Source organism: Papio anubis, chromosome 15, assembly GCF_008728515.1.
Source record: "Papio anubis isolate 15944 chromosome 15, Panubis1.0, whole genome shotgun sequence".
In the NCBI taxonomy this organism is placed as follows: domain Eukaryota; kingdom Metazoa; phylum Chordata; class Mammalia; order Primates; family Cercopithecidae; genus Papio; species Papio anubis.
Window position 1 is genome coordinate 49,045,392 of NC_044990.1, and position 288,358 is coordinate 49,333,749.

General features: G+C 34.2%; 2 long non-coding RNA genes and 1 pseudogene across 3 annotated transcripts; 1 reads left to right on the plus strand and 2 right to left on the minus strand.

Annotated features, from left to right (window-relative positions):
• Positions 1-41,992: 41,992 nt before the first annotated feature.
• LOC108582906 lies at positions 41,993-165,976 on the minus strand. The gene is made up of 3 exons (XR_001896928.3): positions 164,598-165,976; positions 81,948-82,072; positions 41,993-48,515 (listed from the first exon to the last, which is right to left on the minus strand). It is a non-coding gene; the product is annotated as an uncharacterized LOC108582906 (long non-coding RNA).
• Positions 144,616-145,103, minus strand: LOC100997667 (annotated as a pseudogene). The gene has a single exon (XR_162912.5). The product of XR_162912.5 is annotated as a 60S ribosomal protein L35 pseudogene (transcript).
• Positions 165,977-214,892: 48,916 nt separating the features above from the next.
• On the plus strand, positions 214,893-220,678 carry LOC116270594. The gene is made up of 2 exons (XR_004178739.1): positions 214,893-216,423; positions 220,339-220,678. It is a non-coding gene; the product is annotated as an uncharacterized LOC116270594 (long non-coding RNA).
• The last annotated feature ends 67,680 nt before the right edge of the window (positions 220,679-288,358 follow it).

Consider the following 288,358-nt stretch of genomic DNA (forward strand, 5'->3'; position numbering starts at 1 on the left):
GATCTCCTTTGGGAATGAAATAACTTCAGGGCTCAATTTGTACTGGTAGCTTAATGATTAAAGATGAAAAAGTCTTTGCCTATGCATCTGATTTTTATATGCCTTGTTTTACTGAAAATCCTATTAAAATAAACTCTGCTTTTAGTTGCTGTGAGTAATTGGATCCAGTACTTCACAGTTGAAAAATGTTGGCTTCAAATTTTAATCTTTGTTACTGAGAGGATGTCACTAGAAAACAAGAGAGTTGTAAGTACTCTGTAAGATACAATGGTTGAGATAAAACATAAAACATAGTGTACTAAGTTTGTAAGTTATATATGTCTATGTGTTAGGGACAATTAAAATCATTTAAAATAGTATTTTTTTTTTGTTAATAATAGACCAGAAATAAGGAATATAATGCTGTATGTTTCATAACCAAACAAGCAGGCTGATTTAAGTACAGGTTCGCAAGGTTTGCACGTGAATGTTTGTGTGGGAGTGGGGAAGAGGAGGATTGCGGACATACCCTAAGAGGAAGAAAACCTTTTACATGAGTTTGCTCACTGCAGGATTTGACATTTATAATGATCTTTTTTTCCAGAATCTTTGTGAAGATGACAAAAACATTTTTTATAGTTGACTGAGCATATGAGCTGTAAGGGGACGTATCTACAAGTTAGTATGCACCAAGCAATAGTTAATATACAGTCAGTTCTTATAGTTCTAGTTCCTTCTCAGTAAGAAACTAGGAACTGTCCCTGGTGTGGACAACAAAATTACTTAGGTTCTCTCTCATTTGGTGTTTTTTTTTTATGTGTGTATTCCTTTTTTTTTTGTCCCATTTAGCCTTCTCTTTTCTGAAATAATAATTTCCTGCTGCCTCACTTTTATTACTTTATCTTTGTTTCTATTGTTTGCCCTTATTTTAGGTTGACGTTAATCACTGTATCTCTCATAATTTCTCTTTATTTTTAAGAATATGATATCTTTTTTTATCAAAATAATACTAACATATAACTAAAGCCATGTAGCAAAGTACAAAAAAGCACACCTTAGATCCCACCAACCAGAAATAACCATTATAAAACTTATAAGAATGTAATTTTGGGCATGTTAATACCTAATAGATTGATGAAGTCACAATGAAAGATATCAAGAGTTCTTAAAGTTCAGCCTAGAATGCCCTGGGTATCCATTCCTGAGATCCTCTTAAGGAATGTGCAAAGTGAAAACTATTTTCATAATACTGAGACAATATTTGCTTTTTTAACTGTACAGGAATTGCACTTATTATGCTAAAGTAAGAGTCAGTAAAACTGCAGCTTCCTTAGTACAAATTAAAGCAGTATCACACAACAGTATTTACAATCATTGTATTCTTTATCACAATGCACAGCAGTTAAAAAAAAAGAGCCAGCTTCACTTAAGAATGTTCTTGATACAATATTAAAAATCGTCGGTTTTGTTAAATCCTTCTTGAATATATCTCATGGTGGTAGTCTCAGAGAGAAAAAATAAAAATAAAAACAGGACACATGCATAAAGCACTTCTGAGGCATAAGCTGGTTATCTTGAAAATAAGTTTTTGTCTTCTTGCTTCAGTTGTTTGCTAAACTAGCCACATTTTTCAAAGAATAATATTTTTATCCAAAGAGTGACTAAAAGACAAACTATGGGTGTTCACTTGAGTATCTGATAGATGTTTTCTCAAAAATGATCAGTGAGAATTTGCTGCAAAAGGAAAACAATAAAACAAACTATTTGCTATCATTGACACAATTGTAGCTTGCAAGTAACAATTAGAATTATGGAAACATTTTATCTGTCCCTGTGAAACTGATAGTATCTCAGTGCTTGAAGATCCCTCTGGAAAAAAATCAAAGGAAAAATTTATCTGATTTTTTTACATGGTGTAGTGTAATGTCAATATTTTGTAAAACCTATATAAATCTGTGGACCCAATATTTGCCTAAATGACCAGTGAATGCATAGTATTACAAAATCATGCATGGCCAAACAGCTATTCAAAGTGCAAAATAGGATGGTAGATTTTAATATAAGAGTATGAAAAGTTCATTGATATAATTCCACATTGCAACTAGACTTTAAGAAACTTCCTCTCATTGAGTTATAGTTTAGTATGAGACATATTTATTTTCTTCTGTTTTCCAACTGCAGATCTGTAGGAAGCTGGATTTTCTTCAGCTATTTCAGATGCAGATATAGATTGCAATAGATGTATTTCAGAAGCTGTTGTTATTAATTCAGACATTCCAGAGAATCATAAAAATGTAAACAATGCCACCCTTCTAACTTAATATTTATGTTGGAAAATATAGTTTTTAAAAATAAAATATGATGGGTTGGTCTATAATGGGTTTTAATTTTACATAGATAAGACAGAGTCAATATAATTCTAAAACTCTCTGTTGAAATTTCTAAAACAATAAAAATCTATAGTTACAAACCATGTAAACAAAAGCTCTGGAGCACTTGATAATTTTTAAAAGTGGAAAGAATTCCTGAAACCAGTATGTTTGAGAACTATTTGAATAGATAAATAGGCATGCAAAGATGTTTTAAAAAATAAAAATGGGGAAGAGTTCCTCCTTTGCAATTGTTTGGATTAGTTTCAGGAGGAATGGTGCCCCTTTGTACCTCTAGTAGAATGCGTCTGTGAATCTATCTGGTCCTGGGGTTTTTTTTGGTTGGTAGATTATTAATTGCTGCCTCAATTTCAGAACTTGTTATTGGTCTATTCAGGGATTCGAGTTCTTCCTGGTTTAGTCTTGGGAGGGTATCTGCATCTAGGAATTTATCCACTTCTTCAAGATTTTCTAGTTTATTTGTATAGAGGTGCTTACAGTGTTCTCTAATGGTAGTTTGTATTTCTGTGGGGTCAGTGGTGATATCCCCTTTATCATTTTTTATTGTGTCTATTTGATTCATCTCTGTTTTCTTTGCTATTAGTCTAGCTAGTGGTCTATTTATTTTGTTATTTTTTCCAAAAATAAAACAATAAAAAAGAGAAAAAAAAAAACAGCTCTTGGATTCACTGATTTTTTTGGAGGGTTTTTCGTGTCTGTATCTCCTTCATTTCTGTTCCAATTTTAGTTATTTCTTGTCTCCTGTTAGCTTTTGGATTCATTATCTCTTGCCTCTCTAGCTCTTTAAGTGTGATGTTAGGGTGTCGATTTGAGATCTTTCTAGCTTTCCTGGGGCATTTAGTGCTATCAATTTCCGTCTAAACACTGATTTAGCTGTGTCCCAGGGATTCTGGTATGTTGTCTTTTTGTTCTGATTATTTTCAAAGAACTTCTTTATTTCTGCCTTAATTTCATTATTTTTCAGGAGTCATTCAGGAACAGATTGTTCCATTTCCAAGTAATTGTGTGGTTTTGAGTGAGTTTCTTAATCCTGAGTTCTAATTTGCTTGCACTATGGTCTGACAGACTGTTTGCTATGATTTCAGTTCTTTTGCATTTGCTAAGGAGTGTTTTATTTCCACTTATGTGGTCAATTTGAGAATAAGTGCCATGGGACACTGAGAAGAATGTATATCTGTTGATTTGGGGTGGAGAGTTCGGTAGATGTCTATTTGGTCCACTTGGTCGAGAAAATTGGTGATGCAGCCAGAGGAAGCCTCAAAGTCATAAAATTTTGGGTCTCAGAGTACCCCAGACTGCTGAGAAGGCTTTCATTGTTGTCTTGTTTCTCTGTTTATACAGTAAATATTTCTTTGCCTCTGTGACCCCTGAGTGCATCTCCCCTGCAACTTGTAAATACATGATAAAAACTTTGATATTTCCCCTGCCCTCCCACTCTCATTGCCTAGTGGGGAGACCTTCAAATTCTGTTTTAATTTTGCTTCCCATGAAGTAATATAAGAGATTCAGCTCAGATATCTAGGTGACTGGGTCCCCAGAAACTGCCATTATGCCGTATTGACAAGATGAGATAAACATGGTAAAGAAAGAATTACTGCACTTTCCCCATAGCTCCTATGAGGTAGTGGTCATAAATCCAATTTGTAAACTCTGGCTGAGGTTGAATTACAGTTCTAGCACTTGCTTATAGGGACCTAAGTTCTCCAATGCTTCCTTTTTTCATTTGTACAACAGAGCTAGTAGTACCTACCTCAGTACATTATAGTAAGAATGAAATGAGATCCTGAACACTTATAATAGTGCTCTCCTGGTGTAATAAGTGCTCAGTAACTGAAAATTAGTATTGATATTGACTCTGTCTTCTCCAGTATATTATGTAATCTTATTAACTATCATATCTCTTCAGCCCTAATAAGTGATCAATTAATACACACTGAACTGACAGGAGACATGTAAGAAACAGCTAAAGAGAACTTGGAGATTAGATGTTTCAGCTAAGTTTAACTAAAACTTTCTTTGGACGTTCTGATTTTCTATATATTCTTTGTGCATTATAAAGTCAGCTTTTTTTTTTTTTTTTTCCTAATTTCCTTTTTTGGGGTAAGGACATTTTACATGAAATTTACCCTGTCAACAAAATTTTAAATATATAATTCAGTATTGTTAATAATTGTGACAATGTTTTACAGAAGATCCAGAACTTATCATTTGCTTAACTGAAACTTGATGCACATCGATTAATAATTTCCAATGTTTTTCCTCCCCCAGCCCCTAGCGACCACCACTGCACTCATTCTATGAATTTCACTGTTTTAGATGTTTCATATAAGTGGAATCATGCAGTAATTTCCCTCTATGATTGGCTTATTCACTTACCATAATGTCCTGAAGGTTTATTCACGTTGTTGCATATTGCAAGACATCCTCCTTTATTCAGACTGAATAATATTCCAGTATATGTATGTACCAAATTTTCTTTATTCATCCATCTGTAGATATTTTAGGTTTTTTCACATCCTGGCTATTGTGATAGTGCTGTAATGAACATAGAAGTGCTAACATATCTTTAAGGTCCCGATTTCAATACTTTTGGATATATACCCAGAAGCAGGATTGCAGGATGATATGGAAGATTTCTATTTGGGGAGAAACCTCTATGCTCTCCATAGCAGCTGCACTATTTTGCATTCCCAACAGTGTACAAGGGTTCCAGTTTGTCCACATCCTTGGTAACACTTAACTGTTTTATTAAAATTGTATGTATTGTATATTATAATATATAATATATTAATATACTATTGTATATTGTATATTATATATTATATTAATATATATTATAATATATATTATGTATATAATAGCCATCCTTACAGGAGTGCAAATCACTGTTGTATTAATTTGCATGTCCTTGATGATTAATGACATTGAACATCTTGTCATATATGGCTTGCCATTGACAAAGGTTGTTTGCTTGACCAAATTTTGGTCAGGGTCCTTAACCTTAACCTTATCCTATGCCTATCTGTGAACTGCATTTTAAAATCCAATTTTAGCAAAGAACCTTGCTAAGCCAGTTTAGCAAGAATCTCCCATCCTCATTATCTGATCATCTTCTGTATCTAGTCAAATTCCTCATCTTGCATCCTCCCCTAGGTGATATTTGATCACAATAGCCAGTCTTGATCAAGAATTCTGTTAGGTTTATTTAGCCTGTTTTATATTTTCTTTGGAGAAATGTCTATTCAAGCCTTTAGCCATTTTTTAAATTGAGTTATTAGTTTTTTTGTGTTACTGATTCCAATAATTCCTTAGCAATTTTGAATATTATTTCCTCATCACATATGTGGTTTGTAAATATTTTCTCCCATTCTTTAGCTTGTCATTTCATTTTGTTGATTATTTATTTGATGTGAAGAAGCATTTTGTTTGCTGTAGTCCCACTTATCAATTTTTGTATTTGTTGTCTCTGCTTTTAGTGTCACATCGAGGAAATCATTGCCAAAATCATGTCATGAAGATTTTCCCCTAAATTTTCTTCCAGAAATTTCACTTTTCCAGGCCTTAGGTTCACGTATTTAATATATTTTGAGTTGATTTTTGCATATGTTGTAAGATGAGGATCGAATGTCATTAATTTGCCTGGATATACAAGTTTTCCAGCAACATTTATTGAAAGGATTTTTTTTCCTTTATATATTTCCAATATCCTGACAAAGATCAATTAAATGAATATGTGTAGAGTTATTTCTGGGCTTTGTATTCTGTCTTCATTGATTAAACCAATGTAAGTAGTGTAATTTTATGTCATACCATAATTTTAATTACTGTATCTTTGAAATATATTTTAAAACCAGAAAATATGATGCGTCAAGACTTGATTTTTTTTTCCTCAAGATGGTTTTAGATATTCAAGTTCTTTTGCGATTGTATATGAATTCCAGATTTTTTTTCTATTTTGGTATGAAAATGCTAAGGAGATTTTTATAGCAATTGCATTGAATTTGTAGATTGCTTTGGATTGTATGGGCATTTTGACAGTATTAAGTATTCCAATCCATGGACATAAGCAGTCTATCAAATTTTTTGTGTGTTTTAAAATTTCTTACATCAATAGTTTATAGGTTTCCATGTACAAGTCTCTCTGATTTGGTTGTTTACTCATAAATATTTTTTTATTTTTAAATTTTTAAATAAATTATATTTCTATTTTAGATTCAGAGAGTACATTTGTATGTTATATAGGTATACCTAGTAAAGGGATTTGCTGGGTCAAATTGAAGCTCTGTTTTAAGTTCTTTGGGAAATCTCCAGACTGCTTTCTACAGTGGCTGAACTAATTTACATTCCTACCAGTGATGTATAAGCATCACCTTTTCTCTGCAACCTCACCAGCATCTGATATTTTTCTGACTTTTTAACAATCACCGTCTAACTAGTGTGACTGGTGTCTCATTGTGGTTTTGATTTGCATTTTTCTGATGATTAGTGATGTTGAGGATTTTTTCATGTTTGTTGACCATTTGTAAATCTTCTTTTGGGAAGTATTTGTTCATGTTCTTTGCCCATTTCTTAATGGGGTTATTTGGTTTTTACTTGTTGATTTGTTTTAGTTCCTTATAGAGTCTATAATTTCTGGACAACTGAAACAAGGCAAGGATGCCTACGCTCACGACTCCTTTTCACCGTAGTACCTGATGTCCTAGACAGGGCAGTGAGGCAAGAGAAATAAATAAAATGATTCCAAATGATAAAAAAAAAAAAAGAAAAGCAGAAGAAGGAGGAGGAGAAGAAGAAGAAGAAGAAAAAGAAGAAGAAGGAGGAGGAGAAGGAGGAGGAGGAGGAGGAGGAGGAGGAGGAGGAGGAGGAGGAGGAGGAGGAGAAATCAAACTATCTCTCTTTACTGATATTATGATTCTACAAGTAAAAAACCCTAAAGACTCCCGAAAAAGGCTCCTAGAACTGATAAACAACTTTGATAAAGTCTCAGGATACAAAATCAATGTACAAACTTTAGTAACATTTTACTATACCAAAAATGTTCAAGCTTAGGGTCAAATCAAGAGCACAGTTCTATTTAGAATAGTCATTAAACAAATAAAATTCCTAGTAATACAGCTAACCAAGGAGGTAAAAGATCTCCTTTGTTTAATTTTCAGGGAATACTGAAAAACATTACTGAAAAAAAGTAGACATGACACAAATAAACAGAAAAAACATTCCATGCTCATGGATAGAAAGAATTAATTTTTTTAATGGTCATACTATACAAAGCAGTTAACAGATTCAATGACATTTCTATAAAATTACCAAGGTCATTTTTCATACAATTAGAAAAAATGATTTTAAAATTCATATGGAACCAAAAAAGACATCACACTACACTATTTGAAACTATATTATAAGGCCACAGTAACCCAAACAGCATGGTTCTGGTACAAAAACAGACAGACCAATGAAACAGAATAGAAAATCTAGAAATAAAGTCACAAATTTCTGACCATCTGATCTTCAATTAAGTCAACAAAAATAAGCAAGGGGGAAAGGAGTCCCTGTTCAATAAGTGGGACTGGAATAACTGGCTATCCATAAGCAGAAGAATAAAACTGAGCTTCTACCTTTCACCGTATGTAAACATTAACTCAAGATGGACTAAATATTTAAATGTAAGACCTCAAACTATAAAAATCCTAGAAGAAAACCTATAAGATAATTTTCTCAATGTCAACCCTGGCAAATAATTTTTGGCTAAATCTGCAAAAACAATTGCAGCAAAACCAAAATTTAACAAGTAGGACCTAATTAAATTAAAGAACTTATGCACAGCAAAATAAATCATCAACAGAGTAAACAGACAACCTTAAAAATGGGAGAGAATAGTCACAAACAAAATACATTTTTAGTGCTATTGAAAGTGGACTTATTTTCCTAACTGCCTTTGCAGATAATTTGTTGTTAGTGTATAGAAATGTAATTGAGTTTTATATGTTGATTTTGCATCTTGCAACTTTACTTAAGTTTTTAATTAGTTCTAATATTTTTATGGAGTATTTAGGGATTTCTACATATAAGGTCATGCCACCTACAAATAGGGGAAATTTCACTTCTTTCTTTCCAATTTGGATGTGTTTTATTTCTTTTTCTTGCCTAATTGCTTTGGCTAAGACTTTCAGTACTATACTGAATAGATGTAGTAAGAGTGGACATCCTTGCCTTCTTCCTGGTCTTAGTGAAAAAGCTTCTCTTTTTGCCATTGAGTATAATATTAACTGTGGGATTTTTATATATGGCCTTTACTATGTTGAAATACTTTCCTGCTATACCTAATTTGTTGAGTATTTTTAGCACAAAATAGTGATGAATTTTGTCAAATGCTTTTTTGGGTATCTATTGAGTGATCATGTGATTTCTATCCTTTATTCTGTTAATGAGACATATTATATTAATGGATTTTTGTATATTAAATCATCTTTTTGCCCAAGGGATGAATCCTGGTTGATCATGGTATATGACACTTTTAATATGATATTGAATTTGACTTGCTAGTGTTTTGTTGAGGAATTTTGTACCTATATTCTGAGGAATATTAGAATGCAGCTTTTTGTTCTTGTTGTGCCTTTGTTTGGCTTTATTATCAAGATAAGCTGGACCTCCTAAAATGAGTTTGAAAATGTTCCTTACTTTAAGTTGGAAGAGTTTAAGAATGGTTGCCATTAATAATTCTTCAAATATTTGGTAGAATTAAACAGTGAAGTCATCTGGTCCAGGGCTCACTTTTTTGGGGAGTTTTCGATTACTGATTCAATCTCCATAATAGTTATAGGTCATTCAGACTTTCTCCTTCTTCATAATTCAGTTTGGCTAGGTTGTATATTTCTAAAAATGGTTCCACTTCTTTTAGTCTATCCGGTTTGTTGGCATATAATTATTCATAGTAATATCTTATGATCTGTTTATTTCTATGGTATAAATTGTCATGTCTCCTCTTTCATTTCTGATGTTATTTTTGTCTTTTTAGTTCTTTTTTAGTAGGTCTAGCTAAAGGTTTGTCCATTTTATCACTAAAAAAAGTTTAGTTTTGTTGATTTTTTTTTTTTATTTTTTTTTACTATTGTTTTTCTGTAGTCTATTTGTTCTGTTCTAAACTTTATTTTCTTTTTTTCTGCTGTCTCTGGGCTTTATTTGTTCTTTATTTCTACTTTCTTGAGATTTAATATCCGGTTGTTTATTTTAGGTCTTTCATCTTTTTCAATGTAGTCATTTATCACTACACACTGCCCTGTTAGTACCGCTTTTGCTGTACCCCATAAATTTTGGTGTAGTGAATTTTCGTTGTATTTGTCTCAATATATTTTCTAACTTGCCTTTGTTTTCTTCTTTGCATTGATTGTTCAAGACTGTGTCATTTAACTTTCACGTGTTTGTGAATTTTCCCCTCTTCCTTCTGCTACTGAGTTTTCATTTTATTTTATTTTGGTCAGAAAACACACTTGATATAATTTCCATCTTTTTAAATTGCTTTGCCTTATTTCGTAACTTAAGATGTGACCTATCCTGGAGAATTTTATGTGCTTACTTGAAAAAAAAAATGTAGATTGTTGTGCTTTGGGGTGGAATGTTCTCTGTATATCTATCAGGTTCAATTTGTTTATACTATTTTTCAACCACTCTGTTTACTTATTGATCTTCTGTCTGGACATCCTATTCTTTATTAAAAGTGGGGTATTATAGTCCCCTATTATTCTATGGTTGTCTATTTTTCAATTCAGTTCTGTCAGTGTTTGTTTTATATAATTTGGGCTTTGTTGTTGGGTACACATATAATTTAAATTATTATATCTTCCTAGTAGATTGACCATCTTAACATTATATGATGTCTTTGTCTCTTCTGATAGATTTTGATTTAAAGTCTATTATGTCTGATATAAGTATAGACATTCTTGCTCACTTTCTATTTTCATGAAGTATCTTTTTCTCTCTCTTCACATTCATTCTATGTGTATACATAAATCTAAACTGAGTTCTTGAGGAAAGTATACAGGTGTATCTTTTATTTTTACCCATTCATGCATTTTACGTCTTTAGATTGGGGAGTTTCATCCACTTATATTTAAAGTAATTATTAATACAGAAGAATTTACTGTTCTTATTTTGTTTATTGTTTTCTGTTAGTCTGTCCATCATTTTTTCTTGGTATCTTCCATAGTACTTTATTGACTTTTTATATTGCTATGCTTTGATTCATTTCTCCTTTTTGTGTGTAACTTCTATAGGTATTCTCTTCATGGGTACCATGAGGTTTACATAAAATAGCTTATATTTATAACAGTCAATTTTAAGCTTACAACAATTTAAATTTAATCAAATAAAAAACTCCACACATTTGTTTCTCCCCCTCCGCACTTTATGTTATTAATTACTCTCTCATTTTACATTTATTTATATTGTGTATCTATTAACATAATTTTAAGTTATAATTTTAAAAATTTTTGTCTTTTAAATTTTACACTAGAGTTAAAAGTGATTTATTCGGCAACATTACATCATTCTGTATTTGGCTATATATTTACCTTTACCATCTTCTTTTATCATTTTGCTTGCTATCCTGTTCCTATTTAGTGTTCTTTCATTTCATGTTGAAGACTCCCTATAACAAACCTTGTAAAGCAGTTCTAGTGATGATGACCTTCTTCAGTTTTTCTTTGTCTGGATAATACAATGTCTGTTTTATTTTTGAAAGATAATTTTGTTGGGTTTAGTATTTCTATTTGACAGGTGTGGTTTATTTTTCTAAGTAGTTTGAATTGGATAATTTTAAGTCTCTCTCTCTCTCTTTCTAAGTAAGATCGTTGCTCCTTATCTTTCTCTTTTTCTTAGATTCTCATAGTGCATGTATTGGTCAACTTTATGGTGTCACATAGATTAATGTTTTTCTCTTCTGACTGAATTATTTTCAATGACTCATCTCCAGTCTTGCTAGTTCATTATTTTGCTTGATCTAGTCTGTTGAATCTGTTTTACAAAATGTTTAATTCAGTTAATGTATTCTTAAGCTCCATGATTTCTCTTTTTTATAATTATTTTCCATCTCTGTTGAAATTTTCACATTGTCCATGCATTATTCTCTTGACCTCAGTGAGTATCTTTATGAAGGTTGTTTCTAACACTTTCTCAGGTAAAGCATTTATCTCTATTTCATTAGGGTCAGTTTCTACAGTTTTATTTTGTTCCTTTGTTTGGAGCACATTCTCTTGTTTCTTCATATTTCTTGAATTTCTATACTTGTGTCTGTACATTAGACAAAACAGCTTCCTTTCCCAGTCTTTTAAGACTGGCCTCATATAGAAGAAGACTACAATCAATCAGCTTACTCAGAGATTCTGGGATCTTTTCAAACCTTTGTACTGCTCCAAGCTTCTTTCTTGCTCATTGTAACCCCCAGGATGTCTTCTAGTTTTCCAGGTCATATCAATGCACTGAAGTAAGACAAGTAAGACCGAAGCAAGTTCCTTAGGTTCCCTGCCCCAAAATATTGGATCGTGTGATGTTTCATTTAATTCTTTCTTTCCCTAAGGAGAACCTAGAAACTTGGTTTATTTTTAATCATGCACTCTGTGCAAATCTGGAGAGAGGGTATGGTGACTACCAGTCCAAACCTTAATCTGTGTTTCAGTAGCCCCCAGATGGGTAGATTGTGTCTGATTTTGTCAGTGCCCCAAGACAAGCAAGACAAAAAACAGTTTTGGGGGCAGCCCTCCAAAATGTGGCATTGGATTCATTGATCAACTATTTCCCTCTGAAAGAGAAGCTGGGAGCTGGGAACATTTTCTCTACTTGCTCTGTGCTGATTTAGGGAGAAGAGCTATGATGACTTCTAGGTCAACCTTCTGTCTTTGTTTATCCCCCAAGTGGCTAGCTTGTTCTAATCCAATCAGGGCTGCAAGCTTGGCAGTACAGAAGTCAGTTCTCTGGAAAACTCACAAAGAAAAGTTGGATATTAAACACATAGACAAACTTTTTCATAGTCCTGAGATAAGCATTGACCTGGGGGTCTCTTCTTCATTGTGTGGCCTGTGCTAAGGGTAAGGATTCCAGTGTGAATGTGTGACAGATCTGTCCACTGGCTTGGATGAATCTGGTTTCACATTCATAATTCTAATTACTCTCTTATGGAAATAAGATACAAGCCACACCAGTAGAATGAATCGTATCAGATATTAAACAAAATATCAGAAAAGAAAGAAGAACGCCAGGATTCTAAGAAAGACTCTTTTCTGGCTACAAGAAGTGGCTTAGGTACAAATTGAGCCTCTCAGTTTGTACAATTTGTTTCTGGATTTTTCACAAAGGGAATTTTTCTGCAAGTAATTCTTGAATCAGTGTATTTGTAGTGAAATGGAAGGTTCCAGTGCTTCCTATTCTGTTATCTTGACAATGTCACTTTTCTTACTGTATTTTCTTTCCATTCTTTTCTTCTGTCTTTCTCCCGTTTCCTCCTCTTCATTTTCCTTTTAAATCTTCATCTTGTTTTGCTAATTTTGCTTTCTTTTTCTTTGCATTTTCCTATAGTTGTATTCTTGCATTTTAAACTGAGAAGATACATTTATCGGACTCTATGTTGTTGATCTTTCTGAGACCAATTTCTCTACCTGAGGTAGTTTTTTTTTTTTAACAGACTTCATTAGAGCCTGTTTTGTAGGCCTGGGATTCCTCTTCTTTTAATATTATGTTAATCATCTAATATGATTCATTACACTTGTATAGCTAGTATCTTATTTCCATAAGCACATATTTAGAATTATGAATTATGGTTTTTTATCACTTTATTGTGATATTCTCTATCTTATGCATTCGATAGTGGATATAAAACAAGGTTGGCCACATCGTCTGTTTCATGAGTCCCTTCTCCTGCCTGGTCCTTCCGTCTTCCCTCAAGATTACAGTAGAGAATAAAGATGAGAAACTCTAATTATGCACTTCTTTCTAAATTAGGGACATTAATGAAATCTCTCAGGACTTTGACTCTCTACTCCCTGTTCTAGAGAATGGGGATTAGGCTGAAAACTGAGCCTTGCCTTTACAAACAAGAATCTTCTATTTATTTTGCTATTTCCTTTGATGCTTCATCGTGTGGAATTGCAGCATTCCTTAATTGAAGGATGCTGGTGTTTTTTTCTCTCTCTTTACTAATATTTTTAATTTATTTTGTTAGATATTGGAGCAAGAAATAATTATGACTCAATTTATTCTTCCAGCTTTTCCAGAAAGTTTCCTCTCAAACTACAAATTAGTAATTAATCTTTTGAATCCTTGGCTTCAATTTGATTTAACATACAAATTTTGGCCAATTAAAAAAAAAAAGAAACCCTAGAAATTACTTTGTATGTATTCTCTAACTGTAATGTTCCATTACTCTAGGGTATTATGGCATCATAGGGTTGGTGTTTTATGTTTAGTTTAGTATTATGAGAAATTGGAAGAAGCCTGTTTTCCAAACTTCTTTGAAAAAGGACTACCCTCTCCAGCTTGGAATACAAACAAAAGGAAGATTTTTTTTTTTTTAATTTTTATTATACTTTAAGTTCTAGGATACATATGCACAACGTGCAGGTTTGTTACATATGTATACGTGTGCTATGTTGGTGCGCTGCACCCATTAACTCGTCATTTACATTAGGTATATCTCCTAATGCTATCCCTCCCTGCTACCCCCACCCCCCACAACAGGACCCGGTGTGTGATGCTCCCCTTCCTGTGTCCAAGTGATCTCATTGTTCAATTCCCACCTATGAGTGAGAACATGTGGTATTTGGTTTTCTGTTCTTGCGATAGTTTGCTGAGAATGATGGTTTCCAGACAAAAGGAAGATTTTTAAATTGTCCCAGCACCATGAGACATATTTTATAATATTAAGCTTTTTCCATTCATTAATAACACAAGATGTAAGCAATTTACACAAAATTGTGTGAAAGTTTCATATGCACATATGTGTACACACAATGACATGATCAATTAGAGAATTCCCTTTCTATATAATACTTGCTGTGGGCCTATTATACTTGTTTAGTTGCCAATAATAACAAAGTTCATGGCTGATTGTATATATTTACAATTGATTTTTTGGGATGTTGGCACAGTTTCAAGGTCCAAGAAAGCGTCTGGATGGAAAAGCATACGTGTTACTCTTCTAAAGTTGAATGTCAAAATCCTGTTCAATATTTAAAATATAAACTGGTTTTTGAAATAAAGAAATTACCCTGAACAGATTTAATATGGTTCTTTTTAATGAAATAAGTACATTATATTTTGTGAAATAAATGTAGAATAAGTTTAAAAATAAATATATGCAGTCCGTTTATAATACTCTAGCGAAATACATGAGTGTTTCACTACATGTTTCACTGACAAAAAATAATCACATGAATCTTCCACACACAGCTGCAATTTAGTGAAATATGCAGTTTTCTGTTTTCTATTACTGTATACAGTATAAATTCTTCTGCTGGGAGACAGATTGTGACAAATTTGCAAACAGCATCTGTATTCATACATTTGAAACATTAATTTATCCAGCAATAAAATCTTTGATTTCCCAAAAGGAGTCATGTCTGAGAACTAATGCCTATTTTTGAGACTTAACTGAGTTTTCAATGTTACTCATTTTCTCATGAGTTACGTGCTCCCATGGAAAAATATACAACTTAACAGCAAGTACAGAGAGTTAAAAGGGTCACACAAAACATAAATCTGTATGCCTACTTTATGTATGTGTATAATTCATATAAATAAATTCTTGACTACCTACACTTTCCATTGTGGAAAATGCTTTTGTTAGCAACAATATCAAAGGAATAACAAGGAAAGCTCTATAATATATACACTGAATTCAATGCTTATGTACTACAATTTTTGAAATGATAAATTTTGCTCTGAGCATAATAGTAAAACTTCTGGAAATAGCAAAATAAAGCTTATGTTTATCAACCAGTATATGGTTTATTTCTAGAAATAGTATAGAAGTCTAAAATAAACTATGCAAAATTAAAACAAAATAGAATTATATAAGTGAAATCTAAGTACTTGTGAAATTTCTTATTTTAAAAAAACTCTCTAGAAGTTTATTTATCATTGAACAAGAGCCAATTTCTAACTTCCCTTTATAAAAGTGAGTAATGCCATAGCATATAATCTCTGCAACAAAGAGAGCACTTCAATTAGTCAATTTTTCTTACCTTATTTTGCTTTTAGCTTTTGATTCCTTTTCTTAGTATCAGTTATATATTTAGCTAATTCTTAACATCTGCTTGAAACTATTTGTTTATTATCAGTCATTTTTTTTTACTCAATAATTGCTATCCAAAGAAACAAGACATTTGAACAGGTTACTTTAAAACAATTCTGAAATTACTTATCATTATGATTTTCTCAGGAAATTATTAGATTCACCAAAACCTAAGGAGATAAAACCTCTAAAACTCCTCACAGTATCACACAAAGATTAACCTTATCCTGGGTTTCCATTGTTCTACTGTGATCTTAAAAACTTTGATAAAATCATATTTAAATACATGCAAAAAATATTTTTAAATGATATACTATGAGTTTTTAAAATTCAAACAGCTTTCTCAGCTATTTGAATAGTGACAATCTGAAATCTGCATCCATGCTGCTTTTTTAATTAAAATTTTACCCAAAGGAAAACAGTATTTAACAGTTTGTGAGCTTACTCTCTTTAGAAATTGTGTAGTGAATTGCTTGCTCATAACATAAGGTGGTCTAGTGTCTTGGGCTTTTGCCTAACTGTCTGATCTTTTTTTTTTTTTTTTTTTTCCACTGCTGTTACACTTTTAACCTAATTTAATTGACATAGGCAATGGCGTTCACATTGTTTTCTGACTGATTACCTGAACAGGTAGTGAAGAAAATTCAAGCCACAAACCTGTCTGGGACATTCATTTCAGTCACACTCAGTTGGCAGAGAGGGAGTATCACTCAGAAAGATAACCCACAGAAACTTTATTTTACAGGAAGGCAGTGACCCTGGAGAATTCTTCAACCTCCACGTTTATGAATTTCTCATTTTTAATTAATTTCTTCTTTCAAGTCAATACATTTTCATATATCATTGTCTCAGAACTGCTGTAGGGATAGAAAAATCTGAATTGCTTCACTGTTGACATATGTGTTAGGTGTGCCTGGCTCTCACCTTCTATACCTGAGGAGAATGTAATATTAGCATCTTGTTTTAAGAACTTATCACTCATCTGTCTTCCATTGATTTCAGCTTACTCTAAAAATCAAGGAATCCTGAAAGTTTGTTTGCATTGGTTTGGTTTTAGGTTTATATATATATGTATTTTTCAGCCATGAAAAGAATTAGAAAATAAACCAAGTTTTTTGGGTCTTCTTAAAATGTTAATATCACCAATAGCCGCCTCAATTAGGTGCATAATTTAGCTTTCTCAAACTTCCTTCAGTGTGGTGAAAACTTTTCCATAATCTTGTTTCATTATTATTTCAAGAAATATAAAATAAATAAAATGCTTCAATTACAGGATGAGTGTTTTTTGTTATTGATCGAAGGTGAAAATCCTTATGAATGCATTGCTTAGATTAGAACAGGCCCATGCATGGATTGAATTAGGAATTTTAGGGGCTCTGAGAAATGTGGAATTATTTTTAAAAACATGTCCCAGAATTGGGTGATTTCTTACACAGCCGTGAGAGCCGAGGAAGAGGTGACATTCTCTGGGGTCCATTCATTCAAAGACTCTGCTCAGGCCTTTCTCAAACTATGCCACTCCTTATAGGAGGAGGAGTTTACAGGAGCCAAAGGGTTGCATCCAATGGGTTGCAACACAATCCCGTCTGTACCACTCCAAGCACCCAAGCATGGAGAACTCCAGAATTCCTATCAAATGCCTCCAAGCCTATGTTCAGGGAAGGTACAGGCTGTTCCCACATGTCTTTACAGCCAAGGGCTGACTATGTTAGGACCCCCAAACCACCAGAAGAGCCAAAGGGTCATTACTTGTAAGAAAGGGAATGATGGAGATAGAACTGAAGTCAGGGAGTCCCTGTGCATCTACAGGAGGCTACTTATGGTGGGGGAGTAACCACAAGGAGGGAGAGATGGGGAAGATATAAAAGATGAATATAGGATTGTCAAAAGCCTTCTTGACTTACAAACTTATAACTTGATTTATAACCTTAAAATTTTTAGTCACTTAGTCTATTGGCCTCTATCGATACTCTAGTTTGAGGAAATTTTAGGGAGGGCTGCATAAAAGTTTATCTTCTTCTTTGTTGGAAATCAATTGCTTTGATTGAATCAGGATAATATAAGAAGAAAGAAATAAGTGGTCTCAACATAAAATGGACTTGCATACAAATGTTCCCCTTACATCTTATAAGTTCTCTATTATTGTTAAAAAATGACTAGCTTCTCTGCTTTTTCTACACTTGTCAGCTGGGAGTTTTGTGAAGAATAATGTATGTATGTTTTTGACACACACTTGGGATGTTTTCAGTGCTGAAAACAATAGATATTCTTATCAGTAGTATTAGTATTAAATTAAAACAGAAGGAAGGTTATTTTTTAAATGATGCTTCACTACAAATGAAGAGTCTGAGAGCGGGATTGTACAGAGGTAAATGAAGAAATGGCATTGTCTCTGCATATAAATGAAAGAAGAGGAGCATGACCAATCAGAAAAAGAAAAAAGAATGACATGTAATAATGCTTCCCCATAGACCAAAAAGAGTACCAGTTTACAATATGGGCAAATGCTGAATCTTGGTGCAGGCCCATTAAGTCGTTTAAACACAATGTACTTCCAGCAATGCTGATAAAAAGGAATATATAAATCACAGCCAACAAAATTTACAGATGTGGAGCTCTGTATTTTCATGTGAACATTCTTAAAATAATGACTTATCTGAGCCTATTGCAAGGGAGATAAGAATGTGTTATGATATTTTTTAAATGAAATCGGTGCTCTTGATTTGATCACACTGTCTAAAATTCACCCAACATTTAATATAACTCTAGTTATTAAATTTTTCTGATATTTTTCAGGAAATAGTTTCCAGTTTAATCAAGCCAAGTTATTCCAAAATCCTCTCTAAAAAAAATTACTTATAACTGAAAGTTTAATTTTAAAGAGCTTTAATAAATAAAAACAAGCCCTCTGTTCTCCAAATATTCATCAAGTAAATAGAAGTTCATAACCATTCTCTTTCATAAAGATTAAAAGACTGTTTTTTTCAAATGACAGTTTGGAATGTCACAATGATATGAATGGGCAGAAGAAACATCCTTTCCATATTTGGCACATATATGCAGTATTGACACATCAATGCCCAGTGTGCTATTTCAGAATTGCTGACTGAAACCTGAAAATATGAAAGGCTTTTTCTTTACAGTGACTGCTGCTTCAGTTAACTTTGGCACATTTGACCTTTTCTGTCTTTGGCATCTTTATTATTTTACCTCATCTTATTAAAGTCCCTTCTTTTTTACCTTCTTCCCTGAAGTTTTGTATCTTAGAATGTTGTCTTTATTACAAGCATTCCTTTCTACTGAATTTTATAAGATTCAGGGATCTGGCAATCAAAGCACCATATTGTCAGCTGGCAAAAAAGGGCAGGCAACATCACTATTTGGAACAGGGTGTGGCTGACTTGGCCACTGTCTTCAAAATCTCAGGTAACCTGCTTTTCATGTGTCAGCCATGTTGGGTGTCTGTTCCATTTGCCAGGAAAGTATAAAAATGCATCATCGGTCAGAATCCTATGCTGTTTCTCTCTGCCCCTCAAAGTCACTAGCATTATTTTTCTCCTCAGTACAAAGTATTGTGAAATAACTGTTATAATTACTTACAGAGTAAAAAAAAATAAAAATAAATCCTCCATTGTTTTAAAGGGGGACTGGATTCAGCTTCCACTTCTTTGAAGCTTATCTTTACAAAATGCTACATTTACATCAGTATAATTTGCTGGTAACTTTTCAATATCATATGTTCACTTGAAAATCAATTTTCAAAATATTTACCAATTTTATGTAAAATAATCACCAGTATCATATCTTGATGACACATTTTCACTAATTTTTAATTTTTTGCTTTGCAAATCCAATATATAATGTTACTAGTTCCATTATGTGCTTAAGTGCCTTAAAATTATGATATTGTGTTTAAGTCATCTTTATGTTAGAAGGAAAATTTAAAGAATATTATTCAAAAATAGATTGAGCTCTCCTTTATTGCTAGGAGGAATAAAATTGGTACAATTTGGAAAACAGTTTTGTAGTTCCTTAAAATGATAAACACAGAATTTTCAGATGACCTAGCAATTCCACTTACTGGTATATATGAAAGACAAATAAAAATCACATGTCCACACAAAGCTTTTACACAAATGTTCATAGCAGCATTGTCAATACTAACTAAAAAATAAAAACAACCTATATATCCAGCAAGTGAGGTATGGACAAACAAAATGTGGTATGCTTCTACAGTGGAATATTATTCAGCCATAAACAGGAATAAAATACGTATTTACAATACAATGTGGATGGATCTCAAAATATTTGGGCTGAGTGAAAAGAATCCAGTAAAAAAAGACACATTATTGTACGGTTCAATTAATATGAAAACTCTAGATTAGGCAAATTAATATACAGAAAGTATATCAGTGATTGCCAGCTTCTGGGGTAGGGAGAAAAAATGGGGGATGATTACTAATGGTTATGGGGTTTTGTTGGGGGCTGATGAGATAGTCTAAAATTAGACAGTGGTGATTATTGCACAACTCTGTGACTAAAAGTCACTGAACTGAATGATTAAAGTAGTAAATTGGATGTGAATGAAGCTGCTAAAAAAAGTGGCGTTCAGATATTAGTCTGCTTTGGAGAGCACCTTAGATGAAGAAATATTCCTTGTCTGAAGTCTTATCTCCTTTCACAGGCCAATAGCATCCAACGATTGAGCATAATAGATGTATAAAATATTACCCTCTCTCTCCCAACTTAGGACAGCTCTGATGGTTCAAGCACCGTATATGTTTGGCTGGGTTTATCATTTGGAATGCATAAGCTCAAATTCCTACTTCTTTCCTTGCCTTTCTGCAAGTATTGCTTCCAAGGGCATTCCCTAACCAATGTCCTGTGCTCTAGTCTTATTCTTGGAGTCTGCTCCCAGTGGAAACCAACCTATAACAGAGATGTTAAACAATATGTACAAAGTTATAACGCCAAGACTTTGAGTATGCTTTTCTTTCCAGATATATTTCTTCACTTTTATTCTTCTCACACTTAATTCTACTCATCCATCATAAACCCAGTTCAAGTTCTACCTCTTTCTTACTTTCTTCAACTACTCTAGTTCACACTGAGCTTTACCTTTTTAGACAATTAATGTGCATAGTGTCAAGACCTCCAGCTCAGTGAACAATGACCTCATAAGTTTAAAACTGCTTCAGAAACAGCAAATGTATTAATATCAGGTATAACAGCATTGATACAGTTTCCCTGGAGTGTCAGGAACCGTGCTTTTCAACTTCCTTTCCCTTACACTCCTGCCTTCCCCCACCAAAATAGTTTGATGCAATTTCAATACAAACCATATTTTAGTTAGATTTTCTCCCACTGCTTCATTGACTAGCCTTAAAAAAAAAAAATAAATAAATAAATAAATAAATAAATAAGATTTTCTTAAAATTACAGAATCTTTGTCTTACGGCGGGTAATTTTTTAATCATGACATTTGAGGTAAACATCCCAAAGCAAAGTTTAAGAAATGATCATTTGAGGAAACTACATTGATGACGTCTTCATACACACACACACACACACACACACAACATGCAGTTATCCAGCATTTGGGCAACTAATGAACCATATAATAGAAACAGTGATGGATTGTATATAGCCATTTCCTCTGTAGTCAGCATGACATGTTCTGTAATTCTAGAGAGTAAACATAGTTGCAACAGTTTATTCTTCTAGTGATAATGAACAAATGTATTACTTCCATTGCTTTTTTGTGCCACACATTATTACAATAGAAAGAAAGAAAGACGAGGTCAGGAAATCGAGACCATCCTGGCTAACACGGTGAAACCCCATCTCTACTAAAAATACAAAAAAATTAGCTGAGCATGGTGGCAGGTGCCTGTAGTTCCAGCTACTCAGGAGCCTGAGGCAGGAGAATGGTGTGAACCCGGGAGGCGGAGCTTGTAGTGAGCCCACATCGCACCACTGCACTCCAGCCTGGGCGATGGAGCAAGACTCCATCTCAAAAAGAAAATAATAATAATAATAATAAATAAATAAATAAAACGAGAGAGAGGAAGGAAGGAAGGAAGGACGGACGGAAGGAAAGAAGGAAAGAAGGAAGGGAGAAAGAAAGAAAGAAAGAAAGAGAGAGAGAGAGAGAGAGAGAAAGAAAGAAAGAAAGAAAGAAAGAAAGAAAGAAAGAAAGAAAGGAAAAAGGAAGGAAGGAAGGAAGGAAGGAAGGAGGGAAGGAAGGAGGGAGGGAGGGAGGGAGGGAAGGAAGGAAGGAAGGAAGGAAGGAAGGAAGGAAGGAAGGAAGGAGTGATTCTTACCTGACCACTCAATGATATTGTCTGATCTGTGATGGCATCATATGTCATTATATGATGTGGCTGAATGAGCCACTGTTTGACTTTGAAGATGGACAATGTGCTTTCTCAAACCCAAGCTCAATCTAGGAAAATCTGTACTTGTGCATCTTTTCAATGAATACTCTAGGGATGTCCATTACTCCACAGAGCTCAGCCTAGGGACGAAATTCTGGGAGAATTGTCAGTATTGGATAGACCCTGTATGTGTCCAGATCTGTGTTCATGGACATTTAGCCCTTTTACTGTAAGAAAATTAATTTTACAGGATCAGGGTTTTCTTTTGTCCTTGCAGTTGATCATTGTTAAGAAGCACTGTGATCCAAAACAGTCATAGAATGACAAAGTCACAAGGCACTGGTATCTCTGATTGTTGTGCCCTCCAGGTAGCTGCTTTGCAAACCAGGGATTTCAAAGATTAGTAGTTTTAAACACAGAAGGCTTGACGACTCTCTAATTCTAAAGCAATGGTTGTTATTAATCCTACCTTTACTTAAGAAATTTATGTAAATAATTGTTCCAGATACTTAAATTTATTTTCCTTGGATTACAAACAAACAAATCTTTGCCTTGATCAATCTATTTCTTTCCATGCCACTGATTGTCATACTTACCCTGATTTTATGGAGGAGAAAACTGAAAATTGAGATGATTAAGTAATTTACTCAACATCATCCAATTAAGATTGAACATAGGACTACCTAACTCCAAAATATTAAATCTTTATACTACTAGGTACATAAAATACCTTGAAAGTCAAGAGATATTAACATGTATTTCAAATACTTTGATATATGGAGTAGACTGTCAATATTAGTATAACTGAAGTTTGAATGCTCCTTTTATGATTCTCCAATAAGAGTTTACTTTTTTAATGAGTTTAAAAATTCTATTGAATAAGAGCATAATTCATAATTACTGAAAAGAGATGGAAAGGTTTTGGCTTCCCTGCTGACAAATTGCTTTCTGAAAGATAGCTCTCTCCTCTATGCTTGCAAGACAAACTACATGTGGAGAAAAAAGATACTTTGTAGCTAGCATTTTATTTCCTCTTGGAAGCTCTTGGAATTCTGTCATGAGGCTGTCATCATATGACATTTATTTTATCTTGATATGAAGATACATATTTAGATAAAAAAACTGGAAAAATATTTAGCTGAATAACACATTCTTTGAACTTAAGGGTAAAATGAAGTTTTTTAAAAAAACTATTAAATACATAGTAATAAGACAATAAAATTGCATCAAATAAATAGATGAATAATAGAATTAAAGATTGGATTATCGTTCTAACTATCTTAAGTGCCACCAATAAGAAACACCATTCCCACCCTAATTTTTTTTTTTTTTTTAAATAAAAATGTGGTTAAGGAGATAAAAGAAGGAAGGAGGATGAAGGGTTGCTCTTCCAGTTGTCATTCTAGCTGCATATCCATTCTGAGCATTGACATACGTGGTCAGGGAGGGGATACGGGTTGATGTAATGGATCGTGTGACCGAAATTTGGCATCTTAGTGGCCACCACGTTGTGCTGCTCTGACTCCTTCTTCAGGACTGAGTTACTCATTCCCCAGCAGCCAGGAGTGCTGGCTGCTGAGACCTGACAGCTGATCCACTTTCCAGGAATTTCCCTTGGGTAAAGGAGCTGATTCAACCCAAACTATACTCCCCTCCTGAGGGCAACCTGCCTTCTTCCACTGTTGTTACAATATTCCACAGTCATTTCCCTGACCTATTATATACCTTTCTCTTTCACTCCAGAAGATTGATAGATAGATAGTAGATAGATGGATGGATAGATAGATAGATAGATAGATAGATAGATAGATAGATAGATAGAATAAACTATTGACAAATTCAAATTTCTTTAAAAATAAATTATATTGTGTATATTTGAGGTTCATAACATGAGGTTATGGGATACATACAGACAGCAAAATGGTTACCATAGTAAAGCAGATTAACATGTCATCTCACATAGTTACTTTTTCTGTGACCAAAGCAGCTAAAATCTAATTTAACAGAAACTTCTAATACAATACAATTTCAATAACTTTAGTTCTCATCTAAACTTTTTCATTTTACATGTCTGCTATTTTGTATCCTGTGACTTACATCTCCTTATTTCCTTTTCTCCCACCTCCACCCATGGTAACCACTGTTTCATTCTGTAGCTCTGTGTATTTGAATTCATATATATATATATACACACACACACACACACACATATATATACACACACACATATATTCCACAGATAATTGAGACCATGCAATATTTTTCTTTCTGTGTGTGACTTATTTTACTTAGCGTAATGTACTACAGGTACACTCATGTTGTGGCAAATGGGAGGATCTCCTTGTTTAGAGGAGGAATAATATTTCATTGTGGAGATATACTACACATTCTTTATCCATTCATCTACCAATAGGTATTTAGTTTTCTTCCATATGTTGGTGGTTGTGAATAATGATGCAATAAACAAGGAAGTGCAGATATTTTTACAAGGTTGTGATTTCATCTCTTTGGGGTATATACCCAGAAAAAATGTTGCGGAGTCATATGGTATTTTTATTTTAAAATTTCTTTATAAAACTCAATGTATTTTTTCACAACGACTGTACTAATCACATTCCCACCCAAAGTATCCAAGGGTTCCTTTGTCTCCATGGCCTCCCCAATATATTTTTTTTTTAATTTTTAAAGCCATCCTTACTGTTCTTAGATCATTTAGCCATTTCAATTTGCGTTTCCCTGATAATTAGTGATATTAAGCACCATTTTCTATACCTGTTACCCATTTTTATGTGTTCTTTGGAGAAATGTCTGTTCAGGTCCTTTGCCCATTTTTAATCAGGTTATTTGTTTTTCTACTATAGAATTATAAGAATTCTTTGTACATTTTGGATATTAACCACTTATCAGGTATCTGGTTTGCAAATATTTTTATATTATTTCATAGTCCATAGGTTACCTTTTCATTTTGTTGATTGTATCCTTTGCTCTGCAGAAAGTTTTATTTTGATTTAGTTATATGTGTTTATTTTAGCAAACTGAAAATTTGGGTGAAGAGATATTTAAATATATTCTAATTTACAAATACATTTTAAATCAACATTGTTTTCTATTCACTATCTGTACCTGATGTGCCTATCTTTTCCATTTTTCTTTATTTTTCTTTTTCTCTCAGCTTTAGAAGATTGAGTTAATCATAGCCTTCAGCATCAAAGGTAAATGTCATCAAGTATTACATGAGTTAGCACATAGTCAGGCAAAGAGAAACTAGATATTTCATTCTAGATATTTCATACAAGAGGTAGGATACAGAGATTTGATTTCAAAGGTGTTTGAAGGACATCAAAAGCTTAAAGAAGAAGGGAACTGATTGAAGCAACAGAAGCTGCAAATAACCGTATAGTTAAGCCCAGAAGCCTGTTCTGCTCCTGTTCTGTTGGAAATATATGTTGGTTTTGATCATCATGCCCATTCTTCTCTCATAAAAAAACAAACAAACAAACAAACAAAAAAAACAACACTACAATGTGGCAGATCTACATTCTTGAGTATACGCATGCCCTTTTAAAATACGCAGAGTTGAGTTGTTAATTTGCATATACTAAAATTGCATTTTAGTGTGTTCTTTCTTCATATCTTTCAGCATTCATTTTTATAACTTCACTATTTGTTTGATGTACATCTAATTCATGATTTCTAACTAATTCATGGGCTTCCATGTTGTTTAACTGTACATTTTTGTTTATCTACCTCTTTAGTCATGTATAACTAGGTCACTTCCAATTTCCTGCTGGCTCAAAAAATAATATGATGAATATTTTCATATATACTTCCTCTGGGATGAATATCAAGCCAAGGGATCCCTGAGCCATGAGTGGTGAACATAATTTCCTTAGTGAAGAACTGCCAGAGTACATTCCAAAATGCCTATACCAGTTTATGTCCCTTAATAGTACATGAAGAGGGTTACTACTATCAGCATATCATCAAACTATGGTATTAGCCAACTTTTGAATTTTTCTAATATCTTACATAGAATTTTTCATAATAACTTTAATTTGTATTGTTGTAGTGAATCTGTATATCTCTTCTTATATTTGTTAACCTTTCAAATTTACTCTTAAAAATGTGTTCACATGCATGCCCATGTTTCTACAGAATTTTATTTACTTCTGTTTTGTTGATTGTCAGAAATATCTTATAATTTTATTTTTTAGTTCATGCATTGATTCTTTTTAAATTAAATTTTTATTGAGCACTTACCGTATTGAGGCATTATTTTAAGCATTGAGAGTATATTGGGAAACAAGAGACAAATTATATTAATATGAAACTTACATTCTATTCGGTGGGTTAGGAGGTTGGATGGATAAATGGTGGGACTAGGAAACAAACATGTGAGTTATAAAGGTGATAATGAAATAGTGTGTTAGAAAGTAATAAGTAGACAGGTGCTAAGAAAAAGAAGAAAAGTAGAACAAGATAAGGAAATTAGGAGAAGATGGATTACATGAATAAATGGGGTGATCAGGATGAGACTCTGTGAGGAGATGACTTTTAAATAAGACTCAGAGATGCCAGGGATATTACCCATGAAGATATCTGGAGGAAGATATTCCAGGAAGAAGTAAGCCAAACTTAAGGTGGGAACAAATGTAGATGTTTAAGGAAGAGGAAGACTAGAGGAAAGGCAATGGTAGTAGGAGATCTAATCAAAGAAGAAATATGGCTTTTACTCTAGTGATGTTGGACACAAGTGACAATTGTCAAGCAGAGGAATGACATGCTCTAGCTTATAATTTTAAAAATATATTCTGGTTACTGTGTTGAAAAGAGACAGTAGACAGACAAATGTGGATGCAGGGAGGCTGGTCAAGAAACTATGGCAGCAGCATCAGGTGAGATGATAATGGCTTGAAGCTGGTGTTGGCAGTGGAGCTGGTGAGAAGTGGTGGGGTTCTGGGCCTATTTTGAAGGTAGAGCCAAAGGATGTTAATTCCTTGTGGGTTGTGTATAACATCTATCAAGCTGTTTCCTGACTCCTATGTTTATTCACAATGTCCTTTTTTTCAACAAATTTATTTAATTTCAATCTAATCAAATCCATCTTATTTTCACATTATAGATGGTGCTGTTAATGTCAAATTTAGAAGTTCCTTCTGGCACTAGTGTATTTTTCTGTTCTCATGCCACTAATAAAGACATACCTAAGACTGGGTAATTTATAAAGGAAAGAGGTTTAATTGACTCACAGTTCCACATGGCTGGGGAGGACTCACAATCATGACAGAAGGCAAAGGAGGAGCAAAGTCACATCATACATGGCGGCAGTCAAGAGAGTGTGTGCAGGGGAACTTTCCTTTATTAAACCATCAGATCTCATGAGATGTACTCACTGTTACAAGAACAGCGTGGAAAAGACCTGCTCCCATAATTCAATTATCTCCCACCAGGTTTTTCCCATTATTGGAGCTACAGTTCAAGGTGAGATTTGAGTGGGGACACAGCCAAACCATATCAACTGGTCTCTTATATTTCTTGGTATTAGAATTAGAGTTTGACATTTTATATTTTGGTCTTTAGTCTTTTTAATCGTTTATCTTTATGAAAAGTTAGGTAGAGGATGCAAGGCATAAGAATGACATAATGGACTTTGGAGGCTTCAGGGAAAGGTTGGGAGTGGGGTGAGGGATAAAAGACCACATACTATGTACAGTGTACACTGCTTGGGTGAGAAGTGCACTAAAATTTCAGAAAACACCACTAAACAACTTATTCATGTAACCAAAACCCACCTGTACCCCCAAACTATTGAAATAAAAATAAAAATTAGAAAACAATTTAAGGTAGAATTCCAGTTTCATTTTTCTCTTCAGATAGTAAATGTGTTTTTCCAACAACTTCTACAAAGCAGCTCTCATTTTCCCCATTGATTTGTGGTTTCACATATATCATGCATTATGCCCCCACATTGAATCTTAGTAATCTATGACTCACCTTTGTTTTACATAATACCTTATAATTGTAAATAGTTGTTACATACTAACTACAAATGTACAATTTTTACACAAAAATATTTAAAAGCAATATAATTGATTTAAATTTCTGGCACCATTAGGACAAAAATACCCCTGTATATATTTTACATAGAGCTCAAAATGTTTAGGTTATCCATGCTTTTAAATGCTCGGATAACTGAAGTGAGCCAGAAGTCTGTACCTTGGAACACATGGTTAAAAGAATGTACTCCATTCAATTCTTACAAGTTAGTTTAATATTTTTTCTTAAGGAAGATAAGTTATGAGATACATGATTTTTAAAACTAATAGTTTCACTAATTTTAGATTGTTAGTCACCAGATGCACCCGAGTTTAATTTTGTCTTCACCTCTTACTACCTGGGTAAATTTCTGAAATCTTATGACCCTCGGTTTCCTTCACTGTAAAAAGGAAACAAAATAGCTATTACTTCATATTGTAAGGAAAATGAAGACAATAATGAGTGGAAAGAGTAACTGATTAATTAGTCAAAATAAGAAACAGTGATTCAGTGGTAACTCAGCCCTAGGAACAAGTGGTCTTTCTTCTCTTTCCTCTATTAGTTATTATTCACTTCAGAGCTCCACTGTGAAACAATTCTCAGTAGTAAACTGGTCTGTAAATGACAAAGGCAGATGTCTTGATAGCAGCGCTTTCTCTTTGGGAACAGCACAAATTTCCTGCCAAGCTTTGGGGAAGAAGATATTATTTGACTGACTTCATAACTGTTTTTGGCAGTGTTACAGAATTAAATTTTCCTAAGGAAAACATTGCCTAAGTGTTTTGTCTGAGGTGTTCAGTAAAACATGGTGTTCAGCACCACAAATTTATAAAAATGTGTTCACACGTATCCCTATTACATTGTTTTATTTTTATTTTTGTTTAAAGGAAACTCCTTAGGTACTGCAGAAAGGTGGGTAAAATCATTCATTATCCTTGGTTCTTGTTTCTAGAACTCTGTATTTTTTTGTTCAGTAGATGATCAATAAATGTTCATTTACAAAATTTCTTTGTACCCTAAGCGGTGATTATTAGAGGACACTCCTCCAAATACAATTTTAAATAGTTTTATTGCCAATATTGTTTAATATAATAGTAAATACATTATATTTTTTTCATAAACAGCTTTATGGTATTTCTAGTGTATATTTCTGGGGTTCTGTTTAATGCTAACCTTGAACAGATGTTTGGAGTATAGGTTGACGACTTCACAGCTCCTGACATAGCATGACCTTCATAAAATTAAAGCATGGATTGTCTAATATGGTATAAGTGGTCTATTATTTAAATCTGAGTTGGAGGTACAGAGTCAATAATCACTGAGTATGAACCAAGTGTAATAACCCAAAGATGATGAGACAGTGTTTGCCCTTTATCAGAATAAGGTTAAAACGGCTGTCAAGGTGACAGACGCTAATCAGTGAAACCTGAACAATTATGCCCAATAATCATTAAACAAAGGCAGGGAACTAGACTCCTGGGAAAGCACAGGCATTCAGCAAAACACGATGTGCTTTTATTAAAAGAATCAGAGAGTTTGAAGTTGAAGGTGGTATCAAACTCAAAATGAAGTTGAATTTCTCAGTACTGCTCCTTACAATAATAAAAGGGCTGACGTAAATATGACACGTCCACAAAACCTGCTATGGTAAAAAAAAAAAAAAGTATGTACGTTAGGAAAGTTAATAATTTCATAGTCCTCTGGAGAGGCAGGAATGCTTTTCATCTTCTAAAATCCTTTAAAAGAGACATAATTTTATAGTATATACTTTTTCATATGTTGATCTTTATAACATAAGATCTATCTAGAGAAAATTTATAATTGTTCTTTGTCTATTTGAGGTACAGTATAAGATGAAAAGTAAAGTACCATATCAGGATAAAGTATGCTATTTTAAATTTTACTCTAAGTGACTCTTATAACTGTCTAGTAGGATTTCAAAAATTCTTTTGCATAGCCTTATTAACAAAGACGTAGTCCAGAAATCATATCATCTGACTACAATATTTTTAAATAACTGAATAATATGCAACATTTTAATATGAAATATTTTTCTTTGTACAAAGTTAGGTTGAAAACAAAATTATTTTTCAAATAATTAGGCTAGATTATCTTCTGAAACCTACGACACTGAAGGAGAAGGTGATTTTCCTTCAACTCCCATTGGCAAATTTTACTTTTTAAATATGTCTGACATTATATTATTTTACATCACAGATAAACTGAACGTTGAACTTTTGGAACAAAATGTTGAGGAAATAAGAGTAATAAGTCTGCTATTATACACTGCATCCTTTCCTCTTCCTCACATGATTAGAAAAACATTAGTATTTCAATTCATGCACATTGTTGTTGTCGTGCTTAAGACTAAAACAGAAGAGTGAGTATATAAATATAAATATAATTAACTGAAGTTTTAGATAGAAATCAAAGTCTTCAACATAAGTTAGTATGATCTTTTTTTCTAAAGAAGTATATAAGTGAACTCTGTAGCAAAGTAGAATTAATCTTTTATAACTTTTCTGCCTCATGCATTATTTCCCATTATGTAAAGAAAATTGTTATATATAACAACTCATCATTATGTACTTCTGCTTGATTAAACAAAAATGTATATTTAGTAAATGTTTGTGCCTTTGGAAAACTGAGATATAATTTTATAGTTGTAGTGGTACACCTGATTGCATTCTATAGCATATCGTATTATCTCTCATTCTCTATTACCATCATAGCCACCTGAGATGAAATCATCATCATCTCTCTGTTTCCTAACTGGCCTCCTAAAATTTGTGTTTTCTCCATAAGAGTAATTGCTCTGGCCAGGTGTGGTGGCTCACGCCTGTAATCCCAGGACTTTGGGAGGCCGAGGCAAGCAGATCACTAGGTCAGGAGATCGAGATCATCCTGGCTAACACGGTGAAACTCCGTCTCTACTAAATATACAAAAAATTAGCCGGGCGTGGTGGTGGGTGCCTGTAGTCCCAGCTACTGGGGAGGCTGAGGCAGGAGAATGGCTGAATCTGGGAGGCGGAGCTTGCAGTGAGTGGAGATTGCACCACTGCACTCCAGCCTGGGCGACAGAGCAAGACTCCGTCTCAAAAAAAAAAAAAAAAAAAAAAGAGTAATTGCTCTAAAATACCAACTGTGATTTTTCAATATTCTCCTTTAAATGTCTTAAACTTCTTTTCTTTGCATTTAATCTCAATTTTTGTTGATACTTAAGAGTATCGACATGTAAAAGTCTTTTTTTATTTTTTTCTAAGATGAAGTCTCACTTTGTTTTCCAGTCTGGAGTGAAGTTGCACCATTTCAACTCACTTCAACCTCTGCCTCTCAAGTTCAAGTGATTCTCCTGCCTCAGCCTCCCCAGTAGCTGGGATAACAAATGCCCGCCATCATGCCTGGCTAATTTTTGTATTTTTAGTATAGACGGGGTTTCACCATGTTGGCCAGGCTGGTCTCCAACTCCTGGCCTCAGGGGATCCTCCTGCTTCGGCCTCTCAAAGTCCTCGGATTACAGGCATGAGCCACCGTGCCCAGTCACATATAAAAGTATTTGTCTCATTAGTTTCAGGCCCCAAGTTCTTTCCATATGCTTTTCCTGTCTATAAGGAAATTTTTCTGTTTTTCCTCTCATATACCATTCTCTCCCTTCTACCCAGGTTTTTCATATGATGAAATATCATTTCTTGAGCAAAGTCATTACCCCCAAGCTTAGACTGGGTGCCTTTATTTTACTCCCTCCTTGCACATTACACAGTTCCTTCATTTAACGTAGCACAACTTAAATAATGATTTGTATAATTATTGTTGGATATTTTATTAGCAGACCATAAGGTGAACAAGTGCAGCTCTTTGTCTATTCTGTCCATTACTGTGTACCTCCTGTCTAGCATATAGATGTTTCCCAAAGATTATGACATGAATTTGCAATTCCTTTCCTCTCAGACGTGCTAAAAGTGATCTGTTGCTGCCTAACAAGTTGCCCTCAAAACATAGTGGTTTTAGACAACAAATATTTATTATCTCATGATTTCTGTGGGTCAGGAATTCAGACACAACACTGACCTCTGGCGCGGAGCCCCTCCCAAGGCTATGATTACAGTCTTTATCAGGATTGCAGTCATCTTCCATCTTAACTGTGAGGAGGTCTATTCCATAAATTAATTCACATGATTATTGGTATTCAGGTCGTCATGGGCTGAAGTCCCCCCTAGCCCCTTGCTGGCTGTTGGCTAGAAGCTGATGTTCGTTCCATCTTTCGCAAATGGGCTCCTTCCTCTGTAAGACACTTCACACTGCTACCATTTGCTTTAGTAGTACAAGCAGGAGAGAAGAGCATAACAGCGCCTACAGCAGTCAACAAGTCAGTGTTTTGTGACCCTGTCTAGATGTTACATTCCACCACTTTTACTTTCTTTTCTTGGATAGAAGCAAGTACCTAGGCCCAACTCACACTCAAGAGAAGAAAATTATACAATGACGTGAATTCCAGGACAGAAACATGTTTTTACCCTGGGTCACTTTGGCTTATGAGAATTATCTCCTGAACACACTTTACTCTCCAGTCAGCATTTCTTTCAAAGTTCTTTCATTTCTTTTCTTTTCTTTTTTTTTTTGGAGGTTGAATGTATCTCTGTCACCCAGGCTGCGTTGCTGTGGAGTGATCTGGGCTTACTGCAATCTGCAATCTCCGCCTCCCAGTTTCAAGCGATTCTCCTACCTCAACCTCCTGAGTAGTTGGGATTATAGGTGCCCACCACCACGCACCCCCAGCTATTTTGTATTTTTAGTAGAGCCAGGGTTTCACCATGTTGGCCAGGCTGGTTTCTACCTCCTGACCTCAGGTGATCTGCCCCCCTTAGACTCCCAAAGTGCTGGGATTACAGGCATAAGCCACCATGCCCAGCCTCTTTTAAAGTTCTTATTGCTCACTTCATATCAAAATTACTACATACATATAATCTACCATACTAATATCTAAACTTCCTCAAAGTAGTACTTGACTGTCACAGAGACTAGCCCAGTTCCTGAAACACAGAAGGAACTCAGTAATCGTTTATCTGATGAATGAATGAATAAATGAGATTATAAAAATAATTTTTCATCTTTTAAAAAAAAAGAACATATAATTTATTTTCTCCTCTATTTTAAAGTTTCAAAGACATTTATTTCTAAACATAAAGACTTTGATGTTGTCATGGCCTCTTGCATCCAATTACACATATTCACTGTATATATGCCTCACTTTTTTCATATTTCAAAGATTTTGCAGAGAGGGAAATACGTTTCCTCCTAGGATAAGATTCAGATTTCAATGCTTTTGTCAAAACATGCATAGTTTATTTGCTTTTAAAACATACAAACTACTATGTATGTTTTGACAAAAGCACTGAAATCTGAATCTTAGCCAAATCCCTCATGGAATAATATTTCTTGGACTGAAGATTTGTTTACAATGCTGAAAATCATGTCAGTAAACTACACTCTCAGGCTGAGCAACAGGGAGCCATATCTTTGAGGCCATGAAGTTTATTTGATAACTATTTTTTAAAAATTTAATCAGTCTTGCAAATTCTCTGATCCATTCCTCGAAGGGGAAAAATGCTCAAATTTTGCAAAGCAGTTGCCAATTTTTAAAAGACTAGATGAGTCTTAATGAAGAAAACAGTGGGGAAGGAAGTACAACTGCCACCTGGAGGAGACAGATGTGGAGACATCCTCAGTCGTTTCTGCTCATGTCTTTTGAGAACAAATACATTAGCTGGTGATGAAGATGTGCCTTAGCCTACGGAACACAAATACTGGCAGATCATTTTTTTAAACACATTGGAAGATGTGCTAAAGAAGGAATCAAAGTATAATAGTTGGCATGCTATTCGCTGACTTAAAGCAAAATACACACATATTAAATTGCATTGCATTCACTGATAGTTTCTATATTAGAAAATAAATATGCCATAGAAATAGGATTCTAGAAAAACTTTATACCTTGCATAGCTGCTACTTGCTTGTTTGGTGAGCAAGAAAAGGATAATTATCTCACAATTATACATAAAAAATAGTTGTTTTAAGAAGATTTTATAAATTCTAATGGTGCTCAAATATCAGAAATATATAAAACTCTTCCTGGGTTATATTCAAAAATCATTTCTTTAAATACATTTTAAATGAGTAGCTACTATGTCATAGGTTATGGTACACATGAGTCTGTGTACTGGCAACTAGTCTCACTGCCGGTTGTCATCTTCCCTTTTAATATACCCTCTAATAGAGCAACAAATATTTTTAATGCTTTGGACCTCAAATGCAGCAGAATATATTAATCATAATTCTCAGTCTATCACCTCATGGTATTATGCACCCCTCCTTTTCTTCCTTTTTTATCTTCTCTCTTTTTATCTTATATTTTTTCCTTGTATCAGTATTTCATTCTCATTTCATTCCACTTTTGAAGAAACATGATGTATTGGATGTGAGTTCACCGGTATATATTGTATTTGTAAAACACACAGTTGCATTTTGTGGTCATATTTTAAAATTTAGATAGACATTATTGTGTTAAAATTCATTGGTTTCTTTTATTTTTATAATCCAACACAATATTTCTGGTGATCAATTTCCATTATTGATTATATATTTGTTTCAATGTTTCTAATAGCTCTATAGCACTCCTTAGCATGCATCCACCCCATTTTCCATGTCTGTCCTCAGTGATAACTTACCTGAAACTTTCTGCTACTTGAAAGTTGCAAATAATATTTTTATGTGTGTTTTCTTATGTTATCTTGTGTTAAATTTACATTGATATCTTTTACATTGAGGATGATAATGTGTCTGTAATCAGGTGTGATATAAACTAGGGATGTTTTCATTCTTCTTCCTCTGCCACCCTCTCTCCTCCCCGCTGGCCCTCCTTGGTATTAAATGTAGTGATTCCAGAGGTGTGTAGTCTAACGCTGCTATAGTGGTTCATTATGTCCCCAGCAGCCCTGGTTTCCAGCCTTTTCCATTATCAGACTCATGGTTTCTATCTTCCAGATCATCTCATGTTCCACAAGCAGCACTGAAGCTCCAGCTATCCCCTCCAATGTGCCTGCCAGAATAAAGAAAGAAAAAGAAAAAGAAAAAGAAAGTTCAACCCTTCTAGGTGACTCAGTTGTTTATATGTGTATGTGTGTGTGCTTCTTCTTTTAAGTCTATAGTTACACATCAGTGTAAGGAACACTGGAAACTATATACTTTCTATTCTGGCATTTAATAGGCCAAACTAAAAATGGGGTTACTCTTACTAAAGGAGATGGAGACAATATGTCTTAGTTTGGTCTACTTGCCACCTCTGCCAAAATTATGCTTTCAAACTTTTTTAGTCTGCAAACCTGAAAATTTTACTTCATTTTTCATCTTTCATTAAATACACATTGAAGACATAAACATCATAAATACAAGGGAGTCCATAAAGTCTGGAAACATAGGCAAAATATATAAAATGTTGCCAACGACATCTTCGAATTTTTTTTTAAATGGAATATAATAACTTTTCTAGATTTTTCTAACCACTGGTCCAAATGTTTATCTAGCTGACATATAAAACAATGCTATTTAACAGAATTTTCTGCTGTTGTCCTATATGATAGTCATAGCTATATATGGCTATTGAATACTTGAGATATAGCTAGTGTGCCCAAGGAGCTAAATTGTTTGTTTATTTAATTTCAATTTTATTAGCTACATATGGGAAATTTACAAGTTTATTGAATAATACAGGTGTAAATAATTTTCTAATTATAAATTTTTCATCACTCTTGCTGCCATTAATATAATTCTATACAACTTAGTACCGTGGTAGCTTCTCCCCATAGTTTCTCCTGTTTGTGCTACAGCAAACCATTTTCCACTAAGCACCCAAGTAAATCATTCAGAAGTTCAAAGATGCTTCACATTCATATGGTTATGTATATTATTACATATTATATTATATACTTATATAATAATATACTATATGTTTATAAGCAATAATATTTGTATTATTACTTAGCAGAAAAGGAATTTTCTATTTTTTCCACATATTAACTTTCATTTTCGTATACCTCATGGTAAATCTGCTTTAAGTTCATTGAGAAATCTAAGTCTATTACTAGGTATATACCCAAAGAAAAATAAATAGTTCTACCAGAAAGACAAATTCACTTGTATGTTCATTGCAGCACTATTCACAATAACAAAGACATGGAATCAACCTGGGTGCCCATCAACAGTGAATTGGATAAAGAAAATAACTGGAATACTACACAGCCATAAAAAAGAATAAAATTATGTTCTTTGCAGTAACATGGATGCAGCTGGAAGGCATTATCCTAAGCTAATTAATGCAGGAACAGAAAGTCAAATACTACATGTTCTCACATATGACCGGAGGCTAAACATTGGGTACTCATGTAAATAAAGACAGCAACAATAGATACTGGGGTCTTCTAGAGGAGCGAGGGAGGTTAGGGGGCAGGGGCTGAAAAACTAACTATTGGGTACTATGCTCCGTACCTGGGTGATGGGATCATCTATACCCAAACCTCAACATTATGCAATATATCCAGGTATAAAATTGCACATATACTCCCTGAATCCAAAATAAAATTTGTAAAAAAAAGCTTCATGGGAATTCCTTCATGCAAACAACTAGTGTTAGAATGTATTATTTTTCTTAATGACTGTCTGTTATTTCACGGTGTGATGGGCCACCATACAGTCAAGCATCAAAACATTGATGAACATTCATCTTGCTTTCAGTTTTCTGCTCATACAAACAATTCTGAAACACAAATCTGATATGGTTTGGCTCTTTGTCCCTGCCTAAATTGCATTTTGAATTGTACTCCCATAATTCCCACATGTTGTGGGTGGGACTCAGTGTGAGATTATTTAAGTCATGGGGGTGGATTCTTTTTCTTCCCAGTCTCAGATATGTCTTTATCAGCAACGTGAAAACAAAATAATACAGTAAATTAGTGTCGAGAGTGGGGTGATGATGAAAAGATACCTGAAAATGTGGAAGAAACTTTGGAACTGGGTAACAGGCAGAAATTGGAGCAGTTTGGAGGGCTCAGAAGAAGATGGGAAAATGTGGGAAAGTTTTGAACCTCCTAGAGACTTGTTGAATGGCTTTGACAGAAATGCTGATAGTGATACGAACAATAAGGTCCAGGCTGAGGTGGTCTCAGATGGAGATGAGAAACTTGTTGGGAACTGGAAGAAAGGTGACTCTTGTTATGTTTTAGCAAAGAGACTGACTGCATTTTGCCCCTGCCTTAGAGATTTGTGTAACTTTGAACCTGAGACAGATGATTTAGGGTAACTGGTGAAAGAAATTTCTAAGCAACAAAACCTTCAAAATGTGACTTGGGTGCTGTTAAAAGCATTTCATTTTAAAAGAGAAATAGAGCATAAAAGTTAAGAAAATTTGTAGCCAGACAATGCAGTAGAAAAGAAAATCCCATTTTTTGAGGAGAAATTCAAGATGGCTGCAAAAATTTACATAAGTAACAAGGAGCTGACCGTGAATCCCAAAGACCATGGGGAAAATGCCTCCGGGTCATGTCAGAGAACTTCCCAGCAGCCCCTCCCATCATAGATCCGAAAGCCTAGAAGGAAAAAAGTGGTTTCACGGGCCGGGCCCAGGGTCCCCATGCTGTGTGCAGCCTAGGGACTTGGTGCCCTGCCTCCCAGCTGCTTCAGCCATTGTTAAAAGGGGCCAAGGTACAACTCGGCCCATAGTTTCAGAGACTGCAAGCCCCAAACCTTGGCAGCTTCCATGTGGTGTTGATCCTGTGGGTACCCAGAAGTCAAAAATTGAGGTTTGGGAACCTCCACCTAGATTTCAGAAGATATATGGAAATGCCTGGATGCCCAGGCAAAAGTTTGCTGCAGGGGCAGGAATCTCATAGAGAACCTCTGCTATGGCAGTGTGAAAGGAAGATGTGGGGTCGCAACTCCCATACAGAGTCCCTACTGGGGCACCACCTAGTGGAGCTGTGAGAAGAGGGCCACTGTCCTCCAGACCCCAGAATGGTAGATCCACCGACAGCTTGCACAGTGTGCCTGGAAAAGTAGCAGACACTCAACACCAGCCTGTGAAAGCAGCAAGGAGCAGGGCTATATCCTGCAAAGCCACAGGAGCTCAGTTGCCCAAGACTATGGGAACCTACCTGTTGAATCAGTGTGACCTGGATGTGAGACATGGAGTCAAAGGATATCATTTTGGAGTTTTAGAATTTGACTGTCCTGCTGGATTTCCAAATTGCATGGGCCCTGTAACCCCTTTGTTTTGGTCAATTTCTTCAATTCAGAATTGCTGTATTTACCCAATACTTGAATCCTGATTGTATCTAGGTAGTAACTAGCTTGCTTTTGATTCTACAGGCTCATAGGAGGAAGGGACTTGTCTTGTCTCAGATGAGACTTTAAACCGTGGAGTCTGGGGTTAATGTTGAAACTAGTTAAGATTTGAGGAGACTGTTGGGAAGTCATGATTTGTTTTGAAATGTGAGGACATGAGGTTTGGAGGGGCCAGGGGTGAAATGATAGGGTTTGACTCTGTGTTCCCACCCAAATCTCATCTTGAATTGCACTCCCATAAATCCCACATGTTGTGGGAGGGACCCAATCAGAGATAGTTGGAATCTTGGGAGCGGTTCCCCCCATACTCTTCTCACCCTAGTGAATACATCTCATGAGATCTGATGGTTTTATCGGGGGTGTTCGCTTTTGCATCCTGCTCATTTTTTCTCTTGCTGCTGCCACGTACAAAGATAGTTGGAATCTTGGGAGCGGTTTCCGCCATACTCTTCTCACCATAGTGAATACGTCTCATGAGATCTGATGGTTTTATCAGTGGTGTCCGCTTTTGCATCTTGCTCATTTTTTTACCTTGCTGCTGCCATATAAGAAGTGCCTTTCACCTTCCGCCATGATCCTGAGGCCTCCCCAGCAATATGGAACTGTTAAGTCCAATTAAACCTGTTTTTTTCCCCCAGTCTCGGGTCTGTCTTTATCAGCAGTGTGAAAACGGAAAATACAACATCCTTATCCAAATGTCTTGGCAAATAAGATTAGTTCTGTGTGCAGTATTCCTAGTTGTGAATTTTTGGAGGTGCAGGGAAACTGTTTTATTTTTAATAGATTTCGTCAGATTGCTTTTCAGAAAGGCTACACATATACATTTCTACTGCCAAAATATGAAAGTACATTACTTTTCTATCCATTTTCAAGCAGTGTTATTGCTACCTTTTGTTGTTGTTGCTGGTCCGAAGCTAAAAATATGTAACTTATTTGTATTTTAATGCTAATTTCTCTGACAAATAGTTTTAACATTTGCTGTATAATAATTATTTATATTTTGTTTTACTCTTCTGTGGATTTATGCATTTCCTTTCACCATTTTTATTTTTTTATTTATTTTTCATTTATAACATTTTACTGTTTATTGTAAGTAATAATACTTTGTCACTTACTGCAATGAACTTACTTTCCAATTTATGATGCATCTATTCATTTTGTTTATAATGTCTTTTGTCATGTTTTAATTACATAAGAATATATATGTTTAGTTTTTTATACTTTTATACCATCTTTCTTACTTACGTTCTTGTCCACTGTGCTTATTAGTATATTTGACTATAGTTTCTTCTATAATTTTAAATTTTCAACCTTCAAAAATTTATATATGTAGTATAATTGCGTTTTATTTTGGTTTAAAATGTAAGATACAGTGCAAGGTTTATTTGATTCTAGAATTATAAATAATTATGGCAGCACCAACTTTACTAAATCACTTTTTTACTAAATTGAAATACGTTTTTGTTATAGGTTAAATTCTCATATTAATTTGGTTCTATTACTGCCTTCTCTACATTTTGTCTCATATATAAATCTACTTATTTGTTTCTATGCACCTCACTTTTCCTTTTCCTTTTCCATAAAATCTAAGTTATTTTGGTTGAGTTTAAGTTTATAATATTTAATTTTCACCATCACCATCCCAAAATGCCAATCCTGTCAGAATATTAGTTGAAATAAACTTAAATATATAGTTGGAGTTTAGAGAATTTCTATTTTGTGGCATTAAGATTTTATTCACGAATACGTTCTATATCACTGTTTGGTCTTACCTTGATGTATGGCTTTCAGTTACTACAATTTTATGTGTATATGACCTATGTTATTCTTGTTAATTATTTACAAAGTAGTTTACATTTTTCATTGCTATTATGTTTAGAATAATTTTTACATTTCAATCTTAAGTCTTTAGTGCTTATGAGAACAGCTTAATGTTTTAGTATTACCTCATATTAAGTCACTGTAGTGAAGTCTAGAAGATTCCTTAGTCCCCCAGAGTATTTTAGACTTCTTCAAGATCTGTATGTTCTCACCAGAAAAGGAATACCATTTTTTCCTCTAACATTTTATTTAATGATACAATGTATTTATGACTATTATATATTTAAATATCATATGTTTATATTTTTTACTTTATCATGCAAATATTTTATTTTGTTTTTCATTGTATTTGCTACAAAAATAATGAAAATAGCAAACAAATTCTGGTCAAGTTCCTGGTATTCATTAAAATGAATTTAGTATTTTATACTTTTAAATGATGTTTGCAGGCCTTTTAATTTATTTTCTATCATTATTTTATTTTGGAATAACATGCATGTATATTAAAGAAATAAAGTAACTTCACAACTATTTCCCTATTTGTAATACTATATTCCTTAAAATTCATATAGAATTCAGTGGTGAAATGTTGTTATTCTAGTGTATTTCTCACTGTTAGATTTCAAATGAAATTTTCAATTTTTTATATTGTATTTTTTAATTATTTATGTATAAATGTTGGTATTTTAAGTTCATTAGCAAATTATTCAGTTACTATAAATTTAAATTTTTTTAATATAGTGTTGCATTTTTATTCTAATTTTTATGTGATCATATCTGTTTTAATTTCCCTTAAAAATTTATTTTCATTCTGTTTCTTGCTTCTTCAGTCTCACAAAGCCTTTAAATGACATTTTCATACTTAGAAAAAGACTGGTTATATTTATCTTTGCTCTTTTCGTATTTATTCAATTTTAGCTCTTATCTTTGTGAATTTCCACTTTCTACTTGTAAAATAACACAAATTATTTTTTAGCTACTTCACTATTTTCTTTAACTTGATAAGAAAGATTAATATCAGCCGGGCGCGGTGGCTCAAGCCTGTAATCCCAACACTTTGGGAGGCCGAGACGGGTGGATCACGAGGTCAGGAGATCGAGACCATCCTGCCTAACACGGTGAAACCCCGTCTTTACTAAAAAATACAAAAAATTAGCCAGGCGAGGTGGCGGGCACCTGTAGTCCCAGCTACTCGGGAGGCTGAGGCAGGAGAATGGCGTGAACCCGGGAGGCGGAGTTTGCAGTGAGCTGAGATCCAGCCACTGCACCCCAGCCTGGGCGACACAGCGAGACTCCGTCTCAAAAAAAAAAAAAAAAAAAAAGAAAGAAAGAAAGATAATATCTTCACATTTTTCTCTATCATTTAGCTAATCATAGATGTTTTGTATAAAATATAGGTTAATTGTTTTCTAAATAATTTGTAACATCACTTTGCATGTTTCTTGCTTCAATCCAGAAATGTAATTGGGAAATTCTTTATTATGTGTTTTAAATTGTATTAGGTTAAGATTACACGTTTGGTCTTTAAAATACTTAGGGTTCAAAAAATTTAGGATGTCTTGTAGATAGATAATTATATGTAGAAATACATGTAAAAATGGAAGTATATATGTATATAAGTATATATGTATATTCTGAAATTTTTAAATTACTTTGTTAATTTTTTGATTATAATAATCCCCCTGAATTCACTGGTGATAGTAAATGTTCCATTATAATAATCTCTTCTATTTGTTAAAAAAAGCAAATTTTAATGACAAGTATTACAAGCCCTGTTTCAGGTATTCTGGAACATCAATAAATGCATAAAATATAGAAACAGATCTCTCCTTGCCTTTCTAATAGTTTTTGCTTCATTGACTGCGTTATTTGTTTCAGACAGAATTAGGACTGTCACATATTCATAAATTGTGCCTTGTATTATTACACAATGTGTCCCTTTAATGACTTAGGTTCTTTAAATATTAAACGCTATGTGGTCTCATAATTAAGTCTTACTTATGTTTAGTTTGCACTTTCTTTATATATCTCCGTCTTTATTTGAACCTTTCTTTATCACGTTGTTTCATATGTTTCTTTTAATAAAAATGTATCTATATTTTGTCTGACTTTTACATGTTTTCAGTGAAGAATGTTATATATAAAGTACTATACACAGTGTATGCATACAGTTTCAACAATATAACAGGCACTCAATTTGAGAGGTAGAATATCACTTAGCAAATCTAAAATCTATGTTCCCCACTGACCTGCCCCCAATGGTCTTTATCTCCCTCCCTTCCCCCAAAGAGAATCTTTTTTACTAATTTCATCATTCTTCAGTTTCATTAAGTTTTGAAAGCAGTTCATATGTGTATCACCAATAATAAATTGTTTATATATTATTGATTTATTTATACAAATGTCCTTACAATTTTTATATTCTTTTATGCCTTTAAATTATTGTGATGTTTCATGTTTTCAAGGTTTATCTTGTGGATATGCCTGCTATATAAGACAAGTCATTCATCTTTTCTGCTGTTGTTGGAATCTTTTTTGCAGTATTAGGCTATTACAAACATTTTAGTACAAGTCTCCTGGCGAAGAAATTAAAGAGATTCTACTTGGAATGGAATTGTTGAGTAATAAGTTACAAATATTTAATATTACTCTATAACAAAATAACGTTCAAAATTGTTAAACAAATTTAAATTTCTACCAGGAGTGTAGGAATTTTTATTGCCAGGTATTTAAAGCTTTACTTTTTGTGAATATAAAATATCATCTTTTTATGGTTCTCAATACTTTGGAATTTGTTATGATTTGATTTATTGTCTAATAGATTTTAAAATTCTTGTTTATATTCCATGTATGCTTGGAAAGAGTGTGTATTCTTTCTTTCCTCCTTAGTGTGTAATCGCTCTTTCTTCCTTAGTAGGAACCCCATATTTTAGTTGAACTCATTGCAAGGCAGAATAATAGGTACATTTTCATGTGTTCCTTGAACTCATGCATAACTATGGATTTAAAGAAAATAAAAACAGACAAAAATAACTGAGTGCTACTGGTGGCACAATGGAGTCACTATGGCATTCTTGGACTATGAACCTCTTAATATTTTCCACATGAAAAAGAAATAAACTTTTATTTGGTTTAAACTGCAATCATTTTCTCCTGTCATATGCAGCTACTAATAGAATTACAGATATTAAATATGAAATTAAAATGTTTAAATAAAATTCATTTTGCTTTTAATTTGAATGAAAGGATAAAAACAGACAGCTCATAGTTAATATAAGCAAACTTAAATGTACTACAGTAGGTATAGAAAGCCAAAAGCAAACTGCATAATTACAGGGATATATCTGTTAAGCAATTTAGGGTTATAGAAAATAGTTCAGTAGTGTACGGTTTATATCAACATCTCGTTGGGTTGCATTAATGGAAGTTTCATGTCAAGAGTGTTGTCAAATTAAGTAATAATTTGCCTTTACTCTGGTAATCAGTCACCACCTAGTGCATAATGTGTAGCTTCAAGCTCCACATTTCAATAGGAATATGAACACATTATAGAATGTTCAGAGGATATCTGCCAGAAATGCACAGGGATTCGAATGATATCTCTCTTGGGATAGTAGAAGATTATTAATGGCAAGGGAGCATTAATGAGTGATTTAGGCTCACTGTATTAGGCACTAATGGTTTAGAATTAAAATCCGTTGTTAATAGTTTAAAATATATTAGTTTGAATTTAACATAAAGAGGGACTATGCAATAGTTAGGACTAAACAGAGATAAAATTAATTTCCACAGGACACAATGTTTTTCCTGTTCACTGGTGGTGACTTAGGCCAGATAACCACATGGTGGAGATGTTGTAGAGGGAATTCAAATATTAGATGCTTTGTTGGAATAGAGGACATTTAAGGTTACTTCCAAATTCTAGAATCTGTGAATTTATGGGACAAATATATAAAAGAAAAGAGTCTCAAATTTATCATCGATGCAGTGTTCATACTACTGTATCTAAAAAAATTTATCCCTCACCTTAATTACATTAATCATTTCCTATACTAAATATAGTTGATAGAAACTTTTTATTATGCCAAACACTGGATTAACTTTTTAAATTATGTGTACCTCTGCATTATATGTACCTGGCATATAAAAGCTCTAGAATAAGCATAAGGAGAGTGTTTTCATTTTACAAATGTATAAAATACATAAGGCTAAAACAGTATTGAAGATAAATATTACAGAGAGAACACAATAACCCAAAAATGGGTCAGCACAAACTATCCAATTGATTAGATGCTTGCAGAAAACCACAGCAAATGGCAAAATCAATTTACCAATCAGCTTTGACATGTTTTCTTCTCAACTCAGCCAGCTGGGCAATTAGGCATATATTTGGTGTTTTTATGTCTTTCATTGAAGAAAGCATCATTTTCCTTTGGAAGCAGATGGTTTGGAACTATAGATTGGTCAAAGTTCAGTACGGTTACTCTACTACAAGCAGAGTAAATTGATGTGGCAGGATATGCTAGTTTGAATCTTTAGAATAATTCAAAACTGAAAGAGAAGACTTTCTTAGTTGATATTTGGTTATAGGTTTTTGTAAGCTAAGAAATTACTCAATTATATTTTAATGCAGTGATTCTTCATTGTTATTTACACAATGTTCCATTCAATTTACTTTTTTGTAGGGTAATGTCTTATGGCTTATCTCAAGGAGTAAAATTTCAAATGATTATTGTTTTAGGTTTTGTCAAGTAAAAGAAATAAAGAAATGAGAGTTCATACAATGTTTTGGAAAACCAGCCTGCAAAACAATTTTATTCTGAGGTCAAATTCAGTTGTTTGAACTAAATTATCCAGTAATCAGTGTTTCCAGATGAATGTTTAAAAAAGATAAGGATCATAGCATTTTAAAAGGCGGAGTGAAATTAGGTATCATTTATTCAAATTCATGTCTACAAATGAAGGATCTCCTGCCTGAGATTTCAAAACTTGCAGCAGCACTACGTCTAGAACCCAAAATCTCACCAAGTTCTCAGGTGATGCTGTAATCTTGTAATCTTGTACAATGTCATATTCCACATAAGGTGGTCATAGCATTAAAGTATTAATTTTGTGATGATGAAGAGAAAGAATAGTTCATCAGAACCGTAGCTGATTGAAGAAAAAGTACACCAAGTAATTGACCTTCCATTATGCCATTAAGAAGGATTTCCAATGATCTTGCCATCAATTGTTCTTGGTTACTAGTCTAAGTAAATATCATTTTAATGATTGATGACTTTCTAGTTAATTAATCCTCAAAGATTAATCAAAGCTTTCTCTTTATTAGATATTTTTAGATGTTAGATATTTTTGGTGAATTTATCTGGCATGCTGCTGTCAATTTTTAATTTTGAGAGTCATTACAAGTTATAATTTATAAGAATACAGAAACCAAAGAGTAGAAACTACTGATTCGCTTGTTTTTCACATACTTGAGTTCTCAGTCTCATCTATATTTGTATGACTACGTCCCATACATATAACAATAATTCAACTCATGGTTATGGATAAAAAGGATTCAATGAATGAAAAGCTATTTAGTGAATAGTACAGAAAAATTATTATTCAAAAATAGCAATTTTTCAGTAATAAGTATAATTCAATCACAGCTATTATTTGTTTGTAAAGGTTTGTGCTTCATCCTATAAAATGTTGACAAAAAGGATGCTAACTACTGTGTCGGTAAAGGTATAGTACATAAGACAACTTCTTAAGATGTCAGTGAAATTAAGAAGAATTCTGAAGACAACAAAAAATGTAGGTCCTAATATTCACTTAATAAAATAGCCTGCCTGACCCTGGCTGAAAATATCAGATTTAAAATTAAAATATATGGTAACTCCAAAAGGAATAAATGATAAATTCCAAATGGACTATATGTTTTAGAATAAAATGAAATCATAGGAGTATTAGATTCAATCATGGGGAAATTATTTTATAAGCTCAGATTGAGATAGGTTTTTCAAAACATAAGCCAAAATTCAGTTATAAACTGAGAGATTGATATAGTTGACTATATTTAAATGCACAAAGGAAGAAAAAACAAAAATCTTTTGAATAATAGAAAAATAATTATAAGATAAATGAAAATTGGGGTGGGGGAAATGAAAAACATATCACACAAGACTAATTTCCTTCATGTATAAGTAGTTCTTTGAAAAAAATACGACCAGTTCAGTAGAAAAATGGGCAAATTATTTGAAGAGACAATGAGAAGGAAAGGAAATACAATGACTCTTGAAGATGTGTCTAAAAACATACTTAACCTTATTCAATGTTGGAAAAATTTCTAAATATAAACACATTGAGATTCCATTTGTCATCTCTAAGACAGAAAACATTCAAGTTGTATTTGATAAAACACTCTTCTGGGCAGCTGTGGAAAAACAAGTTGTCCCACATATTAATTATGATAAGTGACTTGATGATATTAGTCAATATTATATTGAAAAATTCTCTTTGATCTAGCAAAAACTTTATAGCAAAGATTCTCTCTTAAATGTGAAAAACATTATAAAGATTTATTGCATTATTGTTTGTACCAGAAAAAGATTGAAAAAATATAAATAGTCATCAATGAGAGATGAATTAACTAAATTATGCTATAACCGTACAAATTTCATAGAATTGTGATAACCGGTGAGGAAACTTATCTTTAAGTATGAACACTTTATTGAATTTATAGAAATCTATGGAACTTGAAGCTTTATTTTAAAAAAGTTCCAATAGCAAGAAATAGTCAATAATTCAGTAAAAATGTGATACTATAGTTTTAAAATGTGAAGATTTTATCTACATACATTTATATATTTATATGATCTAGACTTCTTCAGTTTATATCCTGCTTATACCACTTAGCTCTCTGAGTGATCTCTTATGCAAGACATAAAAACTTTTTGTGTCATAGTTGTCTCATTAATAAAAAGCAGATAATATAACACCAATATAATGAGGATTAAGCTCCAAACTCTGCTCTTGGAACAGGAGCTATATGTGTTAGTTTCAGTGTCATAATGATTACTATTTCTTATAATTTTATATTTTGTTATATATTATGTAATATACAATATTTTATTATGTATTATGTAATAAAGATACAGTTATAATTATTATTATTATGAATGTATATTAAACTATTGAAGAATAAATCAGGAAACGACTAATGAATTTTTACTGAACTTTATAGTATGGGAACTGAGATTAATGGCACTTAAAAAATAATATATAATATTTAATCCATGGACTTATGTTGTTTGTATATTTGCATTGTTATTGATCAATTTATTAATACTCAGAATTGCACATTTTTATTGAAATTATAGTAAAAGTAAAATCACACTTACTCATGTGCAGTATTTCCTATGAGCCTCAAGCATCTTTAAACGCTGGAGAATTAGATGGGAATTTCACAGGGTTTTGTAAATTTACTTGGATTGTTAACAGATTGGGAAATAGAGCAATTTAGTGGCTGAAGTTGTGGAAACATAATTGTATTACTCACTATAGAAGAATATTAAGATAGAGTTTATTTCATGGTAAACACATATTAAGGAATCTCAGACTGTAAGTATATAAGCCCTAAATAGGGAATTCCAGAAAATATTTATTACTGTTAGTAAGGACATTTTCCCCCTCCTCATCTTGATCTTTACCTAATTTGCCAAATCAAGGACCCACGATGAAATTGTATCTTGATACCAAACTTTTGTCAACTTTTAAGTTATAGCTATAAAATATATAAAATAGAATTTCATGTAATTAATTATATGATCACAAAAATGTTTTCTTACATAATGTTAATAACTGATTGTAAAATTATTTTTAATCAATAGGCATCTGATTATGTATACTGAAAAACTAATAGGAAAATAGAGTTCACTCCCTCGTAGTCTTTTAAAAATTTCAGGGAAATAGTGATTAAAGAAGTCTTCAGTTAACAACTTATTTTCACCTGTGATATATATTGCTCCATTTTTTCTCAATTCTTTATTTTTCTATTACATTTTTTCTATTACAGATAGAGTATAATTTTTTTTGCTCAATTGATGTTGTCCTGAGGTACATGACAGGCTTGTCTTGAGAAATATTATCAGGCATATGTAAACAGAGGCTGGGGATTGGCTTGTACAGTTGAACTGGCCCTCTTGCTTTTCTATCACTGCCATGATGAGAAGAACATCCCTCAGGTAGCAGATTAGGCTAAGAAATATGAGAGATAAACATAGAAGACCTGGGTTACAAGTTCAGCTTGGAGTTAAGCCCAGCCAACCCCAGCTAAATTAGTTGAGTCCAAGCTGACCCACAGATGGATGCATAAATGTACTCAATTCCACCAGGCCCAGTGGCTCACTCCTGTAATCCCAGCACTTTGGGAGGCCAAGGTGGGTAGATCGCCAGGTCAGGAGATCCAGACCATCCTGGCTAACACAGTGAAACCCCTTCTCCACTAAAAATATAGAAATTAGCTGGGGGTGGTGGCGGGCTCCTGTAGTCCCAGGTACTTGGGAGCCTGAGGCAGGAGAAATGGAGGGTGAACACAAGAGGCGGAGCTTCCAGTGAGCCGAGATCGCCAAGCACTCCAGCTTGGGCGACAGAGCAAGACTCTGTCTCAAAAAAAAAAAAAAAAAAAAAAAAAGTACTAAATTCATGCAAGAATAAATTACTCTTGCTTTAAGTCACTGAGTTTTGCGGTGGTTTGTTATGCAACTGTATTGTGGCACCAGCCAACTGCTACATTGCATTTTATTGTGGCAATACCTAATCAATACATTGAATTTTAGAAGTTTGTGTGGATTTATGTAAAAAGCAACTCATTAAGTATCATGCAATTTGGCAATTATCCTCCATGCATTTAATGCTTTATCAAGGGTTTCTCAGTGATAGATCTTACATTCAGAATAACAGTTTCTAGGAACAAACTAAGGAATGGTTATGATTTTCTATGCCCTGAGTATAAAACCACAATCATTTGTTTAAATCTATATGTCTATTATCTAAATAAGTATTCAAGATGTTGTGGACAATCAGTATATGTGTATTGACTAAGTGAATTAAAATAAATAAATAAATGAAGGAGTAGCACATCAAATGGACCAAATTTCCTGGTGGCTGCAAATTCTTTCTTCTCTCCCCACCAGGATATGCAGTTAATTTTCCCTCCCTTTGTGTATGTGGTAAATCTATGACTAATTCATCAATTGAATATGGGAGAAATGATCATGGGTACATTCTGAGGCTGAGATATGGGAAATTGCAACTTTCATTTTTGCATACATAGGAAGTTCTTCTCTTGGAAACCACCCACCATGTTGCAAGAAGCTGAAGACATAAAGAGAGGTCATGTAAAGGAACTGAAGTATCTGCTGAACAGCCCAAGCTGAAGTACCAACTAATAGGCAACACCAGCTACCTACCAGCTGCATGGGTAAGCCATCTGGGATATTTCAGTCCAAAGGAGCTTCTGTATGACTGCAACTCCTGCTGACACCACATGGAGCAGAACTGTCCACATGAGCCCAACCAATTCACAGATTTTTTATGCGATAACACATAGTTATCATTTTAAACCACTTGATTGTGCGGCTGTTTATTATGAAGCAAGCCATAACTGAAGTCCTAATGAACAAGTTAATTCTAGGCTTTGCATTATTACTTATATGTTCCAGTATACTCCTGTATGTTCCTATGGAAACATTGAAAGCTGACATTTAGCTCTTTCCTGTGACTATAGCCTCAGAAACGTATTTTCATATTTCCAGTGGAGTCTATAAAGAATTTTGAAGAGCTTCTTCTCTGAAGTTCCCAGATTGGTATTTATTGAGCCAATATGATCTGCAATCACCCCAAAATTCACACCATGATTTTAAGTCTCCACAGTATTCCTAAATATGTTAGCTAATAGGCCCCATTTAGAAATCAGGAAAATTCATATTAAAATTTATATTTTTAGCTCATCTTAATAAATATAAATTTTTACAACACTAGATTTGTATTTTTGTGCGGCACTTCTGGTTATGCACTAGATTTACATTTATGCATGAAGCTAATTAGAAGCAACCTTATTTATATGAGGCATCATTTTGCAATTCAGCAAAGTCTTCACTAGTTCTGCTTCCCATATGCATCAGAACTCTTGATTATAAAAGTGAGAAATTCTGGTATAAACTTTACATAAAAGAGGATTTTTTGCTTGTTTGTTTTGGACAAGTAAAAAGTTCTATGGTCGTATCTTTAGGTCTAACTCAATTCTGAGACCAGCGACATCCATTTTTCTCAACACCTTGGCTCCTCTTTTCTCTGGTCAGATTTAATTCTCAGGCTCTAGTGTGGCCTCCAAAATGTCGTGGTTCACCTTTTCTAAATCAAAAGAGCAATCCTCTTTCTATAGTCCTAGTAAAAGACTCACCATTTCACTCCTGCTGTGATTGAGTCATGAACTCATAGCTGAACTATAGGCAGAAATTGCATGTTTGTGTTGACCAGGCCTCAGGAAATAGAGTGGAAGTCTTACCAGAACAAGAGAAATAGATGCTAGACAATGTCAACAGAAATCTACTCCACAAAGCTTGTTCAGTGGAATCAATTTCTGGCCTACTTAACTCTATCAAGCAGGTGAGGGAGTATGTTTATCTAGTATCTTAAAACTGTCATTCCACACAGGCACTGTCTGTGGATATATCCAGCCAACCTGTTCAAAGACATTTAATCTTAGTAAAACACTTTTAGGGTGTTTTTAATTTTTTAAAAAAATAAAGCGTCTTAACAGGCAATTAATCTTCTTAACCAGAGGATTTCAGTCTTAACCACTACACCTTTCTTTTGGATCGATTTGTTCTCCTTTCCTGTGGTCTCCGAAAAAGTTGTTCACTAATCTTAAGTTTCACTAAGCCTTTAACTTTGGATCAAGATGAACCATTCTAGTTCAGTGGAAGCAGTAGTTTTTTGTAAGTTCCTAGTTCCCACTCTCTGTTCAAACTAAAACCACGGAATTCTGCAAACTGTCGTTTAATCCTTGATCTTCAGATTTCTCTCTACTCTTTGTTCTTTTTTTTCTTCCCCCCATGGTTAGCTGAAGGGATTTTTAGTTGTTCTTTCTTATAATTTCTTCCCATGTTTTGCAATTGTCTTCTGATTTAGTAAGATAACTTGATCCCATTTTTGACTCATTATTTAGGCTAGGACAATCCAGCCTATGGAAACATAGCTTTTTAGTGCAGATTACATAAAAGGCTGATTTATTATCCCAGACATAGCACATGCTAATCACACACCATGATGTATGTGATGGTCCAGCCATGCTGAATTAGAATTCTAGTTTTGTATTAGGTACATCATCCTGTACCATGCAAAAGATGCCAGAATAGTATTTTTCAATTTTTTATACTTTTCTTTATGTTGGAATTATTTCCTGATTAGTTTTATTAAATCAGAGGGGAGAAAACTCTCTGAAAATTTTGAGTTTACAGTTCCCAGAGGTGGTTAAATGTAGGTTGGTTTAAATGGTTCATGAAGAAATTTAGTGAAATCTTGCCCACATATTGCAGTTGTGAAAGAGCAAGTAGCTAAGTTCACAGTCAACTGAACAAAAATGAGGATTTCAAAGGATCTGAGGACTTTCCAGATGGGAGTGCTGTCATGGGATAAGTGAATCGATATTGGAGATGAATCTCATTTTAGCTACTGCAAACCTGCTGGACCATTTCCTGAGATATTGTATAAAGCAATTGAAGATGGCGTGGTCTAATGTCGAACAGTAATACTAAACCACTCTCTATTACAAAGAATTTTCAAAAAAGTAGCAGATCAAAATTTTGTCCTGAGTATATATGGCATGATTTTTCTGATTGCTCTTCTCCTAATAACTCAACTGGTGCTTATTTATTTTCTTTAAAAATGATTCTATATAAGTGGAATATGTTTTCTATCTAAAAATCAAAATGCTTATTAGAAATGAAAGCTTTTAAAGGTTTCTTCATTTCTAAATGAATTCTGAAATACTGAATTTATCCTATAAGGTAGGTTTGAATTAAGGGCTATATTATGAAAACACTTATTTGTATATTTTAAAATACTAAAATATTTTTAAGAGGATCTTCTTTTTTAAAAAAATTGAAAGTTTAATTTGGTTTTTAAACTATGACTTTATGTTTCTTGGAATAAAATTTTAGCAATGTGTGACTCTAGTCACAAAATGTTACCCTTTTCTGATGTATTGACTTTAAATGGAGTGGACTACATTGAAGATTTACTTTTTAATGTATTCTGATATCTTACAGAGTTGCATTTTGGTAGAGTGGATCAAACAGTCCCTTCTATTGCTCAATTTGTCATGGACAAGTGCAGTATTTAAATTGTGGAATCGGTTTTTTTGGGTCACTGATTCAACTAAAAGGGGTATTAATTCTTGCACATTTAAATTCTTCACATGTAAATCTAAACAGTAGGGTAGCTGGGTAGGGGATGGGACACTCAATCGTTTTGTCTTAGTAAACATTTGAGCAGCCAACTTATAGAACAGGTATTATTATCAATAAAACTTTTGAAAAACAAACAAACAAACCTGGGACAAAGGAAGGACAAGCTGTTTACATAATTGAAGTCAAAATATCCTGGAGCAGTTGTTCAAGAGTTCAAAGAAAAAAGAACCCCAGTTCAACAAGGATCAGAGTGAAGCTGGAGGAGAACTATGGCTTTTGTTTGGCCCGTTATTGTTTTGGGTATGACTGGGAGTTTAATGACGTTGGCACAAGGCCTGAAATGCAATTTGCTATTTTTATTACTCTGTCAATATGGCACATTAAGGTCCTCAATACTCTTCAACAAATGTAAAAGGAAAAACCTTTTTTCTATCAACCACTGAAGAAATTAAAACGGAAAATGTCTAAAGCATGTTTTCCAATACCACAGCGTAGATTAAAGCTTTTGAGTTAGTCTAACTTATTAACTTAAAACTGTGATTAAAAACCTAAATTATATAGAGATATATGGTTTTTAGGATTGCCTCTAGAGAATTTTTAAGCAGTTGTCTTTTGTTCTTTGTGTAAAAAGAACTCTAAAGGTAAAAAGGTAAAAAGGAAGACAAGGACTTTTTCTTATAAAACCTTTCCACTTTGTCTCTGGTTGGGGATAAACAAAGTCTAGTTAACTGATAATCAGAGGTCAACTAAAAATGAAACAATTAGATAAGAATGGAAAGGGTGAAATTAATTCACAGTTTTGATACCACCAAAACTTCTTACCCTTAATGGTGCTATATTAAAAATACTGGTATGCATTAAATATCAAAATTCAACTCAGCCATTACACTACAAAAGCCCTCAATTTAGAAGAATGCCACTTTTTTCCCAGAAATGTTTTCTCTTTTAATCTCATATATTACCAAATTATATCATGCAAAGTAATTTTGAAAATTGCTTGTAATTGAGGCAAATGTGTGGTTTTTGCCCAAATTTTCCACATAATTACTCTAATTCTTTACTTGGCTCTTCTTTAAAATCCTAGCATAACAGCATTTTAGGTCATGTTTCTTTGAAAAAATACCTTAAGGCTTTGAAACTTAATTTAAGTAGTGTTCTGGGTTTTGTTAAACTGGTGGAGTTTACCAGTAATTTAAATGTATGATAGTTGTGAATTAGAGTCACTTAAGTGATTAGCGATGTTATAATTAGGTTACATTGTTTGCTGTTGCAAAGAATCTGAATTCTCCCTGTCAACATTCAACTAGAGTTAATCCCTTCATATGTGCTAACCTTATCAATTTACTCTAGTTCATAGAAATCTCAGCTGATTGCATTGTGTTGTGTTTTGTTGTGTGTTTGTTGGTTAATTTCCATACCATGTCATTAGAGCAGTAGGAAAATTTTTCTGAAAAGGGCCAGGCAGTAAATATTTCATGCTTTGCAAACCATATAGTCTTTGTTGCTACTATTCAACTTTGCTGTATGGTGAAAGCAGCCACAGGTGATACATTTTAAAAAAAAATGAGTGTGAATGTGGTCTAATAAAACTTTATTTGCAAAAGCATCAGGCCAGATGGATTTGGCCTACAAGTCCTAGTTTGCTGAAAACTGCTTTAGGCTTCATAAACTTTTTCAGAGCTGGGACAATAATTAATAATGAATAAAGATATCAATCACCTGTGACAACTTCTGGCAAATAAAGTGTGTATACTGTCAGTGAGAATAATAATAATTCCTGCCATTTATTGTGATTTTAAACTAATTATAAGTACTATCTCTTTAGCTATTCACCCCAGCATAGACACACAAAAACAAAAATCACATATGAAGTTCTTGGCTAATGCCTAACATAATATCTGAAAATTCCATTTATCAATTCTTTGGATTATGTATAAATAATAATTTTGATAATAATAATAACATGGAAATCTGTAGTGGTTACTGAATATGCTAAACTCTTTTCTGAGTCTTTTATGTATACTAATTATACACTTACAAAAACCTTATAAAGTACTTTTGATTATTAAATAGATTTTGCTGAAAAAATAGCTGAGGAACAAAGTCCATAAGTTCACATGACTGACAAGTTGCAGGGTCAGGTTTGAACAGAGCAGCCTGGTATCATTAAAATACATTTGCTATGTTGATTCAAACTTTCTGTGTGGTAACCATTGGAATTTATAACACAAAACTTTTATTATGTTTTTACTATTTAACTTTAAATTTTAAAACTTAACCTGTATAAACAATCGAAAAAGAGTTAAATGTTTAATGTTCTTTACCCTGGAATATTTTTATACAATATTTGGAAATAAATGTTCAGCATTAGAAAATTAGTTAAATATAATATACTTTATTTTTGAGATGGAATAATATGAAACCACTAAACATAATTTAGTGGCAGAATATTTATTGACATAGGAAAACTATTCTCCATGCATTTAAAATTGGAATAAATAACTTAACAAATAATATGTTATTTCACATGCATAAAATATCTACACAAGTGGTATGTTGGTAAATGTTTAACCAACGTCTTACCTGGAGAGAGAAAAAAAAAATTGCATTTGTAGATATTCTTACCATGGACAATTTCAAGCTACTAATGTAAAATCTGAGAAGCTACCAGATGTGGAAAGAGATACACACAACTGGCACTTGCAAGCCATTGTGAGCTGGCCCCAGCACCCACAGATACACACTAAATGAAAGCGCAGGTCGTCTCTGAATGGTGGTATAATAAGTAATTGTTAAGATTAGTTTAAATGTGCAAGAAGCTCATAGAAGGGAAGTCTGTAAAGGATGAAAGGGGAGATAGCTAGAGAAGTCAAGAAGAGTCTTCAAGACCATGAGGTAGTCTACACCTGTGAAAGAAGAGAAGGAAGAAAGAATCAGGTAAGAGGAGCCTCAGACCTCAGATTTCAACACAGTTCTGAGAAAATCTTTGCTAGGCCAATGGGAAACTCCACAGTGAAAGTTGTTTCTTAGAGGAGACCCACATCATGCAAGAATGCCAGTGCCAATATTCAGGTCGTGCTCAGGCATTGCCTGGAGCAGCTGGGTAAAGCATGACTTGGCTTGAATGAATGTGGAGGTGCAGTCGAAGAGGACACATTTCTGTGGCCTCCACAAAAAGGGATGATTTTTCTTCTCTTATCTTTCCAGTATTTCCATTTATGTTATATAACCTATTGACTTTTCAGTAAAATGCATACTGTAATTGTTAAAAATTCAAGTTTCAAATAATATTTACTATTCATGTAATGTTGATTGTATATCATATACTTTACTATTTTTCTTCTTACAATAACTAACCATTACCTGAGTCTTCACATTTTATTTTTCATTTTCGTTTTTATTTCTTTGAGACAAGTCTTCGCTCTGTTGCCTAGGCTGGAGTGCAGTGGCGTGATCAAGGCTTACTGCAGCCTCGACCTCCCTCCAGGACTCAAGCTATCCTCCCACCTCAGCTTTCCAAGAAGCTGGGACTACAGGTGTGCACTACCACACCCAGCTAATTTCTGCATTTTTTTTTAGAGACAAGGTCTCCCTGTGTTGCTCAGGCTGGTGTCCAACTCCCGGGCTCAGGGGATCCCCTTGCCTCAGCCTCTCAAAGTGCTAGAATTACAAGTGTGAGCTTACAATACTCCAATAAGCCATGTAACCTTGGCCAGGAATGTTCCTTGTTTATAAAGAACTTCCATATACATTTTAATATTTTCCTAAATAATTTTTTGAAATGAGTAATATAGTTGCTCCCCATATTTATATGAATAATTTGAAAAACAAAAACCATGACTCTTCTAGTGTGGCTGAGCAAATAAATATTCAAACACAAGAAGCTGGGTGCTGGATATCTTGATGTTTTTCACGTTTTTAAAATAATGGGAATGCCCATCCTGTCTTCAGTTTGTTTTATCCACATTATCGTGATTTTGGTATGAGTAATGAGAGGCAGCCCAGGGTAATAATTAGGAACATGGCCTCTGGAGTCAGGCTCCCTGGGTTTGAAACTTAGCTCTGTTATTTACTAACTGTGTGACCTTAGGCTAAGTCACAATATCTGTCTAGGCTTCAGTAATCACATCCTTTAATGGTGATGATAGTACCAACTTCATAGGATTAGTGTAAGCGTTAGATACTTGTAAATTCTTGCAAAACACTTACACTTGTAAATATCTGTAGAGCACTTTGAAAAGTGCCCAGCACAGAGTAACTGCTATACAATTGTAATATTATTACATAATGGAAAAAAACACTACATTTAAGAAATATTTAAAAATTCTTCCATGGTAAAGGAAATAAATATATTCATTATGATTTTTAAAAATGCAAGAATCAACAGAGGCAACTTAGTAAAGTATAATATGCCAATGAGCCATGTAACCTTGGCCAGGCATGTTCCCCCTCTGGACCTTAATTTCCTCATCTGTGCAATGGTGTGTTTGTACTAAACAGTTCCCAGGGTGTTTCCTGGGTCTATGATTTTATGACTTCTAATAATTTAATTTGGTATCATTAAACCCTGAGAGGAAAAAAAAATTTCCTTTTGACCTTTTGTTTCAGGGGAAAAAAATCTGCAAAATACTTAATATAAAATTTCAAAAGATCACAAGTACCAAGCATGTATGATTATTACATTACTCAAAACCACAAATAACATAAAAGAAAGTCATTTCAAGTTAGTGTTCAATATTCAAAACTGTGTAAGATAATTTGATTGTTTTAAATTCAAATAAATTACAAGCGCAGTTTTAACTTGCAGGTAATTTCAGAAATTTCTTTAGAAGTTTTGCAGTTCAAAGCTTTTGAGATGTGTTGAAAATGGCCACTTTAGATAGGAAAACTCTTGGAAAAACTGTGTGAAACTTTTCTTTTGTTATGTTTTTCGAGTCAGGCCCAAAAGCAGTGCTTAACCTAGCAATACTGACAAGAGTCATAGTAGTAAAAACATTATCATTTGATCTTTAAAACTTTGTTATTCATGTGACATTGAAATATTGCTTGACTAATTAGCTTAATTTTTAAGACATACCGTAGGTAGGACTAAAGTTTTGAATTCATAGCATACAATAATAAAGTAATATTATTGATGAAATATAAACAGCATGGATTAATTCCACTAAGCCTTAATTAACTGTAAGCTAGCCACTGTATGTATGTCATCACTGAAATCTCGCAGAGGCCCCTGTACAATGTCCTGTTGTTATCTCCATTTCCCAGAGGAGGATACCAAGTCATTTCAGAAACCATACTATTTAATAATACCTAATAGCTATGATTTATTTATTATTTTTATATATTCTGTTAAGCATTGCATGTTACAATGTATAGCAGGATATCCCTCTGAGTAGGGAATCATTGAAAACATACAGACCAGACTTCCATCTATATGTCTTTGCCTCAGGACTTTTCTCTGGCACCAGAGCCCACTCAGCTGGGATGGAATTACCTAAAAATTAGTGTGCATGCACAAGCACGCACACCTGTATATATACACACAAAAATGTCCCAAATCCCTCAAGTAATAGTCTGGCTCCTTGCTTTTCAGTCAGGTCACTCTGAAGACCTTATTCAATACAGCAGAATTAAGAATTAAGCTCTAGCAGCCTTTAGTGATGTTTGCTAGGTAGTGCAAACTTTATTAGCCACCTTCCTCTCTCAGTCTCACTTCACCTGTCTCCATCAGACTTTCCTGGAATTACTACCATGACGAATTTCTTGTGTTAGGATGCTTGTCCCTGACTGTGCTGCTGGTGGAATCTAAAACAACACACCATGCTATTTAATCCTTGTAAGAACTCAGATGAGTAGATGTTATTTCTTCAATTTTTCAGAAGGTGAAATGAGGCTTAAAGAGATTAAGTTATTGTACCCAAATCACACAGCTGTTAGGAAGTAGCCTATGGTCATATTCCTGCTATATAGTTTCTAGAATCTCAGATCTTGAACTCTATCTGACTCCACATTTTGAGTAAATGTATTGAAATTCTATGTCTGAAAAAGGACAACTAAATCACCTTTATTGTATAACAAATATTTCAAAACATGACCTACTTACATTGCCCTAACTCCAAAAATTAAGAGAAGCATATTTAATAGTCCGTGAAGCCAATATATTTTGTTGAATCTGATTGCAACTATTATTTCACTAATTAACACTATTCTTCATAGCATAATGCATAGCTTTTATTCTCATTTGCTGACAAAAATCTAAGGCAGAAATCTATTTTTCTTAAATATTATGGAAGTCTCGTATCTTTTTCCTATCAAACAATATAACGCCACTGATAAAATTGAAAAATACGACCCATTCTCCTTAAAATAAAATTTATTTGAAACCAAAGAAGCATGAGTACCAAAAAAACAAATTAAACCATTAAATCAGAAAGAAAGTGTAAAAAATGAGATCACTTTTCAACATTTTCACTAAGAACATGCAACGAATTCTAGAGAATAACTCCTCCTTTCTTTCCTTGTTAATTTCACTAAATGGTGTCTCAAAATTAAAGATATGTATTTACTCCTGAATTTGCGATCGCATGTTCACTTTCTACCAAAGTTAACTTCAGGAAATATTGAAAACAAGATGTGTAAATGGTTGAGCAGACCCCAAATTTAAAGTTTCAGTCTCTAAATTCACAAATCATTCCCTTGAACTACCCTGTGTTATTTAGAATAGAAATATAGATCTCTAAATGGTTCATATTTCAAAGTATTTAGGATGACTTATGGCATTTCTACCTTTTTTCCTTGCCAATTTCAACAACTGAATAATATTAAAAATTCAAACAGCACAGCTAGAAAGACATTAAAGAAGAGTTGAGAACAAATTGATTCTATGTGTTTAGATTGATTTGGATGACTGCTGATGGAGGGATTCTCTGAAAGTTTCTTTGAAGGGTGCTTGCTAGAATTCTACTTAGTTTGCTTCTTTTGATATATTTTTTTCTTTGTTCAACTATTTTCTTTAACTTCTTTTCTTAATTCCCTTTTAAAAATAAAGTTTGGAAATAGTAAAAAAAATATATAGTACTTATTATATTCAAAAGACAACCCCATTATATTAACTCAGTTATTATTTATTCATCAAAAATTCCATTTACTATAGCGTAATCATCATTCACATGTACAAATCAGAAAACCAATATGAAAAGGTGAGAAAGATAAGAACAGCCCATAACAGCTGGAAAATGGCATGGCACTATATATTAGATTTTGGCATTGCTAGAAGCTGGCCTCACACTCAGAAAAAGGCTTTAGTTGAACATTTTAAAAAATTCACAAAGTACAAATATCAGACAAGGTTACTCTCTTCCTATTGTAGATCAGAACAAAAATAAGAACATTTCATAATCATGCTTGCCTGGGGTCAAAAATAAGAACATTATCTGTGTTATAAAAGTGGCTAGACATTTCCCTAGGAATGCTGCTTCTTTACCAATTACACCTTTAGCCCTGCCCTGGTCTCTTCACTTTGTGGATAAGAATTAACAAAATCCCCAAGAAATATCCAATTTCTGCACAATATTCAATCAAAGCGAAGCCTTATTTCCTTGGATTCTGTCCTAACACCTAATGCAGGTTCAGGTCCCATATTAAGTCCCTTCGGATACTCTCTTTACTGAGATGCACACGGTTTCTCATCTGTGTTCACCTTTGTTGCAGCATGTTCATCAGCACAGCTTCATTGAACATAGAAATTAATTCATGCATAGTATGTATCGTTAGATGTGCTACTGGTAGTCTTTGGCTAAAGGGCATTGATAAAGATTAGGTAATTTTCCCATAGTCACAACACATGTAAGTGGCAAAGATTAGATTCCAACCTAGGACAACTTAACTGCTTTCATGATTAAACAGCAAAAAAAAAAAAAGTGATTTGGAAGCCAATTTGGTATCTAAATTAACATATTTGCCTTGTTGAAAAGTGGGAGAATTTGTCTAATATCATATAAGCAGAAAGACAGTGCAAGGAAAAAACCATCACATCAGAATAGATTTTGATTTCCACATAATTTGTCCTGCATGTAGGATTTTTTGTTGTTCTTCTTAATTTATTGGTAAAAATGTTTACAACAGTGGCTATCATAAACACTATGCTGCTGATTGGTGTTCAAATTGAGATAATAATTTATATTAAGCCTACTTTCAGTGAAAAACGGAGATAGTAATTTATAGTAAGCCTGCTTCTGGAAAATCAATTCCTCAGGTCAGCGATTGGAAAATTATTTCTACAGAAGATACCCAAGAAAAAAGTTGTGCAATATTTTAACTGCTATATAGTACTAAATAAAAATAAAAATTAAACGACGATGACAAAACAAAGCCCTTCAAACTTCATGAATGTCTATAAGTATCCTGATTATTGTGAATAATATTTAGCAAGTTTCTTTTTTGAAGTCAAATTGATTAAGATTAGTGGTATATTACTGAGAATGATTTGCTATTTTAAAATATATATAATAAAATTATAGCTAGGCATGGTGGCTTGCATCTATAATCCCAGCACTTTGGGTGGTGGAGGCAGGAGGATTCCTTGAAGCCAGTAGTTAAGACCAGACTGAGCAACATAGCAAAACCCCATCTCTACAAAACAAACAAACAAACAGGCATGGTGGTGTGTACCTGTAGCTGGGAGGCTGTGGCAAGAGGATCACTTGAGCCCAGGAATTTGATGTTACAGTAAGCTATGATTGTACCACTGTACTCCAGTCTGAGTGACAGAGTGAGACCTGGTCTCTAAAATAAATAAATATATATATAATAAATATACATATATAATAAATATATATGAAGAGAGAGAGAAGTAGTAATTCTCAAACCAAATATAATTTTAAAATGCTTTAGAGTTGTATATATTCAGAATAATCCAAGTAGCCTTAAAAAGTTATATTTTTAAAAAGTTATACTAATATTTATATAAAATAGTATTTATAATATATTTTATTGCATAATATATGATGTTTTATATTATTAAAAATTATATTAGATGCATAGATAATAAATCTGAACTTTTAAAATGAGTATTTCTATTATTTTTACAGTTGATAATGGGGATAGAATAAATGATATGTATTTGTATTGATCACTTTGATACATTTGTATATACGTATATGCCCACAAAACATGTATTTGTGCATGCATTTGTATACACATATTATACACCCATGAAACCAACACTACAATCAAGATTATGAAAATATCAATCATATAAAAAAGTGTATTATAGCCCTTTGGAATCTCTCACCTCTACCAATCCCCAAATCTTCCTCAATATCCAGACAACCATTGAACTGCATTTCACTTTCTGGAATTGTACACAAATGAAATTATATAGTGTAAATGCTATTTTTAAGTTTGCCTTCTTTTACTCAGTATAATTATTAAGAAATTAATCAATGTGTAGTATGTATCATTAGTACAGTTATTTTCATTGTTGAGTACCAGTCCATTGTATGCATATACTACAATTTGTTTATTCTTGAACTTGTTGATGCACATGAGTGTTGATGGACTTGTTGATACACATATGAGTGTTGATGGACATATGAGTGTTGATGGATGTATGAATGCTGATGGACCTCTTGATGCACATATGAGTATTGATGGATATATGCACGTTGATAGACGTATGAGTGTTGATGAACCTGTTAATGCACATATGTGTGTTGATGGACACAATTTGTTTTGGCTAATAAAAATTGAGTTGCTGTGATTAGCTGTGTACAAGTACTTATTTTAGTTTCCTATTTTCTCCTTTACTCCCTTTCTTGGCCTTAATTCAGTAGTTTTAAAATGCCACTTTATCTACTTTGTTGGCTTTTTAGCTGTAATTTTATTTTGTTTATTTGTAGTAATTATGTTAAGATTTATACTATAAACTTTTAACTTATCACAATAATATTATACCACTTCACATGTAATAAAACAGCTTTACAATACATTTTACTTCACATATGTTATAAATCCCAATCTACATTGTTATTATTATGGCTTTAAATGGTAATTTTAAAATTCTGTAATTTTTAGTAAAATTTTAGTAAAAGTTTCAGTACTTAGAAAAACAGTAGACTGACCACCTTGACTCATCCCAGAATGTTGGGAGGCTTAAGTGGATGGATTGCTTCAGTCCAGAAGTTCCAAACCAGCCTGGGCAACATGGTGAAACCCTGTTTCTATAAAAAATACAAAAATTAACCAAGCATGGTAGCATGTGTCTGTAGTCACAGCTACTTGGGAGGATGAGGTGGGAGGATTGCTTTGTCCCAGGGAAGTTGAGACTGCAATGAGCAGTGACTGTGGCACTACACCTCAGCCAAAGTGATAGAGCCTGAAAAAATAAAACAGTGATCAAAAGAATGAAGAATAACAAAGAGTATTTTATTTGATCATCTGATATGATTTCCTTCTGCAAGAAATACATTATTTAATAGTTACTATAATTTAGATCTCTTAGGGATAAATTGTTTCACTTTTTACGTGTCTGAAAAAAAATTTAGTTTACATTTATTTTTTAAAATGTATTTGCCTCGAATATAGAATTTCAGATTTCCTGGCATTTTTAATTTTTTTTTTTGTGGTTGTTTTATCTTTTAACACTTTAAAGATATTTTTCCACTCTCTTCTAGCTTGCATTTTTTAGGGTAAGAAGTTGGCCGTCACTGTCCTCTTCTTTCATATGTATGTAATTTCTTCTCTGATGCTTGTGCTTGCAGTTTATTGAGCTTCTTTCATGTATGGGTTTATCGTTTTCACCAAATATGGAAAAATTTTGGTCATCATCTTAAAATATTTTTTCTGTCCCCTTATTCTTCCTAGGTGCCTGTTACTCGCATATTCCACTCCTTGCAGTTGTCCTAGTTTACTGATGCTCTCTTCACTTTTTATTTTCATTATTTTCCCTCTGCATTTAATTTTGGAATGTTTCTATTGCTTTTTTTTCATGTTCAGTAATCTTTACTTTTGCAGTATATAATCTGTGAATGTCACTTGTGTATTTTTCATCTAATATACTGTACAAACTAAATTTAGATTTGTTCTAAAATATCATTTCTGTCTCTGCTTAATATGCTTAATATTTCCTCTGCCTTCTTGAATGTATGAAATATATGTATATATAATAACGTTTTACTTCTAATGAACTACTGCTATAATCTGCTTTATTTTTGTGCCTGTTTCAAATAATTTCTTTTCATTCTCATTTTGAGGTGTATTTTCCTGTCTCTTTGCCTGTCTGATGATGTTTAAATTGATCTCAGACACATTGGATTTTACTTTGATATTAAATTTACTTTGATGCTGAGTATTTTTGCATTGCTATCAATATTTCTGGGTGTTGTTCTTGGATGCAATTAAGTTTTTTGAAAAAAGTCTGATGCTTGAACAGTGGTTCCCAAATAGAGATGTTTTGGATGCCCCCTCAGGGACATTTGTCATTTTCTGGAGACATATTTGGTTGTCATAAATACTGAGGCTGCTTGCAAGTGGCATTTAGTGAGTAGAGACCAGAGATGTTGCTAAATACCACACATAAAACAACCCTACACAAAGAATTATCTGGTCCAAAATGTTAATAGTGTCACTGTTGAGAAGCCATGCTTGAGAAGCTTTCTTTTAAGTTTTCTTTCATGACACCAGACCAATCATTAATATTTCCACTAATGGGACAATATGAGTATTCTACCTGATATTTGAAAATGCTCAGATTTTTTTAATATGGCCTTTGGGGCACAGACAATTCCTAGCTCTCTACAAGCTTCAGTGAGTTTCCTCACTTCCTTTCATGTGGTTCTTCTCCCCATCCTCACATTGTTTTCTCATACTAATCTTCGGAAAGTGTTTAGTTGGACTCAAGAGGGCCCCACCTTGGATCTCCAGAGCTCTGTATCTCTAAAGCTCTCCTCTTGGTTATCCTGTCCTGTGAACTGCAGCCTCCTTGGACTCCAAAGTCTCCCAGCTCCAACTTCTCTGCTTAGGAAGATCACCATGCTCCACCTGCATTCCCCATTTCCAAACCCTCTGTTGTGGTTTGGAAATTTTACCAGGAAGTACGACCGGTCAGATGAAGCTCACATTGTTTGTTTCCCTTTTTTCAGGGAACTCTGTTTTCCACTGCCAGTTTTCCTATGTCTGAAAAATAGTTGCATACCTTTTGTCTGATATTTTTAGTTGTGTTATGTAGAAGGGTAACTTTGATCAGTATTATTCAAATTTGGTCAGGAGTTTCCTTTTATTTGTTTTTTAGGTGAGTAATATTCAAAATTGAAATATAAACGTGTGCTTTCTTAGGGAAATGGATTTGATTCATAAATTTGACAATTTTTTTTCTGAAGAGTTCATGATATATTTTAGAAGGAATGTTTCTTATATATAAATAAATAGGTTAGATTGTTGAGATTAAGTGTTACATGTTTTCCCTATAATTATTTTGAGAGTCAAGACAACACTTTCTGATTCCACCTGATATTTATTCAATATACAAATACCAAGAACAATGTCATAATACTTTTGACTCTCTTAACCAGCAAAGTGTCCTTAGTAGACGTGAGCAAGAACATGTCTATTTCAATAAACAAACAAGTAAACAAAATCTACCATGTTATAAAACAATAAAAGAGCTTGGTGGATGGGAGAAAGAGAATTAGTTTTGAGTCAAAATATCTGTATATGAGTCCTTTGTTATGCAGTTAAATCATTCACCAAATACCATTGAGAGCTTGATTCTGTTAGGCTCTCTGATACATTAAAAAAATACAGAACTATGGGCCAGGCACGGTGATTCACGCCTGTAATCCTAGCACTTTAGGAGGCCTAGGCGGGTGGATTACCTGAGGTCAGACGTTCAAGACCAGCCTGGCCAACATAGTGAAACGCCATCTCTATTAAAAATACAAAAAAATTAGTCGGGTGCAGTGGCGCGCGCCTGTAATCCCAGCTACTCAGGAGGCTGAGGCAGAAGAATCGCTTGATCCCGGGAGGCGGAGGTTGCGGTGAGCTGAGAGCGTGCCACTGCACTCCAGCCTGGGCGACTGAAGGACGCTTTGTCTCAAAAAAAAAAAAAAAAAAAGAGAACTACGAATATTTGGGGTGTTAATTGTCATTGCTGTTGTTTTATACAAGTTGCTTTCTTTGATGCCAGGTTAGTTCAGAGTGCTTATCAGTCTCCTTTCTTAATTCATTTTAACTGAGAAAAAATCCTGACCATTATGAATTAGCGTATTCTATTGTCTTCTTCTGATAACTAATAGCTATTCAATGTAATGAAAAGAACTGCTTTTGTTTTATAATATCAATTGTGTGAAACTTAGTAAAAAATATTCTCTTCCTATTTTTTATGAAAGATAGCTCCAGTAATTGTTTCTAGATCTTTAATTGGTTTGGAAGAGATAAGTAAAATTAACCTTTCAATACTTTGTAGAAAGTAGGACTCTATAAGTTTAGATTTCTACTAATTATAAAACAACTGCAACTCTGCTACTCCACAAACACATCAATAACAAGTTTTTAAGACCAACTCTAGATTTACTGTATCTCTGTTTTGGGAAATTATATTTAAAAATAAAGAAAACCTATTTAAAGTGATATTATTTCAGTCATTTTCTCACAGGTGCAATTTAATAAGTATTATAATGTCATGATTTTTTTTTCTAAACTCACTTTGTATTGGGACATATGAATACTGTCACATACTGGGTCACTGCAAGCTGAATATATTTTCTAAATCTGTTAGCTATCATGTCAGCAATTCTTGGAAAACAGATCCAAAACAGCAGATGGCTGAGAATTTAGGCTCCCTGTACTTAAACTGGTAGTAAAGATGTCATTAGTAATCCACAGACCTAACTGAATCTTTGAATTCCTCAACAGAATGTTTCCATATATTGCTTAATCATTTTCCAGACTTGCAGGCTCAAGGTAATCTGACTCTAAACTACTGCATATTAATCTGTCATTACATACAGCTTATGGGATTTTTTCATGGATTGACTTACAAAGAAACAGTTTTATTGATACATAGTTAAATTATTTTTGATGTGCCTGATTCTCTGGAAAAGAGAAAAACACATATAGCTTTACTTAAATCAGTAAGAACTATCATTTTAGATAAAATTTATCTGTACAACATACCGTATTTGGCATATGAGTCAGAAAATGAATCACAGAATCAGATTTGACCTCCAATTGAGAAGTGAAAAGGTACGTTATAAATCTATATCTGACAATACTCACCTCAATCGTTTATGATTTTAAAATCAATATTAAATATAATAATACATTAATTGTACTTAATTATGTTTTAAATTGAGTTATCAATAAATTCTGAAATTAGATTTTGGAGAAAAGAAATTTAATTGTATTTAAAATGTGCATGTATGAAATACTTATCAATATACTCTGATACATTTGATTTTGGATGTTGAAAGAAAAACTGCATTCATGAATTTTTCTATTAGAATGATCTTAACAAGGGTTGATAAATATACATTACATATACATTGTTTATTCTAGGAAAAATAAGTTAAAGAAGCAGCAGTTAGATTGCTAATTTTTTGTTTATCAAGGAAGAAAAATGTTAATTAGTCAGGCGTACATTGAAAAAGTGTTAATATATTTCTGAATATATACAAGGCCAAATATTCAAGTTCTTGAAAATAATAACATCTGAGGAATATTTCCTGGTCATTACTCTCAACAAACATTTATAGAGGACTTTCAGAAGACAGCACACTGCAGTTGTTATGGGATTTGAAAATATACTTTAAATTAGTTTCTTCCACTTGAGATAAATGAGAAAAAACACATAATCTCCACACCTGGTCTCAATTATAGTTAAAGTTCTTACTCATTATTGATACAGGTTCCATCAAAGTGATCAAAATACAGTAATTGGGAATCGTGGAAAATTTTACAGAATTGAATATTATAGTCTGACAAATTTTGGAAATCCATGATTTTCATGGTATTTGGCAAACTGATGTAAGAATAATAAACAGAAACTCCAAATTCTCTGAAGAATATATATATATACTTAATGTTATATGAACATATATTATATTGTATGCATATGATATATTCATATATAATGTGAATACATATATACATATATTCATATATGTACATATGGTTTTGCTTTCAAAACTCCGCTTGCTATAAATGGATGTGACCTATATAAGAGCACTAATTGTTTGAGAAAACTGAAAATACATCATGAAAACATTCACAAAGCAATGTTTCTTTGAGTTGAATCATATTCATAATTTTGAAATTAAGAAAAAGAGATACAGTGAAGTAATTAACTTTCCATAGCCATATAGCTAGTAAGTGACAGAATCAGGGATTTCATTTTGCTCCTCTCATTTCAAAGTTCAGATTATTTCCAGTAGTATCTTACATTGCCAGAAATAAGTATCTATTGGTAGGATGGAAACATAACTCTAAAGAAAAAAAATACTTTAAAAAAAAGTATGTTGGGGAAGAAAATAGGTAAACAAATATATATATATATATATATATATATATATATATATATATAAACTAGATAAAATTTAAGATATTATGTCAAGCAGGCAACATGATTTTACAATGTGAAAAACATACATACAATTATTTCAATTTGGGAAAGATTATATTGTGGGCAAGCACTTTGTTTTTGTAGGCTTTTTATAAATACCTGCATATATTTACAGTAGAGAAATAGGACAGGCATAGACGGCAGTGCTAAGTCAATATAAAGGATAAATCATTAACAGTAAACGATACATAAATAATTGAACTGACTGACTAAAAAATTAGCCATTTAACATTACAATTGTTCAAAAATAGTCTATATAAAAATAATATACTCTGCCAGGTGCAGTGGCTCACGCCTGTAATTCCAGCACTTTGGGAGGCCGAGACGGGCGGATCACTAGGTCAGGAGATCGAGACCATCCTGGCGAACACGACCCCGTCTCTACTAAAATTACAAAAAAATTAGCCAGGCCTGGTGGCGGGCGCCTGTAGTTCCAGCTACTCAGGAGGCTGAGGCAGGAGAATGGCGTGAACCCAGGAGGCGGAGCTTGCAGTGAGCTGAGATCCGGCCACTGCACTCCAGCCTGGGCGACAGAGCGAGACTCCGTCTCAAAAAAAAAAAAAAAAAAAAAGAAAAAGAAAATAATAGACTCTATCACGTATATGGTTTTGTCTACTTCATTAACTAGTTGATATAGTTGCTATCAATTCTAACAACATGAAAATGATTTCAGAGTGCTTCGTTACTTAAAATTTTAAAAGTAAGTCTTAATTATGAATTGAATGTATATTAATGTATATTAAACACTAAAAAGTATTATTATTATGTACAAAAACAAATTTATTTAAAAATAATACGTTGTCACTTATCTAGTCCTCTATATGTTACAATACAGTTGTATGAGAACTACTCAATCTAATAGTTTGGTAATAATTAAAACAAATTTTTAAAAATTGTTTATATTATGACGAGTATATTTTATTTATTTTTAAAAAACAGCAAATATATAAAGATGACAAATATATTAATTTTAAATATAAATTTAGATTCTTAAATAAAATTTAATTTACAGGCAATTACTTTGTAGTAATTCATATATTGCTCAACTTAAGGAATAAAGAAATTATCATACTTTCATCAGCAGGAAAAGGATTTTGCACAGAAATCAGTATGACACATGGTTGTAGATATTCATATACAGAGTGTCCCTTGTACTTCTCCCATTCTGAAGGAAATATTGTATCAGCTCAAAGAGTACACTAATAAAATTATTTAGGCGTCATATACTGCTTCTGCACACACACACACACACACACAAAACTCACTTTTTTTCATTAACTTAAATCAAACATGTCTTTTGATTAAATTTAAGATTGAGTTGAGAAAAAAAGGTGCATCATCCTTCAAGCTACCGAAGATCAGGGAGGCTGTCTGTCTCTCAGGAGTAGAAATCTCTCAGATCCCTATCAGTGAGTCTTGGTTCTGGAAATATTTGTCCTTTCTAGTATCAGCCAGAGGCTGATAGAAAAGCAGGAGGCAAATTAAGGTATTTCTTAACTTTGCAAGCTCTTTCTTCTCTGGAGCTTTTTCTAAAGAATAGTTTTTATGTGAAACAAATTAATAGCTTCAAATTACAGCCCATTGAATGTGGTCTGATTACTATTATCTGCACCCATACAGTAATGTGGCACCTTATCTAGATAGTGAGGCCAGTGGGCCAACCATAGTGATAAATTTGACATTTCAAGAAAACGTCTTTTTGATGCTAAGTCAGCTCACTTATTTCCTTCAATGCCCTCCTACTTTGATTTTTGCACACACAAAAATATGATTGAAAAGTAAATTACAGGAGAATTATTCACTATTTTTCCCTTAATTAACCTACAGACTGTATTTGGATTTCATCAGTTTTTTCACTAATGTCCACTTTCTATTCCAGAATCCAATAGAGAAAACCACATTGCATTTAATCATTATTGTCATAGTCTAGCCCGGGACAATTTCTCTGTGTCTTCCTTGTTTTCATAATCTTGACACCTTTTGAACACACTGGTCAAGTGTTCTGTAGACTGTCTTTTGATTTGGGTTGATCTGATGCTTTCTCATGATTAGACTAGCTTTATGAAATTTCTGGGAAGAATACCCCAGAGATGGAAGCCCCTTTTTGTTATAGCATCATATCAGGTTGTACTTGACATCAACATGACTTATCCTAATTATCTAAATGATGACAGTTTATTTAAAGTGTTGGCTGCCAAGTTTCTCCACTGAAAAGATAGTGCTTTTCCCTTTTTGGAAATGAGTCTTTAAGTCTAGTCCATAGTCAAGGGAGAGGAACTAGCATTCAACTCCTGAATGGGAAAGTATGTCTATTTGTTATCTGAACTACTTCTACACAGATTTGCTATTCCTTCCATAGTTTTATTCAATCATTTTTGTAGCAGTATAAACTCAAGTGTATTTATTTTATACTTTGGGTTATAATCTTGTACTAATCTATTTATTTGGTGTTCACATTGTTCTAGCTTTGTCCATGGGAACTCTTTCATTCCTGTGTCTCACTCACATGACTTTACGCTTCTTCTATTTCTCTCTTTCGTTTTATCTCTAGGGAAGTGACATTTTAGCACTGAAAGATGCTCCAGACTCATATTATATGTTCCCTGTTCTAATTCTAGAAGGAAACATTTCTTTAAGAAACTTTGGGCCGGGCGCGGTGGCTCAAGCCTGTAATCCCAGCACTTTGGGAGGCCGAGGCGGGCGGATCACGAGGTCAGGAGATCGAGACCATCCTGGCTAACACGGTGAAACCCCGTCTCTACTAAAAATACAAAAAACTAGCCGGGCGTGGTGGCGGGCGCCTGTAGTCCCAGCTACTCGGAGGCTGAGGCAGGAGAATGGCCTGAACCTGGGAGGCGGAGCTTGCAGTGAGCCGAGATCGCGCCACTGCACTCCAGCCTGGGTGACACAGCGCGAGACTCCGTCTCAAAAAAAAAAAAAAAAAAAAGAAACTTTGGTTTCTTTTATTGAAGAATGATATTTAGAAAACAATATCTGACTGTTGGATATTCCCAATTTAGTTTAAAAATAAACCACATAGGATCATCATACGCTCACAAACTTTATTTTTTTTTCTAACAAAAGATACATTTAGTGGAATGTAATCTCAACATTATAAATCATTATATTGGAGGGGAGTTGAGACAGCATCATAAACAAATGTATAAATGATTACACAATTATCAGATTTGAATTAGAAAAGTGTTTTGTTAACTGTTACATAAACGTTAATTGTTTATTTATTTATTATTTATTTATTCCAACCCCACTTAATTGTCTTGTGTCAGGAGGTGAAATACTTGCTCTCTCTATAAAATATAATGGCTGCCTCAAGTTGGTCACAATCTGGCGGGGGAGTTGCCTAAAATTATCAATTATAGGAGAATAAAGAAAGTGCAAAAACAGTGCTGTGAACTAAGTGCCTACAAGCAAAGGGAATAACAAAAATAGAAAAGTAAACTCAATGTTGAGAAGACCCTTCACTAGAATGGCATTTAAATAGGATCTTAAAGAAGACAACTTGGAAGATGAAAGTTTAGTGGTGCTGATGTGGACAGCAAGTTAAACATTCCATGCATAGAAAATCTCCACTGTTCTATATGGAATCACGAATGAAGTCATCAAAGTCCTGTGAGTATTCATGGACTCATGAGGAATTCAGTGTTACTGGAATTGTTCTAGATGTACATGGGAGTGCATTAGAAAATGAGACTGGAGAGGTAGATTGGGACAAGAGACTGTAAAGAGAATTTCCAAAACTAGCACATATATATAAATGGAGTCTCTATTGTAGTTCCTAATATTTGAAAAGTTTGAAATGAATTTGTGATAAGACAGTTTTGCTTACTTTTTAATTACCAGCTGAAGATTGGGAATGTGCCATATAGATTCGCAGTTTGGTACAATTTGTTAGTGTAGTTAGAAAAGGCTTCTGTGGTCAGAGGTGTGGGATTGAGACCTAGGCTCTGTCAGTTATGAACTATGTAATCTTGAACAGATTATTTTATCTCTTGGATACTCTTCTCATCTAAAAACAGTATGGAAATAAACACTTCTTAGGGTTGTTGTAAAGATTAGTTACAATACTGCAGGGCACATCTAGGCAGAATATTGAACTTAATAAATGTCAACAAATATTATTTAAATTTTGTCTCAGTGATTATATTGGGCATGGTTTGTAATAGAACTACAAAGAACTGGCTGGCTGGTCATGCCCGTAGAGGCTGATTATGTCTATAGTGAACAAATCCTTTGATAAAGGAGCAATTGCCACAAATAATTGGGGCACTAAGAATCATAAAGGTGAAAAATACCTTAAAAATTAGCTTTCTTTTTGTATTGTCAAGGAAACATCTTCAAAATTTAAGCTGACTCAAATAAGGTCACTGAGCAAGTTGGTGCAGAGCATATGAAGTCCAAGCCTCCCTTTCTTTGTTTGGTATCTCCTTGTCAGATACACAAAGTCAGTGCTTCTGATATTGATAATTATTGCATTGATTAGTTAATGTTTGGATTATCTTCTAAACAAATACAAAATTTGTTTAAAAATATAAGTATAAATTAACTCATTCAGAATACAGACACATAAACTCTTATAAAAATTTTAGTAGGAGCAAATCATAGTATAATTTGTATTTGATCTCTTTTATTCTCTATCTTCTGGCCTCTTTACTAACATATTGTTTGTTGTTGTTGTTGTTGTTGTTTTTTGACAGAGTTTTCTCTTTTGCCTAGGCTGGAGTGCAGTGGCACAGTCTTGACTCATTACATCCTCCACCTCCCAGGTCCAAGTAATTCCCCTGCCTCAGCCTTCCGGGTAGCTGGAATTATAGGCATGTACCACCACACTCAGCTACTTTTTTTTTTTTTTTTTTTTTTTTGTATTTTTAGTAGAGATGGAGTTTTGCCATTTTGGCCAGGCTGGTCTCAAACTCCTAACCTCAAGTGATCTGCCCACCTTTGCCTCCCAAAATCCTGGGATTACAGGCGTGAGCCACTGCAACTGGCCTCATATTGATTCCTTTCTGTTGAATAGTGGGGTAAATTTAAGCATTTCTTCAACTTTTTCTAGTATTGTGCATAAAATTATACCAATTTCAAACAGATTTTAAAAGAAACACAATTTGAATTACACTTAATTTAAAAAAATACACTCCAGGGGGCTCAATTGTAATCACTATATTCAAATATAGAAGTATTAATAACTGATGACTAAGGTAGCACAGTTTATATGAATCAAGATTTTCATTGGGTTTAATAAAATACAGTGGTTCTTCTTTTTGTATATCTTTGGTAAAACTGTCTCATCATATTTTATCTCTCTCCTCACCAAATCCTTAATAACAATGTAGTCAAAATTTAAATTACCACCAAAAATTAACAACTAGTATACGTTGTTTTATTTAATTGCTAATATTATTCTATCTACCTTTTGAAAAGGAGACAGAAGTTAAGGAAGAATTTGATGTTATGGGTTGATTTAAATTACATGGTGTTTTGTAGGCTTCATATCAAATTAGCAAAATTACTAATATTTTCTATAGTGGTGATAATTGACTATACTTTTTTTTAAAAATATGTACTCAGGAGAACTTCCAAAATATTCTGTGACTTGTTAAAATGCAGATTCAGGGACTTAACAACATATTACTTGAGTTAGAATCTCCAAGGTTGCATATTTAACAAGTTGCTGGTTTGTTTCCTAAGCTGATACGGTTTGGCTGTGTCCCCACCCAAATATCATCTCGAATTGTAATCCCCACACATCAAGGAAGGGACCTGGTGGAGTTAATTTGGTCATGGAAGTGGTTTCCCACATGATGTTCTCATGATAGCGAGTGAGTTTGCACAAGACCTGATATTTTATAAGTGTTTGATGGTTCCTCCTTCACACTTTCGCTTTCTCTCTCCTGCAGCCTTGTGAAGAAGGTGCCTGCTTCCCTTTCTGCCATGATTGTAATTTTCCTGAAACCTCCCCAACCATGTGGAACTGTGAACCAATTAATTCGCTTTCCCTTATAAATTACTCAGCCTCAGGGAAGTTCTTTATAGCAGTGTGAAAACAAACTAATACATAAGTTGTTTTTTTTTTTTTTTTTTTTTTTATGTTGAAGAACCTCTGGTATTCTGACTCTTTAAGAGATTGAGTATTGAAAAAAATAGTGTTCTGTCCAGCAAAGCCTTAATATTGGGCATAGTGCATAATATTCTCACTTAAGAATTTTCAAATTAGCTGAATAAACATTCTCAAAAATTCTAGTTAATGGAACTAACATAACTTTTCTGTGACTACATGGAAATTATCTTACATACTGAAAATTCATAAGTATACATAATTAGACTTTGTCTGTATCTGTAGGCACTGTATCAGCTGAATAATTTTGATTGAATAACTATTTTCTAATTTAGATTTATATCCTACCAGCAAAGGTCATTACATTGCAACATTTATTTATTTTATTATGACTCTGACTTACATTTTTAAAAATTTATATCCTCATTTAAAAATTTTATATACTGTATATAGTATTTATTATACATGAGGTATTGCTTTATGAACTATTCAAATATTAAATTATGTGATTTTATAACAATTCTAAGAGTTAGGTGCTATTATTTTCTCCATTTCCTCTCTCAGGTGAGGAAACTGAGGTACAGAGTGGTTATATAATTTACCCAAGACCTTGCAATTGGACTAAGATGATGAAACCAGAATTCAAACCCAGACAGTCTGACCCAGCATCTATATTTTTAACTCACGTTCTGCTGTCTGTGACATGAGATTGATAAACTTCATTGAGGTCAAAAGTTGGAAGCTTTGATTTTATTGGGCTTTCAGCCTAATTCTTTCTATAGTAAGTGAGAAAGAGGCCAATTAAAAAAAAATCTGTTTGAACAAGTCTTAATAGAAATAAATCCTTCTGGCAGACTTCTCTAAAATAATGTCTTATTTTATCTTGCGTAATTTGCAATTACAAATATTTCAAAAATTAACATTCCAACTTAGTGTGATAAAGCCTGACTTTTATTTTCCTCTTGTAAAATCAGTCACCAACCCCCCCCCCCAAAAAAAAAAAAAAAAGGAATTGCAGGGGGTTTTGTTTTGTGTTTGACTTCACTATTTCTATTACAGTAGCTCTTCATCACCATGGACTTGAATGTTAAGAAAAAAAATTAATATGGCTTATAGCAGTAATCCTCTTAAATGCTTGAGACTTTGCCAGCTTTCAACTAACAAGCCAGGTTATTAACGGCTGCGGTCCTACAACACTCTGGGATTATTGTCTAGGTCTGCTGACGAGGCACTGCCAGTGACCAGTTTGTAAAATGCAATCTGTTATTTTATTTCATAACCTGATCAATGATTAAAACTGCTTGAAGTACAAAAATCTGCCTTCCCAACCAGCTGATGATTTTTGCAACATAGAATTGAATGGCTCTTTTTATGTGTGATTAAAGGTTCTGATTATTACCTGTGTAAGTTATCTGGCAGCTTTTTTGGGGGGCTTTTTGTTTGATCAAGTAAACTTGAAAAGAACATCAAGATTAAAAAAAAATTAACATTACCTTTAACTAAAAAAAATGACAGCTCTGTCAGAAGACTGTCTCCCCTCACCTGATTCTTAATATGGAGTTTCTGACAAGTATAGAGATTTGCCTTAATTATTTATTCATTTCATTGAAATCATCTTCATCTGCTTTAAATTTCTAATAAGTCTATTTAAATAAAGAGAATCCTATTTGAATGTTGATTTTATACTTTAAAAATCATGAAGGTGTCTGTGTTTATAACGAAGTGCAGAGCAGGCAGTGGTAATGGTTATATCAGTAAGTGGCCAGAATAAAATTGCAAATCCCATTAGCTAATGAAATAATGGCATTTCAAACCAAGTTAGTATAAAATAGTTCCTCATATCAATAGATTAGGAAACAATAATAAATCATTATTGCTGCTAGAAAATATAGAAGATATAATCTGAAAACAAAGAAAAAAAATAATCCATACTTTCTCACCTTTATGATCTGAACAAGTAACAACATGTAGAACACTTGCCTTTGGTACAGTCAATAGGGCAGTTAGTTGCCTTGTTCCCTATGCCTAGGTTCAGGCTTCAAAACCTGGCTTCAGGTTTTGACATAATGATTTGTTTTATTGTTTGGTTTGATTGTCTTATTAAAAACCCAACAGCTCTGATATGAAGAGTTTCTGCAGCTGTATTTTTTCGTTTCCCTTGTGGGAGTCTAGATGATGTCCTGCAAATGTGCTTTTCATAGGTATCCAAATTCAGCATACATTCACCTACTGGCCCCAATCCTTTGCAAAAGCCCCTTTCCCAGTAAAGTATGTATATTGAAAATGTTAAGTGTTGGGATTTAAATATAGCACAATACATCTGAAGATAGATGAGAGAGACGTCTGGTATGGTGGACATTTTATTTTCAGTGTAGTTCTAAGGATGGTTTTTCCTGTCTTTTAAATATGAATGGATGAGAGACAGGTTGGAAGCATGTTTTAAAAAATCCCTCCTATATATAGACAGGGACATACACATAGATACATGTAAGTTTAAAGAATAGAATTACAGGAGGGAGAATAAAAAGCAAGACAAATGTGTGCAGAAAGGAAAACTAGGCAGTTATTCCTACCTGAATTTTCACTCATAACTCTTCTGAGAATACTATATCCTACAAAAATCCTATATGTGTCAAGTATCAAAATTGTATTTTGGTGAGAAAGGTTATAAAGAAAATATGTTTCTTCAGCCTTACATTTTGGAAAATTCTAACTTCTTATTTGCTTCTTAGTTGCTCAGATTTCTGAAAATGAAATTGGAAATCTGAAAAACAAACCTTCAGAACTATAAATTATCTTGTCTTACAAATTTTTTAGATCCCATTGACCAGTCCAATGCCATTCTACCTAGTGAAAAAAATAATAATAAAATAAGAATATTTTCCCTTGTCTGGAAGAGTTTATGAAAGCTAAACATGGCATTCTGAAATTTCAGGATGGTATGTCTTGTTGTATTTTGTCCCCCAATCCTTTTGATGATAACTCATGGACACCTTGCATTTTGCAAATCTTTGCAGTACAATTTGGTAAGAATTAAACACAATGGCCAAAAAGTAATAGTTCTCATTATTACTTTTGCTCCATTCCAATTTATTTCACCCAATGTAGTTGTTAAATTGTAATCATAGAATAAAAATTCACCAATCACACAGAACAACAAGTTTAAGTTGTTGATCCATTTTAACATTCAAATCTCCCTACCAATGATTTTAGCAATGATTTATACCTCAACGTAAGAAAGTTGCATATGTACAAGTCTATTTTTTTGTAGGGAGATAATCGTGATACGAAACTAAATCAATGAATAAGAAGTTTCTACAAAAGACAAGTTAAAACAAAAAACAGGCTGTAACAAGGACATAATTGAGAGGATAAAGGTAGATATGTCTTACTATTTAGTCTGAGGTGAGAATTGGCTACTTAAAACCTTTATTATATTTTTAACTTGGTAAATGCAGTATAATTTTCTATAGATACAACCATTGGTCAAACCTGAGGTTTTATAAAATTATTTTCATAAATTTTGATAACCCATTTATGTCTTTTATTCAAAGAAGTCTAATTCTGCATGTAAAGTTTCAAATGAGTAGCCCAAGCGAATACACTTAAATGTATCCACATACTATGTACCAAAGTAAAAAACATATATGTTTGTGGAGATGCATTAGAAGTGGAAAAGTTGAATCTGCAGCTCCAATCTGTACTTGCCAAAGATTCTGATATTTCCCAAGTCTATGCAAATATACATAGATTTTCCTCCATCAGGTATAAAGAACATGTGTGAAGATGAAATAATTCAACACAAGAATGTATTCATACAACATTCGTATGGAAAATTTGAGGAGTATAAGATGGCATAATTTTCTAAAATATGCAAAAGGTGTTTGCTTTCTTTTCGTATTTACATATATATCTCTTATGAATCTGACAAATTATAATATACAATAATACTTAATATATATTCAAATTATATAATAACTCTTGTTGCACCTTGCTCTTGAAATTCTTAAGGGATGTTCACATTGGTTATCTCATTTGTTTACCCAATATTCTTCTGAGGTAGAAGAAGTTATACTGAGATATCTTTTCTACAGATAGCACTTTTCAGAACTTCATTTTCAGCTACAGAATGGCTCAGTCAATGACAAAAGGCAATTTTAGGAAAAATTGTACATATACCAAGCGGATGGACACCATCTGTTTAAAAATACTATCCATAACATATTTATCAGCATTGTCTTGTATATAAAGTGGTAACAGAGTACTTTTTAAAGTTTCTTACCACTGAATTATATAACAACTCCTGCTAATCCCCCCAAAATTGGATTAAATCGGATTAAACCTGTGATAGTAACATAATAATAATAAAATTAGTAATAGAGATGATGGAGGTGGGTAAAAGGTAAACCAAACTCTATATGGTTCCTGATATTCAGAAGGATTTCTAAGAAATAGTTGAATTTTAATATACCACACTGAAGACTGAGGCCTTTGTTCATTGTTTTTCCGATGGAAAAGAAAAGGCACCTGAAGACTTTGTAAGATTTTTCAGTGAGATGCTTCTGACAAGTGATCAAATCATTGAACACTCTTCTTGAAAAATAATGTTCAGATGTAGTCTAAGTATACACCCTGTGACAGCACGAACAACCTTTCCTCTCTGTTGACATTCATTCTAAGAATAGAAAATGTAGATGGAATATCTGACACCCCCACCACACCAAACAAGACTGTGACTTCATGTCTGTGATATAAAATTCTTATTAATGGAAATATTCTCATTGTTTAAAAATGGTTTTGAAACTGCCTTTTTACTTTTGATTACATGTTACCAAAGCAATAGGAAATGTGGTAGATAGAAGCACAATGAAACTTAAGAAATAATAGTATTATTCAAAGAGTTGTAAATGTTGCCTAGTAAAATGATGGCACCCATTACATCAGGAAATTGACATATTTTATTAGCAATATATACATAAATATCTTGTCAATGCTTCCAAAAATAAAGGCACTTTTTAAAGTCAATTTTTAATATGAAAATTTTCAAACATAAAAAAGTACAGAGTATATTACAAAGACTTTTCACATACCCAACACCTACAGCCAACTTGATTTTATGGAGATCCTACCCAATTAATCACTTGCTTAAGTAAACATATTATTTTACAGAAAATCTCGATTTCATATCATTTGGCAGTAAATCACTTCAGTATATATCTCTAAGAAAAATAGAATATTTTTCTAAGACATATTTCATCTCATCAAACCTTTCAAACATTAACAACAATTCCTTAGTATTATCAACTGAGTTAGTTTTCTAGGTTGCCCTAATCATCTATTTTTTAATTGTTTCTAAAAAGTTCATATTATCCAATCAGTTGATGTGCCTCTACCTCTTTTTTGATCAGTAAATTAACACTGCATTCTGCTTTCTATTCCCTATGACTCATTTTTAAAAGGAGCTGGGCCATTGTCTAGTCATAACTGTCTAGTCATATGCCACGCCACTCTATTACTTATATTTCTTCTAAATTAATAGGTAGTTAAATATATGACTTCTGTCTGATCTAACTCAGGTTTGAGTTTTTGACAGGAATGCCTATTTTCTCCCAGTTGTGAGAGTCAAAATTGTTCTAACTACATATCAATGAAATACAATGTCATTTGGGACTAATTAAATCTCATTAAGTTTCAGTTCTACCATTTATTCGCTTTAGTGTCTGACCCTTAGAAAATTGTATACCCTATTTGTCACTCAGCTTCCAAAACTTATACTTCTTGTTTCTTCTCTCCCTTTAATGCACTGTGACCTTTAAAAAATAATTTTAGTTTGTCATTATTGAAACACATGCTTTCTCCTCTGTAACTTTTTTTGTAAGGATGGGAGGAATAATTCAGTTGTAAAAGTATTGGCAGACGATCTTTTATAAATGTTTTGGTGTCTGATTATTGGCCTACAGAGGTAAGGAGTATTGTCAAAACACGTTATATATATATATATATATTTTTTGAGTAGCTAATCATACACTAATAGACAAGGGTTACAAGGTGTTTTATTCATTTTCTTTTAATATTTTACACAAAGAATGTGTTGAAACAGTCCATCTTACAGCCCTTCTCTGATAAGACATGTGAGTGAACTAAATGCAGCTAACCTAGCAGCAGATGCAAGGATGGTTTTCACAGAGTCTGATGCTAGAGGAGTTACAACTTTGGAGATCGTTCTTTGGGGCTGAACAACAACAAAAAAAGGCAAAGATTAATCTGTTTGGAAATACACAACAATTTATTTTAGAGGGGAAACTGTACGTGATTATTTTTTCTTTTGATGTTTGTGTGTCATTATACATTATTCATAGCTAATGTAGAGGGTATTAGTTATGACTTGGTTTTCTTTCTTCTTCTTTTTTTTTTTTCTTTGAGAGGGAGTCTCGCTTTGTCACCAGGTTGGAGTGCAATGGTGCAATGTCGGCTAACTGCAAGCTCCTCCTCCTGGGTTCAAGCGATTCTCCTGCCTCAGTCTCCCGAGTAGCTGGGACTACAGACACCCGCCACCACGCCAGGCTAATTTTTTTGTATTTTAGTAGAGACGGAGTTATACCATGTTGGTCAGGATGGTCTTGATCTCCTGACCTCATGATCCCCCCGCCTCAGCCTTCCAAAGTGCTGGAATTACAGGTGTGAGCCACCACATCCGGCCGTTATGACTTGTTTGAAGCAGAGTCTGAATCCTAAATTGTAATGTTTTTAAAATGCAAGAGGGTTTTTTTTATATTTTCTTTACTTACATCTATCTTATGTTCTGGCTATGTAACCCATTAATTCTATACTTCAGATTGGGAAGTGCTATCCAAAACATTTCTAAAAGAGCACTGGTTAACCCTATTTCCGTGACTCAAATGTCATAAAACACGTGTACCACATGATAAACGTTTACTGAGAACAGAAAAAGCCAGATAGTACAGTTTAAGTCCTAAAAATCCCATAATTTCAAAACTGCTGAAGGAATTGGGAATTTTAAACCAAAGACTAAAGCTTGGCTTGGACCAAATTTTTAATTCACAAAATAAGCTGTCTTCATAGTTTTACAAAGGAGGATTGTGAATTATCAAGTGCAGTTGCATCTATATTACATAAAAGTGAGAGATTCTTACAAATAGAGTTAAAGAGCAGACTTATTTTACTTAATATGTGAAATAATTTCTCAATCATTTGAGTTGATTCAAAACAAAATCAATTCTTTCTAGGTGTCACTTAACTAACTAGCTAATTTTCACACATATGGCACTATTGTACAGCTGAGTGATGGATCAAATAATGAAATTGTTGATTGTTTTTAATTGTATTTTTGTGTCCCCTCAACATTCATAAACTGAAACCCCATATCCCCAGTGTGATGGCATTAGTAGGTGGTTCTTTGACAGGTAATTAGACAATGCTCCTGGGGCCCTCGTGAATGGGATTTGAGCTCATATAGAAAAAAAAAAGAAGAAAAAGAAGAAGAAGAGGTACTAGAGATTGCTTACTTTTTCTCTTCTCTCTGCCATGTGCAGATGCAACTAGAAGACAGCTGTTCGCAAATCAGGAATAGGGCCCTCATCAGACGCTGGTTCTGCAGGTACGTTAAAATTGGACTTCTCAGCCTCCAGAACTGTGAGAAGAAAATGTGTGTTGTTTAGGCTACCCTATCAGTATATGAAAATTTGTCACAGCAGCCTTAACTAAGACATTGCCATATCAATTTTTCTATAAATCTGAAATTCTACTTCTGAGCATCACTGATAACAGCATGCTTGGAAAGGTATGCCCACAAGATTTTATACAAAAAAAAAAAAATCCAACTAAAAAGAATATTTATTTGTGTAGTTTAATATTGGAATACAATCAGAGTGGATAATTCAGTGAAATACATATACATATATGGATGAAATTAACTATTTTTACTTTCTCTTTTGATTTTAAAAGTTAAAATCAGTACTCATTTTAGCTCTGTTCAATGGTGAAATCTACTGGCATATTATTAAAGCTGTCAGAGGGAAAGGAATGTTGGCAAGTGATCAGTTGGCGAATGTGAACAGGGCTCTTGGCTCTAATCTTAAGGACAGACATTATCAATTTGGATAAATGATTTTGTACACCATGGGGTGTGTTTTACTTATTTATTTGTTTGTTCGTGGTAGAGCTGTAAGTCAAATGCTTTATTATTTGTTAAAACATCTGAAACTAACTTCATTTTTGTTCTAGTATAGATTAGAATGATCTAGAATTTTCCATAATATATACCTGAAAACTCAATACATAAGGCACATAGTCAATTACAGCTTTAAAATCAAACAACAACATGCTAAGAATGCACATAAAACACAATACTTCATATTTATCAAAATAGGTATGTGCTTTCTGAGAATTATCTGACTCAATCTGTAGAGAAGTAAGAAGTAGCTGTGATTCCATCACACTGTCTTTCCCCAGATTCAGGCACCTCATTTTGACAACGTAACATTTTGTAGACTGAAAAACAAGAATTCTAGTGCTATTGTTTAAAGGGAAATTTGAGAATCAGAAAAGAAAAATATTTATGGAGAAATAGAAGTATTTCTTCCTTGAAAGTATACCTCCATTTAAAACAGGAAAAAGCTATTATTAAAAAAATTTAGATATAACTATTAGCTTCCAACTGTAGGTAATAGCAATAGAGAAATAAATAAATAACATCAGAGCAGTAAATTTATTAGACATATAAGGAAATATAAATTGGTACAGACTTTTAGGAGATAACATTTATTTAATGCTTTAAAAATTCTTATATAACATAGAGATAGAAATTTCTGTTTCAATAATTCACTGTATAAGGATAAAATCACATATGTTTAGAAATGTTTATGTAGAGGACGGTGTGTGTGCGTGTCTGTATATGTATTATTTGTATATGATTAATATACTATGTAAAATGATAGATTCATGCAAAAAATACAGACTCTCAAAAGCATATTGTAAGCTCATACTTTAGAGTATAAGTCACTTTTAAATAAGTGCAATTTTCAGTTGAAAAATACATGTCGTATGAGCCAAGTGTATGTATGTTTAGACACTTATTGATGTATTTAATTTAGTGATCATGTGCTAATTTTTAATGAGAAAAATATTCCAGTTTATATCAAAGTGATAAAACAATGAGTATTACTCTTCAAGTGGAGGCAGGGATAAGTGGAAAGTGCATCAGTAATGAAATTCAAAAATATTGTAATTCCCTCAAGTTTTTTTAAGGCCAATATCATCTATCCATATCATAGCTATAACTTTTAGAACTTATATTTTGGGGTTTTTTTTGTTTTTGTTTTTTTTTGTTTTTGAGACGGAGTCTCGCTCTGTCGCCCAGGCTGGAGTGCAGTGGTGGGATCTCGGCTCACTGCAAGCTCTGCCTCCTGGGTTCATGCCATTCTCCTGCCTCAGCCTCCCGAGTAGCTGGGACTACAGACACCCGCCACCTCGCCTGGCTAGTTTTTTGTATTTTTTTTTAGTAGAGACGGGGTTTCACCGCGTTAGATAGGATGGCCTCGATCTCCTGACCTCGTGATCCGCCCGTCTCGGCCTCCCAAAGTGCTGTGATTACAGGCTTGAGCCACCGCGCCCGGCCTAGAACTTATATTTTGAAGATAGGATTGCTACATCAAGTAAACAATTACTCTATGTGACTTGGAATCCAACATCTTCAATGTATTTTAATTTTCTTAGTGTGATTCTCTCATATCTTGGCATGTCACTGGAGAAAAATAATATTTAAGACATTTATAAAATATATTGATGTAAAACAATGGCATGAAGAAACAAAATAACACTGGTTTGAATTTAAAATATACCCCTCACCATTTGCATAACTTTAGGCAAATCACTTTAGCATATTTTGTTGTCTACAACAAAATAACTCACATTTTATGCCTAAAATCTCAAAATTCTACATTTATTATGAAGAAACAAATTAGACATCAGAGCATAGGACTCAGGCATAGCTCATAGGCATAGCTCAGAAAATTCCCATTAAGTGAAAAAATAGTTAAGGAATTGAATGTTAAGGTGAGGGAAGACACTGTTGTAGATACAAAAGAATACTGAGTTTTAAGATTAAAAATTAAAATTTTATTTTGCAGAATTTAAAAACACATTATAATTTTATGCTAATAAGGGTGAAACAATTAATATTACTTGAAATGCTGACCACACAAAATATGCCATGTGTTATAACTTATTTACTGCTCACAAACTTGTGGTGCAAAATGTGTAATTCACATTTTACCATTGGGAAAATGGGTGCAGGACTGATAAGCAACATACTGCCAAAGTAGCTATGGAGGCAAATATGAAAGCTAGATTTTCAAACCTTTCCTACAAATATTTCTACTAGACCTGATTATAGAAGATGAGGTAAGAAGGAGTATGCATTTCTGTCCTGCTATTCTGTGTTATAAAGACCTAACCTAAGTCAGTCATTTATGAAAATCATTCCTGGCAAAATCCAACATATGTATATGATTATAATAATAACATAATCCTCTATCAGAGTAAGAAATATATTTCATATCATTTTATCTGCATGTGTAGTAACATGTCTTTGAAGACATTAAAAGCTATCTCTCTCTCTCTCCCCTTCTGTCTCTCTCTCACTATATCTATATGTGTGTACATATATAGAGAGAGACAGAGATCTTTAACCATTACGCCTTAGCTTAACTCACTACAGAAATAACTAGCATTTTCAAATGGCCAATTAAACACTTATGATTACTAAGCCAGAGGAAAAAAAAATCCTTAGTGTAGGCCCTTATGCAATAGGCTGTCATATAAATAAACAAACATATTTTAGAATGAGAATATGAGGAGATACATGTAATAAATGTACTCAAATATCATAAAAGCAATTAAAAATAATATTTATAGGCTATGTCTCATGAAACCAAAACACTACTCATTTTTTTTTTCCAGGAAATGACTTTATTGTAAATAATAGAGTTAAAGCCATACATTCATCATATTCTGTACTAATGGTTTTTTCTCCTTTTGAGAATCTATGAAATAGTTTTAAGTAGCAAAGTCAACAACAGTTAACATAATTAAAATGGCATTTTTAGTAAGAATTTTATTCCAACTTGTATTAATGTTTATTTAGAAATATTCTTGCATTGTGAACCCATCTGCTTCTTGCCTATTATGCTACCTAAATTCTGTAATCATAGGACTCAAGGGAGATTTTCTCATAGTTTTTTTTCATGATATAGAAAGCATTCTACATTTCATTCAAAAGAAATAATTTGATTCAAACTCCAAAACAGCTGAGAAGAAGGTGTTGATAAAATTAAAAACTGAGACTTCTTCCTTAGTTAAGTTTTTTCTTATTGTAAGTGACTATATTATAAATTTCCTGCTCTTGACAGGAAAAAAAAAAAAATCTCCAGTCAGTCAATGAGTCACAGTTTTGAACTTTCAAAATTCTCACTGAAACAGCAGCAATATTCTTTTGAATATATGACTTTCAAATCACCTTTTGAGCATATTGAAATCAATTAAACAATAAGTATATTCTCATTTACAAAAGAAATCAATCAGCTGTCATTTTTGATTGATTATTCTTAGTTGGAGTGGTATTTAATTTATGAATTTATTATACATTTTTCAACTACTATAAAATGGCATAGGAATTAGGAGTGATGTCTCATAGTAAATGGACAAAAAAATTTAGTCATCTTTCAATATATTTTGTGAAGTCTTTCTCAAACCATAGGATCAGCTGTTATTGAAGAAGGTAGGTTATTTTTGTTAAGCATGAAATGATACTGCCTTGCTATACTGTCAAGGACAAGTCCATTAGCAAAAATTGAACCTAAAATATGTGCCCAGGGCAAATTAAGCTAACTATATTTTGTGTATGCATATGATATTTAAAAAGACCATATGTGATGCTTTTCACTGTGAAAATATGCTTTATATGACCTAAGCAATCCTTGTGAATAAGGTCACCTAACATACACCGCAGTAACCCTCCACAGATCACTGACCACTGTCATTGTCTAAATATAAGTCAGAAGAATGCTTTCCATATCCACCTTTTGAGATTATCACATTGGAGCCATTGATAACAAGTAGTATAGTAGGTATAGTCTTCCCAGAGTAAATAAGAATTTTATCACTGGACCGGGCGCGGTGGCTCACGCCTGTAATCCCAGCACTTTGGGAGGCCGAGGCGGGTGGATCACAAGGTCAGGAGATCGAGACCATGGTGAAACCCCGTCTCTACTAAAAATAGAAAAAATTAGCCGGGCGCAGTGGCGGGCGCCTGTAGTCCCAGCTACTCGGGAGGCTGAGGCAGGAGAATGGCGTGAACCCGGGAGGTGGAGCTTGCAGTGAGCCGAGTTTGCGCCACTGCACTCCAGCCTGGGCGACAGAGCAAGACTCCGTCTCAAAAAAAAAAAAAAAAAAAAAAAAAAAAATTTTATCACTGGCATTGTTTTACTACAGTTGCCACTGAACCAAACTAGGCCTGGTTGTCTGCACACAGTGGAAATCCATCAACACTGAAGCACTGGGTTTTGCAGTGAGAAAGGTTTATTGCAAGTGGACTGGCAAAGGGACAGGAGAAAACACTCAAATCGGTCTCCCAGAGCTAGGGGCTGGGTGACATTTTACAAGCACAGGTCAATGAGGCATGGTCTGATTGTTCCTTGGGCTTGATCCAAGCCAGGGCTCGATCTGATTGGATCCTGGATCCTGCCATGGGGTGCCTGCTTCTTAATTCAGTCCCCACTCTCCCATCAGAGCACTTAGGTTCCGCCTGTGGTTGCATGCTTGGTCCCTCTGGGCATGCTCAAGTTATGTGACCTTAAGCCTGCAGGATCCATGACAACTGAAAAACACCTCACAACTTTGTTACATACAAGTTGAACCAGGTTAGTTTGACATTTAGTCAGTATTACTATATTTAAATTATCTACTAAGAATCCATTTTCTTATCACCTGTACCATATCAGACTGTTTCCTCTTTCCTCCACCCTTAATACACCACTGCTTGCTGTCAGTATTTTTTATTAGTTTCTAAAAAGTAAAATCCTGTCTTCTTAGAAGTATGGAAACCAAATATTTTATTTAAAAATGAAGCTAAGTAGGAAATTCATTTTGTTCTTTGGCAACTTCCTACACTACAATTTTTATTTTTTTACCTCTTGTATAAACAATTTTTTTTTCAAAGACAATGCTTCTTCTAGGACACATTTAGCATTGCAGCTTTGTCTCTGGGAAGAATCTAGGAAAGCAAAGGTATAATCTGCATGGTTGCCAGAGATGGGGAATGGAAAAAAAGAAAATGAACTTTAACTGTATCAATGAGTTTTTCTTCATAGTGAGGAAGTAAATTTTTATTAAATATATCTCATTTCATTCACAGAGAGCATGGTCTGTTGAAACTGGTATGGAAGTGGCACATGGTCATGGTATCTATTTTTTGATCATGAAAAGAGCAGGAAATTGTTTGAGTTGCATTAACCTACAATTAAAGGTATGACAAAATAAGCAAAAAAAAAAAAAAAAAAAAAAAAGAAAAAAAAAAAGAAAGAAAGAAAGAAAAAGTCGAAAACGAGAAGGGAGCATTTATTTAAACTCTAATGTGTGCCAAAGTTTGTGGTAGGCATATAACATGTGTTCATTTACATAACATTTTCAACAATTCTGCAAAGTATTTATCCTTATCTTCATTTTAGAGGTAGGTTAACTAGAGATCAAAAAGTTTTAATAAGTTGCCAAAATTCCCAGAGCTAGTAAGTAGCATATAGAATTTGTAGCAAGATTAGACTAACTTTTTGTTCTCATCTCATTGTACCCAAAATGCAAAGGTTTAGAAGAAAATGTATATGAGAGTTGAGTCTCAGTTCATAAAAAGATCCTTATGGGAAAACTAAGGCGATAATAAAAAATAGTAATTCTTATTGCATGGTCATTATATTTTAGTTTGCAGTGGAAGAATTCCTATCTCTGATTAAGGAAGTTAGGAAAAATTGGTAACTGAGGAATTATTTCACAGGCTCACTTCTATTAACTGTTATCACTAAAGAACCAAACAATTCATCCAACTAAAGTCCTCAACCTGTGTGTGTGTGTGTGTGATTGTGAATGTGTGAAACTTACATTGAACATCTGGATAGAAAATCTTTCAAAAATGTGTATAGATTCTACAATCATTAAAATATATTTTGTGCAATACATTTTTTTTTTTTTTGAGACGGAGTCTCGCTCTGTCGCCCAGGCTGGAGTGCAGTGGCCGGATCTCAGCTCACTGCAAGCTCCGCCTCCCGGGTTCACGCCATTCTCAGGCCTCAGCCTCCCGAGTAGCTGGGACTACAGGCGCCCGCCACCTCGCCCGGCTAGTTTTTTTTTTGTATTTCTTAGTAGAGACTGGGTTTCACCATGTTAGCCAGGATGATCTCGATCTCTTGACCTCGTGATCCACCCGTCTCGGCCTCCCAAAGTGCTGGGATTACAGGCTTGGGCCACCGCGCCCGGCCTATGTGCAATACATTTTTTTTTTTTTTGAGACGAAGTCTCACTGTGTCTCCCAGGCTGGAGTGCAGTGGCGTGATCTCGGCTCACTGCAAGCTCCGCCTCCCGGGTTCACGCCATTCTCCCGCCTCAGCCTCCCAAGTAGCTGGGACTACAGGCGCCCGCCACCGTGCCTGGCTAATTTTTTGTATTTTTTTTTTTTAGTAGAGACGGGATGTTAGCCAGGATAGTCTCGATTTCCTGACCTCGTGATCCACCCTCCTTGGCCTCCCAAAGTGCTGGGATTACAGGCTTGAGCCACCGCACCCGGCCTGTGCAATACATTTTTAAGGTACCTTAAAAATACAGGCCAGGCACGGTGGCTCACGTCGTAATCCCAGCACTTTGGGAGGCCGAGGTGGGCGGATCACTTGAGGTCAGGAGTTCAAGACCAGTCTGACCAATATGGTGAAACTATCTCTCTACTAAAAATACAAAAATTAGCTGGATGTGGTGGCGCATGCTTGTAATCCCAGCTACTTGGGAGGCTGAGGCAGGAGAATCACTTGCACCTAGGTGATAAAGATTGCAAGGCGCCGAGGTCGCGTCTCTGCACTCCAGCCTGGGCGACAGAGTGAAACTCTGTCTCAAAAAAAAAAAAAAAAAAAAAAGAAAAGTCAGAATTAAGACCACTTACTGTTTGTTACAAAAGAACGAAATCATAAGAATCTGCATAATTTATTACATGTTTCACACTTTTGCGATTACACACTTGATATACCTGTTACTATTATATCTTATACTTTTTAAACAGAACATTCAGGGTCCAATGAAAAAGAGTTTCTGCTATTCACAATAGCAAAGATGTAGAATTAACTCAAATGCCCATCAGTGATTGACTGGACAAATAAAATGTGGTACATATACACCATGGAATACTATAGAGCCTTAAAAAAGAACAAGAGCATGTCCTTTGCAGGGACCTGGATGGAGCCAGAAGCGATTATCCTTGGCACACTAACACAGGAACAGAAAACTAAACACTGCATGTTCTCACTTATAAGCAGGAGTTGAACAATGGGAACTCGTGGGCACAGGGAGGGGAACAACACACACTGGGGTTTAGCAGGGGTCAGGGGGAGGGAGATGATCAGGATAGATAGCTAACACATGTGGGGCTTAATCCCTGGGTGATGGGTTGATAGGTGCAGTGAACTGCCATGGCACAAGTTTACCTATGTAACAAACCTGCACGTCCTGCACATATATCCTGAAACTTAAATAAAATAAAATAAATAATAAAATAAAATCCAAAAAAAAAAAAAAGAAAAAGAAAAACAATGTCTGGTACAAACATAAGCTTAAACAATGTTTGCAGAGAAAATGAAACAGCATCAAAAGATAAAAATATAAAGCCATGTTTTAGAGTACTAATCCAAAGATCTCAGTCTTTAATAATATTTCCACCAGAAAATTTCAGTATTCAAATATATTTGGCAACAGAAATTCATAAAAATTTGGTTATCCAATGTTTTCTTTGTTGACTGTTACAACAAAAATACACCTCTCTGAAATTTTAAATTGTAACAGAATGAAGGAAACCAGTAGATGATGTTATATCAAAATACCCTAAATTGTGTTAATAGAATTGCATACTTAAGGTATACTAAGTAAGAGGATAATCACCTCTCAATTTCAATGAGGAAAAAACAATATGTTTACCTAGTCTACTCTGGAAGAGGTTGTTTTGTAATCCTTTCTAAGAAATGCTTCTCCCATGAAATAGACATATTTTGGAAGACATAAAAAGCAAGCAATATGCATAGAACACAAGGTAAATTTAAGAACACGTTGCTCTAAATTCATTGTCAAAATGTATGTTATTTAGTGCCAATTCATTCCTTTTTTTTAACTCAAACCTGCAAAAGGTTATTGAAAAATTGCTGACCACTTCAATCTTCAAGGTATTCTACCAATTCTACCCATTTATAATGTAAAAAATGTATTCGGCTAAAGTTTAAATTACAAAATAAGATGATTAGGCCTCTGTTAAATTATATTGTTAATAATCAGAGCTTAGAAAAATAACACAGCAATACTTAAACATATTTTGATTCAATTGTTTCTGCTTGCATGGAAAAAACATTTGATAACAATGAAATAGACAACTTAGTTTTCTATAAAGTTTTCAAACTGTAATAAAATGCTGTACCGTAAATCCAAAACGACCTGCAAAACTCAGGGGGAAAGTGAATATGATCTCTTTCCAGTTATTCTAGCAGAGACAATATAATTTTTGAACTTCCTGACAGCTCTATTGCTTTTTCTACCATGAGCCGGCAATGCGTTACTGGTGCCTTCATCAAGAAATGTTCTTTCACCTAACACTGCAAAGTCAAAATTTCACCTATCATGTGCGTGTGACACTGTAGCTTGAAACAGACAGAACAAATTGAATTATGCTGGAAAGAAACAGAAATTGTAGATTAATAGTAGCAAATTAGTATTCTCTTCATGTCTTTCCATGTTTTAAACAGTGCTATTTTAAAAATTCTCTCAGATGAAAATGTTTTCATTTGTAGAGAAATGTTATTTGTGCTGAATATGTAAAGATATTTAAAATTTTTTATTTAAACTTCATAGAAGTGGACTGAGCTTGCTGATTGTGTTTAATACTTTAAAAATTAGCAAATACTGATTGCTTGAGTAAGAGGTAGTGTATGGGCAGAACACTGATTTTTATTCATCTTTAGTGTTTTCACAATTTAAAACACATGCTTGAAAATAACAGGAAATTATTTTTTCCCATCACAAATTCAAAAAAAAAAATGGACATTTCTACAGCTTTAAAATAACACTCAGAAGATTCTAGCAAAAATAGTTTGACTATAAATACAAACATTATGCTATTATTAGATGTTATACTGATAGCCTTCCCAAGCTTGAATGTAATATTGTGCTTCAAGACAATGTATACAAAAATAAATGGAAAAAGTTTGATCCACATTTATGTCAAGTGTTTTGTTTGGAGAGTGTACTATACAGAACAATTAACTTAAAAGGATCAAGTCCATGTGGAAAGGAAGACTATCAGAGGAGAATGCAAGGAAGGAAATGTTTTGCAGATGTACTGCATTTAAATTAATAAAATCTCATTAGGTTTTATGTTTGCCAATAACGGCTGGAAAAGTTACCATACATTGTAGGAACAATTACCCAAATCTTCACTGTCTCATTAGGTTTGTCATACTGTTTTCATTATAATACATTAGAACTTGCAAGTAAGCCTTCAGTAATGACATATTGTTCCAATTCTCCTTTCAGCAGGCTCTAAGATATTTTAGTATTTGTGCTATAAGCCAGCAGGTGTCTTCACTTTGCTTTTTCTGAATCAGTTTTATACACAGACCTCCAGACACAGAATGGAATGTAAAAGGGCTTTCAACAACCACATAAAACTGAGTCTGATTAGAGTAAAGCAATCCACACTATTTTTATGATTTTATGGTAATTCAATGCACTAAAAATGTGCACCTTTAGAGTATATGTCTGCGCTAGTAAGACCTGTTAGTGAAAGCTGTATTAATGTAGATAAACCATGCAGTATATAAAGTTTAAAGATTTGCATAACAAATGGAAGACATAGAGCTGATTTGAATATCTAAAGCATTATAAACTTCAATAAGAACAACCAACACTGTTTGAGCTTTCAAGGCACTTGCATTCAAATGAGAAAGATTTAAAAAGGATACGATTTTTAAAATGCTTTGAAGCTTCCTATTAAAGGTCTTAGGCAGCTCAAGGTTAAAATAAATATTGGATTTAAGGTGGGTGAGAAAAGACTTAGAAGCAATTTAAAGTAGAAATCACTTAGCAGTGGAATTGAATGAATGTTTAGAGTTAGTGTAATTGTCACCTGACCTTCAAAAAACAAAGACCCACTCTATACCAGCCACAAGAATGAAAAAAAGTTAGCCAAAAAAGACATCCAAATTTCTACCCTGATCATTTCTTAAAGTTAGAGTAAATTATGACTCAGAAGTGTGTTTCCTAGAAAATAAATGCCCCCCACCCTCCACAAGCGTAGCTCAATCTAAATGTTTGAAACAATAAAGATCAAAGTACCTATTAATGTACTAAGCTATCATGATAGTGAAATAGTGTTCTAGGATGTGTCCTTTTCTAAAGCAGGTGAGAACTCACAGATATCTTCTCCTATCTTTGTGCCAAATAAGGGAACAAAAGCTGTTGCTAAATGGGTTACAATACTCTTAATAGTTCTGATACATGAATTGGTGAGTGTTGGGCAATTTTTTAATTGTATGATCGAAGGATAAAAAGTAAAAACTAAAAGAACAATCTCTTATATTAGAAGGACTTTTAAAATGATCAAATACTTTTTGACATTAGAATATAGAAATATTATTTTTTGGGATATAAATGTACCAATTTATTTATAAGCAATTGTATAATGTGATTATCTTACATCATGCATATTTTATAGAATTACATCATAAAATATATAAAATTACATATTATACACAAAGAAACAAAGTACAGGCCTTCCCTCAAGCAAAGAATAATGGTTTACCAAAATCCTCTGATTACAAATTATTTTACTTACAGCTCTTTAGAAAGAAAGGAAATAGCCATTCACCCACAGGCTCCTCTCCCACAGCAAGTCACGATGATATTTCCTGTATGCCACGTGTGATCTTTCAGGAGAAGGTGGCTTAATTTACTTTGCTTGAATTCTGTTGTGCCAGGGCATCATTTTAGTAATTACCTAACAAGTATCTGAATTTTACAGAAAAGTATCTGCAGCACACTTTTCATTGCGAAGTTGGATATACTAATGAAACACTTTTATAACCATTATCTAATACGTAAAGAAAATGTTTTCTTCCAAGTTCTTTTACTTAATATGTATGATTATTATACATAATATTTGCAAATTACTTTTTCCAATAAGCATGGTTGTTTTCAAAAGGACCCTTCCAAGGGTCCTTTTTGATAAATTCAAAATCAAGCAAGATTTAAACATAGCTTGGAAAATTATATATACATATGTGTGTATATACACACACACACACATATATACACTTTCATATATGTGTGTGTGTGTGTATATCTATATGGCTGAAAATATATATGGCAGAACTGATTAGAAGACATCTGCAAAGTCCTTTGCCTTAGATAATTTAATTGTATTAAGTTACAAAGAATAAGAAAATTTAGTCCTCAAACAGAGGTCTGCTTACCTTTTAACCTGTCACTTCTTGTACGTGTCCCATTCATATCTTACACATGTCTTGAGGGAATTGAACACCTATTTATTGATGGCTTAATCTTCAAGCATGGATACAAAACATGAATGATCTAAATGTCCAATGCTTTATCAGGTCCTTCACCTATATTCAGCATTTTATTACAGCATACTTAGGAAGAAACTATCATTCTCATCATCATTCCTATATACAGATGAGAAAACAAAGATACAACGAGGCTAACCAAGGTCAGATAATGAGTGGCTTAAAAGGAATTTGAAACCAGAGGGCCTAGATCCATAGACTTAGAGATCTGAAGACTATATTCTTGACCATTAGTCGTACAGTCTTCTCAAGAATTCATTTGTAGTCAATATGAACTTTTTCACAGGAGGTGTTTTGAACCCTATTTCCAAACACTCTCTGTCTTTGTCTCCCTCTCTTTCTCCTTCTCTCTCTCTCTGTCTCTTTCACTCTCTCTCATTCTCTTTCATATATATAGAGAGAGATATCTATGATATACTTCTAGGTCTATCATTTATGTGTGTACGTTCGTGAAAGTTATTGAGGCACATTTAACAACAGGTTTTTGCCCTATTTGTCACACAGCAAGAACAATATGTCTATGAGACATTATCTGTTTTTAAAGATATCATTCTCTTTGTCCATACATATACATGAGAGGAAGAGTTCATGAAGAGATTAATTTTTGAAGATTTACATTCATTATCATATGATAGGAATATGTCATAAATGCCTCACAGTTCTTATGGACTCCTCCTCTCTTTGGTTGTTGTCTCTAAGTATCAAGGTTATTTCAGATAGTCCATGAGAAAACAAGGTAGTCGAGTTAGATCACTGCTTTTCAGTTCAGTTTTGGAGACATAGCCACAAAGATTTGTATACAGTAATGAATTTTTTCCCTATTGCTTTTTTTCCTGACTAGTATCACTTTCTAAATAAGAGTATTATAGAAAAAAAATATATGAACATGTATGTTCATTGCAGCATTATTTGCAATAGCAAATACATGGAATCAACCTAAATGGCCATCAGTGATAGACTGGATAAAGAAAATATGGTATATATACACTATGGAATATGTTGCAGCCATAAAAAGAATAAGATTATGTCCTTTGCAGGGACATGAATGGAGCTGGAGGTCATTATCCTTAGCAAACTAACACAGGAGGAGAAAACCAAATAATGCATGTCCTCACTTCTAAATGGGAACTAAATGATAAGAACACGTGGACACATAGAGGAAAGCAACACACACTGGAGATTATTGGAGGGTGGAGGGTGGGAGAATGGAGAGGATCAGGAAAATTGACCAGGGGGTACTAGCTTAATACCTCAATAATGAGATAATCTGTACAACAAATCCCCATGACACAAGTTTACCTATGTAACAAACCAGCACACGTACCCCTGAATTTAAAAGTTAAAATAAGCCGGGTGTATTGGCTTATGCCTGTAATCCCAGCACTTTGCGAGGCCGAGGCGGGCAGATCACTTGAGGCCAAGAGTTTGAGACCAGCCTGGCCAGTGTGGTGAAACTCCATCTCTACTAAAAATACAAAAATTAGCCAGGTGTGGTGGCAAATGCCTGTAATTCCAGCTACTTGGGAGGCTGAGGTGGGAGAATCACTTGAACCTGAGTGGTGGAAGCTGCAGTAAGCCAAGTTTGTGGCTCGCGAAGGAGCGAGACTCTGTCTCAAAAAATAAATAAATAAACTAATTAATTAATTGATTAAAAAAGTTAAAAGAAATATAAGGTAATTGAAAGGAATGACGTGATATGTTCATCAAGAAAGAGTAGTTAGTGGGTACCCCTGATCCTAGAGCAGCTTCAGAAAAATTTTCCAAGAAACATCTTGGCTTTAGGTACCTGTAAAAATAGTGACATATAATTAGGATTACACTGGTACTATGATCAGTCTTACTATGTCTTCCTTCAAGGCTGGAGAAATGGCACAATTATGGATATACTATTCCATATTTTCCTTAATGCTTTTTAGTTTTAGACACACATACATACACACACACACACACACACACACGCATGCACACTTTATATCTTAAATTTTCACTTAGCGAATGTAAGACAAATGTAAGGCATACATATAAAAAATTATACATTTTGGTTAAACAACATTTTAAGAAATAAGTCTTTATTTTTCATTATATTATGAGACAAAAATTCCTAGGAATATACCAGGATATCTAATCTCATTATTATTCTTAATAAACTTTATCACCTTGACCAAGTTGCATTAACTTCTCTAGGCCTAATTTTCAGTTTTAATTTCGGGCTTAACATTTTTAATTCCAATAATTTTGCACTCTAATCTTTTTTACTTTTTCTTTTATAAATCTTTTCCTTTCTCAGGTTGTTCAATGCACTTTTTGTGTAAGTTCGATTAGCCAATATTCTGGATTAGTGAGATACATTTTATAATCAAATCTCAAATGACTGTATAATCTAAGAATTGTAAGATACTTTAAAATGGATATTTTTGTTAACACTTCTCTGCTTTGCTCCTAAAATATTAAATATGCCTACTACTCTTAGTCTATCCAAGGATGAACTGTGTCCTACTAGATCTCGCATTTATATGGACTTTGAAAATGACTTACATAACTGAGCTGGTAGTCAGATATACTTCCAGGTAAAGATATACTCCATTTTAGCTCATTTCTTTAAAAAAAACAACTTTGTCTTGATTTTATTTTTATTTTAAAATCAGCAGACAAACTAAAATATTGGTTCAAGCCAGTACTCAGCAAGTCTATATAGATTTTAATTAATTTAATGAATTAATTGATTATTTTTAAGTGGTAAGAAGACAATGGAGGTAAGAAAATGGAATCAAACTGCTTGCCACTTTATTTTGAAACAACTTATTTTCCTGGTAGTTTAGCTCTTAGTATTTACTAGAGAATGTCTTTGTTCATTTGCCTTTATAATGTTTTTTTGTTGGCTTGTCGGCATCTCATTACATTATTTAGTTTTATATTGCATTTCTAGTATAATAAATTACTCCCTAATGTAAAATGACCAACACTTAGAAATAAACATAAAATTGAAAGTAACAAAATTGTTATTAGAGGGAAATCACCCATAATAAGAAAAATAGTAGACTAAATTGTTTTTAGTTTATTTACGAATATATGCTCATTATAAAAATTATTTAACTTAAAAAAAAAACTCTTAATTTTACATCTGTCAAGTTCTATGACATGGGGGTTTATCTACTTTTCTGGATTACAGCTGATCTCTTAAAGGAAAAGCTAGTTATCTCCAGGGATTTCAACTACTTTATTTTAATTAGATCTTTTTTTAAATGGACTTTTGCCTTGGAATTAGCAATATGAATGGTTTTAAAATGTAAGATACAAATTCTGTCATCTCTCAAATACTCACAGGAATAGAGGAAAGAAGCTGTGTAGATATTCCAGTAAAAAAGAATATTCAAAAATAATTACATTTGACTTTGGGATAGACTGTGTTATATTGTTCCCAGGCAGAAAGCCCTTCTTAATTATGTTTTTTTGAGCTTTGTGTAAAATTTGTTTGCATTTATTGAATGTATACTAAGGGAGGTAGGAACTTATTCTATGTCTGGTGAAATATATAAGAAGTGTATATTATAACTAGAATTCCACGTATACGTTCCTCCAGACAGGTAACCGTTAATGAAAGGAATAATAAAAAAGTAGCCATATTTAATCAAGAAGTCATTGTTTTTGGTCTTAAAATGTTATTTCCTTTATAGGGCTATAAATAATAAAATGCTGAATTCTTTCAAGAACACTTTTATTCATAAAGTTAAATGATTTTGGTTTCTCATAAAATAATTGCAAACTGCATTTTAAAAAAAAAGATGTATCTTAGCGCTTAATGAATTTCTTCATTATTTGTTGTCTGTCACATTCTATGGCAAAACTTACTAAAATCTGTGATACCGTGAAAAAGCAAATCTGAACAAAAGCAATCTTGTTTTATTATGTTCAAAAGAACACTTTTAATACAACTTTTTTTTAGGAATCAGTTACAACAAATGCAATTTTCTTCAGGGCTATTGTTCAGAATGATGAACCACATATATACACATCTGGCCACCTGAAAAAAGAATCCAGGAAAATTTGAAGATACTCCCACAGAAACAACATTTGATGAATAGAGCCTTTTATCATCTTCTCTATACTCCTACCAAAATGAAAGGGCAAAACATCTCTGAAAATTTGTAGAGCAGTCACATATTCATTGCAAACCACCACCAGAGATGCTTAACAGAACACTATATCCTACCAACTTGTGATTGCAAACAAGTCAAAGGCTTATATTATGAACAATATCACCAGAAAACAGTAAACCTCATGATATAAATGTCAGCTTGACATGATGTATTAGTGTGCCACCCCCAAATATTATTCTTTAGATGTTGTGGCAGAGAATGTTCACTTCAGCCAAATATATAGGGACGTATGACCTTTTGAATTTAACATACCACAGGGGACACTACCCAGTAACTAAGAAAAAAATTAACAAATTCTAGATTAGAAGCTCCAGTACTAAAAAGGCATTAAATAAATGAAATTGCCCAGGGTTTTGGTGAGTTACAAGCTTTGGAGTCTCTGTATGAAAACTGTAACATAACTCATTATAGCTTCGGGCACTAATAAGTTATGAGGCACTCGCATGTATGAGATAAACCCCATAACTTACTGAAGTCTATATCATTCCTTCATTATATCTAGGGACGTGAAATAGCTGAAATTCAGCTCGAAACCCCAAAGTTCAGTAATAAAAGTGAATAGATCAGCACATGTATTGATTTTGCTGTCTTTTTTGTGCTTTTAGTTATCCTACTCCCTTTCACATCTGAGAGATTCCAGCATTTTTCTTCTGAGCTCCTTCCATGTTGGCATTTTAGGTATGCTGGCAAACATCAAAATAAACTAGGTCTCTGCTTTGCTCTGCTCTCAAGAGTAATTATATTCGTCAGTCAAAAGTCTTAGGCACTTTCTTCTTCTAATAAATAAATTGTATTACATTATTTCAAAGGCAGAGCTGTGGAGACAAATTCAGAATCCATACTCACATCATAATGTATGATGAAAAACAAAGAGAAGTATGAGAAAATAATGTGGTGTATTTTAATATTGGTATGAAAGGCTGTGTTTATTTGATTAATGGGGAACTTAAGAAATGGAATAATAGAAATCAATCGTTTAAGAATTCATCCTATATTGCTCACTTCTGAAGTAGGTACATCTTCACGTATCTAGGCCTTAAAAATAATCAAAATGTTCACAGAATGACTTTAAACTTTTTATTTTTAAAGCCTAATGTGAATTTGCATGAACTGGGAAAAGTAACATAGGTAATATTACTGTTAAATTAATCTAACAAAAATACCATAGTCTAAGAAAGTTAAAGGTAGCATAGGTGATATTCAAATTTTTAAATAATAAAAAGATGACAAGAATGTGATTCAAGAAGAGATAATGCAAATAATAGAACCTTAGAGATTTCATCATTTAGTGTTATCTCAAAAGAAAAGCTGAATGGAAATATTTGCCGTTCTCAACAAAGTTTTGCACAGTACTCGGCAATATAAGTAAATAGACGCAAAAGGATATTTAGTGGAATACAAAAGTCTAGGCACAAATGTTTTCACCAGCTAACTGGGATGAAAGAGTGGTTTAAGCAGTGACTACTTGGAGTCAGAAGGATAGGAGGGCTTAAAGATTGTGAACCCAAGTCATTAACCAGGGAGTCCAACATATTGTGGTTAAGAATAAGCCAAGGATTTAGGGACCAGAATAGTGAAGCAGATTTCAACTGACACCTGTGTGAAATACACATTTATGGAAGCACAGTCATGACGAAAGGCTAAAGTTGAAGATATTTATCTATTTTATGTCTCTGTCTCTGTCTCTTTCTCTCTATATATATTTATGTATATATTTATATATAAATATATTTATATATAAATATACTGTGTATACATTTATATATAAATATACTGTGTATATATTTATATATAAATATACTGTGTATATATTTATATATTATGCAGTGTATATGTATGTGTATACAAATATATAATATATACATATATGCATATATTATATGTGTAAATTATATGTGTATACATATATATTATATACAGTGATTTACTGCATATTTAACATATATTCTGTGATTTTTTTCATAAACATTGGTGTATTTGATACAATCTTGCAGGGTATAACATTTTCAAGATAAGACCCCAAATCTGACTAAGCTTATACTCTTAGCCCCTGCTGTACTCACTCCAAAATTTTGGTCTACAAACTGTTAAGTGCTTAAATGCTTTGCATATGTCATCTTGTTTACCCCTCACAATAATATCTTGAGATATGTAATATTTCCACCATTTTACATATGAAAATAACTTGCTAGAGGTCACATATTTTAAATGACCAAGTTTGGAGCTTATATCTTCACATGCATTTTTTTTTCTGCTTTTATTTGTAACATTTTAAAATTTACTTTACAGTGGCATTTCTTCTTACTTATAATTTCCATTTGGGGAGATTTTAAAGCTGTATTATTTGACAACTGGCAAAATTCTCTGTCAATATATGAATCACTTTCTCAAGGGATAATTAAAAAATAATAATATATTGATTGGGAAAAATAAAATTAAACTAGTGATAAAACAGAAGCAGAGAAGTTAATATGTTGCTTCTTGTTTTTTGTATTGTCCATAGAATTTTGGAAAACATAAGTTGTGAGTATCAAACCTGAATCTTAGCAGAAAATAATTAGAAAATGTTAGAGAAATGATATAAAAGAGAAAACTCATATACAGCAATTTACCCATTGTTCTGTACTATTTAAGAAAAAGGTATTTTGTTAAAGTACTGATGGTGGTCCTTCTTTATACCAATCAACTGGAGGGGACAAATCTTTCCAGTGTTCAGAACAATGTAGAAAAATAAAATAACTGAAAACATGACTCTTCAGGAAACATTCCGTATGTCAGTTACACAGTGTAGTTCTGAGATTGTCTCACGCTTGTTTTTCTGCCGCAAATACATTATGTTTAATCTTTGTTTTCTTTTTTGTTTTAACTCAGATATTGTGACCATCCAGTTATTTTCTTTTCACTTAAATTAGAAGCATAGATGCAGGGGCTTCCATGACAGTTAAATGGATGAGTTACAATATCAGTAAGAAAAATATCTGGACATTATGATAAATGATTTTATAATTCCTCGGTTAAAGGAAATAATTTACTCTCTGAACAATATCTTTATTACCTTAGGGTGTTTAAATTTAGGTGGGAACTAAGGTAAATTTCCTTACTTTCCTTGGAAAAGTAAGCCCACTGGTAGTTGTAAATTTCTGTATAAATATTAAACAATAAGAGTCTCCTAAATGGCTAGCAATCATTGGAACATTATAATTCAATGATTTTGGCATAAAAAAAAAAAATCTACACCCCTTGGAAATGTGTTTTATGCTTGTTATAGCTGCATAAAATACAGATTGAAACTGAACACTTAAACTTTGACAACAGAGGAGAACATATCCATTTCTATTTTTTCAAGGAAAATAATATGCGTTATTGACTCATGCATGGAATATAATATATAATAGGTTGAATCAGGGCTTTTACAAAGATGCTATCCTTTGTTCCATATAGGGACTCAAGGAATAAACATAAAGGAAATATTCTTTATTTATCCAGCTCATTCTTTTTCTCCTAAAGCTACTTTTATGTATCAGGAGATCCTTGCAATATATTTGCTATTGTTTTAAACAGTTCATCACCTTCAAAATGATGATGACTACCACATCTTTAGGCACGCTAGTGCTCATAGGATATCTTGGGTCATATGCTCATAGAAAGGCAAACAAATCTGAAAGCCTTCCACTTACAGGGAACCTTCCTCTGACCAGAGCATCGGATGGAATTCTGTTTTGAAAATCCAGAATTCTTTAACTTCCTTGCATATCAGTTAAAACTTACAAGAATCAAAATCAGTAGTGCTCTTCCATACCGATATGCTGGAAAGAACATAATCTCTAACATCTAAAGAAGAAGGAGATTCATCTCTGTCAGGCCTCTGAGCCCAAGCCAGGACATCGCATCCCCTGTGACTTGCACGTATACGCCCAGATGGCCTGAAGTAACTGAAGAATCACAAAAGAAGTGCAAATGCCTTGCCTCGCCTTAACTGATGACATTCCACCACAAAAGAAGTGAAAATGGCTGGTCCTTGCCTTAAGCGATGACATTATCTTGTGAAATTCCTCTTCCTGGCTCATCCTGGCTCAAAAAGCTCTCCCACTGACCACCTTGTGACCCCCCACTCCTGCCCGCCAGAGAACAACTCCCCTTTAACTGTAATTTTCCTTTACCTACCCAAATCCTATAAAACGGCCCCACACTTATCTTCCTTTGCTGACTCTCTTTTCGGACTCAGCCCACCTGCACCCAGGTGAAATAAACTGCCATGTTGCTCACACAAAGCCTGTTTGATGGTCTCTTCACATGGACACGCATGACAGTCTCTATAGTTCATTACAAAATATTAATCAGTCTTGTTTCAAAATAAAATAACTTCTGTAAAAATGCATTTTACTTCTGTATGAAAAAAATTAGAAAAATATGTGATTGGTAGCACTGTTTTTCAAAGAGTTGTACACAAATATTGAAAGAATTCATAATAATTTTGTCTTCTTCAAAGATATTGTTCCTTCTGAATAACCCAGAAGAACTCCTATCCAAGACATACTGATGTTCTTTAAATGGGTAATGGTTCTGCTGAGAACATAAAACTCTTGAGTCCCTGGAGGGCCACTTACCTCAAAGACCTTATCCATGTACCTAAATTTTCTATAAAAATGTTATCTTTCTTGTGAGCCATGATATAAAAAGGGTGGGGAAAAACTGAAAGCTATCACAACCACGACAGCATATGGAAAACATAAAAGCATTTTTACGTGCACTCTTTTATGTATACAGGTTATTGTACATATTTATATCTGGACAATGTGTTCATATGTTCAAAATATTAACTTTGCCAATCTACAATAAGTTGCATGGCAAGATCCTTTACAATAAGTTGAATGGCATGATCCTTTCTTGATAGTAAAATGTTCAATTTCTCCTTTGACTTTAAAGTTTTATTTTTTACAGAGCGTATTATATATAAAACCTTTGTATTCCATTTTCTTATTTTTATTGTTATGAATTTAGGTTAATAATTATTTTACCTAGATTTATCAATTGCCGAACTACTGAGCTGAATTTCACATTATTTTCACAGAATATGATATGTAATCATTTGAAAAAACCTTTTTTTGCCTTTTTTTCTTTTTTTTAGACAGAGTCACACTCTGTGACCCAGGCTGGAGTGCAGTGGTAGAGATCCTGGGTCACTGTAACCTCCTCCTCCCGAGTTCAAGCAATTCTTGTCCCTCAGCCTTCCCAGTAGCTGGGATTACAGGCACCTGCCACCAAGCCCAGCTAATTTTGTATTTTTAGTAGGGACAAGGTTTTACCATGTTGGCCAGGCTGCTCTTGAACTCCTAACCTCGAATGATCTGCCCGCCTTGGCCTCCCACAGTTCTGGGGTTTCAAGCATGAGCCACTGTGGCCAGCTGATAAATTTTTTGAAAAGAAAGTTGTACTTATATAGAAGATTTTTATAAAATATGAATTCATATTTACATTATTTCTATTATCCAATATGATAGAAATGTCACTACTACATACTATACTGTACCTAATTCTTTTTATTATGATGATTTTATAAATTTTGCCATATTTTTAATTCTGCATATTTTTACTTGAGGGACACCAGTTATTATAATCGAGTTGGTATAATTATCATCTTGCTATTTCTATGGAGAATTGAATGCTACTCAAAAATTTTTGTCTATGTTGACTCATATTTTAGGTAGGGACTTTTGGTAAACCCTTTTCTCTTGTTTGTTTTAATTTTCTCAACTCAGAGAAAAGGATGTCATTTGTTCAGGTCTATAAAATTAAAGTCTCAAGACCATTTGATGTAGACTATGCATTGCATGGGAGTCAGGGTTATCTAGTCGTATGACTTTGGATACTTGATCTTAGCCATATGGCCTCAATTTTTTCCGGCAAAAAATTTGCTCTTTGGAGATTTCGTTCAGTTTTCAAGGTTTGAAATTCTACTTAAATATGAATAACAAGACCTTAAATGTGTGTTTGGTACTTATGCATCTATGAGACATCTACAAATTATTCATCATCTGTCCAAGCAGCCATTTACTATTTAATCAACAAATATTATTGAGCATCTGCTTTATACTTGACTATGTACAATACAGTATTATTAAAAAAATAGTAATCAATTTTTTCCTTTAGGGGATTCAGTTCAATTAATGATCAATAGTTAATAATTTACGAATATTTTAAGTATCTATTACATAATAACTGTTACGTGTTAGGCACTGGAAAAAACATTAAAAATTAAAGAATAAGACAATTCCTTGAACTGGAACAGATAAAGACTGTATTCTAATAGGATAAATACTATGAATTTACAATGTACTGTGGGGGCACAATAGGGAGTGTAACTAACTCTGAAAATGTCCTGGAAGTTTTGGAAAAAGTGACATTTGAGATGAGCATTACATGTACCCTAGCTGGAATTTTCAGTGTTCGTGTACTTGCAGGGCAATGAGAGCTATTAAAGGCTTTTCGTCTGTGGGCTGTTGTAATCATACGTGCCCTCCAAGAACAGAGGTCCTAGAGCACTCTCTCTCCCTTCCTTACACTTCAAGGGACTTTGGGAATCAATTTTGATTTTTCTGTTTAAAACTATGATTTCCCTGGGTATTCTTCTTTGATTCCCATAACCAGTAGTGTCCTCTGAGAGTAAATGAAAGCAAAATAAAAAATGAGGCATTGTCTTGTGTGGGTAATTTGAATTTCAACACATCGAATTTCAACCACACCAAGAGATATGGAAGTCCATAGATCTCTGCTCCAAAAAATTTCTCTGTGGTATGTAATCATTTCTTCATATCAGAAGCTTTGTCCAAGTGAATGGAACTTAAAACATTGTGGTTAGATGAGATTCATTCAAGATAATTTTTTAGCTAATTGAGCTTGTGTGAATTTACATTTGGGGCAGACTTTGAGTTTCTTCATTGATGCTATATTTCACATCTTGATTTACTCAGCTTTCCTCTCCTGTCTGTTAATCATTTACTAGAAAGAATGTGACAGTTGGTTTCTTTCAGATCATACTTGCACTGCATATTTGGGCTGTTTTCTTAATTTACAAGGCATCTGTCTTTATCTTATTTCCTGGGTGATTATTCTAGTATGTTCAAGTTGCTGGTCTGCTCTGTCTTCATACATCTGTGTTTCTTTATTTTAATTAATGTGATTTTTTTCCTGGTTGTGGACTTACAACTTTTGTATTGTCTTTTATTTCTGATGTCAAAAGTTTCTATATATATATATAGTAATATAAGGAGAACATTAAAACGTGTCCCCCTTTTTATGTGTCTATTCTGTGAGAGTTCAAAGCTTGCTTGCTCTCACTTTAACAGACTACAAATTTGATTATATAACATTTATTAAGAAGTTACCATGCTAAAGGCTACTAAGGACTATAAAAAAGGAAACCGTGTAAAGTCATTGCATTTGTTTTTTAAGGGTTAGCATACCCAGGAAACAAAACTTTATTTGAATATAAAATGAGAACATGTATAATTCTAAGCATATCAAGAGCTACTTAACCTTATATAACAATAAAAGATAATGTTTGGAGATATACATTGTTATAAAAGACATAAGTATTTTGGTTTTAATTGACACTGAGAAATAAGAGTTGAAATAATTTTGTAAAGTTAGGGTAGTAAGGTATTTTTTTCAACAAGGGTTATCTCTTATCTACTCTTCTGAAATGTATTTTAAAAATCTAATATTAAGTGGAGTTTAAAGATAGCTTCATAGATTTTTGATCCAATTGATTATATACTGATATGTTCAATTCTTTTTTCAGTCATGAGAACTTTCCACTAAGACTAACATTATTGGAAGGACAATAAAAATGAAAATACATATTGTAATAAAATTGTCAGCAATAATGTAATATAGAAAACTTACACCAATTGCATGATTAAGTACAAAAATGGCCAGATCAATAACATCATTTCTGTTTTTATTTCTCTGGGATGCCTAGAAATTGGAAGATGATTCTCATTGTGGACATTTGCTAATAAGTCTTTGTGAAGAATCCATAGGTTAAATTCTTTGTGATGAAGATTTTCATTCTTTTAATACAGACTAAGGCAGCCCTGTCTAAATTATTATTGTAATGCATGCAGGTGTAGACACTCAGGTTTGATTTCCTGAAGTAGAGATTTTGTGTATGTGTCGGATTTAAAAAATCTGATGGCATGCAGTCTCCCAAGTCTCCATGTTCATCTGTTTGTGATGTCATATGCAAAAGCAACAAATCAGTGGATACATCTACTAAAGCAGACTTTTTTTTAAAAAAATCACCCAAGCTTCTCCTGAACTATAATTCTTGCCTAGTAAACCATAAATATATGAAAAATGCATAAAAATCAAATCAAAAATTAAGATACTAATAAACACTTCAGACAGATTTCACACACCTAAGTCAAATGGTAGTTCTAACACAGGCGTTTATATGGGCCAATTATATAAAGTCATTTTGAAAGGCTGTTTTTCACCATGTTTCTTCAGTTCTTCAGAGTCTGTGGTGATGACCAACATCAGATACTATTAAGGAGTCTTCAAGCGTGTAAAATAATATGATTTCACAATGATTACATATTCATTCTACAGCTGGCTGAGTTTTTACATCTCCATTTGTCATTGACGATTGTGTCCAATTAAATGATTAGCTTTTAAAAACTGCTGCACATTATGAGTGTGAACTTGTGTTCCATTGCACTGAGTGATGCAGAAACAAACTCATTACAGCATGTAATTCACCCATATTAAATAACAAACAGATGGCTGCTGTAAATGAGAGCTCCTTTTTCTCTTCAAAAGTGCCAGGAAAAAGGTGTTTTTATTTATCTTTGTTTCCAGCTTCTTTCTGTTTTCTTGACAAGTGGGCAGCTGGTTGCTGAGGTTTTCAATTGGTGCAGAAGAATGAAAAGCCTGTTTCCATTAATTTCCCCATAAAATAAGTCTTTGAATCATTTCTGTTATAAATGCAAGTGCAGTAGCAAGCTGCTGCTTGATTAATTCACTTATTATGAAGATTTCATCTTTTATAAGAGGGCCTGCAGGTAATTTATCTTGTTTAGTAAGATTAGAAAAATGTAATTATCTTGATACCTTTGGACCCCTCTCATTTTAATTGTGTTCCCATAAATTTCAAACATAAAGATGGGAATTTTTTGTGCACAAATGTTCCAACATGTGGTCGAAAAATGTGCTGTAAGCCCTGCATAAAAATTTATCAAGTAAAATACATTAGGACTGTACTAATACAGGAATGCATACAAATAAAGCTAGCACAGAATTATAGCCGTGTGTACAAACAAATATCTGCATTTCTGGTTCCCTAGTCACCTAACAGCTGGAGTGAGGTAAAGGGATTTGGGATTTGTTAGAATTTTTTGTATGTCACTGGGGAAATGAAATCTGTCTTATGTATACTAATAAAATTAAAATTGTGTTTGTCTTCAAATGTTCCAAACTCAAGTCAATTTCTATTGAGTATATAGTTCATGGACTCTCCCCATCACTTCCATTATGTCTCTTAGCATCTGTGGATAATTGGATACATCTCTAATTTTACAATGATAATACCATTTATTTAAAAAAACACTAAGTGTATGAAGAAAGTGAAGAACCCCAATCTTCTATGTAACTTCAGATATTCTGTCTTGCAGGGATCATGCTGTCAGGCTGGGTAGAAATACCTCCTTTTCTCCAGTCTTTCCTTCAGTTCTGCTGAAATTGGCATTTTAATATCTTTAATTTCATTTGATTTATAGTATTTAATTTTCCTTTACTAGATTTGTAAAATATGTCATGATTTTCTACTTAATTACTTCTTATTAATCAAAGTGTATATTTCTTTCAGCCTATACTCATTGTCCAGGAAGAAGGAAATCACTAATACTGTATTATACAACTATATTATTTCAGAGTTGTCTAGTCTTTTTCTATGGCTCCATACAAGAAAGCATTTCATTCTTTGTGTTCACTTGAATGGCATTAAATGGTCTAGTTATTGTTTCTGATAAATTCTATAGATCTGTGCTTAGGCACATCACAGGATGCAATCAGGGTACACTGAGATTTGCTACATAAAGACGAGCCTCTGTAATTAAAACAATGTGTAGTTAGATCTCTAACTATAATGGTTTCTACTTATAAAACACTTTTCTATATACCTCAATAAAATTGTAGAGCTTATAAAATTGAATTAATATAATATGATAGAAACACAGATGTTATTGAAATAAAATGATTGTATGTTTGTGTATTCTTGTTTTACCTCTGTGATTTACTCACTTTATTGGATAGTTACAGTTGCTGCCTTTAAATGTGTCTGCCCTTAGGTCTCTGTGTACAAAAATACAAATTGAGGATATTTTTATAGCATTATTGGATCAATTTTATAAACATATGCCAAATCTGGTTTATGTGTAAGACTCAGTGTCAGGAATAGGAAGTTCCTCAATGTATTAAGCTGTGCTGTAGCCCCACTTTCTTCTCTGGGGGTCTCTGTTACCTTAGCTGTAGTGCTGCATGCTGTACACTGAATCACGTTCCCTAAAATTCACAGATTAAAGCCCTAACCACCAATTATTGGAAGTGGGATGTTGGGAGGTAACTAGGTTGAGATGAGGTTAGGAAGTTCGGGTCCCCTTAGTGGGATGAGTGTTCTTACAAGAAGAGGAAGAAGGTCTAAGGGACTGGAGCACTCTTTCTCCCTCTACCATGTCAGGACATGGTGAGAGGGCAGTCATCTCTAAACTAGGAAGAGGCTCCTCATTAGGCACTGAATTAGCCAGCACCTTGCTCTGGAACGTCCAGTCTTAAGGGTGCTAAGAAAATTGAATTCTGTGGTTTAAGCCACCTAGTGTATGACATTTTGCTGTGGCAGCCTGAACTTGAGCAAGACACTGTTGCTGCCCTGCCTCCACAGCAGACTGTTTGCGAGGATTAAATAAATCACTTTGAAGAATGAATTGGTTTCATTAGTTATCTTTTTTTATGCTTAAGTCTCTCAAAACTCTCTATCAAATATTTAGTGTTAAATAAAATTGTAAAATGTTTATCATTGTTATTCCATTCATTATTATTCACAAAATTGATAACAAGACAAAGGAACCAGGCATTTTCTAAAGGGTACATATGTCAGGGTAAATATACATCTGCTATAATTCATTAGTCTGTTGCAATATTAATGGAAGAAATTACAATTTTAATAAGTATTTTATCTCACTTTTTGATCATTGGCAAAGATGAAGTGGTAGCTTAGCATTTTCCTCTAATTTCTTCCTCTAGTACTGGGGCCTAGCTATGTCTCCCTTCATCTGTCTGTCTTCTTATATTATTACCTAATGCTGGTTAATATCTTCTTTATGTCTTAATTTAGAAATTTCTGTGGGGGCAGATGAAATATTTGTCCTCAAGACTTTCAGAGCTTCTTTTTGATTAAGATAGAAATAAGTAAAAGAACACTTCTGAGATTAAATCTTAGAGCAGGCAAATCTGAGGGAAAAAAAAATGCCAAAATGATTCGTTATCTAAAATGCAAATTTGATCATGACCCTCCTCTATCCTTAGGCTGTTGCATAAAATGAAATCTGATATTGAGGAGAGTGGAGGAGAAAGTTACAGCATTGAGGAAAGGAACTGAAAAAGGCTGTCCCCTGGCTCAGGGACGGCTTCAGGGATATTTCTCATATCTTGTTGAAACAAAATTTCAAATTGTCAGTATAAAAACTGGTTCTGAATTTGAGCCAATGGGTTTGAGATAAGTTTCTGCCAGATTAAAAAAAAAAAAAAAAAAAAAGTAAGTACAGGAGAAAAGCAAAACAAACAACCACAAAACAAGTCTGCTAAAATGAATCCAGAATGCTTAATGTACCTTATTCCTAAGAAGGCTGTCTGTTGACAGATGTTCATTTCCAGTTGGAACATGGTATCATAAAGACAGTGTTTCATTGTGCTCATGAAAAACATCTACAAGCAACAAAGAAAACAGTATAGCCGGGCGCGGTGGCTCAAGCCTGTAATCCCAGCACTTTGGGAGGCCGAGGCGGGTGGATCACGAGGTCAGGAGATCGAGACCATCCGGGCTAACATGGTGAAACCCCGTCTCTACTAAAAACACAAAAAACTAGCCGGGCGTGGTGGCGGGCGCCTGTAGTCCCAGCTACTCGGAGGCTGAGGCAGGAGAATGGCGTGAACCTGGGAGGCGGAGCTTGCAGTGAGCCGAGATCGCGCCACTGCACTCCAGCCTGGGCGACACAGCGCGAGACTCCGTCTCAAAAAAAAAAAAAAAAAAGAAAACAGTATATAAAAACACAACTTCATTTCTTTAGAATCCCAGGCTATGAAGTAGGTGTAAGGGCTGCTAAAATTAACAGAGAAACAATGGGGATAGAAAGATGCCATGCAGGGAGAAATGACAAGAAAATGCCACGAAAAGAGAAACAAACAATGAAAGGAGCTAGCAGTTGCAGCTATCAGATGTAAAAAATTGTACTGCTTAAGGGTAAATTTCAACACCAAGATCCAAATCTATACTTACAGCTTCTAATAGCAGGAATAGAAGTGACAATAGTAGTGTCCCTCCAGTTAAGTGGTCATTTCAATTTTCCATTACAATGCAACAAGCCACCCTAAAAGCTAGGGGCTTAAATCAACAACACTTTATTATTGCTCATGATTACAGGATGAGGGCAGATAGGCATCTCTTCTTTACAAGTGGTGTCAACTGAACTGCTGAATGACAGAGAGGGAAAAAATGGCCTCATCACATGGCTGTCAATTGTTGCTCCCAGGGCCTTGATTCCATTGATCCTCTTCCCATGGGCATTTGAGATTCCTCATAGAATGATGGCCTCAACATAGAGAGGCCTCTGAGATGGGGGCTAGATGCTACTGAAAGGTGGAAGCTGCCAGGCTTTCTTGAGTCTTAAGCCTACAATTTTCACATTGTCATGAGCATGAATAATGGGATGTATGATACATTGGGGCCCCCAAGTAAAATCTATCACACAAAGCTGTTCAAAGAATTTCATTGACAAGCCATACTCACAGGAAGCAGTCTGACTATGACGCAATGGATAAAAAGAGACTGTCTTAATAAAAAAAATAATAATAATCAGGGAAATGAAAATCAAAACCACTATAAGACATTACCTACGTCAGTTAAAATAGCTAGTATAATGGAGCCAAGATAAAACCAGTGTTGATGAGTTTGTGGAGAAAAGGAAACCCTTGTACACTGTCATTGAGAATGTAAATTAGGGTAGCCGTTAAGGAAAAAAACATGGAGATTCCTAAAAAAATTAAAAGTGTAATTACCATATGATGCAGCAATCTGTCTCCTGGGTATATATCCATAGGAAATGAAATCTCCACCTCATAAATACATCTGTGCCCCTGTGTTTATCACAGGAGTATTAGCAATAACCAAGATAAAGAAACAACCTAAGGGTCCACCAATAGATGAATAAATAATGTGTGATATCTATATCTATATCTATATATGTGTGTGTGTGTGTTTATATAACACATACAGGAATATTATTCAGCCTTAAAAAGGAGATTCTGCCATTTTCAACAACATGGATGAATCTAGAGGACATTATTCTAAGTGAAATAAGCCAAACACAGAAGAAAATTATTGCATAATCTCATTTATATGTGAAACCTAAACAAGAAAAAAAAAGCCGAGAAAAACTTGAATATATAGAAACAGATACTACACTGTTGGTTATCATAGGTAGAGTGTGGGAGTCAATGGGAAAATGAAAATCGAAGAGTACAAAGGTTGAGTTACGGAGGATAAATAAATCTGGAGAGTTAATGAACAGCACGAGAACAATTGTTATTGCATACTGGAAATTTGTTAAGAGTAGATTTTAGTTACTTTTACCACCACAACAAAAAGGGAACTATGTTAGATGATGGATGTTCATTTGTTTGACAGTAGTAATCATCTTACTATGTATATGTACATCAAAACATCATGTTGTATACCTTAAACGTGAACTATTAAGAAACAATAAAAAAGCATCTTCTCTGTATCCATTGGCTAAGGAAGAACAAAGACTTTAAAAAGACACACTAAATCACTTATCATAAGGAAAGTTTCGAGAACTTTGGAGTAAAGCCCTGTTCAACTCCACCACCATCAATAAACCACACTGAATACAAACTACAGCAAATGGTTAGAGAATTCTACTTCTTTTAATGGTGAATATGATTTTTAAAGCAAATGCAGTATCTCTACAAAGATGTTACATGTAAAAGAGGGAAAGGGTTAAGATAAAAAATAATAATTATAAAGGATCCTTACCAGAAAGAAAAATAGCATGGAGTGAGTAAAATCTGTGAGCAAATTTAAATCATGAATCATCACAACAAAATAAAACACATAAATATTCCTAATAATGCAATCATTTCTATACAGCAAGTTCACAAAAATAAATATAAGATCTGAGAGAACCGATGGTGAATTAATAAGAGGAATGCAACATGAAATGCACATGAAAGTATTCAAAGCATCCATCTGAAAAATAAAGGAAAAAAGAAAAAGAAACAGAGAATAGACATTGTAACATTCTTAATAAAGGATATAGAAGACAGAGGTGACAGAAATGTGCAAATAAAAAATAAAATAATAAAAGTAGATCAGATGAAAAACGACAGCCTAAGGAAACAAAGCATGACTACTTAGAGGATGCAAAAAAGAAAACTGAAACAAGGGGAAAACCTTAAGAGTAAAATTCAATTTATTTGTCAAAGTGCTACACAAGGAAAATATGGAGGCTCACATTGTATACTAGGATGAATCAGATGAACATGATAAATATTCATTCATATTCTAGGAGTTTCTGTAATTCAAATGAGAAGAAATTATTTTGGCATTAAGACAAAAATATTGTCATTTCTATGGTCAAAACTTTTATTCTGTGCTCAGACTAATACATACAGAATTCTCAAAAAAAGAAAATATAACCAATATTTGTTCCTGACAAACTGTCACTCAAATTCAATGGCAACAGTTTCAAACATGCAAGAACATAGAGAATTGCTACAAACAATTATTGAGAAAGTTGCTAAACAACAAACTTCAAACAATAGTAGTGATTGTAAAAACTACAGCAAAAGGACTGAGAATAAGAATGAATGCATTAACAAAGCCACTAGACTGAAACTAAAGTTCTCCATAAATTTACAGAAAACAATGTAAACTTTATAAGCCCTGACAGTACAAAATAATAAACATGTTTTCCCTAATCCCACACATATATATACAGTCCTTTCATTAAATTTTTAAAGGTAAATTAAACATTTTATTAGGGAATCACAGAATTGCAATTTGTGGAATACAAACAGATCAGAGTGGTCTTTGGTTTGTCCAAAGAACAAAGAGAAGTGTGGGATTTTGTTAGAAAGAAATTTTATATGTTATTTTGAAAGAAATTGCACTGTCACTAGAGAAGCTTTGGGGAGTGGTCAAGCTCTGATTGGTGAGTGATGGTAACAAGTAAAACTAGTTTTAGAGCCCAGGCAGGTTTTTTCAGCTGCTACTAGGTAAAAATGGTCTTATGGTTATAGCATGCTATTTCAGCACTTGAGTTTGCAAATAGTTCAATTTTTGGAGCTGGTATTATGTGTCTGGAGTGCTTTTTCCTCCAGGTCCATTCACTCTGATTCCATTGAGTATAATAAGAATGACCAAATTTGTATAATCACCTTTCACAATGCCAAACATATGTTGTATTCCTGACTGTATTTTTATCACAATTCAGAGAAATATACAGTTCTTATGGTTATACAAATATGAATTGTAAATTAAAAACAAACAGAATAACAATCCAAAAAAAGAAAAAAATATAAATCTAAGGAAATAAGGAAGAAGTGATACAGATACAAAGGATAAAATTAGCACATAGGAGAATACACTAAAACGTATACATCATTTCTGAAGGTTATTTTTGCAGAAAAACTAATAAAACAGTTAAGCCAATATATATATAAATATTTTAAACTTACATGCAAAGTGTGGAAAAGTTAAGAAAATTTTAGGAAAATATAATTTACCAAAAGTGACTGCTGAAGTTAGCAAACTTAAACAAATTTCCCAAGAAAAATTAGAAAAATATATGAGGACTATAAAGTCCTGTTTTTTCCTTTTCCTTACCTCCTCGCCTCCTCCCAAAAGCACTAAACTCAGATATTTTCACTGGAAAATTCTACCACAAATTTAAAGTTGAGACAAATTCAATAATTTGTTCAAATGATATAAATCTTCACATACTGCGTGTCATATATAAAAACGAAAATAAAAACCTTCCAAGTTCTTATTAAGCAAAAATAATCAATATTAAAACCTTACAAGTTTCAATGGAAAAAAATAGCTGCAACCCAAACCTCCAATTCCTATTATATTTACATAGAAATTCTTAGTAAAATAAGTGTAGTAAAAAAAAAGTGTAGTAAACCATGACCAAATAGGGTTTATTTAATAAATGCAATGATGTTTCCACATTAGAATATGTCTCATATTACCCATCATTATTTTCTTAGGAGAAAAAATATTATCCTCATACACCCTGGTCAGGTATTTGGGAAAGTTGAAAATCCATTCTTGATAGATAAAATCATGTTAGATAAATATCTTTTTTAAAAAAGAAGAATGTAAACGCACGTCAGTACAAGAATGAGCAACATACACAAAATATGGCATCTCTCCATTACATGTCATCCCCTCTAGAAGTCAGCACAGAGAAACAACCTCCTTCTGTGATCCTACAATTCCATCCACAACTCACAGCATAACATGGACTGTCATAATTGACAGGTCAAGCTTCTCAAAATCAGTTATGATACCTTAGTCATCCTTTTATTACATTATCTATCTGAGTTTCTGGCCTGTATGCCTCAAGAACTGCAAAGGGATTGGTATATCCCCCTATTTACAAGCTATCGAGTTAGCCTTCCACAGTCTCTAGGATACTGATAGAAGGCACCAGGATCCTGGGTGGAGGAGACTCCCGGCAGGGAAGGCAACATGAGATCAGGTCCTTGGTATTAGTTACCCTTGCCTCCATGTTGCTCAGCAGCAACATCAATGAGACAAGCTGGATGTCTACATACACAGTGGGTTGCATTTCAGGAGAGGAAATTTGATTTTGGGAAATTCAGACCTTTATAATGGTATTCATCATGCCTGCTTTTTGTCCCAAAAGGAGGCGTTCTACCTCTGTCATCCAAAGCTGTTTACCATAAAAGAAAAAATCTTTAGAAGTATATTCTGTAACAAAGAGCAGTCAATATGTTGCTTTAAGAGATGAGCAGAAATACGTGGGACCGGTGAAGATGTGTCAGATATTGTATTTAAGTTTGTCTAAAAAGGCAGAAATTCTATCTAAATGCATTCATTTAACTTAATTAAACAAGTATTTTGTTTCAGCTTCTATCATTTATTCTTATAACACAAATTGACTTTGTCTCTGTTGTCCCATTAGTGGAAATGTTACAAAAGGACTGAGGTCTGTTACTAACCCCTTGAATTTAATATATTACAAATTAGTTTTGCTGTTTTATGGAAGTTTCATAAATACAGGTGATATTTGATACAATATTATTCTAAACAAAGATATACTGAGTGTGTCTTACTATGTAGCCCATGTTTTATAAGACATATCTTCAATATGAAATAGTATGTGGGTTAAATTGTTTATATTTATTTTTTTCCACATTTTATTTCATTGGTCAAGGGAAAATGTAACTAAAGAAAATAAGGCTTAATTTCAATGACTTGTTAATAAATATTTACTAATTTGTGTTTTAAAACTGTTATTCCAGAAAACGCTAACCATAAATGGAAAACTTGCTTCACTAGCAGGTGTTTTCTAATTGAAAATAAATGAAAACTGTAAAATAACTGACAGTGTTTGTCAAAATAATTAGGTTATTTGAAAATATTTGTGTAGCACACAGTAGGTTTTTAAAACTGATTGAATAAATACATGAATGAATGAGTTGGTGATATATAAATCTGTACGTTGCCCCTGGTATCTTAGCTGGTAAAATAAATAGGGACTAGAGGCTCAATCATCTTCTCCCTTATATCAAAACTACACATTGTATAGGTTGAAAACACAAAGGTAAGAAAGTTGATAGCTTCAGAAGTCCTTCGAGAATAATGTGTAAATGGGGATTTGGCCCAACTACCCCTCCCCAATTTAATAAAAATTTTACTGTTCAAGCTGTGAATCAGCATACCCTATAAACTGTAAGCTTCTCTTCCACGCCTTTGATTCTTGACAGCCATAATTGACATATATAAACTCTTTCAAAGTGACTTCTGGAAATTTTCTCTGGGGTAAAGATTTTAGATAATGAGGCAGAAGGCTGAGTACACACATTAGGATATTTTGCTTTTGGCCTGCTTTTTCTGAGTTTGTTATATTTTGCATTGTTTTGGGGTTGCCAGTACAATTAATACAACAATTAATAGGCCATCGCATTCTTCGTTATTTTATGTGGGACATGATGTCATTCAAGTCTGACATATATAATATATATAATCTCAGAAATAAGTTACTTTTGAGTTGTACGGGCTTTACTCTCTCCGCAGAAAGAAAAAAAAATCTAAATATCTTATAGATATTAATTGAAATCTTTCAAAATATTCAATAGAAGTAAATCATTTTTCTCAAACTTGAATGGAAATATTAACATTTGAGATCTGATATATTGAGTGTTTTACACAATTTTTATTTAATGGTGGGAATAAATTATGGCATTATTTTCCAACCATATCAGAGCTAAATCTTAATACCTATGGAATTTCTAAAGGAGATAATTTACCCTCTTATCGTCAGTGTATGACAGTACCCATTTCTCAAAGATGTGAGTAATGATTTTAAAATGGGAACATGAGCGTCTTTTTTTCCTCTAGTTTTTTGATTTTTCTGTTTTCCTTTTTTTCCCCTAATGTTTGTGTGTGTTTAATAGTGGAAATTTTCATTTCTATTTTATTTTATTTTATTTTATTTTTGAGATGGAGTCTCACTCGGTCACCCAGGCTGGAGTGCAGTGGTGCGATCTCAACTCACTGCAAGTTCCGCCTCCCGGGTTCACACCATTCTCTTGCCTCAGCCTCCAGAGTGGCTGGGACTACAGGCGCGCACCACCACGCCTGGCTAATTTTATTGTATTTTTTTAAGTAGAAATGGGGTTTCACCGTGTTAGCCAGGATGATCTCGATCCCCTGACCTCGTTATCTGCCCGCCTCGGCCTCCCAAAGTACTGGGATTACAGGCGTGAGCCACCGCGCCCGGCCAAGAGTGGACATTTTATATTCTATGTTGTTTCAAAAGTATATTTCAAATTTTAACTTTTCATTGGATTTTAATGTTTTGTGTTGTCATTTATGTTTCCAGCTTCGAATTTACATTAATCATGGTTGAGCAATTTGAAGTAACCTCTGAACGAAAACAACAAAAAACATTACTAACTCCCCTGAGACCATATGACCATAGAAATTTCTCAGTAATCTTTTTGCCACCTACGCTAGTATTTTAAGGTACATCTTTGAAATTCAAGAGGTGTATTTTATCTTAAGTTCCAGGTTAATGTAATGATGGCCTGCCCCTTTACAATACCTTTTTAGTTTAAATTATGTGTTTGTTAGAAAATTCAGTTTATTTAGAATGGAATTGAACAATGTCAATTTTACTATTTTCTTAAAAATATAAATTATTACAGTTTGGATATCTCTTTCCTATTTTTTTTGTAATTAAATGTAATAGGCAGTAAAAGACCTTAATTCATTTAGTACTGAATACATTTATATGACTGAATATTACCGTCCATCATTGGGTGAGAATGTTATCATACCCTCCCAGCCTGTTTTTAAAAGTTGTATTCTGAGAGGAGTGGGATTAGAGAATACAAAGTTATTATTATAGTAACATATGATGTATGTAACTCTTTCCCATCAATGCTGTCAGTACCTGCTTTCTTAGTTGAAGTGTTTCACAATTTTTATAATTTTACAATAATTTTACCAAAAAAGTGCATATATCTATCATCTGTTTACAGAAGGAAAATATATATGCATAAATGTCTCTCTCTCTCTTTCCCTTTTCTTCATTGGCATAAATACTTGGATGTTTCTGACTATTTCACTGCAAAAAGACAAATATTTTGGCATTTGTACTCAGAATGCTTACGTTAGCTAACCTAGATGACCTTTTATGTATATCACCACCAGAGGGACTTGGACTTTTCATAGTGATAGTATTTTGCCCCATACAAATTACTGTATTCACTTTGTAATACAGCTGTACCAGCAGGCTTTAGTAGTTATACTGTTTCTTATCCTCCTACTGAAAAAAAAAAAAGTTTTAATACTTATTCTTAATGCTCTTATTGCTATTTATGTCTCATCTGGCCACCAGATGCACACAGAACTGCACTTCCTATGCAAGAGGTTGTTTAGGCATTTGGTATGTTGGCTATTAGGTTTGTTCATATAACTACTCAGCATGGTTCACCTTTATAATGCGGTGCTTTGTGACGTTTGAAATTCACAAACATGAATTAATTGTCTCTTTTGATCATCTCCATAACTCTGTGAGTTGGAAAAACTGATACCAGGATCCACGTATTTTTTCAGATGCTAAAACTGTGACCCAGAATGATTAAGTAATTTATTAAAGAGGCAACACTTATGCAGTTGAGCTGAGATTAAGAACTTATGTGTCATGAGTCTTAGTCTAATGCTCTTTTGACTAAAATCATTCTTGAGAACTCATTGCAGCTACCTTCTCTCATTCCGTAGTCACTTGAATTCAAGGCCCTAATAAAATTATAAAAGCCATCCTTTTTACTTAAGCTTGATTCTAACTCTGGACACAGTAACTGAATGCAGGTGTATAACTAAAAACCATACAACCGACCAAATGAATGAATGAATGAAAATAAATAAATAAATATTATCATCAGGTCACAGTGTATACGATCCTAATATCTACAGGTCACCAACCATTTATTTATTATGCACCTTGCACTGTACTAAGTATTTAAAACATTGCATTATTCATTCTATATAAAATTAGTTAGATGTCATGATTCTTAATTTACAGATGATACCAGTATGTTCAAAGTTTAAGCAACTTGTCCAAGGGTATGCAATGAACTGGTAAAGTCTGGATTTTAATCCACTTTTACCAGCTTCCTAGGTTATAATTCTTACTAAATTTATGTTTATTAGTGTGATAAGTAATTGTATGTGTACAACACTGTTCTAAAAAAGTTATCAATATCACTAATTTAATACTCATAATACTCCTTTGACTGCAGTATTCCAAGTGCTAACATTTTTTATTGTATGTAGGAAGTCTGGACTCCATTCCAGTTCATTTTTTTTTTTTTTTTCTTTCTTTCTTTTTTTTTTTTTTTGAGACAGAATCTTGCTTTGTCACCAGGTTGGAGTGCAATGGGGCGATCTTGGCTCACTGTAATCTCCACCTCCCAGGTTCCAGCGATTTTCCTGCCTTGGCCTCCTGAGTAACTGGGACTATAGGTGCATGCGAACACGCCCAGTTAAGTTTCTGTTTTTTAAAAAATATATGTTTTGTTTTAATTAAGTACAGACACGGTTTCACCATGTTGGTCAGGCTGATCTCGAACTCCTGACCTCAGGTGCTCCACCCACCTCAGTCTCCCAAAGTGTTGGGATTACAGGCATGAGCCACTGCACCTGGCCCATCCCATGCTTGTTTTGTTCTCAGGCACATACAAAATGCAGTTAAAAAAACACAATACCGTAGGCTGGGCGTGGTGGCTCAAGCCTGTAATCCCAGCACTTTGGGAGGCCGAGACGGGTGGATCACGAGGTCAGGAGATCGAGACCATCCTGCCTAACACAGTGAAACCCCGTCTCTACTAAAAAAATACAAAAAACTAGCCGGGCGAGGTGGCGGGCGCCTGTAGTCCCAGCTACTCGGGAGGCTGAGGCAGGAGAATGGCGTAAACCCGGGAGGCGGAGCTTGCAGTGAGCTGAGATCCGGCCACTGCACTCCAGCCTGGGCGACAGAGCGGACTCCGTCTCAAAAAAACAAACAAACAAACAAAAAAACACAATACCAGTCTGGCCAACACGGTAAAACCCCATCTCTGATAAAAGTACAAAAAAATTAGCAAGGTTTGGTAGCATATGCCTGTAATTTCCAGCTACTTGAGAGGCTGAGGCAGGAGAATCGCTTGAACCTGGCAGACAGTGGTAGCAGTGAGTCAAGATTGTGCCACTGCACCCCAGCCTGAGTGATACAGCGAGACTCTGTCTCAAAAATAAATTTAAAAATTAAAAAAAGACCTTAAAATAGCCTTTTCCTACAGAATTTTAAACATTGTATTTCTCTTTATAATATGTTATTGCTAACTTTTAAAGTTTCAACATGAAGTGAATAAATAACATAATTGTCTTTACTGGTCTACTCACATCTCTGTGATTCTAGTGGAGTTTTTCCATGCTACCTCACTTCATAGTTCAAAACTGGACATTCCATAAAATTCTTTTGTGTGAGTGATTTTTGTTGATTACTTACTGAGATAACTGTAGCTAATACAATTATCCTCCTGTTGTGCTATAAATAACAAAATGTGATAACTCAGGTAAAATATGCCCATTTGATACTATCAACAGCAGAATGTGATAAGCATAGCAGACAAAACAGTGCCCGTATTGTAACAGTACATGAAGAAAATTTGAGTTTAAAGATCTCATTTGAGGTTTTTATGAATTCATTAGCTTTTAGCACAGTTGCAGTACTTTGTAAAATTTCTTTATTATTAAAATCAGAGTTGTTCCATATACATATTAGAATAAGCTTGTCTACATTGGCAATAAATGTTGCTAGCATTCTGACAGGAATTGCTTTAAACTTACAGCTCAATTTGAGGAGAACTGACATATTTTCTATTTTGTAACTTCCAATCCATAAACACATTTTTAGATATTCCTTAATTTCTTTCATCTTCATTTTGTTTTTTATATATATATATTTGAGACAGAGTCCTGCCCTATCGCCCAGGTTGGAGTGAAGTGGTGTGATCTCTGCATTTTGTAGTTTTTCACAAATAGATCCTATACATGTGTTTCTACTTGTATACTTTGGCATTCAATTTTCTTCGAAGTGAATCTAAATGGTCTTTTATTTTTTAATTTGTTTTCCATACTGTTAGTATATAAAAACGTGACTTTTTGTGTGTTACAATACTGTACTGTGCAGCTTTGCTGAACTCATTTATTAGTTGTAGGACATTTTTGTAGATAATTCCTTAGGATATTCTATGTAGACCATAAAATAGGAATGGCTTTAGTTCTTCCTGTGCAATTTGTATGACTTTTATTTGTTCTTCGTGCCTGATTTCACTGACTAGAACTTCTATTACTAAGATGAAAAAGGGTGATGAGAACAGGCATCCTGGCCTTGTCCCAGTCTTAAGATGAAATGATTGAGTTTTTCATCATGAGTATGCTGTTAGCTATAGGTTTTTTAAAAACATGCTTTATGAAGTTAATGTAATTCTCCTTTATTTTTAACTTGTCAAAAAATTTTATAATGAACTAGTGTTACCAGAGATTGAAAATAATTGAGAATGGGGAGGGAAAAAGAAAGTGGGTGTGGTTATAAAGGGCAAAATAAGGAATTATTTTATTGGACTGTTTTAGTTTTTGACTATGGTATTGGATACACAAATATATACTGGTTATAAAATTTTGAGGAAATTAACACACACACACATAAATGGGTACAGGTAAAATGTCATTAATATGGAAAAGGTGGGTGTATCATGTCACTGTCAATGTCATGGTTGTGGTCTTATAGTTTTGCAAAATGTTACTTTTGGGAGGAAATTGGCAAACTATACAAAGATATCTCTGTATTATTTCTTATAACTATCTGTAAATTTACAGTTATCTGAATACAGCTTTCAGTTTAAAAATTGGAATTTAAACTACTGTTTGATAGAACTTTGATCCTTTGCAACAGAATTACCAAGGCAATTAAATTCGGATACAGACATTTTATATGTGTTTTGTTTAGATTCAGTTGCTTCATTAATTAAAAGTTAAAATTGGGCTGGGCGTGGGAGCTCACCCCTCCCGGCACTTTGGGAGGCGCGACAGGTGGATTACTTGAGGTCAGGAGTTCAAAACCAGCCTGACAAACATGGTGAAATCCTGTCTCTACTAAAAATACAAAAATTAGCCTGGCATGGTGGCAGGCACCTGTAATCCCAGCTACTCCAGAGGCTGAGGCAGGAGAATTGCTTGAACCTGGGAGGCAGAGGTTTCAGTGAGCCAAGATCATGCCATTGCACTCCTACCTGGGCTATGGAGTGAAATGCCATCTAAAAAAAAAAAAAAAAAAAAAAAAAAAAAAGTTAAAATTTCCAGAATGCAAATTATTTCAAACATATACAAAAATTCATCAATTAAAATTTTGAGTCTATTTATAATGTTTAAAATGATTAACCATTAAACATAAATTTGATGTGGATAATACAGCCTTACCGGCCGGGTGCGATGGCTCATGCCTGTAATCCCAGCACTTTGGGAGGCTGAGGCAGGCGGATCACGAGGTCAGGAGATCGAGACCATCCTGGCGAACACGGTGAAACCCCGTCTCTACTAAAAATAAAAAATTAAAAATTAAAAAAAAAAAATTAGCCGGGCGTGGTGGCGGGCACCTGTAGTCCCAGCTTCTAGGGAGGCTGAGGCAGGAGAATGGCGTGAACCTGGGAGGCGGCGGAGCTTGCAGTGAGCAGAGATCGCACTACTGCCCTCCAACCTGGGCAACAGAGCGAGACTCCGTCTCAAAAAAAAAAAAAAAAAAAATACAGCCTTACCTAGCAACTTCAGTAAGGTGCCTTCATGGATAATAAAACCAACTGAAGAATAAACTCATTAGCAACTAAAATATTCATATGTATATGTATTTTGTGAATTTATATGTCTACTAGGTGACTGCAATATAGTTTGAGAATGAAGTTATTTCATTCTTTTTTGGTATATCAATTGCAAGACACACATCAACCAGTTTATAAAACCAATTTCAATTTAGAAAAGAACTTCAAGCTATCATCTTCACCCCTTTCTGGGAAAAAGTCAAACATAATGCCAATCTTCTCAAAAGAACATCTCCCAGCAAAAAAAATGTCATACTTAGGCACACCCCTCAGATAAGATACTCACTAATGACCAATGACTGGAGGAAACACTGAACTTTTTTCTGGAGAAATAGAATTACGCCATTGCTGATTTTTTAGCTCTGCCTAGTTAATCTAGAGAAACTAAATAACACAGTTCCCTCTAATGACTCAATTAACAGGTAGTTTACTATGACCGACTTAATTTAAAGCTGATAGTTCATATTTCTATACAAATCTTTAGTCTGACCGAGTAATAGGCACAAATCAGATGGAATCTAGAATTTATTGAACAATGTCTTCCAATCATAACACTAATTATTGAGAATATGAGCTATATACAAATAAATCATTTGTAGTAAGAAAAAATAGAGAATTAAAATAATAAATTTAACTGATACATGCTTCCTCTTCCACAGCTACATAGTAAAACAAGGGGCTAAAATTTAACTGATAACATTAAGTGAAAGCTAGACTTGTGTAGCTTGTATCACTTCAGCATGAGAAAATATGTGGGGACGCTAATTTGAAGAACACTATTAATGTAGTACCCACGGAAATGGACAAGGAAGGAAGAAAGAGAGAAATAAGAAAAATGAATTTGGCCTTAAAAAAGTCACTTATAAAATTACATACCTTTACTAATACATTTAAAAAGTTTCAAATAATTGAGAGTGATGGAAAAGAAAAATATATATGTTAAGAAAATATGACCAAACACAGTGGTTCATGCCTGTAAACACAGCCCTTTGGCAGGCCAAGTTGGGAGAATCACTTGATCTCAGGAGTTTGAGACCAGTCTGGGCAACATTGGGAGACCTCCATCTCTACCAAAAAAAAAAAAAAAAAAAATATATATATATATATATATATATATATATATATATATATGTATATAGTTAAAAATAAAGCAATAGCTGGGCTTAGTGGTGCACACCTGTGATCCCAGCCACTAGTGAGGCTGAGGTGGAAGGACTGCTTGAGCCTAGGAGGTCAAGTCTGAAGTGAGCCATGAGCATGCTGCACTCCAGTCTGGGCTACAGAGCAAAACACAGTCTCAAAACAAAAACCAAACCAAACCAAACAAAATATTTGTGCATAGATATGGTCACATTGAGGATTTTTTTTAAAAGGGAATCCCTACTTCTCAATGGGTGGTGCAAATATTTGGAGTCCTTGGGGTATCACTAGTTTTATATTTTCATATAAAATAGGGAAGGAAATATACTACATATGAAATGAAAGCCATTTAACCCATATAACATTTGACCTAATGACAATTCTCAGATATACAATGAGAATGTCAATAAAAAAAAAGAATGTCAACTAAACATTGTAAAAACAAATAGATTTGATTTATACAAAATGCATGATACAGTACATGTAAGCAAAGCAAGAGAAATTCTTGAAGTAAACAGTAAGTAAATTGCAGTCTTTGACATAAATGAAATTCATTTTGACCCTTTACTATCTAATTATGTGGTTATGAACAGCTGCTTGTTATTAATAGTATTAGACAATTTTACAAACCACTCAATAAGTCTAACTTTGCTATTTCACTTTCAAAAATGTATTTTTGAGATAATGGATTTTTAAGTCAAAGAAATAATATGTGAAATATGGAACAAAAATGTCATTCCAATAAAAAAAATAAGAAAAGAATAAGGAAGCAAAAATATTTGTTTTACTTCAAAGGAGACATATTCTTCAAAGTTATCTCAGTGTATTCTAGCACTTGCCATTATAGAGATTTCAATAAATTGAGCAATATTTGATTACTCAGAGATTGGTCAGAGATTTCAACAAATTGACCAATATTTGATTAATTTTGGTTTTGTTTATAATATCCCACATAGCATTGAAAAATTTGAAAAAGTACACATTTAACATATTTTATAGATCTAGATATTGTTTTAAATAAGTGTAAAAATAATGATAAAATATATCACGATCATATAATAATAGTAAAGTGTTCAGTAATTTTTGATTGATTATCTTCAGCTACCTAATTACAATGTTTAAACATAATATGTCAAACTCACGGTTCATTTCTCAATATAAATATTGTTTTAAGAAATGATATTGACAATTTAATTGCTACTGCTTCAGCAGAATGAAATCTCTCCAAATTCAACAAATCAGAATAGTTTATCTAAATTGGCATTTCTGTCAATAGGACACAAAATACATGAAGATCTTGATTAAAATAACATAATTAGTGATTTTGCTGAAAAGAAGGCAAAATTTTATGAAATAATATGTAATAATGGGAGAATTATGTGTCTTTGATTACTCACCTAAAAATCACACCCCAACCCATAAGTAAATATCCACACATCCAATCATCTCTGAGGTTTTACCAAATTTCCATTATGAGAAAAGATATAGCTTTATACACAAAGTCATAATACAGTAATATTTATCAACTTAGGAAGCTAAAACACATTCTCAAACATTTTGATTTGTAACTGGTGTGATGCCACACTGAAAGCCTAGGAAAGTAATCTGTATTTCGGAACTGCCTCAAAGTTGAAGGTGTGAAAGTTGGTTCTACTTCTTATGCTGTACCTCCTTGTTCACTATAAAACCCTTCTGTTTTCTTAATTATCAAAAATATCTTGTATATATTCACAGTACTAATTCAGTAGGTTAGTCCTGTATTGGCTGGTGTGATTTTTCAGACCAAGAAGCGACCGCACTTCCAAATCTCATGTGCATTTTTTGAACCAGGAAGAGAAAACAGCCAAGGGAGTTAAGCTTTTCTCACTTTTTATACAAGTACAAAAATTTACCAATTACCATGAGCAGCAGTTAGATAGAAGGGCCCAAGATTCACAATACCCTAGATAAGGTAGTAATGTTCAGCAGGGTTAAACTTATTAAACTTTTTGACTGCTACATAAGTTACCAAAGATTACCTTTGAAGATTTCAATAACTAATTGAAACAATTAGATAATAGCATATTGAATTAAAGGATAAGTATCAAAATAGAAATACTATAAATGTTAGTTGAATATTAGGAACTAGATGCATACCTAAGAGGTTATCAGGGCTTTTCTGAACAAAACCTTTATGACTGCAAAAATTATTTTCTGTAAGTTAAACAAATCTCTATAGTGCAGAGAAGTCAGATGACAGGCACAATTTGTGAGATGGTATTAGATCTATAGTCTTGACCTCATTTCTCCAACTGATTTATTCATATAAGTCTCTTCGTACTTTGGCAGAACCAGAAGCAATGCAACTTGGCCAAAACCAAATGTTTATTTTACCTAAATAATACTGCTTATTGGTTAATTAATTATTACATCAATGTTACTAATTTATTAGTGCAAGTTGTTATAAAATTCCTTGATTATAGTCTTTTTTTTTAAATTTAAGTTCTAGGGTACATGTGCACAACGTGCAGGTTTCCTACATATGTATACATGTGCCAGTTGGTGCGCTGCACCCATTAACTTGTCATTTATATATTAAGTATATCTCCTAATGCTATCCCTCCCCCTTCCCCCCTCCCTACAATAGGCCCCAGTGTGTGATGTTCCCCTTCCTGTGTCCAAGTGATTTCATTGTTCAATTCCCACCTATGAGTGAGAACATGCAGTGTTTGGTTTTCTGTTCTTGTGATAGTTTGCTGAGAATGATGGTTTCTGGCTGCATCCATGTCCCTACAAAGGACACAAACTCATCCTTTTTTATGGCTGCATAGTATTCCATGGTGTATATGTGCCACATTTTCTTAATCCTGTCTGTCACTGATGGACATTTGGGTTGATTCCAAGTCTTTGCTATTGTGAATAGTGCCATGATAAACATACGTGTGCATGTGTCTTTATAGCAGCATGACTTATAATCCTTTGGGTATATCCCCAGTAATGGGATGGCTGGGTCAAATGGTATTTCTAGTTCTAGATCCTCGAGGAATCGCCACACTGTTTTCCACAATGGTTGAACTAGTTTACAGTCCCACCAACAGTGTAAAAGTGTTCCTATTTCTCCACATCCTCTCCAGCACTTGTTGTTTCCTGATTTTTTAATGATTGCCATTCTAACTGGTGTGAGATGGTATCTCATTGTGGTTTTGATTCGCATTTCTCTGATGGCCAGTGATGATGAGCATTTTTTCATGTGTCTATTGGCTGTATGCATGTCTTCTTTTGAGAAGTATCTATTCATATGCTTTGCCCACTTTTTGATGGTGTTGTTTGTTTTTTTTTTGTAAATTTGTTTGAGTTCTTTGTAGGTTCTGGATATTAGCCCTTTGTCAGATGAGTAGACTGCAAAAATTTTCTCCCATTCTGTAGGTTGCCTGTTCACTCTGATAGTAGTTCCTTTTGCTATGCAGAAGCTCTTTAGTTTAATTAGAGCCCATTTGTCAATTTTGGCTTTTGTTGCCATTGCTTTTGGTGTTTTAGACATGAAGTCCTTGCCCATGCCTTGTCCTGAATGGTATTACCTAGGTTTTCTTCTAGGGCTTTTATGGTTTTAGGTCTAACATTTAAGTCTCTAATCCATCTTGAATTAATTTTCATATAAGGAGTAAGGAAAGGATCCAGTTTCAGCTTTCTACTTACGGCTAGCCAATTTTCCCAGCACCAAAAACTGCTATCATAGCTCCTTATACATTCTTAATATTTATAATTTGAGTCACTATTTTGTTTAGTTAGCATTTCTTGTGGTTTATCAATGTTACCAATGGTTTCAGGTTCTTACTATTTAATCTGTTTCTTTCCCTTATATGTTTTCACTCATTAATTTTCTGTCTTTTTTTTTTTTTTTTTGAGACGGAATCTTGCTCTGTCTCCCCAACTAGACTACAGGTACCTGCCACCGTGCCTGGCTAATTTTTTGTATTTTTAGTAGAGACGGGGTTTCACCATGTTAGCCAGGATGGTCTCGATCTCCTGACCTCGTGATCCACCCGCCTCAGCCTCCCAAAGTGCTGGGATTACAGGCGTGAGCCACCGCGCTTGGCTTCACTCATTAATTTTCAGTTTTACTTTTATTATTGCCTTCATTTAAGTAATATTATATTCCATTTATGTTCCTTTTACTAGTTTCTTAAGATGGATGTTCAGGTCATTGATTTTCAGTTTTTCTTCTCTCAATATTAGAATGTAGATTTATTAATTGCTTTAACAGCTGTCCAAAAGTTTTGTTATTTTTGTTTTCCTTATTATCCAGTTGAAAATATTTATTTGGTCTTGGTATTTCCTACCTAAAGGATTATTTGGAAGTGTGTTAGCTAATTTCCAAGAATATGGAGGTGTAAAAGGGAAACAGCATAAAAGTTCTGAAAATTTGCAGCCCGACAATGCAAGAGAAATGAAAATCCCATTTTCTGAGGAGGAATTCAAGCTGGCTGCAGAAATTTGCATATGTAACAAGGAGCCATAAGTTAATCCCCATGACAATGGGGAAAATGTCTGCCGGACATATCAGAGGTCTTCATGGCAGCCATTCCCATCACAGGCTGGGAAGCCTAACAAGCAATGATGGTTTCATGTGTAGGCCCAGGATCCCCTGTTCTGTGCAGCCTAGAGACTTTGTACCCTGTGTTTCAACTGCCCCAGCCATGGCTAAAAGAGACCAAAGTAAAGCTCGGGCTGTTGCTTCAGAGGGTGGAAGCCCCAAGCCTTGGCAGCTTTAACATGGTGTTGAGCCTGTGGGTACACAGAAGTCAAGAATTGAGGTTTGGGAACCTCTGCCTAGATTTCATATAATATATGGAAAACGCCTGGATTCACAAGCAGACGTTTGCTGCATGGGAGGGGCCCTCATGGAGAACCTCTGCTATGGCAATGCAGAAAGGAAATGTGGGATCAGAGCCCCCACACAGAGTCCCTACTGGGGCACCACTTAGTGGAGTTGCAAGAAGAGGGACACCATCTTCCAGACCCCAGAATGGTAGATCCACCAACAGCTTGCACCATGCACCTAGAAAAGCCACAGACACTCAATACCAGCCCGTGAAAGTAGACAAGAGTGGGGCTATATCCTGCAAAGCCACAGAGGCAGAACTGCCCACGGCCATTGGACTCCACCTCGTACATCAATATGACCTGGATGTGAAACATGGTGTCAAAGGAGGTCATTTTGGAGCTTTAAGATTTGACTGCCCTGCTGGATTTCAGATTTGCATGGGACCTGTAGCCCCTTTGTTTTGGTCAATTTATTTCATTTGGAATTGTTGTATTTATCCAATGGCTGTACCTTCATTGCACCTAGTAAGTTATTTGTTTTTGATTTTATAGGCTCATAGGTAAAAGGGACTTGCCTGTCTCAGATGAGACTTTGGACTGTGGACTTAATGCTGAAATGAGTTGGGACTCTTGGGGACTGTTGGGAAGGCATGGCTGGTTTTGAAATGTGAGGACCTGAGACTTGGGAGGGGCCAGGAGCAGAATGATATGGTTTGGCTGTGTTCCCACCCAACTCTCATCTTGAATTTCTACTTCTTGTGAAAGGGACCTGGTAGGAGGTAATTGAATCATGAGGGCAGGTCTTTCCCATGCTCTTCTTGTGCTAATGAGTAAGTCTCAAAAGATCTGATGGTTTAAAAAGTGGAGCTTCCCTGCATGAGCTCTCTTCTCTTGTTTGCTCCACGTGAGACATGACTTTCACCTTCCACCATGATTGTGAGGCCTCTTCAGCCATGTGGAACTATAAATCCAAAAAGCCTCTTTCTTTTATCAATTGCCCAGTCTCGAGTATGTCTTTATCAGCAGCATGAAAATGGACTAATACATAAAATATAAATTATTCATCCATTCCTCTACCTGAGCATTTCCATACATTTGATGTTTATTCTTGCTTCAATTTTAGCAGAATTCATGTTGTTCTCACAGGGACTCTTTTTCAAGCTGATGTTTTAGTCTTATCAGTGTCGCAAACTTGATCTTGTTTGGCATGTTATAACAAGTTAGTACAAGTTTATTTAGTGCAAAAAACTTTGAAATTCATGCATAGTTTTTTTATAATATGTATTTTCCATGAACCCATTGTACATCTGCACCCAGATATGGAAGATGCCATGTCTATATGCTCACCTATGAAATGTCCTTTCTCTCTGGATTTTAATAAATAACATCTTTATGGCAGCCACCCTTTTTTGCTGGCCTCAGGGAAAAGTATGATTTTATTAATTCCATGTTTATCTTGTTTTTCCATAGAAGAGTAGGACTTAACTTCAATATATTTCTAAATTTTAGTAGGAAAAAAGAATTTCCTCAATAGTTTTTTCACTTACATTTTTTCTTCAATACTTGCCACTCAAACTATTTTGTGACAAAGTTATATCTTAAAATACGAATTTTATTATCTTTATCAATCCTCTGCTCTTTGATATTTGCCTCGAAATTCAGAGAAAAGATCTTCAGGGAGTGGTTCTCAATCATAGGACCAATGCCATACACAGATCAGACAAGGAGAAGACTGGCAAAAGTTAGAATAATCTGTCCACAGGTCATGTTTGTTGACCTCCAAAAAAAAAGTTGAAAGGTGAGGACGGATATTAGGTTGCAGAGGCTTTAAGAATTAGTAGAAGGTAAAATCTTTATAAAGAGTGTTTGCAATGGCTTATATTAGACAAATCAATAATAAAATCTACCCCTTCTGCAGGAAACAGCTTTGCTCTTAGCTCTCATGAATCACTCAGCTTTTAGAAAGCCTTGTTATATGACTAACCAGATTTAAGGTTAGCCTATTCATATGGTTTTGCTCTGTGTCCCCACCCAACTCTCATGTTGAACTGTAATTCCTAACATTATGGAGGGACCTGGTGGGAGGTCATTGAATCATGGGGGTGGATTTTCCTCTTGCTGTTCTCATGATAGTGAGTGAGTTCTCACAAGATCTGGTTGTTTTAAAGTGTGTGGCACTTTCCCCTTTATCCTCTTCCTTATGCTCTGGCCGTGTGAATACACGTCTTTCTTCCCATTCACCTTCTGCCATGGTTGTAAGATTCCTGAGGCCTCCCCAACCAGGCAGAACTGTGAGTCAATTACACCACCTTTCTTTATAGATTATCCAGTCTCAAGTATGTCTTTATAGCAGTGCAAGAACAAATTAATACAGAAAACTAGTACCAGATAAGTGGGCTATTGCTGTAGAAATACCTGAAAATGTAGAAGTGTCTTTGGAACTGGGTGATGGGCAGAGTTGAAACAGTTTCAGAAGTTTCAGAGGGCTCAGAAGAAGACAGAAACATGAGAGGAAGTTTGGAACTTCCTAGAACTTCCTCAAGGGTATCTGGCAGAAGAAACTTCTAAGCAGCAAATTGTTCAAGAGGTGACCTGGCTGCTTCTAACTGTATATGCTAATATGCATTCACAAAAAAGATAGTCTGAAACTGAAACATATTTAAAAGGGAAGTGGAGCATAAAGGTTTGAAAAATTTATAACCTTGTCATGTGGTAGAAAAGAAAAACCCATTTTCTGGGAGAAATTCAAGCTGACTGCAGAAATTTGCTTAAGTAAAGAGGGGCCAAATGCTAACATCAGAGACAATGGGAAAAATGTCTCCAGGACAAAATGCCTCCAGGACATTTCAGAGACCTTCATGGCAGCCCCTCCAGCAGAGGCTTGGAGCCCTAGGAGGGAAACATGATTTCATGGGACAGGTCCAGGGTCTCACAGCTCTGTACAGCCTCAGGACATGGTGCCCTATATCCCAGCTGCTCCAGCTCCAGCCATGAATAAAAGGGGTCAAGGTACAGCACAGGACACTGCATCAGAGAGCATATGCCCCAATACTTGATGGCTTCTGCATGGTGTTGGGTCTGTGGATGCAAAGAAGCCTCCGCCTAGATTTCAGCAGATGTATAGAAATGCCTGCATGTCCAAGCAGAAGTCTGCTTCTGGGGTAGAGTCCTTGTGGAGAACCTCTATTGGAGGGGAAATGTGGGGTTAGAGTCTTGTAGTAGTCTGTTTTCATGCTGCTGATAAAGCATGAGACATACCTGAGACTAGGTAATTTATAAAGAAAAAGAGGTTTAATGGATTAACAGTTCCATGTGGCTGGGGTGGCCTCTCCGTTATGCTGGAAGATGAAAGGCACATCTTACATGACAGCTGGCAAGAGAGAATGAGAGCCAAGTGAAGGGAGTTTTCCATTATAAAACCATCAGCTCTCATGAGACTTATTCACTACCATGAGAACAATATGGAGGAAATCCTCCCCCATGATTTATTTAACTCCCACCAGGCCTCTCCCACAACACGTGGGAATTATGGAAGCTACAATTCAAGATGAGATTTGGGTTGGGACACAGCCGAATCATACCAAGTCCCCACACAGAGTCCCTACTGTGGCCTCAGTTACTCAATGCCAGTCTGTGAAAGAAGCTTCAGGGGCTATTCACTGCACTACCATAGGGGCAGAGTTGCCCAAGGCCTTGGGAGCCCACTTCTTGCATCAGCATGCTCTGGATGGGAGTAATAGAGTCAAAGGAGATAATTTTGGAGCTTTAAGATTTAATGAGTGCCCTGTTGGGTTTCAGACTTGCATGATGCCTGTGTTCCCTTTGTTTTGATAAATTTTTCCCACTTGGCATTTGCCTAATGCCTGTACATTTATTGTATCTTGGAAATAACTAAACTGTTTTCTATTTTACAGGCTGACAGGCAGAAAGGACTTGCCTTGTCTCAGATAAGACTTTGGACTTGAACTTTTGAGTTAATTCTGGAATGACTTAAGACTTTGGGGGACTGTTGATGAGGCAAAATTGTGTTTTGAAATTTGAGAAGGATATGAGATTCTGGAAGGGCCAGGGGTAGAGTGATATGGTTTGGCTGTTTCCCACCAATCCCATGTCAAATTGTAATTCCCGATGTTGGGGGAGGGACCTGTTATGAGGTGATTAGATCATGGGGGTGGATTTCCCCATTGTTGTTCTTCTAGTGAACTCATGCTCATGAAAACTGGTTGTTTAAAAGCGTGCAGCACTTCCTCCTTTGCTGTCTTCCTCCTGCTCTGGCTATGTGAAGACATATCTTGCTTCCCCTTCACCTTCCGCCATGATTGTAAACTTCCTGAGGCCTCTCCAGCCATGTGGAACTGTGAGTCGATTACACCTCTTCTCTTTCTATATTATCCAGTCTCAGGTATGTCTTTATAGCAGTGTGAGAATTAACTAATACATCTATATACCAGTTATCCTTTGTTCTGTGAGTTGGCTTTTCATGATGGATATGGTCAAGGGAGAAGATGATACCAAAATGGAACAAATTTGACTTTCCCCATCCCCAGATTTTGTGTTTTAAAGAAATTCACAGTAAGTGCCGGGAAGAGAAGCTGAAAAGACATGCAAGTAGAGACCAAGAAACCATGGGTAATTTGAAGTCTTCAGTGTGAGCCAAAGATGTGAACAGTTTGAAGCTAAGATTTTAGCAGGGCCTATGATAATTCAAAGCAAAAAAGAAAAAGGATTTACAGAGCAGTCAGGAGTACTGTGGTAACCAACAGCAGAAACTCAAATCAAATCAGTGCAATCAAAGAGGAAGGAAATGTATTAATTCATTTAACAAAACATTAAATTTGTCATTAAAGTGGAAAAAGTAGAACAGGTAATTTAAAGGACAGATTATTTCCAATGGGGGAATCATCAAGTCTGCAAAATGAGAAAGAAGGGTATTTTCTGTATACCATGGCATAGTAGAGTCATCAAAGTTATGACGTTGAGGTACTTCTAACAAAGTCATTTTGGTTATTAACAGAATACTATTTAACTGATTAAAAAAAAAGAAGTAGATATCAAGGAGCAAATGTTTACCATGAGACCAGCATTTATTTTTGATAAACAAGAAGTACCCAAGCAGCAAGTCCCAAGCGCCTATTTGTCTAGTTGGGTCTTACAGTAGAAGGTCAGTACTGTGTTCCAAAAGTTGCAATAAGTGCTGCCTTTAAATGGAACTGTAATAGTCCATCCTGACAAAGGTATCAGTTATGAAGTTCATTTGATTTTCATTGTGTTCCTATCTCTTCTTATTTAGTAACAGCTAAATAAATCAATTATTATAAAATGTTAATAAAACAGGGTGAGAAAAAGATTTAGTTTCTCCTACATACAAGTAAAAAAAAAAAAAAAAAAACTGTGTGTGTATACATATACATAATCTGCCTCCGTAATATGGTTTGAAATATTTCTCATTTTTAACATTTATTAAATATTTATTTTTATTTTTGTGAATTTCATTAATCTGCGTGTTATATTTTGATTTTATAGCTAAATATTATAATGTTAAGCATACTCAAGAAGAAAAATAAATATTAATACTTATTTTTACTTATATATTTTTTGTTTTTAATTACTCTTCTAGATTTTTCATTTTTGATAGTCTATTCAGTAATTGTCCAATTGTTTCTTCCTTGTTATATCTAAACAGAATTACCTAATATTAGTCTTATAAATGCAGTTACTTTTACTAAGGATTTATGCATTTAATTAGTCACAGGATTCATTACAGAGATGTTTGAAATCAACTGTGACAGAAAGATTGTCAATTAGTTTAACTGGTTACTATACATGAATAATTGAGGTTATTTTACGAACAACTGTTAAAATAACTTCTCCAATTAGGAAAAGTTACCAGAGAGTAACTTAAAATAAATATGTTATAAACAAAGAAAAACACATTTACTGCCCAAGTGAATCACAGACAGCAGAATTTCAAATTATAGTAAAATGTTTTAATGTGGAATATAAACTGAAACACTTAAAGAAACAGCATGTACTATTAAAAATAAGCTTATTATATTGTGATCCTGTTTGGCTAGTAAAATCGCTGTCAATGACTCCCTTTTCTTACAGTGCTTCTGCATAACTAGTTTGTTCTTCTCTGTCTACATTATACCAAGTCTTCATTTCTTGACCAGTTTTTTAATAGTATAGGGCTATTTTTTTAATAGTTTAGGGCTATTTTTAGCAACACCCATGGAAATAGAGATAAAATATTTATTTTATTTCTGAGATAATTGCCCTCTATAAATGCTGCAGTTTACAAATAAGCAAATAAAGAAAGCAGCAGAATGAATTTTTTAAGGTATGGCCGTCCTTTTTCCAGGAGGTACCTTCATTCCCTGGCTTAGCAATAACTAATTCACACACTCGTTACTACCAACACTCCTCTCAAAACTGCCATGTTTATAAAGGATGAATCATAACTTATCATTTACTTTTCCAAGTTCTTCTGCACAGTGGTTAAGAACAAGAATTCCACAGTCTGATGGCTGGAGTTTGAATTCTGGCTCTATCACTTGCTGAAATTTAACAAGAACAAGTTTTTCATCTCCTGGGCCATACTTTCCTTATTTGAGAGAATATTTGATGTGGCTTATTGCTAAGGTTAAATAAGTTAGCTCTAAAATAGTACTTGACACATAGTAATCATTTCACAAGTGTGAGCTAAGTGTGTCATGCGTTCTATTTGTGTAGTAGTGCTTTTATGTTTTATTGTAAGCGGTTTGTTTTTTCCGGATTATTCTCACTCTTTCTAAAATCATTCTCAACCTCATCGATGTTTGCTGATTCCATGTAAACAAAAAGACCTTTCTCATTTATTTTTGTTTGTGGGCATGCGCATATATACCTATTCTTAGTTCTATGGGACTTTTTCTCTGACATGCAAACCAGATTACTTATAAGTAATTGAATAAAAGTATACTATATACATTACTTTTCAGATTTATGGTAACCTTTTCTAAACATACCTGATATCTGAAAATAATCCATTTCCCTGTATGCAATTCTGAGTTAGCTGAGGCTTTCTGGTCACATGGAGACTACTACAAATTTGACTTAATCCTTAAATTCATAATTTGAGAGACCAAATCCCACTGTTTAACTTCTGTGGTTTCATGACAGCTATTTCCTCATAGCCTACTAGTTTCTTGTTTCACATTCTCATTGGATGGGTCAGTTCTGTCCCACATTGACCTGGATTTAGAGCTCATCCCCTTTAGGGGTTTCTAAAAAAATATCTACTCACATTAAATGTACAATGGGTTTTGGAATTTATTGGAGACTTAGATGTTGTGAGAAAAGATTTGACATTGTTTTCAGTCTTCCACTATCCTGTAGCTTTAAGTGTTGTTTTTCCCCTTCTCTTTTCTCTAATGAAAGAAACCAAAAATCCTCCCTGGGCTCATGCACAGCAGTTCCAGACCCTCTTAAGATCTGATATTCTATCTTATTAGATTTGCAAGAAAGATTTTCAACTAAGATAGGACTTCCCCTTGTGAGATTCTCATAACCTCTGCTATGAGAAAAAAAAAAAACTTTTTTTTTAAACAAAACTTTCTTTTTTTCTTTTTCTGACCTCTTCAATAAGCGAACACTATACTTTGGTTTCAGAATTATTATTTGTCTTTTACAACTACATAATATCTTTGGAAGTGGCCAGCCTCACTGGGTACACTGCATGACTTTGTATCTTAGCTAAGGAAGTACAGGGATTTTAAGGTTTGACAGACTTCAGTAGAGGGATTTGAAGATTTTTCAGAATCAATTAGAATGTCTTGCCAACTCTATGCTTGAAGAAAACTCAGTCCTATGGCAGGAAATTTCATACAAAGAGCAGAGAGGCAGGTAGTATAGGCCAAGGGGCAGTGGATTCTACAAGGCAAAAGATAATCTTAACAAGTAGCTGAGAAAAACGATTTGCACCTTTTTGTCAGGGAATACTTGAGGGTAGTGCACTAACAATGTTAAATTTCAAAATGTTATATTAAACTTTCTCATATGTGCTCTGTCCTAAACTAGGTGTAATCCTAGAAACTGAGAGAGTTTTGAGAGCTCTAAGCCATAAGTTCATAGTCAAGATCACGGTTCTAAAATTAAGTAGACAGGAAGAGGCATCCTAGCTTTACCAGGCACTAACTGCAAGGTCTTGAGTGAGGTCATTTATCTGACTAAAAGCTCAATTTTCTCATCGGAAAAACTGGAAAAATAATATAGATATGACGGGGTTTTGTGAAGATTAAAAGATGTAGTATATGTAAATCACCCAGGAGAGCATTTGGGAAGTAGAAAGCAGCTTCTGTATTGTGTTTTTAGTATCGCTGGGCACATGGGGGCTGAGAGAAAGGTCAACAGGTAATGTTGCTTCACCTCTAAGGATAATAAAGATTCCTATGTTAAAATTAAATACTTTTAATGCTTTTTTAGCTAGGAAAATGTGGCATGTGCCTGTAGTCCTAGCTACTTGAAAGGCTGAGGCGGGAGGATAGCTTGAGCCCAGGAGTTCAAGGCTGTAGTGAGCAATGGCCATGCCACTGTATTCCAGCCTGGGAGGCAGAGCAACACCCTATCTCAGAAACTACAACAACAACAAAAAAGTAAATGCTTAATAATTGAAATATAAAACTGAGTATATGACTTGGTGTCTGATTATGTATTTGATTCTTAGGCTTTAAACTTTATTTAGATTTGAATAAAATTAATCTGGTCATATGGAACTATGATAGATACCTAAATGTTCATTGTTCAGTGAACTGATATTTCTTCTGACAAATGACAAAATTATACGAAAGCATTAGCAGAAAATTGCTTCAATATATAACTTTAAGTGCAGATTTTCTATACTCATTATCAGAAATTTGGGAATGCTAGTGTATTCTGTTTATGAAGGTTTGTATATAATTTTATATTCCTTAACAACCATCTATTCAATTTTACACATTCTTGATATATTGTAATTTTTACACATTATAAATATATTTTTCACAATTTTACACATTCTAAACATATTAAAAGAATGAGTAGATCCCTAAGTATTGGTCTAAATAAATAATACTAAATACTTGAAACATTAGTAAGAATTATTGATAAAAATGTTTAAACGTCCAAAATTTTAAGAACTGGAGTAACTTTCTGAAGTGCTAGTTTAATCCTTATTGCCCATGTGAATGATCAGATTGAATACTACAATCTATTTTATTAAATAATTTGAATACAAAATTATAATTATGTTTATATCTTTTTGGAAAAAATTTTTCTTCAGCTATTAAAATAATTATTAAGGATGGGCATATGAGATTATTAATTGTACCACTGGAAAAATATCCTTTTATTGACATTATCTCTCTAAGTGACCTCCAATGACATCTTCTTCCAGTCATAAACATATTGGATTAAGATGGATTGAAACAGACTAAGAATATGTAGAGAACTTATTATAAAAAATTCAATGCATACCAATGTAACAAAAAGATGCCCTAGTATTGCCATACTTCAACCTTGTCGTCATCTATCATTTGCTTTTTGAAACCAACTTTAATTCTTACAAAAGACATAATCAATACAAGTTTCATGGCATGGAAATTTTAAGAGAAGTTATGAATGTTATTCATGTAATGACTGTTTCATATATTTTTAATAGTTCTTTATTTATGTGACAGTGAGAATTCTCCCTAATAAACAAGAAATTATAAGCTCAAACTAAAACAAGGAGAGCAAAGCTTGAAGTGCAAAATTTTTGGCATCAATAGAAAAAATTAAAATCTGAAACAAAAATTCATGGATACTATCCTGCTCCCAAAGATTCCATGTATTTCTTTTGTTTTTAAAAAACATGCATTTTAATCCACAAATACTGATATCAATGGAGAACCACAGCATCTACATGCATATGGTTTTAAAAATGGAAAATGATACATCATAACTCTGAATTAGAGAGGTAACCCATTTAATAATGCAACTTGTTATATCTCATAAAAGCTTAAGAAAGGCAACTCCAAAACTGTGATTTGGAGGATAACACTGATATCTGATAAAATAAACACAAATTTTACTTTGCCTCCCACAGCAAGAGTATTTGACTTTTACAAACTGAGCTTGATTATAGTCTAAGCAAAGAAATAATATAATTATATTTTTGAAATGAAAAGTAAAAGGATATAGGGAATCAAGGAAGAAACGTTTACACTGGGTATTCGGAATTGTCTAAAGTAGGTGGTGTCTTAGCTCATGGGACTTACTTTTCAAGTCTCCAGGGCAAGACTATGCTTGCTGCAAACATGGACATAGAAAGTTTTTTTTTTAACTGTCAATGGGATTAGAGGTATGCATATTGTCAGGTAACTTTCTACATCTTATAAATACTTTGTATTAATTATATACTGCCTATGTACAAATTACCACAAATCTATGGTTTTAAAACAGCAAAAGTCGACTAGCAGATGTCTAACCTCAAGAAATTGGCAGGGCTTCAATCTTTCTAAAGGTTTTAGGGGAAAATCCACTTCCATACACCTTTCCCACTACAAAGGCTGCCTGCAGTCTTCGCCTCATGGTTCCCCAGTGTTCAAAGTGTATCACTCCTCACTCTAACCTCTGGTTCTGTGGTCACATCTCTTTCTTCTTTGATTGCATTATCTTCCCCTTATAAGGGCTCTTGTGATTATATTGGGCCCAATTTTAATAATTGAAAATGATCTCCTCATCTCAAGGTCCTTAACTTAATCATACCTGCTAAGTCTCTTTTTAAGGTAACATATCCATAGGTTGTGATGACTAGTATGTAACCATCTTGTGGGAGCCTTTATTATCACACTTTTCTTACCAAAATCATTTAATTTGGCCCTGAAAGCTTGTCTATAGGAAATGGACATGCTGATGCACATATAATATTTTTTTTCTTTTTTTGAGACAGAGTTTCACTCTTACTGCCCAGGCTGGAGTGCAATGGCATGATATTGGTTCACTGCAACCTCCGCCTCCCGGGTTCAAGCGATTCTCCTGCCACAGCCTCCATACTAATTTTTATTTTTTTATTAATTCAACTAACACTTTAAAAATACCTATTATGCTAGGTACTGGTGAAATCAAGATTCATATGAAATGGTAACCTAAGGAGCAACAAGGAAGACCAAATAGATACATCAATAATAGAAATAAATGAGTAGCCTATGAAAATAATTAAAGTTTTTTGTTTGTTTGTTCGTTTGTAATATAGATGGCAGGCACCAAAGGGCAAAAATCACATTTTGACTTAAGTTTTCAATGGTATGTGCAAATTATCCACAAGTAGGGAAGAAATTGCATTCAGTCCCTTAAGTCTATGTGCTAAAATAGTAAAGAATAGGAGATTCTCTCACTTTTAGCACATGCAAACAGTTACATAGACACCAACACCTATATGAAGGGTATCACTGGAGGAATTAGCATAACTCCATGCCAGAAAAATAACTCATACTTAGATTATTAATAATCTCGTAGACTAAGCCAGGAAGTTTAAATTTTATCATAAATACCACTGTGATCAAATGGGCACTTCAAAACAAATAAATGATATAATTATAGTTTTATTGGAAAGCAGTCAGAAAGGGGGGTTGACAGGAGAGTGTAATAGAAGGAAACACGTGGAAAATGTGAGAAATAAAAAAATTTAGCAACCAGTGAGCTTGGAAGAGACCCCTAAGTCTCATTTGGGAGCCACAGTCCTGCCTAAAGTTTAATTTTAGTCTGATGAGAATCTGACAAGAGAAACTAGTCACACCATTTTAGACTTCTGACCTACAGAAACCATAAGAAAATATTTAAGTGTTGTTTAAAGCACTATATTTGTAGTAATTTGTTATGACAGCAATAGAAATCTAATATAGTAATTATGTGGGTGCTCATTACTCCAGTTTCCAAAGAATATAATTTCCAATTTGATAAAGAAGAAAAAATGCCACATGTTGTTTATTCAACATCATTGAAATATTACATGACAGGTGACCTCCCATGAAGAGGACACATTTGTTTTTTCAATCTGCATTCACTTGTGACTATACTTTTTCTCTTATTTTTTGTATATTCTCTTCAGTAAAGAGAGCCACAGGGAACAGTATATGGTCCAGGCCTGGCTAATCAACAATCCAGCAGTGATAACTATTTTTTAGGCACAGTGATTGTGCCAATCAGAATTATCTCTAATATTTGTTCCTTAACGGTAATGATAGTTTTGTGAACTTGCTTTTACATGACTTTATTATTTTCTTCTTCAATATAAGTTAGCCTGAGAAGGATTCCTATATTTTGTAACTCAGAGAGTTCTAATTTACCCCTCTATTGAAGCTAATAAAAGTCTATGCTTATGGTGTGATAAAATTATAGAGTATATTAGTGGTCACTCATATTTTTAGATACATTTTCATCATAAGTTAAATAACTATTATCACAGTCTATTTGTATGAGCCAATGTATTTAAAAGTGTTAAGTATGGGTCTATTACTATAAACAGATTCAACTAATGAACATTATACTATGTCTCTTAATTAAAAAGTTTTCATTGTAAGGCCTAATGGCAAATGAAGTTAAGTAAATGTTACTTTCAAGAGCATATTTTATCAGTGAGTTTGAAGAGAAACGCTAACATATATAAATACAGATATATAGAGATAAATATATTATATATACATTTATGAGTAGCTGAATGGCATTTAAAGCACAGAACCCAACAAGTTAACATTGAAAAACACATCCTGATACAAGATGAGAAGCGTCAAGAGTAGCAAGTCAAGAGCTCCACTCTAAAGGTTAAGTGAGCATTCAGAAAATACAGAGCAGCAGTCCTCTAACAGATTCGGAATCAACTAGTTTTCACTGACAGTTTGATGCAGTAAGTCATTCTACACAACAAAAAGGTGTGGTGCCTGTTATCAACCAAATTTTACAGATGAGATATTATAAAAATGTTGAAGATTTAAAACACAACCAAAGTTATCCAGGTGGTAGTAAAGAGCCCTAGAATATAAACCTAACACTTTCACCCCAAGTTTGTATTAATTTCACTGCAACATGTCACTGCCATATTATACTCTGTTTAACTGACTGGAATAGGCTGAAGAAAGTTCCAAAGTGTATATATACTTTCAATATAACTAAATAAAACTCTTAAGTATTGTATATATTAATACCTAATATATTTTAATAATTATAAGTATACTTTAATAAGTATAATCCCATTATTATACTCACAAATTCAAAAGTATTTTTGATAGAATTTCTTCATTTTGAATTCAAATAGTTTATATTCAAATATCTTGTTTCTTACATCATATATTTGTGTGTACATCAATTCATATACTTACATATATTTTTATAACTTTTTTTTTCTGTGGAGTTCTTTATTTTCAAATTATCTTTGTTTCTTTAAAACATTGAAATAATAAGGAAGACTTTTTAGCGCAAGACAATGTTCAAACGCTTAAGCTAAATTGACACAATAAAGCTAAGAGATTATTACCTATCAGGTCAATAATTTGTGAACTAAGAAGGATTAATAGGATTTACAACTCTTTTCAGCTACATGTAGCATAAGTAATACTAATTATATTTTCATTAACTTTTGAAGCTAGATCATGTTATCATAATTTAGTCCTATTATGGATTAATCCATGGTTTTCTTGTTAAATAAAGTATAAACAAAAATAACACCAAGCTGTATAAACACATATTCTAAAAAATCAAACCATTGTTATGATTTTAAAAACTCATAATAATACACCAAATTTGATACTTATTTTGAGTTTATCAAACTCCTTTTGAATCTAATATAATCTAATATAAACGTCATTTCTAACTTATTATTTTCTTCAGAATGTGCAGATTTGAGCACTCCAAACCCACTGAGATAATCCTTCACTGCACAATATTCATGCTTGAAATTTATGTTATTTGTTGAACATTTTGTTCTAAAGAAAAGTGAGGTAAATACATGAGGAAGTTGTTACCTAGATAAGATCCTCTCCTTTCTCTTGTCTCCTATGTGTTCAACATATACCCCATAGTGCTTATGACAGAAACTACTAGATTCCCTCTTCGTCACTGGTAATAGTTATAGCTAGGTGTAAGGATAATAAGAACGAGATTATATATTCTAAGCTCTCTTGCAGCTAGATTTGGTCATATAAATGTGTTCTGTGCAATGGGACAGAAGTGATTATTTCAAATTTTGGATTGGACCAGTTTTGGATTTGGAAAGGATTAGATGTTCTATTTGCTTTTTTCCCCCTTCCTTATGGCTAGAAGGTAGATGTGATGGTGGCAGCTGGCATACCTCTTAGACTTTAGAAACTGATGTTGAGGTTGGCCAAATAAAGATCTAGAAAACTTTCATCCACACCACTAAAAAACTTGTGATACCAACTGTGGACTGATTTTATTTGACGCTTTCACAAAAAATTCTGTCTTATTTAACCCACTAACCGTTTGTCCTTTTTTTTTTTTCCAGCAGTGAAAGTGGCGTGCTAATACAGGTCTTTATTTGAATCACTCCTTTCACATACAGCTTTAGCTCACTTGTTTTTCTCCCCTCATTACATATCTGCCAGGAATACTATGATCTTGATGGAAGCCAAAAGATCCTCTTCTCTGTCTGATAAAGTCAGAAAATTGGGAATTTTGGAAGTTTTGTACATTCATGATCATCATCCTCAAATGGACATTCAATGTTTTCCTAAAATATTAATAAAATTGTCTTGTAAGTTTCTTCTCTCATTCACTACAATATTTTATTCCCTACTTTTTAAATTCTCAGCCAAGTTCATTCTCCCTCCTTTTTTCACAAGATCTCTGGTACCTTCATACTCTGCTAAGGAAAAACAAAAACAAAAACAAAAAACAGAAAACATAGACATAGAATTCAAATTTCTCATCCTCTATTAGGATTTAAGCCATTTTGGTAACTTTCCCATCATATTTTTTCCTCTAATTACAGAGAATGAACTCTTTTCAAACGTCCACATCACAACAAATCTCATCCACATTGCCCATTTCCATTCTTTTCCGCGGTTTTAAAAACTGATTTTCTCTACTGGAAAATATTAACTAATATCTAAACTGGCTACAATATCTTTCATTTTGAAAAAGAAAAAGAACACACACTTATCTTCCAACTTCATTTCATTTTCTTTCTTCTCTGTATATTATTTTGTTTTTACCACAGCTTCTTTTTTTTTTTTTTTTTTCTCAGCCAGCTGTGCTTTACTGACAACGCGCCACTCAGGCCTTGACCGCGTACTTCCGCAGCGGTACAGCCGCTCCTTCCGCTGCTGCTTCTTGGTCTTCAGGTTCTCCTCGTGCTTGTTGAGCCGGCGGCGCATGGCGCGTGTCTTCTTAGGCCGCAGGTCCAGGGGCTTGTACTTCTTGCCCTTGTAGAATTTCCTGAGGTTTTCTTTCTGAGTCTGGTTAATGACTGTGAGAACACGGGCGATGGATTTGCGGACGACTCGTATCTTAGAGAGCTTGGAGGCCGCACCGCCTGTCACTTTGGCGACGCGCAGCTGGGACAGTTCCACCTTCAGGTCGTCCAGCTGTTTCAGCAGCTCCTCCTTCTTCTTCCCGCGAAGATCTCGAGCCTTGATCTTGGCCATTGCTGCACGGGCCGCCGATGCCGCCGCCGCCGCCGCCGCCGCCGCCCGCTCCGAGGGAAAGAGCCACAGCTTCTTAAAAAAGCATTCCACGTAGTCTCTATTTCGTCTATCACTCAATTCACCAATCAACCCAATCTATACTGATTTTAGCAATTAATTGTTAGTCATTAATAACTAAGTTATATTCACACTAAACATGGAATATAATTTATATATATCACAACTTATAATTCATAGTAATGATTAACATATTAAAGATTAATTTATTCTTCAAATAACGTCAATTCTCTTTAGTTTTCTGTAAGCATGCATTACATTTTTTGCAAAATCTACTTTTCCAACATTTTTCTTATTTCTCCCTTATGTTTCTTTTCCTTCCTAGACTCCTGTGCTAGCTACTTCTTTTACCATCTTTTAAAGTTTTCTCTGGTTTGCTCCTGAACTCTCTTTATTTCACACTCTCTATTGACTCACTAGAAAATCTTGGCTATCCTCACGCGTGTAGACATCATTTTATACCAGTGGTGCTGAAGTTGTACTGCTAGGTCATATCTTACTTCTAAGTTTTGAGCAATATATTCAAATGCTTTTTTAACATTTCTACATTTATGTTACATTTGCATATTAGCTTACCCAAACTTAAAATCTCTATATAATCTGCCCTTCTCCTCTGCTTTACATTCTACATTCTGTGCTTTCAATTTCCAAATAGATCTAAAGCTTTTCATGTCTCTTCCTCTGCTCTAATATAACCCTACTCTAACTTGCATAGGCTCTTTTTCCTTCTATTACTGGTCTCTTCACTTTCATTTTTGCCCCTGCACAGTTTATACTCTATCAAACATTTATATTATTTTTGTTCTCTTTTTGTTGTTTTTTGTTTTGTTGTTGTTTTGTTTTAATACAAGGAAAGGGATATTTTCCTTAGGAGCCTTCTTTCAGTGACTTGAAAACCAAGTTCTTCCCTACCTTGGTGTCTGCACATAAGCAGTTTTTTCTTTCAAATGTGCTTCTTCTAAACTTTTCACCCAATGAACTATTTTCAGATCTTAGCTTGAACATCATCTTCTCAGGACATGCTTACTTTTTGTCTCCAATCTATGTTATGTCCCCATGTTCTATCCTCTCCAAAACCTGTAAGCCTCTTTGTACTAGTAATATGACATTCATTTATCCATCTATCTCCTTGTTTATTGTTATTTGTAAAATATCTGTACTTTCCACTAGAATATAAGTTTCTTAATGGCAGCAATCATGCCTATCTTTGTTAATGTATCCCTTTCACCTGGGAAAGTATCTGGCACAAGGTGGAATTTCCATAAATAACATTTTTAATTCTTAAGTGAATTGATGTTAACTGTATGATATTCTGATAATGTGGCTTTAAATGTGTTTTGTCTATGGGGAGAAATATATGATAGCTAAACTAATTCCAAGATTTTGTGTTTCCATTTATTCTTTTACTTATTGTAAATTATAATGTTTATATTCTGTTTTATCTTTTCAGATTGAAGCATTATCCAATGTGGGGTCAACTTTGGGTCAATAACAAAATAATTTTCTCAACTTCAAGGCTCAAACAATGGACAGTGGTGAATCTCCTATGTTAAGTACAACCATATATGGACTATTCTCAGTGTCCTGCTGACCTTCTCATGGAACACTAATTCTTCTCATTGAGCATTTATTCTAAACTACTTATGGTATATTTAGATTAGATAGAATTTTCTTTGCTAGCTTGAGCACATAAATATTACCTAAAGGACCATTTGTAAGGTAATACATATTCACAATTCAACATAGAAACTTTTAAAGTTGTTATAATGTAAACTTTTGTAACTCCTGAAATCTAAGTATAAAGAGAATTTCTTACAGCTTCTTAAGCAGAAATAAAAACTTACTAACAAAGGAAATCGCATTAAACTTTAATGTTCTCTTCTCTAACATTAGAAGCTAAATAAGAATAAGAGTAGCATCTATCAACTAATGAGAGAAAGGGTCAGAAATGTAAAACCCTGTAACAGTCAAAGTAAAATTCACCTGCCATTGTAAAAGAAACTCATTGGAGTACGTGCAAGAACTCAGACCATATTTCATTCATCCCTCTTGTCTACGAATAATGCTTGGAGAAACATCCTGACCTGATACAAATAAATTCTTCCTAAAACTACAAATGGAGAAAAATATTATAAATAGTAAAACTTTACCTCATGGTGTGTGTGTGTGTGTGTGTGTGTGTGTGTCTAAATATATATATATATATAAAAGTGTATATGTGTGTGTGTGTATCTATCCTACACATTTATGGGATGTACAAAAAATTATACTGCTATTAAAATATTCTAAAAAGAGCAGATATTTCCAGAGGTCTTGACAATGATTACACAAGTAAATCCCTTTTGGTGCTTTAATAAATGATAGCTGTCCTACTTTTAGGTTTTTTTGTTGTTGTTTTTTTTGTTTTTTTTGTTTTTTGAGATGGAGTCTCGCTCTGTCGTCCGAGCTGGAGTGCAGTGGCCGGATCTCAGCTCACTGCAATCTCCGCCTCCCGGGTTCACGCCATTATCCTGCCTCAGCCTCCAGAGTAGCTGGGACTACAGGCGCCCACCACCTCGCCCGGCTAGTTTTTTGTATTTTTTAGTAGAGACGGGGTTTCGCCGTGTTAGCCAGGATGGTCTCGATCTCCTGACCTCGTGATCTGCCTGTCTCGGCCTCCCAAAGTGCTGGGATTACAGGCTTGAGCCACCGCGCCCGGCCCTACTTTTAGTTTTTTGAGGAGCTTCAATACCACTTTTCATAATGGCCAACCAATTTACATTCCCACTGATGGTGTGCAGCCAACGTTTCTTTTTTTCCACATCCTTGCCAACATGTGTTATCTTTTAGGTTTTCATACTAGTTTTTCTAAAAGTCTGAGGTGATATCTCAATGTGGTTTTGATTTGCATTTCCCTGAAAATTAGTGATGAGCACCATTTCATATATAGTGAAACTCATAACACAAGTTACCCAGAGTTGGAAAGGAAGAAATGGGGGAAATGTTAATCAAAGGGCACAATGTCTCATGTATACAAAATGAATACATGGAGATCTAAGGTATAGCAATGTGATTATAGTTAACAATACTGTATTATATATTTATATTTGCCAACACTTAATCTAAGTGTTCCTAACACAAAAAAAGAAAAAAAAATGGGGCTGGGTGCGTTGGCTCACTCCTGTAATTCCAGCACTTCGGGAGGCTGAGGTGGATGGATCACCTGAAATCAGGAGTTCAAGACCAGTGTGGATAGCATGGCGAAACCTCATCTCTACTAAAAATACAAAAGTTAGCTGGGCATGGTGGTGGGCACCTGTAATCCCAGCTACTCAGGAGGCTGAGGCAGGAGAATTGCTTGCACTGGGAGACGGAGGTTGCAGTGAGCGGAGATAGCGCCATTGCACTCCACCCTGGGCAACAAGAGCAAAACTCCGTCTCAAAATAAAATAAAATAAAATAAAATAAAATAATAAACAAAGAAAAAAGTGGTAACCTGGTACAGTGGCTCACACTTGTAATTTCAACATTTTGGGAGGCTAAGGCAAGCGTATGACTTTAGTCCAGTATTTCAAGACTAGCCTTGGCAATATAGTGAGACCTCGTCTGTACAAAAAGTACAAAAATTAGCTGGGAGTGATGGTGCATGCTTGTGGTCCCGGATGCTTAGGAGGCTGAGGCAGGAGAATTGATTGAGCCCAGGAAGCCAAGGCTGCAGTGAGCCGTATTCTGGCCACTACACTCCAGCCTGGACAACAGAGTGAGATGCCATCTCCAAAATAATAATGATAATAATAATAATAAAGTAAAATAAAATAAAATAAATGGAACTATGCGAGGTGATAAATGTGTTAACTAGTTTGTGGTAATTATTTCAAAATGCATATGTGTACCAAAACAACTTTGGATAACTTAAATGTATATATATTTTTAAAAAATTGTCAAATATACTTCAAAAAGCTGAAAAAAAATAACATTGTCCTAGATACACTAAAATAGTATATCCTGTGGTGTGGCCAGGCAAGTGTAATTTTAACTCCTCCACTATAGCATCGATCTGCTTTTTAAAAATAGACTTTCTCACCTCTTTAAATGAACATAAAATCACACTTACAAACCACAGCTCTTGGTGGTTTTCTTTATTCTTACTGATGTTAACTGGTTGGATTTTCTTTTTTGAAGTTGCTCTCTAGTGATGACCTGTGTCTTGACTGTTCTACAACTGTATGCAATGGGTCTGGTGGTCCTTGCCTTTCATTCTTATACCAAAGGTATAACTTCACAGTCCACTTGCCCAACTAAAGCTCAGCATGTCTCTGGCTGAGATCAAGTATTTTTGACATTGGCCAGGGCTATTACTCTCTGTATGATTCCTGTTTTAATTTAAGTGAATGCCATAAAAGTTATTGCTTTAGATTTCAAATGTCTGATTTTAAGATTCAAGTTTTAAGACTAAAGTGACTTTTGAGTATACTCTCAATTACATATGCTAACATGGAAATAGAGTGGCAAGGATAGTCCAACTATCTTGGCAAACTAGAAAGCACTTATACAGCAGCTTTAACTCCACTCACGCTTTTCCACCTTGAAAAGTGAAGCCATTAATATTTATTCTGTGCTCTTTCTGTGCCAAATTAGGGTTACCAGATGCTCAGTTAAATTTGCATATGAAAAAATACCTATTTCTTGTATTAGTGTGTCCCTAATATTTCCTGGGACACAACTAAAATGTTATTTGCTGTTTTTCTGAGATGCAGTTTTAACTGAGTGTTCCGTATATTTATATGCTAAATCTGGCAATCCTATGTCAAGCTCTACTCGAAGTAATGGAAGGAAGCAGAGAGAAAACAGTACCAAGTACTAGTCTAAAAGATTTATGATCATCAAACTCAATCTGCATGTCTATTGTGATTGTAATGATGGTGGGATTTTCAGAAATGTCTCTTTTATTAATGGGAGTCACACAGCTATTGTTAAAATTATTATTATTGTTATTATTAGTTATTTTTTTTTTTTGAGACGCAGTCGCACCCTGTCACCCAAGCTGGAGTGCAATGGCACAGTCTCAGTTCACTGCAACCCCCGCCTCCCAGGTTCAGGCGGTTCTCCTGCTTCAGCCTCCCTAGTAGCTGGGATTACTGGCACGTACCACCATGCCTGGCTAATTTTTGTATCTTTAGTAGAGAAGGGGTTTCAAAAAGTTGGCCAGGCTGGTCTCAAACTCCTGACCTTGTGATCCACCCACCTCGGCATCCCAAAGTGCTGGAATTACAGGCATGAGCCACTGTGCCCAGCCTAAAATTATTTTAATATAGGTATTTGAAAAGTTAAAATATAGAAAGAAATTAAATGGTAAAGAAAGAATTTTTTATCATTTGGCTCTTGATAGTCAAAATTAAACCAAAATGTACTTAAGACTTTAAAGATGTTCTTGCATATATCAGAATAAGTCCATGTTGGAATCTGTATGAGGCCTGCTCCAGATGATTGGCTATGCATTTGAAGGTTTAACACTAAGACTAAAATTCTCTATATTGGGAAACGGTTTCATGAAATGATTTCTGAGTTCGTATGGGTCAAGACATCTAACAAATATTTTGCAAAATTTTTCCATTTTTAATTATCCAACTTCTTCTTTTCAAGGGAAATGATGGTATTAAAGACTGAGACTACTCCAGTCTAATATCTTGAAGTAGGAGGCATTAGGTATCATGCTTTCATGTCCCCTATTGTGTTATTTGCATGTCAATATGTAATACTTAAAGGATTTCTTTTAAAAATATTACCCATTGGTTTATAAAAAATTGATTTACAGAGAAGGAGAGTCTTAAGAACTACCAGAGTACATGATAATTAGGTTCAAATTTTAAAACACATAAGTAAATATCAATTCAGCAGAATTTCTTGTATACATCCCAGTAAAGTAGTCAAAAAACAGTATAGGTTCAAAAATACCTTTATTTGTCCCAGCATAAAAATACAGGAGATAGGAAGTTCAATTTTTTTTTTTTCCCTGATGCTAAAACTCTAAAGCTTCAGGAAATTTCTTTATTACTTAGTACTGTATGTTCTAATCAAGCATAAAGAAGGAAAGTGACTACTATCAAAGGACCCATAAAAAGAGTTTATGATGTTTCAGAATCAGACAACATAAAAAAGGACATATTCAAATTAGAAACACTATTATAAAGTGTGATTCTATAAGGAATCTCCATAACAGTCTTAATAATGTGATTAAAGAGACAAAGTAATAGCAATATACACAAGTACTAATTAGAACATTGAAACTATTACGCCTCATGTGGGAGACAAGTCATAAAATTCAAAGAATATTTGTAAGAAACACCATCAGACTGACTTTTAAGTTTTTTAGTGCCTGAGGCTAATTTTGTGAACTTGTGGTAGGAGTTGAAAATGTTTAAGACAATTCAATTGCCCTAATAACGCATACTTGTTACAGAATCTTATTATGATATAAAAATTTAGAAAAAAAATACTTTTTCTCCACTCGGTCTAATGCTACAGTTTATGTGAAGTCTAAAAGTTAAAACAATTTCCACAATATTCCAGATAATCAAACTCCACTTATAAAACTCCAAAACTATGTAACAATTATTGTGCTGTTGTGAGCTCCAGGTGGCTATAAGTAATAATAAATAATATTAAAATATAATATTAAAATATAAAATAATAAAAATATATGTTCCGTAATTAAAGCAACATTATCAGTTCAGCATTTATTAAATTATCATTCATTTATTTTTTATTTAGAAAAATAAATTTAAGGTGTTGAAGTACGTCATATAAAGTAAAAATAAATTGCAGTTGGGAATAATTATTTGAGAAATTCAGAGCAAAGCAACAAGAAAAATAGGAAGCCATGATTACTATGTAACCTTACACATGTTCTAATATTTGACCTAAATTATAGTCTAATATTTGAAATATTTTAGTCTAATATTTTAAAAATTATAGTCTAATATTTGACTATAATTTAGGTCAAATATTAGAACATGTGTAAGGCTACATAGTAATCATGCAGCAGTTAGGTTAAAAAATATTTTAACCTTTCTATCAAGAAAAATATGGTCAATAAAGTCAGTTTCAAAGATATTCACTGAAGCTCTAAGAAGAAAAATACTTGAGACAGGCCAACTTTTATTTTCAACACACATACTCTAGGAGATTCAAGTTTATATATAACAAAGGCTTGACAAATCTGGAGAAAAAATAACCTATATTAACTTGACTTCTTTGTTAAACCAACACATTTATTAGCAAGAAGGATAACTTGTTTTGTTTTAATCCCGAGGCACCTATTAACAGTATCTAGAACAGATTTTTCCTTAAAAGTGTGTAGAAAGCCTGAATTGCATTATTTACAATTAGCAGAAGGAGAAATAAACTAGTTACTCAGAAAAGGGCAAACTATGATTGGAAGCAGAAATTTCTCTCATATGCTTATGAAAAGATGATAAAACAACATATAAGCAATAGTCTTAACAGCACTCATAATTATAGCAAAGAGTTTCACAGAGTTCTTTAATATGAGATTTCAAAAAAAGTCAATAATATAAAGGCCAAGTGCAATTCATAAAAAGCAATAGTAAGAAAAGAAAAAGTAATGTAGTATAAGTCGTAAGGTTTCTGCTGGTCTTCAGCGAGATGTGAAAAAATTACTATAGCGTGCACATGGATTTAAAGAACTGAAAGAACAGTCTGCCTATCAGACAGGCCTCTATGTAACATGTTTTTCTAAACCACGAATATAAAACATAAGTTTTTTCTTCCCCCATTAGCTAGTTGGTGTGGATAGTTAATTACAGGGTTATATGCTTTTAAGGCAGTTAATCCAGAGGTAGAACTAATGCCTCATCAAAGTTGAGGAATCTCAAAAGAATATTTTTTTTTTTTTTCTGAAAAGAAAGACTGTATATTGGCATTCATACACCATGACTTAATGTCTTTTATGTGTCAGTCTTCTCACCTATAGTTTGAGAGTTTTAAAAATACCAACCACATAGGTCTGTTGTAATAATGAAATGGCATTGATAATTGTATCTGGAAGGTAGTGAATGCTATAAACGTTTATGTGATGGTGGTGGTGGTGGTGATGTATTTAGTAGTGGTTGTGGCAGTGGAGCAGAGATAAAATAACCTAAAACACAGATAAGATTTCAACCAAAAATAATCTTCTAAAGATATTGTTAATTTCATATAAAAAACAAAAAATTATTCATAGACATGTAAGCGAATATCTGCCATGGCATGGTGCCAAGCTATTTGCCTCCATATAAGCCATAGAAGCAAAGCTCTACTGCACCCTCACCTAATTCTTGGTAGATGCTTTTGATTCTCCCTGAAACATGTCAAGGTAGGCAATCTTGTGAAGAACTATCATAGGAACATGTCTCAGCTACCTCTCTATTTAGTGGGAGACTGCCTCTTACAGAAGACTCCCATGAGACAATTTCTCATCCACCTCTCTGGTGCTAGTGAGGCATAGAAATTTTACTCTTGACTCACTAAGGTAGAAGAGAAGGTATGAAACCACTTCAGTGTAGTCTAGAATTGGCTCTTTAGTGATGGAACAACCCGCAGCTCATGGTGTCAATCATCTGGTCCCTCTAGGTTAGTGTCATCCTCTGTTGAAACAACTGACTGACATCATGCTGATCAGGCTTATGCTGTCTGTGAATGTAATTAACTAACTAAAGACCATTGGTCATGTTATTTTTTGGTAGGCTGAATATATGCAATTTTGGCAAAGCCACTGCGAAGCTGCAGTAGTCACTGCTACTTAGGAACTGTTGATCTTATGAAAAACTAAAGATTCACTCTAACCTAGGACAAATGTCTAACAAGTTTTTGTGATAAATGACCACAAATATTTGACAGAACTACTTGAAGAGAGTAGAATAGTGGTTACCATGGACTGGATAGGGATGGGGGAGTTGGGGAGATGTTGGTCAAAGGATACTACATTTCAGTTAGACAAGAGGAATAAGTTTGAGAGAGTTAATGTACAACACAATAATTGTAATTAATAACAATATATTGCTTGCTTACAAATTGTTAATTAAGAGAGTAAACTTTATGAGTTCTTCCCATAAAACGTTATGAAGCTATGCATATGTTAATTAGTTCAATTTAATCATTCCACAATATATAACTATTTCAAAATAACATGTTGTACATGATAAATATATATAATTTTTATCAATAAATAGAACCAAAAAAACTACTTGAAATACAACTGATGTCCTTGTGTGATAGAATATTAATAGTAACTATAATGATAATATAATAATAGTTAATTAATATTGGTCAAAATGTACTCTGCTATATCCTTAACATGCATTATTTTATTTAATCACCAACATATTACCAAGAGTTATTGTAAAGTGGCATTTTAAAGAATAACACAGGGTCAACAAAGATTTGGTGGGTGGAGCATATGAACCCAAGCTTTCTGATTTTGCTGTCCTCAAGATGAAACACTCTGTTGTATTGTCTACCAGAATGTGGAGAGCAGCTTTATTGAAAAATAACTGAAGAAAACAGTTACTAAAATAACTTCATAATTATGAAACAACCAAAAAAATGAGGACTAGAATACACTGCTAAGTTTAGGATTAATTGAAGCATTTACACACAATTATTAAACACTTGGACTTCATTAAAAGTGGACAGATGTATACCATATGTCCTTATTTATCATTCACTTTATCACATATTCTCATCTTCCATCAGAAGAAACATATGCCACAGAAAACAGAATAGGATCAAACTAGGATTTTCAAACAAAGTCTTTATTTAAATTATAACTTTGGTGTACTGCCAAAAGACCATCTGCCTTATATACTAATTAGACCCATACCACTTAAAATATACAACTTAAAAACATTATTTGAAACATGGATTTACAGTTTGAAATTTCAAGATCACATTAGATTTCCTAAGAAAATAATTTATCACACTGGTTGTTATTTCAAATCTTCACTATAGAAAATATTAGAATGGAAAAGAAACGATGATTTGCCAAAAGAATAATTGTATTAAAGGTAGTTTTATTTTTCAAGTGCGAATTGTAGATCAAAATAAACTAAATAGACAGATATATCTGTGGATGGGGGTTATGTGGGAATCTTTCCACTGCAAAGGGGATCTATTATTTCCAGTTTACTATGAGCACACAGGGGTCAATTATTAGAAGAGCATACTCTGGTGGAATTTGAAGAAGGCAGTAGTATCATCTAAATAATAGAGCTATTTAAATTATCTATTTCTTCATGAGTAAGCTTTGGTAGTTTGTGTCTTTCAAGGCATTTAAATATTTAATTCAATACGTTCAATGTATTGATATAAAATCATAATATTCCCTTACTATTTTTAAACATCAGTAAGATATTTATGGTAGCTCTCTTCCTTCTCTCTCTCTCTCTCCTCCTCCTCCTCTCTCCATCTCTTTTTTCTTCTCCCTCTCCCAAACTTTTTTGTTCACATCCATCCATTTGCCCGTAGATTTATTGGTTGCATTGAGTTTCTTTGAAATATCAGCTTTAACATCATTGATCCTTCTCTGCTGTTTTTCTATTTTCTATTTTATAAATTTTGGTCATACATTATATATTTCATTCTATTTGCCTTGGGGTTAATATCTCTTTTTTTAGGTTCTAGTTTTTAAGGTAGCTATTTATTCAACTGAGTTAAATAGTTATTTTATAATATAAACACTGAAATCTATAAATTTCACTCTGAAACACTACTTTACAACTTTAATTGCATCCCACAAAATTTGCTATGTTGTGTATTTATTTTTATTTTTATTTGATAGTAAATATTTCCTCATTTTCTTTATAATTTCTTCGGTCATGTATGGTTTACTTAAAAGTGCCTTCTTTGACTTCTACATAATTTGGGATTTTTTTCAAATATATTTTTATTATGTATTCCAATTATTTCACTTTTATTAGAGAATATACTTTAAATAATATATTCATCGGTATTGAAATTTTTACATATCCCTGAATATGTAATAAATGTTTTTTAAAATTCTTTGTGCACCTAAAAAAATGCATGTTCTGCTTTTGGAGTTCTGTTTATGGAATATTCCATAAACATCCGATAGGTAAAGCTGATTGACAATGCTCCTTGAATCTTACATATCCTTAATAATTTTCTGTCTACTTGCCCTATCACTAAGAGTGTTGAAATAGAAACTATAATTGTAGATTTATTTCTTTTTCTTTTAAGCTCTATCAACTTTTGCTTCATGTATTTTGAACTTCTTTTATTAGGTTAATATATATATAGGATTATACTTCCTTGATGAATTGACTTTCTTATCATCATGAAACTTTGTACTTTATTTCAGATATTTCTTAATTGTGGTTTATTCTGGCTGATATTAACATAGGTACTCAAATTGTTGAAGTTATTATTTGCATGGTAGTTTTTTATCCTTCTATTTATAATGTGTCTTTATATTTTAAATGAGTTTCTTGTAAGTAGCATACAGTTAAATCTTATACATCTACCTAATATGGTAGCACTTTTGCCTCTTAATTGGAATATTTATGGCATTTGCATTTACTGGAATTGCTGATACGGTTGGGTTTCAATACATCTTGTTCCTCGTTTTCTATTTGTCCAAATTCTTTAATGGCTTCTTTTCCCCTTTTTTTCCTGCCTTCTTGTTGATTATTTATATGATTTAATGTTGTTTTTAAAACTTCCTTTTGGCTATATAACTTGTTTTATGTTGTTACTGGTTATTACATGATTTGTGAATACATCTTTAAGTTATCACTGCCTATCTTCAAATAATGTGTCACATAATCTATTCGCTAAGAATCTTAAAACAGTACTCTTGCATTTTTTCTTCTTGCCACTTTTCATGTGCTTTTGTTGCCACGTTTTCCTTCTACATATGTGATAAACACCACAGCACATTATTATTGCTTTAAACAGCCAATTATCTTTAAAAGATGTTTAAAAATTAGGAAAATGCATTTTCTGCTTTTCACATACTTACCATATCAGACACTCTTTAATCCTTTGCATACACTGTATTCAGATTTACATTTTCCCTCATGAAGAACTTATTTTAAATTTCCCTGTAGTGCAGTTCTGCTAGTGATTAATTCTCTCAGCCTTTGCTTGTTTGGAAAGGGCTTGTTTTATCATCATTTCTATAATATATTTTTAGTTTTTTATTTTAAATTGTCAAGCTTTTGTTTTCTTTTGTTTTGTTTTTCACTACCGTGAAAAATATCCTTGGACATACATAATTTCTGAAAATATATCTGCTGTAATTATTTTTCTTGTTTCTCCATATATAATGATTTCTCTTACTCTGGTTTCTTTTAAGATTTGTCTCTTTATCAGTGGGTTATCAGAAATTTGCTGTGTGCTTGAAGTGTTTTTAATTAATTAATTAGTTAATCCTACTTCAAATTTGGTGAGCTTCTTGGATGTGTAAATTTGTCATTGAAAGCAAAATTGGCTATTGATATGGTTTGGCTCTGTGTCCCCATCTAAATCTCATCTTGAATTGTAGTCCCATCATTCCTGTATCTTGTAGGAGGAACCTGGTGGGAGATAATTGAATCATGGGGCCATTTTCCTCATACTGTTCTCGTGGTAATGAATAACTCTCACAAGATCTGATAGTTTTATAAGGGGTTTCCACTATTGCTTCTCTCTCTTTGCCTGCTGCGATTCATGTAAGATGTGACTTGCTCCTCCTTGCCTTCCACCATGATTGTGAGGCCTCCCCAGCCATGTGGAACTGCATGTCCATTAAACCTCTTTCTTTTGTAAACTGGTCATTCTGAGGTATGACTTTATCAGCAGTGTGAGAACAGACGAATATAGCTTTGTTTAGCCATTATTATTTCAAATATTTATTCTCCCCTTTCTTGAACTTTAATTACACTTCTATGATAACACTTAATATTACCCCACTGGTTATTGAGGTTATTATGTTTTTCTCTGTATTTACTATAGTTTGGATAGTTTGTAATGCAATGTCTATGATTTCACTGGCCCTTCGTTTGATAATGACTAAGCTGCTGTCAACCATCCTCAAATCAAGTGGCATTAACCAGTGATAATCATTTATTAATTTTATGTTTCATGGTTCTGTGGGTTTGCGGGTTAAATAGACTCAAGTAGCCAGTTCTCACTCAAATTTCCTAATGCAGTTGCAGTCAGACAGCAGCTGGAGCTTAAGTCATCTCAAAGGTTTCCTGATTCATATATTTTTTTTCAGTTTAATCTGGGTGCCACCTGAGACCTCGGCAGAACCCTTAATGGGACCTCACCTTATGACCTAGCTGTCTCACAGCATGGTGGCTAGGCTAAAGGGTAAATATCCCAAGATAGCCAGGACCCAGAGACATTGCTTTTTCTATCCTAGATTTGGAAGTCATGAATCATTGGTTTTGCTACTCACCAACTAGTAAGAGAAAAAGTTGTTACATAAATCCAGTTTTATCTTACATGTAAAGTTTATTAATATAAGACATCAAGATATAGTTAAAAGAAAATTTAAATATTAACATTGTTTATTTAATAATGAGATATAGTCTCTTTTAAACATAATGCATTTATCTTTGAAAATGTGTGCAATTTTGCTCCACAGAGATCAGGAAGAAATTATATGTTAAAACCATATACCAAGTTACTGTTTGCTTAATATACATCTTCAATTCCTTCCCATTATCTCATCACAAGATTGATAGTATTTCTGTAATATTATAAATATGTTGTAAGATACAAGTTGTAAATATAAATTATTTAGTTTATGCTAGCCATAACAATTGTTTATTTAGGATTCTTCTATTCAACAAATATCAAGAAGAGTCCCGATACAGATGTTGGACATAAAATGAAGAGCAAACCAATCATGTCTTCTTGTCTTCGTGGAGATTAAAGTTGGAAGCATATATTAATCAAATAACTCTTTAAGTATTAACTGGCTAAGAACTTTTAAAAAAATCATAAGGACATATATCAGGGGGATATGACTAAGTCTGGGTAATCAGAAAAGTTTCCCTAAGAAAATGATACCTCAGCCAAAAGGCAATGGGCAAGTAAGAGACAACTGGCAAAGTGAGAAAAGAGAAACAACCTTCATGGAATCTCTGAAGTAAAATATAGGAGGGCTAAAGTAAGGTCAATGTGAGTGATCAGTCAAGAGGGAAAGAAAAACTGATTAGCAAGGAGTCTGTAGAAACAGACAGAAAGCAGATCAAGTAAAGTCTTATGAAAGAAGTAAAATATTAATATTTTGGTTTTTACATAAGCATAGTGAAGAGTAGGATAAAGAGAAACAACTTTATCCTACCCATCTTTATCCTATCCTTCTTTATCCTACCCAAGAGAAACAACTTGAACAGATTTGCACTGAATAGGTTCCAGTTCATGATGGCTGACTAGAAGCAGCTAGAGGGTGCCTGTCTCACAGAGAAGAGTTAAAATAGCAAATAAATGCTAACACGTCAAGGGAATCCTTGACAAAAGCACTCTGAAATTCACCAGAGAAGCAACAGGAACCATGAAGAGCGGAAGAGAGTGAAGCCGGGCAGACTGCACTGCTGGGAGCTACATGAAGCCAGGAGAGGCTTCCTAATAAGGGGAAAGGATGAGTGAGTGAGAGATTCCCATGTCAGAGGCGTTTGAACCAGAGCAACTCCACCGTAAATACACGCTGAGAAGAATAAGAGTGAGACCTGCTGGCCTGCATTCCCAGATGGGTTAGGCATTCTAAGTCACAGGATGAGATAGGAGGTTGGCACAAGATACAGGTCATGAAATCCTTGCTAACAAAGTAGTTTGCAATAAAGAGGCCAGCCAAGACCCACCAAAACCAACAAGGCACAGAGAATGACTTCTGGTCCTTCTCACTTCTACACTACCATTAGTGCCATGGCAGCTTACAAATGCCATGGCAACGTCAGGAAGTTACCCTATACGGTCTAAAAAGGGGAGGCATGAATAATCCACTACTTGTTTAGCATGTAATCAATCAATAAATATAAAAATGGGCAACCAGCAGCCCTCAGGCTGCTTTGTCTATAAAGTAGCCATTTTGTTATTCCTTTACTTTCTAAATAAACTTACTTTAACTTCAGGGATTTTCCCTGAGTTCTTTGTTACATGAGATCCAAGAACCGTCTCTTGGGGTTTGGATCTCGACCCCTTTCCGGTAACACCAGGGGTTCTGCAACTCCAACATGGACCTTTACAATCCTAGTCACAGGACAGCGTCCCCGATTCCCCAGTTTCTCCGAACTGAAAGAGGGAGGTCCATCAGACTGAGGAGAGGTACTGCTCCAGCCCACGTGGAATCCAGCAGGCTTTTGATCCCCTGGCAACCTGGCACCAGCTGCTGCTTGGGGATCAAAAAGAATGAAAGCTGGACACCTTCGTCCACCTGGCCATGGTATAAAGGAGCAGGCAAACAACGCAAGGCAGAATCCCCTGCCCCCACTGTGTCCAGCCAAATGGGTACCCACCCCCACAACACAGGTCCCCCACGGCAGCAGCCCTTCACTACCTGAACATGGCAGCTTCAGATCAACATCCAGAGGCCACAGATAGGCCTTCTGTTGCTTCTACCACTGCTGCCTCTGCCTCCACCACCTGCAGGCCAGGGAAGGAACAGGGAGGTGGGCCACTTCCAGGCACCCCCGAAGGCCGACACGGCAATCCTGGCATGGAGGAGCGGGAAGGCAAGGCTTCTGCTGTGCTCTCTCAGGCAGGATTTGACTGCTTCAGCGACAGGCCCCCCGGTGCAGCGCAGTCACTCTGCCCCCACCTGAAAATGCAGCCATGCTTGGCATTGCTCTGAGAGCACAACTCCCAGAGGTTGCTTTTAGGCCCTTCCCAGTAGCTGTCACCATGGCTTCTGCCCCTGCCTTTGCGCTTGCTACCTGTTGGGCAGGAATCTAGACCCAACATGGCGGCGTTACCCCGCCTAGCAGGCCTTTTGTTACAGACTCCTTTCACCCTTGCACACACCAGCAGACTTACATGCGTCAGAGTTCTGGCTGGGCAACCACACTCCCCCATGACCTGCAGCTCACCTGCATTCCACAAGTTCCTAAACAGCAGTTTCCGTTGACAGTTTCCAAAGACCCCTTCCTCATGACCCTCACTCAACTCCTGCCCTAGTAGTTTCAAGACACCCCCAGGCCCTGTTTGCACAACCAGCTTCCCTACCTCTCAGGCTATAAAAAGCCCCTACCCTCCTCCCTCAGCGCCACTGCCTCGGCCCACGCATTTGGACCGAGGAACCTCACCCGCAAGCCCTAATAAAAGGCTATTCTCACTGCCATTTGCCTTGTGTCTTCGTTCCCGGTTCGGCCGCAGCCTCAGTTTACCTTTACGCTACCCAAAAGCCAGGAGGACATGAGGAGCCAGGACACTTTCATGCTGCCTAACACAGAACCTGCAGCCGTGGTGCAATGCACAGGGAGCAGACTGACTACACAGCACTGGATCCAGATTCCTGCCCCTATGGGGCTTGCCTGCTTTGGCCATGAGTCCGCAAGTGCACCCACAGTGCACTTGCCCTGCCCTTGCCTAAGCACTGCAGCTGCAGTTTAACTTCCAGAGGCTGCCAATACGCCCTGGGCAGCATCTGACACTGCTGCCTCTGCCCCTGCTGCCCGTGGGCCAAGAAGGGCATAGGGACACCAGGCAACTTTGTGCACCCTCAACAGTGAAGGCCAGTACCACTTCTGTGGGAGGGAAGTGTGAGTGAGCCACGGGCCCCACAGCTGCCACTCTCCACTGCCCCAGATGAGGCCCATCACCTGAGCCTCTGCCCATCCCTCCCTGAGAATTCTGCTGGTGACTTGGGAACCAGCCCAGCCGTCCCTACCACAGTCAGTGCCCCAAATCTAGGCTGCCACGATCCTGGTCCAGCCCATTTCAGACTTGTACACACCATCCAGTGAGCCACCTAGTGGCATGGGAATTGGGAAAGTATCTCAGCCCAGCCCGCCACTGCTGGCACCTGACCACCACCAACAGGGGCCAGAGGTTGGGCAGCTCACCATCACAACTCACATCAGCCTAAAAGTGGAGCCCCTCCCTTTCCCAAAGCAGCAGCATTCCCCCTTGGCAGAATAGGTGAGCCATAAAGCTGTCTGTATTAGGAGGATTGAAGAGGTTCCATCTGGAAACCACTCACTCCAATAGAGAGCCATGAAACAGACATTTTCCTTGGTGCTCAGCTACACAGTGGCCTGGAGAGAGACAAGAGTGTGCATCTAAACACTGCAATGGGCACCGCAATAGGGATGTGATAGAGAAACAGATCTCATTCCTGCTTAACTAGGACATACAGCTGGTGTAGCCCTTCAATCCCCTGCAGAGACCTTGGTGCATCTCACCAGGGTTCCCTTAGCCGGACCAGTTCAGAGTTGGTTCTGTACTAGTCACTGAGGTATCCGTGGGCAAGCCGGGAATCCAGCTCTGCTCATTTGTGTCCCCCTCAACTGTTGACAAGGAAGTTCAGGGCACTGGGCACTCCAATGACCAGCCCATCACCTGAAACAAAGACAGCATCTCACAGTAAACAAAAATCGAATACATATCTAGCTGCTTGTGCCTCAACTGGTTTTACCCATACAGCCACCTACTGGCGTGCGGGTCAAACTGCACAGGCCAATATAAAACGTGCTGATGGAAGTGCATGGGGCTGTAGAAGCAAAGCCAAAAGACTACCCAACATACTCTATCCTCACACCTCCTGGAGGAGGAGATATATATGAGAGAGAGAAAAAAAATTACCTGAAGAAAAAAAAGACATCTTCCTAGATGAGAAGGAACCAGCATAAGAATTCTGACACCATGAAAAATATAAATCCAAGAGAAGGTTGAAAATCAACACAAAGAAATCATGAAAGGACCCCAAGAAAGGAAAGAAAAAATAAATATTTTTAAGAAAAAAAAGAGAAAGAGCTTCTGAAAATGAAAAGCTCACTGAAGGAATTTCCAAATACAGATGAAAGCCTTAGCACTCATCTAGACCAAATGGAAGAAAGAATTTCAAAACCTGAAAGTTGGTATTTAAAATTAACCCAATCAAACAAAAATAAAGAAAAAAAAATCTTTCAAAATGAACGAAGCCTTCAAGAAATGTGGGATTATAAAAAACAAGACAAAACAAAGCAAACAAAACAAAACAAAACAAAAAAATGACAATATATAGGCGTTCCTGATAGAGAAGAAAACAAAGTAAGCCACCTGGAAAACATATTTAAGAAAATAATTGAAGAAAACTTCTCTAATATCTCTAGAGAGGTAGACATCCATATACAAGGAGTTCAGAGAACAACTGGTAGATACTATACAAGACAAACATTCCCAAGGTATATAGTCATCAGATTATCCAAGGTCAACACTAAATAAAAAATCTTCAATGCATCTGGAGAAAAGGGTCAAATTACCTATAAATAAATTACCCACTTATGTAAAATCCATTTCCCTATAAAGTAAATGTGTGTATTTTTATATGCATCTAATTTGTCATAAGAAGCTTTAATTAACTGTGTAGCTACCCAATAATCCAAACGACAGCCAAAGGAAATAAGAAAACTCTTAAACAGTCCAAAGCCATTCCTAACATTTCTGCAAATTTTTAGAAAACTTGCATTATCTCAATAACCTCTGTCTTCATTCTGTACCATGGTGATCCATATAAATGAAACTGCTTTTTATGTCTTCCTATCCCAAATAAATCCATGTACATAATTAATGAGTGCAACAGAATGATTTTCAATTTTTAAAAATTTGTTTTAATTGACAAATAATAATGTCACAGCATCCTTAGGGTGTCACTTTACCAGCCAGAAACTTCTGTGGCTGGAGGCACCTCTGCTTGAGTTTTGCTCAGGCCACTGGGCTAATTCACCCACTCAGCCGAGCAGGCTGAGCTCGACTTGCACTACTGGCCCAGATCCCATGCTTGCCAAGGGTGAGCCAGGCACAGAGTGGCAAAGGGCGTGTGAGTGAGTGAGCTCTGGTTTCAGCCACTACACACAGCCAGGCACAACGGCTGCTGCAGCAGTGCGGGAAGGTCTAGGCACAAGCACAGGTACCAGCTCTGTGCAAGGCTGCAGCTGGTTCAGACATACCACAAGTGTCTTCCACTGTGGGCACTAGTGTCTGGATAAGGGGAACGTGTTGGTTCCCAAAAGCTCAGAGACACCAAGAACCACAGATACCCAAAGAGGGTGTTACAGCATGTCAGAGCCCTGGCTCAGGAATCCCCAAAGTATCGGTTCCCAGAAGGGCCACAGCTCTTCTCTCTTTCTCCTCACTTGCTGCCTTCATCTCTTGGGCTGGCCTAGCCCTGCCTCTGCTTTGCCTCATGTGTAGTAGTCACGTGGCACTAGCAGAGATGAAGGGCTTTGGTGTTATAACCCCTTTGGCTCCTGCCAGCCACGGAGAGCTGGCCATGGATGTGTTACAGCTCCTCGTCTGGGGGAGTCTCAAGTTCTTACCTCACGTCCAGGGAAAATGAGGTTATGCGGACAACTGGAGGGTGAGCAAAGCAGAAATGAGCTTTACTGACTGACCAAACAGTTCTCAGCCTAGAAGAAACCTGAAGTAGATAGCTCCCACTGGCAGGCAGGTCGTCCGGACAAGTGTCTGAATTTGGGGTTTTTAACAGGTTCAGAGGAAGTGCATGCCGATTGGTCCATGAGCAGGAGGAAGTGTGTGCTGATTGGTTCATGGGAGGAACCGGAAGAAGCCCCACTTGATTGTCCGAAAGGCATCAAGGAAATTCTCTCTATCGGTGCTGGACTTCACCTGGAACGGGCAGCCCAGTCTCCCAGCTTCAGGCTGTCCCTGGCTTGAAGGTGGTGTTTCACTGGGGACACACACCTTTCTGCCTAGGCACCTGTCTGCCTCCCATTGCCATCAATAATTTTGATGCAATGTTTTGATATAACATTGTGAGATGATTAAATCAAGCTAATTAACAAATCCAGGACCTTACAAATCATTTTTTTTATGGAGAAAATATTTAAGGTCTACTATTTAATAATTTTGAAATAGAAAAGGCATTTTTATTTATTATAGTTACCATTCTGTGCAATAGATCACTACAGCTGGATTTCTCCTGTCTAACCGACATTTTGTGCACTTTAATCAACATCTCTCTTTCTCCATCCATCTCCCCTCCACCCAGCCTTTGATAACCATGCAATAGAATTTTTAAAAGACTTCTGGAAGAAAGAAAAGACAAGCTTAAATCTCAAAAAAAGTAAAAGAATCCTAAACTGAATATTAAGCATTAGACAATTTCATTGTTAGAACATATTCAGCCACTCCATTTGTAAGCATTCCCATTGGACGTTTTCTCAACATTTCCTAAGTCTTTTGCTTTCTCCTTTATTTCTTTTCTGCATCTTTCACATTTGGAGTCACCGTTCATTCATTCTTTGAACAAGTTCTTACTGCGGACTCACCATGTTTAAGACCCTACAATAATACGTGAAGATTCTGCAAGAATAAAACTTAGTACTTTAGTTCAAGAATTTCCTAAGACCAGTCCATGGGAGGACAGTGAATAAATAACTGTGGATAATAACATCCGTCCAAAAGTGTTTGTGTGTTTGTGTGTATGTATGTGTGTGTGTGAGAGAGAGAAACTAGTTAATTGACATGTATTTTATAACTTGGAAAGACTACTAAATATGAAATAATTAAATGTTTTAAATGTATGCCTTGTGCAAGAATAGTCTAGTTATGTACTATATAACATAAAGATTCCATGAAAGTATTTATTTTTAAGGTAATAAATTATAAAGTCTCCTCAGAATTGTACCCTGGATCAGAATTCCTGGATCAGGAATCAGGAAGAGATGTTTCTATATTAGATACTGTTACTATGTAACTATCCTATAAAAATCAAATTCATTCACTTATTTTAAAAATTAAAAAAAATGCAATGCCTTAATTGAGTTATAATTGACATACAATAAACAACATGTACTTAAAATGCATGCTTTGATAACTTTTTAACCTGGGTATATTCACTGCTAAACTCTTACTGCCCTTGAGATAATAAAAATATTCATTATCTCCAAAAATTTTCGTATCCTCTGTTGTAATCCCTCCCTCCGGCTTCTCTCTGTCCCCATCCCAAACAACCATTGATCTTTTCCTGCCACAGATGTGTTTGTATTTTTTAGAATTTGACATAAATGAAAATACAGAGTATGTACTCTTTTTTGTCTGGCTCCATATTTGGGGATTCATCCATATAGCATTTATCAACTGTTCATTCTTTTTGATTGCTGAGTAATATTTCATTCAATACATGGGCCTCAATTTCTTTATCCTGTCAGTTGTTAATGGAAGTGAGGATTGTTTCACTTTCTTGGTTGTTATAAAGTGATGTACTGTAAATAATAAGCACAAGTCTTGTGTGTACATATGACTTCATTTCTCCTGGGTAAATACCTCCAAGTGGAAGAGCTGGATCATATGTCAGAATTTTCTTCCCTTTTAAGACTGAATAACTTGCTGTTTATATATATACCACATTTTGATTATCCACTTATCTATCAATGGACACTTGGTTTGCTTCCATGTTTCAGCTATGTTGAATAATGCTGCTATGAACTTGGGTGTACAAATATCACTTCAAGACCCTAATATAATCCCACTCTCACTTTGATTTTGGTACTTTGAATCTTCTCTCACTTTTTCTAAGTCCATTTAGCTACAGGTTTGTCATGTTGGCAAAGAAGCTACTTTTCATTTCACTGATTTTCTCTAATGTTTTCTGTTTTCTTATTCATTTACCTCTGCTCTCTAATATTTATTATTTCATCCCTTCTGCTAGCTTTGCACTTACTTTATTTTTCTAGGCTTGTGCTATGATTTGAATGTATGTATTCTTCTAAAATTTATGTATTGGAACTTAGCTCCCAAGGAAATGTTATTAACAGGTGAGGCTATTGGGAGCTTATTAGGCCATGTGGGCTCCACCGTCATGAATGGAATAAGTTCCCTTATATAAAAGGCTTATGCGAGTCCAGAGCTCTTTTATTCCTACTCACCATGTAAGGAAGCAGCATTCATCTCCTCTGAAGGATTCAGCAACAAGGCATAATTTTGAAGCAGAAAGCTGTTCTCACCAAATACTAACCTTACTGGTAATTTGATTTGGAACTTCACAGCCCCCAGAACTGTGTGAAATAAATTTTGGTTATTTATAAAATACCAAGTTTGGGGTATTTTATTATAGCAATACAAATAGACCAAAATAGTTTTTTAAGTTGTAAAGTTATGTTGTTGATTGGGATCTCTGTTTTTTAATGTCCATTTATAGCTATAAATTTCCCTCTCAGCAGTGCTGTGTCTCATAAGTTCTGTTATGTGATATTGAAGTCTTCAACTATTATTGGAGAACTATCTATCTCCCCTCCATCCTACCAATTTTTAATTTATACATTTTGATGGTCTGTTATTAAGCACATACATGTTTATAATTGTTATGTCTTCTTGATGCATTGAACCTTTTAGTAATATATAATGTCCTTCTTGGCTCATAAATTTTAGTTTAAAGTCTATTTTGTCTGATATTAGTGTAACCTCCTCTGCTTTCTTTTGCATGGAATTACTCTGTTGCATGGAAAGCTCCTTGCATGTAATATCATCTTCCATCTTTTCACTTTTGATTTGTTGGGGACTTTGGATCACAATGGAGGGAAGTACAACAACTATGTCCACCTGTCTCTTTGCAGCTCTGTGATCTAAAAGCACCAATTGGCGATTAAAGTACAGACCCCTAATATTTAGAGGGCACGGTACTTTTTTATCCACCTTGGCTTCTAGAAGCTGTGTACAGGCTGCTCTAGGAACATGTGCACATGTCCCTTCCACAGATTTATCAATGGGAAATGGGTAGCTGCTACTTTGCAAAGAGCAGAAATTAATTGAATTTCACCCCTTTTACCATCCCAAAGGTGTGAAAGTTGCAAGCCTCTGACAGACTCCAGGGTTCCAAAACAGTTACATCAGGCAGATTCTGAAAGTGCAACTGTTTTCTAGTTAGGGAGACAGATTTCTTGTGTTCCAGGAATTTATTATCTTCCTAGAGTTTTGATTTCAAGCTAATTCACTGTTCAGAATCACCGGTTCTTTTTTCTTCTGCAATCAGGATTAATAATGCTCTATTTAACTTATGCCACTGTTAGAGATCAAATGAGACAAAATAAGTTATATAAAAAGAATGGAATGTATTGTTAAATAAATTTATAGGAGGTCATTGATTTGGACTGATCTCCTACACTATGATCCAATAGAGCAAACCAAACTGGAGTAATTTATGCTAAACTTCCATGTATCCAGACAGAGACTAAGCTATTTATCTGACCTTCTAAGAAATAAGGACAGAGATAGCCAAATTCTAAACAGGCCAGTTTTTAGCTGGCACAATTAAAAAGTGCTATCTGCTTTAACCTTTACAAGGAAGGTAACCTGATGTAAACTGATACTGAGCAGTCTCCTTTTTGCTCTTTCCTTGTGCCTGATTAAGCTACCTTATAAAATCGGACAGTGTGCCATGCCCAGCATAGCCCCTCTGTTTTTTGGAATGAGATGCCCCCCAATTAGTGAATTGCAAATAAAGACCAATTAGATTGTTTAACTAAGTTTGTTGACATTTTGTCTTTTGATGTTACAATTTCTTTCCTCATATAAAGTGTTATTATTTATTTGTATTATCCAGTTGCTTATTATTTGTGAACTTTGGATATTTCTGTAATTTAAAATGTATTTATAAAATAAAATTTTATGTTTTTTTCATCTTGTTCTTGTTAGTTGTATTAAAAATGTTTCTTGTCCTTTCGATTGATAAGAGTTTTTAAATCAAGTTTTGTCTCTCACACAAGAATAAAATTTATGAGATAAAACCAGGATGAGCAGAAAATGATGTCTATTAATTCAAAAGTTAAATACAAAGGTAAAAAGAAAGTAAGGGAATGGAGAAAGGGAGAAAAAGAGAAAAGGAAGGAGGAAGGAAGGAAGGAAGGAAAGAAGGAAGGAAGGAAGGAAGGAAGGAAGGAAGGAAGGAAGGAAGGAAGGAAGGAAATGAAGGGAAACCACCCCTTAAATTATTTTATTGCCTCCCATCAATTTCTTCTTCTTCCTCCCTTGCCAAAACCAAAGTCTGTTTTGACCCAGTGTCTCAAAAGGATCACAAGTTTTTTGGTGTTTACTATTGTTTAATTTTCTTCCCCTACTTCTGCTTTAAACAATGAAGTTGACATTCTTAGAAATTTTAGCAGTTCTGAATTCATGAGAGAGTCTTCCTGTATATAAAGGATCCAAGAGCTGTCATAAAGTTTATTCTGTTATGATGTGTCAGTGTGTCACTTACATGATTCACATAGGGCTGGGTGGTTGTTATTGAGGGTTTCACACTGGCAGCCTAGAGTAGGGAATCTCATTTTAGGTGAGTTACTGCTAACATGTCTAACATGTACATTTTTTATTAATGTTGGCAAAGAATAACCTGGAGGACGTGTAAGCACAAAACGAATTAGGTTATACAAAAACTCAGGGGAAAAAATGACTAATTGTCAATGTCATTGATACACTATGATATTTCTCCCTTGGCATGGGTCTTCAGAAATTAATATAAACTAATTTGTTTAAGAGATTAATATATTACAAATCTCAGTATTTTAGAATATTTGAATGGTTCTTATTCTCTATTGGCAAGGGAAAACTTCAATAAAGCAAGATGCAAACTCTGCTGTTGCTGAGTCAAGTACAATAACATTAGCATAGCCCAGTCTTTTTTTAGACACTTGCTGGTTTTTGAGGGAACAGGGTGAATTTGTCTAGTTCTAACCATTGCCTTTCATCATGCTTCCCCCACATTTTTCCTGATGCGTGTTTCAGAACTAGTTTTCACTGTTTGTCTCCAGATATATTATGTTAATAGCAAGTATCTGTAACTCTAAGTAATCAAATTCCATTCTTCATGTATAAAGATCATCAAAGGAATTTCTCACTCCCCTTGAGAAATATACAATGCATTTTTCCTCCATTTTGGGAAACATAGTACAAAGACGTGTTAGAATCAATAATGAATTTGATGAGAAATAATAAAATGATTACAATGATGAGTTAGTTTTCACCATCTGTTGCAGACATGCCTGAGTTCATTTTCTGCTTTACCAGTCAATTTATGATGTTAATTTTTTTCTCAATTGTTAAAACTTTTTAAATTAAGCGAAGAAGCTCCATAATGACAAATATAGTCATTAGATTGTTTTAATAATATTAAAATAAAATCATAAGCTGGGATGTCATAAACTATTCTATCAGTTTTAAAATTTATGACAATATTTTCTCATTTGATTTTAGGGGATTTTATTGAACAGGATGGTAAGCCAGTCAATTAATAACTATTTACTAGGTGTCAGGCACTGTTCTATATATTGGGAGTGGGAAGTTGAAAAATGTGTGCTTTATGAGTTAATTTTAAATGTGGACAGAGACAACGCCAAATTTATGGGTTGTGGATCCATTGCTCATATATTTCCTTCTAGAATCACAACTTCTTTCTGTGTTCCTTTCCAGCTGGTGTGTAGACAGGGGGAAATTAAACACAGGTGTCCTCTAGTTAAAGGAAATCTAGGTACAGCCTACCCTACCACTCTCAGTAAAGCCAGGGTAGCCATGTGACTTGAAGACAGCCAGCGGGATCCTTTCCCTTAATCTTGAAAAATGGAAGCGATAAGGCAGCTGTGATTCATTCTCCTAGTAGCTGCACCTTGACTGGCTAAACTGTTCTTTACTTCTTTGTTCTTAGTCCTCTGAAGGCTCTCTGGACACTTGTCTTACCCAAGCCTGCTGTATTCCACCTCTCCATCTATTTCTTCTGTTCCTAATTTCTTTTCAATAAGTTCATTTTGGATTTGGTATTCTTACTGCTTGCAATTAAAACAGCAAAATTCATATAAAATTTCTACATTCTTTTTCTACTGAAGAACACAAAATATATAGACATATGAGAAATTAGAATGTTTTAAACTCCCTCATCACTAATGGGCGAAGATTTTACAACTTCTCCCTCTCTAGTTCCTAATCACTCTTGCACTAGAAGCATTATCTTTCTGACCATGTTCCCATACACTTTCATGCAAAACATTTCTCAGTTCCTGGTTATATCAGGATGCTTTGAGTTTTCATGGTATGGAATGGAAAAATATCATTGCTTCAAAGTAGTATGCCTTGAACAGGCTTTAGCAATTCAGAAGAAAATAAAGAGCTTGTTACTATACAACATGTTTAACTTTTTCAGAAACAGCCAAACTGTTTTCCAAAGTGGCTTCACTTATTTACATTCCCACCTGTTTCTCCACACTATTGCTAACACCTGGTACCATCAGTCTTCTTGACTATCGCCATTCTATAAGGAGAATAATGATAGCTCACTGTGGTTGTAATTTGCATTTCCCTAATGACTAATGATGTTGAGATTTTCCACGTGCTTACTAGCTACTCATGTATATATAGATAAAATGTCTATGTATTAGCAACAAATAATATGAACATAAAATCAATACAACATTCCATTTATACTAGCCTCAAAAATAGAATTCTTGGGAATGAATTTAATGAATGAAGTGCAAGATGTACCTTGAAAACAAGAAAAGATTGCTGAGAGAGAGTAAATAATATCTGAAGAAATAGAGAGACATGCCACATTCATGGAAATAATCTGTGTTATTAAGATGATGATTGTCTCCTAAATTGATGTGTAAATTCAACATAACACATATCAAATTACAGCAGAATTTTTGTAGAATTTGACAAACTTATCCTAAAATTTTATGGAGTGCAAAGAAGGAAGAATAGCCAGTACAATTTTTTCCAGTCCTTGGAAACTATAAATTAAATGCCCATCAACTGCTTAATAGATAAGCAAAATGTGGCACATAATTATAAATGCAAGTCAGAGAAGTTACAGTACTTGATTCAAAATTCATTATCAATCTACAGTAGTGAAGACATTGTAGTATTAGTATAACAACAGAGATATATTATGGATTCAAATCATTTATCAGACCTTTGATTTGCAAATTATTTTATTTGATGGTTTATTTTGTATTTTCATTTTGATAGATATATAGATATAATTAATGTGTACTAAGTTTATATTGAATATCTATGAAGAGAACACACATTGTTGAATTGTTCCAGATCACAGGAGTAAATTATTTATTTCCACAATTAAGTATAATTTACCATAAGTTTTCCATACATATTATTGATCAGAAAGAGGAAGTTTTCTTCTATTCCTAATTTATTGAAATTCTTGTCATGAATGGATATTTGATGTTATCAAAACAATTTTTTGTGCATCAGTCGAGATGATCAGATGTTTTTTCCCTCTTTATACTACTTATATGAATAATGACATTAATTGATATTTAGATGCTAAAACACATTTAAATTTTTAGGGTATTTGCTAATTTTGATTAGAATTTGATAATGTTTTAAAAGTTTTTTGTTTTTGTTTTTGTTTTTTTTGAGACGGAGTCTCGCTCTGTCGCCCAGGCTGGAGTGCAGTGGCCGGATCTCAGCTCACTGCAAGCTCCGTCTCCCGGGTTTACTCCATTCTCCTGCCTCAACCTCCCGAGTAGCTGGGATCACAGGCGCCTGCCACCACGCCTGGCTAATTTTTTGTATTTTTTACTAGAGACGGGGGTTTCACCGTGTTAGACAGGATGGTTTCAATCTCCTGGCCTTATGATCTGCCCGCCTTGGCCTCCCAAAGTGCTAGGATTACAGGCATGAGCCACCGTGCCCGGCTGGCTCTTGAGAGTTTTTATCTTCCATCTTCTTTCTACCTATTCAGCTGTCTTAATGTCCTCCAAGCCTCAGGTCAAATATTAATTTCTTAAGAAGCACTCCTTTACCCCAAATAACAGTACATTTACTTCCAATTAAATAATTGTATGTGTATTTCTCTGCTTAATGTTATTTACCCTTCTATATTGTATATACAAACTAGCAGGTCAAGAAGTGTTTGTGTATTGCCCCCTGCTTCACTGAACATGCTTTCCTTTTTAAAGTTCTTTGCACAGTGGAGGCCTCTAACGATGTGTTAATATATTGACCTATCATCGGTTGAATGTAATGAAATTTGGAAGATAAGAAAATTATGTCAACCATATTTAAAGAAAAGACTGATAGAATAGTGATGGTTAGAAAGATTTCGTGTATATATATTTTATGTATATATATGTTTTTTATATGTTATATTATATATATTTTTGTTGTTGTTGAGACGGAATTTCACTCCTGTTGCTCAGGATGGAGTGCAAAGGTGCTATCTCAGCTCATTACAACCTCTACCTCCCAGGTTCAAATGATTCTCCTGCCTCATCCTCCCAAGTAGCTGGGTTTACAGGCGCCTGCCATCACACCCGGCTAAGTTTTGAATTTTTAGTAGAGGCGGGGTTTCACCACGTTGGCCAGGCTGGTCTTGAACTCCCGACGTCAGGTGATGCGCCCTCCTTGGCCTCTCAAAGTGCTTGGATTACAGGCGTGAGTCACCGCGCCCAGCCTAGAATATATTTTATGACCAAAATAAAAAGTTCCATGTCAATCCAGTCTGTCCAAATGGATATTACTTGCTGGTCTCGATATTATGTTTTCACTTTGACACCAAAACTCAACCTCAGGGATGAATTTATGACTCTGGACCCAACCAAAGTCCTTCGATTAAGACTCGCAAAACTAGTATAAGACAGAGTCATAATAGAATAGTGATCTGTTAAATGGCATCTCATTATACACCAAGATTTGTGGGACTTGGCATTTAAATCTTAATTACACAGTAATATCAGCACTTTGGGAGGCCGAGATGGGCAGATCACTTGAGGCCAGAAGTTTGAGACCAGGCTGGCCAACATGGTGAAACCCTGTCTCTACTACAAATGCAAAAATTAACCAGTCGTGGTGGCATGCTACTGTAATCCCAGCTACTCAGTAGGGTGAGGTGGAAGAATAGCTTGAGACTGAGAGGTGAACATTGCAGTGAGCCAAGATCACCCCTCTGCACTATATCTAGCCTGGACAACAGAGTGAGACACAGGCTCAAAAAAAAAAACAAAAAACCCACCTTAATTACACACACACAAAAAATGTAAGATATTAAATCTCTACAGGAAAACTGCATGAATCACAAAAGATAGAATCTCAGTACTAGAGATGCATTTCACATAAATTTAATTGGCTGATGTAGTATACAAAATCCAGATATATTACAAAAGACATACCTGTAGGAGATTTCTGCCATTCATCTGAAAGAAAAGGACTCTTCTCCTAAAAAAGGGAATTATATTATAGATTATGCCAAATGTTCAGTGAATAATAGATCACCTCGACTAAGAAGCTAAATTTGCCAAAGCACTAGTTATTTAGAACTTCTTCAGTGCTGTGAATGTTTAAGGCCTAAGACCAACTCTGTTTCTCCATGAAATATTATTTCAAATTTGGAAGTCATACATATTTTGTAAAAGAAAACAAATAGGATGTGGGAGAAATACTCAGCTAAGGAAGTTGCAGAGGATTATTACCAAATGAGGAGTTGGTGATAATTTTCCTTTCAGGAGTGTATCCACCTATCTGTCAGTGACAGACATTATGGTTGCAGTGAGTAGAAACGTCAAGGAGAAGCCAATTTATAGGAAAGCATTTCCTAGTTAAATAGAGACCAGTTGCAGATTTGGGGGAACAACAAAATAGTTCTGTCACACATGACTTAGGACATTACAAGTAGTGACAGTTTTCCTTTGATACTTGCAAAGTGTCCTAGCTGTACAGTGCATGACAGATTTACTCTAGATAGAGAATATCAGTGAAAGTGGTCAGAGACAAAAGAAGAAAAGAGAAATATTTTGAAGCCCCTGAGGAAAGTACCTGTATCTATTGCAGACTCATATGACCATTGGGAAGAATAATACATTATTCTAGAACATGTGTTTGTGGGGATATATCCACCCACCTCATTCCACTCAAGACCCAAGAAGAAAAATAATCTGTTTTGCTTTATTTATCCCAAAGTTAGCTGCTTCCTTAAGAGACAAGGATTAACAATTAGAGTGTTCTTGTTTGATTTGTCAACAGAGACTTGCAATGCTAATAAACCTAAATCAATAAAATGTGTCAAAAGGTTTTGTACAATGTACACGTATGAAAGCAGAGAGTATGCTACTTGAATATCACAAAGCCTTTTTTCCTGCTTCCTGGTATCACCTTTCCATTCAATAGGTAATTTAGATGACTCAAATGCTTATCTATAGGAGAGTGATGCCTTTCTCCATAATCCCTCTATTACCTTGTCGGTGGTCACCTGTGGTACTGAGTAGTGGTTGGTAAATGCTTCCTCCTTTTCTCTGCAGCTCATTCAATCACTTTGCAGAACCCCTAATCACAGCACCAGTTCTGCTCCATGCCTGTGCTCTCTGGACCTGGAACACCAGGATATTCGTCCTTTGTTCTTCATTTATCAAAAGACTAGGCACACGGAGTTAATGTGCAGTAGACTGTTACAGCTGTTTTAATGTGTAAAAAGGGGAACTTATCAAACAAGAAATAATTTTGAATGTAATCCAATACGATATTGTTCCAAGAAATATATTAACCTTCCTCTCCATATAGAATTCCTCACTATTTTGAACTGCTGTACCAAGCTTCCTACCTTTTTGTCTGCTTCTTAGAGAATCTGTTTTCTAAAATAAATCAAGCAAGCAAACCACACAAAACAAAACCAAACAAAACCCCTGTTAAGCCATCAAAATTGCAAATACTTGTTACTTTATTAGGTAGCAATTTAAACCTATCCTTAAAATAGCTCCAATTTATGTTATACACGGCGGGCCTTATCTTTTATTAAAATTTACAATTGATCAAACTTTTCTCCCTAAAACAAAATACAACTTTTTCAAATGGGAATTCAGCCATTTCTTTCTAGGCCAGCCAGTTCATATAGCAGGCAGATTTTAATATATAATTTCTCCCAAAATAGATGTAAAATAGAAAATGAAAATTTTGGAATAAAAAACTTAGACTACATTAATAAAATATATTAATGCCAAGGCTATAAAACTGAAATCATAATTCAGAAAAAATTGTGTTTGACAGTTATAATAATTTAATATTTATCAAACAAGTGTCTTGGGATATTCAGATAATTCCCTATGGAGGAAATATTATAAACAAGGTACAAAGAAGTAATTTGGGATCATTCTTGATTTTTTTTTTAGCAATATCAACTAACTTCTTAAGAAATACCTTGAAATATGTTGGTCTTCATAGATCAGGCATAGCTCTTCTTTTCTTGAAAGAAAATCATAGTTAGAATAATTAATATTCTTATAAGCAATCTTGAAGAATCAAAGAAATTCATAAGTAAATATGCATGTATAATAAATCACAGAATTTTTCTCAATGTTTGACTGAAATACATGAAATACATTGATATATATATATATTCTAATTATAGATATTTTCCAATTACATATACATATATAATCAGTGTGTTTTCAATATTTTTATTCTGTTATATAAATTCATTTATCACTTATACTCAGCAGAATAGCATTTTTAAGGAGATAAAGAGGAATAAAGTTTTTACTACTAGCTCTTATTTTGTGATATTGTGTAATTTCTACATTCCATAATAAGGTTGAATGCATTTTCTTCTATTTCTTATAATTTGTACACATTGCCAGTTTCAATACACTCCTGTAAATCTATGTATACAGTAGATACAATAGACTTTCACACCTGGAAGTGTTCTGCAACAGCTGGATAGCTGGATTTCAGCCTATCTACACACAAGCATGCTCAAGGGCCAGAGAATTATCACCACCATACCCTTCCCAGCACATGCCAGAACAGCATTCATCTGTTGGATGAGTGGCTAGTGGGACTTGCTCTATCAAAACACAGCTACTTTTTTATTAACTATAGTCATCAAATTGTATTCTTGAAACGGGTGAAAAAATAGATTTTAAGCGTTCTTACCACAAAAATGATTTGTGAGATAATACACATCATAGTTAGCTCAACTTAGCCATTTCACTATATTCCAAAACATGTTGTACAACAAATATATGTATATTTGTCATTTAAATATAATTAAATACAGAGCTACCTTGCCCTTTAGGCAGTATAACTCCAAGAAACATATTCTACACTTATGCCCAGATATTCCCAATATTATCCTAGTTAACCACAGTGGTCACTGCCTTGACAATGCACAATGTTCTAAGCTCTGATGCTCCACTATGATTCCCCTTCAGAACTGAAGAACTTGTTCCTCCACTTGCTAGGAACGTTGTCACTTAAAGCCCTGAGCAGTCAGCCATCTGAATAAATTGTCCTTAGGTGGAAACAATGATTCTTCAATGTCACACCCCTTCTCTGGGGCCACCTGCATCCACTGATAGAAAACACAGATAAATATAGACTTAGCTCCTTTCCTCTAGCTCAGAACAAACCTAAAGGATGCTTACATTACTCTATAATTTCCCATAAATTAATCTCCATCCTAAGTTCTCCTTTCCAGGAAGATCAATCAGTAAGCTTGAGCAAAAATCTCAGAGAGGAGATGCCAAAATGGGATTCTACAGCTAATTAACTGTCAGCCACCTGGCAATGAGGACTTCATTGCTTGTAGTAGGAGGGACATGTATGGGAATGTAAATGTGCCCTAGAACTTTCACTGGTGGTGAATGAGAGTAGTATACCAGTGGAAAGAGATGTGCTAGTTAGAGCAAAGTACCAGGACTCTGACACAAGGGAGGGATAATAAATATAAGGGCAATAAAATTGGATAGTTACTGCCATTTATGCTTTGGAAGAAGATAGCAAAAGACTAGAAGTGATTAATTGACAGCCCAAAGGTGAGTGACAGAAGGCCTCCTTGGCAGCATATAAAAAGATACTCATTGTCAGCAGACAAGGAAAGAGGAAGCTGAAGCTCATGCCCTGGACATAATCATAGGTCTGAAACTCCAAAGGAAACTTAAATCTCAATAGAGACAGATCTATATTCCAAATAACTTAAATCTCAGTATAGACAGATCTGTATACCCAACTCACGTCTCGTTGCAGGAAGAATGAGACCATGGAATCGGATGAGGATATCTAGGTATATATGCCCCAAAATCTTAAATTCCCAGATTCTCTTGAATTATTTGAGCCTATAGAAGTGGTCCACTCATCCCTAATAATATGACACATACTGCTTGCTTGAATATGATACAGATGTCTCTTTTGTGTAAAACAACATGTGACTCACAGAGTCTGGCTACATCTTCCCTTTTTGTCACAAGGTTAATAACTGGAACTAAGTCACAATTGCATCCACCTGGGGCAGTGCTGGATCTGCTAAGGAAGGAAACGGACTATGTCCAGAAGAAGCTTCAGGTCATAGCCAATAAGTACCAGCGAAAGCTAGGAGAGTATTCATGAGGCTGGCTTCTGAGGATGCTGGATTAAGGGAAGTTACATTAAGGAGCATTTACTAGTCTGGGAACATAGAGATATCAACACCCAACCAAATCTTCAAGGCTCCAAAATCACCTCCTTTGAATCCATTTCTCACATCCAGGTCATGCTGATGCAAGTTCCCATGGTCTTGGGCAGTTCCACCCCTGTGACTTTGCAGGGTACGTCCTCTCTCCTGGCTGCTTTCACAGGCTGGCATAGAGTGTCTGTGTCTTTTCCAGGCGCACAATGCATGCTGTTGGTGGATCTACCAGTCTGCGGGCTGGAGGACGGTGGCCCTCTTCTCACAACTTCACTTGGCAGTGTTCCAGTGGGGACTCTGTGTTGGGGCTCTAACTCCACATTTTCCTTCTGCAGTTCCCTAACAGAGGTTCTTCATGAGGGTTCTGCCCCTGCAGCAGTCTTTTGCCTGGACATCCAGGCATTGCCTTACATCCTCTCAAATCTAGGCAGAGGTTCCCAAACCTCAATTCTTGCTTTCTGTGCACCTGCAGGCTCAACACTACATGGAAGTTGCCAAGGCTTGGGGCTTGCATCCTCTGAAGTTATGGCCTCAGCTTTACTTTGGCCCCTATAGCAATGGGTGGAGCAGCTAGGATACAGGGCACCAAGTCTCTAGACAGCACAGAGCTGGGAGACCATAGTCACAGTTCACAAAACGATTTTTCCCTACTAGGCCTCTAGACCTGCGTGATGGGAATGGCTGCTGTGAAGGTCTCTGATGTATCCTGGAGACATTTTCCCCATTTTCTTGGTGATTAACATTTGGCTCCTAGTGACTTATGCAAATTTCTGCAGTGAGCTTGAATTTTTCCTCAGAAAGTGGGTTTTGCTTTTCTATCGCATCATCAGGCTGCAAATTTTGTGAACTTTTATGCTCTCTTTTTTAAATTTTTTGAAATAAGATCCAATTTCAAACCATATCTTTGTGAATACATAAAACTGAATGCTTTTAACAGCATCCAATTCACATCTTGAATACTTTATTGTTCAGAAATTCCTTCTGCCAGATGCCATAAATCATCTATCTTAAGTTTAAAGTTTCACAGAACTGTAGGGTAGGGGCAAAATGCCACTAGTCTCATTGCTAAAACATAAAAAGAATCACCTTTGCTCCAGTACCAAACAGGTTCCTCATCTCCATCTGAGACCACCCCAACCTGGACTTCACTGTCCATATCACTATCAGCATTTTGGTCAACCATTCAGCAGTTATCTACAAAGTTCCAAACTTTCTCACATTTTCCTGTCTTCTTCTGAGCCCTCCAATGTGTTCCAACCTCTGACTGTTAATCAGTTCCAAAGTTGGTTCCACATTTTTGGATATCTTTACATCAGCAACCCAGTCTACTGGCACCAATTTACTGTATTAGTCCATTCTGATGTTGTTACTAAAGACATATCCGAGTCTGGGTAATTTATAAGGAAGGAGGTTTAATGGACTCATATTCCACATGACTGTGGAGGCCACCCAATCATGGTGGAAGGCAAAGGAAGAGCAAAGGCACACCTTACATGGCAGCAGGCAAGAAGGCACGTGCTGAGGAACTCCCCTTTGTAAAACCGTCCGATCTCCTGAGACTTATCCACTGTCAAAAGAACAGCATGGGTAAAACCCCCATAATACAATTACCTCCCACAAAGTTCCTCCCAGAACACATGGGGATTATTACAATTCAAGGTGAGATTTGGGTGGGGACACAGAGAAAAACCATATCATATCTGTCTCTTTTTTGTTATCTTTATATTTTTTATATTTATGGTATTTTCTAAATTATAATTCTAGTAATAAGCTCATATAGATACTGATTTTAAAATTCCCTATGTCCTTCCTATGGGAAATAATGAAACTTACTATTCACTCATATTATTTACACATTTATTTTAAATTAATATTTTAATACCAAGTTAATACCTATGACGTAATCAGTAATCTTCTCCTTTCACCATATTTTTAAAAATTGTATTTTACATTTATATTGTTAAAACATTTAAGTCATTTTATCCCTGTAATTTAGTCTTAATTACATATGTTTCAAAAATTTCACGAGATATTTTTCTGAAGTTTGTGCTAGTTTTTTTTTTTTCTGAAGTTCTGAATCTGAAGGTCATCTTCTAGATTATTTAAAAATAAATCAAGGAAACAATTCTTTAGATCTGACATGTTGATAATTTAGCTGATGGTATCTAGGCTTCATATTTAACGTCAGTTTAGCCAAAATTAAAATCTTAATGTTTTCATTCTTGACTACCTTAAATTTGTTACTCTCTTGTGTTTTGGATAGTCGATCATATATAAAGTGTCATACAGGGCTTTTCCTTTATAAGACACTAATATTTTGCTTTTATATTTATATATTTAATATATAATAAATATATATATGTATGCACACACACACATATATATATATATATAACATAAAGTCTCAGTTGCTTAGGTAGAATAGGGGTTTGGACCATTCTAGAATTATTTCCCCATAAACACTGTGCACTATCAATATGATGTTTCTATTATTGTTATTTCTACTACTAACACTACTACTGTTCTTTTAGGAAACATATATCAATATACACAGACAGACACACACAAACATATGTATATATACAGTATATGTGTTTGTATATGTATGTTTATTTTGAATTGCTTTGCTTTTTCCTCCATTATACACACTCTATATGTTTTCATTCTAAGTACTTTTCTTAATTTATCTATTTCTTTTGTTGAATTTTTAATTTTTTGTTTTGCCTGTGTTCTCTTTTCTTTGCTATACCTGCCATGGTGTCTATTTACTTTTATCTTTCTTCTAGTATAATATTGATTTATTAGTGTTATTTTCCTTTCATTGTACACTTGCCCTTTGCTCATTATCTTGTTTTTGAGCTTTATACTTTCTGATTCATCAATTTTCTTGTACTTCCATATTTTCTTAATTTTTAAGCTCATTTTTAGTTTATCTGATTTATACTCACATTTTCTCTCATGCGTTTATTATTTAGACAGAATTCAGCTCATTTACATATTTTCCTTAAAATATTTTTGCATCAATTTAATCATAGTATTTTTAGTTGTTCATCTTGAAATTAGATAGATTTTTCTGTGCTTTTAACTTTTTTTTTTTTTTTTTTGAGACGAAGTCTCGCTGTGTCGCCCAGGCTGGGTGCAGTGGCCGGATCTCAGCTCACTGCAAGCTCCGCCTCCCGGGTTTACGCCATTCTCCTACCTCAGCCTCCGAAGTAGCTGGGACTGCAGGAGCCCACCACCACACTCGGCTATTTTTTTTTTTTTTTTTTTAGTAGAGATGGGGTTTCACCGTGTTAGCCAGGATGGTCTCGATCTCCTGACCTCGTGATCCGCCCATCTCGGGCTCCAAAGTGCTGGGATTACAGGCTTGAGCCACCGCGCCCGGCCTTTTCTGTGCTTTTAAAAGATGAGTTCTGCCTAATTTTGAATTGGGTCAGTGTAGTATTCCAAGCTATCTTCTAGAGAGCTCACTCTTATCTAACTTACTGCTAATTATTTACAATTCATATAATATGGTTCTCAGATTTACCTCCTATGGACACTCCTTCAATATCTGAGTATCTTCATAGTTTAGATCCAATATTGCTGTCTTGCTATTTTTGAATTCTATGTTCAGCAATTTTTGCTTAAGCTTAGTCTCTCTCCTTCTGTAAGGAAGTTTTTGTTGGGAATTACAGTGAACCTTAAAGTCTTAGGCCTGCTCTTCATATGAATTATAGTAAGTGCCAATGGTCTCTTATATTCACCTGCAATTTTTAAACTGTGGTATCTTAGAAGTGATAAAGTCGATTTTTATTTCCTAATTTTATGAGAACGAAAAGTGAACAAATCAACTTCATGACAAATGAACAATATTTTATAAACTTTGTAACTTTTGGTGTACAATTTTATGTTTTCTAGCTCTATGTGGATGTGTATTTCTGTGACTTAGCCTGCAATCCACATCAGGCTAGACTTGGGTCAACATGTCTTGTGGCTTCATCCAGGTCTGTGACAGTGATATGAAGAGTTATTTTTAATGAAATGTTACCAGTGTATTCTCAGAATCACTCTCAGGGTAAACTGTAACAGATATATGTTAGTATACACAGAACTCGGCTCCAGTTCATCCAACAACCCATCCATCTAGTGGACTAAAAAAAGTCCTCTTTTCTCCACTTTTGATAGTAAGATACTCTAAGGTTATTATATTCATTTGCTGTAAACAGCAATTACAGAGTAATGCAATCATTTAGGCATGATGCTTTAAATATTAGTGGTATAAAAGTTGTCTTCAAAGAGAGATGTAAAGTGTATATATTTAAGTATCTTTTTTTTTTTTTTTTTTTTTTTTTTTTTTGAGACGCAGTCTCGCTCTGTCGCCCAGGCTGGAGTGCAGTGGCCGGATCTCAGCTCACTGCAAGCTCCGCCTCCCAGGTTTACGCCATTTTCCTGCCTCAGCCTCCCGAGTAGCTGGGACTACAGGCGCCCGCCACCTCGCCTGGCTGGTTTTTTTGTATTTTTTTAGTAGAGACGGGGTTTCACCATGTTCGCCAGGATGGTCTCGATCTCCTAACCTCGTGATCCACCCGTCTCGGCCTCCCAAAGTGCTGGGATTACAGGCTTGAGCCACCACGCCCAGCCATACAAAATATTTTAATACAAATGTATGTATCAAAAAGCCACATTTTAAAGGGGCATAGTAAACACTTAACAACAAAAACCAAAAAGCATGCAATTCCTCAGAGTTAATTTCCAACATACTATGCATTCATAAAAATGTGACATACTATAGAAAAAGAAAACCTTTAATATTGAAACCAATCAACCATATGAAACCAAGGAAGTTTATATTTAGTGAAGTTCTTTTAATACTTCAGAGTTTTAAAAAGTTAGAGTAATGAAAATTATATTTTCATATGAATTAAAATATTTGATACGAATTAGGATTAGGCTATCTTTTGTTGTTCGATTTTTTTCCCTAAAATTGCTAACTTACAACTAATTTTCAATTGGGTTCTGGCCAAATTGTCAAGAAAATTCATTAAAAATAAAAGCTTTACTGTTCATAATACCATATCAAGAAGATTGATTTGTACAACATTTATTATAGGCCAAACAAATGTTAAAGGTGCATAGTCCATATAACTGCCTCAGGTAAAACACTGCAAGAATCATTCATCCAACCAGCAATAAATCTAGTCAGCATATGTGAAAAAATTATATTGTTAATTTCCCATGATTCTGTAAGTGAATCTGAGTCATTGATTTTAACTAAGAAATAGAACAATGTATTTGGGACATTAACTTGCATGCAGTTTTAATGTGCAACCTTTTTGTTTTAGAAAAAAAATAAAATAGTACATATTTTTAAATTCCAGTTGTGGTAAACTACACATCATGTGCAATTTACCTTTGTAGCCATGTTTAAGTGCGTAATTTGCAGGCGTTAAGTATATTCATAATGTTGTGCAACCATCACCATTATCCATCTCCAGAAATGTTTCATAATCCCAAACTGAAACTCTGAACCAATTGAAAAATAATTCCCCATTATCACCTCCCCCTGGCTCTGGTAACCACTATATTGCATCATGTCTCTATAAAATTACCTATTTTAGAAACCTTATATAAATGAACTCTTATTTGCCCTTTTGTGTACGTCATATTTTACTTAGAATAACGTTTTCAAGGCTCAAGCATGTTGTAGCATTTGTCTGTATTTTTTTTTTTTCTTTTTAAAGCTCAATACCATTCTATTGTATGTGCATCCCACATTTTATCAGTTAATCTATTAACAAACATTTGGGTTGTTTCCACCTTTTGGCTATTGTGATTAATGCTCCTATGAACATTGGTGTACAAGTATCTGTCCCTATCACTGCCTTCAATTACTTTGAGTACATGCCTAGATGTCAAATTACTGAATCATATGAAATTCCATGCTGAACATTTTGAGCAACTATTATGCCGCTTTTTATATATTGTATTTTAAGTAAAATGACAGCATTTTAAAACTTACTGGTTAGAATATATCATCAGTAAGCTGATAAAATAAAAATAATTTTGGATAAAAGTTGTTCTTTGTAGAAAAACAGACACATTGAGTATTTTAATGTTGAAAATTATATTGTTTTTCCTAATTTGGTGCAGCCAAGTTACTTCTAAAGTCTGAAAGCAGGCATGCTTTCATATATAAATCATTATAAACAAAGCAAAAGAAAATCTGTTATTTCATTCAAAATATACAATTACTATTCTATTAAAGACTGTTTTCCAGACTGTTTTCTATGTATGCACCAAAAAACAGAAAAAAAGATACTATTATGTACATATTGATGTATGTATTTTATTTACTTAACAGGAAAACTTTGTATCTTTCCATATAAACATGGTAGCTGTATTGTTCATCATTATGTGGACAGATCATAATTTATATTACAAAATTTCTCAAGGTGACCTACGGTGTTTTCTAGATTTTGCTATTACAAATAACACTGCATTTTACAAACATAAAGACATATATTTGTCAAGTTGTGTGATTATTTTTCTGAATAAAAAAAGGATTAAAAGAATTCACAGGTAATGAGTTTATACATTCCAAGTATTACTAGTTTCATAAAGAGGTATTTTACCACTAAAAAATATTTTTCTATATAGCATCACACTAAGAAAAGTATTTAACAATCTAAGATTATAAACACATCTCACAATATTTAAGTTATATTTTAATATACATAATGTGTTATTTTCATGTTGATAAGTAGAAATCAATCTTAATTTATATTTTCCAAGAACTTCAAATATATTTTATGAATAATTTAGACTATATTATAAAAGAAATATTTCTTTACTAGCTTCAATTAGTCCAAATGTACATGTAGCAAGGCTTATTGGAAATCTGCTTTATGTGAGTTTTAATTTCTTATTCTGGATACACTTGAAATCTGTGGTTGTTTCTTAATACCCGAGTATGGTAAAGTAAACTGAACTTAAATATAGCTTAAGAGAAGCATGATAAAGGTTAATGTGTTTGGAATTATTGAAAGTCATAGAATCACAACATAAATTTTGTGCAAAAATGCAAAATGAATGGAATTCATTTGGAAAAATTTTAAAGTCGAACTAGCAATGCCAACTACTTTCATGGACCAGAAGAGAATATTATTAATTTCTGCCTTCAAAGATGTTACAATATAATTTGAAGTCATAGTTCCCTAAACTCCCCCCCAAAAATGGTTAATATATATTTGTGAAATTAATCTACACTAACATTTGTTGATATCTACAAAAATTAACAAAGGAAATGTAACTTAATCCAATAATACTATTTTAATGTTTATGGTAGAAGTTTAAATGACAAGACTGACTATTGAAGTTGCTTACTGTTCTTCCATAGTATAGGCTAGAACAGGGTTTAAACCCATGTATTTTTTCATTCTGTTTTCATTTCATAAAAACTTTTTAATACATACATCTATATAAGACAAATGACATTTAAGAGGATAAAAAGCTGAATATTAATCAATATACTACTTTAAGTGGATTGGAATTTATTTTAAATAGCTTAACATATTTCCATAGTTTAATAATCAAATAACAGCTATTAAATTTATATGAAAGAAAAAGATCATACTCCCCAAAGTATAGTATACTTACTTACATTATGAATAATTGGGGAAACAGAATTATAAATTTTTATTTTCATTTTTTTCTTCGAGAATAATTTTCTCATACTTATAAAATTAATTTCTGCATTGTAGAGCCTATGATCTAGGATGTTTCCCCAAATTTGTCTCCTACCGATGGAACTTTATTTCCTGGATGATTAATTACTTTAGAATGAAAGCACATTTACAAGACTATCATTCTTCATATGCACAAATAAAAGCAGGCCTTGGATTTCCATTAACAAAAGGAAGTTTTCTCTTTTCTTTGTCTTATCCCTTTTTTAGTGTAGAAAAAAAATGATGGTATAATGGAGTTTATCATCAGCCTGAATCAACTTACGGATGGATGTTAATGATGGAAAAGTAATGTATCACAGAGTTCTTTGTGTTATATTACTTTAATGCACAAAATAAATTGCATTTTAGGTTTCAGTTTCAATGGTGTTTGTTATGATTTCTGCAAGTAAGCATAACTTTGTTTAGCAACCTGAATTCACAGCAGAAGCCAGGCAATCGCTGTCAACTTAAAGCAGCCACTGAATCTTTCTATTTGCTACTAATATCATAGCCATCCTTATGTTGATTCTTACATCTCAGCTTTCAGAAAATGAGTGATTACATTTTCACACCCTTTCTCTTTGTCTTTATAGAATGAACTGAATTACTTAATAGGTCTTATTCTGCCCTTTAAATTCCAGGTCTGAATTCTCTGCGGAACTGTCTTAAAGTCTCAAAAATAAATTTTCATTGAAGTCATAGCATACATTCCTCTTTCACCATTTATACAAATGTCACAATGTCCTATTATATAAAGTTAATTCAGAGCATTATATTACATATTCTGTTACCCTTTAGTTAGCTTTCAACTTCAGTGATTCCTCCTCATCTTTACTATGAATTTCAGAGACATGGGCAAATGAATACAAGGGAATTAACTAATAGAAAAACAATATTTAACTTTATATAGTTTGAATCATGAGAAATATACCATTTTGAAAAAAAGAACAGGTTTTGATTATGGTTTTATCCTTCCAATGGTATTATTTCAAAGATAATTAGCCCAGCTTCGTGATAGAAAGCATATAATCAAGTAATAAAGCAAAATCTGACACCAAGTAATGGAGTTCTGGAAATAAAATGGTGGCAAGATGAAATCCATAATATTTAACTGCATTACCAAATTATATGTGTCAAGCCATATTTGTATTTCTTAAGTGCTGGTTATATATCTTTGAAATTATGTGGACAAAGTGTTATCTAAATGACCTGAAACAAATAATGATAAAAATAGGTTGTTATAATGGAAAAAGGAGAAAAACAAAAGAATCATAGACCCTTAGTTGTGGATGTGAACTCAGAAATAATTTCAGCCAGGTGCATGACTTTAAAATGGGTAAAATATATCCCAGAAATAGAAATGAAATTGCATAAGTTATAATGTGTACAAACTAGATACAAGAACGCATGTTCTTTATTATGTCAGTGAACTAACAAGCCAATATCATGCAAGAGAAAGGATCATTTAGTTTTAATTTCTCAGTGCTCTCATATAAGAAAAATACATAAATGGATGGGCAATTTCATATATGAAAGTTATGTATATATAGACTCCCAAGGAGCTGAAACTACAGGCACGTGCCACTGTGTCCAACTAATTTTTAAATTTTAAAAATATTTTTTGTAGAGGCAAGGTCTTGCTATGTTGTCCAGGCTGGTCACGAACTTGTGGACTCAAGCAATCTTTCCTCCTAGGCCTCCCAAGAAAACAGTATTTACGTCTCTAAATCTTGAAGCAAATTTTCTGTTCTGTGTTTTATATCGTATGAATATTATTGAGATTAGGCTCAGACTTAGTTTGGATATTTCCATATAAAAGTTGCACATGCACAAATAAAATTCAAAGGAAAAAGAAGGAAAAGTAAATAGAAATGAGAATAAAATTTGGCAGTGGCAATATTTTATTTTGGTACAACTAGAAGAATTAAAGAATATATAAAGTGTGTAGTAAAGAAAGATGAGTGATTGCACTTCCAATTGAAACTATACCATTTTACAATATTTACACAATTAAATGTTTCCGAGTATCACTGTGTTTTCATGGTAAAACAGCATCTTTGTGAATTAGATAATTTGTAAATATATTCATTCTTCAAAGTACTAGTATGGAATTATCTTAATAATGTCCACCTGGTTGGAATATCAGCTGAAAGCCTCTTTTCATCAGTGATCTCCTACACTGTTATGTTGTATTGTTCTCCACTCTGCAACTTCTACACACAGATTGAAGAGAAAATCTGTGCTAACTTAAAGGGAGAAAGTAACGGCAATGTCTCATTTTCTAACTTTCTCCACAACCTCATTTTTTACATAAAGAAAGTGCTGAAATATCATCTGATTTAAAAAATAAAACAAAACAAGCCAGGGCCTTATTTAAACTAGAAAAGTAAACGGACTATAGCACCGAAAAACAATAGTGAATTATATTATCTGTGGACTAGCCATTTGTAAGGAGATTCTAGAAAGTAATTCAGATGGCAAAGGTAGAAGATATTAATTCTACACATATTTATTGAGTAGTTATTATGTACACCTCTTTGTTCTAGACCCCAGACTTACAGAGCAAAACAGATAATGGTCTCTCTTCTCCCTCAGTTGGAGAGATCATTCCAAATAAAACTATGTCATCATTAATTTCACACTGGTGATAAGTGTTCTGAAAGACTGATAATGCTATAAGATTGTCCAAGAGGGAAAAGTGGACACTTTGGGGAAGTCAGAACCAGTATCGACATCTGTTAAGGTGAAGGTGAATTCACAATAAGGGGATAAAAAGGAAAAAAAGTATGAGAGAGTAAGAGGATGAGGAGAGAGGATTTTAGAACAAATAATGAAAAATTTTGCTAGACTTACTTATGAGTATAAATGATGTCTCATTTAGTACTGTTAAATAAAATAATTAAATATTTAATTTGTGTCCAACCCCAAGCTAGATACCATGTCAAAATCCAGTTTTTCAGGTCTAATTCGGTCACTATATACCTAGCCAACTTGTGTTTGAGGTCAGTAACAAATTGCTTTAAAGTTGTTGTCCTTGTTGATGCCGGAGCTACCACAAATAACAAATCCTATTTTAAACGTGTATTTTAAAGGATCAAAATAAGTCAGCATTATTAGCTTTCAAGAAAGAGTAAAATATGAAAAGTTAACTGTCTTGTATAGTTCTTTTAGCAAGTAATGCTTTATGTCGGATCTGTTCACTATTGACAGGTAAAAAAGGATAGTTAATCAATTTGAAGGAGAAAAAAAATCAGTTGGCCCTATTCTAGAGTGTCTTATTTCCTGCCTTATAAACTATTTGGGTAAAAGTTCAGTAGCTTGAAGTTGATGACTCTCTTTGAGAGAATTTCATGCTTCTCTGAAAGCTTCATCTGCAGTGTTTTAAGACAATACAATTTTATGATTTTGCACAGAAATGCCATTGAAGCCTTCTTATCTATTCCCGAAAGAATGTCTAGAAGATAGGAATTATCTTTCCCCATCCAAGAGAGACATGGTCTTTAAGTCTTTGGATAAGACAGAAAATGTAGAATCTACATGCTTTTTTGGATATTTAGTAATCTATCTGAAGAGATGGAACAAAACAATTTTTATTTTATCCTAATGGATACTCCAAGAAAAAAAAATTTTCATATGATTTTTTTCAATTTTTTTAAGACACACAAAGCAAAGGTTTGCTGGATTCATATCTTGTTGGGCTTCTATGATTTGGATGATAATAATGTGCTTACACTTGCTTTTACTTTTTGTTATTGTTTTACTTTTATATTTATTGATATAAAAAGTTGGCTAAGTTTAAATCAGGTCTAGACTTATTGATTGGAACTTGCCATTTAATTGTATATTCTGTTATATAGTAATAACAGAAAAAGCATTCTGAGATGTTTGCATGAAGGGTGTCATGCATAGCAAATATAAATGATGGATGGATTATGTACTATGTTTTTAAAAGTATTAGCTAACCTACTTACTAAACCACTTAAAAATATTTTTTAAAAATCTTGGGTTCCAGGGAGACAAGAAAGAATGGAGGGTTACAAATGCTGTATTGATTAGTTTTAAAAGTTAAAAAGAGTGATCTCAAATAACTTTAAAAAATGACATCAATACTTAATAAAATAATGCAACAGATATTCAAAGAGGAAATGTTAAGTCCAGAGGCAATGAAATCAAGAACAATATGAAAGATGATTTTTCAGGTGAAAATTATGACAGGTTATCAATATTCATTCCCAATAGAATTTTATAAAAAACTAACAAGTAGAAGAAAGGAAAACAGTGTGTATGTGCATACAATACTCAGTTAATAAATGAGGTCTAAAAAGATCTATGATTTTATTAAGTTTCCTCAAAGTCACATTCAAGTACAACTACTCTTATGCTAACCAGAATTTCTTGTTTGTATTCTCAGCTTTAATTCTTATCTGTCCCAGTGTACTTGAAATTTTATGAGTAAAGCTAGAATTATTGAAAGAAAATACATAAAAAGAACATGTGCAGTACAATATTAAATTTCGCTATGGGTTTCTAAAAGCAAAATCCTGTCTACAATAAAGAGCTATGGAATGTAATGATATGACAGTAAATTTTGGAGATCTGGGTTAAATTTTGACCCCTCTAATATTCTAGAATTATAACCATAAACAACCTGGGTAATTTTTCTTAATTATTTCTTGTTTTTTAAAAATTGTTTCTTAGTGTCTTCATATATATGCTATTGTGTTAGTCCATTTTCATGATACTATAAAGAAATACTCAAGACTGGGTAACCTATGAAGAAAAAGGCATAATGGACTCTCAGTTCCACATGTCTGGTGAGGCCTCTCAATCATGGCAGAAGACAAAGGAGAAGCAAAAGCATGTCTTACGTGGTGGCAGGCAAGAGGGCATGTGTAGGGCAACTTACCTTTGTAAAACCATCAGATTTCACGAGGCTTATTCACTATCAGGAGAATAGCACAGGAAAAACCACTCCATGATTCAATTACCTCCCACTGGGTCCCTCAGTGACACGCAGGGGTTATGGGAGCTAAAATTCAAGATGAGATTTGAGTGGGGACACAGTGAAACCATATCAAAAATTCTTTTCACTTTAGCAAGCATGGCAATTATTACATATGAAATATCTAAATTAAACATTATGATTTGTAGTTTATTTAGTAGCACATTTTAGTTAATCGTAGACTTTTTATGACCTTAAATAGCCTTATATAGTAACAAATATTAGGGAAGAACCTACTTGAGTCTAGGTACTTGGTTGAGCAATAGTTAGGCAAGGAGCTTTGGGTCCTGATCTGATAGAGATATGACCAAGTTGAGTATTAAAACATAAAATTGCAGCAACAATAACATCTCAAAGCACACTAAGTATGTAATTTTAAAGAGCAATAAAGGCTATACAAAGAAAGAACAGATGCTGAGCTGAACTTTCATTGATTCTGAATATCTTTGTGTGAGTACCATTTTTAAACTTATGACCCTTTATTCACTATCAACTACTTTTCTACAGGTTCTGGCTATTTGACCTTTACAAGATAATTCAGCATTACGCTAGCCCCATCTTCCACACAATCTTGCTTCCAATAATGCTGGAACATGGATGCCCTGAGGGATAGGCTAACCATGTCCCCACTTTCTTTTTTTTTTATTTATTTTTCTTTTCTTTTTTTTTTTTTTTGAGATGGAGTTTTGCTTTTGTTGCCCAGGTTGGAGTGCAATGGCACAATCTCGGCTCACCACAACCTCCGCCTCCCAGGTTCAAACGATTCTCCTGCCTCAGCCTCCCAAGTAGCTAGGATTACAGGTGCCCGCCACCACTCCCTGCTGATTCTGTATTTTTAGTAGCGACGGGGCTTCTCCATGTTGGTCAGGCTGGTCTCAAACTCCCAAGCTCAGGTGATCCGCCTGCCCCAGCCTCCCAAAGTGCTGGGATTACAGGCATGAGCCACCAGGCCCGGCCATCCCCACTTTCTAGTGTCACTTGAAATTGAAATTTTCCCTGATCTCCTTATTTAAAATAGAAACCCAGGACTCACCAACTCATCATTCTCAATTTTTATCTTATCACTTAACATAAGTTACTCTTTAATTTAATATGCCCCCTCTCACTAAATGTAAATCTAAGGAAATTGAAGAAAGTGCAAAGGTTCTAAGGCATCTATGGAATGATTGGTAGCAATAGAGGTAAGTGGGACTCAGCATATTCAGGCCCCATAAACCACAAGAAGGAGTTTTCTTTTACCCTGAGGGAAATGGAAGCCAGAGAAGGGCTCTCTTGGGAGAATAACGTGATCATATTTGCATTTTAATGACAATATAAAATCAATCCTCAACCATCTATCAATTAATCTCATCAATGCATTGCTCTAAATTCCTTTTTAATATTATTCCTATTTTTGAGCTCCCTATGTTTTTTGCTATACTCACAGGAATCCCAGTTTAATGTAAACAAACTGTATATGGCCAACCTTCATATCATCACTTAGTGACGAGTTGGCAGCGCAACCTCACCAAAAAAAAAAAAAAAAAAAAACAAAAAACGACAACAACAGAAAAAACTCTGCTCTTAGGCATTCTCTAGTGGAGGGCTTTCTGGAACCTCAGGACCTCTGTGAAGAGCAGGGATGGTACTATCCAACCACTCCACTGCTGCTCCTGGATAATCACTCCTCTTGCCCTCAGTTAAAACACTCCTCTCTTCCTTTAAGACTTCTGCAAACTGCCACAGTGCTCCTTATCTCCATGCTGTTGTCTCTTCACGTTTAGGGGACTTCCTTGATATCTTTCTGTTAATTGGGGATATGGCACCTGTTTCATAATAAATCATCAAATCTTATTACCAATCTGTAAGGGCTCAATGTTTATGTGGAAAGCCTCTCCAACCTCATTGTCAAAGTGACTTTTATAAAATGTAAATTAGAACATGTCAAACTATTCCTTAGAATTTTTCATGGTCCTTTTTTCCCCCTTCTAGATTAAAAAATATCAGTCTTTAGTCTATAGCAGTAATTATCAACCAAGGATAATTTTGCATCGTAGAAGACATTTGGCAATACATGGGGACATTTTTGATAGTCACAATTGGAAAAGTGCTACTGATATCCAGAGAGTAAGGGCCGGGATACTGTAAAACGTCCTAAAATACACAGAGCAGTCTCCCACGACAAGTCATTAGCTGGCCTAACACGTCAGTAGTGCTAAGGGTGAGAATTCTTGACCTAAAAGTTTTCAGTGATTTGGAAGCTTTTTATAAATTCAACAGAATCTTCTTACTACATTTGAGCCATGACAACCTCCTTTCTGGTTTTTTATATTGCCAAACTTTTTCCTATCTAAAAGACCTTACTCACTGATGTTGCCTCAAGCAGTTTCTCCTGTCCCATTTCAGAATGGAGAGAAGCGCACTGTGGGGAGTACACACATGACGTGAGTGGATCAGGCCTCAATTGTGAAGCTAGAGAGCTAACAAGGCCGAGCAGACTTCAAGGCAGTATTAGGTATGTTTGGGAGTTGAGATTTTTCCCAAAGACCAGAAGAAGACAGTGATCAGATAGATGTAAGCAAGGGAACATTATGTAGAAATTTCTGTTTTAATATATTAATGTTAGCAAGAGGAAGTATTTATAGGTTAAATTTTAAGGGTCATGATTTAGGCATTTTCATACAGCTTTTATCTTATATAACTTCCCAATAGTTTCATGATAAAGTGAATATTGTTCACTTTATGTAATAAAATACATTGAAGTGAGTAACTCTATCTCCCAGAGTCTCACAAGTTCACAAGTAGGACAGGCAGGATTCAATTGTAAAAGTATTCTGATTCCAGATTTAGTGCTCTTACTATCTTCCTACAGAACAGAGTGGAGAAAAGTTGAGACAGGTGACAAGATAGGGATTATATGTAATGGTGAGGTCTGGAGGCAGATTAGAGGCATTGGAGATGTAATCCAGTTAGTGACTCTGGAGATAAAAAGAAATAAATGGGCTTGAGAAAGAATTGGAGCATGCAGTTAGGAATTGATAACTGGATGTGAGAATGAGGAGAAGAAGAAAAATTCATAACTTGATTTGTTCTAAGCCTGAGTAACAGGTTATATGAAGTTATCATTTTTTAATTTCTTATTGCTGTTGAAGATAACAGTGGAGGAAATGATGAATGGTTAATTCAAATAATAATTTTAGTTTTGCAATTATGGAAAAGTATAATATCTAGGTGGATATGGTTCAGGAGAGAGGAAAGTTCCCCAAGTTAGATTAGGGAGTCATTGGTATATAATTGTTGATGAATACCAGAAACTGGATGAAAGTCATCAAGGGAAATTTGTAGAGTGAGAAGAAAGGTGTTCTTAGACTATAATCCAGAGGAATGTTAGCAGCTGTGAAAGCGAAACAGGAAGACAGCTCTGGAAAAATAGTGTCAAGGAAAGAGCTATTAGAGTAGTCAAAGAAAAACTAGGCAAGTCTAATGGCATGGCTATAAAGGAAAGAGAGAGTCAAAAGGGAGAAGTAGGAAAACGGAGCTGAATGTTAGTAGAGCTCAAGAACAATAAGGACTGAAATGGAGTGATTTGATAATTGACATGGTGGTTAGTTAGAATCTAGGTGAAAGCAATTTCTGTGGTGTAAAGAGAACAACAATGAAATTATATGAGGAACAGAAGTTTATCAAAAGAGATGTGGAAGCCACGGAGGTGGGAACACACACACACACACACACACACACACGAGAAAGAGAGAGAATTTTCTTACTTGACAAGGTAGCAGGTGACAGCATCTGAAGTAGAGATAGCAATGGCAGATTATGAAGAGAGTATACATTCTCCATTATATTTGGGAAGAAAAGAAGAAAGGGAGAGTGTAAATGCAGATTATGAATTTGTGCAATTAGTTATATGACCTTTAGGGTGTGTTTCTCTGTCACTATTTTTGCGGAGTGGTGAGTGTTGAAGCCACCTACTAAGACCAGTAGTCAAATGGAGAAGTCAGGCACAGGTATTTAAGAAATTGAGAAAATATATGACATAGCTAAAGATTAAGGGCGAGAGAGCAATCTAAATACAACAGTTGGAGCGTAGAATGGTTGACTATACATTGGAGAAGATGCTGATGGGTAGAGTTGTCCAATTTTCTTCAGCAATACTTAGCCCCCTGAGTAAAGACCAAGACAAGGCAGAGATTTGTATTTCTTCGAAGGTGAGAAGTTGGGAAAAAGTTAGACTGAAAAAGTAATGAGACAAATGGTTGACCACACTCACAAGAAAGAGTTGAATATAAGATGGAATTCAGATTTTGTTGAAGTCAGGGTAGTTAAATGAAAAAATGTAGAAGGATAAGGGGACGTGGTCAGATATTGAAGTTTCTGAATATATTATTTCTAGATCTAAGCTAAGGTGACTGATAACTAGGTCCATGTATGGTCATGAGCAGCAGCAAAGGGCACCGGAGATAATATCAAATAAATTTAAGATGAGGTGTAGAACGATTATCCATCACAGGTTCTTAACTTCACTCAGGGTGGACAGTGGGCTCTGTCCGGAATATCAGCCAGATGCCAGTGCTTTCTGATGTCAGGGCTGCCTCTCAACCACCCCTATGTCTTTCCCTGCTCTGTCAATCATTTAATTCTTTGTACCTTAATCTTCTTTTAATATACTTCAAAAAAATATTAATTATATATATTTTATTGTTTTTCAACAAATAAGCAACTGTTTCTCTTTTTTAACTGAATTTACTGGGAACATACTCATATTACAAAAATTCTTTAAAATGATGTAAATATTTAGACAAATGTAGCATCAATACCTTAATGTACATAAACCATCATTGATTTGTAACAGCATATTTTAAAAATAGTATTGTTAAACTCACTTGGCGCTGTTGAAGTTTCTTGATGACAGGTCATGTATGCAGGAGACTGTGAGACAGAATAATGATGTTTCAGAACATATAGAATGTATAATAAAATCCTGGTTTTATTATATTTATGATAAAAATCACTCAGTATCTACTTTTGTAATCTATGAAATGAGCATTTAATGTTTACATATTGGAGATAGTATTTATTAATTGAAAATCTACATTAAAATGTCTATCCGCCTGAATAAAAAATATGATATACCTTAAACCTCCATTATCAACACTTAATATTTATTACAGACAAAAATGAGCTAAAGGGAGATAAAGTGGTCTTTAATAAACAGGTGAGTAGAAGGAGATTTGAAAATCAATGAGGTAAAATTGCCTTCCCTTTAAAATGAATTAAGTTAAATCAATTTATTGCCAAACCATGAATGATAATTTATTTAACCATTGCTTCCAAGATTCAAGGGATCCAGACGTTAGCCCTGATAGATTGCAGAACTCAGTTACTTGGCAGATGTCACCAAAGACTTTGATGTACTTATTGATAGGGCAGACTTAAATCAGGGTCGTCTTAGGCATCTTCATTAATGCAAACATACTATCGAAAGGTAATAGATGACGTCCTCAAGGATAGTTTGAAAGATATGGACCTTTTCTTTTCTTTTTCTCTCTTTTCAAAATATTTTTTACTCTACTTTCTAAATTCTTCTTGCTCTTCCAATTTTTATTTGGTTATACTGTTTGATAATTTCTTCTTTGAAATGACAAATCATTTCAGCAGAAGCTCTTTCAAATTTTCTTTGAGATGTTCTGAAAAACGTTCCTAAGACTAGCTTTTTTTAAAGTAATATCAACCACAACTTGTCTGGGTTTACATAACTTGAATATTTTATTAATACTTTTTAGAAACTGAAAAAAGTAACTTCTTGTTTTGAATCTTCTCAAAAGGCCTGGATTCATGTGTCTTTCCTGTTTTGTTGTTTTTGTTTTTATTTGTTTACGTTCCTTTGTGTGTCTCTTGCTTTTTTCTTCCTGGATCCTCGAAAGATTCTTTGCCTTGAAGTTCATAGACATCACTAAGATGTATCTCAGGAATAATCATGATATAAAAATGTTGATTGTAGCACGATATGTACCATTTTGACCTACAGTTTCATGTGTGATTTTTCAAATTCTAGAAAGTAAAATAGTTATATTCAATTTTAAACACACATTTTTTGCTCTGACTTGGAAGTAAGGTTTTCTAATGGTATGCGCTCTCATATCTGTAATCCTGTTTCTGATGTCTCTGATCTTTACCTTTTGACCTCCATTTGCTTTTTTGGTTCTTTGATTAACTCTATGGATTCATACCAAACTGAGTTTGATTTGTAGTAATCTCTCTAGAGTTGCCATTACCATTTCCCTCTAATTCAAAAAATGAACATTTATTCCAAATATACTGTTTTTGACCACCATGCTAATAGTCTTTAATACAGATTGGGAGCTTATTGGGAACATAAATATGACTTCTTACTGTAGTATTTCTCGACCATGCAATCTGTACCTTAGTCACCACATAATTTACTACCACCTACAAATTTCGCTTTGCTTCTTTATTTATTTCAAATACATTTTGTTGTGTATATTTGAGGTAAAATAAGATATATAACAATAAGATACATACATATAGTAAAATTGTTACTGCTGTGAAACAAAAACAAAGGTCAAATATTTTATTTTCTTCACTCACATAATATCTAAGAGGGAAGAAGTGAGTCTCATTTCCCATTCTGCTCACTGAAGCCAACACTACGTCTTAAATTTAACAGATGCATAATAAATGTACATTAAGTGATATTCTCTCACATAAATATTGATATCTATCTTTCATAGGAAAGCCTTCTATTTTCTTACAATTTTAAAGTATTGTCTGTCCCATAATGCTGCAAAATTACAAATGTGAACAATCATTCTTTGTGTTCTGATATAAATTCCCCAAGCCAGAGAAAATAAAATGCTGATCCCTGGCCTGTTTCATTCTGGTGAGTCCGTAGTATTTTTCCATGGTAGTGAGAAACTCGTTCTACTGAAGAACAAGTCATATATATTAATATGATTTCCTCCTAATCTCCCCCATTCACTCTTCTATAAATTGAGAAATACACATAAGATTTTTAAGAAATTTTTTTTTTGTATTTACTTTCTTTCCACTCTTTCTCTACTTCCTCTTATTACTGCTTCTTAGGAGATTTGTAGGAAATGAAATTGATTCCTATAATCTTGTACTTCTGGCATATACAGTTCAGTTTCTCATATATCATATTAAATCTTCCTTAGTTTGAGAGTTGCTGCAATACTTTTTCCTGTATGTATCTTGTTTTGAACAAACTCTTGGGTACTATGCTCAGTACCTGTGTGACAGGATCAATCGTACCCAAAATCTCAGCATCACATAATATAGCCAAGTAACAAACTTGCACAGGTACTCTCGGAATCTAAAATAAAAGTTGAAATTATTAAAAAATAGAATACATGATTTTATTTCTACTTCCCTATCCTTCCACATAAATGTTGGCTTTATAAACCAGGTAATTAAACAGTAGATTAGTTATTGTTCTATTGGTTTCAATGAAAGAAATAATTGTAATTTCAGCCAAAAGAAGAAATATTGCAAGAAAATCAAGTGAGACAGCTTATGTAATTTAAGGTCAGGTATTTTATATGAACCAAAAAATAGATTCATTGTTTCAAATGTCTCTTTATTTCTAATGCACTTCTATGCCTCCTTCAATTTTTATTTATCTCTTTCTCAGTTGGCTCACTTCCTCTGTTTTTCTATACTGCAACAAACAAATATGACTTCTTGTTGCTTCAGATTTTTATATTATAACTTAGTTCAGCTAGAAAGGCTTTGTTATGTCTCACAACCTTATCTGTATGTTTCTCAACAAGGGCTAGCACATGTTCATCTCACCAATAACTATGTGGTTGGAACCTGAGTGACTAATCTTTGTTACAGATGAATGAGGATATAGATAAATAAATACATAGATAGTCATGATCTTAGTACAATTATAGGTAGGCAGTTTATAGAATTAGTTTCAAGGAAAATTTTACCAATGCTCAGAAATTTTATTTTTTCATGTCCCTAATACTCTTAGGGTACATGTGCAGAATCCCGGAAACAAAAAAAGTTTTTGTCTACATTACAAGGTGATTTGGAATTGCCTAATATGAATATTTACCTTGGCATAATGGAAATAAATGGTTATGGATCTGGGTGTACTCACAATGCATAACATTTCGTTTAAATCTTTTCTCTCTCTATATATATTAGATATTTTAAATATTTATATATATAAATACATATATAAATAAATATTTATATATAAATACATATATATAAATAAATATTTATATATATAAATACATATATAAATAAATATTTATATATATAAATACATATATAAATAAATATTTACATATAAATCAGTTAAATCTTTCTTTTAAATATATATTTAGATGGTTAGCTAAAAAATACATATATATATATATACACAAAATATATATATATATAAAAATATATGTATTTTTTTAGCTAACCATCTAAATTTTCATGGAATTTTGGTATATGTGAAAGGAATAGTTTTTGACCTACCATCTCTCCTCTTGAAGGGACAAAGTATAGCTCACAGAAGTACACACTTTTGCCATCTTTTTGTATTTTTATTTTCATTCTTTCAACCAGAGATAGTCTAATGCTTAATATTTTTTGGTCTCTTCCCAATATCTCTCTTGCTAACTTTCAAGAATCAGTTTAAATAATATTAGCATATCTAAGTTTTTTTGCAAAAATATAATCACTTTTTTTTTTTTTTTTTTTGAGACAGAGTCTCGCTTAGTCGCCCAGGCTGGAGTGCAGTGGCGCCATCTCGGCTCACTGCAAGCTCCGCCTCCCGGGTTCACGCCATTCTCCTGCCTCAGCCTCCCGAGTAGCTGGGACTACAGGCGCCCGCCGCCTCGCCCGGCTAATTTTTTGCATTTTTAGTAGAGACGGGGTTTCACCGTGTTAGCCAGGATGGTCTCGATCTCCTGACCTCGTGATCCACCCGCCTCGGCCTCCCAAAGTGCTGGGATTACAGGCGTGAGCCACCGCGCCTGGCTTATATAATCACTTTTAAGAAGAATTTACATGTTCTTAATTTTAAAAATGCAACACAAATAAACATATTATAAATATTTAGGGTGCACAAAGCTTTGAAAATATGACAAAAAAATTGCTTACCCTGACACCACAAAAATAATAGGCAACAAACTTCACACTGTTTCAGTTCACAGATTCCTAAAGGTAATCTCTGGATCCTAGAAATCTATGTAACCTGCCCGGGCGCGGTGGCTCAAGCCTGTAATCCCAGCACTTTGGGAGGCCGAGACGGGCAGATCACGAGGTCAGGAGATCGAGACCATCCTGGCTAACACGGTGAAATCCCGTCTGTACTACAAAAATACAAAAAAAATAGCCGGCGAGGTGGCGGGCGCCTGTAGTCCCAGCTACTCAGGAGGCTGAGGCAGGAGAATGGCGTAAACCCTGGAGGCGGAGCTTGCAGTGAGCTGAGATCCGGCCACTGCACTCCAGCCTGGGCGACAGAGCGAGACTCCGTCTCAAAAAAAAAAAAAAGAAAAAAAAGAAATCTATGTAACCTAAATTAAGGTCTCTCATATGTGTTTGTTGCACATAAGGGATCTGGAATCATTTTCTAGAATTATCTAGAATCTTTTCAGATATATCCTTCTTCCTGTTATACTAGAAGTTATGCTAGAAGTATAACAGGAAGAAGGATATCTCTGGAAAGCTAATTATTATATTCTATATACTATAAAACTAATATTGTTCACTTTCTCTTGTAATGAAGATAAAATATGTACAAAAAGGTAAAAATCATTTCAATATCCGGTTATTTTAGCCAGTGAGTTTTGGTGTTAAGCGGCCTTATTATACCTTTATGAAATAAAATGTATGCTGCATCAAGACATATTTAATAAATTAGATTTAAAAATTATCTTTTTTGAGAAGGCAAAATGGTACATTCAAGACATTGCTTAGAGACACCTGCTGCTCTGGAGATCATAGTAATGCAGAATTGTTGGTTTATTGTAACAGAATAGTGCTTTAAATAAATACAGATCATTTTAAAATGCTTTTTAATCTCTTAAAGCAAAATGAGCTTTCCTCATAAAATAAAAATAGATTACTTAATTCATTAATAGATAAGTGGCTTTACCAAGTAAAACAGAAGAGAAAAGAAACAAGATACACATTCAGGGGAAAATACTTCAATACTTTTATTTTCTTCTTTACCATAAATTCTTTAAAAACTTGCATCATATATGGAGTTATTTGGAAATGAGTAAAGGACTCATATATCAGTTTGATTTACAATGTGGGCAACCTAAGAAGAATTTTGAACTATTTCAAACTACAAGGAAACTGTGTATTAATGTAGGTAACAATTTGTTTCTAATCATATATCTTAAAAAATGAACTCATTTGTTTCTGAGAAAATACATAACTTATACCTAAGAAGCACGTCATTTAATTTGAAGAATTTGGTCAAATTAACTGTTTTCAATTAGCGGTATTAGCCAGTTTATTTTGACCTTTCTATCTTGTTTGGATATCTTGTGGAAGAATTCTGTGCAGTCAATTATGCAACATTTGGTCATGCAAAGAAAAAACCCTATAAAATAACAAGCCATGCAAGTAAAATACTGATGAACTGCTACTTTATTGCTTTCCCCCATTGATGTTATTCTAGTAATTTTGTCTCTGTGTTTAAGATGGTTAACCTGGCACTTATTATGATAACAGCATATGTGAATAAAAGAATAAATTACCAAGTGCATGATTCCTATTGATGTAAGCATTTGTTCTCTATCAGGAAAGTTCCTGGTAACAACAGTCAAACAATGCTCTTTACCTTCCAAATTGAACACTGCACACTGCCTGACTTTAGATATAATTACTTCACATAATTGTTTCTGTCAAGAATAAATGAAGCCTTAAAAGAACAATACAATCATTACAAGTGGAGCATCTTAAGATATATATTATACTGGGCCTTTTACTGGTGGTGTTTTCTCGGTTAATAGTAACGACTAAAGATGGTTAAATTGTGCATCCTCAGTCACTAAAAACACATCTGAGTACCTGAGCTGCTCATGGATAATTTTAAATAAACTCTTTTTGCTCGATGAAAACTTAGAAAAATCAGTATTAGTTTTTAGTTAATTTGTTCAGGCAAATAAAACTATTCTGAAGATTCAGGGCTAGAAAAAGACGTGGAAACTGCATCCACATTTTTATACACCAAACAATGAATATTTTGCATTGATAAAAAAGTGGTTTTTTTGCATCATTGGGCTTTACCTTATTATTAATGGTTTATCTTAGAATTCTTAATTCTCAAAGTATGTTTGTAAGTATTGTATCTTCAAATTTGAATGTATTGAGCAGAAAAAATCATAAAGCAGATTATGTGTGTATATTAATCTGAGATGTTTATAACCGCAAAACCCAGTAATGCATGCCACTCTTCCTACAGTGGTGAAATATAGAGATCATCAAATTTGTTGTGCTGGGTAACATTTTATAACTTACTTTACTCTAAAACAGGAAAAGAACCAAACAAATAATGTTGGTTCTCCAACACAAGGAACTTCTATATCATGTATTTTATTATATATATATATATGGTTTGGCTGTGTCCCCATTGAAACCTCAGCTTGAATTTTATCTCCCGGAATTCCCAGGTGTTGTGGGAGAGACCCAGGGTGAGGTAATTGAATCATAGGGGCCTGTGCTATTTCCTGTGCTATTCTCATGCTAGTGATTAAGTCTTATGAAATCTGATGGGTTTATCAGTTGTTTCTGTTTTTGCTTCTTCTCTCATTTTTCTCTTGCTACCACAATGTAAGAAGTGCCCTTCTGGGAAGGGCAGTAGAGACTGCCCTGTGCTGTAGCTCAGTAACTAAAATTTTGGCCTTTCACACTGGTGGTCCAAGTTTTATTTCCTGCTTAGGAGGTAAGTCCTTTTTGGTTTAATATCTGCATAACCTTGTTTATTCTCTTCTCCCCCGTGGACTATCTTAAATTTTCCTTTCTCTGAGCACCTGGGAAGTTACCTTTGGTAAAGTTTGAAAGCCAGAAATATCAGCCATTTGGCCTGGCTGAAATTGGGTAATAAGAAATTTTAAAAGGACTTTATTAAAGAGTGTTATGGTTAAAAGTCAACTTAATTAAAGGTGGATATTCAAGCTCTAATAGCCTGATTCCTTGGTAAAAATAGGAGTGTCAGAAACCCTTTTCCTGGCCCTGTTCTTCCAAGGACTCCAACCTAAAGCCAATAACCAATTAAGAAATTTAAAAACTAGCAAATGGGAAATCTTGCAACTACTATAGTAATCTTCTGTCTGTCTATCTGTATAACTATATATGTGCAATGTTTATATAAAAGAGCTCTAATTAAATAATTGGCTTAAAAATAAGCACTTAAATAAAATATTTTGAAAGCAAAGTATAAACTGTAATGCCTTTTACTTCATGTAACTTTAGTAATCTTTGGGAAATAAAAACAGCTTTAGAGGTTATTGATAAATTTAGACATTTTGTCTAAATTATGCAGGTCAGATATTAGGTTTGCTAAATGCTTTAAAGTCATAAACTGCTTTGACTTTTGAAAATCATTCAATTTATTTTGGGGACATCAAATTCTAAATAAGGCCTGGGATATATGGAATTAGCTATGTCACCCAGCTATGCAAAGAAGGTTATAAACAAAAGAGATTTTATATAAGAAAGGATGTTGCATGGTAAATTCTTATTCTAAAGTAAAATGACTGGTTGTTTAAAAAGAAGAATGTTTAGGGCACATCAGAAAGTCTAAACATGTTGTACATGGTCTATGTAAGTTGTGAAAGAATTTATGAAAAGAGATGTATGCCAGAAATGTTGTACAATTTAAAGGTGATTAGGCCTCCTAAATGCTTACTAAAATCCCACTATGACCCTTAACTGTACAGCTTAACTATTTTACAGCTAGGTAAGACCTGGGACAGGTGGAGTTAGATGCTGGAAAGAATCAGACCTTATCTGCATTTCTGTCTGGGTCCTAGGCTCCACACCTAGTACATAATTAAAATCCCTTACCAAAGTTTTCACCAAAAATAAAAGCTGCTAAGAGTTAACATTGTAATATGTAATTGAGACTACCAAAAACATAGGTTTACATGCAAGGTGTGTAAAGAGAAAGAAATGGGTTTTTTGTAAGAGATTATAAGAAAGCATGGGAATGTAAATTTTGCCTAGGTTAGAGGGTTAAAGTATCTTTTTAAATTAAATTAAATGAAGTTGAACAAGCTGTGAAAATTTTATAAAAATTAATTAAAAGAGATTCTGACCAGGCATGGTGGCTCACACCTGTAATCCCAGCACTTTGGGAGGCTGAGGCGGGTGGATCATGAGGTCAGGAGATCAAGACCATCCGGGCTAACATGGTGAAACCTTGTCTCTATTAAAAATACAAAAAATTAGCCAGGCGTGGTGTTGGGTGCCTGTGGTCCTAGCTACTCAGGAGGCTGAGATAGGAGAATGGTGTGAACCCAGGAGGCAGAGGTTGCAGTGAGCTGAGATTACACCACTGCACTCCAGTCTGGTGGACAGAGTGAGTGTCTCAAGGAAAAAAAAAAAAAAAAGAGAGAGATTCCATGTATGAACATACTGGCTAAAGTTAAAAAGTTAAAATGGTATTATTCATGTTTTTTCCCATATATTGGACACTGGAATAGAAGCACAACAGAGTTTTCTTAGAATGTTGTTCTGCTCTGAGGAAAAAAATTGAAAACAGTTTAAAAATGTTTATCAAACTCTTACCTTATGGTCAAACTAATTAAAACTGAATAGATTTATAAAATGTTTTTAAAAAGCTAGTTTTAACATTAAAAATGGAATGGAATACTACTGGAAATATGAAATTTGGTTTTCTTTTATAAATATGATTTTCACGTAGTATTAAAAGATAACGAAGGGTTTGTGTTTACCCTTTAAGTAAACTTACAAAAGAAAAAGGGAGGGAAGGGAAAGAAAGGAGACAGAGTCAGTTGGCCTCATGCTGTCCCCATTGGGTCTTGTATGGAAAGCTAAGTCTTCTATCAGAATAATGTTTTTTCGTTTAGAAAATTTTTGAGTTATCATTTTGGCTAAATGAATGACTTTTGGTAGCCTAAGTTTCTATTTTGTAATATTCAATGTTTTAAATCCTTGGTATTTAAAAAACCTTTTGAAATCAAGCTCTAGGTTATCATGATAAATCAGCCAACACTAAACTTGTTTAAATATATAATTTGAATGAACTTCATGGTCTAAGTGAAATTACCTATAATAACCCATTAGTTATCTGTGCTATTATACTATTATACTAATTTTTAATGATACCCCACTAGTTATCAGTTCATAAATTGGAAAAACAGCTGTATTCAAGAGGACATAAGTCCAATGCTAAGTATGGACTCATGAAGTACCAGGACAGCTGTCTTGTCCTTCTTGAGTCCTTAAAGCTTTTGTAATTAAAGATTCTGCATTCCATTACTTGTCATGGAAAAGATAAAATAATTCAAATTGAATATGTTAGTGTGGTGACTTATACATTGCAGAAATAGTTTAAAACCAATGTTTTGTTCTAGATTCCTGGGAAGACAATCAAAGCTTCAGGTACATTTGGCTACCTGATAGATCATTTAAAGATTGATGAAGGGATTTCATTCAATTTTAATTTTCATTGCATGTCTTCTGGTTGTATAAAAGCTTTCCTGTGCAAGAGGGCTGATGTTGTGACAGTAGGTTATTATGCTACAGTGTATTTTCACCAGGGAAAGAAAGCTTTTTATGGTTCACTGAGGAGAATCCCTTCACAATCTACAACCCGAATATTAGATCTTCTGAGAACATTAGAGAAAAATTCTCCTTTCTATCCACGCTGTAGCAAAAGTTTGTAGCCTTGAACCTTGGGTTCATAATCTCACAATTGAGAAGGGTACCTCCACACTCCTGGAACTGTATACCCATTGGAACTCTTAAGGTAAAAGTAACCAGGAAAGTTTATCCCCAGAAAAAGATGGCATCATTGATGTGAACAACTTTTCCCTAGATCACAGATCAAGACTCCTACTATTATGAGACTCTTATCTTTTAATATTTTTTTCCTTGTTTATACCTCTATAAACAATAGAAATGAAAAGTGGTTATACTATGAGCACTTATCAGGTATACTTTTATTTGTGAAAGATTTTGCAAGTCTTATACATGACTAAAATTATACTTTAATAGATAAAAGATGAAGGCACAATGTAGGAGAGAAATTTTAGTGTTATATATGTTGCCTTATAATCAGTCAAAACTCCTCTTAACCCACATTATGGATTAAAGAGAACATTGCCAGGAGGCCTTCATTCTATTAAAAGGACATCATTTGTTTTGTCCTTTTTCCATTTGGTTTACAATAAAAGAGGCAATAATTAGAACTGTCACCCTCATAATAGGTTCTACAGCAAATTCTACTTTAAAGACTATCGTTACACAACAGACTTTAAATTCTCTTGTGAAAGTTATGCTAAATAACAGAATTGGCTAAACAGAAAAGTACCTGTGCAACTGTTGACACTTGTGGCCTATGGAGAAATACATCAAATGTAGATTATAAAAATTCAGTTTAGGGGATAAATGAAAAGACAACTTAGTCAAGTGAGTAGACTCTTCGTCTAGCTTATTCTTTAATCTATTTAATTTTACGTGGTGTGGTTTATGGGGACCCTGGGTAAGGAGCATACTCCAAACTCTTGTTATTATCCTCCCAATAGTCATAATAGTCTCCCTGCTGTAGTGTATTCTCTCAAAATGTTTGCAGGTAGCCATCTCCAGAACATCAAATGGTTTCTCTTCAACTGGAATGACAAAAGCTGAAAGAAATGTGCTACCATGAGTACACCATAACTTATGAATGACGTTCTGAGACTGGAAACCCAAAATGATGGTAACTGAGAGTGGCACTAAGACCCTAAGTTTTGGTCACACTCTCACCTAAGTGAGAACTTGGCCAAAAGGGGGGAATTTTCTTTTTTAAACAAAATTATGGGAAGCCATTATTTTGGACTGAATTCGTGGACTAGGGCCCCAAAAAACCAAATCAAACTAAAATGGAATTACTCATGCTAAATGTAACATAATCAAACTAAGAGTTTTTAAAAAAACACAGCATCCTAGAACAGACTAGCTTTTGTTTTTTCCTGTAAACAAGATGTTCCAGCATAAGGAGGTATCCTCTACTCAATCCTTCTTCTCTCTTTGCAAAACCCACTCTTCTGTTTCCCAATGAGTTTCAAAAGCGTAAGTACATTTACAATGACTAAGGTTTTGATCAATCCCTCAAAATTGAGATAATGACCAAAAGGGGGAAATTGTTAAAACCAAGTATGGCCTAAGTAGGACTCTCTAATTCTATATTTGAGTCCTTGTGGATAAGCTGTAACCTAGCTTAGTAGTCAAACAAAATTGAAAACCTAACTTAATGGTATGCACCTGTAACAATGGCTGAGTGTAGGCCAAACCCAGCGGCCATACTTCAACCTGTCATAAATTGCTGAATGTTCAAAATGCATTCAAATAAGGCAAACACCAAGCTGTAAGCATTCTCACTTTTTCTGTACCTCACTTCCGATTCCTGTACATAACTCTACCATTTTGTTTATAAATGTGTTCTGACCACAAGGCACTCCTGGAGTCTCTGTGAATCTGTTGTGATTCTGGGGATTTCCCACTTTGCAAGTTGCTCATTGCTCAACTAAAGTCCTTTAAATTGTTTTAAATTGACGTTTTTCTTGTATCACTGTAAATGCAGTTGCCTTTTTGACATCTTCATCTGGATAAAAATACAAATTATAAATTATTACCTTTCCTCAAACTCTTTTATTTCCCCATCCTTGTCTCACCTAATTGCACCTTATTCCCCAATTCTCTTGCAGTTGCCTAAACCAGAATCCATAAATATTTCTTCAAATTATCTCATTGGTCATACCCAAATCTAATCAGTCTTCTTCTTATTATCAAGTCAATGCTCACATGTACTTCCAAACCAATTAAATTCACGTGATGCTTATTGCACCCTCAAGATCCTCCTCAGTTAGGCTTTGTTTAATCAGTCTCCTGGCTGGTTTGCTTCCAGGAATATTCTCCCACAATCTACCCTACTGTATTCTGCCAGAATCCTATTCCTGAAACACTAAATCAGCTATGAATCACTTAACAGAAAAGTTATGCTGCTCCTTAACAGGAGTGTGCTATGTCCTTTGAAGTCTTAGTTCTTGTCTAACTTTAGAACTTTATTTCTCCAAACCCTAATGTTATCTCTAGGCACACTGAAATATGCACAGTTTTCAAATCACAGTCTAGACTTGTAAGCCTCTATTTTTTTTCTGCCCAGGTTATTCACCCCTCATCCTCACTTTACTTTCACCCCTTAATAGCAAATAAAATGTTACATTTTCTGACTCATCCTCATCCTGGTTAAGGTCCAACCCGTGGTGTTTTGTTAACAAATTATTGTATTCCGCACTGCTAATATTTGCCTAAAGGTTTTTCCACCACTTGCCTATGTTGCCCTTAATGTTTCCATCTTGAGTTATTTTTACTGCTCTTTGAACATACTAGATGTCAAAACTATACTTTTAATAAATTAAGAAAGAATGTTTTATTTTTTCCATAAAATTAAAATACTCTTACTGCAATTGTATTTTCTCATGATGTTGAGTGTTTTTCCTTTTATTACTTTATTTTTACCAATTCAGAATGCTGGCCTTGGAGCCAGAACAACTGGAAGCAAACCTCAGCTCTGCCATTCACAACATTTTTGACACATATCAAGCTATATAGCTTTTCTATGCCTCAACCTCTTTATCTATAGAATATGAATAACGATAAGAAGTTTACAGGTGCATTATACATTTTTTTTGAAACAGGGCCCAGCATTGTAAATATTCAATGTTTATTATTACTATTGTTATTATTATCTTTAGTGTTGTTGCTAATAGAGAAGATGCTAAAACTAATGCAGTTCCTGTAATTAACCTTCACCCAAACTTAAAGAAACAGGTCTAGCTATTTGCTAAATTTTTATCCAGAAAACAAAAATATTACATCTTTATCTAGAACCATTGTCCATATTTGTATGGTATCATCGAAAACCCTAAAATAAATAAGACTATTTTAATAACATATTATCGCGCTACCAAATTCCAATCTAACTATTCTGTCTCATAAAACAAGTCATGTTTCATGATGTCTTCCAATTTCTTCAGTGACAAGATGCCAGAAAACTAACCTGATGAATATACATAATGAATAAATTTAATTAAAATTTATACATAGATTCTTATGCCCTACAAAGAGGTGCAGTGAGTTCCCAGAAAAATAGTTGAGACTCGTAATCATGGTTCTTGAATTTTCTAGCCTGTAAGTGAGCAAATGATTTAATTTTACATCATTTCATCAAAATGATCTTAGATGATGAACACAATATTCTCCCTATTTATCTAGAAATACATAGCTTATTGCTCAAGAAATCCTTCTGGATAAAAGTGAGTGAGTTATGTACTCAATTGATTTGAAAGGTAAACACAATTTTAGAAAGTAGAGAAAACAGGTTGCTTAACTATACACAATAGTTGGCCATTGAAATACCTGAGATATTTTACATAGCACAGAAAATAAAGGGGCCCATTGTTCAACCCTTAGGCACGATAAAATCTCCCCAAAATCTAAATTTTGAAAATATAGTTGCCATATAAATTTTCATAGATTTAACTCAGAAAAAAAGCAATAGTATTTTCTTAAATTCAAAATTGGATAGGCATTATGTTTCATTTTACCCTTGGAATAAAGCCAAACAGCCATGATATGGGGGAAAATACAGAATGATAAACATTTCAGGCTGATAATCCTTGTACATGACATATTTACAAGCATTGACTTGCATACAAATGTCCGTTTCCAAATTTAATTACAGTGATTGATGTGTAGTATATAGTCTTAAAGGCAGCAACTCCTGTATATTTTTTCTTTCTGACCTCATAGTAAGTGGCTGCCTTCTGTGTTTAGAATTGTCATTGTGCAAATATCATCAAGATACAACTGACCCTGACTTTTAACAAATGACACCTATGTTATAAAATTTGTAGGGTTACCAAAACTACCTATTAGATAAAGGATGAAGTGGTCTTTTAACAGTGTTGAGCTGTTAAATGTGTTAATTAGATAATATTAATGCTGATTTTTAAGGATTTCAAGAGTTAAGAGTTAGCAATCACCTTTTCATTCTAAAAACAACAGTAGTGCTACTTGGTCTTAGAATATGATTTTTTTTTTAATGTCACAGGATGAGTCCCTCATAATTTAACATTTTAATCATTTCAAGGTGATTTGTTTTTACTGTGAGAAACCCTGTGTTAGCACTTTCCCCACATGTTTCCTAAGCATAATCGCATATTAGTTGCAATTTTCTCTGCAACATAAGACTTAATTATGCTGAAGAAAAAAGCTTCTTTTTTTAATAAAAGGGGTAAAATACCACAGATATCCAGTTTGAACTAATACTGAGACTGGAAACTCATTACCACTAAAAATGTCAGTTCTGATGAAGCATTAAAAAAATTCCAAGAATCAAATTCTAAATGTCTTTACTAAGCTGTTTTATGGTAGCGTGTACCATTGGAAATGTGATGAGTCTTCATGTAAAAATGCTGATTTGAATTAGATTTAGAATGTATGTCATCCTCAATTAGCCTTTCCCTCATCAAAATGATCTCACAAACACGGAGAATGAATCTTTATTTCCTCCTTTGCACATGGGAGGTCATTTGTCAGATTTAATATACTTCTACCTATGTCTTCCTACATGCTTGGAGTTCAAGATGGATGACCATGGACTTCCAGAAAAAGTTTTTAGCTTAAAACTTAAATACAATTTTAATATAATGTCAAAACTATTCATATTGAGTCAAAAAATTAGAGTAGCATTTACTCAGATAACATTGGTTTATTTCTATTTGAAGAAATAAAACATTTTTTTCAACATTTCCCTCCCCTAAGGGCAAGTTGATATACTAGTAATCACCTAGGTAATACAGGGTGAGGAACAGTGTGTACTAAAACATGTATTTTCTTGAATCTTGCATATATTTTTATAGATTTGAGGTGATATTAGTGGATATGATATTATATAAAGGAAATCATTTGTTTTATGTTTGTTTAAATAAAATTATCTAAGGAATTTTATAAATTAATATTCAACAGTTGGACAATTCTAGTGACCCTATAATATGGGTATCTATTTAGAGATTATGGATCCTATAAAGAGAACAACCTGCTTAGACTGGTGATAGAAGATTCATATGCCGAAAGACTTCTCAAGTAACTCTCAATAAGCGGTTATGACTACTTTCTAAAGAATGTAATATCCATTTATTAAGGGGCTATTTGCAAAGCTTAGTGCTTACAATTTCTGTCCCTAAGGAATCTGGCTGTTTATGAGAACATTTGGGTTCTTGCAATTATAACTAAAAACTTGACTTCTGCTGTGGAACATTTATGCCTTAGCAAACATTTGAAATTTGAAGGGAAAAGAATTATCTACTTTTTCAATGCCTTGTCAAAGACTTGAAGTATTCAGTATAACAGTGTCTTCAAGGTGAGATAATAGAGAAGGGTAATAGGGAAATTTTGTTCCCTGCTTTGGCAATACGAATAGTGGCTGGAATGATATGGATTAGATTATAATATTGATGCTAAATGCATTTTCAGATTTCAGGTGAAATAGAAAAAAAAAAAAAAAAACACTCTAAAACCCCTGCTCTAACAAGGAAACAAGCCATTTAAATGATTGTAATATTTAGCTCCATTTCAAGTTTCTACTTAAAGTTAATGCAACTATAAACCCTGTGCTATTATTTATATTCCAAGTCACAATATTTATCCTATAATATAATTTCCAGAGTATAGATTCGTAGTAATTCCATAATTTAAATGTTAAACTAGTTTAAAGCTCTTTAAGTTTGCATATCCTAAACTGTAATCAATTCAGATAGTCACATGCATTAACTTAATAGAAAAGCACGTGCATTTCAGCAAAATCTTTAGTAGACGATGAGCATCACATTTCAGAAAAGAGAGGATATAATGCCCTGTGGTGAATGTTGCAACAGAGAATTAAAGTTAAAATATGAACATAAAATATTGTGATATTCACTGTCTCTCATATTTGAAAAAATGTATATGAGTACAGCATATAATGAAAAATAATATTTTATTAATTTGATATTAATTTAAACAGAATAATTTCATCTGAACTATATCATATAAAATAAAAAGAAAGATCTGGCTAATTATAGAAAAGAGAATTATATACTTAATTGTAAATTATGCCATCAGATTTTTAACAAAATTTCTGACTTCTAAATTTTGAAATTAAGTACTTTTCTTTCAACATAAGATCATAAAATATCAATTATTTCAAAACCTCATCATCAGGCAAAATCATTATTGACTCTGGATATTGGGAACAAAATTCTTAAGATAAAATTACAGATTTTGTGAAGGTACTTGGCAGAAGGAACCCTTTAAAAGAAGAAGGAAACAAAATAATAAATCAAACTTGTGAATTTTGACTTTTTTATTCATTTGATTGTTATGGGATCAGGGACTGTCTCAATCTTGTCCAATACTGCAACCATTTTGGATAGGGTAGATGGAGAGTATCTATATGGAGGTGGCCTTTATGCCGATACCCAAGAGCATTCAAAGGAGGAAGCCGTGCAAAAATTGCTGAATTCCCTTCCAGGAACAGTGAATTCAGATGCAAAGTATCTGAGAGCAAGAAACATGGTACTTGAGGGACATAGGGAAGGCTAATGTGGTCAGAGAAATCTAGAGAAAGAGGATGTGGTAAAAGACATGCAGAGATCAAATAGCAATGATGACAACAACAATGAGAATTATTCTATTATTGGATATTTACTATGTGCTACCCACAATTTTAGGGCTTAACATGCAGTTTCTGTTGGGCCTTACTTCTAATGTAAGACATTTAGTTTTTATTCAAACTGAGATGAAGCAGTTAAAGGGTTTTAAATGGGAGAATGTTATGGTTAGCTGTAATTTTAAAAGATCTCTCAGATATTTTTTGGCACAATAATGTAGAGGATGAGAAAAGTATAAAGACAGGAACCAAGAGGACAATGGGGAGACTGAAACAGCACTCCAGATGAGTGTGAAGCAAAGTTAGAATTGGGGTGAAATTCCAATATCCATTCAGAGGTATAGCTGGCTTTCCCTTAGATTGGATCTATCCATCACAGGAAGGATGGAAATCAGAGATGATCCCTCATTGTTCTGTCTGAGTAACATGTGAGTTACTTGGCTGATATGGGGAAAATAAGCACTGGCGAAGAACTAGGGGTGGGCAATGATTGGGTCTGCTTTGTACTTGTAAATTATTAAATATCCAAATACATGTATCCAATAGATTTCTAGATATAACCCTTGAACTAATGGGAAAAGTCTGAATTGGAATGAACAATTTTTGAGATATCTGATTATTCATGTAATTTAGAACCATGAGACAACATAAGATTATTTTAAAAGAGAGTGAAAATAGAGAAGACAACATATGGTAAAGCCTTGGTGGCTTATCAACTGAGCAGCAACAATAGCAACTGAGAAATCTTGGAAGGGAGATTGAAAGAAAACTAATCGGGAAATGGGGTTATAGAGAAATATAGCTAATAAGCTTTTCCTACAAGGGAGCAGTCACCTGTATCAAATTGTGAAGAGAGTTGGTAAAACAATGACAGCAAATTGACTGTTTGACTTGACAAAATTAAGGATGATACTCGAAAAAATGTTAAGAGGCATTTTTTGAGTAGTGAGGATGAAGCCTGTTTGGGTTTTATTGAGGATATCATGGGAAGACAGTGAGAACAGGATTAAAGTCATCGCTTATGAGAGGAAATTTATTGTAAGGCAGAAAAAAAATGGAGGGAGACATGGTTCAAGGAAGCTTTCCTTTTTCTTTCTTTCTTTTTTTTTTTTTTTTAAGGGATCACTTATTGTAAGGTGTGCTTGCATGACGATGGGGAAAACATATAGTGAAAGAGAGTCATGATTTTGTCATTAAACTGGGGAAAATAAAATCATTATTTGCTGTGAAAACTCAATAAAATGTGTGTGTGTTTAGTACCTGGCTTATAGTAAGCAATCAAATAGTAGCTATTAAGATGATGGTATTAGTGATGACGATGATGGCAATGGCAAAGAAGAAGGCACAGGAATATTAAAGGAGAAAAAAGACAGAAATTATTTTCACAAATCTTTGGAAAAACTGAAAGTACAAGTTATTGTCAGGAAACATCTTTTGTCAAAATAGAAAGGAAGGCACATATGGCCAAAATTATCATTGACTTGTCAAATCATATGGTGTAAAGTTGAATTAGTGCTTACCTACACATATCTTCTTTAATGATAATGCAATTTTGGGATGTAAAGTCTATTAAATAAGGGAAAGAAATGTTTGAGACGTCAGAGGAAAAGATGTGCTGAACTAGTCCTGTTACTGTGTGGGAAAGTGAATGTACTAGAGAAACAAGGCAGGATTGTCTGGCAATGTTGACATTAAGAGGAAGGTATTTAAGGTCTATACTTCTCTTTAGTAACATAACTAAAGGTTAAGTGTAATTGGCTTAAGTTACATTAAATGCCTGCAAAAATGTTTCACAGGATCCTCTGTGTTAGGGTTACAAAAAGAATAAACATAGTCCATCAACCAAAATAAAAGACAACAGAACATATTGTCTCAATTAGCCAACTCATCTTAAAATTTTCTCAAGATTATTTCTCTCAAAGTGTTTGCTTTTTATTGCTAACCTACTCTCTGTAACATATCTATAGTATCAAAGTACAAGTACCTATTTTATAGCCTTAATAAAGTGTATTTATTAGATGGAAGAAAAATGACTCCATTGATTGTATGTCCTTTGGGTCTCAGAAATCCAAACTTAGACAGAACTGTACTTGTGACCACTTCAATAAGGGTATCATAAAAAAGGAACAAAAACAGAAAAAGTCAAACATCACTACATAGTGATACCATCTCTAAACTAAGCTGCAAATATGGAATGTCTGGTGTTGCTGTAAGTTTCTAAAATGACTGACCTCAAAATAAATATCATCAGAGCCTCAAAAGAAACAGGAACTGAGGCTCAAACCCATATTATACACAATTAAGAACTTGTCACTACCAGAAGATCTCCTGTTTTAAAAAATATATAAAGAATTACATATAGTAAGAAAGAAACTTTTTCTGATTGTTCTAGAAAAAGAAATAGCGTAATGTGATGTATAAGAAGTACAACGTTTTTGAAATAGTCATCGTTCACTTAAATCTGCTTTGTGGTTTGGCAATATATGCAAATATAGTTACTACTGTAAATAATATGCAGAGGGATGAGCCATTGACGAGTCAGCTTTGAAAGATCATTGTTAGAATATCAGAATGTAAGACATTTATGAAATGATTTGTTAAAGATTTCCACATTGATGAATTTACCATCACGTGGTAGGTGTTGGGTGAAGTGACCGTTAGAAGTAGGAAGTGAGAGACTGCATATGGCTTTCTTTTAAGCTTGGATACGAGAAATCACTAAAGCAAATAAGAACAGTCATTTATTCCTGTTTATCAATTGTCTTTTTGGACATTACGACTTGCTCCTCTGTTTGGGTTTTTGTTTTCTTCTGTGTTTAGGTTCTCTAATAAAGAGAAACGGAGCCAGATTTGAAGACAGAAGTAAGGCCGAGGCCTTGTTCCTGCTTGTACTTTTTGTAGAAAACGAGATCATAAAGGGGCAAATGAGGAGTGTCCGGAATCTATGTTCCAATTCTGAGGAACAGACTCTTGGTGTCAAGAAGCAGAGGTGGCAAGGACACGATTATCATAAATTGCATCATCATTGTGCGTGGTAACCAAAGCAACTCCCCGACTGCTAGTTAACTGCATAGTGCTGTATGCTTGAATGCTTTGTTCCTCTAGTCCTTCCAACATTTTTGTAAGTATCATAATACCCTGTGTTAAACTTCCTTCTGCCCAAAACATTCAGAGTTGTTTCAATGCCCTCCAATGAACTCTGACAGATACACTATTTTTTTTTTCATTTGCAGTATGCTTTTTTTTCCAACCATCTTATTTTACCCTACAGGAGTGCTACAAATAATATTACCGATGAAAAAAAATAAGGCTCAATTTTTAAACTATAGCCCATTTAAATTCAACATAATTTTTAAAATACAAACCATGTGGAAAAAAAAAACTCTGCTAAATTCTTTACATTTGTTATCCTTAATACATGTTATGATCCTGTGGTAGTTATTACTGCCATTATTATTATTCTTTTAACTTTTATTTTAGGTTCAGAAGTACACATGGTGCAGATTTGTTATATAGGTAAATTATGTATCACAGGGATTTGGTTTACAGATTATTTTGTAACTCAGGTAATAAGCATAATACTTGACAAGTGTTTTTTTGGTCCTCATCCTCCTCCTACCCTCCATTCTCAAGTAGGTACTAGGGCCTGTTGTTCCCTTCTTTTTGTCCACGTGTACTCAATACTTAGCTCCCACTTATAAGTGAGAACACATGGTATTTGGTTTTCAGTTCCTACCTTAGTTTGCTTAGGATAATGGCCTATGGCCCCATCCATGTTACTGCAAAGAATATGATCTCATTCCTTCTTATAGATGTATAGTATTTGGTGGTGTATTTGTGCCACATTTTCTCTATGCAGTCTATTATTGATAGGCATTTAGGTTGAGTTCATGTCTTTGCTATTGTGAATAGTGCTTCAGTGAACATTCATGTGCAGGTATCTTCATGGTAGAATGATTTATATGCCTCTGGGTATATACCCAGTAATGAAATTGCTGAGTCGAATGGTAATTATGTTTTAAGGTTTCTGAGAAAAAATTCAAAATGAGTATTGAAAAGAAAAAAATGGATATGGACATCTAACTTCCTGTTTTCCCAAGGCCTGCGAGAAAGACAACAGCTTCTGGTGATCCATTCATTTGTTAGTTTATTGTTGAATTTCGGACAAGGGCAGACACACTTGGTTCCATTCTTGCCTCTCCCATATTTTAAAATCTACAGTTCTGTCTTTGTTAGAAAATAGGCAGCATCTTTCTTTATACTCTGCCGCTAACTGAGGAGGCCAAATGTAGGATTTCCTTGCTCTGTCCTTTGTCGTGTACTTCAAAAACAAATGCTACTACTCATTATAGACTGATTCTCAACTGGTGCTTAATTTATATGTGAGGCTGATCCATGCTTTCAGCCACATGTATCATTCCTGGATCTCAGGCATCAAATGACAATAGCTCCCTGAGTAATAATGACAGTATCAAATACCATTACTCCCCCACCATTTCCAAAGACTCCTCGTTAAAAACCTTAGTATTATACTTTGGTTATTTTTGGCAAGGATAAGATGAAAATTACTATAGTAAAATAAATACACTATTGACACTTTTTGGTAAGTAAATACTGTTTAGGGACAGCAGAGATCAAAAAGTTTTTTTTAATCTTTGTAACAAACATGCTATCCAACTTACAATTATTAATAATAATGCTAATAATTTTATATCTGTCAGTTTTTTTGTGTATTCATCTTTTAACTAGTTCTGAACTTGGACAGAAAAGCTTAACAATACATTTCTAGAGCAGGGTTATATTCCTCAGGATTAATATATTTCCATTAAAAATAGACATGATGAGATTTTACAAAGTACTAGTTTGAGATACAGAACTGTGTTATAGTCTCTTCACTTATAAAGTAACTGTGTGATTCTAAATAAAACTCATCTAATCTCTCTAGACATCACTTTATTTATCTATATGTTGAGTTTACATGGACTGCATTTCATATAATTTCAAAGACATAGCAAACAACACATTTAATTTTAAATGTCATATGTGATCACTTGGACTCAGGAAGGGGAACATCACACACCGGGGCCTATCATGGGGAGGGGGGAGGGGGGAGGGATTGCATTGGGAGTTATACCTGATGTAAATGACGAGTTGATGGGTGCAGCACACCAACATGGCACAAGTATACATATGTAACAAACCTGCACGTTATGCACATGTACCCTACAACTTAAAGTATAATAATAATAAATTAATTAAAAAAAAAAAGAAAGGAAAGAGAAAAAAATAAAAATAAAAAAAAATAAATGTCATATGTGTACTCACTTGATACATTTCCAAAAAAACAAATAAATCATATAGAAATATACTATATAAATAAAAAGGAAGTACTTCAGCATCCAAGAATGCTAAAATATATAAATATAGGAATGATCAAATGTTTTGTATGTTTGAGACAGCATAAAAGTGATTAATTCTATTTAATATTTTAATAAAACTTATGTAACTAGTTCCTTTAACATATTTGCTGTTTTTCAAAACCCAGATAGTGTCATAAGCCAGTATATTCTGGAAATACGAGAAAAATAAAGAGATGAAATTTCTCTCTGACTTTAAGGGAGCTATCAGATATCTTTAATTTATGTATACCGTTCATAGTGCATCCTATTATTTGACAGTGATATATAAGTTCTAATTAATAAATGATCTTTACGAGGAAAATGTAATGAATTCAGAATGCATTTTGTTTAGCCAATCTAAATGAAAGAGCAGTTAATTATCATGCTAAAAAAAAAAAAAAAAAGACAAGTAAATATAACACTTCCAATTACCAACAAGTGGAATCTCCATAAAGATCTGAAATTTTTATTTAAATAGAGTGAACAAGGTAAATATCTAGTTTTTATAAGATAATCTTTTTTCACAGATATGTTCTATGGGAAGTAAAATGTTGTAAAATTACGACAAATGTTACTGCCTTAAGAGTTAATAGAGGTGAGATCCACTAGGAGAATTAATATTCAAATGGCTACATTGTCTCTAAGGGACTTGAATATCATGAAGGAAGAGGAGATTTTATTGATTGGGAAATGGTGGAAGGTTATGCTTATTGTATATAATAAAGATTATTGATTTTGTTAAGCAGAAAAATGGCACTTTTAAAAGCCCATTTCATATCAACTGAAACTGAATGGTAATTTCTACCAGTCTAAAAGTTTTAAAAAAATCATTTTTAATGAAGCAAAAGCATAATTTGTCAGGAACATCCCTTATACCAACAAAAAGAGAGTTCATTGCCATAATGAAGGTTTTCTTCTAACATCTAAATTGAAATTGCAATATATTCAACTAGGTTGAAATTGTAGGCAAAGTTACTTCTGCTATAATAGGACTTCATACTAAAGTGAAATATCTTCAGCTTACTCCTAAGAAATTTGAAGGTGAAGATATATCTTGTTGAGAAAATATGGGTATGTTCAAGCATCGATGACACTTGAACAGAAAACCGACATCCTTTATTTCAGTAAGCTGTAATTATTTCAATGAGCAATAAAATCTGAGGCGCTATATGCTTAAAGAAGCTACTGCAACCTCTTATTGAATCACTGTTTATTGGTGCTTCGTGGTGTGTTGATGGAGGTGATGGAGCTTGCTGCCATTTTATGCAATAACATGAAATAAAATTAAATTACTTTTCTGTAGCTCTACAAACTGTTGAATATAAAAGTGCTCAATCTGGTCTATCAAGTCAATATTTTTCTTTTATTTATTTGTGTTTTATAATTCAGAGAAACATTGTGAAGCAAATTTTTAGTAAACAGACTAGAATTCCAGTTTCACTTAATTCACTGGATATGTGGATACCTCTGAGACTAAACTCAAATTCTGCCAGGGAACATGGTCAGATTACATTTTGCACTCTCACTGGTGATTAAGCATGACTATGTGATTAAGATCTATTCAATAGAATGTGAGAAGAAGTAATTTGTACCAATTCAAGGCCTGGGTCATCAATTACTATCCTTGTACATTCCAGGTTCTGTTCCCTTTCTAGCTGGTTGCAGTAGAGAAAGCCACGGTATTGCAAAAACCAGATCCTGAAGATGCCATGATATCTGACTTCTTGAATATCCAGTTGATGACAAAGAATTGCCCTGACCTACTATCTTTTGGGCTCACTCTGAACTATTACTTAAATAAGAAATAAATTCTCTTATGTTTGAGCTATTATTTATATTTGACTTGTTATTTGTAAGGATAGCCAGCATTATTTTAACTAATAGAAAATTTAGTACCTTAAATAGGTTACTACTGCTGGGTTGATGCAAAAGTAATTTCAGTTTCTGCCATTTAAAAAAAAAAAAAAAAAAAAAAAATGGCAAAAACCGCAATTACTTTTGCACCAACCTAATATTTTAAAAATCCTAAATTATGGATGTTTGCTTGTGTTTTGAAAGGAAGGCAACAACAAAGGAGGAAACCCTATAGTACATTGGAGAGCTGGGGGATCTGCCTTACTCTTGCCATGCATTTGTTAAAACTGTTACCAGCAACATTTTGAAAGGAAGACAAGTGTTTTCCAAGTGTGTGGTTCTAAATGAAAGAGTTGGAAGGAGCCATAATGCCACTATGTCGTTTTTTTTAGCCTGTTACATTAGAAACACATTACAAGAAAGTGATGATTCAAAAAGGAATTGGTTGGTTTGCAAACAAAAAATGAAAGAAAATAGAAAACATTTACAAAGTTGGGAACTCCCAGGGTCAGAGTCAGCAGTTTCTGGATCCCGAGCAGTAGGGATATAAGTGTATGAAAGTTTTAGAGCAACAAATCCCATTAAAACATTTCAGTTAGAAAACAGAAACAGACACACACACACAGGTAATTAAGGATCTAGCTCTTGAGCAAAGGTCAGATGCTTACAAGAAAGGCAGTACCTTTCCATTAATCCCTGTTATTACCCATCGTTGCAGAGAATGAGGTGAGGCAAAGAAGAAGAAATAAAACATTTAAAAACTAGTCCAAGTAAAAGGCTTTGGATGTATTCACTGGCTCTAGGACTGCCCTGAAGTAAATATCAAATAAATTCCAAAATTAAAAGAAATTCTATTTCCTTGATTCTGTCTTGAGACACTTATAAGAATAAAACAAATCTAGGATCTCCAGACTTTCCGCAGGAGAAAGCAAATCATGTAAGATGCACAGACCGCAAGCAGGGCATATACTTTATGGCTACCCAAGATGTGGTCATCAAAAATAGTAGATGAGATAGGACCTCTCAGAGCGTAGAAATAGAAAGCAACAGAGAAAAACTGGTAAGAGTTTATTCTAGAGTTAGAATCTGGGTACAATAAAGAAATTTTCTCCAGAAAATGGCAGACAGTCTACACGCCAGGATTCTGTTCTGCCTATGACCCAGGAACAGTTGTATGACCCTCCTTCTTTTTTCAATGGAACATGTGTAGTTTAGTGTGTGCATACTTTTCTGTGCCTACCTATTCCTATGTTGTATAATGGGAAGTGAAGACAAATAACTTGTGTTCTAGTTAGTAGGTCTTCAAACCTTTAGGAATTATGGAAATACTGGACTTCAAGCTCTTTGTAGCTACTGGATGCTATGGTTTGAATGTATCTCCCTATAATCATATTTTGGAAACAACTCTCTTAGTAACAGTATTAAGAGGTAAGACCTTTAAGAGGTTATCAGGCCATGAGTTTCCTGCCTCCATAAATGGATTCATGTCATTATCTTGGGAGTGGATTTCTTATGAGAGACTAGTTTGGCCCTCCTTTGCATGCTTCTCTCTCTCTCTCTCTCTGTCTCCCCCTCTCTCTCTCTCATGTACTCTCTTGCCCTTTTACCTTCCACCATGGAATGATACAGCAAGAAGGCCCTCAGCAGATGCCAGTCCCTTGATCTTGGACTTCCCTGTCTCCAGAAACATGAGGGATGAATTTACTTTATTTATAAATGACTCGGTCTGTGGTATTTGGTTATAACAGCACAAAACAGACTAAGACATGAGGTAAATAACTTTGGATTGATTTCTTCAGAGAATATGTGAATGCCTTTCTTTGTCAGGTGACTTGGGCATAAGTGGTTAGTTGGTGACTCTAAGAATGGCCTCTGATAGAGAATGTTTGTTGTTACCAAAATTTGCATTCTCCTCATCAACCTGAGTACCAGCTACCGAATAGTTCTCAGTCACACATGCAGTTACATATGACAGGCCAACGACATCTAACTTAAAGAACATGAAGGGAAGTGACCTGTGCCACTCCAGAAACTTGTCCATAAACCCTCCCCCACACTCTCTTCTGTAGTCTATTTTCTGTCTGGTTGCTTGGTATGAGATGACTAGCATGATCTGGAAGTCACAGTTAGAGATGGGACAGCATCTCTTGCCCTGAGTTTCTGTATAATTTTGTGGGAGAATGCCTCTCTTCTGACCTCTGCATCATCCCAGAATGTTACAGGAGCAAGAGAAACTTCAAATATTTTTTAAGCATTCAAGATTTATGTACTGGAAATTTTAAGCACTTAACATTAATCTAATATGCATGTGTCTTAGTTTCCCTTTGTTGAGAAATAGTTGAAAATATAAGGAAAAAACCCTTTAAAAAAGAATAACAATAGAACTCTGAATACAAAGCCAATTCGCTAACTGATTATTAAACTTCCATTTAATTATTAAAGAAATTATAGAAAAAAAACAGACACAAGTACTGAAATAGCCCAAGAATGCGAAATATGTTTGTATTTAAATGTACCTATAATTCAAAATATGTGTGAAATGTTGAAATATATAGGAAATCTGTACAAAAAGGTTTATATTTTGGCTTCCTTTAGAATCCAATTTCTAGGTTTATTTATGGTATAAATTGAGTAGACTTTTTTCCCAAAAATTTTAAAATTAAAAGCATTTTAATTAGTTTGTTTTTCCTAATTATATCTGTAGTATAATACCTTTGTAATTTTATGAAAACTTCATCTAATTATCAATTTTATTGCTTTCATAGAAAGTCACAAATACTATTACTTGCTAAAATGCATTTCTTCCTATCAGCCCAGTTCAAATAGATGTGTTTCATCATCATGTTACTTAAATGATTTATGTTCTTCTGAACTTCCATGACAATTTGTAACTTTATGACTTTATTCTTTGTATCACCAATTATAGCTACTTTTAGAGATCTCTTTATTAATTAGTATTATAAAAAGCTCTTTAGACTTTTTCATTCTGTTTTTCTTTATTTGTCCTATATTCTCAAGTCTTTCTGACATATTGATATTAGAAATTTGTTCTCGATAAAACAAGCTATACTAATAAACACATTTAATTCTTTGCTAGGCTTGTTTCAGTTTCTGCACGGTCCTGAAATATGATGACCTAAATTTTTAGAATATCATAGCAGTACAAATCACAAAGTATAGCATCTACAGAAATAATGGGTGCACCACAACTATGAGAATAACTTACCTACTCCTGACTTTTCTAATGTAAAGTTTGTATTTCCGATACTGTTCATGCTTCAGATTTCTAGATATGGCAGCCACTGGTTCCCTGTAAATCTGGTCAGTCTGAATTCCCACTTGGCCAAATATAATACATAAAATAGAAGCATATTTTAATTTACTAATGGTCGTGACCATTTATAATCAACATAAAACACTATTTTACAATATTTGTTCATATTAACAATAAGCAAAAATAATTTAATGAATTTTATTTTTCCTACTTTTAACAAATATATTATGATTTTAGACTTAATAAGTGCAATTCTCAAGGAATTACATAACTTAAAAAACGACAAACCAAAATTATCTCTTTCCAAAAAGAAATTCTGAAACTAAACAAAGAAACACAAGTAACTCATGTTCTTTGTTAAATGGTGCACTTAGAGTCAGGATAAGATGTACAAAAGGAAATCAACATTTTTGAGGAAACAGGATTGTATGAAATTCTATATCTGAACATCTCATGCATGGTATGTGTAGGGTAACATAAACATAATTCCTGCCTATAATCTAATCTAATATATACAGTGTCTATATAAATATTTATATGATTAAATTATAGATAAAATATATGTGAGTTAAATATATATCTCTATATTAATATTTTTCATATATGTATCAGTAAAAACTGTAAGCATATATTCATTAAAACACACAAAGAAAATAAACATACATGCTTTTTTATACTATGACATTTAACAAGAGGAAGTTTTCTAAAAGTACTTTTTTCTACAATCCTTTTTTGAAAATGAAGAAATAACCATGAATGGGTCTCTTTTTAAAGGAAAACTGGTGAGGGAAGTAGATAAAGGAAGGGAGGCAGGAGAGGAAACTGGGGGTTATGAAAGGGCATTCATCACTTTGGCATCAATGTTGGTAGATGAAAGCAGTTGATCCCTTTCTAGGTTGCAGGAGAAAGAACATATTGTGCAATTATGTCCTGTGCTGAATATATTGTTGGCATTCAACCAATTAATAATAACAAGAATGAAAACAACTCTGTCTGCGATAAGAATAAGGCTTCCAATATTAGTCACAGTCTGCTTAGCTTTAGGTTGGCTTAGATAAATGTAGTAAAGACAAGGAAAACATCCCACTCCACACTTTTTGGCTAATTTAATGTCTTTGCTAAGTGCTTAGGTAGTACGGTGACAGACACAAAGAAAAATGCATGGATTGATTGCACTGATAGATAAATAGAGTCTATTTCAGCACACAGAAAAACCCTTATAACTGGATGTGAATACTTGGTTTCTTGCCATCCATCACATATGCACGTTTAGGAAAGTATTTTTGTAATGAATTAGAAATGAGTAATATTTCATAATACTCGCGATGTATTATACACATCTTGCGATAGATGGCTAGACCTATACTGACAATCATAAGATTCAGAAATGGTTCACCTCTTTAATGAGATCTCTTTAATGAGATCTTTCCACACACTTGTCTGTCAAAATGTTTGAACAACCAAGCATTTTTAAAACACTAGAGTCATCCAAATTTTACAAACGTGTTGTAAAACTTTTCTTAAGCAACTACTGAAATCCTGTAAAAGCTCTTTGAGAATAGAAATCCAATGATAGGTATTAGGTCTGTAAATTGAGGAGCTATGTTCCACATGCAAATATTGTATGGCTTTATTTTAACCAAATAAAAGTAATAAACATAAGCTAATACTACAAAATATGCACTTTAAATAATACTTTGTTTGGTTAATAAAACAATATGTGTTTTAGCTTATAGTCTGACCCTAGCATTGAAACAAGAGCAGCATCAAAATAATTATACAAGGTAGTCTGTAACTTTACAAGAAAGAAAGAAACAAATGCAAGGAGAAACATATGAGAGACAGAGACACAGAGACAGAGAGAAACTACAAATATACTGAGATGTTTGATTAATTCTACCTACAGTTGATCACAATAAAAAAGATTGATCAGACATACCAAGTATAGCAGAGAGTACAGTGATGACCAGAATAAATATGTGCCAAGCTAATAGACTACAGCAAGCTTCAGATTTTATTATTATTCTGGATTAGGGTGTGAATAACGTTGGAACTGTGGAATAAAAATAATTGTCTCTAATCTTATATAAAGGTTGGTAACAGGATTGGCAATCCTTTTTGGATTAGGCTGTGGTTCCTTAAGTTTACCCTGCATAATTAGAGAAAGCAAAGAGTAATCTTACCAGGGAAAGTTGTGTTTGTTCCTTAAATGCTCTCACCCAAAGTTCTAAAGTTAATGAAACTAAATGCCAATGACTATGACATTGAAATATAAAAAACAGATATAGCATGTTATCTCTGAGAAAATATACTGATATAAATAAAACAATTTACTTTCTCCCTTTCCCTCTTAGCCTCTAATACTATCAAGACAATGAGATAGGATTCTTGAACTCTTACTTTAAAATGTTGATTTCTTAGAATAAACAAGGGCAATTTGGTTACTTTTATTCAACAATTTCACAAAGATTCGAAAAAATATTTAAAAGATTATTTGTAAAAGATATTTACTTATACATATCTCTGATTTTTAGAAACTAATCACTAAAATGACAATAGAAATAACTAATTAACCAGGTGCATAAAATTATTCATCCGATTTGTTTCATATCCTTAACTCCTTGCCTCAGGTAAACCTGTCTTTGACAATAAAAATGAATAAAATACATTTGGACAATTAGAAAATAATGAAAAGCATTCAAGAACGACATTTGACAAAGTCATATAAGGGAATATTGTACTTGAAAAAATGAACATTTATAGATCAGCTGCCCATGGTGTAATACATCATGTATTATTAAGAAAATTGTGCACCAGTATATTGAATCGCTTGAAATTAGTTGGGGGCAAAAGGAAAATGGGCTATACTTAATTAATGATGACAATGAAAGATGTTTGATTCTATGGATAATATTTATAAACTATAAGTGAGATAAAACATAACAAACCAAGAAAATAACTATATATATGATGCCTATATAAATGTAGCAAAAAGCAATTGTAGGAAAACTATTATTGAAAGTAAAACGAAGACTACTATTGAACAAAGATAATAAAAGGAAAAAAATTGTATAACATAAAATGAGCCATGAAGAAAATATGAAAATGTTGTGTCATGGAGTTGGAGAGGATACTAGGTATGTTGTAGTGATGAATTTTGAAATCACATATTGTTGAGTTTAGAATAAGACTTTGGGAAAGCTGCTTAACTTCGAGTTTCTTTCCTCTCCTGAAAACTACACCAAGAACTGTGTCAAGGATGAATATTACAAAGTAGTAAGAAGGCCTAGCTCAAGTATATATTATCAAAGAAAAATTGATGTATAGAACCATTTGGATCCTAAAACCAGTTAGACTAATTCACACTTTATTCATATTCACCTTTTTCCCAAGTTCCACATATCTGCCTAGAATAAATAATGCACACTTATTATAAAGGAGATATAGAAGACAGCCCAATAACTATTTCATTATAATTAATTAACTATAATTATGATAATCATTTAAGTGTTGTTTACAGTTGTACAATATAAATAAGAAAATGATTTAAAAGCTGAAGAGAAATGTACTTTACATACAATGTAATTTTAAAAATCCCTAAAATATTTTTAATACATATATCCTTATGTTTATACCTTAAAGCTCGTTTCTTACAACGAAGTTAGGATTTATTTTTAATTTTCTTTTTTAATGTTGAAAAAAAACTTCCAACTCAATGGATAACTTAATCTTTCTTTAACCTTTTATGTGCACTAAAATTTTCCTTTATCAAATGATTATTTTGCATTCTTTGCAATATACACTTTCCAGTTTCAAAAATTTGTTTTATTATATGCTTTAGGATATGTGATAAGAATATTTTTAAAAATCCTGTTTTGTTGGAAATTGACAGAGGAATCAAAAAAGCAAGGATGTGTTATATCTATTTTGTTTTGCTCCTAATAACGTATTGCATTAATAAAGACTTCCTTCAGATAAACAGAAACTTGTCAAGTAGAATAGTGTAAATGTTGTACAAATGTATAATTGATTTTGTGACTCATACAGGGGTAAAGGTAAAGTGGTAAAGGAGTATTTCTTTGGAATTTGGAAAATGTTCTCTTGGAAATGTTGAATGTATAAATGTTCAAGATTACAATGATCAAATGTTTTTTCACAAAATATGTTCCTTGAAGCCTTCGTCATATTTAATTTTTTTAGCTCAGTTTAATTCTTCAAGTCTATCTATCTCAATATTTGCAATTTTTCATTAAAAATAAACTATGACTAGAGGAGATTGTTATAGATATAATAAATAGAGAAAATATTATTAATAAGCAGTTAAACTTTCCTATTAGTCTTCCAAAATCTCTTCTCCATTCTGGTTCAAGGTTAAACATCCTTTAAAAAAATAATGGTAGGAAACTGAAATAAATAATGTTGAATTTTCTTTTAAGGTCACATTCTTTATTACAATAATATATTAATCAAATTTATTCTGGTTTATTACCCTATTTTGTTGCTGCATATAGTTTCACTCTGTCTATAATAACAATATTGGGAAAATAATAACCTTCAAGGCATCAGATGAAGTCTCTGGTGATGTCACATTCACTCTGACATTTATACTGACTTCATTTATGACAGACGGAAGGTGATGAACAGGTCCAAGCAAGAGGTCACCTTGTGTCAAGACTGGTATACAATCTGTCAAATGCAGTGACTGTGAGTTGGCTAATGAGGAATTAACTAGACAGAATGTTGCTATTTGACTGTTTTCATGCACTCCAAACCTGTTAAACAATGCTAATCAGGTGTTTATTAAGTGAAACCATTATGCCAAACTTGCTGCAAACCTCACCATATGTCAGAGAGGTTGTAACATATTATTCATCCTTTTTAAACGTAGATTAATAAGAGACATTCGCTGAGCTTTTCTTTTCTTAGTCTTCTGCTATGTCTTGGAATCAAGGTTACTGTTAGTAGTTTAAATGTATATCATTTTTTCTTTAAATGAACACAGGTAATTGCACAAAACTATTTTAAGTATGATAGCACCTCTCGGTGAACTAACTCTTCATTTACTTTTATATGGAAAATCTACCTTTTAAATAAGAGGACTAGAGAAAAAATACATTTCAGTTTGGGCAAAATTGATAAAATCAATACTATTTCTGATAATTGAGTAACTTAACTTTTCTAAATAGAATTATACTTTCTAGGCTAGAGGTAGGCACACTCTTTTTTAGTATCTTTACTTTACAACCCAAGACAAGAACAAGCAGGCAGTTACAAATAATTCCTGAATTGGGTATAACTATACTTGAAGTTATATAAGCACCTCTCCTAATCTACTAGTCCATCATAAGACACCTCCTTTACATAAAAGAACATTAATTAAGAGCTTCCCTGGAAATGGATACAAAATACATATAAACAGTTCCTACCTAACTAGATCTTTTTTCCAAGATCAATATCAATATTTCTTATTCCATATAAATCTTCCTAGATCTTGCAGCAGTTATTTCTGTACTTTCTGTATTTACAGTGTTATATTTTCATTCTATGGATGAAAATTAAGTCAGAAGACCCAAGTTTATCTGTAGAAGCATAAACCTATGAGCCACATGATTTTGCACAAATCACAAATCACATAACCTAATTATCTAGTTATATAATTTGAATAAGAAATATTTTTCCTGCATGATTTTTGAAAAAAACAAATTGAATTAATATAAAAGTGCAGAATTTAATTTAAAAGCATTTTATTTATTTATTGAAACGAGTCTTGATCTGTTGCCCAAGTAGGAGTGTGCAGAGGTAGGATCTCTGCTCACTGCAACTTCCACCTCCTGGGTTCAAGCGATTCTCCTGAGTAGCTGGGATTACAGGCACCCGCCACCATGCCTGGCTAAAGTGTGTGTGTGTGTGTGTGTGTGTGTGTGTGTGTGTGTGTGTGTGTGTTTGGTAGAGATGGGGTTTCACCATGTTGTCCAGGCTGGTCTCGAATTCCTAACCTCAGGTGATCCACCTGCCGCAGCCTCCCAAAGTGCTGGGATTACAGGTGTGGCCCCCGTGCCTGGCCTTTAAGAATTTTTAAATTAAAGCTAAAATAAAAGATTGCATTAGTATTTAAAGTAATTATTTTAAGCTTATACTAAAGCATCTTATAATATCTTATGTGTCAGCAGTGTCATTTTTACTATTAACATCATTATTTACATCTTTAACAACTTTAAAAAGACATCTCTCCATCAAAAATGCCTCAACTAATAATTCATTATTTACAGAAGGCAGTAAAAATAACTATATCAATTGTCTAAATATGTAGGAGATTTAGGGTCCAGTTTAGCACCTCAGCTTCATTTTCTTAGGCTGCCAAAATTTCCTGAAGAAAAATTATAATTTTTTGGAAATTTGCAAAGATTTTCTCAGCTTCAATATTGGAATTATATTTCTTTTTTTGTGGGTTGCCATAATACTGTATTTCTTTTATCTGAGCACTTTCAATATTTCACTAAATACAAGTTCTTTGAGAGTAGGAACTGTGATTACACGCAGATGAGACTTAAAGCAACAGCTGGCACATGTTCATCTATTTTTTGTTTATAATTTGCTGACTAAAAGTGTAGATGAATGCCCAGTTTTATAGCTGTTGGAAGAAACACTCATTAAACAATATTTAGACTGAATAAACCAAGATAAGAACATAGACAATGATTTTCCTTTGGTTTATCTATTACTTATCATACTGCAGCCTAAATTAGGAATAACAAACGAGTTGCAATTTTATGGAAACTTTACTGAAGAATTAATTTTATTGCTTTCATAGAAAGTTACAAATATTATTACTTGATAAAATGCATTTTTTTCCATTATCCCAGTTCAAATAGGTGAATTTCATGATCACTATAAGTGATTTATGTTCTCCTGAACTTCCACAACAATTTGTACTTTTTATCACTTTATACTCTCTGCCACATATTACAGCTACTTTTACAGATCCCTTTATTAATATTATAGCAAGCTCTTTAAGCATGTCATTCTTTGTTTATTCTTTTGTCCTATATCTTCAAGTCTTTATGACTCATTGAAATTAGCATTTTTTGCTTGATAGAATAATACCTATTAGCGAATACAATTATTTACTTATTATGTATTTTTTAGGTCCTGCAGTGTACTGGAATTTGACTTGAGACTGAGTATAGTAGCCAGAGGTATTCCCTTCTCATGTTTTTACCCTCCTTAATAATTTGGACATTGGAACAAATCATAGCTTATGTATATAATTATAGACATGAAAGAATAACGTCAAATATATTTGAATTTTAGAATGGATATTTTCAGAGAAAGGTAGTATTTTAAAGGGCAAATGAAATACTGATGCTTATCTAGTCTAGCCTCCAAATTATATTCTAATTATTCATTCAATAAAAACTACTACAATTGGATGTCCATTGCTTATTTGCATGCTACTAGTACTGATATATTCATTCTTTGGCAAATTGTGTATATTTAATTTTTAGTATTTTATTTTGAACTTAAATATACTGCAATAAGTTTTATCTGTAAGTACCTCTTCTGCCCTACCAACCGTTGTTCATGATAGCACACCAACAACTGATCACAGCCGGCGCTGCCAAGGTATTTTACCAAACACTTAGCTTTTCCAGTCACTCCACACAACACATGACACATTTTTAAACCATTTCAGCATCTTTATATCACATATCCTAAGCAACAGTCCTATTTCTTTCCTGTTGTCTATCTTGATGTATTTAAAAATGTAGTTACTGTTGACTTTAGAATTATAATATTTCTGCTACTATATTAATCTGCTATAATTTTATGAGCTTCATGGTATTTTCTTGAATTCATGAAAATTCTATGCTCCCACTTTCATCTTTAGAATACCTCATTTCAAGATCTAATTTTATTATATGGAAGAACACTTCAATATTTAATAAGCCTCCATGATGTGTCAGCTTCTTTGCTTTAAAAATCTCATTTATTGGGCCAGGCCTGGGGGCTCACATCTGTAATCCGAGCACTTTGGGAGGCTGAGGCAGGCAGATCATGAGGTCAGATGATCAAGACCAGCCTGGTCACCATGGTGAAACTCCATCTCTACTAAAAATAAGAAAATTAGCCGGGCGTGGTGGCATGTGCCTGTAATCCCAGCTACTTGGGCAGGTGAGGCAGGAGAATCGCTTGAACCCTGGAGGCAGAGGTCCACTGCACTCCAGCCTGGGCGTCAGAGCAAGACTCTGTTTCAAACAAACAAATGAAAAAATCTAATTTATTTCTTTGTTTAAGCCTTTTAATAAGATAATGTTTTCTTTTTTGAGCACTATATGAGGTAGTGGGTTAGAAGGCAGGTTATACCCAAATAAACAAATCAACAACACACACACACACACACAAAAAATGCTAACAAATAATACTAAAACCTAAAAATAAACTCAACAATATTGACTCTCAGTATGATTTCCATCAGCAACAGAGTCACGTGGAGTGTTAGACTCTGTAAGCGGGGAAAGGAAAGAACTTCTCTTACCTCATCTTTGTTGCAAGACATTTGCTCATGAAAATTGTTTTTCCTTGGGTGTTCTTCTTTGCTTTGTTAATGTGACTTTTACTAAATAGATTCAGTTAAAATTGTTGGGACAAATGTACCTACAAGAGAAAGTAATTGCATCGTTGCCCCCGCCCCCATTTTATAAATAGGATAAATGCAGAAGACTAAATCTCATGTGGTTAAAATTACACTAATGAAGCAACTACAACCAGCGTGTGGACTTCTTGCAGGCAAGAAGTCTGAGTCATTCACCTACATAAATTGACTTCAGTGAATGAAGACATACATGAATTTGGGAAAACAATAAATTAGTGGAGTGATAGTTCAGGTTTGAAAATTAAATGAACACCTGAATAGAATAATAACAGTTTCCATTTATTAATGGTCTTCAACTTGCCAGGCTATTTTCATACACATTATGTAAGCCATTTAAAAAACCAAATCTAGGGAATTAGTACATTAGTTTGTCTACTTTGGTTCAGGAAATTCAGAGACACAAATTTATTGAGATAAATTTAGAGCTAATAGTCTTTGATTCTAAAATCTTATCATTTTATCTGTGTTCCAATATCTTGCTCTTACGAAAAATCAGGAAATAGTACATTTTGAAATTTGTAGAACAATAGGCCACTGCAAATGGATGTTTTAAAGTAATCTAACTGGTGATATTCTAACATTTACAAATTACATATATGCATGATGAACGCCTATAATAATCATTATATACGGCCACAAAGATTGTAGTTATGTTATCATTTCCAAGTATTTTCCCTGGATTCATATTCATGAGTAATCTCTGGTCATACATGATGCTATCTGTCTGTAATAAATATTAAACATGGTTTGAAGAAAATATTTTCTTCCATTGTGATGTGGTGGTGCTGAGTTACATCAACCCCCAGGAACACCTATGAGGCCACAGGAATATTATACTTTTAAATATCTAATTTACTGGGTCGAATATCTATATTCTTGTCTTGGATTCTGGCCATTATAAACTGTAAGCATTCTCACACACCTCTTTCTTTTCTAATTTCATATTATGTCCTTTAATAATAATACCCATTGCCTTCCATTATTTTTGTTATGTTTTACCCGGACTTTGTTTCTCTATTTGATTCTAATCTCATTGTGAAGACCTCATGGCCTTGTCAGCAAGACCCATGTTCTCTTTGTTCTGCCTCTCTGTGTATGCCATACATGTATCTGCCCATATACATGTATACACATACGTATGCAAAAAGATCACAAGAAGATGAGTCTTTAAATACCTCCTAGGTTTTCTTATATAGTATTCCCTCTAACATGAAAAAAATTTTGAAACATGGCATCTGGCTGAAAATTTTCAACTACTACTCAAAATTTTAGTCACTGGTGATTAACCCTAAGTTTCTTAAAGCATATGAAGAAATCAAGCAACTTCATAAACATGCACTTACTTTTTGTAACATCGTTACAAGTTTTTTTTCTATAAGTATAGGAATTGGGATACATTCTACTTTGGGTGATTGTCATTCAAAAAATTGAAGTGGACACTAATTAGATTAACAATATCTTAGTTTCACAAATTTCAGAAAATATATGACTATTTGATCATAGGACCAATAGTATTGTTAGTAACTCAGGCAATTCAAAGTTTATGATTAAGGAATTAACTCAGGCAATTCAAACTTTATAACTTTACAACAAACTGGCCTTGAGATGTATTAAAGCTTTCTCCTTTTATTAACATTGTGGCATTATGATGTAGTGGAAAATATATGGGATTTGGAGTCAGATATACTTGAACACAAATTTTAATACTCATACTCACAAATTGTGTGGTTATGACTCCCAAACCCTGTTACCTTAATAAAATCTTTTCAAAACTTACATAAAATAATAAGTCTAAATATTGTAACTCATACTGGTTAACAAATTATTTTATTTTCTTTCCTTTTCATTTCTTGCCAACTCAGCATAATTTGTCTTTTATTAATGAAATGATAAACTATTTATTTTAAAGAAAGTTCATAGAAGCGTGGACTTTCACGTTGTGGAGCATTATATCTCAGTATTGGAGTCATTTCCTATTCTCCTGTCTTCATAAGTCAAGTGAAGCAAAATCACTGATGACTAATTAACATGACCATTTTAATCTATTCACAGGTTCTTCCTTTGTTTTCTCAACTATTTCACAAAGGCAAATACGTTCCTTATACCATAGGCCTGTTTCTATTGGTTTTGCTTCTGTTTCAGTGTGAATATAGACAAAGCATTTTCTTTGAAGTTAGTGGAAACTCAGTGATTATATAGCTCCTCTGAATGTTGAACACGGAAAGAAGCTTTTGACTGTTAAAAGGAAAAAAGTAATAGAAACGTAAGCAACTCAAACTGAAATGATACTAGAGCTTTATGCTCAGAAGCTAAAGTACTGAAAAATATTTCTTTTTAAACATATTAATCAGTCCCAGAATATGGTAAAGGAGATAAACTGTCTATATATTCTCTTCATCCCAAATTGCAGCTTCCATTTCTTTCCTTAATTGTTGTGTTAGTATGATGTCTAGTTACCCTTTTTGTTTCAAATGTATAGATATTATGATGAGTATTTTTATGGAAATCAAAATGTAGCAACTTGCTTGTCACCTAACATATCTTTCAGAGGGATTATAATTGATGTTAACACATTATAATCTGAAAGTTTCCAAAATCAATTTTTGAAACAGAAATATGACATTGTTTAGATTTTGATAGAGTTGAATATTTAATGATTTAGACATTTCAGTTTCAAATTGAATATCACTTTTTTAAACTACAATTGGAAATTTTAACAGGGTTATATTCATTTAAGCTTGTCAACCCTGAAATGGAAAAATATTCATAGCAGTTTGTTTTAGCTGTCAATATTCACAAATTTTTACTTAAATTTTTAATTGTTAATTCATCATATAGAGCAGAGATCCACACACAAAAAGATGAACATTAGCTGTTATATTATATAGTCAAGAATAACTGTAAGACATTTTAATGATTATAATTCATTTAATTTTATGTTTATATCAATATAATGAAGAAATTAGTGAGGGCTGTGTTGTTATGGAGAAAAAAAGAACATCAATTTAAAATCCTGCATTTTCTGATGAAAACATATTTGCTTGAATAGTTTTCATTTGCAATTTTCTGAAAAGTTCCTAGTAATGTAGTTATCAATGAAAATAATAAATATTTAAAAATTGGATGAAAGCCAAATCCATCAAACACTTTCTCCAAAAGATAACTTCCCATAGTCCATCCCAGATGACAGTGCCTTGAACATCCTTAACTTCTCCATCAGAACCACTTAGCATTACTATGCTTCTGTGCAGCTTGAACATCACTACCATTGTCAGAACCAGGCAAACAAATTTATGATGATGTTCCTGGGAATAGGAAACTAATGCAAAGGGGATTTCTCTGTAGTTCTTCATTAACATTTTATTCATTACAACAGGGAGTTTTAAGAGTTTCCTTTTAAGCAAATTAGGTCACTGGATAAAAACACACACGCGCACATACAGCATGGAAACACTGTGTATTACTACACAGAACAAAAGATCTGGTTAATAAATTATGATAATGGGATTAGTTGTCTGCTAATGTTAAAAGGCACATTTAAATATTTTGGAATTTACTTATAGAGAATAATTTTGTAATGTATTTACATTTTCCTTCTCTATAGTTTCATGATTTTTTTCCTCTGAGTGTATGTAGATCTTTTTACATACTTTGAATTATTTAACATGAGAATAATTATGTAGGAAGGTAGAAGTTACATGTTTTAAACCTTAGTTTAGAATAACCAAGATAAAGCAGTGCAATTAAGTCAAGAGACAGAATCTAAGAGGCTGTCCCCTTCAAGAAAATTATTTGTCTTTTTCACAGTAATATTTAAAAATCTGTTAAGGATAATTTCTTTCAAAAACAAACATGCCAGTTTTTTGTATATTTTTCTTGATCCAGAAAGAGTTTTACTTTTCCATTATTTCTGAAAGTGCTTTGAACCATTGAAAATCTTAGGTGAAGATGCTGACATTGTTTTTTTTTTTTTTTTCCCCAAATGACCTTTGATGTGTATGTTCTGCTCTCTCCAAAGTTGTTTCAATACTTATTAAACCAGTAGTTTAAGAGTCTCAAGATAAAATAAAGGAGGAGGAGGATGCTAATTCACATAAAGCACTGCCTTAGGTTGGATTTCCAGAAGCAGATCCTGAGAAAATAATTCCAGAGTATGTGACTTATGGAGAGTGGCTCCTATAAAAAAGGAAGTGAAGGAAGCAGGATAAAGCAGGTGAGGGAGCTGAGCAAGAGCGGGGTCTTAGCTTGATCGCTAAAAAGCTCTGCAACATGAGTGACTATCTCACAGGTAGCCTAAGCTTGAGGCAAGGAGACTGCATTTTGCATCCCTTTTCCCATCATTTTGCATTCTCGCTCAGAGGAGTCAAGATGGTAGATGGTGTCTGTGGTCCCACCAAGGGCTGTTCTTGTTCAGCCTGAAGGGAAATTTGCAGAGACAGGACCAGGTGAAGGCTGCCATTAACAACCAAGACTCATAGCAACTTGGAGGTTGGTACATTGGCCCTCTGGTACACGGAGGGTGTGAACAGTACACCAGCAGTCCCGTCACATCCACCACTGAAATGTTAGCTCAAGTTATCTGGTAATATTATATTTCCATTATGCTTTATACTTTATAAAATATTTTATGTTCATTATGTTATTAGATCCTGATAACACTGTGAATGACATATATTATTGCCACATTTGATATATGAATATGTTATAATTCAGACAGAGGAAGTCACTTGCCTCAGTTTACAGGACATTAAATTTGAACTAGGACACAATCATATGTCACCATTAGTAACATATTTTATATTTGGTACAGTGATAACATTCATGATATTAAGAATGAAAAACTGAGGCACTATGAATTTAACTAGTGCTGCAGAGCTAATAAGTAAAACTAAGACATGCATCCAGTTATTATTAAAACATGATGCTGTTTCAGTAACAAGTAACGTTTGTAAATTATTATGTATTTTATACTTGCACAAAATATTAGAAAACACATTTTAAAAAGTTTGAAATATATTCATGTACTTTAACATGTTTTGTTAGTAAAATATCTACTACTATATAAAAAAATACCAGCTATACAAACATAAAGATGCTTGTAGTACAGAGAGCACAGAAATAGTCATGATCCAGCCTGGCAGAGGGAAGATAATTTAGGAGAGCCTCTTTTGAAGAAGTGATGCCAGAAAAATAAGCATCGGCTGAGCAAAATGTTGGAAAGTGAAAAAAGAATAGTCATTTCTAGTGCCTTATATTATGTCTCAAACAAGAAGGTCTTTAACATATATTTTTGAATGAATGACTAAATAAATTAAATGTATTTTAGACAAACAGCAACAAAACCAAAACTCAGATGACAAATACCATGAAATATATAAGGTGAAGGAATAACAGTGAAGCAGGACATTGAGATGAGAATGAAGAAGTGGGCAGGGATTAAATCTTGGTGGGATTTTGGAGACTATTAAGGAGTTTCTCTGTATTTCATGGCAATAGAGAGATGGTGAAGTGCCTTAAGAGAGGGAATATCATTTTAGGGTTTTGCTCTATATAGGTTAGTCTAGTGATTTTCTGGAGGTTAGCAGATGGACGGTGAGAGAAAATGAGGAAAGTGCTACTGTAATCCTGGTACTGAAGGTCTGAATGAGGATAGTAGGTTTTGAGTTAGAAGCACATGTACATAATTGATAAGTATTTGGAATCTCAATGACAAATACATTTTAATTCAAACACAAATTGCCATTGGTGGGGCCATAATGTTGATTAGTCACATGAGTCTTCAGCAAGATGGCATCTATACATCTGTGGACCTTAATTTAGAGGTTACATCTATGTGCTTCAGTAATTAATAAGACGGGAGAATCACAGAATGGGCCGTGTCAGGGATGATGACTTAGGTGTATGAGTTGCATACCTAGACACATAGTAGTCCACCATTATTTTTCAAAATTTATTTATTTTTTGAACTGACATATAAAACTGTATGTGTGCAAGATAATATTTTGAAGTATACATACGTTGTAGAATGGTTAAATATAGCTAATTAACACATGCATAACTTCACATAGTAATTTTTTGACATGAAAACAAAATCCACCCAGCAGTTTTGAGAATACAATATATCATACAATAGACCTTTTAAATGTATTCTTCCTAATTGTAATTGTGTATCTTTTCACCAACATCTACACAGCCCCTGCTACCCCTGATCACCCCAGCCTCTAGTATCCACCATTCTACTCTCTACTTATGAGATTAACTTTTTTATATTCAACATATGAACAAGATAATGCAAAATTGTGTGTGTGTGTGTGTGTGTGTGTGTGTGTGTGTGTCTGTGTATGTTATACCATTTGAATAAAACATATATACAGCCTGGCCAACATGGTGAACCCCCATCTCTGCTAAAAATACAAAATTTAGCTGGGCGTCATGGCATACTCCTGTAATCCCAGCTACTCAGGAGGCTGAGGCAGGAGAATCGCTTGAATCTGAGAGGTGGAGGTTGCAGCGAGCCAAGATTATGCCACTGCACTCCAGACTGGGTGACAGAGTGAGATTCCATCCACTATATATCTATATCTCTATCTATCTATACACACACACACACACACACACACTGAAAGGTTACCTTTAGGGCAACAATAGGGTAATGATTCCAGATATGAAGGTTGTAGGCATTAAATATTTCTGAGGAATATTTGTGAAAGTATAAGTATTATGGAAAAAATGGACTATGCATGTAAACTTAGGCTATGATGAGTAAAATAAAACTAACGTTTTAAATATGAAGAAATGAACAGTTGCTCAATGCTTGTTTCTCTACACATGTACAGGAAGCACATAGTTCAGTGCTGTTCACATATCACACATTAGAGCATTAATCACAGCTGTGTCTCACTTTACCCAAACATGGCCACAGAGTTTCTTAATCCAAGCATTTGGGAAACGACTAGCAATCATTTAGAGTGGAAACATAATTTGACACTGGTTTAGCATTCCATTTGTTTGCTACATCCATCTTTTTGACAAGAAAGGGAAAAATCATGTAATACTATTATTTGAGGAAAAGTAGTAATGCATGCAGGGAGATAGAAGCAGGGAAATTTTGCCTGTGTAGAATATTGTCACACATACATGTATGTGTATGTGTATGTATAAATCAGAAAGTATATTTCAAAAATAAAAAAGCTATGCTTAGTATACCCCACTGCAAAATCACTTCATAATGAAAGCACAGACCATGTACAACAAATAAGTGTGACAGAAATGAGTTTGGCAACTATCCAGAGTAACAATTCCATTGGGATTATGTGTTTTCTCAATAATTTTCCACTTTTCTCCCAACTTACCTGCTGTTTTATCTGACCCCAACCATTTCAAACAGCCACACTTGTAGTAGAAACCCTACAAAATCATGCAAGCATACGAAAAAGATAGCAGGGCCACAGGCTCTGTCAATTATGTTCTTCCTGTCTCTTAAATAAATCGACCTCACTTTCAGGTGAACTGACTTCTGTGGAAAAAAAAAAAAAAATCCCTGAACTCAGTCTATTCTTGACAACTAGAGCAAATAAAATTTAGAATATTACTAAGATAACAAAAGCTAACACTGCTGTCTTTAATCTCAATTTTCTACTCTTATGTAAATGTGCTTTTCATCTTAATTGTCTGCATTGACATGGCCAAAGACAAAGACCAACCTCCCAGGCCAGGCGCCTATCAGCTTTATTAGGAAATGAACTATATAGCCCATCAAAAAAAAAAAAAAATTCAAAGGACAGTGTGGAACAAACGTTCCCAACACAGTAAGATAAAGTAACATCCAAAAAAAAAAAAAGTTATATGGTCTTATCATAAATAGATTGTGCCCCATAAGAAATAGAATTACAGAAGCATTATTTGGAGAAGTTGATCATCAAAGACTAAGTACACACACTTTTCATGCAGCGCCTCCTCCTGTGTTATACGCTCAATTTAATTTTTAGCCTAGTTATTTTAATAACCTTTCCTTTGGCTTAAAAAAGATGGTCTGTGTTAAGTTTAAATAACTACCTCTTCAAATAAACTGTAGTCATATAAATTACATAGCATGCCTACTTAAGAAAACATTTTCTACTGATAATCTATAAACCAATTTGAAAGGTATAACAAAATGAGATATTGTTATTTATTTTACATAATCATCCATGTTACTAGAAAGAAAAATAACCCTGAAGTTGTTGTCTTCATATAAATGTTTAACCTTTCAAAGATGTATACATGTGTCTTTCAGTTCAAAAATTGGGGGTCTACAATACAAGTTATTAGGTTCTTGCATATTTATTATGTTAATGGTTAGCAATAGAATTTCCCTCTTCATCTTTGTCTAAACCTCAACAAATTCCAACCAACTCACATTGTCTCAAGTAAAAAGGCTTAATATTTTTTAATAAATAATAATCTATGGATATACTAGATTCGAGGATTCCCCAGATCACCAGGTATCATGGATCTTTTCCCTCTCTTTCTCCTTCTACCTTTATTTCTGCTCTACTTCTGCTTCTATGCTATCTGTTTTCCTCATTCGCCATAGCTTGGTCCTGCTTTTCTCCATGTGGGCTTAACTCTGAGAGAGGCTTATCCATTTAGTGATCCATTGCAGATCTACCAGAAAATAAAGAGCTTCTTTCCTTTTACCTTCAGAAAATACTTACTATTAGCAATAATGGGACCATGTGTCCAAACCTGAACCAATCACTCTAGCAAAATAAATACAGTTGATGAATTAGCCATTCCCAAGTTTTGTGTCCACTCTTGAAACTAAGCATAGAATGAGCTCCATCCAATTTTCATCCAGCTTTCTCCGTGGCGCATCTGAGAGCTATGATGAAATTAGGATACTGGGTAAGCAGACAAAGACCACAGGTCTCCCACAAGAGTCGGGAATGTAGTGAAAAGGTTTTCACTCATCCTAAAAAGCTTCAACAGAGGTTTAACAGGAATGCAAAAAATTTAGGGAAATAAAAACGGGAAAGTAGACCATATTGGATGAAGAACTGACTATAAATGGGACAACTGGGAAAGTAAGTAACTAATCAAAGAGACTTTAGTAAATTAGGCAAAGTCACAGGGGACAGTGAATGCCAGACTGAAGACCTGGGAGAGTGTGAAACAATTTCAGGTTTGTTAAAAAGGAGATGCTTATTATACCTTCTTTTTATAAGCCCCCCACACTTTTCTTTAAAAAATATTTTTATGCTAAGTCTTTTTTTTCCCTCTGTCTTTTTTTTATTACTCTTTAAGTTCTAGGGCACATGTGCACAACATGAAGGTTTGTTACATATGTATACTTGTGCCATGTTGGTGTGCTGCACCCATCAACTCGTCAGCACCCATTAACCTGTCATTTACATCAGGTATAACTCCCAATGCCATTCCTCCTCCCTCTCCCCTCCCCATAAAAGGCCCTGGTGTGTGATGCTCCCCTTCTAGAGTCCAAGTGATCTCATTGTTCAATTCCTACCTGTAAGTGAGAACATGCGGTGTTTGATTTTCTTTTCTTGCGATAGTTTGCTGAGAATTATGGTTTCCAGCTGCATCCATGTCCCTCCAAAGACACGAATCCACCCTTTTTTATGGCTGCATAGTATTCCATGGTGTATATGTGCCACATTTTCTTAATCCAGTCTGTCACTGATGGACATTTGGGTTGATCCCAAGTCTTTGCTATTGTGAATAGTGCCGCAATAAACATACATGTGCATGTGTCTTTATAGCAGCATGATTTATAATCCTTTGGGTATATACCCAGTAATGGGATGGCTGGGTCATATGGTACTTCTAGGTCTAGATCCTTGAGGAATCGCCATACTGTTTTCCACAATGGTTGAACCAGTTTACAATCCCACCAACAGTGTAAAACTGTTCCTATTTCTCCACATCCTCTCCAGCACCTGTTGTTTCCTGACTTTTAATGATTGCCATTCTAACTGGTGTGAGATGGTAAGTCACTGTGGTTTTGATTTGCGTTTCTCTGATGGCCAGTGATGACGAGCATTTTTTCATGTGTCTGTTGGCTGCATAAATGTCTTCTTTTGAGAAGTGTCTGTTTATATCCTTTGCCCACTTTTTGATGGGGTTGTTTTTTTCTTGTAAATTTCTCTGAGTTCTTTGTAGGTTCTGGATATTAGCCCTTTGTCAGATGAGTAGATGGCAAAAATTTTCTTCCATTCTGTAGGTTGCCTGTTCACTCTGATGGTAGTTTCTTTTGCTATGCAGAAGCTCTTTAGTTTAATTAGATCCCGTTTGTCAATTTTGGCTTTTGTTGCCATTGCTTTTGGTGTTTTAGACATGAAGTCCTTGCCCATGCCTTGTCCTTTATGGTATTACTTAGGTTAATAACATTTCATAGGATTGCTAGAGAGGTAAATGTGAACATATGAAAAGCATCTAACATAGTCTCAGCTACATGTTTGATGCTTAATACAAATTCTTCTTTTTAGTGACACTTTATAGAGCATGATATGGTATTTACTCTGCAAATTAAACAAAAGTCAGAATAGAGTATCAAATCCAGTTTTCTCCAGAAACTATTGATCTTGCTGTTTAAAACCTTATTCTAATCTATTTAAAACTAAAAGTAAAAATTAAATCCTAGTACAGATTAAATTTGTAGTTGGAAACACAACAGGTAATAAAAACATCTTCTTGTGTGTTACATTTATAATGCAAGCTAAATAAAATACCTATGAGTAGTTAAAAAAAAAAAAAAAAAAGGAGATGCTTGACCTGAACTTCCCCTTAGGGGGATTAATCCTCAGTAGTGACCAGCATGGGCTGTAGTGTGGAAATTCTAGAGCAAAAGACATCAATTAAATGACATTGAGCTAAAATAACTGGAGACTTAAGATTCTGGTTGTAGTAGACTGTGAGTAATGCAGTAAAGGTAAATGTTTCTAGTAACAGAATAATTACAGGGCTGGGAAAGCAATGGAAATAAGTGGCTCAAAAGTGAGCATATATTTAAAACTTGGGTAACTAGGAAAATAGTGGAAAATTGTGTCTAAACTCAGAAACACATGAGGAGAACCTATTTGAGGGTAAGAAATGATTATATTAAATATATATAACCAAATGGACATTCCCAGTAGATAAAATTTTGAGGACAAGATTTTGGTATCCTGTTTACAACTGGACTTATATTTCACCACACCATAAAATTTTGAGGTGGCAAGATTTATGAAATCATCGTGTTACTTGATGAAATTACTTACAAAAATACAAGCTGAAAGAATGTGAGAGCCCTAATAGGGAGGGAATATTTTCAGAAATAATAATAATATTATAATAATTGCCAGTAGTGCCTGACACTGTACCATCAATAAAAGTGAAATAATACATTTGATAATAGCAACACGTAGTAATTACTGAGTTTTGTCATTTTAAAAATTAGAAAACTGAGGCATGGAGTAGTAAATTTAATAGCTGAAGTTCAAGCATTTGAGAAATATTGGGATTCAGATTGAAATACACTCTGTCTCTAGAGCCCAAACTCTGAAATATTACCAATATAAGTGATTAAGAAATGATTACATTTAAAATCTGGACAACTAAGGCAGTCACAATAGAAAAGAAATAAGATGTGAGAGACAGCGATACATCAGTGTCTCTTCATAGAAGTTAGCACTTTCAAGGTGGTGGTGACCACAGTATAAAAGAGAAGTTATGGACGATGGGGACCCAGAGTATTCAGACCATCAGTGTAGGCCTGCAGACTGAAACCCTGCGTGGCAGGGGTGTCACCAGCAGTCCCCACAAGTGTCTCACGCCAAAGGCTGGGGGTGGTGCTACACCTGTATCATCTCCTTCTGGAAGCCTTAGGAGCTGACAGGTGGCCCTCCCATCGAGAAGGTGCAGGCCAAGTTTGAACGCACATGCTGCTCCCCCAAGTACGGTTCTCTCAAGCTGCAGAGGAAGCCCCTCCCCAAAGCTGACCAGCCAAATAACAGGTCCTCACCAGGGATAGCCCGGCTTTCTGGTACAGTGAGTCAGCCTGGGCCCGCTCCACCACCACCAGAGAGAGCCCCGTGCACACCACCATCAATAAAGGCGTCTCCAGCCTCTTCAGCATCATCGACCACAGCCCCATGGTGCAGGACCTCTTCCAGAAGGGGCTGCGGCCGGCAGTGTGTCTCGCTCAGCAGAACCCAGACCAGAGCTGGGCTCAGGCCAGGAAAAGGCACCAATTTCCAAGGAAGGTCGCCTAGCCCAATTGGGGTGGGCTCAGAGATGTGCAAGAGGGAGAGGGCGTACCAGTGAGGTAGGACTTACCTGCTCCCCCTGGCTACACACTCACTGAGAACGTGGCCCGGATCCTCAACAAGAAGCTGCTGGAGCATGCCTTAAAGGAGGAGAGGAGGCAGGCTGCCCACGGGCCCCGGGGCCCCGTAGAGACAGCCACTCGTTGAAGGACACAGCCGAGCCCGGGGCCATGGAGGAACTACCTTATTCTGCACTAGCTCTATCCCTAGTGCCCTGCTTCTCCAGGCACCAGAGACCAGCAAACGGTCACCCTCCGTCCCGTTGGGTCCCACATTCCCCCACTGCCTCACAACCTCAGTCAACCGGAGGTCCGACGCCCTTGGAGGAGCACAGTGGTGAGAAGCCGCCCGAGGAGAAGCCACACCGTGATGCAAGCTTGCATGGATTATCACGGTGTAATTCACTACTTTTTGCACAACCACACCATCGCCATGAACGAAACAATGCCCAAAAGGAGAGATCAAGTTTTCTCAAAGTCAAAGAATGTTTTTAGAAAAACACATAGCTGCTGAATGTTCAACCTGTGAAACTGAGATGTTTCTAAAATGACACAGTAAATGTGACTCAGAAATAAATAAATAAATAGCTCAGAAAACTATTTTTGTCTCCATTTTTTTACACACAGTATATTAAGCAAAACGGTAGATAAGGTATAAATGGATTTTAAAAATAAAAGTTTTAAAAAATGTACATGTTAAGAGATTCTGCACACCATTGCTGTCAATACCTGACTGCCTCTCTGTTACATTTGCACCTTCACATTTTGGTTCGGTTTATTTCTATGTTCAATTAGAGTGGATTAACTTATTTTTATTTTGTCAGTGTTACTGTTTTTTAAGAACTTTTTAGTGTTTCAGACTATCTGCTTCAGTGAACTTTTTGCAGTGAAAAAGCCATGAAGCCAGTAGACAAGGCATATTCTGTATACTGGAGGGGATACAGGACATCTTTGACAAAGTACAAAGTCTTCAGTGGGCTTAGAAAATTCACTGTATGATCCACGTATTATCCTACTTAGCTTTCACGTCTTCTGGTGCATGTATATTCTGCTACTGTGTCCTTGTCGTTACTTAAATGTGACTCAGTCTGTTCCACTGTAATACCTTATGAATTTCCTTGTACTGTACTTTTATTGTTGGTCTTTTTGCATCGACGATATAACAGCAACAACATTTTTAAATTATTGAGAGAAAATTAACTGGCAATGTACAGAGTTTACTCAAAATGTTCTTGTTTAAGAGAAAACACTATGAAAAGCCACATGGATACCAAATGGAAACACATGATGGTGTCTCTGAGTATGTATGAGATTGTGATGAAGTAGAAATAAAGCCTTTCCGAGATGGTGAAGAAAAAAAAAAAGAGAGAGAGAGGTGAAACAAGCCATTCTCTGAATCAATGATATCAATTAGCATCCTACTAAGTGCATGATAAGATGTAGATTTTATTTTTCAAAAGTACTTTAAACCAAAATGCTGAGTTGACACTGTTATCTAAACCTAAATGATTAACTGTTAATATTAGTTTAAATTAAATATTTAGGGTACTAAGCCCAAGAATATTTATCTATGTTGTTAAGACATATGCATACAAGTTACACTATTTTAGTAAGCAAAATGTATTAAAATATGAAAAATGTTATACTATGTTCAGGAATCTCTGAGTATATTGGTATTTACTCATTAAATGGGCCTTCCCATTGTGTTTTACATAATCATCAATAATAATGGATTTAAACAGCAAGGGAAAATAAAAATCCTAGTCAAGATCAATAGAGTAAGTAATTATGTATATAAGAGAATATGGAGCATGTTAACCCTCAAAGCTAAGTTCCCTGAAAGGAACTTACTCTTCTTAGTTAACGAAGAAAAATATAATATACAAAATTTATAGACACTAGTAACTCTAATGTTAACATTTTAAATATATGAACTTAATTTCACCAAGGCAAAATGCTAAAGCCATAATCTACCTTCAAGGTTGAATTACAGTCTCTGCAGCTTATTGAAACAATCTACATTTTAATTTATTATGTATGAGTACAATTACATCAAAAGCTTAATGTTACTTTTCAAATTCACATTTAGATGAAAATAAGAGATTCAAAAAGCAGACATCGTTCTTTCTTCTTCTGCCTTGAAATCTACTAAAAACCACAAAAAAATACATAACACAAAAATAGCCAATTGTACAAATATATTCCATGTATGATATCAGTAACATTAATAAAGAACCTAAGAATAAACTAAATATGAAATGTATAAGCCTTCATTGCAAAAACTATATACATCTTTACTGTCAAAGAGGACCGAAGCCCTGATGGCACATAAGAATATTAAAAACTTGGAAACAACCCAAATGCTCATTAATGATAGACTGGATAAAGAAAATGTGGCACATATACACCATGGAATACTATGCAGCCATAAAAAGGATGAGATCGTGTCCTTCACAGGGACATGGATGAAGCTGGAAACCGTCATTCTCAGCAAACTAACATAGGAATAGAAAACCAAACACCTTATGTTCTCACTCATAAGTGGGAGTTGAACAATGAGAACATATGGACACAGGGAGGGGAGCATCACACAATGGGGCCTTTGGGGGGCGGGGGACTGGGGTAGGGATAGCATTAGGAAAAATACACGTAGATGACGGGTTGATAGGTGTAGCAAACCACCATGGCACGTGTATACCTATGTAACAAACCTGCACATTCTGCACATGTATCCCAGAACTTACAGTACAATTTTTAAGAAAGAATATTAAAAATTATAGAAATGAGAATTGACTAATTAATCAATTAAATCAATGTCTTTCCAAACTAAATCTAGGAATTTTTTTATATCAATTGACAGTATGGTTCTTAAAATTTTATTATTTTAAAATTTTAAAAAACAAAGCATCAAATAAAAACATGCATATTGTATTTCAGGCAAATTATAGATATACGGTATTTAAAATACAATAATTATGTAATGGGCATCATTAAAATAAGTAGAGCATAGACATTGATATATGAGTAAACTGGAATTTGGTATGTGATAAAGATATTATTTCAAACCAAATGTGAAAGAATGGACAATGCGTGAGGTTAGATTAGTTGGATATTAATTTAACAAAATACATACTAATCACAAAATCTACTTCATATCTCACTCAGTAATGAACTCTAAAAGTTTAAAAAATTAAATATGTAAAACTATAATTTTAAAAAATATATATAGTAGAATATATGTATAACCATAGGTTGAGGGATGCCTTTTTAAGTCTTCTCAACCCCTTAAAAAAGCAAAAAACATAAACAAACAAAAGCAAAAAAAATTATCAACATGAGAACATTAACATAGAAACAGATAAATAGACAAATAAGTAAGAAAGAACAAATGAACCAATAGAGGCCAAAAAAAAAAAAAAAATGTAGGGACAACACCCCGCTCTTTGTCTTACTGATGTTTCTTCCATTAACCATGCTCTAGCCAGGACATCTGTGCTACTGGACCCTAATTCTAGAAATCTGTTCACTCAGATATTCTCGTGAATATGTATGTATTTCATTATTTTTTCTGTTCTAAGTTCGTATTCAAAGAGAGATCTTCCCCGATTACCCCATCTAAAATATCATTCTTGTTTTTTCTTTTTAATCCCCGACCCAACTTTCTTATATTGAATGGAACTTTACTTGTGTTGTTATATAATTATTCATTTATAATTGTCTTCCATATTAGAATATGGGACTCACCAAAGCATGGTTCTAATGTTGTTCTCCACCATATCCCAGAATCCTAGAATTCCTGGCATATAGTAGGCACTTTGCATATTTGTTGAATGAATGAATAAAAGAGAAATAACTAAAAAATGACATATAAGAATATTTGACAAAATGGCACGCATAATTTGTGCTTAATAATATTTCCCTTCTCTTTCGCTCCCATTTCTTGCTCTTCAGGAAGTTTTGATCTAGTAGGTGAATAAGACAAATATACAAATAACCAAAAAGTATATCCATCATTGTATCACATTATATTTACTTCATCTTTGTAATTTTTAAGATATGTTAATAATCAATGACATAAATAAAGTGTATACTACTGTAAAGAGGGTACAATGTACCTGCCAATATATTGTTTGATCACAAGAAAAAATAAACTAACTCAGTTTGAGAACAAAGGCAAGAAAAACAACTTTTTGTAACTTTGCAATTTACATAAGCAGGTTTATTTTTTTATTTTTCACTAACTTCATGACACGTCTAAATGGGAAAATTACAGATACTGCAGGAATGAAAAGTAAACTCTATCCTTAACCTCTCCACATCCCATTAACGGGCAGCATACTAACTGTACATGTTCTAGGCAAGAAACTTAACAGAATGAGAATTATTTACAAATAAATCTATATTTCTCTTGCTAATAACACCATGCTATGAATATTTGGTGATAATATACTAATAAGAAAAATCAATAAATTTACACTGACCATTAAAGTAATTGGTGCTGTAGAGTAGAAAATGATGTATTGTGCATTGATCGTTTAGTAATTTTCTAACTAAAAAGAAAAGAGAAAGCTAATTACCTTAGTAGGTGACTGAAAATAATAAGATTAAAACAAGCTAATTATACGTTCTCGAGTAATGACTTTCTTTGATGAAAGTAAATCAAGGAAAGGAATACTGTGATTTAGGCAAAGAAATATTCAATTTTACTAATTACAACGTATTCCTGATCCATTTAACCACCCTTAACCCATTTTAAAGAAGCTTTAATGGAAACAGCAGACATTACTAAAGAGAAATACGTGACACATTTTTCCTTAGTATGCAAGAAAAGCTAAAATTTCAAGATGTTTGTATTTGTGAAATTGAAATTTAAAAAATTACGGGGCAAAATGGCAAAAATCAGTTTAATTGCCTTTCTTTTACTGATGGCAATAGTTTAAAAGAAAAGTAGTCAATGAAAGTGGAAGTGATTCATATCTAGATACTACAAGGAATGTATTAGATTCTAATAACAGAAAAAAATTTCTACAAAATGTCATGTAAGAAATATGTAAAAAATAAGAAATGCAATCCAATCAACTTATTAGTTCTGTGAAAGCTCAATTTCAAACAAAATTGAAAAAAAACTGTAACCTAAGTGTTATGAATTATATATCCAAGTATCTTCAGATATTTTAGGGTTCATAGAATATGCTGACCTGAACTATTCAGCAATAACTGAAATTACTGCCACGTGAGTAATTTTTTTTCTACTCTCTCTTTACAACCAAGTTTCACCAACTTTAATTTAGTCACAAATTGCTTAATTTTAATAAATTATATGGTATTGTGACTAAATCTTTAGCACTACTAAGAAATTATATAATCTATATTAAAATCATTGGCAAAATAGATTATTACATTTATAAAATTATTATATATTAATCTAAGCTATGAAAGTAAAGAAAATCCCCTGGAATGGATTAAGGTTGCAACTCAGCAATGATAAATTGAGCTTTATTTTCTTCATAGTATAAGTTTAAGAGAATTAAATGATCTAAACGCCCATATATTACATTACGTGAATTTAATAAAGGTCTCTGAAGAAGGTAGTACACATACACAAATTGTGAACTCCTACTTACCAGAGAAATTCAGCTTGCACACGGATAAAATGAACCTCAGCAAAAAAAAAAAAAAAAAAAAGGAGGAGCTTGTGACTGATGCATGGGAACTGGGACACTGAAATTATTTTTTCCAAACAAGACGTGAAATGAAGGTAACCCTCAATTTTCTGTAGAAAAATGCTCTTTTGATCCTAACATTCAACAGACATTCATGTAGGACCCTGATAGAACAGTGCTGGAGATACCAAGAAAAGGAGAAACAATCCTTGATGTCTGGTAGTTTATACTCCAGTGGTAATGACAGGAATTGAGAGAGAATTAAAATGTTGGGTGGAGAATGGGTGTTACAACATAGTTATTCACAGGTTATTATGGAAGCCAGTTGTCATGGTATCCAATTTACCAGAGAGGGTCCCTGAGGATAATAGAGATCACAAAGGTTGGTTTAAATATCCTCTACCTGTGAAAGATGTGCTATTAGTATTTGTGTGTTAAGGTGTATAAAGTGGGTCACAAGATCCAACTCTGGAGCAGCGTTTTTGAGTTACAAAAAAAATAGATAGATAGATAGATAGATAGATTTAATTTACATTTAATATAATATATAATTAAATCAGATTTTTACCTGGCTTGTTATTTATTTGTTGTTTGTTCATTAATTATATTTTTTCTTTCTTTGTTTACTTGACTGGGTTAAGTAAATTTGTAAGTAAGTTAAATTTGGTGCCTATCTGTCATAACTGCACAGTAACTTATAGAATGAATTTCTGTGTAATATACTTTATCTTCTTCTCATTTTCCCTGTGTACTAATTTTTAAAAATAGATACTCACTGGAAGTCACATGTAATATTTTAAGTACATTTTGGAATAAGATAGAAAATAGTTGGTATATAAAGAGTTATATTTATTATTAGAGAATCATGTTCTAAGCACCCAAGAAGATTATTTCACCACAAGTCCTGAAATTTTGCAGCTGCAGTAGAACAATGCCTGAAGAGGAACAGTTTGTGACTTTAGAACCAAAGTTTAACAGATTAGTAATCGTAGACAGATATTTTTTTAATGGATAGAGATGAAAAACAATAAAACAACAAACATTCCTCAGAGACAATTTAAAATACTTTGAAATTTCATTCATTCATGATAGGTTTGAAACATTATCTCTTTTATTGCAGTTATGAGGAAAATTTTATTATTAATTATATTACTTTATAAGGCCTTTGGTTTAGAACAAGATCTTTTAACATGTCTTGTACTTTCAGTGTTCAAATGCTTGAAAAAACATTAGGATATAATAAATCAAAGTAATTCAACTCACATCCAAACACTACATATTATAGTCATAAGGTCTCAGGAATCAGCAGCAGACTTTGTTAAAAAGGTGGATTTCTGCCTCTTCCACTGCCCCCTTCTGATTTCTATTCAGTAGGTCTCAGACGGGCACTGCCATCGTTTGTCGGATAACTCCTGAGTGATATGAGGCAGGTGGTCCACAGTGCACGCCTTGAGAAATTGTGCTATGAAGAGAACCTCAACAGTCCTATTTTATTTCATTTTATTTTAACAGTCATATTTTATAGATTGGGCAGTGGGGTCACAGTGGTAACTTCCACTGTGGTGTAAGTTCCAACACTTAAACCAACTAAGTGTTGGAACTCTAGAGTTCTAAATGTGATTATCACAGTCCACATGAACAGAATATTTTACAAGATTGGCTTGAATTTAATATTTGGATCTTATATTTTTATATAGTCTCTTCTGACAGCTAACATTTGCTCACATCTTTCAAAATGATTTACAGGCTTTTCTGGTACACAATAACAGCATGTTTTTGTGTGTCACTTGCTTTTAGATTGCAATTTTTTGTGTCACTTACTTTTAGATTTGTTTTCTTTCTCCCTTTATGCTCAATGGCATCTTGCTTGTTTTCAGCATGGGCCAGAAAATCTGCACATAATGAAAATACATATTTGATCATCACTGAGCTATTGACAACACTAGATTGTGAGTGTTTTAAAAACTTATTGCTGCAATACAACACAGGTAACTTTCTTCATCTGCTTTCATTCCTCAGCTTCTGTAATAACAATCAGTTTTTCTGCAGGTTGAAAATGCCTTTTAGTTTGCATAATTCTGTACTGCAATATTGAACCATATTGAAATATGATGAAACTTTTGTTTAAGATGAATAAGTGGTAAAATGTTTTACAAATTTTTTTTCCAACGCTGCCATAATGCTCTGTTACAAAAACAATGAAAAACATCATCATTAACACTCAAAAAAGCACCATAAGGTTAACATGTTTGCTTTTACTGTGATATACTGTATATGATTTGACATTATAACAGTAAAAAGCAAATGAAAACTAAAATAATGAAGAGCTTTTCTCAACTCTCATTGAGAACACAAAACAAAACAAAACAAAACAAAGCAAAATGGAGACTTGAATAGCGCCTTGACTAAAATTGCTTACTTTGTTCTCAGATTGATTTCCTAAAGTGAATTAAAAACAACCAAAAAGATATGGTCAGTATGTAGACTTCCATCATGTTTCTTATGGTTAGCTTTCTAATACATTTTATGGTGAAAACAGAAATATTTGAAGGTATATATTCCCATTTTCAGAAACACGTGTAGAGTTGTATTTTGTCATATTTCAGAAATCCTTTGTCCACAAGGTGAAATGGGACAAAAAAATGAAATAAAGATGGAACAATAAATATTGCTGGTACAATAGAGAAAATTAAGGTAAACAAACTTTTAAAAATAAATGACCAAATGACTAGAGAGTTGGTGAATACCTTAGAATCACAGTTGCATGTGGCCTGTGGGATAGCTCTGAGGCTTGTTTTGCATGTTTCCACAGATCTCACGGGATTAACCTCCATTTGCCTTCAATATTAACTTGCTTAACAGCACATAGTTTATTTGCTTTCAGATCTTCCCTCTCCCACTTTTCCTGTCTACTGTCAGTTTTACCTAAATCTCATCTCAAGATCTGCTTCCAGAAAATGCTAAAACAAAGGACGAGAAGAACAGAAGTTGAAAAAATGAAGAAGGTATGAAAGATATATACCTATGCAAAAGATATAGAGATGTCAAAGGAGCATGACTCAAGAAAATGCAAGTAATTGTCATGGCTGGGGATGAAGAGGTGACTTATGATGAGATACGAAGCCAGAGAATTTAGTAAAGATTGAATCGCGACACGCTTCGTATTTCATCCTAAGGAATAGGGATTTTATCAGAAAGACGAAGGGTAATTTCAATAATAAAAGATAAATATTTGATTTGTATTTTACAAATTATGCAAAAACTATACCTATGATTGTGTCATACCTATGATTCATAGAATGGTATAAGTGCAGCATAACAAGAGAACAGAATTTGCTTCTTTTTTCTTTTCTCTTTGCTCTCCCTGCTACCACTGTAGTATAGTTTGTCTCTATGCGTAATTGACCAATGTACCTCTCTATGGTCCAACAGTGTCAATAGAGAAAAATACATATGGAACATTTATATATATTTTTATAGAGTATTTGTTTTCACTTAAAATAATAAACCTTTTTCACCATATCCAAAGTTTTGGGAATGTCTCACATATTCTTCTTCAATTTCATCATAATTTATGAACTTGCTAAGTCTAAAAATATAAAGGAATTGAGAGAAAACATATTTCTAAAATACATCTCATTATAATTAATTGTTTTTGGTAGGAAAAATGCTTTGAAAGAACTTATGTTTTCAGTTCAATGCAATACAACAAACATATGGAAAGATACTGAAGTTGGAATATTGAATTTAAAAAGTGTATCACAGATTTCTAAGATATCACAACTGTGTGGGGGGATAATATAAATCTAATAAGGATGAAGAAAATTTCAATATGACAAAAGTGAAATAAAATTTTAGTTATATGAGAGGATGGGCTGAAATTTCCCTTAAACCACCAGAGAGAGTATATATTATACAAAAGGCATAAAGTAAGAGGGCACCTGTTCTAATATGTCTAAAAGATAAATACAGAGTCCTTCCACAAGGGCACTTTCCTAACCTTCAAGAGTTCAGGGTGCTGCCTGACTCAAATCTAAAATTGGGGAAAGGTCCGTGAATATCTAATGTAGTGTCTGAAGCCTTCTGTTTGCCAAAACCAGAAGTTTGTTTCTTTCCTTTTCTGTGGCCAATATATAAATCAAATGAGGTTTTAGTACTTTGTCAAGTTTATTTGTGGTAATCCTACAATTCATGGGATATAACCAGGGATGTCAATGTCAGTTTGCCCCCAGGGATGGGATTTTGTTGTTGTTGTTGTTGTTTTGAGACAGGGTCGGCTCTATTGCCTAGGCTGGAATGCAGTGATGCCATTATGATTTACTGTTGACTCAAACTGCTGGGCTCAAGCAATCCTCCTGCCTCAGCCTCCAAAGTAGCTGGGACTACAGGTGCATACTCAGATAATTTATTATTATTGTTATTATTATTATTATTTTTAGAGATAGGGTCTAGCTGTGTTGTCCAGGATGATCTTTAACTCCTGGCCTCAAGCAATCCTCCCTCCTTGGTCCTCCAAGTCACCAAGATTACAAGCACAAGCCACCTCGCCCAGTCTCAGAGATATGATTTTTAAATTTACCCTGCTGCCTCCATGCCAGGTAGTCTGTGACAAATGTGTTCTTCCATTAACATTAGGGAAGCCATTTCAGTTCCATTTTATCAGTTGACGTTCCTCTGACATGTGAAAACAGAGAGAAACTCTTCTAGAGGTTATTCCTTCAATCTATTTCTCATACACAATTTAGCTCTATTCAGTAGACTAATAATGAAATAAAAAGTCAAGTTTGGTTTAGAAATGTCTTTGGACAATAACACAGCATTAGCTGAAAGCTAATAATATACCACTAGGCTTAAGAGTCTAGATTCTGGAGACTGTACTTACTAGTGGAGAAGAGAACATTCTGGATAACCATAACTTCCAATAGTGTATGTTGCTCTTAAATGATTTAAAAAGACAGGATTGGATAGAGCTATATACAGATTTTTGAGTAGTGGAAAGTATTTTACAATGATTGGTGAAAAGGAGGGTGGACAAGTAATCTAAAGAATTATGCTTTGGAATGGCTATCACATCTGAAATTATAGATCTCTGCTGTAGATTCTCATGCAAAGACATGTACCAGGGACACTATGTGCTTTTAAATAACTAAATGGTCAGGAAAAACTAATTTTTAAATAACTTCAACTTTTATTTTAGATTCAGGGAGTACATGTGGAGGTTTGTTACATGAGTATATTGCATGACACTGAGATTGGGGTACAAATGATCACCACCCAGGTAGTGAGTATAGTACCCACTAGGCAGTTTTTCAGCACTTGCCCCTCTCCATCACTTCTCCCTTTGGTTGTACCAGTGTCTAATTTTTCTTATTTTTATGTCCATGTGTACCCAATGCTTAGCTCCCACTGGCAAGTCAGAACACATGGTATTGGTTTTCTGTTTCTCCATTAATTTGCTTAGGATGAATGGCATCCAGCTGCATCCATGTTGCTGTAAAGGACATGGTTTTATTCTTTTTTATGGATGCGTAGTACTCCATGGTGTAATGTACCACATTTTGTATAAAGAAAATGTACCACATTTTCTTTATACAATCTACCATTGAAGGGCATTTAGGTTGATTCCACATCTTTACTATTGTGAATGGTGCTACAATGAACATATGTGTGCATGTGTCTTTACAGTAGAATGATTTATGGCTGCATACTCTTCCATGGTGTATGTGTACCACATTTTCCTTTCCAGTCCACCATTGATGGGCACCTAGGTTGACTCCATGTCTTTGTCATTGTGAATGATTCTGTGATGAACATACATGTGCGTGTGTCTTTTTGGTAAAACCATTTATTTTCCTATGGGTACATACCCAGTAATGAGATTGGTGAGTTCAGTGATAGTTCTGTTTTAATTTCTTTGAGAAATCACCAAACTGTTTTCCACAGTGACTGACCTAATTTACATTCCCACCATCAGTATATATTTGTTCCCATTTATTCACAGTCTTACAATCTTGCCAAGTGTTGCCAGCATCTTTTTGTTGTTGTTGTTGTTTGTTTTGTTTTGTTTTTAGTAATAGCCATTCTGACTGGTATACAATAGTTTCATTACGGTTTCAATTGCAGGGTCGGGCTTGGTTGGTGCTTGGATGGGAAGATAAACTATTTTAAGGGTGTTTGCTATTTGCCTTTTCTGCCAGTCTAGTGGAACCAAAGAATGGCTTCATAAACAAAGCATCCATGGATACAGGGATGAATATCTTTAGTCAACAAATATATATTGAATTCCTGTCCTGAGCCAGACCTTGGTCTTGGTTTTTATAATGCAGCAATGAAACTACTAAAAAAAAGACAAAACAGCAAATAAGCTTGATGTTTTGAAAATTTTGTGACAGTGGATTATGGACATCTATGGTTTAAAAAATCATGGTCTATGACATTTCCTTACCCTCACTGCTGAGTTCGCAAACATGGAGCAGCCCATAACTTGTGGTAAGTTCCCATATATCTGAGCCTTAGGAGACAATATTTCAACCCCCTTCACCAAGGGGGAAAGACCTAGTTAGCAATGTTTCTCACGGTAACATACATTCATTCTTAATTTGGATTTTTTTCCTGCCTTATTCTTCCTATAAATACTCATTGAATGACATCCTGCAAAACATAGTATCTAAGTTTACTTCATGGTGTGAAGTAACAGGAGTCATTTGGTATTCACTGGTCTTAGCTTGTACTTGGTTATCTAATACACAACCAAATGGCCTTGTAAAATAGTAAAAAGGACAAGTAAAAATTGGCTATTGTTACAGCAGGCAGACAATTATCTCGTGAGGCTACTTTCTTGTGACATACAGTATATGCTTTGAGGCAGAGAATATGATTTGCTTTTGTCCCAAATCCAGGTAACAGGGATGGAAGTAGAGGTGACACTTTTATTACAATATCTACTGACAAGCTTTGACTCTCATTTTCGTGCTCAAGGGAGGAAAAATTTGGTGAATCTAATAGGGGTTTCACTGAACTGGGGATTTCCTGAAATGGGCCTAAGGTCAATTTGCACTTATTGTGTCACTAACAAAACAAGCAAATAACAAGAATGAAGTTATTTTGATGCTGGGAAAGAGCCTATCAAAAATGAATGGTACTAATGCTCCATTTTGAATTTCAGAAGGATTATAAATATCAACTAAAGTACACCTTGAAATATTTTACATCATAATCATGAAAAAAGGTGATCAACCACAGTTCAATTACTTTCAATTGATCAAACATTATAATTTGCATGTGTTCTTCTCATTAATTCTTATGTTGGCTCTGACATTATTATTACAATAACTTATCCACCATCATATTTTCACTTCAAATTTACTCTTGCATTTATTACTGCATTTACTCATTCACTCCACAAACATTTCTTTGTACCTAGCTAAGGAAATTATTGGTTTCTACAAAGATACAATGTTAAATTTCTGCCCTCAATAAGTTTGCAAAGTTTAGTTGTGAGATAGATGAATTAGAAAAGTTACTATAAAATTTGGTAAGCAATGAATTAGAGGATAGGGATTGTGGATGTTGACAGATCACAGGCAAGAATGAAAGATGTCGTCATAAAGAAGTGACCTTGAGTTGTGTTGAAAATTTTGTTGAATATCAAGCATAAGAATCATTGCAGAGGACTTTCACTTGGGGAAAATGTGTGCAAGGCATGCAAGAAAGAGAGCATGGCATGCACAGGAAATTATAAAAGCATATATTGGCTAGAGGGTGTAGACAGATAATATTAAATTCATTAATACACACCCCTGTACATGTGATACAATGCTCAAAAATGAATTAGTAGACTAGAAAATAAGATGTATGAAGAGATATGAAATCCTTTATCTTTTCTTTTCTTTTTTTTTTTTTTTTTTTTTTGAGGCAGGTCTCGCTCCTTAACCCAGGCTGGAGTGCAGTGGCCGGATCTCAGCTCACTGCAAGCTCCGCCTCCCGGGTTCACGCCATTCTCCGGCCTCAGCCTCCCGAGTAGCTGGGACTACAGGCGCCCGCCACCTCGCCCGGCTATTTTTTGTATTTCTTAGTAGAGACGGGGTTTCACCGTGTTAGCCAGGATGGTCTCGATCTCCTGACCTCGTGATCCGCCTGCCTTGGCCTCCCAAGTGCTGGGATTACAGGTGTGAGCCACCGCGCCCAGCATCTTTAGTGTTATTTTAGTGAATTAATGCTGTGTCTTCAGAGAAACGCTGTATGATACACAAATATTACATATAAAAACAAAGAAGTCACTTTAATATATGAAGAGTCACTCAAACATTGCATATTTATCAAATTAACTGTTACTCAAGAAATGCTGAGTTTTGAATGAAAGAGACAGACAGCAGATAGTTAAAGTTGAAGGAAAGAAAGGAACACGTTTGGGATCTTCTACTGAGTAAGTTGTTTCCCAGAAAGGTTAGTGCGAAAGAGGTGCTGCATAAATAGGTAGTAGTGGGCTCTGAATGTTTGGAATTGAGGATAAATTGGGGATAATACAAAAATAAATTGTCTTTTTTATTGTTGAGTTTGAACCTGATTGTAACTAGTCCCCAAAATATATCTTTGCTTTGCTTTCGTAGTTTATTTTCCCAGAGCGACTGCAATAAAAGCCTTCCAGAATTCTACCTACAAGCAAGGAGAGTTTTTATACTAATTCAGGCAAAAAAAAAAAAAAAAAAAAAAAAAAAGTTCTAATACATGACATTCTAATAATCTGCAATTTTGCAATTTTATGAAAACATTTTATTTTTCTTCAAATGCTTGCAAACATTTTTAACATCCTATTTTTCAATTCTGAAAGCTACTAAATTTTATTTCCAACTTGAAAATATTATGAGTTTCAGGGCCTACATTTATCATTTTCCGCCAATAGACCAGTGATTAATCAACTCATGCTTATCACTTTTATTAACTCACTTCAGATTCTCTTTAAGAGAGGAAAGCTTTTAGTTGTAAGAAGTAATTATTTTTCTTTTTAAAAACCACACAGCAATCCTTAAATAAATTAAGTTACAGTCTTTATCAATTACCACATTATCTGTTGTAAACTGGTCAGCAGAATTAGTCACACAATTAATGTTCCTGTTTCTTCCTGAATATACTCCTAAAAACTCCATAGGAGATGCTTTGTCCTTCTTTTAATGTGACCTCAGTCACAAACTGACATTGCTTTTGAGTGTGTTTGATTAGCTTGAGAGACGCTAGCTTTTGTAACAAATAGACCCCAAAATACATGTCTCAAACACAGTTGAAGTTTATTTTTTTTTCCTCTTATAACCATTCAACGGGAGTATTTAGAACAAGCAAACAGCTTTTCTATATGCATGATTCATGGGCCTGTGATACTCAGGAAATTATTAGAGCTGTAGGGAGTTAATCAAGGAAATTGCCCCTGGTGGGGAAGGTGTCTTACAAAGCTTGCCATCAGCATTTTATTATTGCTAACAGTGACTTCTTTGGGTCTCACAAAATTTCCCTTTTTCTGAAAAAGTGTTTTTATTGTATTTTCTTGTTTCTGCTTTAAAACATTATGTTAAGTATTTGACGGGAGCACAGTGAAGGGTCGGGTATAAGGATGGGATTAGGTAACAATTGTGTCAACCCAGGTCAAGAGGACCCGTATTCAGACCTGATGAAGAAAACTGCGACGCTTGACACTGAACTATAGTGATGAACTCAATGGGATTTTAGATTGAGTCTTTTTGGGAAAGAATGATTGTTTTCTGTCTCTGGAAACTAAAATTTGCACAGATATTTGTGGAGAACTGTGGCAGAGACTGTTAAATCTCCTCCAAGGTCAGAGTTTCTCTCTTCTTCCTGAGCACACAGCTAGACATTTCCCAGTTCACTTGTATTTATTGTGTTACCATGACGTAGCCAGTGACATATGATTGGGAAAAAAATGTGTCCTGTTCTAACCAAAGCTTTGGCTAATAGAAGACTCAAAAGGAGACAGGATTGTAGTTTCCTGAAAAACTAAGTGGAAGAAAGTCTCCTACCTACGAGCTGTTATTTCAACAATTAAGCAAGAAAAAAAAAAAAAACAAACTCCCATTGTACTCAGTCATTCAGATTCTGTGGTTTATTAATGCTAGATTACCTAAAGTAACAAATACCAATTATAGACATGGAAATGAGACGCTAAGAATTTGCAGAGGCTGTTGTAAGTAGAATGGGTTAGGAATTAGGCTAAGAATTAGAACCAAAGTTGGGTAGAAGGAAAACGTATCTTCTTTATTTTTCTCCAGTGAGTTCCATTAACTAAGTTATAAATGACATCTTTAACAGGGCCATTAAGCTTTCCTGATCTGACCGCTGTGAACTCTGCCATCTCTTCTGCCTCAGGCTTATATTAGCTGTAATCCAACCATACTGTTTTTTTGTTTGTTTCAATTTCTTTAATGTGACATGCTTACCTCCACCCTCTGCCCCCATATCACAGAATTATTAGGCATTTTTCTTTGCCTCAAATACAATATTTTTAATTCGTCCAGTCACTTATGCAAACTTTACATCCTGGGATGTAGAACTAAGCCTCATGCTATTACACTACAGCATATGCCTCTGATACTTGTTTCACAACACCTGCTCTGAATACTTACATTTAACAGATAATCACTTACTCTCTGCATACTAGGTATGATATTAGGATCTGAGAATACTTGAGGATATAATGGTGATCTGGAACAGATATGGTGAACAATCTCCAGGAGCTTAAATCCATGACTATGATATGGTAGAAGAATCATTTTATAAGATTTTAATTAGATGTATTGGATCTGAAAGAAAGTTGTACAAGAACTTGTAAACTGGTGTTTAAGTATAGTTTTCGCAGAGGAAATATTCATGGAGATGAGATCAGGAGGAGAAGGAATATTTAAATGAATGAGGTCAGGTGTAGTGGCTTATGCCTGTGGTTCCAGCTACTTTAAAGGCTGAGGGTGGGAGGATCGCTTGAACCTGGAAGGCTGAGGCTGTAGTGAACCATCATCATGCCACTGCACTCCAGCGGGCAACAGAGTAAGAACCAGTCTCCCCAAAATTTTTAGAAGTGGCACAGTACACATACAAGTACTCTTCTTGTGGCATATCTATTTTGCGTGTCTAGCCATGGTTTTTTTGATTCGTGATCAATAATAAATACATTAGTGGAACACACTAGTTTACATCCAACACCAGCTTGTTTTGCTTTATGAGAGATAACAGGGTAGACAGGAACACAAAGTTCATGACAGAAACATATTAGAAGTCACATAACCCTCTGGAACTCCACACTTGAGATGCTTACAGTGCCAAAGAATTGGTGGGTACAAAATACCATGTCAGGAATTCAATCAGCTGCAGGCTCCTTTGGAATTTATATTTTACTGGTTCTGTACCCCTCAGGGATATGTGAATGGAACCAATTCTCCAATGCAGCTGTATCTCATTATTACCAGTTACTCTTTACTCTTTTGTTCAATAAATTACTTCAACAACGAGGTTCAGGTGCTTGCTTCTAGATGTAGTATTCTCAGTCAGCTTCTTGTTTATCTCAGATTCCATATCTGTCTATAGATGCCTTGATTTCACATTGTGATGAGGATTAGCTCAAGGGTGAAATCTTCAGGCTTCCATCAGGTTAAAAGAATGGCTGTAAAACCAATGGTTAGCTCTTGACTTTCACCCTGACAAAGTGAATATACACCATGGAAAGGCCTTGGTGTTGATATGAAGGTAGGGAGTAGACATGTTACATAATCCTAGAGAGCAGGAAGAATCCCAAAGAGCCCAGAGGGCAAAGGGCAATGGGTAAAGTGGTACAAGAGGAGACCGAAGAGATAAACATAGTTAAAATAGAAAATGACTTCACCTGTGTTAGGAAATTTATTTTATAAAAAATAGGAAATGATTGAAGGGCTTTAATGTGTGTGGGGTCTAATTGTATGATTTTATTTTGAAAAAGTAAGTCCAGTTGCAACATTGGTGCTTATATGAAGAGAGAAAACTCCAGGCTATGGGAATTATCTAAGCAAATGTTATTGCTAGTTAAGACGAATGCAATAGATGAGATAATGTATGTAAGTGATGTTGAGCATAAGTTTATGTATTATTTCAAATGGCAGAATTGACAGAATTTGCTGAGTTTGAGTGTCACAATGGGAGAGGCCCATGGTAGGAGACAGTTCCAACTGAAGATTTTATGATATTGCTCACTGTTGCAGAGGACATAAGAAAACCAGTGTTGAGATGAAAATTATGAATTTTATCTTGGACTTATTTATTTTGAGGTACGCTTTAAAAATCTAAATTGAAGTATCCATTTGCAGAAGGATATGCATTTCTGGAACTCAGGGAAGATCTGTGGGATGAGGCTATGACTTTGGAAGCCACAGTTGGAAGCCATGGACCTGTAAGTAGTCATAGAGGCCATTGGCATGAATGAAATTAGTTGGAGTATAAAACTGAAAAAACATGAAATAGAATCAATCAATAGAATAGATCTTATAGACCTCCAATATACACTGGTTGGTTAATAGAGAATAAATTTGCCAAGAAATCCATAGGGTAGTGGCCAATGAAGAATTGGGAAAACCTAGAGTGTGGCATTTAGCTACAGAAGCCAGATTTGATTTAGAGACCATGTAAGGGATAGTAATGTGACAGTAACAGTGAAGACAGCCAACCCTTCAGAGTAGTTTGACTACGAGGGAAGGAAAATGGAACATTTGCTGGTAGAATATAAGAATAAAGTAAATAATTTTATAACAAGAAAAATAATGGACCATGTACAGTTCTTCAACAAGCAACAAGAGCTAAAAATGGTTAAAGGCAATTAAAAGGCCAAAACTAAGTTTCTATTTGACTGGAGACAAGTCTAGATGTCCCTGGTGGCTTATTTCCTTCCCCTTTTGGGTTTCGTAGCAGAAAGCTGGCTCTGCTCGCTATGGCAGTCTACAGAGGGAAGGCCTTGGACTGATAACAGCTTCCTAGCAGGCAAGTTAAGGAACTGAGTCTTCATACTCTAGTATTTTTTTCTGAAAATGGAGATCTTTTAATGATACATTTCTTTTACTTCAGTATTTCCCAACCCCTTAGGCTAATCTGTAAATATGTAAAACAATGAGGCACAAGTATGGGAGAAGCTGGTTACCTCTTGAAGAACCCCTTTCTTCATAACATATCCCATGTCCAGCCTGTGACTGAGGCAGGTCTCCTCTGCTAGAATCTTGGCCTTGGCACATGTGGAGCCACTATTCCCAGTCTACACTATGGACAAATGAGAATTCATGGGACTGAATTGTATTTACTCTTCTACTTCTCTGCTAATAAGCTATTTCTTTGCTTAATAAATCATTTTGTTTGTGACACTAGAGTTGTGTATTTGTTACTCTCTTGTCAGACACTATTTCAAATTTTAATCATGGTAGATAAAATGGTCATCAACTGTACATATCAGTTGCAATTGCACTACACTCTATTATATTACAATGCACAGCCCCTCATAAAATATCTTAAGAACATGTCTAATATGTCTCCATCTTATTACAACCACACTCACATAACTGAATTTTATAGATTCTTTGTCTTTCTGAGAAATAAGAAAATTTAAAAATTTTGCATTTTTTAACCAAGAGACATCAAGAAAAAATGTCAAACAAACAAAGCCTTTTCCATTTCTCACTTGTCACATATTAATTACCCATAGAAAAACAAATCCCAAATTAACCTAGAGTGGCTTAACCACGTCCAAAAAAAAATTTATGTATCTTCACAAAGTTTGAATGTTACTTAAAGCTCCATCTACTTTAAATATTCCTTTGTTCCAAGTTAGCAAAATCATCTGTCTCGGTCCATTTGGGCTCTTATAACAAAATGCCTTAGATGGGGTAATAATTTATAAACAGCAGAAACTTATTGCTCACAGTTCTGGAGGCTGGAAATCCAAGATTAAGGAGGCACAGATTCAGTGTCTGATGAAGACCCTCATACATGATGCTTTCTTGCTGTGTTCTCCTACTGTGGAAGCAGGGAAACAGATTCCCTCAAGTCTCTTTTATAAGAACATTAATCTCATTCATAAGGACCTCCTAAAGGCCACATCTCTTACTACTATTACATTGGGGAATAAGTTTCAACATACGAATTTTGGAGGACACATTCAGACTATAATATCATCTCACTTTCATCTGGTTCCAGAAGTCTACACTTTAATGTGCTATTAACAAATATATTTAAGAAATCATGCAGCATTCATTAAAACTTAAAGAAAATGCCTGACTTAATTTTTGGTACTTTTTCTCCTCATCAGAAGCTTTAGAAGGGGGGGCTATAACGTGTTTGGTGTAATGCGTAATATTTTGTGTCAGAGCAATATTGAAACTGTTGTATGTTTCCCCAACAGTAGCCATTAAGAGTGAAACACAAATTTCTTTTATATATCCCAAATATTCAAATATCAGCAATGAAATATCTTCCTTTTGATCAAATGTCAACTACAAATTTGGGGATTTGTTATGAAAGCTGTTAATTGGTATATGATCAGAAAGAAATTGCTTTTAAAATAATCTCTGACATTTCTGTCATAAATCATCATGTCACATTCAGCTCTGTCATGGTAGTGCATAAGACGAGAATATAAACATGACACAATTTGTCAATAAAATCCAATGCAATAGAGTCCCATGTAATATGAAATAAGATTGAAGAAAAAAATCAACCACTTCAGACATGAAACTGATTGTCAATCGCCATAAACACCAACCCTGCCTTTTCTGTGACAATAACTAAAATATTCTCAATGCTGAATTAAATGAAAATATTATTTACTATAATAAATACTTTAATTCTTTTAGTGGAATAAATAGAATTTTCCCCCACTCCATAAACTGAGGAAATGTAGCCACATATTTTATGAATAAAAACATCATTAAAAAGCAGACATAGAAAATAAAGTATCTACAGAAACATTTAAGCTATATTCCAGATGCTAGATTACACACACACACACACACACACACACACAAAGAGACACACACACACGTTTCTCAAGGAAGTTTTTATGTAATCTAATTTTATAGGAGTGCTTATGGAGACATTGGGAGGTCAAATATATCACATAGAATTATGGAATTATTTCAATCCTTTCATAACAACGCAAAAAGATATACGAAGTTTTATCTATTCATTCTGTTTTAACAGACATATTCTTTCTTTCTCTTTCTGGCTTAAATGAGGAGCTAACAACAAAAGGTATAAAGAATACTAGATTGTGAATGCACCAGATGTTTGATGCAATATGTAAAACCTGTCACATTAAGTAAGAAAGGTTATTTTTAAAAGAATATTTGAGTATATACTTCCTATTCATCTGCCTCTCTTTCAGACTATACACAGATTTTTATATAAATTATAAAAGGCGATTCTATAGATGAAAGCTGTTTGTAATTTATAGAGACCATTTTCTTGTCAACTTGGTAGTCTTTCTCATAGCTGTTTCATTATTAGGCAAACCAATTAAGTGTGCTCAGAGTAAACCACATATGCTAAGTACACAATTTGTATAAAATTCTAATCTGTTCATTACCTTTATACCAGTGATTTTTTTTTTCTTGACTTGGAGTAGTGGGTTCACTTTTTTAATAAGAATTCTGTGTTAAAAACGGCATGTTGAAATGCCTGACATGAGAATTCTCAAACTGTCTTAACTAGATTTTGGCATTTAATAAGCTGTAAACTGCTGAAGCTATTTGCAGATGAAGTCTCATTTTTGTCCATCAGCAGGGGGCTGGAAGCATAATTAATTGAGTGAAAGTTAAAAGACGGACAGCACGGTTACATTTATGCAAATATTGCAGCAGAACATCTAACAGAAGAGAGAAATAGCTTGCAACCGATTGGTTTGGTTTTGGACCAAAATCCACAGGGTCCATTTAAACATTGCAGATTGTGCATCTGACAATTAAGACTTATAGTGTTTTTTAATACTAGCTGTGATGGTAGAAATAGCAGGCAAAAAGTTGAAGTCCAGAGAGACAATTCTATTTCTGCTCTCATCTTTTTAACCTCTCATGAATGTTAAAATATAGTTGCAAAAAATCAAAAATCAAATGATGTATGTGTGTTCAACCACATGCCAGGCTCTGCTGTTTGTTTCTTTTATTCATATCCCAGGCATATGTACCCTTGCACACCAAAGGTTCCATTTAATTAAAGTTAGTTAAAAGCTTAGACCACAGAGATCAGGACAGCTGCTTGAGATATTAACCTAGGTGCTGTTTGGGGACAGCATGAAGCCTTTGCTGTTATTCTGTCTCCTATCACATATTTTGGCGGGGTTTTTCCCAATAGTTGTTTTCTCACAAGACAGCTGACTTTTCCTTAAATGGCTGGGAAACATTAGATTCCCCAATGATCACAGGAAATTTCAAATTGAAATTTTGCATATTCTTCATTTGTATGTTTTGTTTTGTTTTGTTTTTCTCGTGACTGTAAGGATCTGCATGACTACCTTAGTGATTGATTTTTGACTAGTCTCTTTGTGTTTGTGTTTGATGTGTTGGCTATGCAAAGACACTGCTTCCCATAGAGAAATTTCAGTATGCTTTTTGTTTTTACTTCTCATACGTCTGTTCTGAGAGCAGGTCTAGTTGAGGTTTTAATTCTAACTTATTTTTTTTAAAAATGCAACATAAGTTAGATCTGTTAACAAAACTAGAATGGGTTTTGTGTGTGTGCTGTAGAATTCTGTGTGTACTTTCTTTGGACTATTGGAAAAGCTTAACCCTTAGAACTTCTAAAAATATTCCTAACTTCAATTCCAAATATTATTAGTCCTACTCAAAATTTTACACAAAAAAGTTTAATTCTAAAAATATGGAACACAACATATATGGTGGTTTCAAGGATATGGTACAGATTTTAAATACAAATCAAAACCAAAAAAAAAAAAAAAAAAAAAGTCATGGGATATTCTCAGTGAAGAACTATAAAATGTTTGCAAAAGAATCTAAGCTAAAAAGTTTGTAAACATTAAAAAGCCAGGAGCAGTGCCTGTGCTTATAGCCCCAGCTGCTCCGCGGGCTTAAGAGAAGGGATCGCTTGAGTAAGAGTTCGAGACTACCTGGGTAACAAAGCACATCCAGTTTCAATCAAAAAAAAAAAAAAAAAAAGAAGGAGTAGTGAACTAACTTAAGGTAAATAAATTCTCATACAGGTCTTCAAGATTTAACTGAACTTCTGGGCCAGGGGTGGTGGCTCACGCCTGTAATGTCAGCACTGTGGAAGGCTGAGGCAGGTGGATCACTTGAGGTCAGGAGTTCGAGGCCAGCCTGGCCAACATGGTGAAACCTGTCTCACAAAATTACAAAAATTAGCTGGGCATGGTGGCAGCGTCTTGATCCCAGCTACTCAGGAGGCTGAGGAAGGAGAATTGCTTGAGCCCGGGAGGCGGAGGTTGCAGTGAGCCAAGATCACACCACTGCACTCCAGCCTGGGCGACAGATCAGGACTCTGTCTTAAAAAAAAAAAAAAAAAATTAACTGAACTACCAATACTATTTATATTTTATGAAATTCTATTCCTTATTAGAAAATGTTTTGCTGTATAATTCAATGCCTTCTTCATCCAAGACAAGACATTAAACCCACAGTGAAAACATTTTATATATACTGTCACACTTTATTTCATAAATGTTTAATGTTTAATTACCTCTCAGAACTTTATTTTAAATATGGAATATGATTACATGATTTTCAATATTATCAACCACTTTATATTTCATAAAATATATTTTCCCTCATAAGTATATAGTTATTGTATAATGTTTACAGTACAAACAGTAGAAATATTTTAGGATTTATACTATAAAGAAAAATACTGAACAATTTTTGATCAATAATTCCTTTTAGAAATTCATCTAACCTGTCCTACATTTTAACACAATGTAATGTAATACATATATATACACATATATAAGATCTAATTCTGAAAATGTTCTATGTTCTTTATTTCATTAAGCATAGAATCAAAGAAATGTTTCTGATGTAAATTCATTTTAAGGCAAATACTTGTGCAATTAAAAAGACTTTTACTTTCTAGTTATTAGCATTCTCTTACATACATTTTGCAAGTGAGATTCTCCTAGGTAAAGCACAAGGGTTTTGGTTTGTGTGTTGTTCAAGCTTTTATGTTAAAAATGATTTTATTTTTATTATGGAAGAGTAGAGCAGCGTTAGATATTTTGAGACAATCCTGACTTTACAATCATATCCAAAACGTTTAAAATTTCTAATCATTTAGAATGTCCTCTTTCTTATCGTTCAGAGCTTCATGTGAATGTTTCATCTTAGGAAGGAAAAGTACAGGTTTCCTATGTTGATGGAGAAATGTTCTTTGGCTGAGAAATGAGAAACAGTGTGTTTGCTGCCAAGGAATAAATAAATACACTGTCTCACCTAAAAATACTAAAACTTCTAGATTTTTATGACATTACCATTTTTATTTCCATATTTTGAATCAAATTTCTAAGAATTCTTCCCGCCGGGCGCGGTGGCACACGCTTCTAATCCCGGCACTTTGGGAGGCCAAGGTGGGAGGATCATGAGGTGAGGAGATCGAGACCATCCTGGCTAACCCCCTCTCTACTAAAAATACCCCGTCTCTACTAAAAATACAAAAAATTAGCCAGGTGTGGTGGCTGGCACCTGTAATCCCCCTACTACAGAGACTGAGGCAGGAGAACGGCGGGAACCCGGGAGGCGGAGCTTGCAGTGAGCTGAGATGGGCCACTGCACTCCAGTCGGCCTGGGTGATAGGGCAAGACTCTGTCTCAAAAAAAAAAAAAAAAAGAATTCTTCCTCTTGGATATGAAGGTGAAATTAAAATAGGAAATGGAAATATTACACTAAATAAATCAGAGGACATTTATTTTAATAATACAAAAGTCACCATTTGAAGACATAAAATTTAGGTACTCTGCTAGCCAGTTCAAATGACATAAGCTATTTTATGCTAAGCTAAATTATAAGATCATGCCTCTTGTTTACCGTTTCTGAATATAACAGGAAGAATTTGAGGAGATAAAGTAATAAAGTATCCAGTTTTAAAATCTCTGAGTAGTACTTAGTCAGCATATGTGTTACTCTTGATTAATAGATAGAAAAGTTTCTCGCCTAAGGAAAAGGAAGACAAAAGAAAAAGAATCAACCAACATCTGTCTTTTAGTGTACATCCCTCTGGGATAAATACCAGTTAAAACTACTAAAAAAGAATGGCAATAAAATTTCTGCTGGTTGTGAGTTAGTCAAGCTTGTAACCCCTCTTGCCTTGGAAACCTCATGTAAAATGAACATGGTGAACACAAAACTACTTCTAACAAAGTTGCTTGCCAAATTTCTACCAAGGTATACCATGAAATTCTATAGATAGTATGTTGTGATAAGATTAAATATTACACTTATGGGAACAATTTGATTCCTGCTAGTATTTACTCTCTTGATGCTAGAGTGTTTCCAGAATCCGAATAAAAGAACTAGATGATAAGTGAGATTTCCTGTTACTTTTCTACTTATGTTATTCAACCCTCTCTAATTAGTTGAGTCAAACTAACTGACATTTATAGGGGTTGGATTATAACATCTAAGCATAAAAATGTGTATATGTGGTTTATATAGGTCTCTGAATTTATCTGTCTAGGAAGGGAGAGGAAAGATGCAGACATGGTAATTCATTTTATATGATTCATAATATATCCGATGTAGAAATAATTATCTACAGTTTAGAAAGAATAAATCCTGTTTACAGGAATACGCAAGTCAATGGCTACATAAATATAGTATTTTTTCCTCCTGGTAGAAGCATGCGTAAGAAAATTAAAAAAAGGTAAAGATATTTGCCTATTGGTCAGTTTCTTTTTTTATTCAGGAAAAATTTAAGTCTCAAATAAATCAAAATAATGATTAGATACAGTTTTTACACATGTAACATATGTCAGACACCACGTTTCAAATTTATTTTATCATTTTGTTCTAGTTGTATATGTAAGAAAACTGGTGTATAATGAGGTCAAAGGATTAGGTTTAAGGAAATTCATATGATAGGAGGAGGAGGCAGGATTTGAACTCAAGCCTATTGGATCTCAAAGTTCAAACTCTGAAATATATTTGGAGCTATCCATTTTTCTAACAGAAAATTAAACAGTCATTTTAATGATGTGGGCAGTTTCCTGTGTTTTAGAGATTTGTAAACATTTCTTATTTATTCTTTTCATTAAATTAAGTGAAATAGTGGGAATATCAGTCATTGTGGTTCTGTTTGAATTCTGACCCTACCACTTATTAGTTGAATTGTATTGAGTAAATAATTAACATTTTCTTTACAAAGATGTTATGACATTTTATGAAAATTAAAGTGTTTAGTTAAATGAGTAGCAAATATAGCAATGCACCTCATAGTGAATTTTTCCATCAACAGCAGATCCCATATACAAAGGTGGTCCTAAAAGATTAAAATGGTGCTGAAAATTTCCTATTGCCTAATGACATAATACATAGCACAGTGCATTACTTACATGTTTGTAGTTATGTTGACTGCACTGCCAGTCATATAAAGGTATAGCACATACAATTATGTATACTACATATTTGATAATGATAATAAATGACTGTTACTCATTGATGTATTTACTGTACTACAGTTTTTACCATTATTTCATGTATATTATTACTTTTATTTTTAAAAACTTAACTGTAAAACAGCCTCCAGCAGGGCCTTCAGGACTGATCCAGAAGGCGTTGTTATCATAGGAGATGACAACTACATGTTTGTTATTGCCCTTGAACAACTTCCAGTGAGACAAGATGTGGAGGTGAAGGACAGTGACATTGAAGATCCTGACCCTGTGTGGGATTAGGCTCATGTGTGCATTTGTGTTTTAGTTTTAAACAAAAAATTGATCGAATAAGGATATAAAAATATTTATGCAGTTGTACAATATGTTTGTGACTTTTTTTTTTTTTTTTTTTTGAGATAGAGTCTCGCTCTGTCGCCGAAGCTGGAGTGCAGTGGCACTATTTCAGCTCACTGCAAGCTCCGTCTCCTGGGTTCACGCCATTATCCTGCCTCAGCCTCCCGAGTAGCTCGTACTACAGGCGTCCACCACCACGTCCGGCTAATTTTTTGTATTTTTAGTAGAGACGGGGTTTCACTGTGTTAGCCAGGATGGTCTCCACCTCCTGACCTCATGATCCGCCCGCCTCGGCCTCCCAAAGTGCTGGGATTACAGGCATGAGCCACCGCGCCCGGCCAATGTTTGTGTTTTAAACTATTATAAGAGAATCGTAAGTTTAAAAAAAAACTAAAAAGTTTATAAAGCAAAAAAGTTTTGGTATGCGATTTAATTTTTATTGAAAAAAACATTTTTAGATAAATTTAGGATAATCTAAGTGTACGGTGTTTATAAAGTCTACAGTGGTGTGTAGTAATGTCCTTGGCCTTCACATTCAGCCACTGCTCACTCTCTGACTCACCTGAGCAACTTCCAGTTTTTCAAATTCCATTCATGGTGAGTTCCCTATAGAGGAATAGCATTTTTAATCTTTTATACCATATTTCACAGTACCTTTTCTATGTTTAGATATGTTTATATACACAAATACTTACCATTGGATTATAATTGCCTACAGTAATCAGTATAGTAACATACTGTACAGGTCTGGAGCAAAAGGTTATTCCATAGAGTCTAGGGGTGTAGTAGGTTATACCACGTACCATCTAGTCTAGCAGTAGGTCTAGTGAAAGTATACTCTGTGATTTTCACTCAAAGATGAAATTTCCTAGAGACGCATTTCTCAGAATATATATCCATTAAGTGATACATGACTGTAGTTGCAAAGGAAAATATGGCCATAATTATTTTTGTTTCCTTATTTAAACTTATTGGAGTTTTAAAATTGTTTACAAAGATTATTGTGGTCCTTTACAACACAGTAGAATTAAATAAAAATATAAAGGAATGAAAATAGATCGTATATCTTGTTCATCTGAACAAAAAACTTGTAACACTGGTTTAAATTTCATCTTAATTTATCAATTAGGTGGAAACTTCTTATTAATTATTAATTGTATCTTTATTAGAAAGTACTAATGCATCATTATTTGAGTACTCAAGTTATCTATAATTTTAAAGAACAGACTGTTGAAAAGTTTAGCATTATTTTATAAAACTATCTAGAAATGTGGAATCATTAAACTAATAAATAATCCTATGGGATTTATATTTGCAGAGAATTAAGTCTATACTCTGAGCAAAAAGACATATATTAAATGTGTAAACAGTGGGACAAAATAGAATGTAGGAAAAGAGGTGTGGACAAAATGGTAGAAAAAGAGCCTATGACATCAGGTATTGAAAATATTTGCAAGATTGTTTGGGTCAAGAAAATTAGTCCAACTTCAGCTGACAAAATGGAACCATGTCGTACTCAGCAGTGTCACAGATAAAATAAAAATAAAAAGTGGACTAAAACCAGCTAAGGAAACTGAAATCAGAGGTTTGAAAACTTTGCCTAATATATTAAAAAAAAACCACTCCAGAAAATAATGCATCTCATCAAATAATGTTTCTATTAGAATTATTATAGGAGAAATGTTCATGATATAAGAAAGTAACGATGATGTCTTAAAACCCCTTTTGATCTAGATTATTTCTTGATCACCTGTTCTCCCCTTCCTTTCTCTTTTTTTCTGTCTTCCTTTCTCCTCTCTTTCCTTCTTTCACCTCCTCTCTTTCTCACTCCTTCTCTCTTTCTTCTGTCAACAAGTATTTATTGAGTTGGTTCTCTCAAGGTACAATCATGTTCTACTCTTCTTGATTATTGAATATATTCTTTTCCCTATAGGACATCTAACTTGTTACTATTAGCAAATAAATCATATCATGTATAGTATTATATAACTCCTTTTTCTATATTTTATGTGGAAACGTCTCATGCAAATATGTCATGCAATATCCTGTTGTATAATAAAAAGTAACAACAAAGTTGCCCTCTGCCATTTATTTTCCACGACTAATAATACCAGTTATTTTTGCTCTGTTCAGAAGTTCACTTGCTACCTTACCTTTTGGTGTTTTCAGTTTGGTGGTTATATTTCATTTAGTTTCCAAGATTCACATTGGACATGATATATATCTGAAAAAATGGTTAATATAGTTTCTTCATGCAGTTTTAATACTGCTGTTAGCTCAGATTTTAATACCAAAATTCGAGTTACAATATGTGAATAAACAGGTAGGACTCAATGACAACATTTAACTTATCCCCAAGTGAGCATGATTTATGACTGGAAAAAAATCATATTTTTCCAAACTGTTTTTTTCCTCTAAGAGTTCGATAATCTGGACCTAGGCTTCTAGACAGAAAACATTACTCACTCCATAAGCATAAAAAACGTGAAATTGAATAATAAGATTTACAACTAGTAAAAAACATCTGATCTTGCTTTTCTCATGAACAAAAGAAGGTGTCGTGAAATCATAGTTGCTGAGAGTAAGATTTAAAAAAATGGAATATATCCAAAAAATGCAAAATCAGCAAAAGTAAAGCATTTTTTAAAAAATTATGTATGTATGTATGTATGTATGTATGTATGTATGTATGTATTTATATATTGAGATACAGCATCCTTCTGTCACCTAGGCTGGAGTGCAATGGCTTGATCTCGGCTCACTGTAACCTCCGTCTCTCCGGTTCAAGTGACTTTCCTGCCTCAGCCTCCCGAGTAGCTGGGATTACAGGCGTCCGCCACAACGCCCGGTTAATTTTCGTGTTTTTAGTAGAGAGACGGTTTCACCATGTTGGCAAAGCTGGACTCCAACTCCTGACCTCAGGTGATCCACCCACCTCAGCCTCCTTAAGTGCTGGGATTACAGGCGTGAGTCATGCCGTCTGGCTGCAAAGCATTTTTAAAACTACAAAACATACTACCTCATACTAAGTATCCTTTTAACTTTCTTCCCTCTTTTACATGAAAAAATCGGGTAACCCAAGAAAAACTATAAATGCTCAGAAACTTCACTCTTATTGTAAGGACTCATGAACTCTATGCAAACATTTTATGAACAACTTTAAACATACAAGGGGAAATAGTGGTTATATAGTTTGTTGATACTTACGTCTTCCAAATTCAAGCTGAGCAACCTGCCAACAAGACACAGGTGCATAAAAGACAAGCAGGTGAAAGAAATAAAATGTTATGGAGAAAATATTATGCATTTACCTTAGGACACATGAGCACATCTGCTATATATTTACTAGAGATACAGGTTTATGTGAATAAGTTTTATTAAGTTATAATTCCAAGTTTACCTTTTTATTTCCCCAGATCTGTGGATATTGCCCTGGTGTTACAAAGTCTGGGTTATGGCTTAATAAATACATTTCAATTAACTTAATTTAAATTTTACTAGGGATCAGATTCAACTATGACATTATTTTAAGATTTTGGGCCAGGCGCAGTGGCTCATGCCTGTAATCCCAGCGCTGTGGGAGGCCGAGGCGGGCAGATCACGAGGTCAGGAGATCGAGACCATCCTGGCGAACACGGTGAAACCCCGTCTCTACTAAAAATACAAAAAAATTAGCCGGACGTGGTGGCAGGCGCCTGTAGTCCCAGCTACTCGGAAGGCTGAGTCAGGAGAATGGCGTGAACCCGGGAGGCGGAGATTGCAGTGAGCCGAGATCTCGCCACTGCACTCCAGCCTGGGCGACAGAGTGCGACTCCGTCTCAAACAAAACAAAACAAAACAAAACAAACAAACAAAGAACAGAAGGTAGCAATTCCTTTTCCATGTGCTAATATTAATAATGTTGCATTAGAATGTTTCTGAGAAAATTTGATCAGACTCATTCTAAAAAAAAAAAAAAAAAAAAAAGATTTTTAACGTGGATATTTAGAATAGCACCCAGTGTTAATTATGGGGCTTAGATATAACGTTGTTGCTATCGTAAATTTGGCATGAGTTTCCCCAGTGGTAACCATGACTGACAACTCTTCTAATTGATTTTTACAAACCAAAAGAAGGGATGTTATATGGACAAAGTGGACAAGTGGCAATTGAGTGCCCAGAAAACACTGAACGCAATTAGCAATGAGGTCTAAATTTTAAAAGGCAAAACATCATTGTACTTACTTTTTAAAACAATTATTTAAGTCTTTACCCTCACATACCCAACAACTTCATTTTGAAAATGTATATTATATATGCAGACTTGACTTAGGATCTAGAGATAAAGACATGCATTAGAATCTGCCGTCTCTGGGCTGCTTGAGCTTGAGAAAATCGTTTAATTTCTCTATTTTGAGTTTTGAATTAGTTGCTCTCTAAAGATCACTCAAGCTATCAATTAAATAAAATAAATATATACACAATTTTATATGTGTGGTTTACATATGGTTTTAAGTAAAATTATCTTTCTTCTTACTCTACGAAGGTGTTTACTGTAGAAAATTTGGTTATAATAGACATTAGCAAAATAACTTTTAAGGACAATTGCATCAGTATAATGATTGCATATTTATATCATATTTCTGTACCACAGACATATACATATATCTTTTAAATACATGATTATACTCTATTTTGACTTGCTTGTTTCCATTTTTTTTTTTTTTTTTTTTTTTTTTTTTGAGACGGAGTCTCGCTCTGCCGCCCAGGCTGGAGTGCAGTGGCCGGATCTCAGCTCACTGCAAGCTCCGCCTCCCGGGTTCACGCCATTCTCCGGCCTCAGCCTCCCGAGTAGCTGGGACTACAGGCGCTGCCACCTCGCCCGGCTATTTTTTTTTGTATTTCTTGTTTCCATTTTTAAATCATTTAAAACTTTCCATGCTTTTGAGTATTTTTCTAGAATGTAATTTTTATAATGTCAGCTTACTCTACCATGTAGATTTAACTGATACCATATTAACTTAACCTATTAATTATCTACTGATTATCATGAGGTGGATAGGTGGAAATAGCTTGCCTATCAAACTTCTCAGTCTGCAACTTAAGCCTTATTTCCAACCACAAGATTCCAGATGTTCTTGAGTTTAGCTACACTTTAAACCCCTTGCAGGAAAACAGAATAGAGGCTCAGCACGTATATATTTTACATTACCTTTCACTTAATACAAGAAGAGTGTGATTTCTCCTACTTCAAAATAAGTTACTCTAAACATTGCTATATACCCATGGTTCTATTCTCCCAGTTATTAAATGCACATTTGAAAAGAGCAATTTTGTTCCATAGATCTGGTATTCCAATAATGATGCATATTGTAATAATAATCATCATCTCAATAATTCATAAAATCAAAGTCCATGAATTTAACAAATAGAGTAAATTATATCTTTTGGAAAATCTACCTATCCTGGGGTTGGGGGGCAACTCAGGAGCCACCCCCATGTCCATATTATTGGACTTTTTATACATAGTCATGCTTGAATTAATACATTTGGGAAGACATATGGCCCAGAGATAAATTAATCAAATGTTTTCCCAAGCAACTTGGTATTTAGAATACAGTGAAATTGAGTTACATCAAATGCACTGCTTTGGAGCCTCTGACTTAAAAATTTTTACTGGGACCACAGTAAGAAATATGTACAACAACAGACTTAGTATACACAAATACATTAAGAAAAAAATAAACATTTTACAAATCAATAATTACCCTGGGAATTATATCTTTGTAGTTTCTATTGCATACTATTATATTAGGTGTTGCTCATAGTCCACTTAAGAGAATTCAGGAGCCTATAATTGGACATGACCAACAATATTACTTTGGTAAAGTCTTCATGCATTGTTGCTGCCAGAACCCTGTTTATTCCTGGCTTCTTCGCTTCTCAAATCTCTCTTATTCAACTCTTCCTTTAATCTGTGAAGTATTCTAGTATATTTCCAATAAGTGTCACCTTTAATTTATGACAGTCATGTTCTGCTTTTCCTGCTCACAAATTAGGTAATCTTAACTAATCTCAATTATTCTAAGACTCTACTTAATTTTTCTAAAGTTCCTCTTTCTTTGGAATCTACCAAATGTATCTATATGTCTGGAAATTTGGCTAATATAAAGGGGGATAATAATATTTCCTCATTCTGAAGACTGACAGTTGCTCTATCACATTAGAAGTTATTAGGGGCACAGGAATGCTTACATCCTTGGTTTCCACTTTGCTGCAGAGTTTCAGACTGAAAAAAGATGCTGTTAGAAATTTATACATTTCATTCGATTAACAACTAGGTTTAAGATGTTAAGCTGACTCTGTACTCTGAGATATGGAAGTTTAAGGGTTAAACGTCATAGGCGAGCAAAATCTCTTTGGACCCAACTGTTCTTGTTAATGCCAATATTATTTTATAAACTTGTTCATTTATTTTACAAATATGCATTAAATGTTTATGATTAGAAATCTGAAAATGCTATAAATATGGCATCAGACAACTTATGTAAATACATATTAAAATTAATTCTACCATTTGTATAAAAGTACATATGGACTAACACTGAGGATGTACATAGAAAAAGACTATTAGGGATTGAGGGAGGAAGTTAAGGAGAAGGGAATTTAGGGTTTACTTTTTTGTTATACAATTATTGTTTTCTAAAACTGCAAGAAAAATAAAGTTGTTTTAAACAGTAATTCTGAGTTATCTAATTGATCTTGTCTTCTAAAGATTCAATCTGTCCCTTCAAATTTGGTCTTCAATTTAAGATGGATCAGTGAGAGTTAGTACCATGTTCCAAGATCATTCACATTAACCAATTTTTCTTTATCAACTTGAAGAATTCTTATCAAAAATCGGTAGAGTTGAGACTGGGTGCGATGTAACACCTGTAACCCCAGCACTTTGGGAAACTAAGGCAGGCAGATCACCTGAGGTCAGGAGTTCGAGACCAGCCTGGTCAACATGGTGAAATCTCATCTTTACAAAAAATACAAAAATTAGCCAGATGTGGTGGTGGGCATCTGTAATCCCAGCTACTCCAGAGTCTGAGACAGGGGGAATTGTTTGAACCTGGGAGGCAGAGGTTGCAGTGAGCCAAGATTACGCCACTGTACTCCAGCCTGGGCGACAGAAGGGGACTCTGCCTCAATAATAATAATAATAATAATAATAATAATAGTTAATAGAGATTAGACTGTATCAATATGAAGTCAGACAGATCATATGACACCCCAAATCCTTATTGAATCTTCTCAATATTCAATCTTGTGCTCAATGTGCAAAAGTTTTTCTCAGGGAAATAAAAACTTCTCTTGTTTGCTCAAGGAGCAGATCCATAATTTCTTAGCCAACAAAATAGTTGATTAAAATAAGAATATTGTTTTTAAGCAGGATAGTCAAATGAAGTTGTATTCTACTAGCAATGGATATACACAACTGAATTAAACTCATTTTGGGGCCATTTCAAGTACAATTTGTCATTTTATGAGAAGTCATCTTCTAGATCATCAAAAGCAAAACAGATTATAGACTAGAGTGCTACACATAGGTCAATCTGAAATGTTAGAAGAGAAGTGAAAAGTAATTCTTGTGCTCTAGTTAGTAGTGTGTTTATCTTTCACAGCCATTACGTGTCAAAAATTACTGACCCTTACTTAATGATATCTTTATTCTTTTGGGAAGCCTAAGCAGTGGTAACAAATAGGCCCAACAGGTGTCATTGATGATCACTCTTGCTTGCTTCACCACATAGGTATGTGTTTCCAATTCGTAGCGATTCTTTGCAGCTGTTCTGGTGTCCATGTTTCTTCCTTTTTGTACCCCTACTATTTCTATAATCCCTTTAATCTGCACTCATTCAGAGGGGAGGAAAGAAGACACAGAGGGGGCAAGGCCACTTTTTGAACGCCTCAGCCTAGAAATGGGCTATGTCACTCATTCTCACATTCCTTTTCTAGAAATGGCCACACCTAACAGCAAGGGAGGAAGGAACACGTAGTCTGGTATGTCCAGGATGAAGAGAATATAAATTTAAATGAACAATTTTCAGTCTCCATCACATTATTCAGAGATTAAAAATATTTTTCTCAAGTAAAGATCTTTCTTAGAGATAAGCTTTGAAAATAAAGATGTTATAATATCCTAAATTTATTTGCTGCAAGGTAATTTTACAATGTGGCAACATCTGATCAGGCTTAATAACCAAGAATTAAACATGTGATTGTGAAACCTTTATCTAGGGTTTCCAATTTCATTTAGATGGAATTGATAAATCTTTACCACTCTTATTTGTTCAAAGAATAAACCATTATATCATTAATGCTCAATGTAACATATATCTATTCTTGGCTAAGGTAAAGAAAATACAAGTTAGTTTTGCTATTAAGAAGACTAGAATGTATTGACTTATTACTGTTTAATATTACTGTTTAATTAAATGGTAAAACATTGCCACAATAAAGAGAAAAATTTGCGAGATATCTATAATTCAAGAAGTATATATGTGTGTGTGTGTGTGTGTGTGTGTATATATATATATAGAGAGAGAGAGAGAAACAGAGAGACCAATACAGATGTTCAGAGGTGAAAAGAATTTTGCATTTCATTTCTCAATATTTGAAATCTCTGTCCACTTCTTTTATAATGTGCTTCATATACCAATATAGATTTTGTAATTTATGAGCGGAACTTCCCTCATGTAAATATCAGTTTAAGAACATTTCTTCTTTAAAAAATACATGATTGAAAAAAGGGAACTGCAAAGGGTATTTCAAATAAAATGTTTAATTAAAAAAAACACAACAGATATTATAGGCATTTAAAGTTTGAGGCTTCATGCTATATTCCATTTGGTTCGGAGTATAGTTTTCATGATTTATTGACAGCTGCTTTAGATGGTTCTCTATTTTCAACTCATCCCAACCCTGGTCAAACAATACAGCCCTCCTGCTTTTTTCAATATTTTCCTAATATCTCAGCTCATTTAATTCTATTGATCCACTGAAGAGTATAATGGCACTGAAACTGGGATTAATAGCACCTCCCTTTTCCAGTGCTAAGAGCTTTCCTATTGAGTCTGTGGACCATCACACAAAATCATAAATGTAGACAAAAAAGTAGAGTGACCTTTATCGGCCACTATTGTACTGAAAAATTCAGTAAACCTTAGAACATCATTTTCAATTTTATGGCACTGTTTTCTTAAATAATAAGAGAAAGGGGGGGTGAAGGAAAAACTGACCCCTGTTCAGCATTTACTTAAGCAGAATTGGCATTAATAGAGTATTCTGTCAAAAATTCAAGCTCAAGAAAATGTATGGCTTTGTCCACAGCAGCAGCTATCTTAGCAGATTGCACTGTCACTGCTTCACACAAAGCGCATTGCAACACCATTAGTGGACATAAATAATGCACAAGCTCTTATGCAGTACTCAGCTAAGTGCATGGAAACCTTGGGCTCCTGTTGTCAGAAATTCAATGGATTAGTACCTAGATTTATTTTAAGTCTGTAAAGCACTTTGTTCTTGACAGCGTTCAAAGTAGAAAGAGTGCTATCCTGAATGTGCATCTTAATACTGTCATTCCTGTCTTGTAAGAGTAGATGATATATGGGCTGCAATATTTCGTTTTAATATTTAAAGTTTTCACTGTGCAGATGCAAAGAAATATATTAATAGTTATCTGCTGTTACTTTATTGATCTGGAAAAGAACAAAGATAACCTGTAAAGTTTCACAGTGAAACTAGTAAAATGGAGGCATTATGATTACGTTTTAGTAAAACAGATACACAAACTGTAATCTTTATACATCATCTTTAGAAAATATGGAAATTTGGATATCGCCTTTCTTTGTAAGTTAATACTGTGCATATGAAATCATATTTGATGGGAATTTTAGCACATTTTAATCTAATTAGCAGTATTTACAGTTCTGTAATTCTTTTAACTACGTAAGAGTATTGTTTCTTTTTTGAAGGCTAAGTGATTTTACACGGTTAACATTTTGCTGAGCAAGAACTATTCTAAAATGTTACCCAAAATTGCTTCCCTATAACTTCAGAGATTGGGGGCAGTTTCTGCCTGTAGATATGTTCAGGATTTAAGCCTGATAATCTTCCATGCATTGAAAGGATAAAAGATACTCTTGTATAAATTAAAAACAGTTTTCTATTGATATTGGAGATGTAATAGGAGAATGGAGATATCTCATGTGAAGGTCAATCTTTCTCAATTCTATGAAGACATAAAATCTTATTTTAAAATAATAACAGTTACCTTTTCACTCAGCCTACATGGTCCATGAATTTTAACACAATTTGTTGAAATGTCACTCAATGAATTAACTATTCATTATCAAGCTCTAAGATTCTAAAGTGAAATATGTAACTAATGATTATTTATAATTACCTATATTAAGACCATTTATTAAGCTACTTGCATGATGTCATGTCAAACAGTTCATATTTGACCACATCTGACTCTTACACTAAAATTTCATTTTTAACACAAGTTTCTCAGGATTGTGAAGACTAATTTCATTTTAATTACAACGTTCATTGTTGAGTTAAAAATATGCCTATGTTTCATAATTTCAGTAGGAAATTAATCAAATACACTGCTGAGAGGGTTGTAATTTGTTACTTACAAAGATAACATAGTAAGAAGGCCAGTAAAACACTGTGCTTCAAGATATATTTAATATATCCTTAAATGAAAGATCATATTCTGGAGAATGACTATGACTTAAGTAGTTTTATATTAAGGAGCTAAAATTTTCAACTTAATAAATTGTTTTGCTCCAAAGCAAAGCTCCAAAATTCTTCTGCTTTACATAGGTACTTCAAAGACCGACACATAATTTGCATATTCTGATCAATAGGTGGCGCTTTTCCCCTTTCTGACAGTCTTGTTTTCAGAATCCTGTTAGAGTCAAACTTATTAAGTGTTTCAAATCTTCAGCACTACCGACAGAACGCCAAATATTCTAACTAGTAAAAGTTGATTTTTAATTTTTGCAATTTTATAAGGTTTTAAATTATTGCCAGCTTTTAAAAACTATCTTTCGATACATCATCAAATTTTGTTACCAGTGATCATACTCAAAGAGAACTCTCAGTTATTTTTCCTGTAGCAATATTCAGAAATTATCACTCAGATTCTTTAATCTTTAAATTCTTCCCCACTTATCCTAGTAGAAAAAGTCTGTAAAATAGCATTTTGGAATATCTGATAGAGGGTCCCTTCAAATATTCCTATCATGATAAACATACTGTAAGATTTACAGGAAATTTATCAAAAATGAAACATGCATTTATATTATTGCAAAATGCATTTAGAATAAATATTTTAAAATAGTGAACGTAAGTAGAATATTTCAGCAAAAGAAAACATTTTGTATCCGGATTTCTTTTATGAGGATTTATTTATTTACACTGAGTCCTTTTAATTTAACTAAATCTGAGGATTACAAGCAATCAAAGATCTTTCTAAATGGTAGTTGATAATTTTGTAATTTGAAATATAGATGTATTTATAAAAATATTTTATTTAGAATAAATTTCTCTAAATTTGCACTAAAAGGACATGTTTATAAAATGTTTTCTTCTCACAAAAAGCAGGTAGTCACATTAAACATATACTATTTTTTAATATCTAGATAATGTACTATAGAAACATAGTCTCTGTTTTTGATTATTTAAAAGATGATTACAGCTTGAATAGTGGTTTAAAATATCTTATAAGCAAAATGATCACTTTCAATTAAAATGACAGTTTATACTTTAAAAATATATCTTTCTTAAAAGCAAACATTTGACTACAACAAGGGCATTATTTTAAAGTATAACAAAATTAGGATAGCTACATCTTCACATTTTATACCTATTTTTATGTGTCTCATCTTATTTCCCCCATTTTCTTCACTACCTTTCCTTCCTCAGTTTAGGTATACACACACACACACACACACGCAAGCTGTTTGGGGAGAGGAATATATACCTATATATTCTGATGTGTGTGTGTGTGTATATATATATATATATAAAATCTCAGAAACTCTTATGTTAGAAAATATTTTGTCAAGTGTATAACAAGTCAGAAAACTATGAAAAAGTTACACAAATTCTTTATTCTAAATAGGATGACATTTCTTACATCATAAAGCCAAATAAATACATTATATGAATTGTATAACAAAATTTAAAGAACTACATTCTTCAGAACACACAATGTTATTGCATTCTTCCAACTATAGCAAGAAAAACCAAATTTTACAACAAAAATTAGACTTATACAAGACTAGTTTACATTTCCTCCTCCAAAGAAACGCTATCATGTAAGTGACTGAACATTGTACTGTGTTTTGGTATCTTCTCAGTGGTATTGATTCCCTTCCTAAGCATGACCGTCCCTAGAAACCTATGAGCAACTGTGAGTGAGGATCCAACCACTTCCCCTATCACTCACAATAATAGTGTTTGGTTACTCTAGAGTTCCCTCACCTCTCTATGCTTCATCACCTTCTACTCCAAGGTAGAATTAAATAATATGAAGGATATTTATGTTTGCTTTCCTCTAGAAATTAAAGATTTTTCCAGAAGAAATTACATTATGGAATTATTATTATTTTATGGTAAGATGCAGGAAGTTGCATTGATATGAGGTACTACCTTTCACCATTTTAATAAAGTTTTTTATACTTCGAAGCTGTGTGGGGAGAGGAACATACTGCAATATTTTTTAATGCAAACCTTTGGGAGGTTCATAATACAGAGGCTAGACTTTAAAGAGCTTTGCTCTTTATGTAATTCTGGGTTGTGCTTATATAGAGCTTGACATTATTAGATAGCATTATAAGATAGATAACATACAAATTCTATACCCTCCCAATTTAAAAGGATCACTGTAACTCTGATAAATGTCAAGTATCAATAGTACTATGCTTAAACAGTCCTGAAGAGACAAAAACTGATATGATAGGCACAGCCCTGCATTATCAAGACAGCAATGATAAAGTACAACACTTAAGAGATTTTACTAACAGTTTAAGAGTTCTGGCACAGTATAGCCTGTGTATAATGAGGCTTCTAAATGTTCAGCTCACAGAACTAGCGTTTGTGGAGATAAAATACTTTACAAACTCTGTTTCATTAATCTTTACAATATCTCTGTGAAGAATTATGAACACCAATCAACAGATTACAGAGTGACAGCAGTAAAATATTGGATGAATTGCCAGTCCTCTCAAAGAGAGCCCTGAAGATTCTCCTTACAATGAAGTTATTTGTTTTCCTTTTTAAAATACCAGTCCTCTAAGACCAAGTTAGTGTGTTAAAACCTCCAAAGAACCAATATGTTTTGCTTTGTTGAGAAGAAAAAAAAAGTGACTTCTCTATAGAGAAAGCCTGAAATCGCAACATTTTTAATTCGATAATAGGTTAAACCAATATTTCAATGCCAAATTACATGAATATACAAAAGCAAATCTTCTGAAAAACACACTGTGCATAATGTGACTCTTTTCAAAGCATAGTCTAGTGTCCATATTAATGCCAGATAAGAATTTCAATCTTGCAGTAAATTAGTCTAATCATATTATTAAATAACCCATTCAAGTGATTTTAACAGCACATTGTTTGCATTGTATTATTAACTGCCCTTCAAAGGGCAGACAACATCATCACCATCAATAAATAGCTATTGACCACTTACTGTGTATAGCTTGAATTTTTGAAAGACCATATTGTCTCCAATTTGTTAAGCTAATCTTTTATAGAATTTTTTCATGTTAACAAAAGAAATTCATATCATATCCATATGGTGAAAATTAGTCCAGGGCTTCTAAAGAATTTAGAAACCATTTTAACAAATGAATTTTGTAATGTATTCAATGGCTTATGATAACAATGAATATAGAAAGGAAATTATAGAAGCAGTCAAGAGTTATGTAATAGCACCAATATCTGCTAAATTGTAAAAGAAATATAAATTCTCCCATTTCTCCCCACCAATGTCCATACAATTAAAAGCATAATTTATTCTGCTCTATGTATTGATCCTGCCAATTCTGTTCATCTACCACTGCTGCATCCCACGGTGCCTGTAAACAGGATCATTGTATACAGTTGTACAGGTTTTAATTGTACAACTCTTTAGGAAACCATAAACTTTGCCCTCTATGAGAATGGCACCACCTAGAGGTATGCAGTACACTGACTGCACAATCATACATACACACCAAGTCACCATCATCTCTCATCTGAACTCCAGTAGTTTCTCATTTTATCTGCTTCCTCTGATCATTGTCTACTGATCCTTTAAAAATGTACAACACACAATGATATTTTTCTATGTAAAACCCTTCCATAGCTTTCCATTGCATTTCAAATACAATCAAAGTATCTTATCTTTTCAATAACTATTTTTCTACTTAAAGTTCACTTTTTATGGTTAACTCTTTCATCCAAAATAATTCATATGACACCACATCAAAGAAGCCTTCTCCGACCACCCATTTTAAATGAGCAACTTTATTTCCTTCTATCCCTTTATGCCATGTCTTGACAATTGATTCATTTTCTTTATGGCACTTCTTAAAATTGACAGCAAGTCTTATAGTTGGTTTACTTTTTTGTTATGAGTGAATGAATACAACATTTAAACTTATGAATATTAATTTTGTGCTTTACCAACATATATCATAATTTTATTTTGTTGATAAACTTTGTTTCAACTGAAGAAGATACTATATAATTGAATTATTATCATTATAAGGACTGGTTGAATAAGAAAGAAAAAAGAATGATCAGGTGAAAACACGTAATAATGTAACTGCCCTTTCAGTATACCGTGAAGCATTCATTGATTTTCTGTAGGCTTCGGTTTTCTTATCTGCAAAATAAGGAAGTTAGAGTACATATTCACTATTTTTTCCACTTCTGAAACTCAATGATTCTGATCTCAGGCAAAGATTTTCACTTTTTGTAACCCAGTTTCCTTACAGATCTAATATAGGTAACTGTTCTGCCACTCACATACCAATGGGAAAGAGAGAAACTGATAAATGTAAAATGATTGGCATACACTAAATTGTCATCGAAGCATAATGGGCTACTAATGTTATTCTTCTGGATATGTACAAATCAAGCCACAGTGAGAGTCATTCTATTATTGTTAGTGAAACTCTCATTTGATTAGTCCATTAAAGTGTGGAGAATGTTTTCTTATTTACTTTTTTTATATAGCTTCCCACATCCATGTACCACACAATAAGTGTTATTATCCCCTTGTGACAATTATAAAACTGAGGTTCAGAGATGTTAATTTCCTTACTGAAGTCACCTACACCGTAAGATTTTGGGTTGCAACTTTAACTCAAGAAGGTTTTGAGCCCATATCTACAAATCTTCCTGTTATATTAATGTTAAACTTCTAAGCAGCAAAACAATTGATTCTTTCGCGTGGCCATATTAAAAACACAGAAAAAGTATGGCCTTGTATGTTCAGCCTACAGGGAATTCATCAGTCCTTTATCATAAAGAATGCAATGCTACTATTGCCTTACAAAATAAAGGAAACCGTGTAATAAATCTTGAATATATGACTGAATTTGGACCACAATGAGGGAGATGAATCTTTAAGATAACTTATTTTTGAAAAACTATCAATTGCTGAAGTAGTCTTCATTTCAATAAAGTTACAGTATTGTACTTAATGTAAAAAGTGCACATAGCATATTCTGCCAATTACTTAATATCATTTTAAAAAATAGTTCTGTGTATTTGACACCTGTCAAAAACTTAGTTGACAGACTTCTTTATTCAATATATTACATCTTCTAAGAATCTAATCAAAGTGTCCAATTTACTATTCATAATTTGCATTGCATACTTATGGCTTTATTCCATATTTATCTTCCATTTTCTCATCACCAACTTTCAGTGTTCAATAGAAGTATAAATGGGAATCATGTTACTCCAACGATACATTTGTGTATACAACAATGAATTTATTAATTCACACTAAATTAGAAATAAAAAATCTATTAAATTAGAAACAAATTGAATAGATGTATGTAGTTTTACTGTAAATATTGTACTAATAATTGTGCAAATTTGCCACAAAATGCTCCCTAAATAAGAAAAACAGCCTTTATAATAATAAGAGCTGACAATTACGGTTTCTTATCAGAGCCAGCTACATAAATTGTGGGCTCCTCTGCAAAATGAATATGCCTAGCTTCTTATTAAAAAAGCAGCAAAGAAGTATTATTAAAGGTATGTATAAAACTTGTTTTCTGGGGACTGGCACGGTGGCTCATGCCTGTAATCCCAGCACTTTGGGAGGCTGAGGCAGGCGAATCACCTTAGGTCGGGAGTTCGAGACCAGCCTTACCAAAACGGAGAAACCCTGTCTCTACTAAAAATACAAAATTAATTAGCTGGGTGTGGTGGCACATGCCTGTAATCACTGCTACTCCGGAGGGTGAGGCAAGAGAATTTTTTGAACCTGGGAGGTGGAGGTTGAGGTGAGCCGAGATCGCGCCATTGCACGGCAGCCTGGGCAACAAGAGCAAAACTTCGTCTCAACATAAATAAATAAATAAATAAATAAATCTTGTTTCCTCGCTGCGCGCGGTAGCTCACGCCTGTAATCCCAGCACTTTGAGAAGCCGAGGCAGGTGGATCACCTGAGGTCAGGAGTTCGAGACCAGCCTGGCCAACATGGTGAAACTTAGCCAGGTGAAACTTAGCCCGTCTCTACTAAAAATACAAAAACTCAGCCAGGCATGGTAGCAGACTCCTGTAATCCCAGCTACTCGGGAGGCTGAGGCAGGAGAATCGCTTGAACTAGGGAGGAGGAGGTTGCAGTGAGTCGAGATCCTGCCACTGCACTTCAGCCTGGGCAACAGGAGT